This window comes from Erythrolamprus reginae, chromosome 5, assembly GCF_031021105.1.
Source record: "Erythrolamprus reginae isolate rEryReg1 chromosome 5, rEryReg1.hap1, whole genome shotgun sequence".
NCBI lineage: Eukaryota > Metazoa > Chordata > Lepidosauria > Squamata > Dipsadidae > Erythrolamprus > Erythrolamprus reginae.
The window spans coordinates 93,511,862-93,716,580 of record NC_091954.1 but is presented as its reverse complement, the minus strand read 5'-3'; the positions used below and the strand labels follow the sequence as shown (position 1 = coordinate 93,716,580).

The 204,719-nt window shown below is 39.1% G+C and overlaps 2 protein-coding genes and 1 long non-coding RNA gene across 5 annotated transcripts; 1 reads left to right on the top strand and 2 right to left on the bottom strand.

Moving 5' to 3' along the window:
* Positions 1-5,653: 5,653 nt before the first annotated feature.
* Positions 5,654-157,573, bottom strand: RSRC1 (arginine and serine rich coiled-coil 1). The gene is made up of 10 exons (XM_070753513.1): positions 157,445-157,573; positions 153,156-153,369; positions 148,649-148,774; positions 130,830-131,006; positions 94,878-94,914; positions 65,908-65,959; positions 33,994-34,059; positions 9,385-9,491; positions 8,444-8,584; positions 5,654-5,929 (listed from the first exon to the last, which is right to left on the bottom strand). The coding sequence occupies exons 2-10, from the start codon at positions 153,335-153,337 to the stop codon at positions 5,837-5,839; spliced, it is 981 nt and encodes a 326-aa protein (XP_070609614.1). The 5' UTR covers positions 153,338-153,369; positions 157,445-157,573; the 3' UTR covers positions 5,654-5,836.
* Positions 157,574-158,403: 830 nt separating this feature from the next.
* LOC139168122 (uncharacterized) lies at positions 158,404-186,299 on the bottom strand. 2 transcript variants are annotated; one of them, XR_011559234.1, is made up of 3 exons: positions 186,143-186,299; positions 183,360-183,468; positions 158,404-158,587 (listed from the first exon to the last, which is right to left on the bottom strand). It is a non-coding gene; the product is annotated as an uncharacterized lncRNA (long non-coding RNA). The 2 variants fall into 2 exon arrangements; XR_011559235.1 differs by lacking the exon at positions 186,143-186,299 and adding an exon at positions 183,898-183,978.
* On the top strand, positions 162,431-187,125 carry SHOX2 (SHOX homeobox 2). 2 transcript variants are annotated; one of them, XM_070753524.1, is made up of 5 exons: positions 162,431-162,707; positions 166,246-166,454; positions 176,625-176,682; positions 179,007-179,095; positions 186,841-187,125. In XM_070753524.1, exons 1-5 carry the CDS (start codon positions 162,431-162,433, stop codon positions 187,096-187,098), a joined length of 891 nt encoding a protein of 296 aa, XP_070609625.1. In that variant the 3' UTR covers positions 187,099-187,125. The 2 variants fall into 2 exon arrangements, with proteins under 2 accessions (XP_070609625.1, XP_070609624.1); XM_070753523.1 differs by having other exon boundaries at positions 186,805-187,125.
* The last annotated feature ends 17,594 nt before the right edge of the window (positions 187,126-204,719 follow it).

The following is a 204,719-nucleotide window of genomic DNA, read 5'->3' as shown; positions in this document are numbered from 1 at the left end:
TGTTTTACAGAAAATGAATGCACACAAACCCGTTTCAGTAGGCAAAGTTCCATACATACTGTGAAAAATCAAGGCTATTTTATAAATGCTTTTTACATCTTAATGTTGTTTTCACTGGCCTAACTACTTATGAATGGATTTTAGATGTATTTGTTTTTCAAGGATAAATCCTGCAGATAAATAATAAATATAGCAATGTCATATTATAGTGTAAGGCGTTCTGAGACGTTAAAAGCACACACACTATAATTGCATTGCTGGATGCCATCTTCTGGCTTAAGATAGAATTAACAGAGCAAGCAGGACCCATATACCAACATTAGAGGTAGCTGTCTGATCGCTATACCAAATTGGGCAGATGATCTTTGAGGTCTTATCAATCTTTAAGATACAATGTAATTTCCTCAGTTCCACATACCCCCAAAAGTTAATTGGCTAGAAATGAGCTATATGTAGGCAGTCAAGTCCAAAAGTCTAAGAATTCAAATAAATTTGGATTTTCAGAGCATGAATGACAGGAAGAGTTGTAGGAGTATGCCCTGATGTAAAAAAAACCCTGATATTTGAAAACAAATCAGAATTCAGTACCTCCGGAACTGTCTTCTGCTGCACGAATCCCAGCAGCCAATAAGGTCTCAGAGTGTTGGCCTTCTCCGGATCCCGTTGACTAAACAATGTCGTGTGGCAGGCCCTAGGGGAAGAGCCTTCTCTGTGGCGGCCCCGGCCGTCTGGAATCAACTCCCCCCAGAGATCAGAACTGTCCCCACCCTCCATGTCTTTTGTAAATTGCTTAAGACCCACCAGCCATGGGGGAATTGAGATACCTCCCCCAGGCTTATATAGTTTTATGTATGGTATGCTTGTGTTGTATGGTTTTAACTGACAGGTTTTTTAGATGTTTTTTTTAAATATTAGATTTGTTACATTGTCATATTATTATTATTATTGTTGTGAGCCGCCCCGAGTCTGCGGAGTGGGGCAGCATACAAATCTAATAAATTATTATTATTATTATTATTATTATTATTATTAATTCAACTTGGAAACTATCCATACATTATAATTTTTATGGCCTTGTACCATATGTAAACTTACCATATTCCTAATCAGTCAGAAACTGTTATAATCTTCATTTTGATTCATGATTCACATTATACACATATTATTTATATCCCGTCTTTATTAGTGTATGTAAAATAGTGTACATACCTAATACTCTTTTCTCTCCCTATTTTCATCACAATTCGATTTTTATGCCGCCCTTCTCCTTAGACTCAGGGCGGCTTACAGCATGTTAGCAATAGCATTTTTTAACAGAGCCAGCATATTGCTCCCACAATCCGGGTCCTCATTTTACCCACCTTGGAAGGATGGAAGGCTGAGTCAACCTTCAGCTGGTCATGAGATTTGAACCGCTGACCTACAGATCTACAGTCAGCTTCAGTGGCCTGCAGTACAGCACTCTACCTGCTGCGCCACCCTGGCTCAGTTATTTCAATTTCTGCCTTACTTCTAATCAAATTAAAATATAAAACTCCTTCTCCTAAAAAGGCTGCTTCTGGACACACGCGCAGGCAGAATGGAAGGGAATGAAAAGTAACGAATCCTCTGATTGGCTGACAGGAAAGTGTCCCCTGTGTCCAAAAGGCCAGGGTGAAAGTGCTTTTGACCTCATTCGGTGAAAGGGCCAGGGAGAAAAGGCAGGAAGAATGGCGGGGGGTGGGGGCAGAAGGCTGGGAATGAAACAGGCTCTGAGAAGTGGAGGAGACAAGAAGTCCCATTCCAACCTCCAAGGTCTTTCCAACCCTGTTGTTGTTGTTGTTATTATTATTATTATTATTATTATTAATAATAATAAAATAATTACAAAATGTGTTTGGTTAGGTAAAAAGGCATGGATAAAACTATCTTCAGATAGTAGAAGTAGAGGTGGCTTTGGATTCCTGGCGTGGGAACTTTATTACAAAGCAGCAATACTGGTATGGATTGGAAACTGGGTAAACTTAAAAAATAGAAGAATCCTAACACTAGAAGGACTGATCTGCAAAAGGGATGGTATGCGTTCTTGTGGGATGAGGCAACCCCCCCCCCACATTCATATTTCTATAGGCACAAAATAAGACACTTATTGATAAAAAATTGGGAAGACATTAGGAATAAACATTACTTGAGGATTACAGGAAGCATGGAAGCAGTGATTTACCCCAATACATTGGATATCGCTAGATATCATGAAATTCTGGATTCCCAAAGGAAACTTAAAGATAATCAAGATAATCAAGAGCTAAAGGAAAAAGAAATTTGACTTTGAATATACATTGACAGGCACAATCCAGATACAAGAAGGACATAGAGGAATATGGAATAGAACCCAAACCAAAACAATTAGATAAACTTTTGGTAGGTCCAGAAGGAAAAAGAAAATCTAAAATATACAACTATCTACTAGAATTTGATAAAGCTGAGGAGGTGGTGAAAGAATCCATGATTGCCTGGGCCAAGAATTTCGGACATAGGAAGACTGGGGAAAAAATGGAACAAGAACTACAGAATTACTAAATCCGTAGCCTACAAGGAAAATCAATATGACTGCTTTATCGTTGGCATTTGGCACCCGCTAGATTGGCTAAGATGTACTCAAATCTAAACCCAAAGTGCTGGAAATGCAAACAGGGACAAGGTACTTGCTTTCATTCTTGGTGGTTATGCCCTGAAGTGAAAGGTATTGGAAGAATATAGCTGCAAGACATAATTAAATGTCAAATAGAATTTAAACCCGAACTTTTCCTATTGGGGAAAGTTAGGGCGAAATACGATAGAAAATCAAAGTACTTGATGCTTGCCGATGCAAGGATTGCTTTTGCGCAATATTGGGAAAAAAACAGCCCACTGGAGGGTCTAGTGCAGTCATTCTCAACCTTTCTAATATTGCGACCCCTTAATACAGTTCCTCATGTTGTGGTGACCCCCAACCATAAGTCTAGCGCCAATTCTCCCAACAGAACTTGAAGCTGATTGGCTGGAAGGTCAGAGGGACAGCCCCACTGTAAACACCTGATTGGTTGGATTGTAAAAATATGTTCCAAGGCGCCAGAATAGACGCTTTAATTCCTAACACCATGAGAAATTTGTCTTTTCCCAGGGTCTTCGGCGACCCCTGTGAAACGGTCATTCGACCCCCAAAGGGGTCCCGACCCCCAGGTTAAGAACCACTGGTCTAGTGTTTCAAATTGCCAATATTTGAATGTGCAGAGATGGGCATACTTTCATTAGAGTTAAAGGATAAGGATGATTCAAAATACTATGCAGTATGGGACCATTGGTATAGACCAGTGTTTTTCAACCAGTGTGCCGCGGCACACTAGTGTGCCGTGAGACATGGTCAGGTGTGCCGCGAAGCTCAGAGAGAGAAAGAAAGCAAAAGAGAAAGAAAGCAAGAGAGAGAGAGAGAGAAAGAAAGCAAGAGAGAGAAAGAGGGAGAGAGAGAGAACAAGAGAGAGAGAGAGAGAAAGCAAGAGAGAGAGAAAGAGAACAAGAGAAAGAAAGCAAGAGAGAGAAAGAGAGAGAAAGAAAGCAATAGAGAGAGAGAAAGAAAGGGAGGGAGGGAAGGAGAGAGAGAGAAAGACATAGAGGGAGGGAGGGAGGAAGAGAGAAAGAGAGCAAAAAAGAGAGGAAGGACGGAAGAGAGAAAGAAGGATGGAGAGAGAAAGAAGGAAGGGAGAGAAAGAGAAATAGAGCGAAAGGGAGGAAGAGAGAGAGAGATTTTTTTTTGTCCAAACTTTTTTTAGCCCCCACCCTCCCCCCGCTCAATGTGCCCCAGGGTTTCGTAAATGTAAAAAATGTGCCCCGGCTCAAAAAAGGTTGAAAACCACTGGTATAGACAACAGAAATAGGAACTATAAATGTACATAGAGTTAGATAGATTGTAAGTAGAAGGTATTTAATGTACTGATTATTGATTTCAATTGCATGTATAATGTCACAGACTTGTTAATTATGTGATAGAGATGTATAAAGAAAAATAGTGTAATAAAAATCAATTAAAAAAGAAAAAAGAAGAAAATGAATGCAGTTTATGTTCACCAATATTTAGATGTTGTCATGAAATTATGTTGCATCTTCTGATGTGGAATCAGGTTTTCTCTTTTTTTATTTTAGTGGATATAATTCAATATTTATAATTACTGTGTATGTCCTCAGTTGAATTTTACAAAATGTGATGATAACAAATGAAGTCCCCCCCCCCTCATGCCTGTTTGCATTCTAGTGCAGTGGTACCTCTACTTAAGAATTTAATTCATTCCATGACCAGGTTCTTAAGTAGAAAGGTTTATAAGTACAGTAGAAGCAATTATTTCCATAGGAATCAATGTAAAAGCAAATAATGCATACAAACCCATTAGGAAAGAAATAAAAGCTCAGAATTTTGGTAGGAAGAGGAGGAGGAAGAAGAGGAGGACAGTTGCTGCCAAAGGAAGAAGGTAAAGTGAGGGAAATCAAAAAAATCCAAAACTTTAAGGCTTTTTTTTTAAAAAAAAAGAGGGACTCTGAAGCGGTGAGGAGCATGCGCCTCCCATACACCCAGTGCGAAGCTGCCTCCCATGCACTGTACCAGAGAGAGAAACCCAGGTGGGCAAGAGGGGGGAACCTCCCACTCCTTTGACCGAAAGGAGGCTGCTGCTGCTACCTGCTTCCTCTTCCTTCCCATGCTGAAGGGCTCCCCTTTCCTCTTGCTCACTTGCTTTGTAGCCGGCACCTTTCCTTCACTGTGGTGACTCGGTTTGACTGAAGCCGTGTTGATCAGGCCGGGGTGAAGCGCCCCCTTTTGCCTTTCTGCACCGACGCTCCAGGAGGCAACCTAACGCCAAGTGTATGGGAGGCAGCATGAGGGAGTCACCACAGTTAAGTGGTTTATTCCCTCTCCAAGTGCCCAGAGAAAGGAAAATGCTCCGTTCGCTCTGGATTGCCCAGAGTGAAGGGAGAGTTTCTTTTCTCTGGGCTCTGGCAGAGGTTTATTCCCTCTCTAAGCGCCCAGAGAAAGGAAAATGCTTCATCCACTCTGGACTGCCAAAGCCTCCTTAAGCGCCACCAAAAGGCTCCTCTGGCAGCCCAGAAAAGTCCAAGATGGCCAGGATTAAAGGGGGAATGGTAGGAAACGGGCCGGGCCTTTGTGCCGCTCTCAAATTTCCTGGGAAATATTTCCGGGCTTGGGTTCTTAAGTAGAAAATGGTTCTTAAGAAGAGGCAAATAAATCTTGAATACCCAGTTCTTATCTAGAAAAGTTCTTAAGAAGAGGCATTCTTATATTGAATATTAATTTTAAAAGTATCTATTGTCATTTGTATAATTAAATGATATGGTCAGAATCCCACTTCTCGTACAACTGCTTTCTCATTGTTGTTCTAGTTTTCAGTCACAAAACTGGATGTTTTTCTTTCTTTCTCTTCATACATTGTTACAGCTGAGGTCTTTTATGCATAATTGCCAATATAGAGGAACTTGAGAGGAACTGCTCTGGAAAGAAGCTGAAGTTCTTCATCAGGTATGAAATAACATGCAGAGCAGTTTGAATCTCAACCACGACAGGAATACATTAAGAAAATGAACGCCATAAAATATTTCTATAAATAATTGTTGTGCAAAGTAATAGCTATTATTCTTTCACTTAATGCCTTTAATATGATATAAATCTGTTGGCTGATTCCAGAAATATATCTCCTCTCATACATGCCTTCATCACACCTTCACTTTAGGCAATATTTATATACTCATTCAATTGTGTCATGAAATTTTATACAATGGAACACAATGAAAGTATGTTGGGTATTTAATTCACTCAAGCCACGGGACTGCCCATTAGCCTCTCTTGTCGAAGAGACATCAGCCTTTGGAACCATCTTTCTTCTGCTTCTGTCTTGTCAATAAATAACTGTAAGAAACAGAAGAATAAAATAAGTATACAGCATAATTAAATAGATAAGAACATTAAGATTTGTGAATATCTGAAATCCCTCTTTTAAATTTATCCCTAAAATGAATTACTAGCTGTTGTGGTTAGCTCTGGCCCAGCTCCTGCTCCAAGGACTGTGGATGTAGGGGAGACATCCACATGCTGCAGGCCTGTTTTGCCCCCGGTGGAATCTGATGATGAAGGCTCCTCTGACCAAGAAGACATGAGTGACAGGGAGGAGGAGAGTGTGGCAGACAGCTCAGAAGGAGATCAATTATCTAGCTCCTCCTTGGATTCAGAACAAGAGTTAATGATACAGCCACGCATGCGGAGAGCGATGCATAGGCAGCAACAACTGAGAGATTATTATCAAAGAAAATGAGGCCACCTGTGGTTGGGTGGGGCTGTGGTAAATAGTGAGGCTGCTTTAAATAGCAGCCTGTGGGTTTGGCCATTGTGGAGGATTATCTGATCCTTGTGTTTCGTGACTGCTTTACTGACTTTGATTTTTTGTGTGCTGATTTTCCCCCGCTTTGAAACTAAACCAGGGCAAAGTGTGTTTCACTTTGTGAAAGAAGAAGGACTGTGAATTGCCTCACAGCTGCAAGCTAAGTATCACAGAACTGATAAAGGACTTGTACAAATTACCAGTTTGTTTGGAGACCAGTGCTCTTTGCTATACCAAAAGAGGGCTTAGTTTAAGTGAATTTTCATTATAAAGAACATTGTTTTGAATTTTCAAACGTGTGTGTGTCTGAAAATTTGTACCTGTGAATTTTTGGGAGGAGTCTGCCAGAGAGCCCGACAGAACACTAGCAAGGAATACATGATGCCTTGCAGTGCAATTACAAACTTAAGTGATTTCAATTTCTATCAATTTCTAGTGCTTTCTGAATCAGACTCTAGGTCAAGGACCTATTTTTAATGCCAGAAATCAGTAGAATATACAGTGCATTTAAAAAATAGTCAGACCCATTTCACCTTTGTCAATTTTTATTTGTAATAAATTTATAGACATTTCTAAAATCCTGTTTTCACTTTGTCATTATGGGGAACTGAGGGTAGAATAATGAGGAAAACAATCTGGTAAATTGGTGTAATCTGGGTGACAAAATTAGAGGCAGCATGAGATTAATGGCATATACTAAGAGTAATGGATATGAAATGGAGAAGTATCAATGATTATATTTAGTAGGTGATACATGTTTATTAAACTGTATTGAAGTATATGATAAGCAATGTATGTTTTCTATGGGGAGAGAAATAATTTTTAAAAATGTAATTAGAATTATCCACTCAGGGAAGAATTTAGAGGGTATAAGAGGAAGAAGGAGAGAAGCAGAGAAAGGAGAGAGAGTAAGAAGGGATGTAGAGAAGGAAGGAGGAGGAGGCGATAGTAGTGGGAAAGGGGAAAGAAGATATGAGGAAGGAGAGAAAGGAGAGAGAGTAGAAGGGGAGGTAGAGAAGGAGAAAGGAGGAGGAGATGGTAGTAGGAAAGGGGAGAGGTGTAAGAAAATTGGTATTAAGGGTGGAATAGCCACTTAGATAGAAAGAGGGGAGTGGAGAGAGAGAAGATTGGGACAGATTGAATAATAAAATTAAAATTGAAATGTAACTTAGGTTTGTATTGCTGTTTTTAAGTGATAGTATATGCATATTAAGATATATATGTGGTGCTATGTATGTTCTTGATGTGGAGAAAAAAATTGCAAAAAACACAGAAACTAGATGACACTGTTTCATCTTGTTTATTGTGTGGAATGCATGAGTTAAGCGATCTGGAGCAAGCCTACTATGCCAGATCTGATGGGATGGACTGAAATTATTGGAGCTAATAGTCCTGCAAGTCACTTGGCCTTATGGCATATACTGTAGGACTTTAAAAGTGATAACCAGACCTTGAACTGCACCCAGAAACGTACTAGGAGGTAATGAAATTCATGTGCAAAGAGTCATTTACTTCCCCCTAATTATATACCCCAGCTTTTAATAATGGCAAGACAGAAAATATAATCAATTTAAAATTTTAGCACATTGATACAGGGGAAGATAAATCCTGAAGAATCTGACCTTAGATCTCTTAAAGTTTTCAAGGTTTAAGATTCTATAAACTGAGTCTGGAGATACAGTCAACAATTATAGTCAGTATTACTGGTATATTAAAATTGCAATGTCTGAAATCACTATTTTACCGGTAGCTGATTTTGCAGCCATGTTTGAGTCTACCTGCAATATCCAGGCCCAATTGAAATGTGTTTTATCTAAATTATTTATTTAATCTGAAAATAAAAAGCAAAACAAAGTTTTGAAAAATAATCTTCTTTATATCTGAACATAGCAAAACATAGTATTGCTCATGCTACAAATTTAGTGAGGATTTTATGGAAGTTCTTGAGTATTTTTTTAAAAGAAGACAAACAGATTACATAACCTTATTTGCTACACTCCTTATAAATTATTTTAATCAAAGACTGCCGTAGTCAGCAAACTTACATTGGGATGGGCAAGTGAGTTTTCATCTTGGTATTTGATAGTAGTAGGAATAATTCGAGGCTTTACTTCTTTTTCAGCAACAGCAGCGTTTGTCACTTCTGTAATTCCCGGTTCACTTTTGATATCAGCAGATTCTGTGACCTAAATGCATTCACAAAACAATCTTTATAGACAAACTAATTCTGCTATGAATCATTTGAGAATACCTCTGCCTGGTAGCAGACCTGCTGAACTTTCAAAAAATTAACCTGCTGAATCATCAGTTGCCGTTCCTCTTTTGTGGTTTTGATCTTCTTGTTCCTTAGGAAGGCCTTATATTGTCTTTTTATATATATAACTGATTAACAATTGAAGCTGTTCAGTGGATGTGAAGGGGATCTGGCTATGCTATCTGCCATCCCGTTGATCGCCAGAATTGGAATAAAACTAAATAATATATAGGAGTACCTCAATAAACGTATCTAGAGTTTTACTTAAACAATTCAATAAAGGATAAAAGAAAGCAAGGAAGTGCATGTTATTTGAAAAAAAAAGTGCCAAATAATTTGTGAAGAAAAGAGCAGGGATTTATTTTTTCTTTTAATTTGGTTAATATGAAATTCTACTCTCGAGATAGCTGTTAAACCGGGGAAAATTCTGGTATACTTCACAGCTGGAAAAGGAAAATCAAACCCTCCTCTTCTGCACAAAAAATTAAAAATTGTGTTCATCTGAAAAATATATTTTATTGCAAAATATAAAATACGTTTCTCAGATTTAAATATAGTGTCATGTAATAAGTGGAATCTATATTTAACTTTAAATGGCCAGGGATTAGGATTACTACAGTACTAGTAATAATGATATGAACTGTCAATGTCAGTGATGGTTGCATTAATATATAGTTCCACTACAAGATTCACAAGAATCCTATGAAAAGGAAAAAAATATTGAAAAGTTACCTTTTTGACTTCTTTGCTCGATCTGAATGTCTGTGGAATAAAAGAGTCACTTTCAATTGCTTCAATTTCTTTGACTCGTTTTACTTGCTCAACAAGACTGGCTGGATCTATGGAAAAAGATACAATGTCAATATTGTTCACCATCACTTTAAATATTGTATTGTGTAATATATTCCTATCGTATTTCTTCTGCTAAAAAAAAAAGAAAAGTCAAACATAAGCAATGGTGTCTCCAATGAGATTCTATTTGTAAGTGACAAAGAAAAACCATTTATATAAAACACATGCAGGATGAACTGCTGACCGCCTTCCCAATTAAATTTCATTATACTTTTAATGCCATCTCCCCTCCAAACACAAGTAATTGGTTTACAAGAGGAACAAAACACATCTTCCAAGCCAAAGTAGATAGAGATAAGCTGTTATCTGTTGTGTCTGAAAGTGCCTATATTAATATAGTATTCATGTATATTATTTTAATATTCTTATGCAACTTTCCCCCCAATATTTTTGCAATTAGGAAACATTTGAAGAATTCCAGGGTAGAATATATGACATATATATGTTCAGTACAGATAGAAATGAAATAATAAGGGCAAATAAAATATATTGAGTGCAACAACAAGATGCATTAGAATATAGTCATAGAATCAAAATGTTGAAAGGGACAATTTAGGCCAACAAGTCCAATTCTACACCCAATAGCATAGGAATTCCATTTATAGCATGTACTCTAATATACATGAGAATCCCAAAGAGAACTTATCTTATGAGAGAAAGTTCCTTCAGATGACAGGGGAACCCAAGGGTGTGAAATAGTTGGTGGATTAGGAAGTGTCAGCGTCTAGTCTAAGGGGTGTTGTTGAGACTAAAGTTATGATTAATCGTTTAATCATCTCTTAAGCACTTTTATTAAAGTATACCCATTGAATAATGCCTTTACTAAAACTGTGGAAAAGGTTTGAGAAAGAGTCCTCATTAGAATAGAATAGAATATATTATAGATATTAGGATGGCTGTACTGTAATAGAAATCCTTAAATCATGAAAATTCATCTTCTTCAATGTTCAATATTTCCATCAGTGTCCTTTAGATCAGTGTTTCCCAACCTTGGCAACTTGAAGATACCTGGACTTCAACTCCCAGAATTCCCCAGCCAGCTTTTGCTGGCTGGGGAATTCTGGGAGTTGAAGTCCAAATATCTTCAAGTTGCCAAGATTGGGAAACACTGCTTTAGATCATATGCTGATCTTTCTTTTTACGTATATTGCATACCATAGTTATAGTAAAATAAAGCATGCATATGCAAGTATTCTTACTCAAGCATATTAATGCATGTTGATTTTCTGATACCCATGAACCTATCACAATCGGTGAAGGAAGAGAATATGCAACCTGTCAAATATTACTAACATTTTACAATATAAATTCAAAATAGGAAACCATAAATAGACAAAAACATGACTCAGATATTTGTAGTATTCTAATGCAAGTGACAATTATAATCTGGGGACATGTTCCTCAAGGGACATAGAATCACAGAATGTTTTTCCTGATTTACTTGAACAACATTAACTGCATAAAAACAGACTGGAAGGAAGTAGCATCCATTAGTCTACAATATTGTTGACAAACACATTATTGGTAGATAAAATGACTTCCATATAGTGTTTGTCAGATGTCAGTAGAAAGGATATATATTTCATAGTAAAATCAACAATAATGGAATCAGAAAGCTAAGAGGATACAGGAAAAAAAATCAATACTAACTCATTGGACAGCAAGTCCTTTCACTCTGGGCAGACTTTAAATATAGAACTATTTATATTGGTGACTGATGTGTTGATGCCATTTTTTCATACATAAATAATTCATCCTAGCAGAATTACAGTTGCGCTTGATTCTAAATAGGAACAATCGGAAAATATGAATATACCAAAAAAAGAGAGAGATCCAACATAATTTTGTGATGACTTTGGTAATGCCTTGATCCGAGTCTTTAATTTCAATCACTCTGTTCAAACCACATAGCTCATATCTTTAGGTCATCACTATACTGTAGATGAAAGCTCTTGAAAGCAGCAGATGGCACTATGTAACCAGTTAAATGAAAAGATGCATTGTACGGATTAAAGGCCCTTGTGTTTTTGGATAAAAATGTACCGTACTTGCCTTCATGTGATTTGTTTTCATAAACCTAAAAGTCATAACAATGTTTAATGGGCATGGTTTTCAGCTTTTTAATGGCTATTTGGCAGGAATGAGCAATTAAATGAATTTCAAACTGTCAGGGAGGTTGAAAAATGATTAAAATGTAAAAGGTGTAAGGATATGTTAAAACCCCAAATGTTCTATATGTAATACAAAACTAAGAAATTAGCATTTTATGACCACTCTTATTTAGCTCCAATTGCACAAAATTCTGTACCAGAATATACTGGCATCATGGGTTTATTAATGAAATGGCATTAAATAGCTAATGCCCTAAGCATTAAAACAAGTGCAACATATAAAGAGATGTGTATGAAGCTGAGGATGGAGCTGAAGCACATAAGGAGAAAGAAGTGATATAACAGGGACAATATCATAATACATGATTTAGACCTTATTTTATTTTATTGGTAAGGAAACCTGTATTTTAGACTGAATGTGCACTTGAATCCTTTGTAATATACAAGCAGTTACAGTACCATGCACAGAAAGGGAAATGATTTTTGACATGAGGAAGGAAGGAAGGAAGGAAGGAAGGAAGGAAGGAAGGAAGGAAGGAAGGAAGGAAGCATGGTACATGTTGTAAGCTGCCCTGAGACCTGAGTGATTGGATGGCATATAAGTTAAACCAGTTATTTTCAACCTTTTTTGAGCCGCGGCACATTTTTTACATTTACGAAACCCTGGGGCACATTGAGCAGGGGGAGGGTGGGGGCTAAAAAAAGTTTGGACAAAAAAATTCTCTCTCTCTCTCTTCTTCCCTTTCGCTCTATTTCTCTCTCCCTCCCTCTTTCTCTCCCTTCCTTCTTTCTCTCTCCATCCCTCTTTCTTTCTCTTCCTTCCTTCCTCTCTTTTTTGCTCTCTTTCTCTCTCCTTCCCTACCTACCTCTATGTCTTTCTCTCTCTATCCTTCACTCCCTCTGTTTCTCTCTCTCTATTGCTTTCTTTCTCTCTCTCTCTCTTGCTTTCTTTCTCTTGTTCTCTTTCTCTCTTTCTTTCTCTCTCTCTCTCTTGCTTTCTTTCTCTCTTGCTTTCTTTCTCTCTCTGAGTTTCGCGGCACACTTGACCATGTCTCACGGCACACTAGTGTGCTGCGGCACACTGGTTGAAAAACACTGAGTTAAACAAACAAACAAAACAAGCAAACAATTCTGAAGCATGAAACGGTTACTTTTGGTATTTGTTCAAGAAAAAACCCTTTCTTATTCTTCAGGAAACACCCATGGTAGGAGCCCCATATTATGAATAATAAAGTCCTTAAAATTGCAAGATATTTGTTGTCCCCCCCCAAAAAGTCTAAAGTTACATAGCACTATGATCAATTTACAACTTCTGCCACTGATGCTAGGTTTCCACGGCTGAGTTCTTATTGACGTTAATTAAAATTCTATGGAAAGAAAAGCTGCCGATTTCTCATGAACATTGCCAGTGAATGTTGTCTGCCAGCCATCTCCAAACACTCCATAACCACATACAACCAGCCTGTCAGGAGAGGTAATGCAGACATAGTGGGGCACATCACGTTCTTATATCAGATATACTTAGCTGTTTTTCTTCTCAACACACAAAAGCATGATATGTAATTCAATGCTCAATTTACCCCGTCTCGTAGGAGATTCTAACCCCCCCCCCACTAATTGATAGAAATTAAGCCATTAATCAAGCCACTAGCCATCATTCAAACGGGAGAAGATGAATACAAACTTTCATCATAACCACCTTCCCCATTTTAGTGTTCATTAGCATTAATTTTTAATGTAATTATGCTATTCTTTTACACTGAGCTCATAAATTACTGCTCTTTTGTTGCTCGCTGGCCTTGTAAAATCCAAAGTAATGCTTTGTGCTCTATTCTTAAAGGCAATTACTAGCTTCTTCTATCTTTTATATCTATATAATAAAAAACTTTATATAATAAGTTCACCTAGCACAGATGTGCTTATAAATATAACCTATATAGCATGCACATAAACACAGATTCTACCATTGATTATCCTTCTACTGCTTGTACTGTTGGTGCTGTGGAAGGGGCTGTTGAGTGATCAAGCACTTTTTGATTAAATTGTGTGGCTATCCATTTTGTTGGAGGTCAGATTCCTTTTTCTGATGTTCTGGGTTATTGCACTGCATTGATGCTCCTCTGAATAATACTGTTACACAGTTTGCCTTGTAGAGATGGGATTTTTACTTTGGTAATGAAGTTAATTAGTGTGAGTTGTTTTTAGCAAGCTATGAAAAGGACAACACTACCCTGCCTCAAAATATTTTCAGAGATTATTACAAATACACAGAGTTCTGCTTGTCTGTCCTACATAGGTGGCTGTTATGGTCATTACTCTGCATATAGATGACATTTTCCTTGAGCTATTAGGTCTTCTGGCTTACTTAAGATGTTTTTGAGGGATTTAGTTGGTTTCTGCACTATCTGCCCAGCTTCTCAAGAAATACAATCTCCAACTCTTGTCATAACCAGAGTTGCATCTGGCTTATTTAAGAATACTGTAGCTGCCAAGGATAGTCCCTCTATTAAAAGCAACACACCAACCTAAGACCTTAACAGAACAATAGAGTTGAAAGGAAGCTAGAGGTCTTCTAGTTCAACCTTCAACTCAAGAAGGAATCCTATACCATTTCAGACAAATGACTTTCAAATCTCTTCTTTAAAAACTTCTTCCTACTTTTTTCCTTGGCTCTCTGGTCTCTGACTTGACTGGCTGACTAAACCTCTTTGGTATTTGGTTGTTGTGGACTATTTCCCCCCGAACCTGTGTTTTGTTTGCCATTTACAACTCGACTCTGGATAAAAAGCTATTGCTTGTCCGTAATTTCTGTTCAGCCGGGCATTATTATTATTATTATTATTATTATTATTATTATTATTATTATTATTATTATTATTATTTAGATTTGTATGCCGCCCCTCTCCGTAGACTCGGTAGACTCTATGGCAGAGGTCGCCAAACTTGACAACTTTAAGACTTGTGGACTTCAACTCCCAGAATTCTCCAGCCAGACTGTTCCTGCGTCCTGCCAAATGAGTTCCCTTCCATGTCATGGAGGGAGATGATGTCCTTTGAAAGCAAAGAGCAGAGATTCAGCCAGGTAAGGTAAGGAATAGGGAGTGCATCCGTGAATATTTCTTTGCCCAGCAGTAGCTGTTTGGATTTCACAGGGAGGATTTTCAGCTTCTGAGCAGAACCTCCCTGGATTTCCTGCACCTCATTGCACTCCTTAACTGAGACTCTGTTTAACAACCTGTACAATCACTTAATGACTGCAATTGGGTATGCAGTGATTGCAGTGATTGAGCAAAACAATCATATGGGCAGCCACATAGTGCTTCACATACTGTATCTTTTGGAGTATAAGACGCACCGGAGTATAAGACATACCTTGGTTTTTGGGGAGGAAAATAGGGAAAAGAATCTGCTTACCAAATATTCATCTGGCTAGCATTCCTAGTCTGGTCAGTTTCAACACATTATTTTATCCCCTGGTTATGGCTTAAAAAAAACCTTATTTAGAGAGAGTAACAATGAAAGAGCTTGCAAGCCAGTAAGAGCTGGGAACATTGTTAGCACCTGGTTAGGGCTGCAAAGAAAAATTCTGAGCAAGTAGAGCAATGAAAAAAAATCTGCAAAGACTTAGGGCTTGGAAGACATTCTTAGCAGAGAGTAACAATGAAAGATCCAAGTTGTAAGAGCTGGGAACATCGTTAGCACCTGGTTAGGGCTTACTTGAAGCAAGTTAGAGCAATAAAAAATAACTCTGCAGACTTAGGGCTTGGAAAACATTCTACACAGACAGTAACAATGAACAACATAGTGCTGCCTCTATGTTGGTTGAGGCAGGCAGGATTCCCTTGAGTACCATTTGTAGGGGGTCAAGGGAATGGGAGGGTCTTGCCTTCTCTTTCTGCTCAAGATCCCTATGGACAATTTGTGGGCCATTGTGTGACACAGAATGCTGGACTCGATGGGCTTTGGCCTGATTCAGCATGGCTCTTCTTATGTTCTTAATGAAATAACCTGCATGAGTTGGGAAGATTGTTAGCACCTAGTTAGGGCTGTGGGGGGAGGAAGCTTTGAAAAAGCTGCATTCAGAGTATAAGACGCACCTGAATTTTCAGTCTCTTTTATAAAAAGGTACATCTTATACTCTGAAAAATACAGTAACTACCATTGCACTCAATGAATGAGATACCAGTCCCAATTGTGGTTGGTTGGTTGGTTATTTATTCATTCATTCATTCATTTATTAGATTTGTATGCCGCCCCTCTCCACAGAATGTTATGAATTAAGGACTATCTGTATATATTAGAAAGTTAGCTATGTTTTGTCCCAGAAGACAAATAAGCAATGAATGGAAATTAATCAAGGAGAGAACCAACCTAGTAATAAGGACAAATTTCAGGACAGGTAGAATAATTAATCAGTGGAATGGCTTGCCTTCAGAAGTTGCGGAGGTTTTTAAGCACCAGCAATGAAGGTTTTTAAGAAGAGGTTGGACAATCATTTGTTTGAAATGATACAGGGTCTTCTGCAGGGGATGAGGCTAGAGGATTCCAACTCTTATTTGTTAAATATATTTCAGAATGTAATGCTTTTTTAATTTTAATCCTGCAATTGAGTCTACACCCCATGCAGAATTTTTTTGTCAAAACAAAAAATCTGCCATTTTCAGTGATGATGATATTTGCTCTAGGATGGCCTTTTAATAAAGACAATTTATTTTACACTGAATTTGGGATAGTACCCATTCAACTTTCAAATATGTTAGAGTGTTGCACTTGCCCAGTACAGTGCTGAATTTATAGATAACAGTTTCTGGCAGAGATCAGCTAATAGCTTTTTTTAAACCTAATTGATTATTCAGTGACAATAACTCAACTCACAATTGCAAATACGTCAACTATGTAATAAGGAACTATTAAGATCATCGATTTTCTGAATCCAATTGATAGCTAACAGGCTAAAGCTACACACTGATATTTGTATAACTAATATCCCAAAGCTAATACTTTTGACATAAAAATCCTGAACGACCAAATGGTGTAAATAAATGGAAGTTTAAAGTCTTACTCTCATAAATTCAAACCCAATATAGACTGTAGTATGCAATATTCTAGATAGATATCTAGGAAATAATCATAGATATATGCAGTGGTTTTTAAAAAAAACCCTACTGGTTTATTTAAGTCCAAAAACTGAGGAAATGGAGGCAGCAAATGTAAATAGGAAGAAGCTCCATTCTATGAACCAAACTCCTTAGTATCTAGTCCTTTATCTTTATTTTATTAAAAGTAATCAGCTTCTAGGAAATTACAAAGTTTATCTAAGAAAGGAATTATTGTTTTTGATAATAACGGGTTACACTTTATAAGCCTCCCACAGTCATCTAATTGAGAGATGGAAGCAATATAAATTTAATAAAAAATAAAATAAATAATAACAGAATGCTAAAGAATATTGCTGGTAATAAATTATGTATATTATTCATTTAAATGCGGAAGATGAATTTAAGCCCAGAGCCATTTGGAGAAAGAAAGCATCAAATAGAAGGAAAGCAGGCCAAGTATAAAACTAGTTACTTATTTAAGTACATACCATATTTTTCAGACTTTAAGATGTGTATAAGATGCACTAAGATTTGGAAGATGTAAGAAAAAAAAGTTTTTGTCCTTCCTGGGCCCCAGGGGCACTCTGCAGGCCTCCTAAATCTTCTGTGTGCCCTGTTTTTTTGCAAAAAACAGCCCATTTCCACTCATTTTTGCAAAAAACAGGGTGCACAGGGCATTGGGGGGGGAGGCTGCAGAGTGCTTCTGGGGCTGGGGAGAGGCAAAAAGGCCCGTTTTTGTGAAAAATGCTTTTTTTTGCCCATTTTTCAGACAAACAGGAGGCCAAAAATGGCTGTATTCTGCATATAAGATACACCAACGTTTCCACCCTCTTTTAGGGGGAAAATATGTGATGTATACGCCAAAAAATACAGTATATACAATATATTTTAACAACAATGAGTGACATATATGTATTTTTCTACATTCCTTGTTGATATAAAAATGATTATTTTCCTTCTTACTAAGATTACCGTAACATTTATTCAATAGAAATCCTAATACTAGGTTTACAGTTACTATACTATATTGTAAATAATCTGACAATCCAATTTTTGAAAATTATATAATCACAAAACTTTTTAAAGTATGTGCAATTTTGTCATTTGAATCAACACACATTAAATTTATCATTTGCTATAACAACTATATTTGCAAAAACGGTTTCTGGTACGCTGCTGTCCTTTGCTAACTATATGTTTTCCTTGAGAAATTGAAAAAATGGAATCCGATATTCAGGTTATTTTATATTGCAATTTATATAGAAAACAAAAAAACTAATAATTCCTTCTTTAATAAAAAAAGGGTACCAGAAGGAGACATTGGAAACCTTGATTTCTTTCCGATTAAAAAAATATGCATACTACTAACAGATGGCAAACTAATTTTTATCTTCTTCTAATTTTCTTTTAATTCCTTTCTGATTTTATTTTCATTATTATGTCTTCTTGTGTTGCAGTAGCATTTTTGCATTAAATTACATTAAATTTTGTGTATAAATGTAAAACTATTCATTCTCTAAAATACACGGCAAAAGAACAATAGTGAAATTGGTAAGTAGCTTCTATTTAATGATAGGACATACAAGCAGTATATGGCATTCACTTGACCTTTTCTGATCAATAGGGCCCAATATTAAAGACACATCTCATTTTTATAACTGCTAAACTGAAAACAGCATTTAAGAAATAGCAGAGATTTTGTAATAAACTGCCATACTGGTATTATTTATTCTATTAAAATGAACTTCACAATATTATTACACAAAGGAGTACCTTTCTTCATGTGATCCAATAATACTAATTATATATTGTTAAGATGTGGTAGATATGATTCATGTTCAGGTTACAGAACATGACAGAGTACATAAGAACATAAGAAGAGCCATGCTGAATCAGGCCAAAGCCCATCGAGTCCATCATTCTGTGTCAAACAATGGCCCACCAATTGTCCATGGGGATCTTGAGCAGAAAGAGAAGGCAAGACCCTCCCTTTCCCCTGACCCCCAACAAATGGTACTCAAGGGAATCCTGCCTGCCTCAACCAACATAGAGGGAGCACATGGACATCCGTTTCTATAACCACCGATACACTTGGCATCCATGAATCTGTCTAATCCTGCCTTGAAGCTATCAAGGCTAACAGCTGTCACAACCTCTTATGAAAGTGAATTCTATAAACCAATGACCCTCTGGGTGAAGAAATATTTCCCTTGATTTGTCCTCACTTTCTTACCTATGAGCTTTAGGGAGTGCCCCCTTGTCCTAGTATTGTGTGATAGGGAAAAAAATTCTTCTCTATCTACCTTTTCTATCCCATGCAGGATTTTATACACTTTGATCAAATCACTCCTTAAACGCCGTCTTTCAAGGCTGAAGAGACCAAGGCGTTGCAACCTGGTTTCATAAGGGAGATGCTCCATTCCCTTGACAAGTGGACACTAGTCAGCCACAATTATGAACAATCTGCTGTTGGCCCACATTTTCCTTTAAAACCCTACTTGGTTAAGAAGTTGATGAGAAATCAAATGTATTTGACCAGGGATTATGTGTCGGTTTGTGGAAATTACCTGGGGGAAAATAACCAGAAATGTTACAAAAACATGAAGTGCAGAAACATGCCTTAAGCTCTGGGAACAGAGGGAATATTAGGATGACACTCAGGCTGACTCCTTCCTGACCTCCTGATGCACAAGAGGGAAGGATATGAAAAACACAATCAGAGTTGAAATATACTGTTAACATAGGCCACAATATCTCAATAAAATGTACTACAGTGATCCCCCGTTTATTGCGTCCCCAACCATTGCGAACAGGGTACTTCGCTATTTTTCAACCCGGAAGTCAAAAATACCATCTACGCATGCGTGCCGGGCACGCATGCGTAGATGGCAGCGGCTTCCCTGGGTCTTCCCCCTCTTGCTGGCGTCAGCGAGGAGTTTCCCCACCGCCCACGCAAACTCCTCGCTGCCGCTCGCCCCGCCCTTCGCCTGCCCACGCCGTTCGCTCCCCCCTCTTGCTGTCGGGAGGGCGAGAAGCCCTCCCCAGCACCCGCTCGCCCCGCCCTTCGCCCTGGCGGAGAAATTCCAGCCCCCACCTGGTCCCGCCCGATCCTCCTCCCTGAGGCAGCTCGCCCTCCCATGGCCGCTTCCTCCACCCTCTATTGCAAGCCTCTCTCCTCCCATATTCTGCCCCCCTCCCAGCTTCCAAGCCGCATTCGCCTTCCTCCGCCACCACCAGCATCCAGCTCCCGGCCAAGCAGCCAGGAAAGCTGAGCCGGGCGTGGCGGGGAACATCGGCGCGGGAGGCAGGAGACGGCCGCCGTCACCGCCATACACGGCTCGGCTTCCCTGGCTGCTGCTCCGGTCGCCCGATCGTCTCCTGCCTCCCGTGCCGATGTTCCCTGCCAAGCCTGGCTCGGATTCCCTGGCTGCTTAGCCGGGGGGGGGGGGGGGGGCTCGGCCGAAAGGAGCTGGAGACGCAGAGCTGAACACACCCCTTCATCCCCAAAGGCCGGCCTTTTTGTCTGGGAGGGAAGATGACGTGCCGGTGGCACAGGGGCGAGGGGCGGGAGGCAAATCGCTGCGTCTCCAGCCACTTTTGGCCGAGCCCCCCCCCTCCGGCCAAGCAGCCAGGGAAGCCGAACTGGGCTTGGCGGGGAACATCGGCACGGGAGGCAGCTTCTGCCGGACATGGGCAATGGGCGGGACAGAGAAGCGGGGAGAATCAGGAGGCTCCTTTGGCAGCTGGGGGCTGCCTGGCTTTGTTGTTTTGGCTGCAGCGGGTGCCAGGCAGCCTCCAGCCGCCAAAGGAACCTCATGATTCTTCCCGCTTCTCTGTCCCGCCCATTGCCCGTGTCCGGCAGAAGCTGCTGCCTTATTGCTCTTTGCCGGCGGGATGCAAAGTGCTGGGGTGGGAGGGTGTCCTGACAGCCCCCCCACCCATATGCTTCGCCTCCCGCCGGGCAAGAGCGCTCGGGTGGCAACTTCTTCTAGATACGGGCGATGTCCACGCTCTCTCTCGGCGCTTTCGAGCCGAGTCCGTGAGCGAGTTCGCTCCCGGACTCGGCTCGAAGGCGGCGAGAGACAGCGGCAAGGAACGGGCCTGTCCACGCTCTCTCTCGGCGCTTTCGAGCCGAGTCCGTGAGCGAGTTCGCTCCCGGACTCGGCTCGAAGGCGGCGAGAGACAGCGGCAAGGAACGGGCCTGTCCACGCTCTCTCTCGGCGCTTTCGAGCCGAGTCCGTGAGCGAGTTCGCTCCCGGACTCGGCTCGAAGGCGGCGAGAGACAGCGCCAAGGAACGGGCCTGTCCACGCTCTCTCTCGGCGCTTTCGAGCCGAGTCCGTGAGCGAGTTCGCTCCCGGACTCGGCTCGAAGGCGGCGAGAGACAGCGGCAAGGAACGGGCCTGTCCACGCTCTCTCTCGGCGCTTTCGAGCCGAGTCCGTGAGCGAGTTCGCTCCCGGACTCGGCTCGAAGGCGGCGAGAGACAGCGGCAAGGAACGGGCCTGTCCACGCTCTCTCTCGGCGCTTTCGAGCCGAGTCCGGGAGCGAGTTCGCTCCCGGACTCGGCTCGAAGGCGGCGAGAGACAGCGGCAAGGAACGGGCCTGTCCACGCTCTCTCTCGGCGCTTTCGAGCTGAGTCCGTGAGCGAGTTCGCTCCCGGACTCGGCTCGAAGGCGGCGAGAGACAGCGGCAAGGAACGGGCCTGTCCACGCTCTCTCTCGGCGCTTTCGAGCCGAGTCCGTGAGCGAGTTCGCTCCCGGACTCGGCTCGAAAGCGCCGAGAGACAGCGCCCCCCGGACCCCCAACCCGGGTTTGGGGGGCTGCTAGGAAGCCCTCCATGCCGGCGGCAAACAGCCGCGCCGCCCCCAATCTTCGGCTCCTCGCTAGCGCTGTGGGAGTAAAAACACCATCTGCACATGCGCAGACGGTGTTTTTACTTCCGCATCGCTACTTCGCGAAAACCCGCTCGTTGCGGGGGCTCCTGGAACGGAACCCTCGCAACGAGCGGGGGATCACTGTATAGTCCTTTTTTAAGGAATCTCAGCTGAGCAAGCTCAAAGCCAATAGCACCTGAAACAGCACAAAATAGTTGAATCCACTTGGGTGTAGACCAATTACTTGACCTTGGCCACTAGTTAAATTCCAAGATCATGTTTAATATTCTCCCTGTTAATTTTTTAAATGCATTGTACACACACACACACATATGCAGAATACATAAATCCTAGAATTTATGTAAGTTTTTTATATATATAATTTATACCGTTTCTTACAAGACTTTCTGCGGAATGTTTTGTTATTCAAAATGTAATCTTTCTTTATTCAAAATGAAGGTGCTTTAATTACTAGTATTTACAACAGTGTTTACAATTAATTTCCCTTAATAAAGCAATAACTAAGCCATGCAGAATCTAAAAGTCAAATTGAGGTTTTTTTCAGTATATACACTCTAATACGATAAAGGCCACACAGTTAGAGTTCAGCTCACTGTCGTAACAATGAACTTTAATAAAACTAACTGAACATAAAGTGTGACCTTTGGCAATACCTAATGAACTTAAGGGCATTTAAATATATTTTCTTAACATTGAGTACAGCACTCTAAGATATTATGGCTATCTAGGCATGACCTCATACACTAGAACTCTGCTGTACTATATTATCTTGCTCTCAGTCAATTAAATTAAATTAGAAAACAATGTGAACTTTAACTACCCAGTGTAAAATAAAATGACACCTAACCTTGCCAAAACTTTGGCATTCTGTTATAAAGGATCGTCATTTTTAATAAAAAAAGCTATTCCAAAGATACATGGAAATGAAAATATCAGGTAGAACAAATAAGGAAATGACTATAGGTAAAATAATTGAGTCTCATGTATGTTTTGAATAAGACATTTAACTAAGCACTTCAGTATAGCTGACCATATATAAAATTAAGACTTGTCAATATTCCTTTTCTTGTGCATGTTCAGATTACCTTATATAGGCAGCAGTTTAGAAGTTGTTTATGTGAAATAAAGACATTTCTAATTGATGCACATAAAATAACACGAAGTCTTTAATCAAGCATGTCCATCTGATTAAAAGTTATTCCATATAAATGAATGCTACACTTCAAAGATGGAAACTTTTTAAACCTTCGTGTGCCCTTTCTAGGCAACAAGGAAACGATTCTGGTGAAAATAAAAGATTACTTCATTTCCAAGGGGATAAAGCCCAACAATGACCTTTATCTTATAAAATTTCAGGAAATAATTAGTATAAAAGTCAGAGTCCTCAATTCACTTTACAAATGGAAGTTACTGCTGAAAACTATGCCACCTTCATGGCAAAATCAAAAGGGATAAATGGCTAAAACTCAAACCACTCCTGACTCACAGTCCTTCTCTTTAACTCTTTCTCTCTTTCTTTTTAGAGAAAAATAGGCCATCACACCAACCAGAAGTTCACTTGTATGAGTCAACCGCAGCCTCCTTTCTGCTGTCAGAGGTCTTCAGGAATTTCTTCGGCTTTGGACAGTTACAGCCAGGCCTTGCATAACTTGGCCCATTTCTTCTACAGTCAGCAAGGCTTTCCTGGCCGACTGTTATCGGCTACAGAAGCCTTCAAGAAAGTCTTGCCAGCTGCAGAAGAAATGGGCCAAGATGTTGAAGACCTGGTTGCAACTATCTAAAGATAAGTAGTAGGGCAGCTCCAGTTCTGTAGTTGGCCCATTGGGCCTTTTTTGCACTGTCCCCAGGCTTCAGGAGGCTTTCCTTAACGCTAAAGAAAGCGAAAAACAGCCCAGCAGGCCTACTAGAAGTCTGGAGGCTCCAGTGAAGCCCGCGCACATGCGTGGGGGAGCAGTACGGAGGGGTTGGTGTGCATGCACGGGGGACAGCATGGGCATTGTGCACATGCATTTGGGGAGGACGTTGGCGGGACCCAGGAGAAGAGCCTTCTCTGTGGCGGCCCCGACCCTCTGGAACCAGCTCCCCCCAGATATCAGAGTTGCCCCCACCCTCCTTGCCTTTTGCAAGCTCCTTAAAACCCACCTCTGTCGTCAGGCATGGGGGAATTGAAATTTCCCTTCCCCCTAGGCTTATAGAATTTATACATGGTATGCTTGTATGTATGAGTGGTTTTTTAAATTGGGTTTTTTTTAGATTGTTTTTAATATTAGATTTGTTTGCATTGTCTTTTTATATTGTTGTTAGCCACCCCGAGTCTTCGGAGAGGGGCGGCATACAAATCTAATAAATAAACAAACAAATAAACAAACAAATAATGGGTGTGGGCACATGCACGCACATTAATGTGCGCATAGAAACACCCTTTTGGCATCTGAGACAAAAAAGGTTTGCCATCATTGGTATTTACGTTATACTGAATGAACCATATTTTAAATATTGTATAGTCAAAATTATTTTTGAAATTACAACAAATTGGAATTGTTTCATCTACATTTTTATAGTAGGTTGATTACAAATTTTCCTATAAATTCTTATACACAACTATTCTGGATATGTTTTTCTAAAATATAATTTTAGTAACAAGTGCTATAGAAAGCCTTAATATTAGTCCACAGCAGAATATCTCCCGGCCTGAGGCATATTTCTACCTTTAGGAAAGTAGCATTATTGTTCTGGTAAGTGACATATAAAAGACATAAATGATTGATTGAAAAGAAATATTTATGATTTCCTGAAATTAAATTTAGTAATTATGGATGATGTAATTTCCTGACATTAAAACAGACTTACTCATGCCATAAGGTGCTTCTTTCCCACTTGGAGATTTAGTACTTCATACCATTGAAGAAAAATCAATGTAGTTTACAAAGTCTAAAGATTTTCCATTCTGGTCTTGACTTTATAGGAGGTAAGATTGATAGGAGGTGTATTTAAAGCTGAAATCTAGATGAATGATTTTGTATTCTTTTATAGCAGCTCTCAACTGACAAAAACTTAAGTCTGGGCATTATTGCAGTAACATATGTTGTCAGAAAAAGATCTTATCTCAGATACCACCTTGTTTTGGTACTAAACCTGAAAGAAGAGGTTCTAGGATTACCCATTTTTGGCAAGTATTATTTATTTTAACTACTGCCTTTATTTTAAAGGCGGGAACCAGCATTATACAACTAATACCAAAAATGTCTGAAAAATCTATCTGAATTTCCTATTACATGAAATTTGATTTATAGTTTTTAGTTACATTTAAAGAAAGAGTAAATGAAAGAATAATTATTCTTTTTAAGATCAAATTCTTTTGGTCTTTATATTCATATTGGATTCATTATATCTGTAGGTATAGAAAAATCAGGAAGAAGGTAGAACTGTTCTTGGCACCTACAAAAATCTTGTGAGGGATTCTCTTATTAAATAATATTTATATATTATGAATGAAATTATTTATGAATCCTAACTTGCACTTTGAAATTCAAGACAAATTAAACTCCAATTCTTATTTGTAAAATGAACCTAAAATATTCTATTTCATAGAGAAAAATTAGAAGAAAATAATAAAATAGTAAGATCATGAATACAGATAAGAAACACCACATGTTCCGGACAAAAAACTAATATATTATACTGTATATTATAATATATTAATATTCAAGTTCATATAAACATTTTTTTTAAATACAATATTAGTTTGCATCTGAAAACTACTGCCACCTCTGAGGAACAATTTAGTTAATTCATCCTCATTACACTCACTCATTTATATGATGTTAATTTTGGAATGAACAAACATCCAGCAGACGTGGTAGATAAATCCACAGTAACTGAATTTAAACATGCCTGGGATAAACATATATCCATCCTAAGATAAAATACAGAAAATAGTATAAGGGCAGACTAGATGGACCATGAGGTCTTTTTCTGCCGTCAGTCTTCTATGTTTCTATTTTAAGCCTATATAAAACGATGTTTTCCAACAATGTGTTATGTGAATTGTTCATAAAAATGGCACAAATTAAGTTGCCTTCATATATAATCAATCATTTTTGTAGACTTGATTTTCCCTGTTAATTTGTGGCCAATATACCATGTTATCCCTTTCAGAGGTTGACCTCAGCATATTAGTTTTTGCCAGATAGTTCTATTGTACTAAACTGAGGGGAGACATTTACTCACCCCTACCTTTTCATAGAAAAAACAACTTTAAATATGCCACGATGAAGAATCAATAAAGCAGTAATTGCTTGGCTTATCATTGTATGGGGAAACAAATTGGTAAGTGAAGCTTAGCATCCATACAGATTTCAGTGAAACAAGAGTTTCAGGATCACTAAGCTAGCAGAGGGAAAGGTCTCTGAGCAATAATTAAATTTACTCGTGCTGATTTTCTGCCAAATTTATTTCTCCAGTGTATTTAAAATATTCTACAGCTTACTAACTAGCATAAGTAATCAATTCAACATATAAAAAACAAAAATGCAAGCTCAAAAATTAAAACATCGGGGAACATGTTTAAGTAATATTTTATTAAATTTAAAATAACAGGTCATTTATTTTATTTATTTATTTATTTATTGGATTTGTATGCTGCCCCTCTCCGGAGACTCAGGGCGGCTAACAGCAACAATAAAGCAGTGTACAATAGTAGTCTGATATTAGAAATAATTAAAAGCCCATTAATATATATATATATATATATTAATATATATATATAAGGGATTGGATACTGTAGCCTAGAAGATAATTCTCTGCCTTACAAGGCAAAGGCTGCAGGTTCAAGTCCCAGTGGGTATGGCTAGCTGATGAGGCCAAAATAAGGCCGAAATAGATCTATCCTAGTCTCCCTTAATTTTCAAATTCAGCAAAAAAAATGTGATATATATATATATATATATATTTGTTTTCGTAAATTTTCACGGGTATATGTATGTAGATTGTTCTGAGTTCGGGTTTTGCCCTGTGTAATATTTTGCATGTTTATGCGACGTTTCAGTGAAATCACATCCACCATCATCAGGCTGAAGTTTCCAAGCTTCGTGCTGTTGTAAAATGGAATGTCTGCAACTGTCATTTCTTCCTAGTGTATAGTGTGGGGGTGGAGATTTGGTTTGAATGTAGCAAATAGATTGGGTGATTATGTTTCAGTGATCTGATTGGTTGGTGTAATCATAATCCTTCTAATAATTATGATTACACCAACCAATCAGATCACTGAAACATAATCACCCAATCTATTTGCTACATTCAAACCAAATCTCCACCCCCACACTATACACTAGGAAGAAATGACAGTTGCAGACATTCCATTTTACAACAGCACGAAGCTTGGAAACTTCAGCCTGATGATGGTGGATGTGATTTCACCGAAACGTCGCATAAACATGCAAAATACAGGTTCTGACCAGTTCTGGAGAATTGGTAGCGCAAATTTTGAGTAGTTCAGAGAGCCGGTAAATACCACCTCTGACTGGCCCGCCCCCATCTATACACTGCCTCCTGAGTCGCAGCTGATCGGGAGGAAATGGGAATTTTGCAGTAATCTTCTTCTGAAGTGGGGAAGAATGGAGATTTTGTAGATCCTTCCCTTGCCATGCCCACCAAGCCATGCCAAGCCCACCAAGCCATGCCAAGCCCATAGAACCAGTAGTAAAAAAATTGAATCCCACCACTGGTATATTTAGTCTATATTCCAAATTCTTATATAACTTTCGCATACCTATTCATTTCAGGTACCAAATGACAACAGTGAAGTATTTTAATTATGTTCTAGTTCAACTGAATTTTTTCATAGTCAATTCAGTTTTAATCAAGATATCACTTAATTGTGTTATGCATACATTAAAAACAATTTCTTACTTATACCATAATAGTAATCAAAAATATTTATTTTGAATGCAAAAAACAAAATTGTTTCCTCGGCAGTATTTATACCATATCTTACTTATATTACTGCTATCATGACGCATACTTTGAATTTGACTAAACTGATATGACTTTTTTTTTAAAAAAAATCTGGACTACAAATAAAACTATCAGAAAATCTGACACTATCACATAAGTAAATGTTTAATGTCATTTTTTCAGTTAGATATAAATTAAAATAAATTTATCAAAGAAAATATTTTTATAAATATAGCATTTTTGCTCATAGATTTCATGCAGCAAATTAAATTATGGTCAGTAAAAATGAAAATAAAATTATTCTATAAATTTATATTAGAGCTGCTATAAACCAACAACATACAAAAAGAGAAGGGAGAATAAGAATCTTTCTGATGATTAGAGAGGCTATGGTAATTTAAAACATTTAAAATAGAAAAAGTTCCAAGTCTCTAATCTGTAATTTAAGTCATCTGTCTGTAGATTCTAATTTGTCTTCCATTTGTATTCATGACAAGAAAATGCACCATATGTAACAACAAACCAGCAAGGGGGGTCTACTTGTAGCTTGAAGGTTAAATAATTTGATTTTTGAGCTGATTAAATATAAGATTTTACATCTAACCGCACACAATTTGACATAAAATTCCAATAAAAGTAATGTTAAAACAATAGTATCAAGAAGCAGATGAAAGAATTACCTGTCTTCATGAAACTTATTTATAACTCAGCTTTTGCTTAGTTCATCAAAAAAAGCGCTTTTAGTTCCCCATACATGTTTGAAATATATTTATTTCCAAATTTAAAATTACAAAAACGTTATTACATTTATTTTTAACTGAACTATCTCGAGCCAGGATAGCAGATTAGTAATTTCAATTATTTAAAAAACCTGGTTCTTTTATGTTGCATTTAGTAACCAAACTATTAAATAAAGTATCTGATATTTAAAAAGTTACTCTTAATTTCTTCAGAATCAAAACAACATGGACACTTCATATTTTCCCGAGAGTTTAATTTTTACACCTTAATAAAAGCTGACATCAGGTGGTTGTGTGTAATTTCTTTTTTTCCAGGTTTATAGGTAAAAAACTAATATTTAAGCTATTCTGGGTTAAACTGAGTTTAAATTATTCAAATTAATTAAACCAAGACCTGAAAGTTTTAATACTGATAGCATATTACTGAGTATAGTGAGCATAAATATATACAGAAATCTATAATGCATTTATATTGTGCACATAGTTTAACTGAGGTTGTATTTATTACTGTTGGGAAAAGTGTATGGACACTGATTACCGTATAATGTTTAAAACTGTAAAACAGCAACAGTTGATGATGGTGAACCTATGGCACATGTTGCCCTATGTCAGCTCCAGGGAGGTAGTTTTTGCGGCCTATTGGAAGTTTGGAAACAAACTTCCAGTTGAGCTGTTAGGCCGTTTTTCACCCTCCCCAGGCTCTAGGAGGCTACCCAGGCTTTCCTAAAGACTTGGGGAGAGTGAAAGAACCGTTGTACTCACCTGAACGGTCTTCTCCAGGTCCTGGAAGGAGAGTCCATCATGGGTTTAGCTCGAGTCTTATTGGTAGGGACTGAGTTATAAATTAATATAATTATCATATTAATTAGGTACCGCCCCCTTGCTGCCCCTGTACCTCAGTTTTAAAAAACGAATTCAAGTAATAACAGAAATTTATTTAACAACCAACAACAACCAGTAACTGAATGCCACAATAACCATGGTTCAATGGGAGGGTATGGACTCTCCTTCCAGGACCTGGAGAAGACCGTTCAGGTGAGTACAACGGTTCTTCTCCCATGTCTCTGGAAGGAGAGTCCATCATGGGATATACCCAAGTTCCAGTGTTCCAGGGAGGGATATCATTGAATCATGTCCTAGTAGGATCACACACTTGCTGCAAAACTCTCCTCCCAAAGGACGCCTCAGCCGAAGCAAATGTGTCCAGTTTATAATGCCGTATAAAGGTCTGTTCATTTTATTCATTTTATATTTACGTTATTTGACTTCTTGCCGCCCTCGTTAATGGGGGGGGCGGACCCCGCCCCACCCGAGGTGTAGGGCTAGGTTTGACCTCTGGGGACAGGGACCTGCAGCCCATCCTCTCCTCTTCAGGGCAGTACTCGCGGGGAGAAGAGGCCCCATAAGGAGACCGAGGGGGGTGCTGCCCGCGGAGGGCAGGAACCCCAAACCTTCTGTCACCTGTAGAAAGATAAAACAACAACATTAATACAGAAATTAACAGTTGATACTCTTTATTAACCATAAAATTAATTACTCTCCCTCAGGAGTAAAAAACTCATAGTCCCTTCCTTGACTGAGTTTTTTAAAACTGAGGTACAGGGGCAGCAAGGGGGCGGTACCTAATTAATATGATAATTATATTAATTTATAACTCAGTCCCTACCAATAAGACTCGAGCTAAACCCATGATGGACTCTCCTTCCAGAGACATGGGAGAAAATGGCCGAACTGGCTGAGCATAAATATATACAGAAATCTATAATGCATTTATATTGTGCACATAGTTTAACTGAGGTTGTATTTATTACTGTTAATTGGGAAAAGTGTATGGACACTGATTACCGTATAATGTTTAAAACTGTAAAACAGCAACAGTTGATGATGGTGAACCTATGGCACATGTTGCCCTATGTCAGCTCCAGGGAGGTAGTTTTTGCGGCCTATTGGAAGTTTGGAAACAAACTTCCAGTTGAGCTGTTAGGCCGTTTTTCACCCTCCCCAGGCTCTAGGAGGCTACCCAGGCTTTCCTAAAGACTTGGGGACAGTGAAAAATGGCCGAACTGAAAGTTTGTTTTTGAACTTCTGGTAATTCTATTGAGACCGTTTTTCGCCATTGACAGGCTCCAGAGGTTTCAGTGAGCCCTATGCACATATGCGAGGCAGTGCAGGGGAGTTTTGCATGCATATGCATGGAAAGGCCATTGCATTATGAATGTGGCAACCCTCTGGAACCAATTCCCCCTGGAGATTTGTACTGCCCCCACTCTCCTGGCCTTCCGGAAAGCTTTAAAAACTCATATTTGCCAGCAGCCTTGGGGCTGTTGAGCTCTAACATCTTGCTCTGGCCATCAATATGATTGTGATATGAATAAGTGGGGTTGTATGATATTATAACTTGGGTTTTAGATCAATTTTATAATTGGGTTTAGAATTGTTTTGTATTGTTTTTTTATATGTTGTGAGCCACCCTGAGTCTTTGGAGAAGGGTTATCATATAAATCTAACAGACAAACAAACAAACAAACTCTGGCAGAATATCTAATGACTGACAGAGCATAAGTATTGATGGCATGGATCTTGTTCTCTGATTTTGATGTTTCTTCAAGACCTGTTTGGTGGTACTTTGACATTGATGTATTCCTTATCTCCTCACTGTGGTTCCCTGTGATTGTGGGATACTAGAGAGATAAATTTCCCCTGTAACAATCACTGTAAATTATTGTTTTAAATCTCCCAACAGTGCATTAATTACCACTGTAACAAAGTTCATCTATATTGCTGCATGTTGTCCTCTTTCCTTTGCCCTCTTCTCTTCCTTTGTCCTTTTCCAACTTTAAAGCCTTCTTCAGAGATATATTTGAGTATAAACTAGCATTTAATTTAGCAGTCGAGTAATCATATTTTAGTAATTTTCTATTGCTAACATATTGATTCGTTTTAACTGTCATTTATTTTGGTATCTTAAAGACTTCACTTAATGTCCATGTACTTAAATTTTATGCATGTTATACTTTTATTTTACCTCTCCTTTGGTTCTTAATTTTCATGGTCCTTTATAATTTTATCCTTTGGAATTGGGGTAGTTTATATAAAGACTGTAAAATATACTATATAAATATTAATTTGCATTAGCTATACAGATATCTATAACTTTCTTCCTGTAAATACCATTGTGCATTTCAAATACAGGACCTTCTAAAATAATGTATAATAATCCCACAGCTGCTAACTAATTATATGACTAATAATCAGAATTGGTTTCTGTCTACATGCCTTAAATTTAGTTTAGGATATGGGTATAAAAAAAAGGAGATTCTGGAATAGGACAGTAATTGGATTGGTGCCAGGATAAGAGATTGATATATTTTGAGATGTATATTGATTGATATATTTTGAGACTGATATATTTTGAGTCTTCGGAGAGGGGCGGCATACAAATCCAAATAATAAATAAATAAATAAATAAATAAATAAATAAATAAATAAATAAATAATGTTTATATAGCAATATTTTTAAATAATATGTTTCCAGTTTTCTTGGACAAAATAGTTGCTTACAGCTTGCAATATTTTAGCAGGTTATCCGCAAAAGTAGTATACAAATATAACAGATAAAAATTACGGTATATTATTCAAATGCTACAGTATAACTTTTTCTAGTAGTGATAGGTCAAGAAACATGTTTCCATAATTATGGATAATGTAGCTGCACTAATCAGATCAAAGGATAGTTATTTGTTTATTGATTATAGCATTAAGATAAAATACAGGAAAGAATATAAGGGCATACTAGATGGACCATGAGGTCTTTTTCTGCCATCAAACTTCTATGTTTCCATGTTTCTATTCTTAAACACTTGAAATAAATTCTGATGTAAGCAGAAGTCAAGCTAATAACAATGCATAATACTATGGCCCTTTTGAAATAATTGGTTTTATTATTAAACTGATAGTTCATCAGATGAAATTTAAAATATTGATTCTTTAAAGCTCTAAATGACCTTGCTCTAAGTTCTCCTGGCGTATAATTATCTCCACATGAGAGTCAATAGACAAATCTTTCTTCAAAAAAATCCTGATTCATGCTGAACAAATGGAAGAAGGTATTCGGTATCATTTCCCAACTTACAGAATGTTCTCTCTTCTGAATTAGACTCATCTTCAAGGAGACCTCAAGTTCAGCAAAAATCTTTGAAATGATTGATTCAATTTTTTATGTATATATTTTTATCTGGATTTTAACGATTTATTTATTTATTACATTTACTGGCCTTCTATCTTAGAACTCATGTGCAGATACAGTGTTGTAATAAGGATAAGAAATGGTAAAAGTGAAAAACAAAAACAATGAAAAACAGGAAACAGTATTAGAAATGAATTCTTAAAATATTAAAATAAGTAGTTTTATATTTTCATTGTTTTTATTCTTTTTTGTTTTTCTTTTCATTCTGTTTCTTTTAATTTTTTACTTTAATTTGTACAGCATACATTTTCATTTTAATTCATATCATTTTTAATTTTTAACATATATTTTCTATAATTATTAATATTAAGAAAAGTTAATATATATATAATATATATATAAGAAATATATGCTTTTAATATTTAATAAAAATAATTAGAAAACAGAATGAATAAATAATGGAAGTAATATAAAAGGATGTCGGTGAAATTTCATTAGAAATTGATTTGAACATGTGAAAGGCATTCTTTAGTCTCTTTCTAATTGTAAACCTGTTGTAAATTGTCCTTGAAAAGAAGGTATGCTACTGAAAATTGAAATCAACAGCAGTTAATACATTAAAAAGAGCTTACATTGAAGAAGTCTTCACTGGGAAAATTTACATATCAAATAATAAAAGCAAGATGATTTGCATAGAAAAGGTCCTCAGCCAATTTATGTTAACAACCAGAAAAAATACAGACAGATACATACATATAGAAGCTTTTAAAGAGTATTTGCACACATAAATAGTCATAAATATTTGTATGGTTTAAAAGAAAAATAAAGTGCAACATATTTCATACCTAACATACTATTGGTTCACAAAGAAGCCATTGAAAAGGGTTTTTTAATTTGTTCATAAATTACTTGATCTTTAGAAATAAATACTGATATATCATGACATTTCAAAGGTTGTGTTTTATATAGTTGTTCAAAAGTAACTAAACCAGGAAAACAGTCATTAAAATGGCAATTGCTATTCAAACTCAGCAAATACAGTAATGAGCTTTGAACCAAGACAGATAGTTTCACATGTAGACTAATGGGAATCCATCTTTTCATGAATCTGTGTTCAATGAAAACATCAACTGAATGATGCTGGAAAATGAGCATGATTCCCATATTAGAATTATTAGAAAAGAGACAGTATTGTCATTATAGCAATACTTTTAACACAAACCTTTAACCATATTTAAAATATAGGGTATAGTTCTGGTCATCATATTTCCAAAAAGGTTACTGCAGCGAGTCAAATCAAGCCTTTACATCATATGATGATAGACACAGTTTCTTCATACAAGATATATTTTCCCCCAACTTATTATGTAGAATCATATAAATTGATTGAGTGGCAGGAAGCTTAGAATAGTACTTCATATGAAATAGCTACATGTTAATTCTAACATCCAATCTAAAAATCACAAATAGAATCTGAGGAAACCAGAGGAAACAGATAAATTACCTTCTTTTTTCTTCTTTGCTTCTTCTTCACTTCTCTCTTTTGCTTTTAATGCTTCATCAGCTTTAGCTAAAAATAATGTATTGACATGACGATTAGTTCTATAATAAGCAGATCTGGAAAATGTAATATACTTAGAAGCATCATAGTCATTTGAATCTCTGATGGAAAGATCTGGAGAGCACCATTTTATATAGATTTGGCATAACACTGCTATAACTGAATCTCAAATACCAAATGAAATTTTATTTCTATTTTATTTGCATTCTTTTTTGTAAACAACTCTTTTGAATTCCTATTCCCAATGTCTTTCCCAAGAACATCGTTCCAAAAAGCATCTGCCTTTGGGACTAAAAGTAAATGTAATTCCAGAATGATTCTTCAAAGACAGAGCAAAACATATTCCTTCCAAACAGGCCTGAACCTTCCAAAATGTAACAATAAGGGAAAGAAAAAAGGAAAAGTGCTGGATGAATGAATAAATGAATGAATGAATGAATCTCTCACTTTCATAGCTTGTAACTCCCTGAAGAAGTTGATGTAATTAATGAACAGGCAATGTTTCTTGAATAATGGGACAACAAATCTCCCATTCTTTGTTATTTTGTCTAAACAAAATATCTTAGCTCTTCATGCATCTGAATAATATTCTTTCTTGAAAAACCAACAGCTTCAGAAAAATAGACCATCCAAACCATTTTAAAAGCGACTTCAGCAAATACTACCTGGGAGCAGTGTTCTCTCTAAAAATTTTTTGGGGTGGGCGGAAAAGTATAGTGTCTGAGCGGCAGTCCCTTCGGGACTGGGCGACACAGAAATAATAATAAAATTTCCCTCTCGGCTTCTGGGCAGGTTTGGAAAACTCTGAGTTGATGATGATTTTTAAGTGAGCGATTGCTCACTGCTCAGCTTAGAGGGAACTATGCCTGGGAATATTCCAAACTAAGTCTCCATTTCAAGAGCATGGTTGTCTCGCACAAAGAAACTCTAAAAGCTACATATGTTTGATATATTATCCAAATGGGATATAATCTGGAAATGAGAGTGAATGGATGGAACACGGCAAATTTCCTAGAACGTATTGCAGATGTCTTCAAGATTGATCACAAGATCACTCCAACTTAAATCCAGACCTATCAATTACTGAATTCAACATCTCTCTTCCTTTCCTCCCTAATATGTTCAAGAGAAGTTATATTCAAGGCCTTTTTTTTTTTTCAAATGCAAGGGCCTGATCTAATGGGACAAAATTTGTGTCTTTTGCAAACCAGAAGCTCCTCGCAGATGAAACCGTGTCTTTAATTCCTCTCAATGCTGGAAACTCCCAATGAAAAGAGCTAAATCACAGGGAAAGGTTTGGTAGGGAAGGTTTGTCTATTTGCCAATGACTCTAAAGTGTGCAATAGGGTTGATATTCCTGGAGGTGTCTGTAATATGGCAAATGATTTAGCTTTACTAGATAAGTGGTCAAAGCAATGGAAACTGCAGTTTAATGTTTCCAAATGTAAAATAATGCACTTGGGCAAAAGAAATCCTCAATCTGAGTATTGTATTGGCAGTTCTGTGCTAGCAAAAATGTCAGAAGAGAAGGATTTAGGGGTAGTGATTTCTGACAGTCTCAAAATGGGTGAACAGTGCAGTCAGGTGGTAGGGAAAGCAAGTAGAATGCTTGGCTGCATAGCTAGAAGTATAACAAGCAGGAAGAGGGAGATTGTGATCCTGCTGTATAGAGGGCTGGTGAGACCACATTTGGAATACTGTGTTCAGTTCTGGAGACCTCACTTATAAAAAGATTTTGATAAAATTGAACGGGTCCAAAGACGGGCTACAAAAATGGTGGAAGGTCTTAAGCATAAAACATATCAGGAAAGACTTAATGAACTCAATCTGTATAGTCTGGAGGACAGAAGGGAAAGGGGGGGACATGATTGAAACATTTAAATATGTTAATGGGTTGAATAATGTTCAGGAGATAAGTGTTTTTAACAGGTAAGTGAACACAAGAACAAGGGAGCACAATCTGAGGTTGGGGGAAAGATTAGAAGCAATGTGAGAAAATATTATTTTACTGAAAGAGTAGTAGATGCTTGGAACAAACTTCCAGCAGACGTGGTTGGTAAATCCACAGGAACTGAATTTAAACATGCCTGGGATAAACATATATCCATCCTAAGATAAAATACAGGAAATAGTATAAGGACAGACTAGATGGACCATGAGGACTTTTTCTGCCATCAATCTTCTATGTTTCTATGTTTCTGTTTCTAATTTTAGTCGTCTTTCCATTACCTTTCTTCTAAATACAGTAGCAAAAAAAAAAAAGACATTTAGTCAGACAGAAGTTAATTTATAAATAGGTTTTCTACTGAGTTGAATGGGTGTTTTTAAATTTCATTTAAATGGTTAAAGTAACACTTGAAATAATAGATCAGTTTGTATGTTAGATCAGTTTGTATGTGGATAAACTGCTAGACAACAGAAAAGAACATGAGGGGCTGGGGGAGTCTAGAATCTCCGGAAGTACAGTGTTGCATAGAAGGTGCTGTATGAATGATATGGTCAGCAAGTAACTGGACTATAGGATGAAATAAATTCTCTATACAGAAGCAGAATATCATTTCATGGATTTTCTTTTTCAGTGCAAACCATAAGACTGTATTTAATCCATGTTATGGAGCACTTTTTAAAACAGAATCTTCTTTTAGAAACATCTCCTCTTATTATTTAATTAAGTACAAGTTGCTCAAATGCAAGGATTTTAAACACTTTACTACAGATGTTAAAGAAGATTAAAAATATACAGCACAGTAACAAGGGACTATCAATATACTCTGTAAATTAATTAAATTTCTGTTCTAGCACATCATTTATTCTGAAGCATTAATGTCTCAAAGGGGCCATTCACTTTTATTGCTATCTCACTGCATGATGAGTGAACTTAGAGAATAATCTCTAATAGCATTATAGTTGATGAAATATTAAGTTTTTTTTAATATTGCTTTGTCAAAAGATAGAGAAGCATAATGTAGGTAGTTATATTCTAGATCAGCTCTTACTATGTAATAAATCAATTAAAGAGCAACAGTTTCAAATACTAGTCTTCTATACCAACATATTTGTTATATGAATATTCAATTGATTTAGTAAGCATGAAAAGCAAGAATGCCACATGACCCACAAATTTAAAATCTAATATCTCTTTTCAGTTGGTATCTTTGCCTTCTTAAAATACACAGCTTAAATACTGATGTTTTGAAATGACAGCACCAATTACAGAGACATCTGTTTCCATTTACAAGCTTTTAGATACACTTAGAGTACATTTTAAATCATGAAATATTAAAACTTTTCTGCCAGCGATCTCTTTACAAGAATGTATTAAATTAGATAATAAAACAAACCACTGGTAACTATAAAGATTTTTACTTCATTTACACTTATTCGCACTAGTACCAAGGTAAGGATAATAGAAATTCCATTTAAATTTAATTTTGGTTATATGTGTAATTGTAGCTATTCCACTTAAGTCATGGAAATGATCAGCTTATGTTTCTTTCAAATTATCTTCTCAGATTCACATTCCACTCTTTATAACTATCTTCAATATGTATTAGTAAAGCTCATTAGAATGAAATTTAATAATGCAAACATTAGGTGGATTTCAAGATCCTCCATTATCAGCACAAGATGGATTGCTTATATATAGCTCTTGGGCCAACCAGGCAAAATTTAGATTCAATAAACTAGCAGGCTTAAATTTGATTTATTTATTCCACCATGCCAGTGCGTTCTTCATAACTGATGTTTTCTGCATAGGAAGAGTTTATTGGATTTTAAAAAAAATAATAGCTAGCTCATAAGTAAAAATGCCATCTCATAGTTAGAAATGCATTTTTATACATCGCAGAACTAATGCTGCCAATCTTTTTCCAGGACTGTACAATTTTAAGATATTTTATTTTCCATTCCTCTTTGATTACTTTGAATACGGCAGCATGCAAAAATCTGTCTGTCTGTCTACATCTCATTCAGATATTCAAAGCAGAATGCATAATACGCTCTTCTTCAGTTTTTCCCATAATGGGTATGGGAGACTATTGGAACCAGATAATGATGATGATGGAGGAGGAGGAGGAGGAGGAGGAGAGAATTTGGTGAAAGTGAGAAGAGAGTAAACCAGTGGCGGACTGCTATTAGGTTACGCCGGTTCTGGCGAATCGGTAGCAGCGGCGGTGGGAGGCTCTGCCCATTTGCTTGGATGTCATCACAGACAACCTGAGCATGCGCAGAAGGTTCTACACATGCACAGAAGCCTCACACGCAAGCAAAGCATATGCGTGTGTACATTCACAGTTCTGAACTGGTAGTGGAGGTAAGTGAAATCCATTACTAAAAACACAAAAACTCATAGGCAATGGTCACTGTATAGAAACATTTCAGAGACTCTGTCTATAAATCTGTCTGATAACTTATATAAAAATATGTTTGTTTTTTAAATTAAATATATATATATATAATATACCTTTCAAGATTGTATTTTTACTTTGATTAGCATTACAGATGTAATTTTGAAATCCTTATGGTTGTTAATTTGCCATGGAACATGGCATTATGAGATAAATTGGGCTAAGAGAAAGTCATCCAGTGACCCTTCCATGGATGAAGGTAGATGAGAAACTGATCTTCTTTCTTTCAATCCAACCTCTGAACTGTTATATCATACTAAAATGATCCCAAAACTGAAATGTTTTACTTAATCCATTTGGAAAGTTGCAGTCTAAAACCATTCAGAATTCTTTATAAGTAACTTTAAAAAATAGAAGCCAGTGGGGCTAAGGCATCAGGCTAGAAACTGAGACTATAAATTCCATCATAGGCACAAAGCCAGCTAACCTCTTATATTCCATATGTATGTTGCATGCTATTTTCATTTTAAAAAATAGTCCCCTAATTGGCTATGTTCCACACAACAGTCCTGTGAATAACCACCACTTAGCAACTTCTACCCAAAAGCAACTGACACCTTTGGTCCAAAAAAAGTTGGGTAACTTTGATTGTGAAGCTTCATTTAAACATGAGATTTGCTGAATGAATGAGTGCTGGGCCTTCATGCCTTTAATGATAAGCAACATTATGCAAATTGCTGAAAAGGAGTAAGAAATAGACAGAGAAATTAAAAGTATAAGAAAAAGAAGCATAATGTACAATTCTGTGAAAAAACCATACTCAGAACAGCAGAAGTCAATAACTTCAGCCTGAAGATGATGCATGTGATTTTGCCGAAACGTCACAAAGACACTCAAAATATTACACAGGAAAAAACTTGAACTCACAACAATCTACACACACACACACACACACACACACACACACACACACACACACACACACAGTAATTCAGTCCTCATTTATTCCCTCTCTGTAATCAAGTCACTTCAAAAACTTTCATTAATTGCTCATGCATTTTATATTCAGTATCTGTTCATTATATTCATCTTGTTTTGCTGTACAATTATCTTAAATAATTCCATTCTGACTACATTTAGCTAATATTCATGTTTCTTCTGCCATACCACAACTGGACACAAGTAGAGTCCTTTCCCCTCTTTTAACAAACCTTCATTCCTTTGAACAGGCCACATATTACTTACTTTTTTTCTATTTATCAGAAAAGACACATTTTAGCATGTCTCCAACAATTTTCCAAACTTTAGTAAACTTTCACCAAGGTAAAAAAAAGTGCATTTATTTGCCCTTTCATCATTTATATAGAAATTGTTAATTTTTTTTAAAAAGCAAGAAATGGCAATTCCTTGGAAGAAATTATATCCCCCACATTTCCAGCTTTTCTCCACAATGTAGCTACCAGTGTAACCTGTCGTACTGGCTACAGACCTGTCACTACAGCTTGGCATTTAAGGATAGGAACTAAAAGAAATAATAGAAGAAGGTCAAGTGGAGACTATGTACATCAAAGCTTAAAGTAATTAATTTGAAAAGGAAGCCCTCTTTTATACAATCTATATTCTTTTTTTGTGTGTATCTATGTAGAAAATCAGAGCACAGTGGCATCTGAAAGATTAATAAATTATACATTCCATTTATTAGTCTTTAAGATGCCACAGTATTCTGATTCATTAGTTTGAAAAGCGAAATGCTTAATACTACTAGGTCATAAACACAAATGTGCACATTGGTCTTTAATAGCAATAAATTGCAATGTTTTTTTTAAAATAAATGAGATATCATATAGTATAATATGCAATGTCATACATTAGCCAATCAATTAATGAAGCATTCAATAAAATATAATCTCAAGAATAGTCAACCATAGATAGATAGGCTTTGTTTATATTGCACCAACTACTTATTCAGATAATGAAACTATGTCAAACCTACAAATAGCACAGATAATTGCTTTTATTTTGGAAAAAAATTCAACAGACCAGAAATATACAATTTTTAACAATAGGATGGAATCATATCTACTGTTTTGATTTTAGGAACTGTAATAGTAAAATATAAAGAAAATCTGAGCAAAATTAAAAATCAAACCAAACTACAAAATTAAGGAAAATGCAATAGATCTATTGAAAATATGTGCGTCTGCACATTTTTAATTTTTGTCTTCCTGTCCAAAATTCGCTATTATGACTGTATGTAAAATCTGTGAACGAAAGTCCAGATTAGATCCATCAAAAAGGAATCATATTTAGATAATACAAGAAGAATGTGAAAGATATCTTTTTCTTTAGTGAAGTTTAGGAGTACAGCTATTTACATTTTTCCTGATTTAAAACACCATCTTATGCATGTTTATCATGTCAATCTCAGTGACTTCATTGTCAATTAATTAAGTGGAGGGGTATCTTCTGCTCCCCCCCCCAAAAAAGCTGGAAATAAAGAATACTAACCATATTAGGTAATAAGTGATATTTAATTCTGTCATACTATAAATTGATAGTATAAGCATAATTAGACTATAATGTGTTATCCAGGTTTTTGTTCCAACTACAAAACATTAAAGGACAAATGCAGAATTTCAAGTTAAGGACAAAACTATGTTTTTAGATAAATCCTCTAGAAAAGCTTTCAATTGCTTTAAGATAAATAGAAAATAGTCACGCTGTGAACATTTCTACATAGATTCCCATGACCATTCTTATATACAGTAACTATTTATATTTAGGAATATATATTTTTGCTTTTATAAACTAAAAAGGCAAATTAGCAGCACTGCAAGTAATGTAATAAATAATTCCATACAATTTGATTTTCATTAAAGTAAATAATAGGTTAGACTAGAAATTGCAAATAAAAAAGTCTAAAAGCTAGAGTATAAGAGTATTAAACTTCTGATTCTATTTTAATGACTTCCATTTAGATACAGTCAATGAATCATGAAGGCAACACTTATTCATAAAGAACCAGATATTCACTAGATGGCGCAACAAGAATAATTTATATCTTTATTTAAGCATGTAGTCTGTCTGTTGGAATGAAACAAATGCAATGACGGATAAATCACTCATTTTTGGTTGCTGGCCTAATCCTGAATTATTAAATTAAACTAAAATCTTTTCATCTGTTTCTCCACGAATGCAACTAGAAAAATTAACACTGAAATAAAACGAAACAATACTTTTAATAACAATTTTAAAAATTAGAAAAAAATATTGCTTCAAAGCAAGCAGATGATACTCCTTTTGACTGCATTTATATAGATACAATTATATTTTGAAAAATTTAGATGAAAATATACTTCTAAATATTTGTTTTCATATTTTTTCTCAGATTGAATTAGCATATATTTATAGTTATAAGTACAGCAAATATATTTAAACTAAAACTCTCTTTATGATTCTTGTACTGTGCATTTGTTCAATCAATAAATATGCTAGCTATATCATTATTTTGTTCATTAGCTATAAACAAAATACACACATATATCACCAAATAATATTTGGAATCATATTAAATAATGCAACATCATCATGGGAAGGTCCAAAACATGCAGTTTTTCAAATAATGCTTTATAGTTGTCTGAGTCACAAATAATTTTATTGAGAAACGTTACAAATGAATTTAAATTGTGCCAAGTTTTGGCACTGAATTTTTAGCATACAAATTTCTAAATATAATTGACCTGATATATATAAATCTTGGAGCCAGCAAGCATCTTCAAAGTCCAATAATTTAAATTATTTAAATCTAGAAAAACTAGATTTAACAGGAATGTTAAATTTCTAATCTTAGATCTGTGAAGTGGGGGGAGAAAGACAACAGAATGCAGATATACAACTTATAGCAGTGGGATGTGATACAATCAGATAAACCTCCCCAAAGACTTTGCAAATGCTGGTTACTACCTACTGTATTAAGACCATGTTTCTCATCACTTAATGCTTATTTTCATCACTTTGCTTAAAATATTGATAATCAATTAGAGCTACGTCTGTTTTGCCACCGAATCTGTGTCACAGTCTATCAGACTGTCAGAGCCAATTCAATCCTCATTCAAAGTTAATTTTTTCTTCATAAATCTGCCTTTCGAGGAGTCATTAGGCGCAGAACATAGCCCGAGGTGCAATCACCTATTCTCTTTCATTAGTGGCAGGCTGAGTAGGTGAGGGAGATTATTAGAACTTTGGAATGATCACAAAGCAGCGTGCTGCCTGTCAGATCCCCCCAACATTTAATTCATCTAGCCAACTCACCAGCACTCTTGCCAACAGTTTTAAATGGACATTATTCATGAACATCTGTGACATGCTGAATATTCTGTGCTACAAATGATGAAAAAGCAAGGCACCCTTTGACTTTAAAATTAATTCTATGGTCAAAACAATTAACAATATAACCCACATGCTTGTGATGTTATTTTTAGTCATCAGGAAAAAGAAAGGGTTTTTTTGTAAAAAACAAACAAACCTCGTACTATATTTCTTAAGATGAAAAACATTTCAATGTACTGTCTTGCAATAAAAACTAATGTAATGTTTTCTTTATGTAGGAGGTTAACTAATTTCCTTTGTGCTATTTAATATATTAAGTGGTTAGTTAACCATGCTATAAAAACTGTTTTATGTGTTTATAAAAGAGTGAAAGGAATGTTTACATTTAATTTTAATACAATACCATGTTATGTTAGAGTGCAGTTTCTTCTCATAATGGGCATCCATATATAGCAGATGAAAACATTATTTCTAATTATCAAGCATAAATACAATATGTCTGATATTGAAAATAATGTTTTTAATCTGTTATAGAGTGTTGCCCATCTATATGGAAAAAGAATTATACATACTGGAGTGGTCTACAAGTACTGTTAATAAATAAACATAAATCTCCCTTCAGATAGCTCATTTTGCAATAAAAATACTAAAGATATATAGATCATCAGATCTGATTTCTAAATAATATCTCAGAGTACACAGGTATGTAGATCTAGCATCTCTCTGCATCACCATGAAGTAGTTATGTCTTTCTCCAGAATCACATTACTGCAGTATTGCAGACAAGCACTTTTTATATTCCTGTCTACTCCAAAGCAATATTCAGAAATCAAATTTGAAGAACTGCATAGATGTAGTGTGTGCGCGCGCGCATGGGTCCTATTTACCTGTATGAAGATAACCCTGAAGTAAAGATTTGTCTTCCACATTCAAAAGGCAAGATAGTGAACAATGTGTTTACTGCTTTTACATTAACTACAGTTAAGGTGTCTCTTTCCTTTTTAAAAATATACCATTTGGGTAAATGTAGTATTATTAATTAAGAAGATCTTGGACATTCAAAAGATTGTACACAAATGCCTTGCAAAGTAAATTATTGTACATTATCCTAATAAACCCCTTTCATGAATTACTACCTTGTCGTGGCGAAGGGGCTTGTATAACTCAATGAAGCTAGGAGCTATGCCATGCAGGATCACCCAAGATAGACAGAGCTCTGACAAAATGTGATCCACTGGAAAAGGAAATGGCAACCCATTCCAGTATCTCTGCTACATTATACACTTTGCTACATTAAAATGCTATACTCAATTTGCCAGCAAATTTAGAAAACTCAACAGTGGCCACAGAATTGGAAAAGGTCAATTTACATTCCAATTCCAAAGAATGTTCAAACTATTGTACCATTGCACTCATTTTACATGCTAGCAAAATTATGCTTAAAATCCTACAAGCTAGGCTCCAGCAGTATGTGGATCAAGAACTACCAGAAGTACAGGCAGGATTCTAGAAAAACATCTACTTCTGCTTCATTGACTATGCTAAAGCCGTTGATTGCGTGGATCGCAACAAATTGTGGCAAGTTCTTAAAGAGATGGGAGTACCAGACCATCTTATTTGTCTCTTGAGAAACCTATATACGAGTCAAGAAGCAACAGTGAGAATTGGATACGGAACCACTGATTGGTTCAAAATTAGGAAAGGAGTCTACCAAGGCTATATACTGTCATCCTGCCTATTTAACTTATATGCAGAGCATGTCTTGCTCCTGGGGAGGAAATCTATGAAAAATCTAGACAGAATACTAAAAAGCAGAGACATCTCCCTGCCAAAAAAAGTGTGGATAGTCAATGCGATGGTTTTCCAAATTGCATTGTATAGCTGTGAAAAGTGGACCATAAGAAAGGCTGATCACCAAAGGATTGAGGCCTTTGAACTATGGCACTGGAGAAGACTCCCACAAGTCCCTTGGACTGCAAAATAATCAAACCAGTCCTAGAGGAGATCAACCCTGACTGCTCTTTAGAAGGCCAAATCCTGAATATGAAACTCAAATACTTTGGCCACCAAATGAGAAAGACTCCCTGGAGAAGAACCTAATACTAGGAAAGATTGAGGGCAAATGAAGAATGGGATGCCAGAGAATGAGTCACTGAAGCAATAGGCATGAGCTTAAATAGATTCCAGAGGATGGTAGGCCTGGAGGAATGTTGTCCATGGGGTTGTGATGGGTCGGACATGACTTTGAAACACAACAACAATCCTAACACAAAAAACAAAAAACGCATATACATAATGCCAGAGGTGGGCTGCTAAAATGGAACGGTGACATGTGCTTTCCCCCATGGCTCTGAGTGCTACCGGAGTCCAGCGCAATTATGCTACTCCACCTGTGCAGGTAGCAAACTTGCACGTGGAGACGCAAGTGCGCCCGTGTTTCGGCACGGTTTTTTGCTTCTGCTCATGCACCACCGTTCCACCTTAGCAGCCCACCTCTGCATAATGCCGAGAATCTTAATAGAATCAATGCAACAAATAGATAAGATACTATTAGATCATTCACAGGCATTTTATAAAATAAAAGTTTGAAGAACTGAATGTTCATGACTACACCTCTAGGGGAAAAAAGACTTAAAGAGGTTACTGTCAAAGCAAAGGAAACAAATCTTTAAATTAAGAGAATCAGTAAATTCAATCATGAACAAATTGAATGATCATAACTTAATATTCAAACAGAAAAGGCTGTATTGAAACACATTTTCAAACAAATTCCAATTGAATTGTAGGGCAGGCCTGTCAAACTTGTGGACCATGAGCTGGAGGCATCACACACTGGCAATGCCCATGCCGGGTTTAGCGAAGGGGGGAAAAGTCCTGATATGTCATGTGATGCCGCCATGACATGAGTTTGACATTCCTGTTGTAGATAATTAAGAAAGAAAAACAGATGCCCAGATACAACAGACACAATTGGGGAGGGTTAAATAGAAAGGGCTAAATCAGAAAATGGAGAGATTCAAAAGAAATACAGGTAGTCCTTGATTTACAACAGTTCATTTAGAGACCATTCAAAATTAAAATGGCACTGAAAAAAGTGACTTTATTTATTTATTATTTAGATTTGTATGCCGCCCCTCTCCGCAGACTCGTGACTTGTGACCATTGCAGCATCTTCATGGTAATGTGATCAAAATTTAGACACTTGACAACTGATTCATATTTAAGACAGTTGCAGTGTTCCAGGGTCATGTAATCAGCTTCTGCAACCTTCTGACAAGCAAAGTTAGTGTGGAAGCATAATGTTTGTTTATAAATTTGTCAGCTGCTAATTCGAATGAGTCATATATTTTTTCACTGTAGTAGTAACTCTGACCATCATTTCTCAGGGGAGTATGATCTGTTCTAGACTGAGCAATCTCACAATAGCAAATTGCAACTGGTTTAATGATGGAGCTTGAATTGCAACAGCTAAGGAGGTAGGTTGAGTTTTTGGGCTTCACTACCAAGTGAATGGTCAGGTGCAGAAAAAACACAGGGAAAGTAGGAACTTGCTTCCTAGTAGGGAGCAAGCACAGGTGAAAGCCTTTCCTTCAAGAATCCAAAGGCAGAAAACCAGAGACCCTTGTCCATAGCTCTTAAAAACCAGAGGTAGAACTAGGTGGTGGACAACCAATGAGGCAATGGTTGAGAAACAACTGGTTTATGTGGTCTGCATTAATTGAGGATTCAAACACCAAAATGCTACAAGCCAATCTAAGTCTGAGAATGGAACAAGTCCATGGAAATGCTGATCAATTTTTGAAGAGTTATTTCAATAGAAATCAAGGTCCTGGAGGCAGCTCCTCAGCAGCCCCAGCTGCAGGTGTGGCTGTAGTAGGGGCATTATCTGTGCTTCCTGAAAAGCCTTTGCTCTGGGCTTTGAAATTTCTGCATATCCTGGGGCTAGGTGCCCTGCCAGGATCGGGATCCTCATTATCTGACTCTGTCCTCACCTGCTCCCTGATCTGCTTTGGTGATTGGCTCTCTGTTGAGTTGCTGACTCATCGGAGTCATAGAAAGCCATACAAAAGCAGAGTATGAATTCAGTCATTAATAATCAGTGGCCTGCTGAAAAATATATATCATTAACAGAGAGAGCTACAAGCCGCCAGATGGTAGCTTCCTAATGTCTGTCTATCCTAAACATGCAGATTAATGTGGATAATGAATGAGATATGATTTGTGATGTTGTATCATCTAGCTTTTCTTTGGCATGGATATCAACATTATTTTCATCCTTTGTGACTCTACTGCTATGTCCAGATAAAACACTGCTGGGGTTGCCATTGCTAAGTGACATGAACAGTTGACATCATGCTTTAAGCTCACATTGCTTAGCAATGGAAATTAGATTTGTTTTCGCTGGGATATCGTTTTTATTATTGTTGTGAGCCGCCCCGAGTCTTTGGAGAGGGGCGGCATACAAATCTAATAAATTGAATTGAATTGAATTGAAATCCCACCTGAGGGTAAAACGAGAAGCGGTGGGTGGAAACTAAATAAGGAGAGAAGTAACTTAGAACTAAGGAGACATCTCCTGACAGTTAGAACAATTAACCAGTGGAACAGCTTGCCTCCAGAAGTTGTGAATGCTGCAACACTGGAAGTTTTAAGATGATGTTGGATAATCATTTGTCTGAAGTAGTGTAGGGTGTCCAGCCTAAGCAGGGAGTTGGATTAGAAGACCCCCAATGCCCTTTCTAACTCTGTTGTTGTTGTCATTGTTGTTGTTGTTGTTGTTATTGGTAGTAAATCAAGGACTACTTTTATTTCATATTTCATAACTGAACACACTCAAAACTGTAGAAATGGTGGTAGACTTTAGGAGAAACCCTTCCACCCTTCCACTTCTCACAATACTAGACAACACAGTATCAACAATAGAGACCTTCTAATTTCTAGGTTCTATCATATCTCAAGACCTAAAATGGTCACCTAACATCAAAAACATCATAAAAAAGCACAACAAAAAATGTTCTTTCTGCGCCAGCTCAGTAAGCTCAAACTGCCCAAGGAGCTGCTGATACAGTTCTACAGAGGAATCATTGAGTCTGTCATCTGCACCTCTATAACTGTCTAGTTTGGTGCTGCAACCCAACAGGACCGACACAGACTTCAGAGGATAATCAGAACTGCAGAAAATACAATTGCTGCCAACCTGCCTTCCATTGAGGACCTGTATACTGCACGAGTCAAAAAGAGGGCGGATAAAATATTTACTGACCCCTCACATCCTGGACACAAATTGTTTCAACTCCTACCCTCAAAACATCGCTACAGAGCACTGCACACCAAGACAACTAGACACAAGAACAGTTTTTTTCTGAACGCCATCACTCTACTAAACAAATAATTCCTTGAACACTGTCAGACTTTCTACTAAATCTGCACTTCTATTCTACTAGTTTTTCTCATTATTCCTATCACCCATTTCCTCCTATGTTGACTGTAACCTGTTGCTTATATCCTAAGGTTTTTATTAATATTGCTTCTTCATTGCTTATTTGACCCCTATGACAATCATTAAGTGTTGTATGACACTTAATGATGACAATCATTAAGTGTTGTACCACATGATTCTTGACAAATGTATATTTTATTTTATGGACGCTAAGAGCATATGCACCAAGACAAATTCCTTGTGTGTCCAATCACACTTGGCCAGTTAAAATTCTATTCTATTCTATTCTTACTTTTATAAAACATATATTTATAAAGGCAAACATTATTATATTAATACAACAATGCAAACAATCAGATGATACTAGTTTTAAAACACTGAGGAAAAAATGGATTATCAAATAGTAATGGCCACGGAGGATGCGCTGTGACTAGACAAGTTTAAAGTACAAGGTAAACATCTTCTTTGTGTCCTGAAGCTCTGTTTCCTGCTTGTCTTGCCCTACACCTTACCCTATCAGTAGGATCCATTCTGAACTCTTTTAAAACAAGCCTACTGCAATATATTGATCTTCTTTATATTCCCAGAATAATAAATTTCCAGACAACAGAACACAAACTGGCCAGAACTGTTTAATTACATCTGTGCTGAAAGGAAATCATTGATCAGTGGTAGTATGGGAAAATAAACTGCCCCCCAAAACAGATCAAAGTCAATGAAATAACCAACTACGTGCCACATTTGGGACTTTTTTTAGGTTAGTGCTTGTGGACAAGTAAAAGAGGTTATATTGACACTACTTTCTTTCTGAAGCTCTCCCTGGCAGTTTTCATGCTCTGAGCATAGTTTTTGATTACTCTAATTAAATTTAATATTGCCAACAGATCTTCCTATTGATTCCTAAAATCTCTTTATAAATAGTAAATTAAAAGCCGTGAGTGAGGGCTCTGGAGGTTAACAGGTAGTTTTAATAAGTTCATCATAACAATTTTCTCCAATATTCTTGGTGTTGGAGATTAATACCACGGGTGAATTATTATTTTTAGAAATGGTAAAACATTGATTAGCTATCATTTTTACCAATATAATTGCTATTATTTCCCACAATAACTACTGTATTATTTCACTAGATTAAAAAATAGTTACACATTAGCAAATTAAGTGTTACAGTGAAGAGTTCTATTGCATTTTGCTATGCTATGCTATGCTATGCTATGCTTATGGCCTACTACCCAACTTTGGGCCTAATGATATTTAAAACTACAAAACCCATTAGTTCAAGCCAACCTTCTAGAAAATATTCAAAAACAATAGTGTATAACATTTAAATCCTAGTATGAATTTTGAATATATTTTCATTTATTTTCCTGCTTTTACCACACCTGTTAATTGTTGCCATACACACCATCAATTACATATTTAGTATTGTAAATTGTATATTTGTACAATTTACAAATGTCTCAAGAATGGACTCACAAATACTTGTGCAACAGAATGATTATCTGATTTACAGTCATTTGCAGTCATAAGAATATAGCAATAGCGTTATTGCAATAGCATTTAGACTTATACATCGCTTCATAGTATTTTTATAGCCCTCTCTAAGTGGTTTACAAAATCAGCATATTGCCCCCAACAATCTGGGTCTTCATTTTACCCACCTTGGAAGGATGGAAGGCTTGGTCAACCTTGAGCCGGTGGTGAGATTTGAACTGCTGAACTATAGGTAGCAGTTAGCTGAAGTAGCCTACAGTGCTGCACTCTAACCACTGCGCCACCCAGGCTCTTATAGAATATAGAATAGTAACCCTATATGCTTTCTGTCACATTCACATAATAATACAACTTTTAACTACAATAGTGGTGGGTTGCTGCTGGTTTGGATCGGTTCTGTAGAATTGGTAATGGAAATTTCCCACTGCTCGGGCCATGCTCCTGAACCAGTCCTCTGGTCGTTGGTGGCTTGGCAAAAAAAAAAAATTCTGGGAAGGATCGCGCATGCAAAACATGTACTTCCATCATGATGCAAACCAGCAGGGAAGTTATTGTTTTGAGATTCTGACTTTTTTCTGGCAGAAATATGCCTTTCTCATTTGTCATTTCCTTTTCCTTTAAGTAATTAGTTAATTCCAAATGGCATCAATTTAGGGTTTATCCATATAAAGATTAGCCTGTTGGCTAATTTACAGCTTGTTGTTTCTGTATAAAAAACTCTCAAGCATCTTTATATTAAACATGATCTATTAAAGAAAGAATCATTCAAAGTAAAATAAGCAGATTTACGTAGTAGCTATTTTATATTTAGTTATAAATGCTGCTAGTTCCATTAATGCAAGTACTGTTCTAAAATATATACAATAGTAAAATATAATAGTCCTTTAGCTTGTATAAAAGAATGGTTATAAGATTATATTTCAGCCCTCCATATATTACTAAACTTCATTTCCCAGGTGTTTCAGCAGCTTAGTGTCAGAAAAAGCTAAAAATTGAGGTTTGCTAACATCTGGAGGATTACATAGTGCCCACTCCTTTATGAAGATCTTAGCATTAGCATCAAATATACAAACAATGCCGCCTTCTTATATTATAAGCAAATACTTAAAACAAATGTTTTTCTTTAAGTTATACTTCAAGTTATAGATCACCGACTAGTACAGCAAATTCTATTCAACAATGAAGCTATGCCTTTTGCATTCACAAATATTAATTTTTTAAAAGCACATATATTTATATTAATTTAATGAATCAAAACAGTGTTATTTGTATTCCTTCCAATAAGGATGAACTAGCTATGTAAAAGCCAATTTAATCCAATCGATAACTAAATAAACTATTACAGAGAAGAATGGCTTTTTGCAACTTTTCACAATTTGTATATATTTACGGAAAGCTGAAATATTAAGCAATATCAAGGATAAGATTTAAATTAAATGCATCATTTAGATAACTTTAAAATGGTTTACTTTTAGAATGAAAAAGGATGGGCAAAATCAGCCTCATTGTTTCAAGTACTACATGCTTCACCACTCCATTAAGGATCATAATTTAATCAAGATTGTATTTTCTCAGAGAAATCTCATTCAGAGAAATTTTACTGCCATCTATCTAAATAGTAAATAATTATTATTGTCTCAAAATGAGTTTTCGTTTGCCAAAGGCAAATCCACTGCTGTTACTCTTCAGCTCTGTCAGAGAAAACAAGAAGTTAAAAAGGTTATAAAGATACCATTAACAACATGGGACTGCCTCATCAGGACTCAAAAGTGCTTAGTAATTGAGGCTTTTATTCATAGTATATTAAGATCCATATAAATAGCACAGTTAATATGATGCTTTAGGCTTTATTCTGCTGCAACCTGGCAATAATCACCTACCACAGCTGAATTTAGAAAATTTATCTGCTGGAGAGTACAGCTAATTTTATGGGGGTGGGGGTTAAGTAAAGACTTTAAAGTAACAATAACATATAGCTTAAAGGCATATTTTAGATTTGACCAAGGCAAAAAATGAAAAAGTTTAAAATACTGAAGCTTATTTGTCTAATTTGTCTGGAATTATCATGGGATGGGAGGGTGGACAAATATATACTATTTCTTATTGATACACTTTATTGCTTTTAATAATTGACATTATATTGTAAAAAAATATAAATACATAGCAAAATGGGATCTTATCACAAGATGCAGGCATAGATCTATAGCAATTATAGTTGCACCCCTGATCATTATGAACAACAGAAATGTACACAGATATGTGAATGCTCTCAATTAAACCGAAGCATTATATTACTTAAAGTATATGAGGTCAGAAATGTGTTAGCAACAAACAAAACTAACCTTTTATATTTGAATGTAGCAGATACTCAGTTCTAACATCAAATTAATTAATTTGAATCTACAGTTAGGATGTCATTTAGATATCATGCAAAAACAGGAACCTTTGAACAAAAAGGTGAAAATATATTATCAAAAAGAAGTCAAAGAGGAAAAAGATTTTCACAGCATTTTCTGTCTGTCTGTCTGTCTGTCTGTCTGTCTGTCTGTCTGTCTGTCTGTCTGTCTGTCTGTCTGTCTGTCTGTCTGTCTGTCTGTCTGTCTGTCTGTCTGTCTGTCTATCTATCTATCTATCTATCTATCTATCTATCTATCTATCTATCTATCTATCTATCTATCTATCGACTTCTATGCTGCCCAGTCCCGAAGGACTCAGGATTGTGTATATAATAACACATACACACATACATGTTGCTTGAAAAATGTCTGTAAATTGTAACAAAGATGTTTAATGTACCGGTATTTAATTTAATTCCCCTGAAACAGGAATTCTTTTGTCACCTGCAATTAGCTCTCCACTTAATCACAATTCACTACATTTTGTAATTTTGCCAACAATGGACATGTTTCTTAAAGCTATAACAAAAGAATTTCACAACTTTTGTCTTCAAACAACCACTGACAGTCCTCTTCATCTGATTCTAACAGACGGCCACAAAACTATAGGCACTTCTCAACTTATAAAAGTTTAGTGACTGTTCAAAGTTACTATGTCACTTATGACCATTTTTGCACACTTTTAATTGTTGCAGCATCCCATGGTAACATGATTAAAATTTGGATGCTTGGCAACTGGTTCCTATTATGATGGTTGCAGTGTCCTGGGATCATGTGAACAGCTTTTGCAAACTGACAAGCAAAGTCAACGGGGAAACCAGATTCACAAAACAATTGGGTTACTAACTGAACTGCAACAATTCACTTAACGACCATGGCAAGAAAGGTCATAAAATGGGGCAAAACTCACTTAACAAGTGTTTGGGCTCAATTGTAGGTAGTAAGTCAAGAACTACCTGTTATTCCCTTAATTTTAGGAAAGGGTGGAAATTGCATGTCTGAGCTGCATAGAAGATCGGTAACATAGTGAAATCCAACTCCTAGAGTGCCATGTGAAGCCTAACACACTGTCATACTATAGCAAAAGTTCCTTTTTATTCCAAATGCTTAAATGTTTTCAATTAATTGTTTTTCAAAGTTATAAGTTTTGCAGTGTAATTTTTCTCCTAGGTATTGGGTCAGGTAGAAAGGAAGCCACATGAATAAGATCACCTGCATTCCCAAAATCTATAAACAGGAGTTTGTCTACTAAAGCATTGGTTTGATTTGGGGGAGGGTGGTGGTGGTGAACCTTGGTGATTATATTCCTTAGAATTATGTTTTGTTTCTGAGACATAATGATAAGCCCATGTTGAAGTCAGCATCCCATAAACCTCGTCTGCAGAGGGAAGCACAAAGTGCTCCAAAATCTCCTGGTATACGGCTGCATCAACTCTGGACATAATGAAGCACAGTGGACCAACATCAGCAGATGACATGGCTTCCCAAATCAACACAGACTATGGAAACTTCACACTGGATTTCAAGCATCTTGCTGTGTGTGCCTCTCCATTCTTCCTTCATACTCTGTGTCCTTGGTTTCTAAATGAGATGCAAAAATTTCCACAGTCTGTGTTGAAAGGGTGCTTTGCGGCTTGTAAATATTTCTGGCCATTTTAAAATATCTGGTCCCTCTCCCCCCACTGTTACATTTGGGCACTTGAACACTTTAGGAAATTTGACAACCAGCTTGCATTTACAACAGATTGCAATACCCCACAATCATGTGATGCAATTTGTGATTATTTTCACCTGTTTCCAACAAAAAACAACTTTCTTGGAGAATGGATATAGACTTACAACTGCACGATTCACTTTGTTAACAATATAAATATGGTCATAAAATTAGATTTGGTCACGTGGGTGCCTTACTTTACAATCATCACAACTTACAACTGAAATTCTGGTTGCAATTGCCATAGAAAATTGAGAATTATCTGTGTACATTCTTTGAGTGCCTTGAAAGAATATTGCATCCAGTTAAGCTGCGTAACATTACATAGACGCAAAAATCTAACACATATGCAAAAAATAATTACTTTTATTATTACCATCAGTCGTGTAATATATACTGCTCAAAAAAATAAAGGGAACACTCAAATAACACATCCTAGATCTGAATGAATGAAATATTCTTATTGAATACTTTCTTCTGTACAAAGGTCAATGTGCACAACAGCATGTGAAAATGATTGTCAATCAGCATTGCTTCCTAAGTGGACAGTTTGATTTCACAGAAGTTTGAATTACATGCAGTTATATTGTGTGGTTTAAGTGTTCCCTTTATTTTTTTGAGCAATGTATATTCCATAACCCAAACAAGGAATTACCTAAATTGTTGTTATTTTTCTCACACAAAACCAACAAGTGGTTTTCTATTTCGCAGCAATGTTAATCCCCACCCCCATATTTTCTGTGCATGTTGAGTGTCATTGGAAAGCACAGGGTAGATTACATACCCTCTACTTTTGATTGTCAGATTGACTGACCAGAATGATGGATTACTTAAGATTTTTGTCTTTAGAACTCCTTGTTCCAAGGTGTTTTTACATAAAAATCTTTAAAACAACAACAACAACAACCACAACAACAAAACCTACACCAAACATGTATCTTGTTAAATATTGGCAACCATGAGTTAAAAATACTTTCTGTGAAAAAAACATTGACAATTTTATTAATTTAATAAGAAGTTATAGTTCCCTTGTTATAATTATAGAAATACATTATTATCTAGTTGTTATTAAAATAAGAATATTAGTAATGTGAGCATTTTAGAAATTAGTAATATGAGCAATTTGGAAAAAGTAATATTAAAAGGTGAAGCATTATATTTAAATATATTCTTAAAGCTATAGTTTCTTATAACTAACTATAAATCTGCAGGGAAATAAATGCATTTTATCAGGGATGAAAATCTTCCACTGACTGTTAAAATGAGAATAAAAATTATTACAATCTCATAATTTGGCTTGCAGCATGCATTAATCAGAAATCATAATAAATCCACATGCTCCTTAGACAGCACATTTGTCAAACAGTTTTGTAAGATAATGACATTGACAAATGGGTTCCAACTTAGAAGGGTCAATCATAAACTCATCAAATGCCTCATTTAATTTCTTAATTTGGACAAACACAATTTGTTTATGAGAAAGATATCAGGTGTTCATGAATGAATAATGGCTAGGAAACCAAACTCCATTAATCAGCTCATGATTATAGATGACTCCAAAACGGTTTATTCTAATTTCATTCATTTGTATTCAAGGAAATATGAACAAATGAAACTATTTAGAAAAATGGCGTACACTTTCCTAATTAATAAAGTGGCAATAAATATTGTTTCAATAACTATAATACAATTGAGGTAAAAGGTTATTTTTGTTAAACTTGAGAAATTAGTATGCATGAAAATACATGAAAATAAAACAAAAGTAGTAAAAACCATAAGAGTGTAAACATGTATGTTTCAAATATAAATTCCAAGTATTATTGGAAATGGTTTCAGTAAAACCATAGTAAAATATTTTGACCCAGAACTACTAGCTGGGAATCCTTAAGACACTATTAAATTGTGGTTTCCTGGTAACCAATTTTTGCTTAAAAAAAATACTCATAGGACATATGGACCCATTAAGAAAAACTTGAATATTGAACGTTAAGATTGACATTTTCATTCATACTCATTTCTCAATTAAAATGATTTAGAATATTTAAAGCCATCTCATATAAGCCAGTGTTTCCCAACCTTTTTTGAGCCGCGGCACATTATTCAAATTTTCAAAATTCTGGGGAACACTGAACCGGGGGGGAGGGGGGGGCTAAAGAAAAGTTTGGACAAAAAAATATCTCTTCCTCCATTTCACTCTATTTCTCCCGCCCTCTTTCTCTCTCTTCCTTCCTTCCTTCCCTTCTTTCTCTTTCTCCATCCCTCTTTCTTTCTTCCTCTCTTTTTTGCTCTCTTTCTCTCTCCCTCCTTCCCTCCCTCTATGTCTTTCCCTCTCCCTCCTTCCCCCCTCTCTTTCTCTCTCTCTCTTGCTTTCTTTCCCTCTCTTTCTCTTGCTTTCTTTCTCTCTCATTCTCTCTCCCCTCCTTTTTCTCTCTCTCTCTTTCTCTCTCGTTCACCATGCTAGAGAGAGAGAGCCGGAGAGAGAATGGAGGGCGCCGTTGTCTTCGCCTCCGCCCGCCGGCTCTGCAGCTAAGAGGCAGCAGCCATCAGCCCCCTCGCCCTCCCAGACGTCCCCAGCGCCCGGCCACGCGCCGCCTCCCGTTAGCCCGGCCGACTTTTCCCTGCTGCCGTTTTCTGTTCATGGCGCAAAGCCACACAGTCCCGGAGTCCCGGATCGCTCGCTTCTCCGGCCAGCAAGCCGGCTGCCCGGCGCTTTCCTGGGCAGATGGCTTCGCTGACCGGAGAAGCGAGCGATCCGGGAGTCCGGGACTGTGTGACTTTGCGCCATGAAGAGAAAACGGCAGCAGGGAAAAGTCGGCCGGGCTAACGGGAGGCGGCGCGTGGCCGGGCGCTGGGGACGTCTGGGTGGGTGAGGGGGTTGATGGTTGCTGCCTCTTAGGTGCAGAGCCGGCGGGCGGAGGCGAAGACAACGGCGCCCTCCATTCTCTCTCCGGCGGCGGAGGAGAGGGGGCAGATAGCGCCCCAAGACAGGAGGCGGCGGCGGCGAGTGGGCGGATCGGGCGGGCAATGGGGCAGGGCAGAGAAGCCAGGGGCGCGTTTGGCCGGAGGCACTGTGGGGAGGCAGGGGTGCCCGTGGCTCCCTTTACTCCTACTGCCGCACCTCCCCGCCCCTGCCTCCTTTTTCCCACCTTCCTTCTTTGGGGCCCAGCAGGAGAGCGCCGGAAACAGCTGCATCGGGTAGCAGCTGGGGGACAGCTGCGAGTGGGAGCTCCAGGTCGGAGGCACTGGCGGTCCAGCACTGGCAGCGCCCCGCTCAGCTGGAGCTTCCAAAGACTTCGCGGCACACCTGGCCATGTCTCGCGGCACACTAGTGTGCCGCGGCACACCGGTTGGGAAACGCTGATATAAGCAAGTGGGGAATCATTTGATCTCCAGATGTGAAAGTCTGAATGTTCTTCATTATTGGCTATGTTTATTGAGATTGATCAGGGGTTTGAGTCCAACAACATCTGCAGGCCAACAGTACAGGTGTTCATAAATTATGTCCAAGCCCATTAACCAAATATTTCCACCTGTCACCAAGAACACAATAACATTCTCTCTAAACACATGCAGTGTTTTACCATTTTTCTCATCCAACTAATATAAACTAGCCCTTTCCATGTCTAGTTTTGGTGATGGTTTTGCTATCAATGTGTTTAATTTTGAGCCTCCTCTGGTTTTCATATTTCTCTTGCCAGGACAATTGTATGTTCTTCACCAAATTAATACAGTCCTTTTGGAACTCTCTGAAAGTCATCTAGTATTTTAGTTCATATCCTATAATGATACATCTTGTAGTTCTTTTTAATTTATATATAAATGTGTGGTTGAGAATGTATTTTTACGAGCCTAAACCAGTGATGGACCAGTGGTGTAACTTGGTGGGAGTGGCAGGAGAAAGATACTGCAAAATCTCATTCCACAGCACTCTGGGGCCAGCCAAAGATGGTATTTGCTGCTGCTTCCAAACTATCCACTATTGGTTTTCCAAACTACTCAAATTTTCTACTAGTCATTCTCAGAACTACTCAAAATGTCCACTACCAGTTCTCCAGAACCTGTGAGAACCTGCTGGATTTCACCCCTTGGCAACTTGATGGCAACTTGATTTACCATTAACTTTACCAGCTATTTATAACCTTTGGCTAAAATAATGGTCTTAAATAGGGTATGGTGGAGAGTCTGGTAATAACAAGAGAGAAATCCATGAGTTTACTGTATTGTCTCAAAAGGTTGTATGTTGATAACCATAGTAATATAGATGGATTATTTTGCTTCATAATGAATAAAAATATGAAATGAACAAATTAATGTTTCTGTGGGGTTACATTATTATTTGCATAATGAACAACAAAAATTTCCATCTATTGGTATCATTTCTGATGTTTTTAGTGCTTGTTGTGTAGTATCACATCTGTTCAGGAGTAACAGGCTGGTAGTTGTAGCATTTAGTCTAATACAATAAGAGGCTTGCTGATTTAGATTATTATGTATAAAATTGCCTACTTTCCTAGAGCTGACATCTAAGTATACTGACTAGAAAATTAAGATACCAATTAGCAAATCTTCAATTTGAATTTCACTGTTTTAATAATTTACTAGTCCTTCTGAGAGTCTATCTATAACAAAGGGTTAATGATAATATTACCCTACCTTATAGAATATTATATAAAGTTGTTATAAAGATTACAGATACTAAAAACCAGTTACCAAAAGACTAAAAAGGAAAACCATTTATCTTGGTTGACAAGAAGCCTCAAAGAGAGAAGTTGCTGCACCAAATGAATGTCTTCCTAAAAGTGTATCATAAACCCAAGAGATAGGTATTTGCAATAACCAATGTACTTATTTAATCAGCCAGCATCTGCACAAAACATTTATTAACCCACCCTGATTTTTTTTTATAGCCAGGACATCCAGATTGACCTTTATTTAGGCTTCTATCACAGTTGCTGTTCTTCAACTGGCAAACGTTTCCTCTTTCTTCTTAATAATCACCCGTATCCTTGCCTATATGTTATTTAGGCAACAGGCAATTTTAAAAAAACGATGAAGCCACATATAACACATACAAATACCAGACACAGAATAGCCCAAAGCACATCCTCTGCCAGAGAGAATTTTCCCAAGGATGAATTCCAGCATGAATCCAAAAGTTTGGAAGATTAAACCTCTGGTCCTGGTGACCAACCTAGACTGGATCCTGCAACAGTATCCTGAGACACAAATATTCACTTTCAAGTTCATTTGATGATGAACTTGTTAGTTGTTTGAAGGAGACATAATATTTCACATTTTCCTAGGAGCAATATAATCAAGAGTTGCCCTCAACTCTATAGGCTATGAGAACAGTCAAGAGATACCAGCAAACCCCCTAACTGTTACCGAATCCTAATTGACTATATGCTTGAAAAGCATGGGCTAACTGATTTGGCTTAATGTAATTTATTTGATTTATAAGCCACCCAATTCCTGCTGGACTCTTGCCCCTTTAAAAGTCTCACTTAATTGAACTTAGTTCATTGTGACTTCATAGAGACATCCATGTAATCTTCTTGGTAGCAGTACATAATGGTAATTTATTTGTATTTTCTTTCAACTTTCAGATTAATCTGCATTCTAGTACTGGCCAAAGGTCTCCCATTTAAGTATTAATCAGACCCAACTTTTTCTTTCAAGAGCAGACATGGATTGTCAGCTGCAGTTTCTAATAAAATATTTGTAACTTCATTGGGGAAAAAAATGTGTTTTTGGTATGAACAAGAGCCAAAAAGTTGCATTGAAATATCTGCAAGAAATACCACTTGCCTATAAGCAGGAATTGGTAGGAATAAAAAACGAAGAAGCTCAAGTGTTCAGGGACTATAGAATTCAACGGACTAGCATCTGCCACACCTAATCCTGAACTTAACAATTGTGATAAAGCAAAAAAGATTGGATTGTGGGCACTGTAATATCTGAATATTTGCCATTCTCTTCTAAGTGTACTCTAATACAGTGTGATTTTCAACCTTTTTTGAGCTGCGGCACATTTTTTACATTTACAAACCCCTGGGGCAAATTGAGCGGGGCGGGGGGGGGCACTAAAAAAAGTTTGGACAAAAAAATTCTCTCTCTCTCTTCCTCCCTTTTGCTCTATTTCTCTCTCCCTCTTTCTCTCCCTTCCTTCCTCTTTCTTTCTCTCCATCCCTCTTTCTTTCCTCTTCCTTCCTCTCTTTTTTGCTCTCTTTCTCTCTCTCCCTACCTCCCTCTATGTCTTTCTTTCTCTTTCCTTCCCTCCCTCTTTCTTTCTCTCTCTTGCTTTCTTTCTCTCTCTTTCTCTCTATCTCTTTCTCTCTTGCTTTCTTTCTCTTGTTCTCTTTCTCTCTTGCTTTCTTTCTCTCTCTCTTGTTCTCTTTCTCTCTCGCTCGCTCTTTCTCTCTCTTGCTTGCTTTCTTTCTCTTTCTTTCTTTCTCTTTCTTTCTTTCTCTTTCTTTCTCTCTCTCTTGCTTTCTTTCTCTTTCTGAGCTTCGCGGCACACCTGACCATGTCTCACGGCACACTAGTGTGCCGCGGCACACTGGTTGAAAAACACTGCTCTAATAGACCATATTGTTTAGCATCATCTACACTCTGCTATTGTGATTTGAAAAAGAAAACACAGTTTGAAGTATGTTTATAACTCTTAGATTGCTTTAATCATGGCTGGTCATTATAACTTGATTTCACAAACCTAAGCTACTGCTGCTTTATGTCATCTTAACCTCTTGTCAATTTGTCAAGGAACAAGACAAAAGCATGTAGAAAGGAATGACTTCTCCGATTAAACCAATTTTCACTACTTTTCTCTCAACTCTCTCCCCCCCCCCTTCATATATCTTGGAAATAAATTTGTTTTCAAGCTGAGTTTGTTCCTTATGTAGAGATCTCACTTGTCTGAATAACAGAAGGATATTTTTTCCTGCTACTTTTCTGGAAAGAAAAGTTAAGGAATCTATGTGCTACAGGAAATATTGAAATAATTACATTATCAAATAAATTACTTGAACTGTACATCAGCTCAGAGGAAGAAAATATTGAAATAATTACATTATCAAATAAATTACATGAGTTGTACATCAGCTCAGAAGAAGAAATACTGATTGCTTTTCACCTGTTAGATATTTTGGTTAAGGTACCAGGTTGGAAAACAAAAGCCTTTGAGCTCTAATCTTGCTTTAGGCATGAAAGTTGGCTGGGAAATTTTGGGCCAGTCACTGTGGGTCAGCCCAATCTACTTCACAAGGTGGTTGTTGAGAGGTAAATAGGAGAAGGAAAAAGTATTAGGCATGTTTACTGCTTTGAGTTATCTATAAAAAGAATATAAAGATAGATAGATAGATAGATAGATAGATAGATGGATGGATGGATGGATGGATGGATGGATGGATGGATGGATGGATGGATGGGTAGGTAGGTAGGTAGATAGATAGATGATAGATAGATAGAAAAGGAAGGAAGGAAGGAAGGAAGGACGAAAGAAAGAAAGAAAGAAAGAAAGAAAGAAAGAAAGAAAGAAAGAAAGTGTTAAGCCAGCTACTGTTGGGAACTGCCAGTTGGACGAGAAGAAAGGATCAAGTGGGAAATTAGCCTATGGGACCTTATCTGTTTTCTTCCCAAGAGAAGGCATACAGGAGATTCAGAATGCAATAAAGCAGAGGTTCCCACCCCTGGTCCATGGCCAGATGCTGGGCTGCGGCCCACTGGAAACCAGGCTTTACAAAAAGGCAGGTGAGGGTGTGAGCTCACAAAGCTGCATTTGTGCAAATGGTGCAACCATCCCCTCTTCCTCTCCACGCTGCCACTATCGTCCGCAGAGTCAGAAAAGTTGGGAGCTGCTGCAATAAAGTAGTTAGCTTGAACTCTGAACATGTGGATCTGATTGCTTTCACCTCACAGCTACAACCCAAATAGGCAAAATGTTTATTTTGGGGAAGCTATTATGTCTGAAAACAGAGACAGGGGAGATTTTTTTAACTTCACATGATCCTCACTAGTATATATAAAAATGCAACAAACTCCAAAGTCACAGTAATGATGTTCCCTAGTTGGGAATGAAATGTCTGCAAGCAAACGACCAAGTCAGAAGGCACCAAGAATGCCATAGTTCAATTCTGATCTGTTCCATTCTCTTCTAAGACATCTTAAATATACAGTGATACCTCGTCTTGCAAACGCCTCGTCATACAAACTTTTCGAGATACAAACCCGGGCTTTAAGATTTTTTTGCCTCTTCTTACAAACTATTTTCACCTTACAAACCCACCGCCGCTACTGGGATGCCTCGCCTCCAGACTTCCATTGCCAGCGAAGTGCTCGTTTTTGCGATGCTGGGATTCCCCTGCAGCATCGCAAAAACACAGAAGTCCAGAGGTGGGGTTTCCCATGGAGGGGAGCCTCAGGGTAATCCCAGCAGTGCAAAAACGGGCGCTTCGGCTGGCAAAAGGGGTGAATTTTGGGCTTGCACGCATTAATCACTTTTCCATTGATTCCTATGGGAAACATTGTTTCGTCTTACAAACTTTTCACCTTAAGAACCTCGTCCCGGAACCAATTAAGTTTGTAAGACAAGGTATCACTGTATTGCCAATTTCTTGTTCCAGCATTTTTTTAGTATCACTGAAAAAATCCACTGGAAATTAAAGGGAAGATTTTAAAATCTCAATATATATGCAAACTTTTAAATATAAACCAATGACTTGATAGAACATTATTATTATTGATATACACTTTATATTGCTATATTGTTTTCATAATGTAAATTTTTGAAAGAGTTACAAAAGCATATTGCACATGCTCTATTTGTGGTAATTTTACTTTCAAAGAAAACATAAGGGAAAGTCTTAGGGATAGAGATTGAACTAAAATTAAAAACAATATTCTAGGTATATAAGCAACTTCATACTATTCTTTTTTAAATTAATCATTTCTGATATATAGTAGTTAAATGGACATTTGTAATATTTTATTTCTTCCCAGCTGGCCTTAAAACTGGCTTTGCACTGCTACTAAGGACTGAATTAAAAGTCTGTCCTATTTAACTAAACAATTTTCATTAAAGAAACAAAAAAAGGAAAGATCTGTGAAGTAATGAATGATCCTATTAGTTCCACCAGACTAAAATCATATATTCTATGTATGTGGTCTCCTCAACCACATCTGTCATGAAACATCTTAGCCCCACAGACTGTATACCACTTATATAAGATTGATACAATACAGATTTATCACACTCTAATGAAATGTTGAAGGAAATCATAGAAAAATGTTCTGCATTTGCAACATCTAATATTAATATATTTGTGTTTTACTATCCAATTCATTTACAGATACTGTTTTTAAAAAAATAATTGTGCTGCATAGCTAAGTGAACAAACTGGCTATATAATCAAACATAATGAGTTAAACAGTTAAATATTCAGATAAGCTGTCAAACAACTCCATTATATATAAAACATAAATAATTCTTCCATCAGTTTTTATCACATATTGCTAATGTCATATTAACAACTCTATTTTGAAGTCTGCTTTAAGCCATCAATAATTCTGTCTTTAAAATATAGTATTTTGCATGCTTTTTTAGAAACAGGTTTGAAATGCAGATTCCACATGCAGATCAGACAGTCATTTCAACTCACGACTTTGAAAGCACACATCAATCAACTTCTGCAATTGTTCTTATAAGCTGAAAAGAATCTTTACAGGGTAGAAAATTTTGGACAACATTTTAATATGATTAGCACAAACTAATTATTCGGAAATGTTCACCTTAGATATGTTTGTAAAGTATACATTTTAAAAATTCAGATAAAATATGGATTATTCAAATATGTTTTGAACTAATAGCATTTCTACTGGGATGAAGTATTTAATATTGTGAATACTGTCTTGTCAGTATTTGAGACAAGAAGGATATATTTAATGTACAAACAACCATGAAACCTTTTACTGTTCTCCATCATTCAATAATTAATGCTGGAAAAGAAATCACAGACACCCAAGTGGTTTGGCAACTGTAAGTGACAGAAGCTACGCTAAATCCTCTGTTTACACTGGGGATTAGCTGAGTAGACTATGAGCAGCAAACTGAGCTGTCCATGGTCAAGGGAACCAGTTCCTTGTCAGCCTATAGGGCACAAGGACAAAACACGGTCCTGGTATGAAGTGACCCATAAACATATTCCAAGGAAGGATTTATACAAAGCCAGTCTGCCTCACAGAAACTCCATATGACCATTAACTGGGCTGCATGGCCTACCAGGAGGCCTAATTACAGGCCTACAGAGCCCAATAACAAAAGCTGAAGAGCTTTAGCCTAGGGATGATCTGCTTTATACTGACTTGAGAGAGTCCATATAGTGTGACAAAAAGAAAGAGGTTTAGCTTTAAAATTCTCCCAAGAGAGAGAGCATTGTAACTAAGCCTGGAAAGCCCACATGCAACATACTTTAGATAGGCTTAAACATACCACCCTCTCAGAATTAACATTCAGGAACTGCCTGCTTAACATCTGCTCAAAGAGAGCACATTGCTGTGATATTGTTAAACTGTATTAAAATAATGTGATACTTATTTATTCTAGTGAAAAAAATAAGTAAATAAAGCCAGCCAAATATATCATGATTAGTGATAAGCCGAGACTTCTTAAGGATATAAAATCCCTTCCTCCCCACATTATTTGGTTAGTTTCTCTAGCTGTATAAAGAAATATATATTCTGTAAATAAAATGAATACTATGAAGAACATTAAAAAATGAAACATCATGTAATATAATTTGTACAAAAGACTTTGTGAAGGCAAAAGTGAAATATATAATGGGTACATAAATATATATCAAAAGTCCTTTTGAATCGAATATAAGGAGAAATACTAGAAATAATATTGTTTATATACATAATACTTTAAAATATGCTTTAAATGTACTCTTAAAATATATTTTAAAAATGTATTACTATTAATTAATTATTAATACATTCTCTGGGATTCAAATATTTTTGTTGACTCTCCAAAGTGCTAATAATAATGAAAATAGTCAGTGATATTTAAGAGTGCTCAATAATTGTATTGTACACCAAAAGGGAGAAAATTATATTTATACATACATACGCCAAGACACAAGTTCAAATTTTATCATTAATAAAAATATGGTCTTCTAGTATCCTTCTACATAAATACTTTATTACAAATATACTTCATAAATAAAAATGTAAATAAATATTACACCAGTTTGATATAGTTTAAAAATAACATATAAGAATAAATGTGAAAATATGGAAGTGAAAAGAGCAAAGTGTTACAAACCACTATGTATTGATCATTACTCTTAATTATTAGGATGAATCCAAAAGCTAGGTCATTTTCAATATTTCAATAAATCTTCCACAAAAGTTCTCCTGCCTCTTTCTTTAAGATAATTTGGTATCAGATGAAAATCTACCTCCATTTACATTGAAAAGTACATCTTGAATAATTTTCATTTTTATGGGGTATTTTAAAAATACATAAGCTTCATGTTTTTCCTGAAAATAGCCTAGAAGATGTTAGTTAACATGAAACCAAAAAAAAAGAAATGATGTTACAGTACTTAAAATTTTATGAATAACAATTCTCTTCTAATCACATATTCTATTCCAGAATATAAAACCCAAAACTCTAATTTAAGTTTTTTTTAAAAAAAAATTGCATTAATAAGTTTTGCAAGAATCTGAAATAATCTTTAAAAACTATGCATCTGATACAAATGGATAAAACTCATGGAATATGTAATAATCTGAAAAATAGGATATCTTAAACTATGATTTCATCATGAGATTCAAGTTAAAATGAATCTAAAATGAAAACAAAAAACCTTTAGAATAAAATTAAAATTCAGTAAAGCAAATAATGCATTTTGGATTTGACAAAGATTTTTTTATCATGTACTACATTTAGGATATTTTGGCACTATCTTTTTTTTTAGATGAATTTTACACCTAAGTACTGTAAATGCAGTAATCAATCATATAATATACTAAGGCTGGCTTATTAACAATATAACAATAACAAACATAAGTAATGTGGCTGTTGAAGTAAACATTAACCTATATTTACTTAATTAATATTTTCATTGCCTTACTTACCAGCAGCTTCAAGGACCAATTGTAATCTAGCTTTGGCTTGTTCGGCAGCAGACTGCAAAAAAAGAAAACAATACAGATGATAAACAATGTATTTGTGAAATAATAAAATGTTGAAATCTGGGTGGATTGATGTTCCAGATTCGTTCCACACAGTTCCACATATTATAATAATAATAATAATAATAATAATAATAATAATAATAATAATAATAATAATATATTAGATTTCTATGCCGCCCCGCTCCACAGACTCGGGGCGGCTCACAAGAATAGTAACAATATAACAATGTAACAAATCTAATATTTAAAAAACATCTAAAAAACCCATCATTAAAACCATACAACACAAGCATACCATACCTAAACTATATTTACTGTATTATGTATTAATGGGCATATGTGATTCAGTACTGTTCCACTTTATTCAGGTTCTGGGATCAGATTTTTTTACTTTGTTTCAGAATTTGAATTTCCTAAAATAATCTCCTAAAATGTAAGATATACAAAGACCAGTTTTATCACAAACATGTGTTACATACAAATATATATAAATATAAATACAAAAAAGGCAATTAAAGCAGGGGTGAAATCCTCCTGCTTCGGCCTGGGTTGGGAGAGTAGGTAGAGGATGCAGCGGTTGGTTTGGAGAATGCGGATGGCAGCCCAAGGCTCCGCCCGCCAACTCCGACATCATCACTTCCTGTTTTTTTAAAAAAACTTTTAAAAGACTTTTTCCCTGCCAATTTCCCTGAAAAAAAGAAAGGGGAGGAAGGAAAGAGAGAGAGAGAGAGAGAGAGAAAGAAAGAAAGAAAGAAAGAAAGAAGGAGAAAGGTGTTAGAAGGAAAAAAAACCAGGAGATTGCTTGGCAAAGAAAAACAAATGGTGTCCCTTTAATGCTGTCAAGAGTCTCCAAACTTAGCCACGTGGCTGGCTGAAAAATTCTGGGAGCTGAAGTCCACAAGTTTTAATGTTGCGAACATTGAACACTGCTTTAAATTGAAAAGCCTTGGAAAGTTGCTCAGAAGGAGGTTTTTAATTTCGGAAGTGAAGTGACATTCAGCAGTGGATAAAAGGATTCTTATATCATTCTATGTTTTTGAAGCGTTGGGATTCATGCAATATGGGATTTCTAAAAGAGTTTGGGTGATTCCCATTGTGGCTAAATGACTTTCATCCTCTGTCAGGTCTTGAGTGTGGGGCTGCTTATTCTGATTCTAGTACTGCGTTTTGTTAGCTGCCAAATCTTGCTATGGGGAAATTTCAAAATATCCCATCTTGAATGGGTTTTCTAGGGATCTGATTGCCTGCTTTTGTGAATGGAGCCAAACGTCAGGCTTCTAGTTTCTATATGGTCATTATCTTATTATATCTATTGAGCAGGAATGTGGAATGAGTGTCAGGCAGGTTCTTTGTTAGCGGCTTGATTTTTTCCTTGCTTTTCTGTAAGTCTTTTATTATGAATAATATTTTATTGTGATGGTAGGAGTTGCTTCTCGGGAAAGAAAGAAAAAAGAGAGAGAGAGAGAGAAAGGAGGGAGGGAGGTAGAGAGGGAGGGAGGGAGGGAAGGAGATCACAAGCCTGGCTGGCACTAGACACAGTTTCAGAGGAAGCTTGAAACAGCACAGCAAAGGCTTGAACGGACCTCAGGAGTCATCTAGTTCAACCCCCTGCTCCCTGGCAGAATAGACTGCTAAACTGGCAGTACCTATCCAGTCACATGAGAACCTGGCCATGCCCACCCAGTCACATGATCACATTTCACCCCTGAATGAAAGGCATGCAAGCTATGCAAATAAATGAAATAATCAATTGGATGAATTAGTGTTTAACAAAATGAAGCCATTTTCCTTACATAATCCAGTAAGTACATAATCCATTTCAAATCATTCAAAAGCTTTCATGTCTGAAATATGAAAATAGCATGACATATAAACTAAACTCCAAATACTTGTTCTAAATTAAATCATTTGTGATTTAAATTATTGTCACTATTATTTTTTATCATTTGTTTTGCTGTTACTATAGGTTTTTTTGTTTATTAAGTCTGTAAAAAGCAAAACTGTTTTACACTACACTGTGACTGCTCTCTTATACAGTAGTCCCTCGCTATACCGCGCTTCACCTACTGCGGCTTCACTTCATCGCGGGTTTTCAAGAAATATTAACGAGAAAAATCATTCGCGGATCTTCGCTGGTTCGCGGGTTTCTGAGGAAGTCGATCAGCAGATTTTAAACAGCCTGCCGAACTCGATCGGCAGGTTTTTCAAAAAAAATATATCTAAAATTGTAAATACTGTATTTAAATACTGTATCTAAAATAAATACTGTGTGGGAAGGGTTTATAAACACTTAAAACAATGAAAACTTACCAAACAATTACAATATAAATACTTAAATAAGTACTATCAGTCGATAAATTCTCCATCGCTGATTTCACCTATCGCGGCCGAGTCTGGAACGTAACACCAGCGATAGATGAGGGACTACTGTATTACAATTAATAATATGTAATCAATTTTTCCAGATATTAGCTCTCAAAGAAAAGTGTTTAGAAAAAATAAGCCAACGGTTGCAATGACACCACCCTTTAACTTACTAGAAACTGATAAAAACATAAAGAAGTCATGATATGATTATAATTTGAGGGAGTATTGTTTAAAACTTCAATAAAGCAAAGTATGACAGTAAATTACCTCATCAAAGTACATTTTCCTCAAATTAAAAAGTAACCATGAAAATTTAATTTTAATAACATAATATTTCTAATATGTTATACTTCATAAGAAATGTTGGAAATCCATACTCTATAGCAGTGTTTCCCAACCTTAGCAACTTGAAGATATTTGGACTTCAACTCCCAGGAGTTGAAGTCCAAATATATATAGATTGCTGTAAGTGTATATATACAGTGGTCACTTTTGACCCCGTGCATATTTTACACTTTTCCATAAGAATCCCAGAAGGATAGTATAGGTGGTCCTCCACTGACAATTTTTGATTAGTGACTGTTCATAGTTACAACTGCACTGAAAAGTGACTTATGACCATTTTTCACACCTACAAACATTGCAACATCTTCAAGGTGACATGATCAAAACTTAGAGTGACTGGCTCATATTTATGACATGTGACCTTCTTTTGAGATCTTCTCACAAGCAGGAAGTCAATGGGGAAGCCAAATTCACTTAACAATCAAGTTACTAACTTCATGACGTTAATGATTCACTTAGCAACTGTGGCAAGGAAGGACTGTTTTTTTGCCAACTTTTTCACAAAAATTGAGGTGTTCTTACCTTCCCATGGTCCTCAGGAGCTTTCTGAGGGCTTCCCAGACCGTCTGCCCACCCAATTTATGCAAAAAACGGGCCCGTTTTTTGCAAAAAAGGGATGTGGGAGCAGGGTTTCAGGCGGCCAAAAATGGCTGTACAGTGTTCCCTCGATTTTCACGGGAGATGAGTTCCAAGACCGCCCGTGAAAGTCGAATTTCCGTGAAGGAGAGATGCGGAAGTAAATACACTATTTTTGGCTATGAACGGTATCACAAGCCATCCCTTAACACTTTAAAACCCTAAATTACAATTTCCTATTCCCTTAGCAACCATTTAGATTATTACTCACCATGTTTATTTATTAAAGTTTATTTTAAAAAATATTTATTAAAGGCGGACAAAAATTTGGTGATGACATATGATGTCATCAGGTGGGAAAAACCGTGGTATGGGGGGGGGGGAACAGCAAAGTATTTTTTAATTAATATTTTTGAAAAACCGTGGTATAGACTTTTCGCAAAGTTTGAACCTATGAAAATCGAGGGAACACTGTATTTGGTGTATAAGACATACCAACATTTCTACCCTCTTTTGGGGGAGGGGGAGAAAGGTGCATCTTATACGATAACTGTCCCACTTAGCAACATAATTTTTTTATCTCAGTTATGGTTTTAAGTCAAGGACTACCTGTACTTGTCCTGGGAGGGGATTGAGATGCATCCAGCTTGTACTATTTGTGCTGGCAGAGGAGGCAACCCAATTATTTCGATTGGCAGGATCCAGAAGGAGGGCCTTCTTGGCGGTTGGTCCTGCCCTCTGGAACATCTTGTTCCCATCTTGTGAGGTTGGACCCAACCCTATCTGTTCATAATGGCCTTAAAACGTGGTTCTTCCAGTTGGCTTGGGACCCCGGTGGGGAAACAATGCAATGGAGGTTGTTGATTGGGTAATAACAGATCCCACCTCTCTCCCACTCCACCCCTGCCTTCCCCATGTGCTCTTGGTTTAATGTCTGATTTTAACATTTTGTGTTATATCTTACTTGTATATGTAACTGTAAGCTGTCCAAAGTTACACTATGGTCAGATGGACCACCAATAAATGGAATGAATTAATAAATAAATGAACATTTAAAGGTTCTCCATAAGAGAATTTCCTGAAAATACTAATATATCCCACACCAAATTATTTAAGAACTGGTGTGTGTGTGTGTGTGTGTGTGTGTGTGTCAGAATTCTAGCCCATTACAGAGCTTTGTTTAAAACTTCCTCCCAGCCTCAGACTACAACATAATCACGTTGCTTTTGGTATCTACAAGGCAGTTGAACATTCCAATAGTGAGAAGTAGGAAGAAAATAAAAGCCATGTATGACACTGAATATAAGGAAAGCACAGCTGTAATCATGTGATTTTTCCACTTAGTGACTGCTTTGCTTAATAGTGAAGTGACTGATTCCAATAAAGATCAAACAGTGGACTATCATCTCACTGCTGAAGAAGCCCTCCAACAAGGAATTGAATGACTACAGACCAGCTGCTCTAACATCTGTAGTTATGAAAACCTTTGAAAGGCTAGTGATGTTCCACTTGAAAACCATCACGGATCCACTGTTAGACCCCCTGCAATTTGCATACCGAGCAAATAGATTGACAGATGATGCTGTTAATATGGCTCTACACTACATCCTTCAACATCTTGAATCTCCAATGACCTATGCTAGGGTCCTCTTTATAGATTTCAGTTCAGCATTCAATACTATCATATCGGACATTCTCTTAACCAAACTAAATCAGCTAGTGGTACCTGAACACACTTGTAAGTGGATCACAAGCTTCCTAACAGACAGGAAGCAGCAGGTGAAGCTAGGAAAAATCACATCAGATACATGTACAATTAGCACAGGTGCCCCCCAAGGCTGTGTACTCTCACCACTTCTCTTCTCTCTATACACTAATGACTGCATCTCAAACAATCCATCTGTTAAACTACTGAAGTTTGCAGACGGTACAACAGTGATCGGACTCATTCGAGACAATGATGAATCTGCAAACAGACGGGAGGTTGAACAACTATCCTTGTGGTGTGAACAGAACAATCTAGAACTGAACACACTCAAAACCGTAGAAATGGTGGTAGACTTTAGGAGAAACCCTTCCACCCTTCCACCTCTCACAATACTAGATAACACAGTATCAACAGTAGAGACCTTCAAATTTCTAGGTTCTATCATATCTCAAGACCTAAAATGGTCACCTAACATCAAAAACATCATCAAAAAAGCACAACAAAGAATGTTCTTTCTGAGCCAGCTCAGGAACCTCAAAGTGTCCAAGGAGTTGCTGGTACAGTTCTACAGAGGAATCATTGAATCTGCCATCTGCGCCTCTATAACTGTCTGGTTTGGTGCTGCAACCCAACAGGACTGACACAGACTTCAGAGGATAATCAGAACTGCAGAAAAAACAATTGCTGCCAACCAGCCTTCCATTGAGGACGTGTATATTGCACGAGTCAAAAAGAGGGCGGAGAAAATATTTACTGACCCCTCGCATCCTGGACACAAACTGTTTCAACTCCTACCCTCAAAACATCGCTACAGAGCACTGCACCCCAAGACAACTAGACACAAGAACAGTTTTTCCCTGAACGCCATCACTCTACTAAACAAATAATTCCCTCAACACTGTCAGAATTTTTACTAAATCTGCACTTCTATTTCTACTAATTTTTCTCATCATTCCTATATCCCCTTTCCTCCCACTTAGGACTGTATGACCGTAACTTGCTGCTTGTATCCTAAGGTTTTTATTAATATGGATTGTTTCTTCGTTGCTTATTTGGCCCTTATAACAATCATTAAGTGTTGTACCACATGATTCTTGACAAATGTATCTTTTTCTTTTATTTATGCTGAGAGCATATGCACCAAGACAAATTCCTTGTGTGTCCAATCACACTTGGCCAATAAAATTCTATTCTATTCTATTCTAAAAAAAAGACTATCTTTATACTATCCTCAATCCAATACAATCCTTTACATGCCGGAAAGTATTCTGCTTTAGCTTTTCTAGCTCTTTTATTTTCTTAACTCCATATTCTTAATCCTAATATATTTATTATCTTTAATTTTAGCACTCCCAATTCTTTGCTCAATCAGAACAATGTTCTGTCCGGACAGGGCAACGATCAGAAATAAAGAGCCACACACGCTGTCCAAAATTTGATCACAGGCAAAATCTATTGGCAAAATGAGTTGTGCAATAAACTGAAGTTCAAAGGCATCAATTATCTTCTAATCCTGCTTATCCAAAGTCCAGTTTCACGTCCATGCAGTGTCATAGAGATGTTGATCTAATAAGTTTATATAGGTTTCAGTTTGCATTCTTCTCCCCAATTCAAGTTATATACATTTCAGTTACCTGAACTACCATAATTCATTCAGTGTCCATTCACAATTATGATAGCACTTATCAGTGGGTGCTTGAACCTATGGCCATTGCAGTGCCCTCATGGTTACATGATTGGTATCTGAGTTTTTGGCAACCCAGTCTCTAGGCAATGTGTTCGCACTTACAACCGGTTGCCAAGCCCACCATTATCATGTGATCACCGTTTGCAATCTTCCCGGCCAACTTCCTCACAAAGTTAATAGGAAAGCCAACAGGAAAGATTGCAATTGCTTCATTTTTCAGCACAGGGCACTGGTTCCTGTGTTCTTCTTGGATTGGAAAGTCTTTCCTTCTAATCGCGGGAGGGCAGGATAATGGACTGCTGTGCCACAAAAAGGAAGCTCTCTCAGCTTTGTTTCCACTCCTTGCCCTAGCTAGAAAGTCTTTCTAACTTTCTAGCACATAGTGGGGTAGGGAGTTTACAAGTTGGGCAGGAGAAAGGAATCAGAACTGCTTCTGCACACATTTAACAACTCACACAATGGTTTTAACAATCACACCTGGGAAGGCTGAGTGAGGCAATCACAGCAGCACCTCTCTTAACAACTGCAATGACTTATGACTATAATGGGCAGGCTTCCTTATGGTCATAAATTGAGGACTAAGATCATATGCTGCAATGTCCTGCCTGTCCGCGACTACTCCAGCTTCAACCACAACAACACAAGAGCATACAACAGATTTAAACTTAATATTAACCGCTCCAAACTTGACTGTAAAAAATATGACTTCAGTAACCGAGTTGTCAAAGCATGGAACTTATTACCGGACTCCATAGTGTCATCCCAAACCCCCAACAATTTACCCTTAGATTATCTATGGTTGACCTATCCAGATTCCTAAGAGGTCAGTAAGGGGCGAGTACAAGTGCACTAGAGTGCTTTCTGTCCCCTGTCCTATTGCTCTCCTATATCTCCTATACTTTTCTTCTATTCCTATATCTCTTCTTCTATTCTGTTCTATTACTATATCTTCTTTTCTATTCTTTCTTAGATATATTTTACTATGAGTATCTCCTCTATAACCTTCATCATGTATTTTACTATGTGTATATATATATATACCCACTAAAACCCTCATTGTGTATTGGACAAAATAAATAAATCTATAAAAATCATTAAACAAAATGCATGGCAATTGGCATGTATAAAATGGTTTCACAGTTTCATGGTTATAGGACAATGAGCTTTGGTTAAATATTTCTGCTTAAAAAAAGCAACATCAGTTAAGAGGAAAACACTAAAGAAAGAACCTTCTGCAGCCAATACTATTTGTTGACTTATACATGGTTTATGAAGTTTAGAGTGTTAATTCAAATTGGGCCAATTTGTGAAGTATTCAGATTTTTAAAAATCTTTGAAAACCATTTGAAGGGCATTTCTTACCCGCTGGAGGAGAAAGTTGTATCAACAGATTCTGATTAAGTAAAATCTTCATCATTCTAGCAACAATCTAGCAACAATCTAGAATTTAAGGATTCTAAATCACAGTTTTCATTCTAGATTCATTTCAAATGAGCATAAACCAAACTCATTCATTTAATTTATAATGAAGTCTATCATGATATTGTGGAATTTCATGACATTTGCATAGTATGAATGATTAAAATAGAAGCTAGTGGTGTAAATTATGTAATATTCATTGATTTATATTATGTTTATATTATGTTGTGTGATTGTAGAGTTGATGCAAATGACACAGATTGTCACAGAAGCACGACAGAGCTATTAAAAAACTGCCAATTGATTTATATGTTGATTGCCGTATTTTCATTTGAGTTAATAAAAGAATATAAATATTTGTATGTCTTCATGTGTAATGGTTGCATTTGAGAGAGTCCTCAATCTCTATCATAAACTTCCAAGTGTAAAAAATTTGTTATTATGAAGTTGTATCAGTTGAAAATGCCTTTCAAAACAAAAATAAAAACAAAAAAATCTTTCAACAATCAAGCTAGTATTTAATCAAACTTCTATTGGAATGTTTATGGAATAAAATACATAGTTAGAAAAAATAATTAAATTCTGTTAGTAAAATCCATTGTCCCCCATAAAATGTCGACACAAACACACACACACACGCACACACAGAGAGAGAATATGAAATCAGCAACATTTTACACATTCTCATATTTCAGCGAGCGCTAACAGCATTTCGCTAGTTGAAAGCACTTTATCTTTATGTCTCTATAAGGCAGGGTTGGTGCATAATATTGTAATTTATATTGCCTAAATGTTATTTTGGGAGCATTGCATCATTTCTCAAACTTCATGACCTTTACAATTTTCTAAACTTTTATTTCCCTCATTATCCTGAACAGATTTCATTACATATTTTGAATGTAAACAACCCTGAATAATGATGGGGATCCATTACGTATGTACAGCTCTGACAATTGTGCATGAAACCGAGATGGAAACCCAGTGCATTAATTTACCTCTCATCTTCAGTAACTGCACTCCCATAAAAAGTTTTATACTCAACTCACATAAATCATGGAGAAGAAAAATGAGAAAATCTGGTGGCTAACTCATCTTCTACCATTCTGCGAAAATGAAATTCACTGAAATACCTATCAAAACTGCAATCATAAAGAGATAATGTCTTCTTAGGTCTATCTGCACTTTCCGATTTAATTTCCTCCATGCCCTTGACATCCACAGATACCATTAAGATTAAGCGCATATAGTAACTGAGCAGTTTTCAGATTTTGATATATGGGGCCTAGGCACTAAATGTAATATCATCATTTGAAAATTAATGCAATATTTCTTTTGTTAGTTTTTTTGACTCGGAATGCAGGATGAATACTTCGGTTTCTCTCAAGTAATTTCCCCATCAGAATGACATGCAATTATGAATAGCTATGCACCTGGTCAGAGGTCAGTCAAATTACTACATCATTTAATGAGTAGAGAGATCAAAATGGAGCACACTGTTGCTGCTGAGAGACGCCTTGCAGCCTGCTACATCAAATGTGATAGAATCATTAGAGTAATAAGCATGAAAATCTGTTTGCAGATTAACCTGTGGTTTCATGCTGCTTTCATCTAATGGGGCACTGTGGAAATCTTGTCAGCTTTTCATCAGCTATGATCAAATTACTGAAATTGCATACAAACCACTGGCACAATTGGAAACAACATCCACAAGTAGAGGGTTTTTTATGTGGATGCCAAAGAAAATAATCATCTTTGTATTTTATAGTTTTATTTACTTCATCTGATGTTCTGACAATCGGTGCTATAAACATCGATGTATGTGTGCAAATTGTAACATAATACCAGTCTAATAGTCTTGAAAAATGAAAATATGTTACTCTTGGTACTGCTAATCTAAACATTGTTAGAACAAAAAGAGAAGCTGATGATTGGAAACTACATATCACTTGTAAAAAAAAGTAAAGGTTTTATTTTAAAATAAAAACATTAAAGAAATCAATCTTTTTCGCATTACATCTTATTTTAAATACATTTATCTAATTCAAATATAAATGTTATTTTACGCAAAATTTAAGTAGGTTTTCATTCTGTTAATTTTCCTATATTATGGTAGCATCTTTAGTAATTAATATATTGGAAAATAATATAAAAACAAACCTGTCTGGTAAATAAAATTAGAAATAAAGTATCGGTATTTTAAAATTAGGACTAAAAACTTGCCTCATAATAAATAAATTTGTTATGTTAAAATATATTTACATGGTATAAACAATAAGTACTGGTGATTTTGATAAAATGAAATAAATGGTACAGTAAAATAAATTAACTATTAGACAGAAAGCATTTTTCTCTATATACTGTATAGTGAATAAAGTACTACTCGGCGAAGCTTTCACTAAAAATGTCATTCAAAAAATGCAAACATGGACACTAATGATGAAAGTGGTGTCAAAATTATGTTATCAATGAGGTAGTTACCTTTAATTCCGAAAACAATTAAAAAGAAGTCCACACTGTACCTTCACACCCTGTGAGATCAGCCTGCCTTCAAACTTGCTGGCAGTAATGGTGAACCTATGGCATGGGTGCCACAGATGGCACGCAGAGCCATTTCTGCTGGCACACGAGCCGTTGCCCTAGCTCAGCTCCAACATGCATGTGTGTGCCAGCCAGCTGGTTTTTGGTTCACACCTAGGCTTTGGGGGGGGCACTTTTGGCTTACAGAGAATCTCCGAGGGGATGGGAGAGGGTATTTTTATCCTTCCGCGGCTCCAGGGAAGCCTTTGGAGCTTGGAAAGGGTGAAACACAAACCTACCAGACCCACCAGAAGTTGGGAAACAAGTCATTTCTGGCCTCCAGAGAGCCTCTAGGGGATGGGGAAAGCTGTTTTTGCCCTCCCCAGGCATTGAATTGTGGGTATGGACACTCACACATATGCGATAACATGCGTGCATGCTCTTTCGGCACCCGAGGGAAAACAGCTGCGCCATCATTGGGCTAGAAGAAGGGTCTTCTCTGTGGTGACTCCTCTTTGAAATATTAGAAATTAGACTGGCTCCCACTTTGACACTCTTTCATAATGACCTGAAGACTTAGTTTTGCCAATGGGCCTGGGGAACAGAATGGAATGGGGCCCATCAAATAGCTTATTTGAGTGTGTGTTGTCGCCGGAGTGGGTGGAAGGAAGGGTTATTGTTTCCCCCCTCTATACTGTGTTTTTATTGTTTATAATCTGCCTAGAGTTACTGTGAGGGAGTAGGCAGCTATGCTATGCTTAACAAGAAAAGTTTGGGTCCCAATTATTGTTGTAACTTGAAGGAAATCTGTATAAGCTTTCATCATCCTAGCTGAATGAAGAAGTATCTGAAATGTGCAAGTATTAAAAGAAAGAGCATATTCTTGGTTGAATGTGTACAATTGTATAGTTGGGGATTTTATAACACTGTTTATGTTATATTAATGTTTTTTAATTGACTTTTAAAATTTTATTGGATTTGTAATGTATTGTATTATTGCTATGTTGTGAGCCGACCTGAGTCGCCGGAGACTCGGGTCGGCATACAAATCTAATAAATAATAATAAAATAATAATAATATTCATATAGTCAGTAGAATACATTATAGAAGAAATTTGTCCTGAGAAAGAAAATAGAAAGTATGTACTGTAAAAGAACCGTTGTACTCACCTGAACGGTCTTCTCCAGGTCCTGGAAGGAGAGTCCATCATGGGTTTAGCTCGAGTCTTATTGGTAGGGACTGAGTTATAAATTAATATAATTATCACATTAATTAGGTACCGCCCCCTTGCTGCCCCTGTACCTCAGTTTTAAAAAACGAATTCAAGTAATAACAGAAATTTATTTAACAACCAACAACAACCAGTAACTGAATGCCACAATAACCATGGTTCAATGGGAGGGTATGGACTCTCCTTCCAGGACCTGGAGAAGACCGTTCAGGTGAGTACAACGGTTCTTCTCCCATGTCTCTGGAAGGAGAGTCCATCATGGGATATACCCAAGTTCCAGTGTTCCAGGGAGGGATATCATTGAATCATGTCCTAGTAGGATCACACACTTGCTGCAAAACTCTCCTCCCAAAGGACGCCTCGGCCGAAGCAAATGTGTCCAGTTTATAATGCCGTATAAAGGTGGTCGGAGAGGCCCACGTGGCCGCCCTACAGATGTCCTCTATCGATGCCTGAGTGGCCCATGCCGCAGAAGTAGCGGCACTACGAGTCGAATGAGCCGTGATTCCACTAGGCAACGTCCGGGAATCTGCTTTGTACGCCTCTGTGATACAAAGCTTCAACCACTGGCTAATGGTCTGCGAGGACACCCTGAGGCCCAATCGATGTTGACCAAAGGAGACAAACAGGGCCTCAGACTTGCGGAAAGGGGCAGTGCGCCTAATATAGAGTTTCACAGCTCTGCGCACATCTACTTTATGCCACTTAAGCTCCAGCGGATGTGACCCATGCACGCAGAAATCTGGCAGGACAAGTTCCTGTGTCCGGTGAAAATGGGTGTTGACCTTTGGTATGAACGTTGGGTCCAAATGGAGAACAACCTTATTAGGATGAAACGTACAAAGGTCCGGCCTTACTGACAAGGCAGACAGTTCCGACACCCGTCGTGCCGATGTAATGGCCACCAAGAACGCTGTCTTAAGGGATAACATCCTTAAAGAGACCGTCCTCAGCGGCTCGAATGGGGGCGCTGTGAGCGCTTGTAGTACTATGGTAAGATCCCAAGTAGGAAAACGTCGTATTGGTGGAGGATGCCTATTGGCAGCCCCTTTCAGAAAGTCCCTGATCAAGGCATGGTGAGCCAACGAACCACCATTCTCAGGTCAAACAATCGTTGCCAAAGCTGCCACCTGCCTTTTCAAGGTGTTGGGAGCCAGCCCTTTCTCTAGTCCGGATTGTAAGAATTCCAACACCACTACCACACTAGCATCTTGCGGTCGCTGATGTCTATCCCTACAAAAGGTGTCGAATGCGGTCCAAGTGGCCTGGTAAATCCTAGTCGTCGAAGGCCTCCTGGCCGACTGGATCGTAGCGATGACATTCTCAGGAATATGCCAGGCTCTCAATCTGTCCCCCTCAAGCGCCAAGCGGTCAGATGGAACCACTGTGGCTCCGGATGGAAGATTGCTCCCTGAGTGAGGATGATTTGGTCGTCCGGAATCCGCCAGGGTTGAACAATTGAGAGTCCCATTAGGTCGGCGAACCAAGCCCTCCGCGGCCAATGGGGTGCCATCAAGATGATCTCCGCCTGTTCCACTATGATCTTCTCTATCACCTTGGGGATGAGTGGTATTGGCGGGAAGGCGTATAGCAGTTCTTTGGGCCACGGGGAGTGCAAGGCATTGGTCCCCTTGGCTCCCGGCATGGGGAACCTGGAATAAAACCGGGGAAGCTGAGTATTGTACGTAGTCGCAAACAGATCCACCGTCGGGTTGCCAAACCTTTTGGTCACCTGCTGGAACAACAGCGGGGTGAGACTCCACTCCCCTGGGTCCACTGTTTGCCGACTTAGCCAATCCGCCTGAGTATTGGTTTCCCCCGCAATGTGCTCCGCGTGGAGAGATGCCAGGTGGACCTCTGCCCAGTCGAAGAGGAGCTGAGTTTCCTCCATCAGTCTGAGCGATCTGGTCCCCCCCTGGTGGTTGAGATGCGCCCTGGTCGCGACATTGTCCGTACGAATCAGCACATGCTTTCCCTGAAGGAACGGAGTGAAGGTTAGCAGGGCGAGACGGACTGCTTTCAGCTCCAGGAAGTTGATATTCGTTGGGGTCAAGTCCTGGGGAAGCCACAACCCCTGAGTTACATGATGGTCCACATGTGCCCCCCAACCAAGGAGGCTTGCATCCGTGGTCACAATGACGTGGTGTAAGTGGCCAAAGGGAGACCCTCGATGTATTGCCCGGGACTGCCACCATTTCAAGGAGGCTCGTAGGCGACTTCCTACCGTGACCAGTCTGTGTGTATGACTGACCCGTCGTTTCTGGTATGGGAGTAATGTCCATTGCAGCGTGCGAAAATGATACCGTGCCCAAGGAACAATGTCCACGCATGACACTAGTGTCCCGAGCACCTTGGATAAAAGGGCCAGCGTCACCATCCGGTGGTGTTGCAACTTGTTGACTAAGGTCTGAATGTTGCGTCGTCGTTCCAATGACAGGTAGACTTCCATGGTGGTGGTGTCTATCACCGCGCCGAGATGAGTAATAGTGGAGGTGGGGAAAAGGTGACTCTTTCCCTCGTTTATTGTAAAGCCATGTTCCTGCAACAGTGCTAACGTGGCTCGTAGGTCTCGTTGCGCAGTCGCCAGATCCCTGGCCAGTAAGAGGATATCGTCCAAGTAAGCGATTATTCTTATCGATCGGGACCGTAAGAAGGCGATCAGCGAGTCCAGTAACTTCGTGAAGGTACGCGGGGCGGAGGATAGGCCAAATGGCATTGCCCGGTACTGGTAGTGCTTCCCTTGGACATAAAACCGGAGGTATCTCCGGTGCCCCGGATGGATGGGGATATGCAAATACGCCTCCTTCAGGTCGATGGATGACATGAGATCTCGGTTTCTGATTGACGCGAGTATGGTGCGAAGGGAGGCCATTTTGAACCTGCGGTATAGCACGTACCTGTTTAGGCGCTTCAGGTTCAAAATTAGCCTGCAACCTCCGGATGACTTGGGCACTATGAAGACCCTGGAGTAGAACCCCATGCCCTCCATGTGGGTTGGCACCTTCTCAATGGCGTGGATCTCCAGGAGATGTGCGATCTCCTGCTCCAGCAATGCCCGCCTGGCAGCATCGGCGGGCACTGGACAGGGCACAAATTGGGTAGGTGGGAGACATAAAAATTTGAGGCGGAGCCCTCGGGTCCTGTGTCCAAAATCCAAGCGTCGGAGGTTGTGGCCGTCCAGGCGGTACAAAACCTTTGGAGTTTTCCCCCCAAAGGGACCTGCCCTGTGGAGTCACTTGGCTCCACGGAAACCTCGCTGGTTGGAACCACGAAAGGGCCGTTTTGACGATTGATATCCTCTGCCCCGGCCCTGGAAGTAGGTCCTATCGTTGCGGTACGAATAGGACTGACCATATTGGCCCTGCGAATAAGGCCTGGAGGCCTGGGTAACTCCGGAAGCTGGGTCCCATCGAAATGGCTGCCGGCGTCGGTACGGGGTACTATTGCGATCTTGGTGCCTAGAGGATCTGGTGAGGACCTTCCTCTTGTCCTTGTCCTCCACCAGAACAGCCTCCAACACCTCCCTGAACAACTTCGTGCCTTCAAAAGGGGCAGATGACAAGCGCCACTTCGACTTGGCATCCGCCTGCCAGTGTCGAAGCCAAAGTAGGCGTCGAGAAGAAATCGTAGAGGCCATGCCCCTTGCGGCAAATTTCGCTGCGTGCAAGGTAGCGTCCGCCGAGAATTCGGCCGCAGCCAGGAGCTTGTTGAGATCCTGTTTAAGACGAGGATCTTCAGGTCCCATCCGAGCCTGAACCTCCTGGAGCCACATGATGGATGCCCTATTAAAGATGGATGCCGTTGATGCAGCTCGTAGGGCCCAAGCTGCCATCTGATGGGCCTTCTTCAGGAGGGTTTCGGCCCGTCTCTCATCCGGCTTAAGACTATCCGCCGTTTCGGAAGGAAAGGCGGCATTGGACACCAGTGTGGCTACCGGCTTGTCCACAGGCGGAAACTGTAATAGATTCTCCATCTCGCTATCAAATGTGTAGAAACGACGCTCTACATTAGAAGGGCCTTGGGCCGCTGCTGGGTGTTGCCAGGTGCGTTTGATGTTCTCCAAGAATATCTCCATTGCCGGAACAGTATCGGACTCCCTGGGCTGCTCCTTACACAGGGAAGCAGAAGTTCTAAGTCCATCACCTGCATCCGGAGGTGCTGCCGCACCTGGCACATCCAAGGTTTGTTTCACCTTGTGCAAGAGTAGCCTAAACAATGTTGGCTTAAATAGCCCTGCGGGAGCGGGCTGTTCTGGAAAGGCATACTCATCATCAGACAGTTCATTGTTCCCATGCTCACTGTCCTCCTCCAGCAGCCCAGTGTCTTCTGCCAGTGAATCCAGCCCAGGTGGGGGCGGTGGTGCTGACCAAAGGTCCCTGGGATGGTATGACTGTGGCAATGGGGGTGTCACACTTTGGGCCCCAACCGCCATTCCCTGCGCATAAACGTTAGCAATCATGTCCTGCAGGGATGGCGGGAAGGCCTGCCAGACATCAGTGTGGGATCTAAGCCCTGCAGCTGTTGGTGTAAACGTTGCTGTTGGAGCACAAGCCTGTGTTCCTGAAGAAAGCCCATAAGCATGATGGCTGGCTGAAGCAGGCCTATCTGGCCTAGCGAAAGATGAAGGTGGAGTAGGGCCTGGTAAGGCCTGGCGGTCAGGAGACCAATCCCTTTCACTTGCAGTGCCCATGGCCCCCAAGGACAATCCAGGGGATGCTGTTCTTGAAGGGGGAAGAGGCTGGAATGGGGGTATGGCCAGGATTCCTGAAGCAGGAGAAGCTAAGGCCGCCTCCAGCCTCTGTTCTAAGGCCTTGATCTTTCTCTCAGCCTCCTTAATTGAAGCTGAGGACTGGGAAGACTTGGATTTGGCCTTGCCAGACACCTTTTCCTTGCTTTTTGCAGGCACAGCAGTGGATTGAGGCTGGTCCTCCCCACGAGTGCTGGATTGATCAGCCATCCTTTTTAATATTATAACGGGGCAGCGTACTCACAGTCTATTTTTATACAAGCAGCACCAGAATGACAATCGAAGCAACTCTCTCTCACAATTAAAGCAGCAGGCTGCAGCACAGCTTGGTTGCTCGATGTGGGCTATGATGTCACGTCACGTGACCTGCCCACCGCCAATCAGAGGAGTCACTAGGCAGACTCCAAACTGCTCCTGGCTCGCCGCCAAGCTTGCCAGTAGCAATGCCGGCTTTTCGCGCTTTTTTTGCCATCCAAAATGGTGGGCGCAACTTTCCCCTCGGCTCTCTGGCCGTCCATCTAGCCGGGAAGCTGGGGACAGCAAGGAATCGCTTCCTGCGGCGCCGCTGCGCTCTGCCTGCCTTTAGCCCGGCTTGTCTCGGTGCCTGTGTCCAGCACGCTGGGGATCAGCTGACAGGCGCTCCAATGTGCTGCTTTCGCTTGGTCTGTTCATTTTATCCATTTTATTTTACGTTATTTGACTTCTTGCCGCCCTCGTTAATGGGGGGGGGCGGACCCCCCCCACCTGAGGTGTAGGGCTAGGTTTGACCTCTGGGGACAGGGACCTGCAGCCCATCCTCTCCTCTTCAGGGCAGTACTCGCGGGGAGAAGACGCCCCATAAGGAGACCGAGGGGGGTGCTGCCCGCGGAGGGCAGGAACCCCAAACCTTCTGTCACCTGTAGAAAGATAAAACAACAACATTAATACAGAAATTAACAGTTGATACTCTTTATTAACCATAAAATTAATTACTCTCCCTCAGGAGTAAAAAACTCATAGTCCCTTCCTTGACTGAGTTTTTTAAAACTGAGGTACAGGGGCAGCAAGGGGGCGGTACCTAATTAATATGATAATTATATTAATTTATAACTCAGTCCCTACCAATAAGACTCGAGCTAAACCCATGATGGACTCTCCTTCCAGAGACATGGGAGAATCTGTTCTTTCATAGCTCTATGCATAAAATCAAATATATGTACCATTTATCTCCTGAAAAAAAGAGTTGCCTGCTTGAATTGGTAATAAGAAACTTTGAGCTCCAAAATGGGATCAATGCAAACATATTGCAAGCATGGAGCACTTTTCCAGTGTTCTGTGCTACTGCTGTTACAGCTGTCACCACATCCAAAAGAGTCACCATTTAATAATCTTTGTTCAGAGAATTTTGTCACCTTGGTTTTTTAAAATTATTATTATTACTTAACTAGACTTAGGTCGAGGACGTCTTAAGAAAATAAGTCAACTTATTTAGAAAGTGTATCTATTTTAAATTAAATATTAGGAATTTTTAAAATTCCCCCTAAATTGCACTGTGCAGATTTTATACATGAACAATAGTGATGGCAATTGTACTCCACTGCTAACAAATACATTTGTTACAGAACTACATTTTTGCACTGTAAAATGCAGGGGGGGTTGTGCTAGAAATGTGCAATTTACACAGTACATTTACTAGAATTTGATCCTCAATCATCAATTGACAGATTAGAATAATATATGCATTCACAAATCTCTAGAATATTGTACCTAATACACATTGATTGCTTTAAATCACTTTGAAAGCCAATTTTGGTTAAAAGTGTCTATAATAATCTGTTTTCACTGTTGTAAAGCTTATTTTTATTCATTCTTTTTGGCATTCTTGATTCTTTTTGGCATTTTTCCATTTCTTTTCCTATTGTATCAAATGTAAATTATTTTCATTCATCCGTTCATCCATTCATCTGTTCGTTCATTCGTCTGCCTACCTATCCACCTTATTTATATGGGCACTTGAATGCTATTTATTTAGATAATATTTATTCACAAAGTACATATTATATTTAGAAGAAATAGAAAGAACAAAAATATTTTTCTACACAGAATTTCAAATGCAATTTATAATTTGTATTATTTTATGCACTTCAGTTAATTATAATTAATGATAAATTAACAAATTATTAATTCATTATGACTTATTAGTGTTTATGATTCAGCAGCATTAAAGCCTTCAGAAAAGGTGCTGAAGGAGGAATAGAGGAATAAAACCCCCGAAGTTTCAAAGACAAAATTACAGCAGAACATAAGAAGAAGAACATGGGAAAGTTTAGCAAAGAGAAAATTGAAATGTTGACCGAAGGAAATTTAAAAATAGGGATAAAATATCCTTATCAGAAGCTAGCAAAATAATATTTGAGATCATCCAATGTAAATTAGAATCCTACATGGAAAAACAGATACCAGATATTCAAGCTGGTTGTCAGAAAGGTCAAGGAATAAGAGACATTATTGCTAATGCTTGTTGGATAATTGAGAGAGCCCAAAGAAACCGGCATGTGGTTCAGTGAGTGACATAGAGGGTACAGTGGATGGCCTTGAGAGACAGATGGAAGATTCATTACTAAGGCAATAATCGCATAAACATGATTTGAGTTCATACTGAAAAACAGATATTTGAAAATGCCTTTCCTCCCCTCACCTGAAGATTAAAGATGGAGCACAGGAAGCGTATTCGAACTGGCCTGATTCTGTTACAATAGCTATTCTAATAAAAATAGCTTTACACCCACACAGTGCCCGTTTCTTAGTCTGGTCCACCTTATAGGGATGACATGTATTGAAAAATTATCAACGGATCATGTCCAGTGGTGGAATGTCCTTAGGAAAATGGAAATCTGTGAACATCTAAGTTGTCTTCATGTAAACCTAAATAGAAACATAGAAACATAGAAGACTGACGGCAGAAAAAGACCTCATGGTCCATCTAGTCTGCCCTTATACTATTTCCTGTATTTTATCTTACAATTGATATATGTTTATCCCAGGCATGTTTAAATTCAGTTACTGTGGATTTACCAACCACAGAAGTTTGTTCCAAGGATCTACTACTCTTTCAGTAAAATAATATTTTCTCACGTTACTTTTGATCTTTCCCCCAACTAACCTCAGATTGTGTCCCCTTGTTCTTGTGCTCACTTTCCTATTAAAAACATTTCCCTCCTGAACCTTATTTAACCCTTTAACAAATTTAAATGTTTCGATCATGTCCCCCCTTTTCCTTCTGTCCTCCAGACTATACAGATTGAGTTCATTAGGTCTTTCCTGATAAGTTTTATGCTTAAGACCTTCCACCATTCTTGTAGCCCATCTTTGAACCTGTTCAATTTTGTAGGTGACGTCTCCAGAACTGAACACAAATATAGGATAGTAAGTTACAGTCTGAATGAAATATGGCAAAACAGACTGGCTCCAGAGCAGAAAAGGGAAGACACAAAACTGTGAATTGCTATTATACTCATTTGAAACTAATATAGCCACCCAATTGCAATGCACTTTACAAAGTATAGCAAAAACAGCAATTTCAAGGCATAATTTGGCTTCCCAGACAAATCATCCAGATGAAACATGTACGTATAAATGAAGCTGACTCTCAGCTGAAGTATAAGGCATAAATGGAACAAGTGCAACCACAGTTCTGCCTCAACCACACACTTTCCTCCCAAAAGGAAAGAGAAAAGATAATGAATATTAGGCCAAGCAATTACTGAGATGCAGAAACTAGGTTATTAGGAACATGGCTTAACTTTTAGATGTATTCCCCAATGACATCATCTAGTCTACATTTGAAAAACAGAGGAAGAATCCAGCCACTGGGTTTTTTGCTGTTGTTATACAATAATAATCTTTAAGATGTAACTGTGATATTCCTTCTCCTGTCAAATATGCTTAAAGAAATATTATTTCTTTTTTGAAAGCAGACTCATAGGGAATTATCAGGAGTTACTTTTGGTTTCCACACATTTCAGGAAGCATAACTCTATCCATGACACAACTATTTTTATCAGTATAAAAATACTGTTGAAATAAAAAAAGATAATCTTGAAATTGAAAGAAAAAAGAATAGAATAAAGTAAAAATATATTATTTCCTTTATAAAAAATAAAATGTGTAAAACTAAGTCCTAATTGTTGCAGTACATATGAAGTGCACTGCAAGACTGACATGAGTACATAAAGTGGACAATCCTAATTCTTCAAATAGCAATGATTATAAATAACTTTACTGGGAAAAATACATGAAACATACTACTCAGGAAGAGCTTTTAGCAATCCCTATTGGTGTTTATTGATTGACATATTACAAGGAGAATATCTACATTGCTGAAAGGCAGTAACTATCCACAAACCACTGATGGGCTAACAAGCTATTAATGACAGTCTGCAACCCAACACTTAAAATGGTCAGAATTCTTTCCTTGACCACAAGGACAAGTGAGTCATTCCTGTAAGGTTTAAAGAGATGAAACATTCTGATCTTTAACAAAGATTTAACAAAAATTAGATTGTGCAGGTTCGGCATCGACATTCCAACATTGACATACAGGTTCAAACATTAACATTACTGCTGATCATAAAGTAAAAATTAATACGCAATCAGACAATTATACCACAGACCAGAACAACAACCCAGAAGAAGATTATAGGCCAGTGATGTCAATCTATGTTACGTGTGCTAGAAGTGGCACGCAGAGCCATTTCTCTGGGCATGCGGAACTGTTGCCACTTGCTCCTCTGGGTTCCGGCAATGCCAGCCAGCTGGTTTTCATACGCACAGGTGTGCCAGAAAGTGGAACAACAGCCGCCCATTACATAGAAACATAGAAACATAGAAGTCTGACGGAAGAAAAAGACCTCATGGTCCATCTAGTCTGCCCTTATACTATTTCCTGTATTTTATCTTAGGATGGATATATGTTTATCCCAGGCATGTTTAAATTCAGTTACTGTGGATTTATCTACCACGTCTGCTGGAAGTTTGTTCCAAGGATCTACTACTCTTTCAGTAAAATAATATTTTCTCACGTTGCTTTTGATCTTTCCCCCAACTAACTTCAGATTGTGTCCCCTTGTTCTTGTGTTCACTTTCCTATTAAAAACACTTCCCTCCTGGACCTTATTTAACCCTTTAATATATTTAAATGTTTCGATCATGTCCCCCCTTTTCCTTCTGTCCTCCAGACTATACAGATTGAGTTCATTAAGTCTTTCCTGATACGTTTTATGCTTAAGACCTTCCACCATTCTTGTAGCCCGTCTTTGGACCCGTTCAATTTTGTCAATATCTTTTTGTAGGTGAGGTCTCCAGAACTGAACACAGTATTCCAAATGTGGTCTCACCAGCATTCTATATAACATTCTATATATTCTATTATGCATGCATGTTCCAAGGAAATGATCTTCCAGTTTCCAGAGTGCACATGCGCCACTGGCCAGCTGGTCTGGTTTCTGGTGCTCATGTGAGTGCAAAGATCAGCAACAGGCGCGTGTGCCAAAAGATGCAGAGAGGAGATCCCGGCCGTCGTTTCCTAAGCAAACAAAACAAGGTAAGCCAGGCTTCCCTCCCTCTCTGTACGGGCTTTTTGCACGGCCCCAGGCAGTCCGGATCATCAGTAGACGAGCAGCTGGTGAGGGCAGGGTAGTGGTGGGCTCCCTGTTCAGGTGACCCTGTGGCCTGGGCTCCTCCCCGTTGGGAGAAGCCGTTCCCCAGCCACCGGCAGAGCTCTCTGCCTCCCCACCTCAGCAGCTGCAGAAGCTCTGAATGCGCAGCCTTACCTTGTATATTTCAATCTTTACATTTTTCTATTTTTTCTATTCTCCATTGACTTGTGGGAAGCTAGCAGGAAGTTGCCTAACAACCATGGTATTCAGTCAGGGGTGGGCTCCAGCCGGAACGCCCAGAACGGTCATTCAGCTGTGGAAAGCAGAGCGCGCAGGCCCATTCCGGTTCTAGCATGCACGAGCAGCTGGAGCGATTCCAGTAAAAAATTATTCTGGTAAAAAAAATTCCATGCATGCACAGAAACAAAGAAGTCGGCGCCTCTGCAGGCAAGGTAAGGCGGGTGGCTCGCAGCGCGGCACAGTGGGCAGGAGTGGATGGTAGTGGGGAGCCTCTACCACCAGAGGCGCTGTAAGGCAGGGCAAAAGGCGGCCGGCAACTGCAGGCAGCCGCTGCCGTGAGAGGGACTGGGGCAGATAGGGCAAAAGGTGGCAGTGTGTGTGTGTGTTAGGTCCGAATTTGGACACTCAGCTGTGAAGTACTTGGAGCCGGTCGCAGAGGTCACAGTCCCGGCCTCTGGTCTCGCAGAAGGAGGAACCAGAAGTCACTGGTTCTGTCTCAACTGTGATCATAAGTTGAAGACTACCTATAACTCATAGAAGACAGTAACCCTTAAAAATATAATAAGGATAAAGCCTTCATCATCATCCCAGTGGACCTAATACAGAAACTAGATAATCCAATCAAGTCAGTCATATAACAACCTAACCAAGAAAGCTAAAAAAAAAGAAAAAAAGTAATGGATGAAAGTAGTGGACCCATTTTCCCATACATCTATGGACAACCAAAAATACACAATACAGAGGTGCTTGTCAACTGGCATAGGTTTGTGATAGTTGCAGAGTCGCAGGGTCATTTGATCATCTTTTGCCACCTTCTGACAAGCAAAGTCAATGTTGAAACCAGATTCACTTTAACAACATTAGTAACTTAACAACTGCATGATTCACTGTGGCAAGAAAGGTCATAAAATAGGGCAAAGACACATTTAACAGAACAACAGAAATTCTTGGCTTAATTGTGGTTGTAAACTGACAACTATCTATAGTTGGTTTGTTTCTTGCAGTGAGCTACTGCTTATATTTGATATTATAGTATTGACATCTTTTAATATTTGTGCTTTTAATGCTGTTTCTTTGGAGCAAGCTTCAAGGCTGGCAACTTTTTTCTGTTCTTTTTGTGCTGTATTACATGCTCAAAGATTCTTTGTTTCAATTATTCTATCTTGTTAGTCAGGGAACTTTGCTTTTTCTGAGGAAAAGGCAGGCGAGAGGGAACCTGGTTTGACAATGAAAAAAATTCAATAGCTAGGCTGCTGCTTACTATTTATGTCTTGCCTCTAAAGTCTGAATTATTTCTGGCAAAATTTTGATTTCTTTGCTCTGGATGGACCTTTGAATTCTTCCAATATTGCTCCTACAAATACTTTATTTCACATTATAAATCAGCAAGAAATGATTACACAAACTAATTATAAACAACAACATAACACAATCACCAAAATGATTCACTGGAATACTTGATTATTTTTTAAATCATGTGCCAATAATGAAAAATCGAGTATAGAGTTAAAATATTGTGAGATTTCCAAATACAGATTGATAAAACCTTTTGTTCATAACACACCAAATTTAACTTTTGAATTATAGCTGAATTATAGCTTAAATAATTTATTCTATTAATGTATTGTCAACAAATCTAAGATGATTTATTTTAAAATAAATTATTTGTGAGATAAAAATTAATATTTTCAAGTAACTGTCATGATTGCAACCAGAAATGTAAGCCTCATAGAGAGCAACTATAGACACAATAGCCAATAGGCAAAGCAGCTTAGAGAAGAATGAAATTAATACCACAGAGAAGCTATACCAAAGGTTAACTGAGCCTGATCGAAACAAACTGAATGAATGAATTTGCCCACTATAGTATATTATTAAACTAGATGTGAAAAAAGAAGTTCCTGGATAGAAATATGAAAGGAAGAAATAGCTGTCAAATAAACCTTTAAGGAAGACAATCAGAGTATTTTCCCCCCAAATCAGCAGGAATAAGAGGACCCCAGAATAAAGAATAGGTACTCAGGTTCAAAATTCAGAAGAAGTTATTTTAAAAAAAGTCCTCTTAGAATATGTTAACAGCTTTCTGGATGGATAAAGCACCTCCTGAACTATTACAGAAGTCTTTATCTAACTCCTCAGGTGATCAGTAGAAATGTGTCTATCTCCAGATGCAATACAGTGATCCCTCGATTATCGCGAGGGTTACGTTCCAAGACCCCTCGCGATACTCGATTTTTCACGATATAGTGGTGCGGAAGTAAAAACACCATCTGCGCATGCGCGCCCTTTTTCCATGGCCGCGCATGCGCAGATGGTGGAGTTTGCGTGGGCGGCGGGGAAGACCCAGGGAAGGTTTCTTCGGCCGCCCAGCAGCTGATCTGCTCGGCAGCGCCGCAGCAGCGAGGAGCTGAAGATCAGGGTTTCCCCGCCGCCCACGCAAAGGGGAAACCCCGATCTTCGGCTCCTCGCTGCTGCGGCGCTGCCGAGCAGATCAGCTGCTGGGCGGCCGAAGGAACCTTCCCTGGGTCTTCCCCACCGCCCACGCAAAGGGGAAACCCCGATCTTCGGCTCCTCGCTGCTGCCCGCCTGCCGCTCGCCCGCCCGCCCGCCGCTCGAGAGCAAGAGGGGGAGAGATAGAGAAAGAGAGAGAAGGAAAGAAAGAGATGAGAGAGGGAGGAAGAGAGTGTGAGAGTGGAAGAAGCAAGATAGAGAAAGAGAGAGAGAAAGAAAGATGAGAAAGGAAGAGAGTGACGTCATCGGGTGGGAAAAATCGCAATATAGCGTTTCGCGAAGATCGAGATCGCGAAAATCGAGGGATCACTGTACATTGAGATACCAGATCTACTGTTGTTATTATGACAAGCAATGAAACCATTCAAGAAAAAAATGAATCACATTTATGAACTGTAGCTGCCATAGCACTAAGTAAGCACAAGATATTATTGCAATAATTGTTCCAATAAAATAAATTGGTAGGAACAAACAGAACAGCACAGGTAGTGTACTGTTTATCTATGATGATTCGAAGCTATCATGGCACTGTACGAATAGTGATTACAATCAGTTCTCAGAGTCTTATTCGTCCAAGTCCCCCCATGGGCACGTAATCGTGATCTGGATGCTTGGCAACTAGTTTGCACTTATGATTGACTGCAGTGCCCAGGGTCACATGATTGTTATTTGCAACCTTTCTGCCAGCTTCCCAAGAAAATCAATGGGGAAGCTAATGAGAAAGATTGTAAGTTGCTGAATAAGTAACCACCATATACATATTTCCTCCAGCCTCACTGTTTACACTATGCATCCTTCCCAACCCATATTGCACCTTTGACCCATGCCACTTTACTCATGCACCCTCACATACGCTCCTCATATGGTTTCTATTGTGCACCTCTTCACAAACTCTCACCACAGTTCTTTTTTGCTGCCCTACCTATTTGACACCAGCCTGGGATATTCAACTTCCTGCCACCTTCTCCATTGACTTGGGGGAAGCTAGCAGGAAGTTGCCTCACCTAACAACCATGGTATTCAGTCAGGGGTGGGCTCCAGCAGGAACTCCCAGAACAGTCATTCAGCTGTGGAAAGCAGAGTGCGCAGGCCCATTCCGGTTCCAGCGTGCACGAGCAGCTGGAGCGATTCCAGTAAAAAATTATTCTGGTAAAAAAATTCCGTGCATGCACGGAAACAAAGAAGCCTGCAATTTTTGCTACCGTAAAAATGCCTGTCGCCGTTCCGGCTGCTGCCCATCTCCGGCCGCACCATGCCTGCGGCGCCCCTGCAGGCAAGGTAAGGACCAGGTGGGTGGCTTGCAGCGTGGCACGGTGGGCGAGAGTGGGTGGTAGTGGGGAGCCGCTGCTGCGAGAGGCGCAGTAAGGCAGGGCAAAAGGCGGCCGGCAACTGCAGGCAGCCACTGCCATGACAGGCGTGAGAGCTGGCAGGGCAAAAGGCAGCCAGCGGATGCAGGCAGCCACTGCTGCGAGAAGCACCAGGGGTGGGCAGGGCAAAAGGTGGCTGGTGGCTGTAGGCAGCCACTGCCACGAGAGGCGCCTAGGCAGGCAGGGCAAAAGGCAGCCGGCAGCTGCAGGTAGCCGCTACTGGAAGAGGCACCAGGGACGGGCAAGGCAAAAGGTTGCAGGGAGCCACCATGACAGATGCACGGGTGGGGGGGCAAACCGTGGCGAGCAGGGCGAACGGCAGCGGCAAGCGGCAAGTGGCCATTTACCCTTTTTAAAGGCTATTTCTATTTTTTTTTCCGCTTCAGTGCATGTGCAGAAACGAAAACCCCCAGAAATCTCATCCTCGCACGAGATTGGGCTTCTGCACATGAACAGAAGCCGAATTCTGCGAGGGGGTGTGCGCACGCAGGACGTGGGGGCGCGCAGGGGGGCGTGTGCTCCCAGCTCATTCCGGTAGGGCTGGAATGGTAACCCGCCCCTGTATTCAGTTATCAATGGCAACTGCAAAGATTGCCACTGCTACGAAAACATTGCTTGGTGATAGAAATTACAATCTCTATTGTTGTTTTAATTCAAGGATTAACTGTATCCACAATCACTTGCAAAAAACTGAATGATCATGCAAACCTGGATATATTCCTGATCAAGTGCCACATTGTTGATTGAGTATTTCTGGAGACAGAAGAAGACTGCCTAAGAAGTTTCCATCAAGGGAAAATAAATCAAAATTTCTACAACTTTTGAGTACTCAGTTAGGTGTGCAAATCAATACAGTACTAGATTCAACCAGCAGTGGGTTGCTCCTCAGTTTGGCCCTGTTCTAAGAACTGGTAACGCCGGCAGTGGGAGACTTTGCCCACCCATCCCGGACATTTGTGTGCATAAGCAGTAGTGTCATGCATAAGCGAGCGTGAACCAGTAGTAAAGGGTTTTAGAACCTACTACTGAATTCAATGTATTAGCCATATTATTAGAAGCTAATCTAAGAGAGATATTATCAAGAAATCTTAAGGCTGATTTAACCAACTTCTCTGGAGAATAGAGTTGACTGACAGACTCAAATTGCTACAGCAGGAAGCTCAGAATTACACTAATTTAATAAGAGCTTCAGGGAGCCCCATTAAAAAAAGAGAAAAGTTGTTAGTGATGCTCCAAGGTACTAAGGTACTACAAGGTCTAAGACAGTCCTAATACTTACAAGGAGAATTGCATATGTATATTCAGAGGTAAGGAAGTATTACTGAGCATGCACTGAAGACACAAATTGTTATTGATATTTCTGTTTTTACTTTGGTCAACTCAAGACAGCAAACATATCTAATATTCTTGCTTTGTTTCCTCAGAAAGATCTAGTAGTTGGATGAAATACATACTTGATGTGAACCCGTTATCTCACAAGTATTCTGGAAAAGAAAATGCTGTTCTTCAGATTACAGTCAGATCTTGTTTCCCAACTGTGTGTCCAGAACATCCACACTGACACACCTGGCTTCCCTACCTTGTTTCCTAAATGGAACTCTGAATGAATTTATATTCTAATTGAACAAATCTATGAATCTGACAACACTATGCATAAAACGTATCAGGAAAGCCTTAATGAACTCAATCTGTATAGTCTGGAGGACAGAAGGAAAAGGGGGGACATGATCGAAACATTTAAATATGTTAAAGGGTTAAATAAGGTTCAGGAGGGAAGTGTTTTTAATAGGAAAGTGAACACAAGAACAAAGGGGAACAATCTGAGGTTAGTTGGGGGAAAGATCAAAAGCAACGTGAGAAAATATTATTTCACTGAAAGAGTAGTAGATCCTTGGAACAAACTTCCAGCAGACGTGGTTGGTAAATCCACAATAACTGAATTGAAACATGCCTGGGATAAACATATATCCATTGTAAGATAAAATACAGGAAATAGTATAAGGGCAGACTAGATGGACCATGAGGTTTTTTTCTGCCGTCAGTCTTCTATGTCTCTATGTTTCTATGTTTTACTGTTAAGCATTTAATGTTTTCATTAAAAACTGCACTTTTATTTAACAACGTATCATTTAAATGAGTAATTCATGCTATATTGAGAAAGCTCATATTGCATTTAAAAGCGGTCAAATTAATGAAGTGTATAAGCAATACATGAATGTGTGTTTCAAAACAGAACTTTGTTATATTGATATCTAGAGACGCCAAAAAAAAAATCCCAATGAAGAACAACTTTTATTTTATAATTAAGGAAATCATCAATTCAAGGCTTATAGCCCATTTTATTTCATCTCCACATCAAGAAATTTAAAAAAATTAAAGTCCCTTGAAACATAAGATAAATGAAAATGTAAGTGCTTCACACATAATAACAGTAAGCTGACCCTCTGGGAAATAGTTGACTTTCTCAATTCAAGCGATTCAAAGCCCATTCAGAACTGTTCATTTACAATGCAGATATCAAAGATGATGCAAATATTCAAGAGAAAATTAGAACTTACCAGATGTTCTAATTCAGTTTTGATGTTTCCAGCATCTCTGAAATAGAAGAACAAAAATTACAAACAATTATTAATCATTGGTATACAATTATTTATGTTGAACTTCAAAAGTTGTAATGATCTGTCCTTTTGTTTAGATTTTTTTAATGTCTGAAGCTATATTATTGAATAAAACTTAAATGCATCCTCTAGTATAATTCCAAAATGTCTTTACCATAAAATCTAAAACATAATACAAATATATAACACAATAAGTGAAGGCATATGATAGTTAGTAAATTTTAAATCTCTTTATTAGAACCAGAACATATATGCCATTTATAAAAAGAAATGTTTTCAATTCAGTGCAAAGCTTAAATTCTCCAATTTGAAATATTCAACTGTTTATTCTTCCAGGAATAAGAAAATAATTTCTGTGTAAAATTGTATGATCTTAACATCTAAACAAAGTTGACTAATAGCACACGATTTAAAAATTCAGCTGATTCATCTAACTTCAGAGTAGTGCGGGTTTAGGAGAATCAATACATAGTACCCAACAAACAAAAATAAAAATTTGAAGTGTCAATTTGTTCAATATTCTTTGATCAATTCTATTAAGAAGGAAGGTGACTCAGATTTTGTGTCAGTAGATCCAACATAAATCACTGATAACTTAAATTACAGCTAACTTGCTCCACTGTTTTATATCTTTCTAACCATCCTGCTTAACAGAATTCTCTTCAGGATCACACTGTTTATGAATAAATTTATAACACAGAACTCATATACTACCAGGATTCTTTGCTTTTTATCTTAAGCAAAAATTCATTTGTATTTTTGGCAATAAAAAGTAAACATGATAAACCAGTGCCTTTATTTCTCTATCATCACATGCATTAAAGATTTTAGCCATTCAGTTAAACCAGGCTGCAAATAACTTTATAATTATTTCCATGCAACGGAAGTAGACATAAACTAATATTTTCTTATATTTTTATTGGTTTGTGATTTTTCAGATTTATTCAGATTTTTTAAAAATGTGAATGACATTCTTCTTTGGATTTTTTAATTATAAATAAACTATAATCAAGGTTATTTAATATAAGCCTTTCTTATAAAGGAACTTCAGAAATGATATATTAGATATTTTCAATATGTGTTTTTCTGGGATTGTGTAACAATAAAACAAGATCATCTATCTATCTATCTATCTATCTATCTATCTATCTATCTATCTATCTATCTATCTATCTATCTATCTATCTACCTACCTACCTACCTACCTACCTGCCTACCTACTTTTATGCCGCACTTCTCCTTAGACTCAGGGCAGCTTACATCATGTTAGCAACAGCACTTTTTAACAGAGCCAGCATATTGCCCCCACAATCTGGGTCCTCATTTTACCCACCTCGGAAGGATGGAAGACTGAGTAAACCTTGAGCCGGTGCTGAGATTTGAACTGCTGACCTACAGATCTACAGTCAGCTTCAGTGGCCTACCTACTCTACCTGCTGCGCCACCCCGGCTCAATCAAAACAATATTCTATAAATTAGATATTTATTTTCCTGGATTAGAAGTTAGACTACTAACCATCTACCTGTAGGCATCTATGGGGGTGAAGAGAAGAAAGAAGACAATGTGATAAAACACAAAGTGTGATATTGTAATGCAAATTCTGCTCCTGTCATACTTATGTGTGATATTAAACCTAGCACTGATTATGTTATCTAATTGGGTAATGAAATATCTGCAAGAAGACAACCAAGTTCAGAGAGCACCAACGACCCCTCATTTCAACCTTGAGCTACAAATTTATTTATTTATTTATTTATTATTTGGATTTGTATGCCGCCCCTCTCCGAAAACTCGGGGCGGCTCACAACAAGTGAAAAGACAATCCAATACATTAATCCAATTTATTAAAATATTATAAATTTAAGAAAAAACCCTATACTAACATACACACACACAAGCATACCATATATAAATTCAACGTGCCCAGGGGAAGATGTTTAGTTTCCCCATGCCTGACGGCAAAGGTGGGTTTTGAGGAGTTTACGGAAGGCAGGAAGAGTAGGGGCAGTCCTGATCTCCGGGGGGAGTTGGTTCCAGAGAGCCGGTGCCGCCACAGAGAAGGCTCTCCCCCTGGGGCCCGCCAACCGGCATTGTTTAGTTGACGGGACCCGGAGGAGGCCCACTCTGTGGGACCTAATCGGTCGCTGGGATTCGTGCGGCAGGAGGCGGTCTCGGAGATATTCTGGTCCAGTGCCATGAAGGGCTTTAAAGGTCATAACCAACACTTTGAATTGTGACCGGAAACTGATCGGCAGCCAATGCAGGCTGCGGAGTGATGGTGAAACATGGGCATACCTGGGTAAGCCCATGACTGCTCTTGCAGCTGCATTCTGCACGATCTGAAGTTTCCGAACACTTTTCAAAGGTAGCCCCATGTAGAGAGCATTACAGTAGTCGAACCTCGAGGTGATGAGGGCATGAGTGACTGTGAGCAATGAGTCCTGGTCCAGGTAGGGCCGCAACTGGTGCACCAGGCGAACCTGGGCAAACGCCCCCCTCGCCACAGCTGAGAGATGTTGTTCTAATGTGAGCTGTGGATCGAGGAGGACGCCCAAGTTGCGGACCCTCTCTGAGGGGGTCAATAATTCCCCCCCCAGGGTAATGGACGGACAGATGGAGTTGTCCTTGGGAGGCAGAACCCACAGCCACTCCGTCTTATCCGGGTTGATCTTCTATTAGTGCCAATCAGCTGTGTAAGAACCAACTCAGTCAAAGTAAGGATAAAGTTCCTAAAAGAGACTATCCTGACACTTTTTATAATATTTTCCAAAATTTTATGAAAGTTATTACATAAAATCATTAGATCAGTTTTAAAACTACACACATGAAAATATACTTAAATATATTAAAACGCTTACACTGCCATTCTTTTTATGTGGTTTATAATATTGTATTTCTTATTTTTATTGAAATCCATCTAGAGAATTATATGGCCAATATAAATATACTAACTGAATCAATTACTGACCTAAAGTGACTTACCAGATGCTCAACTGGTTTAATGGATCTCTGTCTCTGAGTGATAATTTGGTCTATCCATGTATCAAGTAAATAAGTTTTTGATGCTGTCAGAGGACAATTCTGAGTAAAAGCTATAAAAATTAAGATTTTCTATATAAAAGTTGTATTACAGTAGGAAGAATTTCCAGAGAAAGCATTGAAATATTTTAGTTTGCTTGCAAAATGATGAGCAACTAGGTTTTGACAGAGTATTCAGGGATTTATAGCTACAGTAAATTATCATAACAAAATCCTTGCATCTGACTATTAGCAATGTTTCTATTACTAACAGCAACTATGAAAATAATTATATACATCTGTAAATATTAATTGCTCAAATCACTGAATGCATTTTGAAAATCTATTTTCAATCATTTCCATATATTCTTATTTTTATTCATATTTTTCAGATTTACAATGTGCTACAAACATCTGTTACTGTTATGGTTTTTTTTAAAAAAAATAATCTGCATAGAAAAAATTAGTCTCCCGAAACATGTAGCATAATAATCAAAATTTGCTATACCACATCATACATTATTAACAGAAAACTGAAGTCCTCTATTTATATTGGAGCTGAAGGTCATAATGAACTTAATTGCTAGGAAGCAGAACCCAGGTCACTGACACACAAAGCTTCTTGCTAATGGTATCAAATTTGTTCTCTTTAGTGGTCTGTCTCCTACGCTGTGCTTGTCACAACTTCATCAATATTTGCACAACTGTTTTTGCTCTGTGCTGAAAGCAGACTTAATTCAATTATAGATCTTAAAACTGATAAAATGGTCCTGAAGTGGAAACGGGAAATATATTATTGGCAAATGAATAAAGATCTGTATTGAACTAACACACGAGAGTATAGAAGATTTTTTTTAAAAAAAATCATTCCCTGTCTTAAGTCTTCTGGGAACAGTGAGTTTTTCTTTCTCTCATGCAGCACATTGATTTCTGAATTAGACTGCAATATTAAATAATTAATATACTTGCCATGATTGATGTTTTGCATTAGTTGAATATTAGGTTATCAATCAAAATCCACTTGGTTTAATGTAATAATATTGAAAAAGTGTCACTGTCTGTTCATCCAATTTGTAGTTGAAGGAGCACAGATAGTAATATTGGAATAACAGAAGGTTCTGAAGCAGGAAGTACTTTACCTGAAACAACTGTATGTAAGGCAAACGTTAGGAAACTAGTCGTGACTTTGGACCAGTTAATCTGTGTCAGGTCAGCTCACCTCAAAGGATTGTTGTGGGGATTATGAAGAGGGAAAAGTATTGCTTGTCACCTTGGGATATTTATAAAAAATAATAAAGGTGGGATTAAAAATGTAAAACAAAATCTAAATTTAACCACCTTATGGCACTCATGATATTCAGTGCAATTTTCTTTCAGCTCTGGGATTTTTCATATCTTGTCATACAAGTAGTCCTTACTTTATGATCCAAGTTACAACTGACTCCCAAAAGATAATTACAACCCAGATTTGAAATTCCAATGGCTCCACCCACGGGAATTTATTATTTTATTTCAAATACAGTTGAATGAAAGAATTCAACTTGCTAATAATAACCGTAAGAAAAAAGGACTCCATTTACCAAACTAGAATTATACATAATAAATAACTTATGTCAACAATATAATCACAATAAATTGTGATTATATATTCAAGAACAAATATATAATGAGCCGGGGTGGCGCAGCAGGTAGAGTGCTGTACTGCAGGCCACTGAAGCTGACTTGTAGATCTGAATGTCAGTGGTTCAAATCTCATCACCGGCTCAAGGTTGACTCAGCCTTCCATCCTTCCGAGGTGGGTAAAATGAGGAACCGGATTGTGGGGGCAATATGCTGGCTCTGTTAAAAAAAGTGCTATTGCTAACATGTTGTAAGCCGCCCTGAGTCTAAGGAGAAGGGCGGGATAAAAATCGAATAAATAAAATAAATAAATAAATAAATATTTTTTCTGCAAGGGGTGAATTAGCACAGGTACTCCTGTTTAAGGATCATTTGTTAAGCAGCCATTCAAAGTTACAACAGCGTTGAATGAATGGCAGTTATGACTGTTGCAATGCTCCCATGGTCATGTGATCAAATTCTTGAGGCTTGGCAGCCCAACGCATTCATGACAACATATATTTCAACTCTCTTCACCTTTCTCATCACTGTCCTTTTAGTCACCCTCCACTCTGCTACCTTCCTACTCTATCTTCCTGCTGACCTTCACTATCTTCTTCCTTCCACTGCTGATGAGGAGGGCCTTGTCAAGGCAGCTGCTGCCCTTGGGGGCAGGGGGGAACTGAAGGAGAGGTGAGCACAGCAGGGTTGCAGACTTATCTCCTGAAGGAGTTTGTTGAGTCAACTGGGGAGGAGGCAGCAGTTAGTGGTATGTGAAAAAAACCTTAGGAGATGGTGTGATGGTATGCTGACAGATTGGGAGAAGACATGCTGCTTTGGAAACAGTCAGATTAAAAGATTGTGCAGCCCACAGCTAAATAGAGGGCAGAGGAATAGACTCGGAAGTGACATCCCTAGGATCTCAGGCTGTAAAGGATGTGTCAAAAAAATTGTTTTGATAATTTATTCTGAAAGTTTGTTGTCAGCATTAGAAACATAGAAGACTGATGGCAGAAAAAGACCTCGTGGTCCATCTAGTCTGCCCTTATACTGTAGATCTGAAGGTCAGAGGTTCAAATCTCATCACCGGCTCAAGGTTGACTCAACCGTCCATCCTTCCGAGGTGGGTAAAATGAGGACCCAGATTGTGGGGGCAATATGCTGCCTCTGTTAAAAAGTGCTATTGCTAACATGTTGTAAGCCACCCTGAGTCTAAGGAGAAGGGCGTCATAAAAATCAAATACATTCATACATACATACATACATACATACATACATACATACATACATACAGTATATACAGTATATACATACATACTATTTCCTGTATTTTATCTTAGGATGGATATATGTTTATCCAAGGCATGTTTAAATTCAGTTATTGTGGATTTACCAACCACATTAGTTTTGAAAACTATGGAAGGAAAATAGAGTCTCGATTATCCAACCTTCGAATATCCAACATTCCGTATCATCTGAAGTTGTGGCTGCTTGGGGGCATGGCTGTAGGCATTTCCACACCCCTAGACACCCCCCCAAACATGGCAGTTGCGGCGGGGAAGCAGTCTCCAAAGAGTGCAAAGCCTCAATTGGGGGGAAAGAGGCAGGGAGATGGAGATGGTGGGGAGAAGGGAGAGCCACTTCTCGCCTCTCCTCCACACACAGCTCCCCTGCAGGCACTGGCTGCCCAGCAAGAGGAATGTGCTACCTAACACCCCCATACACCCCTTGACTTGGAAAAGGAGTCGCAGCTATCTAATTTAATAACCTCTCCCACCGCCAAGAGAAAGAACATGTTCCACATGCCCCATTCCTTCTCCGGTCCCTAATTTAACAATCCCCTTCGTTCCCCTGTTTGCTCTTGTTCACTCTCGCTCTTTCCCTCTCCTTCAATCTTAAATCCACTTACAGGACTTGGAAATAACTTTAACAAGCAACTGCTGCGGCTCCTATTCCAGTCAAGGTGTTTGTATGTGTGTGTGTGTTGCATATTGTATTTTCTTTTGATGAAGACACGAAAACTAGCTTTCCAACAAATCAGATCTAGTGACTATAGAACAAGTCTTTTAGCACTCTCTCTTACACACACACACACACACACACACACACACACACACACACACACACACACACACAGAGTTGCTAGGGAGAGGAAAGCTTCTGGATGAAGGAGGCCAAGGGAAAGAAAGAAGCAGGCAGAGATTGACGCCCGTAAACCCTGCTCTGGAACCCCGTTGCTTCCCTTATCAATGTTCAAGCTTCCCACTTGGCAAAACTACCGGGCAGCTCAGAGGGAGGAAACGTAAGCAGTCTCTGAAAATACATGTCATAAGCATGCAGAGAGTTGGGTTTGTCTTTAGTTCGTATCTCCTGAATTGCTTTATCCCAGGACCTCTAGACACCTATTTATTTTTCTCCTGCCTTGATTTTGAGTCACGTCAAGGCCACACACAGTAGAGTCTAGATTATCTGACATTTTTGGCTATCCGACTCTCAGCCTGCCCGTTTATGTCGTATAATCGAGACTCACTGGTTCATTTTCCATTTTCAAAAAGCAAAAAGTCCACAAGAAGTTTCCCATCTTTGATTTTAAAAAGTACTTGTTTTGTCTTATCCCTGATCAAACAAATCCCTTTTGCCATTTCTGCAAACTGCATAATTTTTACAATCCATTCTTCTATCGTAGATATTGTAATATTTCCTACCATTATGTGTATAATAGTCTAACTGCACTTACCGTATACAAACCAAAACTTCTGTAAGTCTCTTTTTAATTGGCTATTCATAAATCTTATACACCATTATTATATCATTTTATAAAAATAACTTTTAAATTGCAATATAATGTAAATTTTTATCCTTTTAACTACATTATTTTTCATTGGTTCGTGTGTGTATATTATAACCAAAATTCTTAATCCATTTTATCATGGATTTTACATTATTTTTCATTGGTTCATGTGTGTATATTATAACCAAAATTCTTAATCCATTTTATCATACATCCTTTTACATTTGAGCAAAAGTTTGTGTTTTAGCAACACATGTACATCACTTGTACACAATTCAATTTTGAATTCCATCTTATATTTTTCAATTCCAATTATTTCTTTACCTATTAATTGTGGAATTTAAAATCTTTGAAAGCTAAATCTCTCTAAAGTCAATTTTTTATTCCATAATTCATTTCACAATTCAACAAACATTTTGTTTGCAGCAAACAAATGCTTTAAATTCACCATGTTCCTGGATAAAGAAATCTAGATAGGTTAACCATTTCTCTTTGCCCATTAGCTGGTGTTTTTGGACTTTCTGCTGGTGTCTCAATGTTTATTGTTTATTGTATATTGTTTTATGGCATTTTGTACTATTTTATTATTCATACTAATCTTTCAACTGATAGACCTGTTAAGTTCTGTTATTGACCACTATGAAGGCAAATATATCAATACATACATACAACTCTGCAGAGGATTCTTGGTCTCACTCATTGCTTCCACCACTTTTCCGTATCAAACTCCAAACCTCAAATTCTAGACAATCTGACAGTATTGTGAGAAATGTAGATGTTTGGGAATTAAAAAGCTTATTACAATTAGACTGCTTTGAATATCACTAAGTCTTAGGAAGCACTCTTTTAATTCTCATTTCATTATTTTATTTCTTAGAATTTCAATGTTGTAAAGAGTGTTTCTGAAGTTTACTTAATTATAATAAAATGTCAAATTATTTATTGGAATCAAATTGTTAAAATACTAAATTTACCAATTTTAAAGGATCGTTTTAAAAAATAGAATGTTTTATCCTCAATATAATGTAAACATGAAACAAAGGTTTTATATAAAATCAATAAAACTTAAATTTAGAAAGAAATTATGTGTAAAATAATTACTGGTTTTATTTATTATAGTAACTGACAGAATTGTATAAATTAGAATACTTTAATATTTGTGACTACCGATCATTTTACTTCACAAAACACAATATATGTTCAAGTCAAATAAATATGTCTATAAACAGAAGAGCTGTGAGAAATAATCAAGACTTTCTACTGTTAAATTGGGTCTGGGCTAGGAATCATGATATTTGATCTGGCTACTATCAGACATAAATAGTATACACTATCATTAGTGGTCTTCATTCAAAACTGACTATTTAGGGAAGAGAAATGATTTATTTATTCTCCATTTCCCCATTTTCATTTTATATTTATATTGTAAATATAAAAATTGTAGTTAAATTAATGAGACCATTCTAAAAGTAGCAGTAAGTAAAAACATAAAATTAAAAACTTTTCTACAAAGAATAAACTCCTAAAGAAAAAGATGCAAATAAAATTACCGTTATCATCTTTTGTTTTTTATTTGCAAGTATAAAACTGAAAAGAAACAAAAGCAGGGAACCCAGCATCTGTCATATCAGAATATAAAAAGATGATCCTGGCACAAAATGAAAAAGCTGTAATTCATTTGCAAATCAATCTTGCCAGTTCTATTTCAAGCTGGCGGTAACTGTCAAGAGTTAACAAGATAATCGTTTTCAATCCTTCTTTCAATGGTACATTACACTGTTACTCCATTCAATAAGGCTGTTCTTTGGGGCACCAGATGAATGGTTTTCATTTCTAACCTGCACAAAAACTTGCCAGAAACAAAAAAATCCACAGGGCTTAGGGGGAAAAAAAATCCCTTTCTGAGCATTTATTTGCCAGCATTTCCTTTTAAGCAAAATAAGATATTTGGACACATTGGTGTTCATTCATTTCTTATATTCCTTCAGGTCCTCGGCCTGTTGTTTTAAAAGTATTTGGCACAGAAGGATGAACAAGGCATTTTTAACAAATGTTTTAGACAAATGTATCCAGAAAACTTTATCTAGCTACCTCATAAAGCAATGAACTATCTAAAGAAATAAATCCTTCCTAAAATTTTAAATAAAGTACAGTCATGACAATCTCCAAGAATATTTCTTTATAAACATAGTCACTAAGAAAAAAAAACCCTATTCTTATTGTATATCAACGTTGATGCATATCAACATAATTTATGAAACACATTAAACGAATATATTAGGAAGAACTACTATATTATCCTTAGTTAGTTTAGTTTAGTTTATTTAGATTTGTATGCCGCCCCTCTCCGAAGACTCGGGGGGACTAACAACAATAAAAAACAATGTAACACATCTAATATTAAAAAGTAATCTAAAAACCCCAATTTAAGAGACCAATCATACCAACAAACATACCATGTATAAATTCTATAAGCCTAGGGGGAAGGGAGAAAAAAATTTCAATTCCCCCATGCCTGACAACAGAGGTGGGTTTTAAGGAGCTTGCGAAAGGCAAGGAGGGTGGGGGCAACTCTGATATCTGGGGGGAGCTGGTTCCAGAGGGTTGGGGCCGCCACAGAGAAGGCTCTTCTCCTGGGTCCCGCCAAATGACATTGTTTAGTCGACGGGACCCGGAGAAGGCCAACTCTGTGGGACCTAACCGGTCGCTGGGATTCGTGCGGCAGGAGGCGGTCCCGGAGATATTATGGTCCGGTGCCATGAAGGGCTTTATAGGTCATAACCAACACTTTGAATTGTGACCGGAAACTGATCGGCAACCAATGCAGACTGCGGAGTGTTGGAGTAACATGGGCATATTTGGGGAAGCCCATGATTGCTCTCGCAGCTGCATTCTGCACGATCTGAAGTTTCCGAACACTTTTCAAAGGTAGCCCCATGTAGAGAGCATTACAGTAGTATGGAAGAAGTATGTTAGTTACATTTCTCCTTTAATCCTTGGTGTAGTCATTCACATTTGGAGCAATTCTAAGGTATTTTAGTAAATTTAATGTCTAAATCCGTGGCTCTGGAGCCACATGCAGCTCTTTTGCCCTTCTCCTGTGTCTCCCTGTCATAGCCACCGATTGTTAAGTTTTTCTGTGATATTACCATCTGATTTCATCCAGCCATTCGTCCCAGGTGACTCTGGCGTGACTTGTGAAAAGAAGAGAATCGCTCCCATCACAGTCACTCCTCATGTGGTTGGCCCTGCCGGTCAGCCCTGTCACTCCATGTGGTTGGTCCCGTTGGTCCCCGCCCCTCCTTGATTTGCCAGATAAAAGAAGACGGGTACTTGAGTGGTGCATGGACAGTCGCTTCTCTGCCTCGCCGGAGAAGTCGAACTGCAATCCTTGCCTCAACAGAGATCGGACTCTCTACCCAGGAAGTCACTACTTGGTGAGAAGATAAGTAACAGCAAGTGAGCCGGGGGGAGGGGGGGAGAGATGGCGTATTTGCCTTCCCCATTACCGCCGAGCTTGGTTTGCCTTCATATTTTTCCAAACTTGCAAAGAACTGATAAAGAACTGGCTAACTGATGAGAGCTAAATAGCTCGAAATAGATCTATACTAGTCTCCCTTTATTTCTTTATCAGTTCTTTGCAAGTTTGGAAATATGTGTATGTATGTATGGTTTTGGTTTTTGTCAATCACCCTGGTATACCCAAATATGGGAGGGAGCATACTGCTTCCTTTTTGTCTCCTCGCCCTTCCAAGGGCCATCAAGGCAGTTAATTTTATAGCTGACTCTGTTTTCTGCAAAGTCATACTACGAGGAAAGACCGAGGGACTAAGAATCTGGCCGAAAACTGACTTCAAGAGGTGAGAGGGGGGGCGAGAGAGAGAGAAGGGCGAAAGAGGAATCGGAGGAATTGATGCCACAGCAGGCCCCCCCCCCCGAAGAGATTCAGGATGCTGTTTGATGTAATATCACGCTGCGCGGAGCCCGAGAAATAAAGAGATCGAGAGGGGTGAGGGAGAGGCAAGAGAGGAAATAAACTAACATCACCACCACGACAGTCCTGGCCCCCGAATAGACCTAAGACGTCGAGAGCTATATGGTGGGAGTGCTCGGCGTCGGAAAGTCTATCAGGTGGAGGGCCTACCCAGACCGGCTGCTGCTGTGAGGGAGACGACTGAGAGAGCAAGGCAGAGACTGCGAAAAAATGCTGATGAAGCTGGAGGACTCTACTAAAGGCCATGGAGTCCGTATGCAGACTGTGTGACATCATGGAGGGACTCGTGAATTGGAAGTTCCCCCTTATAACTACAGAGGTATTGGATGGCGACCAGGGGGGCCAGCAGAAATCGGGGAGTTCTGTAGAAATGGAGGAGCTGAAGACATAGGAAAAGACCGGGAGGGTCGGCCGGTGGCAGCGGTCGGCACAAAAGAGCCTGGGAAATAGAACTAGTAAACCCAGGACTCAGACATTTCCCACTGAATTTGAATATCTCCAGAACTGACCTTTTTAGAACTTAGGTGCTACTTGATCTCCTGGCCAAAAGAGTGCTGGCCACAAAAAGAGTGGCTCCTGGCATATGCCCTCCCCCTTCCCCCAGAAAGTCATTGGGGGACTTATTTTCTGTGGCAGCTTCTTTCAGCTCATGTGCTGAAAAGGCTAATTGGCCTTATTCTGGGGACATATCTTATTTTAGGCAAAACACAATAATATGCTAATGTTGTGAAAAGAATAAAAATCCTTTAAAATCTGATTTATCTTTTATTTATAAGTAATTTGTGTACTTATAAAATAAGATAGTGCCTAAATGGAAATAATATATTATATATATGTTATAATATATTATATATTATTGTATTAATTGTATATTATAATATATTATATATTATTGTATTATATGGGATACATAAAATTATTAATATATATAAAAATACCTCCAGTAGCATTCTGAAATGTGCTCCTGCCTGCAAAGAGGCGTGAAGGCCGGTAGTGTATAGTGAGCCCACAAGTGCAGGGCTTGAGCAACAGGCAGGTGTAGCCAGCCATCCCTGTCGCCGCCCCTTCAGCTCTGCCTCCTGCCACTACCTCCTTTGCTCGCCGGCTTGGCCCATTCATCCGTCACCTGCCCTCCCTGTGTCCTTCAGATGGGGAATGCAGGCAAGGGTGGTACAGGGGAATCAGCTGAGGGAACAGCCACCCATTCCTCTGTGTTGTGTCCACTCACCTCCCCAACCTCCAACTCTTGAGCCAAGTGGGTGAAGAAACTTTCATGGGCTCATGAGGCAAAGTACCTGCCTTTCCTCCTGCCTTTCCTTCCCCCTCTCTTTCAACAGGAAACATTTGGCCGCACACAAGAAATCTTTCTCTCTTCCTAACTCTGCCAGAAATGAGTCTTGTTGCACCTGTGCGGCATCTTGGAGTGAAAGGGGAGATAGATTTCTTGCGTTCAGCATGCAGCCAAAAGGTTTCCATCTCCTGTTGCTGTGTCTTAATTGCACTCTTTTCCCCCACATTGCCGAGAGAGAAGCATGTTTGGAAGAGACAAGGAAGCGTGTGTCCAGCTGCTTCTGCCACTGAGGCCAGCAAGAAATGTGGCTGTCAACTTGGCTTCCCTAGGCAGTCCGCAAGAATTTCCTCCTCCCCCCACCAAAATAGTAGCAAGGATGAAAAAGAATGAGAGAAACCCAAATAATCTGATAAGAGGCAAAGACGCTTAAATGAGAAAATTGTGCTGAAGTTCCTACAGACCAATGGAAATGTGTCATAAAAGTTTCTATGACATTCAGTGAAAATTCATGGTGATAAGTTTACCAATAGACCAAAATTTAAAATTAATAGTTATTCTCTCTTTTAAATTAGCTCTATTTGTTTCCTTCCGTTTATGGCCATTCCTCTCAAAACGATGCCTGTTCCTTGGAGGTTTCACTCTATTAAAATATTGTATTGCTGGTGAGAAAAAAATGGTGTATAAAGATAGGGTTTTTTTAGATTGTAAGAGTGTAAATATGTAATATGTAATAAAAATAAAGCTTTTTTCTAAATTAGATAATGCTAATGTCTTAATTAATAAAGCTGAATATTAATAAAACCTGTTGCTTTTTCATTAGATTTTAAAAATCTGACTCTGTTCCTCAGCCTGGGCCACTAAAAGCATTAAAGGTCCCTTTTTTTGGCATTACTGTTAACTGGACAAGTATCTTGGTTGGGGAGTATATTCATTTTGGCTGGTTTATATTGTTTAATTTTTTAAAATTGTACTACAGGTAGTCCTCAACTTGCCACCATTAATTTAGTGATTATTCAAATTTACAATGGCACTGAAAAGTGATTTAGAACCAATCTTTGCATTTACAACCACCACAGCATCCTCATGGTCACATGATCAAGTTTGGGCACTTGGTAACTGATGTATTTATAACAACTGCAGCAACCTAATAACTATCATCCAGTCTCCAACCTTCCCTTTATGGGGAAGGTTGTTGAGAAGGTGGTGGCACTCCAGCTCCAACGGTCCTTGGAAGAAGCCGATTATCTAGGTCCCCAGCAGTCGGGTTTCAGGCCCGGTTACAGCACGGAAACTGCTTTGGTCGCGTTGATGGATGATCTCTGGCGGGCCCGGGACAGGGGTTTATCCTCTGTCCTGGTGCTTCTTGACCTCTCAGCGGCTTTCGATACCATCGACCATGGTATCCTTCTGCACCGGCTGGAGGTATTGGGGGTGGGAGGCACTGTTCTCCAGTGGTTCTCCTCCTACCTCTCTGGTCAGTCGCAGTCGGTGTTAGTGGGGGGCCAGAAGTCAACCCCGAGGTCTCTCCCTTGTGGGGTGCCTCAGGGGTCGGTCCTCTCCCCCCTGCTATTTAATATCTACATGAAACCGCTGGGAGAGATCATCGAAGGGCATGGGGTGAGGTATCATCAGTACGCTGATGATACCCAGCTTTACATATCCACCCCATGTCCAGTCAGCGAAGCAGTGGAAGTGATGTGCCGGTGTCTGGAGGCTGTTGGGGCCTGGATGGGTGTCAACAGACTCAAACTCAACCCTGATAAGACGGAGTGGCTGTGGGTTCTGCCTCCCAAGGACAATCCCATCTGTCCGTCCATCACCCTGGGGGGTCCGCAATTTGGGCGTCCTCCTCGATCCACAGCTCACATTAGAGAAACATCTTTCAGCTGTGGCGAGGGGGGCGTTTGCCCAGGTTCGCCTGGTGCACCAGTTGCGGCCCTATCTGGACCGGGACTCACTGCTCACAGTCACTCATGCCCTCATCACCTCGAGGTTCGACTACTGTAATGCTCTCTACATGGGGTTACCTTTGAAAAGTGTTCGGAAACTTCAGATCGTGCAGAATGCAGCTGCGAGAGCAGTCATGGGCTTACCTAGATATGCCCATGTTTCACCAACACTCCGCAGTCTGCATTGGTTGCCGATCAATTTCCGGTCACAATTCAAAGTGTTGGTTATGACCTTTAAAGCCCTTCATGGCATTGGACCAGAATATCTCCAAGACCGCCTTCTGCCGCACGAATCCCAGCGACCGATTAGGTCCCACAGAGTGGGCCTTCTCCGGGTCCCGTCAACTAAACAATGTCGGTTGGCGGGCCCCAGGGGAAGAGCCTTCTCTGTGGCGGCCCCGACTCTCTGGAACCAACTCCCCCCAGAGATTAGAACTGCCCCTACTCTCCTTGCCTTTTGTAAGCTCCTTAAAACCCACCTTTGTCGTCAGGCATGGGGGAACTGAGACATCTCCCCCGGGCATATACAATTTATGCATGGTATGTTTGTATGTATGTTTGCTTAGTAAATGGGTTTTTAAAAAATATTTTAAACTATAATTTAGATTTGTCATGAATTGTTTTATTTTGTTGTGAGCCGCCCCGAGTCTGCGGAGAGGGGCGGCATACAAAGCGAAATAATAAATAAATAAATAACCTGCGGTCACGTGATAGCCATTTGTGACTATCTCAGACAGTTTCTGTCTAGCAAGATCAATTGGGAGGTCGGCTTCAAAATAATGCTTAGCATCTCTGGTGCCACTGAGAATTTTGTTACTATACTTGAGAAAGCTTGAAACTAGTGATCTTTAATAATGTTGACAATATTCAATTATATCACAATGTATATGAAATTTGGATTAATAACTTAGATTAAATCATTTAGATATGCACAGAGCTAGTTGGTTTTGCTGCACAAATTTGGGGGTGGCAGATAGGCAGAATAAAAATTGAAATGTTAATTCTAGAAATATGAATTTTATGATGGAGATTGAGAAAGTCTAAAGGCGATGCTACTGAACTGATTACAGTGATACCTGGCAGGGTCTCTATCTGAAGTTTATGTTACTAAGCTTCGGAATGAGAAAAACCAACTAATGCTGAAAGTATCATAATATAGGTCTCCATCTGATCTGGCCTTGACAGTAAGAACCCTCAATATTTGCCAAAATAATTTATATGTTAACTTATTTACTATTATTTTTTAAAAAAAATATTATGAACTATATAAAGATTTAATAATTATTACATTTATTGGGGAAGGGGTTACAGCCTTGTTTTGTCAAACGTTTTTGTAATTAGACTAAGAATGAGCAGGTTCTGAAGGTCAATTAAATCCTTAATTTTGAAAATAAAAACTCTCATTCTTAGTTTTAAACACCTAAATTAGCAAACAAGATACCACATAATATATGCTATAGGCATAGGTTTGCTCTGAAAAGCTGAGCTCTTCAAATGCTTCAGCTGCGATATAAACAATTGAGCCATGGCCAATACAAGCTAATTTGAATAATCAATATGACAACCTTATTTTTCTAATGCAAACAGGATTGATACAGTAAGGTGTCTCACTGCCACATCACAGTCATGGCCTCTTTTAACCCATAATTAGATTTAGGTGATTATCCCTGCTCTTCCTTACAAGTGTACAGCTTGGATAACAGATGACAAAAGCTATTTGCCACTTATTTATCCTTTGCAGCGGGTAGGTTATCCAGGGAGATAGGGGAAAAGATCTTCAAACAATTGTTATTCATATCATCTACAGTTGGAGATAGTCACAGCCTCCTTATGTGCAAAGTGAAAATAGCCTAGAGCAGTAGGTACATGAAGGATGCTTAAAACATCAGGGCAACACAGATGGAAATTCAAGGTGATGTCAGCCAAATTATGCCTAATGCAAATTGAGTTTCACAAGGAAGTATCAGTCAGTTGTCTCCTTACTCAGATTCATATGAAAAGGTTTTCACTAGATTGTTTTTCATTAATTTGAATTCATGGTTTCAATATTGTTTTAAGGAATACTAATAGCACTAAAATTGTATAAATAAAGCAGCGTATAGAAAATATGTTTATAATAGAAATAAAATTACATTTAATATAGTATATTATGTATAAACATAACTTAAATAGCAACATATTAATATTAAAATAAAAGCATAACTATTGTTCATTATTAAATTAAGACAAAAAGTATAACCATACATCAAATTAAAGGAAATATCAATTACTTTTAGCTGCATGGAAGGTGAATATTCACTCTCTGATAGGATATCATATTTCTTTAAATGTTAGCCCATATACTGTAGTTAAAGATGTATTTTACTTATTGCATATTTTGCATTAAATGTTAGCTCATATATTTAAAGTTTTACTTACGTATTGCATTTATAAATGGATGAGGAATGAACTGTCACATTAACCACTGTACAGTGGAACCTCGATATACGAGCAGCTCTACTTACGAGCTACTCGAGATAAGAGCTGGGAGGGGAGCGACATTTTTGTTCGCCTCCCGAGCTCACATTCGGGATACGAGCGCCAAGGAGCTGTCTCCTGAAGCCGAACGCTAACTTCCGCGTTCGGCTTCAGGAGACAGCTCCTTGGCGCTCGTATCCCGCGCGCCGCTTCGCAGCTGTCTCCTGAAGCTGAACGCTAACTTCCGCGTTCGGCTTCAGGAGACAGCTCCTTGGCGCTCGTATCCCGCGCGCCGCTTCGCAGCTGTCTCCTGAAGCTGAACGCTAACTTCTGCGTTCGGCTTCAGGAGACAGCTGCGAAGCGGCGCGCGTGTTTTAAAAGGTTGCAGCCGGCCTGGGGGGCTTGCCAGCACCCCCCTGAGCCCCCCAGGCCGGCTGCAACCTTTTAAAACACGCGTGCCGCTTCGCAGCTGTCTCCTGAAGCCGAACGCGGAAGTTAGCGTTCGGCTTCAGGAGACAGCTGTGAAGCGACGCGGGTGTTTTAAAACGTCGCAGCCGGCCTGGGGGGCTCGGGGGCAAGCCTCCGAGCCCCCCAGGCCGGCTGCGACGTTTTAAAACACCCGCGCCGCTTCGCAGCTGTCTCCTGAAGCCGAACGCTAACTTCCGCGTTCGGCGGCAGCGTTTTTTTTTTGTTGTTGCACGGATTAATTGACTTTACATTGTTTCCTATGGGAAACAATGTTTCGTCATACGAGCGTTCCGACTTACGAGCCTCCTTCCGGAACCAATTAGTCTCGTAAGTCGGGGTTCTACTGTATATTAAAAGATAATTGATTATAATTGGTCTATATCAACTTTAATATTCAAAATTATATAAAGATCATTGATCATAAATATTGATACAATAATGTTTATGATCAATAATGTTTTATATAATTTTGAGTATTAAAGCTGATGTAAATACATTTCAATTTCAAGTGTTGCATTTGTAAAATTTGGGATGCATTTCAGCCAATATAATTCTGTATCTTTAGTTAGACAGGTTACATAGATAAAGAATAACATAAGAGGCCATTCATATACTGGAGTTTTTTATATAGCAACCATAAGGCAATGCACCCGACTGCAATAAATGCTAGCTTGTTTCATAATGCTTGTTAAAATGGGGGCAGAAAGAATTCAATGCACTAGCTGGATTTACACATTGTGCTAAACCATGATACAGTTTAATTGGTTTAGATTTAGTATGTTGCATGAATCCAATCACTCTGGTTTGTAAACCATGCTGTATGGATTAGTCTTTTGGAAAATGCTGCCTTAATATGAATAAGCTGCATGGTGACATAAACACTGTATGTAGCTCTTTCTATTACTGAGAAACAATCTGTTAAATATGTAGCTTGGCAATGTGATGCCTATATGTAGCACTGCAATTGCAAAAGGCTTCCAGTGTACCCTTAAGGCTCAATCTCTCCTTCCTTCAACTAATGTAGAGATGTGGTTTATCCCCTAATCCCTTATCCGTTTGCCAGAGCTTGATTGAAAGGAGCAGCTTCAGCTTTAGGTGACAGCAATGGCTGTCATGTGTGGGCTGAAGATGAAACATTGTACAACAAACAGTATAGTGCCAGTAGTGTTGTAGTGTTGTATTTGTGAGAAAATAGCACAAACTTTGCTCATGCCATTTAAAAATGTACGTATGTCTTCCAATGTCCTTTGATCTTCCTTATCTCATCCATAATTTTATTTATCCATAATATTATTTGCCTTCCTGAAATTGACATGAACATGAATCTACTTTTTAAGGTATGTGTGAATGCAGATTTATATGAAATAATAAAAAGGCATTTAATTTTATAGGAAGAATGGCCCCTTTCAGAAACCTGCGCAGCAGGGAATGCTGAGACAAGGAGTCCAAGGAGCCAGAGGAAAAAAATGAAGATGTCGCCACCACCTGACGTCAGAGTATGTTGCAGGAGAGTCCTTTATCAAGGTCATGCTGGAGAAATTCCAGCATGTTGATGATGGATAAGTCAACAGGGTAATAATCCATCTGTGAACACCAAGACCAGAAAATTTTCCAGCTGGCCAAGTAAATTCTTTTGGTGGGCAGCTTCCTGGAGACCTAGAGAGTCCAGATGATGCCATCCAAGACATTGCAGTGTCTTAGAGTGCACCACTCAAGTGCCCGTCAGTCAGCTGGTACCACTGGGGATCAGGGTGGACCAACGACCCCTGGCTGAGCGATGACTCTGTCGGTGGGTTTCTCCAAGGTTGGCAGATGGACAGGGACTTCAAGTCCACAAACCAAACCCTCCTGGGCCAGTGTGGGGTGAGGAGTACTTCAGCCCTCTCCTCCAATATTCGCCTGATGACTCTGGGAAGGAGGGGCAGTGGAGGGAAGGCATACAGCAGGCTGGCTGTCCAGATGCAGAGGTGAGCTTCTGTGTCCTCCGCACCCTGGGTCTGATATCAGGTGAAGAATTAGGGAGCTTAATGTTTGCTGGAGTGGCAAAGAGGTCGATAACTGGCAGACCGAACCGGCTCCCCAGGGACTAGAAGAGGGATGGATGGAGGTTTCATTCCACCTGATCGATGTTGGTGCAGCTGAGCCAATCCACCATCACATTGGCAACCCAGAAGATGTGCCACGCCGGGAAAGAAGGTAGCACTCTGCCCAAAGACCCAAAGTCCTGGCCTCATCCATCAACTGGCGGGATATAGTACCCTCTGTCAGTTTATGTGGACCTCTGCAGAAACATTGTCCAATGTTTTTTGCCCATGCTAACTCCCTTCACTATGTCCTCTGCTCTGTCAAATTCTATTAAATATTTGTAAATTTTTGTTATTAATTTTTCATCTGGGCCAATCAATATTTTATGTTATTGTTGTAGGAGTATTGCAAATCCATACTCCTCTTTTTTATATTATGATTGAATTTGCATATATGGCCACCAGTCTATAATTATACCCTGATTTTCCCATTCTTATCTACTTTTTAGTACATAGCTGCATAATAAATTTAGCAAATTTTAAATATTTTTATACACATTTTACTTCTAGTGAGTATTTTTAGTATATCTCATGAGTTTATTTCCATAATATTCAAAAATAGAAAGGAGATCAGCATTAGCAACTGGGAATATATCTACATGCTAAATGCTTAAACTTCATTAAACCTATATTTTACTTATAAACATATTAACATGGTGGAGACCCATACAATAGTTTATCTGAATTACATTAAAATGAATCCAGATGTTGTCTTGCTTCCATAATGTAGTATTTTGACTCAACTATACACATTACTAAACTTAAATAAGTTTAGCTTTTCAATATGCACAGTATAATAAAACAAACTTCATGCTCTTTATACATGACTATATATTTTGGGTCTCCATAAACCAATTACAGAATCTGAGCCTCAGTGACTAAACTTCAATTATGCTGGGAAATTCAGGCATGGAAAACTTTCTTCATAAAAATAAAAATCAGTAACTTTAGAAGTGGATCCTGCAATTGCTTTGCTCGGTAAGATCGTGACAGTTATAACCAACTTGTCCTTCTCATTTAATTTCATATAAAATGGTGTGACAGTCCTCCTTGTTCCTTAATTTCAGTGCTAGCTTTGAATAATCGTTACCCTATGGAAGTTCCTTACTCTCCCACTAATTCTTTCTCCTTCTTCAACCACATTCCTCTCTATAAGCTTCTGACCCTCTTTTCTCAGCATCTCTCACAGCAGCCAGCAATGCTTTGTTTCTGAGCACATGTGCTTATCTCAAACAGCAACTAATTCGAGATGTGTTTCAGAGCACTGAAGAGTGATTCAGTATGATAAAGATCCTCTTGCTTCAGGAACAAAAGCCTACCAGAGACCTTCTTTAGTGATTAAATATACTTTGTTTTAGAAGTAAATAATAATCTGGTGCAATCAGATGCCGATTTCAATAAATCCATCCTTAGGATTTTCTCCTCTAAGAATCAAAACACTATGCTTCTTGAAATTGAGGAATCCTTTTTCTCCTGGCAGAAGAAGGCACTGTTCCATAAGTCCTCCTCAGGATGAATTTACTCAATACAGAAAGAATTAGAAAATTATCATTTCCTTTTTCTTTATGTATAGTGAGCTGTAATTCAAAATGTAGCTAGGGGGACAACACTTTATAACCTGAACGATCATGAGGTAGCTGCTGTATTACATCCTTGCCATAGCCTTTTGCAGCCAGCAGCTGCCTCACGAAGGCTGTATCAGGGATGCCTCACTAGCAGAGGCAAATCAGCCTGAGAGGGGGGGGCAGCCAAGTGCAGGATGGCCAAAAGAGCAGAGGGGGAGGGATGTGGGGAGGGGTGGGAATTGAATCTGGGTGAATGCAGCGGGGTGATGAGTTGCACTAATAATGAACTCCTTACCAAAAATACAAACTCGGTAATAAAATGAAGTATACCAAGCTCCAGTGTTTTAATACCAAATAAAACCCTGCCTTTAAAAAAAAAATGAAATAAGTGCTTGCCAAGCACTTATTGCACTTTAAATCCTGATTGGGCTTATTATCAAGGGATGCCTTATTTAAGGGAGAAATAGGACACCATAAAAATACTTCTGACATTTATAAAGATATATAAATGAATCTCTTTGCAGGAGACTTAAAACCCAACATACAGAGCTAATTTGTAATGCAGTATGATTTTCTTTAGTTGTCGGACCAGAATACCTCCGGGACCGCCACCTGCCGCATGAATCCCAGCGACCGATTAGGTCCCACAGAGTTGGCCTTCTCCAGGTCCCATCGACCAAACAATGCCATCGGGTGGGACCCAGGGGAAGAGCCTTCTCTGTAGCGGCCCTGGCCCTCTGGAACCCCTGAAGATTAGGACTGCCCCCACCCTCCTTGCCTTTCATAAACTTTTGAAAACCCACCTATGTCGCCAGGCATGGGGAAATTAATATACCCCTTAGCTATTATGATTTTTGTATAGTTTGTTTGGACCGTATGATTACTTTTTATAAGGGTTTTCAAACTGTTCTTTTAATCATTGGATTTGTATACTATGTATTGTTTTTGTTGTGAGCCGCTCTGAATCCTTGGAGAGGGGCGGCATACAAATCATTATTATTATTATTATTATTATTATTATTATTATTATTATTATTATTATTATAAGACTGTAATCAAAAGAAACCCTGTTACTTTTTGTTCTATTTTTTTTATTTTTTATTTTATTTATTTATTTATTTATTAATAGAGTTGAAAGGGACCGTTAGGTCATCGAGTCCAACCCCCTGCCTGAGCAGGAAACCCTACAGCACCCCAGCCAAATGGAAGTCCAATCTCCTCTTGAATGTGTCCAGAGTTGGGGAGTTCACCACCTCCCCTGGCAGGCAGTTCCATTGGTTGAATATGAATTTTGAATATGAATATTTCTCTGAAATGAAGCTTTATGCCCCTCATCATTCATTGACATGAGGGATAAACTACTTTTATGTAGTCTACCTAAAACTTCCTATATTGTAAGTTTAGAGTTAGTAACAAGAAAATGTGGAACAGCAGTTTGGTGTAGTGGTTAAAGTATCAGGTGGAAACCAAGATACTTTGAGTTCTGATCCTTTCTTCGACACAAAGCCAGCTGAGTGATCTTGGCAAGCCACTTTCTCCAAGAAAACTCACACTTCTGAAACAACTTGCCAACCAAACTGCAGAGAGGTATAAAGGCAGTCTTTGAGACTCGGACACAATTGGATAGATTAAGAGAAAACAGTCAATATAGTGGTTAAATTGTCTGCTAATGATTCTATTAACCTATAGAAGGCCTGCCTAACTCAAAAAAGTGTGTGTGTGTGTGTGTGTGTGTGTGTGTGCGCATATTTTTTCATTTATTTAAACATTTTTTCATTTATTTAACATTACAGTTCCATAGAAAAATATAAACTTGAATTGCTGAAAACAAAATATTTTATGAAAGACATATGCTTGGGTTTTTTTAAAAAGTATCTTCTAAAGCTTCTAGAATAGCTGATTAGCAAAACTGAAGTATAATCACAAGTTTTTAGAATCAAATTTCTAATCTTGTTTTAATGCTGCATTATATGTTATAAGATACAATGCATATAACTTATAACAAAAAGGTCACTATTTCCAGTGAATTATTGTTAGAGACTTTTCTGCTTTGATTGCCTGGCAGCAAACTACAAGATACATATTTAGATGATTACTGCATCACTGAGATTGGGGGTTGGGGGACGGAGGAGGAATGAGTGCAGTTTAGTAGTTCTGAATGGTACTCTAACTATTTAAAATCAGTAAAGAGATTATAGCTCACATTAACTGGATTTTCACAGCTTCCAATCATTGTTTCAATTGTTCATATACATATTAAGAGGGTCCAGCCAAACAAGAGCCAGTTGCTTCAACAATGCAAGACACTTGAAGTCTGAAAAATGTTTCTTTAAAAATATTTCTTGACAACAAAAACAAACACAAGCAAAACAATATTACCAATTTTAGTACTGTTTAAAAAGCAGTACAGTGGAACCCCGACATAAGAGCTGCTCTACTTAAGAGCAACTCGAGATAAGAGCTGGGAGGGGAGAGATATTTTTGTTCTACTTACAAGCCCAAATTCGAGATACAAGCGCCAAGGAGCTGTCTCCTGAAGCCAAACGCTAACTTCCGCGTTCGGCTTCAGGAGACAGCTGCGAAGCGGCGCGCGTGTTTTAAAAGGTTGCAGCCGGCCTGGGGGGCTCGGGGGGGGGGTGCTTGCAGCTTTCTTTCTTGCTCTTTTTCTTTCTCTCTTTTACCTTCCCTTCCTCTATTTCTTCTTTTCTTTCTCCTTCTCACCTTCTTCCCTCCCTCCCTCCCTTCACTCATTCCTCTCTTACTCTCCCCTTTCATAAGTTTCCTTGCTTCCTTCCTCTGTTCCTGTCCCTTCCCCCTTTCTTTCTTTCTTTCTTTCTTGCTCTTTTTCTTTCTCTCTTTTACCTTCCCTTCCTCTATTTCTTCTTTTCTTTCTCCTTCCCACCTTCTTCCCTCCCTCCCTCCCTTCACTCATTCCTCTCTTACTCTCCCCTTTCATAAGTTTCCTTGCTTCCTTCCTCTGTTCCTGTCCCTTCCCTCTTTCCTTCCTTCCTTCCCACCCTCCGTCCATTCATTCACCCATTCCTCTCTTGATCGCTTAAAGCCGGTCCCTGGTGCAAAAAGGGTTGGGGACCTCTGTCCTACAGGATTGGGTGGCAGAGAAGTTGAACATATGTAAACTTAAAAGTTTAAGAAAGTTTACAAGTTACGTGAAAGAAACTTCATTATTCATTTATATGTACATGTACATTTCTTCATTAAAAACATGTCTTTCTGCATAATTTAGACTAACTTTGTGAGTTTTTTGAGGGCTGGAACCAATTAAAATTATTTACATTAATTCCTATGGGGAAAAGTCGTTCGAGATAAGAGCTGCTCGACTTAAGAGCCCAGGTCCGGAACGAATTAAACTCGTATCTCGAGGTACCACTGTACAGTACTGTTAGAAATTATAAGTGCTCTTAATTGTCAAATCTATACATTGTTTCAAACAGCACATCTCTAAAAACATCCTGCTACCATTCTATTGAATGGGATAGGCATTAAAAAAGTTTGAAATAAGTTATTAAATGTGTTTGTAAATGGCTGTGTGGCATTGTGATACAAGCATCTTGGGCAGTTCACTTTGTCAGTCATTGTTAGTTCAATTGCCATCACAGTTTTTTTGTGTGAGAACAAGTGGGTGGAAAGAATTTTAAACAAAGATACAAATTATAAGGATTACAACATATAAAGAGAAAATAAACGGAACATTTTCTTGATGTGATAAAGCATGATATAAAACCAATGAATTCACAACTTTACTTGATTACCATATCTCTTTTAAATAATACTCTTTTAAATGCTACATATATTTAGAATACTCTGATAGAAGATTACCGGTAATACATTTCAGTACATAGGAAATAGCTTAGGCAGCAAAGCTTTTTTTAACTATCCAAAATATTTTATTTTCAATTGTAGGAAAAGCAAATCAACTGCTTTTGATGAAAAAAATTGCCTGTTTTTTATAAGCATGATTTTATATAAATTAATACATGTTCGTTTTCTAATTCATGATAGCATTATTATTATGATATACCGAATAATGGTTTGCTACCAAAAAAAATATGCTCTGGCTGAAGCGAAATCTATTTAGTAGGTTCTTCTTGAATGCACATTTTTGAAAGAGTCAGGGGTCCAGATTACTTCTGCAAACAATCTTCTATGCAAATCCCCAGCTTTACCCTCACAAAGTGGGAAATCATATCCTCAGGTCATGACAGCTGTTGTCTTCTGAAACCATTCCAGTTTGTCTATTATATATGTATTACCTAATACATAAGCCTTGTAGATCTCCTTATGGGCTTTATACCCCCCTAGCTTCCTACTTAAGTTTTGGATATCTCAGTATGGCTACTCATCTGGATGCAAAAGTTACACTCAAGCAGGTATTTACTAGTTTCGTAAAAGTCATATAAGCTTAATATCTGAAGGGAAAAGCAATACTTTAGAGGAGCATTCATGACCACTTCTATGCAATTTCTAAAAGGAGCTGAATCTTTTCCTGGTTTCACTTGTTTTTGATGAAGAAATGTTCTTGATCATCAAGAATGAGAAGAACAACAGATTCTCCCTTCCATATAACTAAGGCTAAGGATGAAATGTTTCTTTTTTTTAACCAGGTTACAAGACCCAACATTTTTTACAGTGTATGTTGTTTGTACAAACCAAGGGGGTGAAAGAATAATTAATTTTTATTTTAATAAAAGCAAAAAGTACTTAAGAAAACAGTTTGACTGTACCAAATTCACATCAAGATCAGTACAGTATATTAAAGTGAGAAGAAGAAAAGAGACAGGATAGAGAATAAGAATTTTCAGGGAGCAAAGGAACACTCTGAAAAGAAATTATTTATTATTATTATTATTTATTAGATTTGTATGCCGCCCTTCTCCGAAGACTCGGGGCGGCTCACAAATATACAGGCTGAAGACGTTCTTCTATATACTTTCCCTCTCAACTTTATCTTAGTGCCACCTTTTCTCTTCTGGGTTTTGGGTATTACACATAAATCTCAAATCCAGTCAGGTAATTGATATAAAATCCTTACTTGTCTGAAGACATCCAACTGATATCAGAACTCCTTTGGTTAAGTGGTTAAGGTGATAACTTAGAAATCAGAATACTGTAGTTCTGACCTCTCTTAGGCATGAAAGCCATCTGGGTAACTTTGGACCAGTTACTTTCTTTCAGACCAATCTGGCTTACAGGACTGTTGTTATGAGAAAAATAGAAAGCGGAAATATTAGGTATGTTTGTGATCTTGAGTTATATATAAAAAGGCAATATAGATAATACAGTGATACCTCGTCTTACAAACGCCTCGTCATACAAACTTTTCAAGATACAAACCTGGGGTTTAAGATTTTTTTGCCTCTTCTTACAAACTATTTTCACCTTACAAACCCACTGCCGCTGCAGGGATGCTCCACCTCCGGACTTCCGTTGCCAGCAAAGCGCCCATTTTTGCACTGCTGGGATTTCCCTGAGGCTCCCTCCATGGGAAACCCCACCTCCGGACGTCCATGTTTTTGTGATACTGCAGGGGAATCCCAGCAGGGGAATCCCAGCAGTGCAAAAATGGGCTCTTCACTGGCAATGGAAGTCCGGAGGTGGGGTTTCCCAGCGAGGGGAGCCTCAGTGAAATCGCAGCATCGCAAAAACACAGAGGTCCGAAGGTGGGGTTTCGAGGACTTCGGTGTTTTTGCAATGCTGCGATTTCACTGATGCTCCCTTTGTTGGGAAACCCCACCTCTGAACTTCCGCTGCCAGCGAAGCACTCGTTTTTGCGATGCTGGGATTCCCCTGCTGGGATTCCTCTGCAGCATCGCAAAAACAGGGAAGTCCGGAGGTGGGCTTTGCCATGGAGGGAGCCTCGGGGGAATCCCAGCAGCGCAAAAATGGGCGCTTCAGTTGGCAAAAGGGGTGAATTTTGGGCTTGCACGCATTAATCACTTTTCCATTGATTCCTATGGGAAACATTGTTTCATCTTACAAACTTTTCACCTTAAGAACCTCGTCCCGGAACCAATTAAGTTTGTAAGACAAGGTATCACTGTATTTATATTATTGCAGGCAAAGAAACTTGTAGCTCTGCCCTCTTCAATCCCAACTTTCTCATTGGAAGAGAATACTGGTATTAGAGTCATAGGTTTAAATAACTGAATAGCTTTCACGTCACTCCCCCAATGTATGGAAATACAAATGTTTAGAACAAAAATCACGAATTATTCCATCGTTATCAGTATTGGACAGAGGTTGGCAGCATTGTAGAAGAGGTAGCAATTCAAATCATCCCAAAGAAAAAGAAATTCAAGAAAGCAAAATGGCTGTCTGAGAAAACTTTGCAAATAGCTGAAGAAAGAAGGGAAGCAAAAGGCAAGAGAGAAAAAGAAAGACACACCCAATTGAATGCAGAATTCCAGAGAATAGCTAGAAGAGATAAGAATGCCTTCTTAAATGAACAATGCAAAGAAATAGAAGAAAACAATAGAATAGGGAGGACCAGAGATCTCTTCAAGAAAATTGGATATGAAAGGAACATTTCATGCAAAGATAGGAATGATAAAGGACCAAAATGGCAGGGACCTAACAGAGAACAGAGGCAGAACAGATTAAGAAGAGGTGGCAAAATTACACAGAAGAACTATACAAGAACCAGCTTAACGTCCCTGATGATTATGATGGGATGGTCATTGACCTTAAGCCAGACCTCTTAGAATGTGAAGTCAAATGAGCCTTAGGACATCTGTGCAACAACAAAGCTAGTGGAGGTGACAGTATTCCAGCTGAGCTATTCTTATTTTTAAAAGAAAAAGATTTTAAAATCTTAAAAGATGATGCAGTAAAAGTGTTACATTCAATTTGCCAGCAAATTTATAAAACTCAACAGTAGCCACAGGATTGGAAAAGGTCAATTTACATTCCAATTCCAAAGAAAGGCAATGCCAAGGAATGTTCAAACTATCACACCATTGCACTCATTTCACATGCTAGTAAAGTTATGCTCAAAATTCTACAAGCTAAGCTTCAGCAGATCAAGAACTACAGGAAGTACAGGCAGGATTTTGAAGAGGCAGAGGAACTAGAGATCAAATTGCTAATATACACTAGATCATGGAGAAAGCTAGGGAATTTCAGAAAAGCATCTACTTCTGCTTTATTGATTAAGCTAATGCCTTTGATTGTGTGGATCACAATGAATTGTGGCAAGTTTGTTAAGAGTACCAGATCATTTTATTTGTCTCTTGAAAAACCTATATGTGGGTCAAGAAGCAATAGTGAGAATTGGACAGGGAATCACTAATTGGTTCAAAACTGGGAAAGAAGTCCGGCAAGGCTGTATAGCAGGGGTCCTCAAAATTGGCAAGTTTAAGACTTGTGGACTTCAACTCCCAGAATTCTCCAGCCAGCATATTCTGGGAGTTGAAGTCCACAAGTCTTAAACTTGCCAAGTTTGAAGATCTCTGCTGTATAGTGTCACCTGCCTATTCAACTTATATACAGGGCACATCATGAGAAAGGCGGGGCTAGATGAATCAAAAGTTGGAATTAAGAGTGCCAGGAGAAATATCAACAACCTGAAATAGGCAGATGATTTGTATGTGGTACTAAAAATGTGAATAAAATCAACTGAATGACTTCCCTTCCTTAGCAATATTGATAGCTGGCTTTGAGAAAGGCTGGGGAACAAGTGGTATTGCAGATGCACATAACTGAGAAAGCCAAAGTATTAAAAAAAATACCATACTGTACTGTACTGGTTATAGAAAGCTCATTACTGTTTTCACTGTGTGAAGCTGTGAAATGTCCTTTAGAAAGGGGAATCACAGGACAACTTGGGCAAAAACAATACATAGAATACAAATCCATAATCCAAATGGATCATGGCAAAGGAGGGTGGCTCCAGATTCACAAAAAAACGAGGCAAGTCTGTATATTTTCCTTTTAGGTATTCAACCAATTTAAGCAAGATTTAAAACTGGGAGTAGAAACATCAATACTCTGCACTACACTAATTATTCCACTATGCTAAGTAAAAGTGCAAGTGATCTGCAAACTCTTTATTAGAATTTGCAGCTCACTTGCACTTTTACTTATTATTGTGGAATAATAGGACTATGAAAAATGGGACTGTAGTTAAATATGAAGACCAAACTAAACAGAACTGACAATGAAAATATTAGGGCAGGATCTTAAGGGACTTGCAGATTAATAGATATTTAGGATAAAATGTGCAATCCAAAATTAAAATTCTATACAATATTTTTAATATTGTGTTTGCTTCTTTTACTAAAGACATTGATTCAAAATAATTTACAGCTAATACAGCAGAAATGCAACTTAAGGGAAGCTTTCACCCAGTAAATTTATGACAACCGATTACCAGTTTTGTTACTCAAGAAGAGTTTCATTGTCATCATGGTATTTGATTGAGATATTCAATATGTAATTAAATTAGTCCTGCATAGGTATCAAATAGCACAAATATTTAAATGATACATCAATCCAAATACATTTAAAATGAGTTAGAAAAAAATAAATCAATTTGATAATAAGCATATAACTGAATAAACACTGTTACTATTTATTCTATGGAGAAGCTTTGAATTGTTTTACAGGTGTACCTCATCCAATCAAACATTTAGCATTTGTTAATCCTGAAAGATGACAAGACCTCTTTAAAACATCTCATCTTTTCCAATAAATTTTGCATAGAAACATGTTTCTCAAACACAGAGTTGCCTGCTGTCACATTGGAAGCATGATAAATGTTTAATGAAAACAACACCACACAGCTTGATGTCAGACAACAGCTATCACACAGGCCCACTTTGATCTAAACAGGCACTTAAAAAAGAGTTCTAAGCATGGTATATACTACAGAACTCTTATAACCTATATGCAAATTAGGCAAAATTAGCATAAATGACTCCCTGCTGCATAAAGTACTACGAGGTAAAGAAAAAAGGCAAGTTCCAACGATCTATGATTGCTGTCAAATCCAGGACACTCAAACAGTCCTTGTTTATTTTGAACATCAGCCATGTACTATAAATGTATCAATATGAATTATTGACAAAGGAATTATAGCCACTAGCTATGAAAATAACTGTAATAATGAGTTAATTTAAAATGAAAAACACTAGTAAATATTTTCCTAGGACATTATTTTAAAAGATTACCAGTAAGGATAGTACTGTTTTTTACATTTTATGAAATTTATAGAACATGAGTTACAAATATGATATAAGCAAGAAGTGTAATATTTTTTGGCTTATTTAAGAATTGTTTTCTATTGTAAAGGAAAATGTTCATTACCTATGTATTTCCAATGTGATATTATACACTGCTCAAAAAAATAAAGGAAACACTCAAAGAACACATCCTAGATCTGGATGAATGAAATATTCTCATTGAATACTTTGTTCTGTACTGGCAGGGGGAGTATTGGGGCATGGCAGAGAGACCTTTAGGCCAAAAATGCGGCGGGGGAGTCACATGCATGCACGAGGGCATGCATGTGACTCCTTAGTCATCACTGCCATATGGCAATCAGAAAATCAAATCTGATCTTCTATAAAAGATAAAAGATTTTTAAATAAAACGGAAAAACATGGTTTAATACAATTTAACAGATCTTTATGACATAAATTGTTGGTCTAATTCTTATATTAGCTTTAATAAAACAGGAGAACCTGTTATATAGATTAAAATGTCTTTTCCTTTTAATTTAATAGTTGTCTTACACTCACTCATTTTATAGTTTTAAATTACTGTAATATGCGATAATCTGAGATAAAGAAAGAATATCTTGGCTTTATTACAATTCCAGGCCACTACTTCCACTATTTCCTATCTAAAAAACACACACACACCCCAAAAAAAACCCATTTACTTTTCTCCAAATATTCTAAATGGATTATTGATGGCAAAGCTTTCAGCTGAGCAAAGCAAAATTATCATAGGAAAACAACCTTATTTAGAAAACTTTGGTAAAATGGCAAATGGGGAATAGGTACAGAAGGAACTGTGACACTAGGACTAAGAAATAGATTATTTCAAATCTCCATATTTGAAATATGCTAAAAGTATTCCTAAAACTCAACGGAGGATATGCATGATAATTTCAATTTATTACCATTATTTTGTCGTATTATTAGTTAGAATGTTAGAATTATTAGTTATTATTAGTTAGAATTATTAATTAGAATGTTATTTTAAAAATTCTGCATTATCATTTCTAATAGTTAAGCAAATTTAAATGTCCACTATAGAGTATGAAAGCTTTGAACCTTTTGCTCTTGCTAAAAATTCTGGAAAATTCTGGAAAAGTGGAGACCCTGAAATTATTTTTTATTAGTTTAGTGGGCCTCATTAAACATGAATTATGGATTTTATTTATTACTGAAAGATTTAAAAAAATATTTCTTCAACAGAACAAACCTTTGGAAGATTCTCATTTATTCTGCATTTTTAATTTTGAAAAGAAAAAAGAACTTTAAAGTGTATAATATTCTAAATTTAGAATTATTTCAGGAATGAGGTTCAAAGAATAACTTTCAATTAAACTGTTTTCTCATGGTGGGTAGCACCTAACTCAGAACAGCAATTGGTTTAATATGTACATGCATTGGTTATGTGTAAAATCTTTCTACTATGTCCTGTTCTTATTCAAGTTGCACTAAATAACTCTTCAAAATGACATATAGCTATAAAGAGAAAAGTTTCTTAGATCCATATTCCCTATACAGATATTTTTTTGATCCCTGTCTGATTAAATGAAAATTCAATCCCACTTAAAAGGTATATAAGGAATTAATTACATCAAGAACATTCCTTCAATTTTCATTCAAAAGCCTATTAGCATTGGCTCCTAACTTGTATAAAATTCTTGATTTCAATTATCATATACTAGTTGATCACTGAAAACAAAAATAATGTAATTTAATTGAATAATAATTATGAATATTATACAGAATAAAATCAGTCAAGAAAATATTTCATTAACTATTGAAATAATTATTTTAACATATTATAATATGTGGATTCAAAACAACCTGGGTTTTGTTTTGTTTCAAGAAAAGTCACATTAAAGTATTTAGAGTTGAAGCAATTTACGTATTAAGTGTGTGTTTTATTTACGGTAGTTAACAATCTGTTTCTCCAAAATTATTGGAAAGATTTCTTGTAGATAAATTCAAGAAGCTGTTTAATTTATTTACATATTTAATAAACTGGAAACTAATATTTTTTCAACAAAAACAACTACTAAATGATGCTCAGCAATAGTCAAGAGTAGCATCTGGAATTTTGTTTTTTTGCAATCATTACAAATAATTTTAAATATAATATGCTTTTTGTAATAACATTAAATTTATTAAAATTTCTACCTACCACCATTAAAAAAACTCGCTGCAGTACGTAATCTCTAGCAAAGTTAAGATTGTAATCATCACTTGTAGATACAACCTGGAAGCAATTCATTTCTTCAGAGAAGCTGACTCAGAAAGAAAGCTCAAAAGGATACATGTGCCCACATGTTCATGTGTATATATAAAGTAATAAATCAGAGACAGATGTAAGCACTAGATTTAAATTAATTTGCTTCAGACTTATGCACATTTTGACAATATTAGTATCAGGAGAGTAACTTAAGTATAACATTATAGAAATGCATTTACTTACCTCCAGACATGAAATACCATAAAAATAAAGAAGTACCTAACACAGTATAGTCATTTTTGGAAATCTGATAGATGACTTTTATTAGAATAAAAGGTTCCACTGAACACAAAGAAACTATTAAAATGATCTTTCGGGTTTTTGTCAATGAAAAACATCTGGTTAAATTATGGTCCTGCAATAAATACTCTTTTCTTCAATAAATCATAATGTTGATGTTCCAATTATCCATTTAAACCTAGCATCCCTGCTATATCATATACAATTATCTTAAGAAGCAAAAATGACCCCTTATAAACAATATAAAAACCCCCAATAACTTTCCACTGAATGTAACAATTTTAGTATTTAAGCATTTTAAAAATAAAATTAAATAGATAACATTTGAGCTTATTGTTTGATTAAATGAAGGAAAGAAAATGATACATAGCAAAATAATCCAGCGTAAACCATTTGCCAGAATTACTGAATCTTGGGGGTTTTAGTACTCTGTGAGCTTGGTAGTTTTCATTCAGATATTTCATTGCTAAACTAGATAACATCAATAATTTTAGAAGGGAGTGTGGTTTGCTCTTATTTTTATATACTAATTGTATAGAGAAAAGTACATAGTATATATAAATAAATTCAAACACAGTCTTTTCTAGCACTGATGTTACCTAGTTTGGAACATGAATGAAAAATCTGCAAGGAAACCACCAAACTCAGAGAGCACCAAATTCAGCTGAGCTACAAATATTTTCTTCCTATCATTATTGAACATTAAAAGACAAAAAAAATTACTGAATTTACAACACTGCCATATGACAAGGAATGATCCAATCTGATCATCAAATTTCTATAGGTTTTAAAAACTGTCCTATCCATTTCAACAAACATGATTGGGAGTATTATTAGAGTAGGCAAAATGAGCGGCCTAGTATAATACAATAGGATGGATGGATAGATAGATAGATAGATAGATAGATAGATAGATAGATAGATAGACAGATACCATGTAAAAAAAGTTTTTAATAAGTATAATATGCAGTGCAAATTTAATGCTCTTCTTTCAAAGTAAGTACCGCTATTGCCTATTGCTGCCTATCTATTGCCTACTACTGTCTTTGAGTCTTCGGAGAGGGGCGGCATACAAATCTAATAAACTATAAACTAAAACTATAAACTATCTATTAGAACAGGAGTGTCAAACTCGATTTCATTGAGGGCCACATCAGGGTTGTGTTTGATCTTGGGAGGGCTGGAGGGCAAGGCCAGGATGGGCGTGGCTAGCTCAAATCAGTTGTATCACGGGTGCTGTGGTAGCCTGCCAGAGAAAATGAGCTCCTAAGTTCCATTTTCGGCAGCAATGGCCTCCTGCAAGCCTCTGCCAGTGAAAATGGAACTTGGGAGGGCCTCACATGGCCCCCATCAGCTCCATTTTTGGCTGTGACGGCATCCAAAGACACCAAAGGCCGATCTTTCACTAGAAATTGAGAAGAGAGCAGTTTCTGTTGAACACCAAACCTGATGCTTGCTATTATATACCAGTCAAAATCTAAATAAATTATGGTTTCATCTGCTTTTATTTGATATATTAATATATTCTTTGATCATTTATTTATTTAGTTATTTGGATTTCTAGGCCACTCTTCTCCATAGACTCAGAGCAGCTTACAAAAAAGGAATAAATACAATATGAAACATGTAAGAAACCCAAACATTAAAACTCATCTAAATCTAGTCTAAAACCCCAATTATTAAAAATAATCATCCACATTCATTCCATCACAATCATGCATTCAGCCGGAGCAGGATGGCAATGCTCAACGGTTCCAAGCCTGCCGCCAAAGTTTTTAAAACCTTAAAAATGTGAGGTTTTAAAACCTTAAAAACGTGAGGTTTTAAAATCTTTAAAAAGGCCAGGACGGTGGGGGCTTTATGAATTTCTGGAGGGAGTTGATTCCAAAAGTACGGAGCCACCACAGAGAAGGCTCTACCCCTAGGTCCAGCCAGACGGCATTGATTAGCTGATGGGACCTGAAGAAGGCCAATTCTCTGGGACTTGACGGCCACTGGGATGCACCAGGCAGAAGACAGTCCTGTAAGTAACCTGGTCCTAAGCTACGTAGGGCTTTATAGGTCATGACCAACACTTTAAATTCCATTCAGAGACCAATCAGTAGCCAATGCAGCTTGTGGAGTGATGTTGAAATATGGGTATACCTTGGAAGGCCCACAACAATTCGCACGACTGTTTTTTGTCCTAACTGCAGTCTCTGAACATTCTTTAAAGGTAGAGGGCATTTAGAGGGCATTGCAGTAGTCGAACCTTGAGGTGATGAGGGCATGAGTGACTGTGAGAAGAGACTCCCTGTCCAAATAAGGCTGCAAGTGGTGCACCAGGCGGACCTGTGCAAACGCCCCCCTTGCCACAGCTGAGAGATGGTGTTCTAAACTCACTGTGGAACAAGGAGGATTCCCAAGTTGCAGACCCTCTCTGAGGGGGTCAAAAGTCCTCTCCCCCAGGGTAATGGACGGATAGATACAGTTGTTCTTGGGTGAGCGGGGGGAACCCACAGCCACTCCATCTTGTTGGAGTTGAGCCTGCTGACACCGATCCAAACCCTAACAGTCTCCAGGCTCCGGGACATCCCCTTCACTGAGTTGATCATATTATGGCATTACCTCTTGTATTTTCTATTTAAAGATAAGGATTTGGCCTAAAAGGTGATCTTCCATTTACACCAGTTTTCCCTCTGTCTGCAAGCTCCTTATCATATCAATTTGCAAAGGCCTCCATTCTTATGAGGCATGAACAGGAACAGTAGTAGAAAAGCCTCAGTAAGAACATTAAAAAAGCACTGCTGAATTAAATCAAAGGGCAACCATGCAGTCCCACATCCATTTCCTTACAAGAGCCAATTAAATTTCTATGAAAAGCCCAGAAAATGAAATATTATACAACAACATTCAAAATAGCTTATTTAACATGCTTCCGTGTTACCTACCCACTTTTGTTGTAATGATGCTCTTTCTCTTTTCCTCTGGATCTTTCCTTCTCCCTTGCTTTCTCTTTATCTCTGCCTTTACGTCTTTCTTTCTCACGAGACCCACTACGGGTTCTCCTGTGACTGGTTCTTTCACTGCTGCGACTGTATGATCGTTGTTGGGGTCTGGAATGCGATCTACAGTTAGAAAAATCAACAAAAAGAATCATATCGAGGAAGAGCTACAAAAAACCAATTACAATAATTATATTACTGATATCCACTTATTCTTAAACTTAGTTTGTTCACAAATGTGTACTTTTTAAAAGGTGCAGATAAAATAAAGCATGTGAAAACAAGCCTTAAAAAAAACCATTTTCTTCAGAACAAGGAGAAACAAGAACAGGGAACCATAGCAGAGTCTCATACCAAAGAAAGCTCCAGAATAAGCCACATGAACTAGCTCATAAAAGAATAAAAATGCACAAAATCACAAAAAATGTTTTGATAATATCCTTAATTTAGGATTTTTCAAACCAGATCCAGGGAACCCTATCATTCTGTCAGAGATGAAGACATCCTCTCCCCCAAAAAGAAACTTTTAAACACAGCCCATTTTCTATCACTCAAGCATTACCTTTGAACAGTTTCCTAGAATTTGTTTTAAAATTAAGGGGTTCGTCACCTTAAAAATGTCTGAAAATCCCTGCCTAAGTTAATAATGGGAAAAGTTATAATTGTATTTTTTTTATCCTTTTACAATACATATACTCCTTCTGAATCCTGTCCGGAAGAGTAAAAGCTAATCTTGCATTATATGGGATATTCAGTAAATACACAAAAATAGGACTGTAGAAACATAGAAACAGAAGACTGACGGCAGAAAAAGACCTCATGGTCCATCTAGTCTGCCCTTATACTATTTCCTGTATTTTATCTTACAATGGATATATGTTTATCCCAGGCATGTTTAAATTCAGTTACTGTGGATTTACCAACCACGTCTGCTGGAAGTTTGTTCCAAGGATCTACTACTCTTTCAGTAAAATAATATTTTCTCATGTTGCTTTTGATCTTTCCCCCAACTAACTTCAGATTGTGTCCTCTTGTTCTTGTGTTCACTGTACAGTGATACCTTGTCTTATGAACTCAATTGGTTCCAGGATGAGGTTCGTAAGGTGAAAAGTTCGTAAGATGAAACAATGTTTCCCATAGGAATCAATGGAAAAGCGATTAATGCGTGCAACCCCAAAATTCACCCCTTTTGCCAGCCGAAGCGCCCGTTTTCGCGCTGCTGGTATTCCCCAGCAGGTCGGAGATGGGGTTTCCCAGCGACGGAAGCCTCAGCGAAATCGCAGCATAGCAAATGCGATTAGACATATCCATGTCATTATATACCTCTTGATTTAAAGTAGTTAACAAAATATTCCATTATATCTTAATTATCATGTGTAGTCAAAACTATAAGAACTTATGTTGCTTTGATCAAACATCACTACCAGCAATGTGCTCAGTCCTGGGCAGGTACTGCAAAAAGCATTCAGATAAATTGAAACAATTTCAAATGCGGGAGTTCAACACTGACTGGACTGATGATAAATTCTATCTCTCCCCCCCCACCTTGCTCTGTGCTCTCCACCTACATTTGTTATCATATTATGTATTCTCTTTTAGTTTTGTTTACAATCTTCATTTTTTTCCTTTTTATTGTTGTAAACATCCTAGAGTAGCCCCAGTGAGATGGGGAGTAGATAAATGTGACAAATAAATCAATAAATTTAAGAAATGTCAAAGAAATTGATCAGGCTTATGATCTGATCTAGGCAAGTCCAAGACAGAAGGAATGAAATCACTGGAGATGTTTGCCTTGATTTAAGTTACAAGAATTTGGATGAATGTTTATGTAGTATTAAAAAATTCCCAATTATTATTGTTAAAATCAAATTCCAAACTATTAATCTATAAAAGTAGCATGGTAATTAGGAATGATTCATTAATGTAGAATATTATTGTGTCTAATTTATAGAGCAGACAGATGCTTTGAATCACTTAGCATCTCTAGCTATTGACACCATATATGCAAGATTCCACCATCTAAACTCATAAGCAATCTCTTTATTTCTTGAGCAATTTGCGCATATTTTTTTAAAGGCTGAAAATATCTTATAAAGGACTATCTAGTTATTGTAAAGCAAGTTCTGATTTGCTAATTTCTTCACAAGTAATTAATTAAAATATTAAATATTGAACAAAATATCTTGCAGTAAATTTAACATCTGCTCATAAGCATAATTGGTTTTGCAAGAGCCTTATGTAGTCAAAACACTAACCAAGTTGAAACAAACAAAACAGATTTTTAAAACAGGTCTGGGAAAATCTGCATTTAATTAGCAGGTAGGCATCACAACTGCATAACATTTTAAACATTGGTATTTATGAAGTAACAGAAGATCTAAGAACTTTTTAAAATGGCGTTTATTGTTCAAATAAGAACTGTGCTGCATACTAAAGTGATTTAGGTCCTATAGAGCTGCTTTGAAAAAGATCATAAATGGTGAAAGAAAACATGTGGAAAAACTGTAAAACTAGAAAGATTTTGCGACAAAAAACAGATCTGCATTCCATAATCAAAAGGAAACTATACTTAATTAAATGTACACTACATCTGCAATATCATCCCAATAAAGAGAGAAGCTACTAATTTTCATTGTTCTGCAGTGAATGTGGTCATTGTCATTAAATATTCACCCAAACATATTACATTAAACAATACATTCATTAATCTTTTTTAAAATTCCACAATTTAAAAACCATTGCCACATATACCATTTTTCAGAGAGGTAACAATAGTTGGATCTTTTTCCTCCTCTGTTGTGGAAGACAGGTTAAGTAAGTTAAATTATACCCACTGGAAAACAAAACCAATTGCATTGCTATATTTTGAGAATCAAATCAATCAATAACTAAATTTTGTCTAATAATAGCATTAGTTATTAAAATTAAACAAAGATCCCATTGTTTTCAAATAATGGTGATTACAAACTTATTAGGGAAGAACAAAGAACTAATTCAAAATTAGACAGCAACAGCTAGAGAAAAGAACTGACAGAATTGCACATTCAGTAGCGTATCTGCTGCTATCTCATATTGTTCAACATAAAAGTAAACATACTGAATGAATTCAAAGTTTTGACTCTTCCACAAAATTTAGGCTTAGCACACCAGCATACCATAGAATCTGGGTTGGACTGAAGAAGTAACATAGTAAATGTGTATGAATATTTTATTGAAAGATATTCCATACCAATGCTGTTGTTATATTATTGAATCTTATACCTTTTATCTAATCCAGTCTAGATAACTGAATTCTTTATTCTATCTAGTTGATATATTTCTTAAATCCAGCCATCAAACCTAAGAAGTTTTCCAAAGAACTGATATTTAACTATTATTGGAATCTTACTAGTACTTCTCAAAATCACATTCAGAATTATTGTTGAATGTATAATAAATAAAATATGTAAACTAGTCAATTCAGAAATAAGAAATATATGAGTATATATAGAACCATAATAAAGTACCTGAAACTCACAGCCCATAAACACATTCATCAAAATAGTCAGTACAGCTACTGTACAGACTACATCTTCCCAAGCCTGCTGGCAAGAAGCATGTCTAATAAAGGAGAATATTTGCCTCTTAGGATCCTTGGTGCTCCCTGGAGTTGATTGTGTTCTTTCAGATGATGATGATGATTGTTATTATTATTATTTATTAGATTTGTATGCCGCCCCTCTCCGAAGACTCGGGGCGGCTCACAACAGTAATAAAAACAATATAGTAGTGGAACAAATCTAATATTAAAAAACATATAAAACCCTATCATTATTTTAAAAAACCAAACAGCACATTCATACCAAACATAAAACAAAGTATAAAAAAGCCTGGGGAAAAGGTGTCTCAACTCCCCCATGCCTGGTGGTATAAGTGAGTCTTGAGTAGTTTATGAAAGACAAGGAGGGTGGGGGCAGTTCTAATCTCCAGGGGGAGTTGGTTCCAGAGGGCCAGGGCTGCCACAGAGAAGGCTCTTCCCCTGGGGCCCGCCAAACGACATTGTTTAGTCGACGTGACCCGGAGAAGGCCAACTCTGTGGGACTTTATCGGTCGCTGGGATTCGTGCGGTAGCAGGCGGTTCCGGAGGTACTCTGGATGTTTTGTTACTCAAACTAGATGACATCATCAGTGCTCTGAGGCATGTTTTTGACTTGCAAAAAACCAGCAGAATCAGGGCAAATCTGATCTCCGAAAATATGATGTTCCACATTGTGGGTGTCACAGCAAAAAAGACAATCTCCATAAGTCCTACAAAATGACATTCCTATGGCAATGAGATTTGTAACATGCCTCATGGTCAACCTGATTGGACAGGTAAATGATGAGATGGTTCCCTCAAATATCTGAATTAGTTGCATAATTGCCCTAGGATGCAGCATTTTTTCAATTGTGCTTAATGATGAGTTTCAATTCAAATAAAACGAGAGCAGAGGTGTCAAGCCACTATCACCCCCAGTTTAGTGAAATTCACAATACATCATGCGACAATAACGTGATGCCGCGAGTTTGACATCATGAACTAGAATTATTTTGGATAAATCTAAAACTATTAGATTGTGTTATTAGTTACAATTTGTCAGCCAATCAAAATGATGTTCCTAAGTGAATAGCAACATAATCATACTTTGAAATAAAGTTTGCAATCCAGACCATAATATGACTTTTGTTTAAGACTACAGGGTGTACTCAAGATGAAACTTATAGTTTTCTGAAACTGATGCCTGCAGATATGCAGGACATATTGATTAATGTGATGGACGTGTAGCCTAATATAAGCTCTAAATTGAAATTGACTGTGATTAAGAAATTTTCTGAAAAAAGATTTGTTGTGGTGTAACAAATCAAATGGGATAAATGTATCTTTATAAATTTGGCTATTTACTTTAAAACCTCATATACTTTAAACTTTATGATTTAATCATTAAAGCATTACAACAGAAAGGATAATACTGAATTAATTAATTAAATCTGCTGTGTGTTTTACTGCTTAATATGTGGCTTGCCTTACATAACTTGACAAGATCTTACAGATGGTCATGATTACATTAGCAGGACAATACATACATTGAAAACTTTTACATATGCTCACCTAATGGCCTACCATATTAAATCCAATAAAGTACAATAGAACAACTATATAGCAGGCAACTAGGAAAGTTCTTCAAGTTAGCAATTGTGTATATTGTATATATTAACAACTCAAACAGCACACATATGTACATATATGTACAAAACAAGTATAAATATGATTAGTTATCTTTGAATAAATGTCAGAATTCAGTATGGCTGCCTTTTGCGTCTAGTCTTAATGTTTAACTGCAATATTTTTTTTATTCATGAAAGCTCTAAAATGTTGGTTTGGGGTAGAACTTTTACTCAGCAATCCATTGGGAATAAGATAACTGTGTTGAAATGTATTGCAGTGTTTAAGCTAACAAATGAATGAATAAAGGTAATCTATAGGAACATATGCCATTATAATGAACTTGTTAAAGGATCTATAGGAAGAATATTAGTGGTACCTGGAAAAACTAATATAGCACAAGAGAAAGCAGTGATTAAAGAATACTAACTCATATGGAAATCCAAACATAGTGACAGACACAATTATTTTACTAATTGCTAATGAATATAGTAAAGTGATTTCAAAGGAAAAAGTTTGCTTGGACTACTTCAGGTTTTGACCTCTGTACGAGCAAAAGCATTTCAAACTGAAGCTCACCAAAACTGATTAACGACACCAGTCAAGGCCAGTATGTAGTTGAAGCCTTTTCCATCTATCATATGGCCCAAAGGATGGTTAAATGAATCTTAAAATGGCTACAAACTGCTCAGCAATAACATTGAGTCCTGTCAATTAGAAATAATTAGGTAGTCATTTTGGTGGTAAGTCTTTTTAAGTGCATACATAATGATGCAATGATGCTTATTAGCGATCTTGTATAAGCTATGCTCAAACAGTGTGAAATAATTATGCAACTCACAAAGCCTTGCAATTCTCTGTACTTCACCTTAATGCATTTAAAAAACCACTTCATTACCTCCAGTAATTAATCCTCGATTAATTACAGGAAAAGCCCAGTTTACTATGCTACGTTTCTAATTATCTTATAAATAGTTATGGTTTTAATTAATGTGTTCATTAAGCTGAATATCTTTCTCAAAGCTATGCTCAGAGCAAAGGTTCTACTTTTGAGAGAAAAGGCCTAACTAGCCATAAGGCGAAGCTATTTTGGATGTATTTGCTTTTATTTTAATATATTCAACTTCTTAATTGGCATTTAAAATGTAATTTGGAAAAAATTCCAGAAGCTTACATAAGGTTTTTCCCCCTTATCTGCAACCAAAAAGCTTAATAGTTTTAATAGGCAAACTTTTAACACATATTTGATATACCCAGGAATCAGATTCTAAGTTCTAGACACCAAATGAATTTAATAAGCTGTAAGGCATCTTTACAACAACAAAAACCAACAACTCCCTAGCCATCAAGTGAATTTTACCATTTAATATGTAATTGGAGACATTTAGCAACTTTGTATAATTAAGTGAAAATATGTTATTTGAATAACTGCATTCTACTCTGAAATCTGGTAACTTTTGAAATACAGAAAACGCATTATCAGTAATCTAATAGACGCACATCATTTTTCAACTAATAGCTCAATTTAGGTGACATGTCAAACTATGTTAATGGCAACGTAATCATGATTTAGAGTAACAACCTTGTTCACTAATCTAGAGATAGTTAGCAAACTACACCTTTCTGATAACTCTTGTTGAAGTTCAGCTGGGATGCTCCGCTTGATACCCAACTTGATACCCTGCTGCTTCATATGATAAGGAGCAACCAAATTTAAGTTGCACAAAATCCCACATATGGGCAAGAGACTTTGTAGATAGGTATACTCTGTGCCACCTTTACTTATCAGAATTTAGAGACTAAAAGGTCTCAGAAATCCAAAGGTCAAAGATCTGGTTATGTGGCTAGACTGTTTAAATTGGACTTCTTTCAAAGTTGACATTCCTGGGATTGAAACACATGCCAAGTCCTCTTATGTTTGGCTGGAAAATACATAGCACACACACTTGGTAATTTTGATCCTTATGCATTCAAATATCGGACTCTGGTTTTCCAAATTTAGGTAACATTTCTCTTACTCTGACTATTTCCATTATCTCTCTCTTCCTCCTCTACCTCCTTGAGTCTTTTGTTGTTTTTGTTGCTTTAGCTAAAAGGAAAAAAAGAGGAATGACATGGCTGTGCTGGAGATTTGATTGTCTTCAGTTGCCCAAGTGACAATTACAAGATGGGTACCTATATAAATCAATAAATACATATTGTTTGAGTGTGCATTTCTATTAATGAGGACCGTTGTATAGAAGAAAACAATAGCCAGCAAAGGGAAGAATCAGTTAATTTTATGAGATGCCTTATTTTATAGACCATAAATTTTAATTAATAGTTATTAATTCACTCAATTTAATGTTTTGTCCTATCTCTTGGCTATAATCTTTTACATTAAGTGCCCAACTCCAGTGGACTCCATACATTTTCTTTCTTTCTTTCTTTCTTTCTTTCTTTCTTTCTTTCTTTCTTTCTTTCTTTCTCTTTCTTTCTTCCTTCCTTCCTTCCTTTCCATTCATTCATTCATTCATTCATTCATTCATTCATTCATTGTTATTCAATTTCTGTTGCTGCCTATTTCGCTCCATGACTTTGGATAGCTTACAATTCAATATTACAATATAGTACATACTGCATGGCATACATAAACTTGCATATACCTACACACCCCATGCCCTTAATTATTGTAGAAGGGGAAATCTGCAGGATTGATTTTAAGTTCAAAATGGTGGAAAAGCTAGTTTTTTGTCAGTTTTTTTTCATCCTGCCTACTCTTCCTATGGCAGAAGCATCTACTGCTTCTCTCTTAAATTCAGGTGAAACATGGCTGTCATTACATTATAAACAAAAAAAATATTGTATGTATGTACGTATATACAGTATGTATCCATGTGCTGGAATGCACATCTATACAGTATGTTTTTTGGATTCCAGTCATATTGTTATCTTACAACAATGCTATTCCTCAATGAAAAAAGTCTGAAACTCATCAATTTTGATGAAATCATAAATTGCTCCACACGTTTTGACTTTTTCACTCTTCATTGTTCTGATTCCTCTCTTATAAATTCTTTTTGCCATGTTAATCATATTCCTTAATCTGGTGTACAAAAATTAAACTCATACTTACTAAAATAACTAGAGTAATAGTAGGCCATTCAAAATAATGGAATGTTCTCATAATAGTCTTAAAATCGAAATGGCTTTTGTGTGTTATCACATTGAATTAGGGTTTGTTTGTTTTTTGTCAGTTGCCAATCTTACACATATGACTGAATGGCTTTATGCCTCCTACAAATTTACTGTTTGCAGGCAACTGCAATCTAATATCATTAATTAATTTAACATTCTTATCACATAAACGTTTAGAGCATAACTGAAAAAAATTACTAGTTATATAGGAAAATTCTTAAATCATTTATTTTAGTTACATAAAAATTTAATTTTAGATTTACAATATTTGTGTCACACTAAAACATTTTAGGCGGCCTTTAGCATGTAACTAATAATGAATATGCAAAATGAAGGAAGATAAAGATTTTGCCATTTTTCATTTCCTAATATTCCGCTCACCTAGAATATATCATACATCAGAAGGGAAATACCTAATACTTGACAAATATATCATAAATCTGCAATATAATGAAAGATGCCATGAATATCATTTCCACAATTATATGTCTATGCTCATATCATCAACATATTGATAAATCAAATAAGTTACCATCACATAGACCTTCTGAATGATACATTTGTGCATGTCTTTAAAAATGTTCTAGATCTTCAGAATAACAACACATTCTGGTTTTAGATGCAAAAGATTTATAACAGATGTATTGTGCTGCATCCTAGGAATCCAATAATATAATTGTCATTAAATTTTACCAGCCAAATAGGAAAACACAATATTTCACTGGATACATTAAAACAAATGCTTTCACTGATATATTTTCAATATAATTTTCTAAAATTAGTTTTATCTTTAGCATAAGGTATATAAATTATGCAATACACGTTATGATAAATGGGGCTTAAATTGTTTAAAAAGATTAATATTGCTCCAACATTGTTGCTTTAATTCAAATAAAGCCTTGATAATTCAAAGAATTAAATAATGTAACGCTTATATGAGGAATGCATTTTGCACAATTAACACGTTAAAAATTAAAACATTAGCAAGAGTAATTCACCACTATATGCATCTATAATACTATATACAAAATTGTAATACCACCCAAGAAATCCATAACATTATAAAAAGAATTGCTGTATCGTAATCTTCCCATGGCAATAATTTCAAGCTGATATTATTAATCTCATTTCCTTGAATAATATCCATACTCTAGAGTCATTTTCGTTCTCATATTCAATATTGTGCATGCTTGTATCAAGATTCCTTTCTTCATATCCTGTCAGAGTATCAATCACTGCCTCCTGTCCACTCAATCCACATTTGATTTATCAGCCACCGTCTTTCTGGACTCCATAACTCGACCCAAACCATTTTAACAAGACATTGACAAATAGCACTCAGTATCACATCAACCTGTTCCACTTAGTAAACTAAGAAACACTAACTGTGACATCTCCACATAAGTATTCTATTCCATTCCCCAGACTGATGTATATTAATGAGGAGATGGCATTTGAAATGCTTCTCCCACATCAGCATCTAATATGATCAAATTAGGAAATAGAATGATTTATTAAATTTTGTAGAGCTGGATTTTTTTTATATCACTATATCTGTGGTTTCAGAAAGTGAGCTGTTACTTTCAATTTTTCTGCTGACAATGTGCCTGTATTTCTCAGATGAATTATTGTGTTTAAAAAGACTGAAAACAACAAAACGTTATTAAGCAAATGCCAGTAAAACAAAATAAATCTATTTTAAAATTATTAATTTAATGTAAATGTGGTTGTTCTGCTGAAACTTAGTTTGTGATTTTACATTATTTGCACAACCCTGTTTTATTGAAAGATAATTGTAAATCTATAGTATTATAGAGAACCTTAATTTTGATTCAGACTACATTTAAAATAGAATAAAAAACTGCAGTCCAAACATTCATTTTGGATAAAAGAAAAATACTTAAACACAAAAGAGAATAATTAAGAGTTAAGAGTCTGATAAAATTTACCAGCCCAACAGACTAGTTTACTAGTCTTAATTTTATAACCATGATTTCTATAAGAAAAATAGAACAATGCAATACGTAGTTCTTTAAAAACATACCAAATGAAAAATCTTGTGATTTTTAATCTTGAGTCAGTGTTCTGTATTCAAACAAATAAACCATTACCTGGCCAAATCTGTTAAAACAAGGTAACTTCTATAGTTGTAGAATCACAAGTGGCCCATCTCAAATTTACCCAATTCTATCTAGATATGAGAATGCAGAAAAACTACATAATTCATTTTTAATTTTTTTCTTCAAATATGAAATTTCCTTCTCTCAAAAGTGAAATTTCATTTAGAGAGGAAGCCCAAAATACTTTTAGGAGAAAAAAACAACTTGTTTTAAATATTCTTGATGGCTAAATACAAACTTGGGAATATTTCTTTTTAAAAATTAGTCACGTCTTAGAAATGTGAAAGGCTCTAAGTAAAATAATATACTTATCAAAAAAGGCTTTTCAGTGAACACTAAAATTGTTCTCTCCACTGTCTGAATGTCTTAGATTTACCATAGCTAAAATGCAGATAGATATGGGTGTTTAACACTACATGTTAATCGATGTACCAGCCATTTATATAACTTATGTAAGAATGGGAAGACAAATTATCTAACCTAAAATGGCACAAAACAAAAGCCAATCTATAAAGACCATATCATAATTTTGACAAATTTATAATTTATTTTGCTTTTATAAAGTTAGAGCTTTGTTCAAACAAATGTTAAAACATATTTTTAAAAAGAAACACAATATAAAACCTGACATAGAAAATAGCAAGCGGACAAGATAAAGTGTCTGCTGAAAATATCTATTAAAATACAGTAATACCTCATCTTACGAACTTAATTGGTTCCAGGACGAGGTTCGTAAGGTGAAAAGTTCGTAAGATGAAACAATGTTTCCCATAGGAATCAATGGAAAAGCCAATAATGCGTGCAAGCCGATTAGGAAAATCCAAAACATTAAGGCTTTTTAAAAAAAAGCTGCCGGCAGACGAAGCTGAGGCGAACGGAGTGGGGGGAGGGAAACCCATGGAGATCCAGAGGGGAGAATGGGGCAGGAAAGAGTGGAGAAAAACGGAGGAAACCCATGGAGATCCAGAGGGGAGAATGGGGCAGGAAAGAGTGCAGAAAAACAGAGGAAACCCATGGAGATCCAGAGGGGAGAACGGGGCAGGAAAGAGTGCAGAAAAACGGAGGAAACCCATGGAGATCCAGAGGGGAGAATGGGGCAGGACAGAGTGGAGAAAAACAGAGGAAACCCATGGAGATCCAGAGGGGAGAATGGGGCAGAAAAGAGTGGAGAAAAACGGAGGAAACCCATGGAGATCCAGAGGGGAGAATGGGGCAGGAAAGAGTGCAGAAAAACAGAGGAAACCCATGGAGATCCAGAGGGGAGAACGGGGCAGGAAAGAGTGGAGAAAAACGGAGGAAACCCATGGAGATCCAGAGGGGAGAATGGGGCAGGAAAGAGTGGAGAAAAACTGAAGAAACCCATGGAGATCCAGAGGGGAGAATGGGGCAGGAAAGAGTGGAGAAAAACGGAGGAAACCCATGGAGATCCAGAGGGGAGAATGGGGCAGGAAAGAGTGGAGAAAAACGGAGGAAACCCATGGAGATCCAGAGGGGAGAATGGGGCAGGAAAGAGTGGAGAAAAACGGAGGAAACCCATGGAGATCCAGAGAGGAGAATGGGGCAGGACAGAGTGGAGAAATACAGAGGAAACCCATGGAGATCCAGAGGGGAGAATGGGGCAGGAAAGAGTGGAGAAAAACGGAGGAAACCCATGGAGATCCAGAGGGGAGAATGGGGCAGGACAGAGTGGAGAAAAACAGAGGAAACCCATGGAGATCCAGAGGGGAGAATGGGGCAGGAAAGAGTGGAGAAAAACGGAGGAAACCCATGGAGATCCAGAGGGGAGAATGGGGCAGGAAAGAGTGCAGAAAAACAGAGGAAACCCATGGAGATCCAGAGGGGAGAACGGGGCAGGAAAGAGTGCAGAAAAACGGAGGAAACCCATGGAGATCCAGAGGGGAGAATGGGGCAGGACAGAGTGGAGAAAAACAGAGGAAACCCATGGAGATCCAGAGGGGAGAATGGGGCAGGAAAGAGTGGAGAAAAACGGAGGAAACCCATGGAGATCCAGAGGGGAGAATGGGGCAGGAAAGAGTGGAGAAAAACGGAGGAAACCCATGGAGATCCAGAGGGGAGAATGGGGCAGGAAAGAGTGGAGAAAAACGGAGGAAACCCATGGAGATCCAGAGGGGAGAATGGGGCAGGAAAGAGTGGAGAAAAACTGAAGAAACCCATGGAGATCCAGAGGGGAGAATGGGGCAGGAAAGAGTGGAGAAAAACGGAGGAAACCCATGGAGATCCAGAGGGGAGAATGGGGCAGGAAAGAGTGGAGAAAAACGGAGGAAACCCATGGAGATCCAGAGGGGAGAATGGGGCAGGAAAGAGTGGAGAAAAACGGAGGAAACCCATGGAGATCCAGAGAGGAGAATGGGGCAGGACAGAGTGGAGAAATACAGAGGAAACCCATGGAGATCCAGAGGGGAGAATGGGGCAGGAAAGAGTGGAGAAAAACAGAGGAAACCCATGGAGATCCAGAGGGGAGAATGGGGCAGGAAAGAGTGGAGAAAAACGGAGGAAACCCATGGAGATCCAGAGGGGAGAATGGGGCAGGAAAGAGTGGAGAAAAACGGAGGAAACCCATGGAGATCCAGAGGGGAGAATGGGGCAGGAAAGAGTGGAGAAAAACGGAGGAAACCCATGGAGATCCAGAGGGGAGAATGGGGCAGGACAGAGTGGAGAAAAACGGAGGAAACCCATGGAGATCCAGAGGGGAGAATGGGGCAGGACAGAGTGGAGAAAAACGGAGGAAACCCATGGAGATCCAGAGGGGAGAATGGGGCAGGAAAGAGTGGAGAAAAACGGAGGAAACCCATGGAGATCCAGAGGGGAGAATGGGGCAGGACAGAGTGGAGAAAAACGGAGGAAACCCATGGAGATCCAGAGGGGAGAATGGGGCAGGAAAGAGTGGAGAAAAACGGAGGAAACCCATGGAGATCCAGAGGGGAGAATAGGGCAGGACAGAGTGGAGAAAAACGGAGGAAACCCATGGAGATCCAGAGGGGAGAATGGGGCAGGAAAGAGTGGAGAAAAACGGAGGAAACCCATGGAGATCCAGAGGGGAGAATGGGGCAGGACAGAGTGGAGAAAAACAGAGGAAACCCATGGAGATCCAGAGGGGAGAATGGGGCAGGAAAGAGTGGAGAAAAACGGAGGAAACCCATGGAGATCCAGAGGGGAGAATGGGGCAGGACAGAGTGGAGAAAAACGGAGGAAACCCATGGAGATCCAGAGGGGAGAATGGGGCAGGACAGAGTGGAGAAAAACGGAGGAAACACATGGAGATCCAGAGGGGAGAATGGGGCAGGAAAGAGTGGAGAAAAACGGAGGAAACCCATGGAGATCCAGAGGGGAGAATGGGGCAGGAAAGAGTGGAGAAAAACGGAGGAAACCCATGGAGATCCAGAGGGGAGAATGGGGCAGGAAAGAGTGGAGAAAAACGGAGGAAACCCATGGAGATCCAGAGGGGAGAATGGGGCAGGAAAGAGTGGAGAAAAACGGAGGAAACCCATGGAGATCCAGAGGGGAGAATGGGGCAGGACAGAGTGGAGAAAAACGGAGGAAACCCATGGAGATCCAGAGGGGAGAATGGGGCAGGAAAGAGTGGAGAAAAACGGAGGAAACCCATGGAGATCCAGAGGAGAGAATGGGGCAGGAAAGAGTGGAGAAAAACGGAGGAAACCCATGGAGATCCAGAGGGGAGAATGGGGCAGGAAAGAGTGGAGAAAAACGGAGGAAACCCATGGAGATCCAGAGGGGAGAATGGGGCAGGAAAGAGTGGAGAAAAACGGAGGAAACCCATGGAGATCCAGAGGGGAGAATGGGGCAGGACAGAGTGGAGAAAAACGGAGGAAACCCATGGAGATCCAGAGGGGAGAATGGGGCAGGACAGAGTGGAGAAAAATGGAGGAAACCCATGGAGATCCAGAGGGGAGAATGGGGCAGGAAAGAGTGGAGAAAAACGGAGGAAACCCATGGAGATCCAGAGGGGAGAATGGGGCAGGACAGAGTGGAGAAAAACAGAGGAAACCCATGGAGATCCAGAGGGGAGAATGGGGCAGGACAGAGTGGAGAAAAACGGAGGAAACCCATGGAGATCCAGAGGGGAGAATGGGGCAGGAAAGAGTGGAGAAAAACGGAGGAAACCCATGGAGATCCAGAGGGGAGAATGGGGCAGGAAAGAGTGGAGAAAAACGGAGGAAACCCATGGAGATCCAGAGGGGAGAATGGGGCAGGACAGAGTGGAGAAAAACGGAGGAAACCCATGGAGATCCAGAGGGGAGAATGGGGCAGGACAGAGTGGAGAAAAACGGAGGAAACCCATGGAGATCCAGAGGGGAGAATGGGGCAGAACAGAGTGGAGAAAAACAGAGGAAACCCATGGAGATCCAGAGGGGAGAATGGGGCAGGAAAGAGTGGAGAAAAATGGAGGAAACCCATGGAGATCCAGAGGGGAGAATGGGGCAGGACAGAGTGGAGAAAAACGGAGGAAACCCATGGAGATCCATAGGGGAGAATGGGGCAGGAAAGAGTGGAGAAAAACGGAGGAAACCCATGGAGATCCAGAGGGGAGAATGGGGCAGGACAGAGTGGAGAAAAACAGAGGAAACCCATGGAGATCCAGAGGGGAGAATGGGGCAGGAAAGAGTGGAGAAAAACGGAGGAAACCCATGGAGATCCAGAGGGGAGAATGGGGCAGGAAAGAGTGGAGAAAAACGGAGGAAACCCATGGAGATCCAGAGGGGAGAATGGGGCAGGACAGGGTGGGAAAAAACAGGATGAACTCAAGTCTGGAGGTCGGGCATCCCAGCGGCCGGCGGCAGGTTCGTAAGGTGAAAAAAGTTCGTAAGAAGAGGCAAAAAAATTCCGAACCCTGGGTTCGTATCTTGAAAAGTTCGTATGACGAGGGGTTCGTATCATGAGGTACCACTGTACCTATTCAATTTGTAATAACATAAGACACTGGTAAACAAATAACTGTTCAATTCATTTACAGATGGGGCTTATTCCACATAAGCAAATACTTTACTAATATTCATTATATACTTGCTAATGTTCATTCTGAAAAATGACAACCAGTTTATATGCCACTATTTATCCACAAATGCATATATATGCTCTTATATAGATATCCAAGGTTTTCCCCCCCTGACCTCTCACCAAAATGTACTTCAACTTAAGTATACTTTTTTCTTGTTCACTCCAACAAGTCTGCCTATTTAAAATAGTTTAAATAAAATTTCCGGCAGTCCCTAGCTTATGAATGTCCACTTCAAGGACAATCCCTACATACAGGCAGACTGCCTATTATTTAAAATGGCAGAAGTGTTCTCTTTCTTTGAGAAAGTGCTGAAGCTGTACACTGCTCTCAGGAACCATTGAATCCATGTGTTTTTAATATATAGCCTGTTTCAGGGGTTCCTGAAAGCACTGTGCGGCTTCAGTACTTTGTTAGCTTAAGAAAGGACAATGTTGTCCACTATTTTTAGTAATAGGCAATAAGCTCTGACTTAAATACAAATCAAACTTAAAAACAGAGCTAGGGAATGGAACTTGTTCTTAACTTGGGGACTGCCTGTATCTCCCTTCCAGTTGACTGGTCTATTGATTTTGATTAAGCTGTATCCCTCAATTCTTGTACTCGTTCATCAATTTTGTCCTATCGATAATGCATAAGAGTAATAACAACAGAGTTGGAAGGGATCTTGGAGGTCTTCTAGTCCAGTGTTTCCCAACCATGGCAACTTGGAGATATCTGGACTTCAACTCCCAGAATTCCCCAGCCAGCATTTGCTGGATGGGGAATTCTGGGAGTTAAAGTCCAAATATCTTCAAATTGCCAAGGTTGGGAAACACTGTTCTAGTCCAACCCCCTGCCCAGGCAGGAATCTCTATACCACTTCAAACAAATGGTTATCCAACATCATCTTAAAAACTTCCAGTGTTGGAGCATTCACAACTTCTGGAGGCAAACTGTTCCATTGATTAATTGTTCTAACTGTCAAGAAATGTATCCTTAATTTTAAGTTGCCTCTCTCATTGTTTAGTTTCCACCCATTGCTTCTTGTTCTACCCTCAGGTGCTTTGGAGAATAGGTTGACTCCTTCTTTGTGGCAATCCCTGCGATACTCGAACACTGCTATCATGTCTCTCCTAGTCCTTCTTTTCATTAAACTAGACATACCCAATTCCTGCAATTCCTGTTGTTCATATGTTTTAGCCTCCAGTCCCCTAATCATCTTTGTTGCTCTTCTCTGCACTCTTTCTAGAGTCTTAACATCCTTTTTACATGCTGACGTCCAAAACTGAACACAGTATTCCAAGTATGGCCTTACTAAGGCCTTATAAAGTGTTATTAAGACTTGTTAAGTTGTATTTACCTTTCTGAATTAACACTTGCTTTTCCTATCTTCCCTCCATGCTTTACAAAGAAAAAATATTGAGTTTTATACCCTGACTTTTTCATGTATTTGTTTTCGCTCCTAGTCTTATTCTCAGTACTTTTGCATTTCCAGACTCTTGTTTTCCTTTCTCCAATATTCAGTTTAAGGCTCTCTATATCAGGTTTACAAAGCACCTTTTATACATTCTTCCCAATTCTCAGGAGTGCCTCTCTTATCAAGAGTCACTCACCTCAGAAATAAGACCTATTATCAAAGATGCACCTTTGAAGAAGGTGCTTTGGGACATGCTGGAAGATATACAAAGTACACTTTTGAAGGATTTGCAAATATCTAATAATAGATACAGAGGTATGGGAGCATTGCTTCTCTTTAATGCTGTAGTGGCATTACAGTAAATGTGTTAACACTGCAAACATTTGCTGAGTCAATCATCTGCACCCTTCTGAAAAGCATTTTGGGGGGAAAACTGATATTTTTTTACCCTCAAATGGTGATGCACCTGGTTAGGGCTGGAATTACGGTAATACCCAGAAACGTGATTACTTTTTAAACCTGATATTATCTATATATGCTATAACCACGTACTTTGTATAATGGATGTTGCAATAAAACTGGTTTTATATCAAGTCTAAATAATACATATGGACAAAGGAACTCCAAGTTAAACCACAATAAAAATACAAATCAAATAAATTATTATTAATATTATTATTAATATAAAAACTATATAAAAGTCAAAACACTTCAATCTTTTGCAATTAACTTCAAGATTTATAATCTTGAAGTTAATATAAAATAACTATTTAATGTATATTAAGACTTCGGAGTACAAATTGAAAAACATTTTATCTGGGCAATTGTTATTTTAGGGGAAAATTGTCATACCTTCTTGATCTGCTTTTTGATCTTGATCTCTGAGACCGATATGACTTTCCTTGTGTTCTTGATCGGCTGTGACTCCGTTTTCTTTTGGACCCATATGAAGAACTGCTGCTTGATCGATGTCGTCGCCTCAAATAGATATCAGCAGAAAACTCACTTACAATGAATCATTGGGGTATTTTTTGCATAATCACGTAAGTTAGTAATTATTTATTTATTTATTTATTTATTTATTGGATTTGTATGCCGCCCCTCTCCGCAGACTCGGGGCGGCTAACAACAGCAGTAAAACAGCAGTATAACAGTATATAACAAAATCCAATACTAAAAATAGTATTGTAGTATTAACCATTAACCAATAGTACCGTAAATATGGTTAAAAAAACATACATTCCAAAATATATACTGTATAGGTAAAGTAAGCAAAAATAGTTATTATTATTTTTTCTTTAGGCTAAATCCAACCAATTGAAACAATATACAGATTCCAGAAGACCTTTGGAAACTCAAAAAATTTAAAGAGGATTTTTAAAGTAAAATTATAAACTACCTAAAAATATTTTTTAATAATATGATATAATGTTGGTCAATGGAAACATTATTTAAAATGTATTAAGGTACTTTGAATGTATGTTGGAAATGTAATTTATCATGCTGAGTGGACATATAAAAAAGCTTTAAATGTGTGCATTCAAATATGTATCATTAATTCAAATGATGTTAAAGATGATATACAATAGAAACCAGAGATTTTCCCTTTGGGAGTGATGGACACGCAGTGGTAAAAACTTATGGAACTTAGCTTTTATATATGATAACAGCAACAAAACTTTCATATGCACAAGATTTGGAAAGATTTGCCATTGCCTACCATTGAAGAGTGAATAGTAAAGTTAATGGAGTAGGCTAGAATGGACAACATTGATAGCTTTAATTAAAGAAAAGACACTGATTACTTTTAATGCTGATTGGAAGCCCCTTTGGACTTTTTGCACTTAAAAGAATAAATGAAATTATAACATGAGGATTTAATAGAAAAAATAATAGCCAATAGAAAAATTGAAATTTATGTTGTGAACTTAGAGAAGGAGCTTACAGGTAGCGTTTGATTTACGACTGGTCACTTAGCAATCATCTGAACTTATGAAAGAACCCCTAAAAACTACTTATGATATGTTCAAAGTTATGGCTGCTACAGCAGCAAAGGTATTCACCTTATGACTAATTGCAAGAAGACTGCAGAGCTCACCCACCACCCATCTGGCCCTGCTGGGTCCCTACAGTCACTTATCTCCCCAAGAGAGAGATGTGGCTGGTTATAGCAGTGATTTTCAACCTTTTTTGAGCCGTGGCACATTTTTTACATTTACGAAACCCTGGGGCACATTGAGCGGGAGGGCGGCTAAAAAAAGTTTGGACAAAAAAAATCTATCTCTCTCTCTTCCTCCCTTTCACTCTATTTCTTTCTTCCTCCCTCTTTCTCTCCCTTCCTTCCTCTTTCTTTCTCTCTCTCTCTCTCCATCCCTCTTTATTTCTCTTCCTTCCTTCCTCTCTTTTTTGCTCTTTCTCTCTCCCTCCCTACCTCCCTCTATGTCTTTCTCTCTCTCTCCTTCCCTCCCTCTCTTTCTCTCTCTCTTGCTTTCTTTCTCTCTCTTTCTCTCTCTCTCTCTTTCTCTTGCTTTCTCTCTCTCTGAGCTTCACGGCACACCTGACCATGTCTCGCGGCACACTAGTGTGCCACGGCACACTGGTTGAAAAACACTGGGTTATAGCATTTGCTGATTAGTTGGAGCTTGCAACTGTCCAGTTTCCTTCTCTCCGAGCTAGCCAGGGAGATCAGACTGACTTCAACTTACAAGCATGTCTATAACTTCTCAAGGTTCCAAGCCAATCCTTTCAAATTTTTGTACGGGATCAAGAAGACAAGCTTCTGTATGTCCATGGGTGCCATAAACTAAAAGTAACCTAATCTAACCATTTAAACTTTTCAATGCTGGCTTCCAGACTTAATGTGAAATACTTATTTCGCTAAAATTATTAAAAACAAAGAAAATAATCAAACTTTGTTGATACTGCACAGAAAATAGCAGGGATCTGAAAATGCCCCCTCACAACTTAATTCAGCAAAGCAAGCCATGAGCTTTGAAAATACCCTGGGTAGAAAAAACAGTAACTTTGCTGTAGTAGAAGAGCAAAAGTGAACATCAAATGATGCTTTCTCTCTCTCTCTCTCTCTTTACATATTCCGATCTGTGTTCAGTTATTTTATTTTACAAAATTAACATATAAAACCACCTAAAAATAAAACAAAAACAAATGTAAAATTTTTACTTTAATATATCTTAGGCTTGAAGGATATGCATGATCTATACATTGAATCAATCAATATATCCTCAAGAAACATATATTTGAAAATCATACAGCCTATTCTGCTGCAGTAACTATGAAGGGATGTAGCATTGTCTATATTGTATAGTCATCTTTTCAGCCACTTACTGTTAATGAGATGCTACTGATAACAAAATTTTCAGGTTGAATATGAATTTCTGTGGGAAAAACTATGCACATTCCATGGATTAGTTTTTTTAATAAAGAAAAAGAATAAATCCTGACATTAAAAGTTTAATAACTGTTAAAACTTTGTAAAACCTTTCATCCAAATTTTAAAAATTTGATCTAATTAAAACTGAATTAATGAATAGTGTAAAGATTTTTTTAAATGTTTCTCTTTGAACATAAAACTATTCTCCACTGTGACTCATACTACATACTATTCATCAGTGCTTCATATGCAGAACACAACATGGTTTCAGAGTCAAATTAGTTCACAGCATGCATTCTTGTTCCTCCAAAGTATATACCATATACCAGGGAAGATGAACCTTTTCAGCAAAGTGCTGAAAAGGTAGCGTGGAAACGTCACACACTCATTGCGGGCACCTTCCGGAAAAGCTGACCTTCCATGTTCTAGTGCGCATGCATGCCGGGTAATCAGCTGGCCAGCATGCATGCGAAGGCTGGTTTTCGGCATTGCCACAGGTGCGAAGGGTTCACGCTCCGGAAAAGCTGAACTACAGTACTGGGTTCTAGAGCATATGCATGCCCAATGATCAGCTGGCCATCACGCATGCACACAGTGGTTTTTGGCACTGCTGCACATGCAAAGGACAGCTGATCATCGTGCACATATACGTGCCAGAAACTCGGAAAATAAACAAGCAAGGCAGCTTGTGCCGAGCGACATGGCTTCGTGTGCCGTTTTGGGCACACATGCCATTACAGTAGTTCGTCATCACAGCTATATACTGTTCAGACCGCAGAACAGGGTAACAAAGTCAGTATGTACATATACTACTATGCCCCTAGTACGTCAGGTGTAATAGAAGGAAATATGCTACTGCAGGCATATTAATAGACTTTTGATAAAATCTGAAGCAAAGGAAATTAGGTAGCAATAAAAGCAGTATATAAAGTCAAAATTTTGTTACTGATTTGTCACAGTCAATCATTGGTGATATTTTCTTATTGTATTTGAGTAAAATAAGTAGCACATTTCCCACAAGAACCTTTCTCTGGGTGCTGCTATTTGTGGTTTTGTTGTATTTCTTACTTTTTAAATGTTTTAACATGGCCCAGAGTAACTGGCAGTTAGGCAGCATATAAATTTAATAAACACTTATAAATTTAATTTAATAAGTTATAACTGGCCGCCCAGTCAATCAGATGTTTAAATTGGATTTGACATTTCTTTCCTCCTATCAAGTCCTTCCCAAAAACTCAGGATAGGCAGATATTGATGTTTGATGGTGTTAACGGTACTATTACTTTATTTTATGGTCCCACCAGTTCTTGCTTACAGGCAAATAGTATTTCTTGCAGATATTCCAATGCACCATTGTACTATCTAATTAGGTGGCCCATTGTTTCTTCAGCTTCTTTGCACAGTTCATTGCATAGTTAGACAGATATTTATATTCAATTTGAATTTTTTATCTATTGGATACTTCCCAGCAACCTGGGATATAGAACTGTAGTTGTTTGATGGAATTAAAGATATTTTTGTAAGATGTAAACTATATTATTATCAAAAAGCAAAAGCCTTAATCATTCTCTGATGCAAACAACTATCCCAACCTCATTCTAACCCAGCACTTTCTGGCTTTCAAAAGGCTAAGACCCTAAATCAAAATCATGTGACCATAAGGGATGTGCAAAAAACTTCAAGGACTGACTGTAAGTCTTATTATTCAGTGACATCATAACTTTGATAATTGAATGAGTGGTTGGTAAGCAAGGGCAAGTTGTGTGGATTTAGTTCTTTCTCTAAAAAGATGCCATTTGTTAAAAAAAATTAATTAGGCAACTTATATAAACTGACACAAATAAGTTACATGAATGCTACAATTTATACATCACTTTTATCAGATCAAATACTGAACTATACTGTACCTGATGAATATTTTAAAAGTTTCATTTACCAGCAATTTTAAAACTGAAGTAATATATTTACCTTTTTTCATATGAATGTGAACGAAACTGGACATCTCGAGACCGTGATCTTGATTTTCTTCCTGATTTTTTATGGCTGTAACTTCTACTATCTGAGGAACTGCTTGAAGATGACCTTCTACGATGTTTCTTTTTTCTTTTGCTTTTAGTGTCTTCTTCAGTGTCTGATGAATGGCGACCCATTTTAGCAAATAGTTTTTATAAAAATTAGAAAACTGTAAAAGTTAAAAAAGTATTGTATTATTAACAGAAAAGTGTATCATTACCAATTTTCCACTCACTGGTCTTAAATTGAAACCAAAATCTACTGTCATTACATATGTAACACAGTCCTCAAAATATAATCATGCAAACTTTTCCACTTTTGGAGAAGACACAATGTTCTATGTAACCTTTAAAAAAAAGAAATAAACAAAACAATATTATTATTATTATTATTGTTGTTGTTGTTATTATTATTATTATTATTATTATTATTATTAATTGGATTTGTATGCCGCCCCTCTCCAGCTTGCACACTGTTAAATTCTATTAAACTCAACGAAACTTTATAAAACGGATAGCCCAATTTACATTTCATAGAAAGCACAAATTATTTTTAATGTAGTTCTAGCAAAACCTTATGAGGTACAAAAAGGAAAAGAAGCATTACTGAGAAAACTAAAAGAATTTGGTGTGTTAGCAGATTTTAAGATTAACAAACAGAAGTTTGAAGATGTTAACAAAAATATGTAAATACATTTAAATTTGTGTGGTGGGGGGAAAACCCACAAGTTAAGTATAATGTGTTACAGGTGCAAAGGAAGGAGGAATGATTTGATTTGAGATTGTATTTTGCAGCTTGCTGTTTGGTTTGGTTTGGTTTGTTTGGTGCTACTGAGAAATAGAAAGGTCTTAGACTCAGAACAACACAACCGGATATTTGGCATGGATACTTGGCGAACGACAAAGCCAAAGGATGTGAATTTTAAAAATCATTATGCTGGACATTCCATACAGAGAATACAGAATAGATATGATTAATCCAAGTTGTGACCCAAAACACCTTTCTGGCTGTCAGCACATTTTATAGAGAGAAATGATAGGCAAACCCAAATGGGTAGCTTACTGAGATACTAGAATTTTGTCAAGGGGTTGGGGAATACAAAAAATAAAGGATGGACCTTAACACAAACCGGATCTTAACACAAACCGTTGTGTGAAAATATTTACTGACCCCTTGCATCCTGTTTCAACTTCTACCCTCCAAACTTCGCTACAGAGCACTGCACACCAAGACAACTAGAATAGAATAGAATAGAATAGAATAGAATTCTTTATTACCCGTGTGATTGGACACACAAGGAATTTGCCTTTGGTGCATATGCTCTCAGTGTACATAAAATAAAAAGACACATTTAGCAGAGTGATGGCCTTTGGGGAAAATGTTCTTGGGTCTAGTTGTCTTGGTGTGCAGTGCTCTGTAGCAACATGAGGATAGGAGTTGAAACAGTTTATGTCCAGGATGCGAGGGATCAGTAAATAACTAGACACAATATGTTTTTTCCTGAACGGCATCACTCTACTAATAATTCCCTCAACACTGTCAAACTATTTACTATGTCTGCACTACTATTTCTACTAGTTTTTTCTAATCATTCCTATCACCCATTTTTGAACAAGAACATTACCATATTTACAAGTTATACAGTGATTCCAATTTATTCTTTATACCTTGGTCTCGAATTCTACTAACCATATAACCTCTAACCCTGTCCCATTGTCCCGTCAGTTCCTGCGATTTATTTTCATTCATCATATTCATCTTTGTATCCATGATTTCAAACCAAATGTGTTCCACCATGTACCAATGTCAATTTTGTATTGTCCATTTTGTTGTATCCTTCCAACCTAAAACTATGACCGCCTGGGCACTTTCTATAACTGCTTCTTTAATTTCTCGGAATTCACGTGGGGAAACAGAGGCTTCAGGCCCAGAATATACGAGATTGGAACACTGCTTTGGAAAGCAAAGGCAGCTCCCGGGCCACCTTTCATACCCAGAGGGCTCTTTTTACCCCAGCACTTTGGAGAGAAGCGACTGCAAAGTTTCAAGAGTTGTTAACCTAATCCTAATCCTTAATTTCAATTGGAATCTGGATGGGTGGGCATTGGATTTGGTATTGTGTACTGTACTGTTTTTTATTATTGTTGTGAGCCGCCCCGAGTTTGCAGAGAGGGGCGGCATATAAATCCAATAAACCTAAACCTAAACCTAGGTAGCTTCTGCTCCGGTAATCTCACACTACTAACCAGAGCATACAAATCTTTTGCCAGACCAATCCTTGAATACAGCTCATCTGTGTGGAAGCCACACCGCATTTCGGACATAAACACCCTAGAAAATGTCCAGAGATACTTTACCTGAAGAGCCTTCCACTCTTCCACTAGCAACAGAATACCCTACCCAACTAGACTTACAATCCTAGGTTTAAAAAGCTTAGAACTACATTGCCTTAAACACGACCTAAGCATACGCCACAAAACCATCTGATACAACTTCCTTCCTGTCAACAACTACTTCAGCTTCAACCACAACAACACAAGAGCACACAACAGATACAAACTTAAAACAAACCACTCTAAACTCGACTGCAGGAAACATGGCTTTAGTAACCGAGTAGTTAATGCATGGAACTCACTACCAGACTCTGTACTATCATCACCTAAGCCCCAAAACCTTACCCTTAGACTATCCACTGTTGACCTCTTCCAATTCCTAAGAGGTCAGTAAGGAACGTGCATAAGTGCACCAGAGTCCCTTCCGTCTCCTGTCCTAATGTTTCTCTTTTACTAGCATCAGGTATATAAATAATATGTATACCACCAATACGTACGTGACTGACTGACTGACTGACTAACATAGAATAGAATAGAATAGAACAGAACAGAATAGAATTCGTTATTGGCCAAGTGTGATTGGACAGACAAGGAATTTGTCTTGATGCATATGCTCTCAGCGTACATAAAAGAAAAAGATACATTTGTCAAGAATCATGTGGTACAACACTTAATGATTGTCATAGAGATCAAATAAGCAATGAAGAAACAATCAATATTAATAAAAATCTTCGGATACAAGCAACAAGTTACAGTCATACAGTCCTAAGTGGGAGGAAAAGGAATGATAGGAATGATGAGAAAAACTAGTAGAATAGAAGTGCAGATTTAGTAAAAGGTTTGACAGTGTTGAGGGAATTATTTGTTTAGTAGAGTGATGGCATTCAGGAAAAAACTGTTCTTGTGTCTAGTTGTCTTGGTGTGCAGTGCTCTGTAGCGACATTTTGAGGGTAGGAGTTGAAACAGTTTGTGTCCAGGATGCAAGAGATCAGTAAATATTTTCCCCACCCTCTTTTTGACTCGTGCAGTATACAGGTCCCCAATGGAAGGCAGGTTGGCAGCAATTGTTTTTTCTGCAGTTCTGATTATCCTCTGAAGTCTGTGTTGGTCCTGTTGGGTTGCAGCACCAAACCAGACAGTTATAGAGATGCAGGTGACAGACTCAATGATTCCTCTGTAGAACTGTATCAGCAGCTCCTTGGGCAGTTTGAGCTTCCTGAGCTGGCGCAGAAAGAACATTCTTTGTTGTGCTTTTTTAATGATATTTTTGATCTTAGGTGACCATTTTAGGTCTTGAGATATGATAGAACCTAGAAATTTGAAGGTCTCTACTGTTGATACTGTGTTGTCTAGTATTGTGCATAAGTGGGCGTGCATAAGTGCACTTTTGTGCCTAATGTCCCTGTCCTACTGTCTTATTATCCTTTCTATTACTACATTCTACTTATGTTATGTTAATATGTACTATAATACTATACTTGTTTGACAAATAAATAAAATAAATAAATAGGGAGAGGTGGAAGGGTTTCTCCTAACTAACTAACTGAATAAATCCTCTCTGCAACTCTCTCCGCCTCCTCATCTGACCGGAGGGGAGCCGAAGGAAAACCCCGGGATGTGGATATCCCCTTCTCCCCAAATAGAGTGTTTTGCCGCTCGAAGAGAAGGAACGGCCCACCAACCGTCAAGGCTACGAGCGTTTGCCTGTATTAATAGGGCTTCCCGGGCTACTGGACCGGATTCTGCCTCCTAGATTCCCGAAAAATCAAGAATATGAGGCGCTAGGCCGCCTTTAAATTTTTTTTTTTTTTTAAAAAAAGCTCCCCTCATCTTCCGCCTCTTTCAGCAGCCCCACGGCAAATCGCAACACCCTCTCCCCCGCCCCCCACCGGGCAACTCGAGCCCATTTACCTCAGGGCGCCCGCGAACCCGCTTGAAGGCCTCCGCGCCGCCGAGCTTCCGTAGTTTTGAGCTCAGCGCCTTCCTCCCTCCAGCCAGACCTTACCAAGCCATCGCAGCGCTCATCCATCCACGTGCCCAGGCGAGGAGCGCCGAGGTGATCGATCGAAAGCCTGGCGTCGTGCGCGGGTTTGTGGCGGTACGGCTTTTTTTGGCTTGGCGCGGCGTAGGGCTTTTCCTTTTGTTTTTCATTTCTCTTCCCCCCCCCCAACCTCCCCCCCTCCGACTCCGTTCCAATGAACGCGGTTTAAATTTTTAATGCGCGTCCATATCGAGGTATTTTAATTTGTATTATTTTTTAATACAACCGGTTGAGGGTTTGGGTTTGTTTTGGTTTTTGGTGTGGTCTTTCTTGACGTCCGGTTTTTGTGCACAGATGGGTCGCCTCTAAGAAGGGAGGGAGGCATCCCGAATAAATCGCAGAGTTCGGTCTATATCAGTGTTTCCCAACCTTGGCAACTTGAAGATATTTGGACTTCAACTCCCAGAATTCCCCAGCCAGCGAATGCTGGCTGGGGAATTCTGGGAGTTGAAGTCCAAATATCTTCAAGTTGCCAAGGTTGGGAAACACTGGTCTATATAGAATTAATTAAAATTGGAACGATTTGCCTGCAAACTGCCATTTTTCTACACTGGAAATGAAGGTTTTTCGGAGCTTAGGCGCATATTACTTGCCCAGTTGACGCTATGTTAGGGGTGGTTCGGAGTGGGATTATTTGTTAAAGGAGAAAAAGTTAAAAACTCAGTTGGAGAAGGTGAGAATGAAATTGATCAGTTTTGATTTAAATCTAGAGCGTTCAAGCAGGTCACTATTTTCTGTCTGCAGATTACGTCTGCCAAAAAAACAACAACCCCCAAAACGTTTGGCATAAAAATAAGATGCTTTTATTTCACGGAGTAAAGTAGTTGTTGTTTACTCCCAGTGACTTCAAGGCTTGGGATATGTGGGATAGAGCTGCCCATTCATTCACAGGGACCTGAAATGCTATTCAAGAAGGCAATGGAGGTCCTGGTTTTCTGCTCTTTGATCCACCACTGTCTCCTCATGATCTTGGAAATAAACTAGGAAACTTGAATTAAATCTTGCCATAGTCACTGAAAAAGAAAGGAAACACAGGATTAGATTAGAAAGAATTTACTATAGAAAGCTTTTATCAGAATTGATATCCAGAGCCCCCATTCATTTCTCAAGATTTCTTTTAGCTTGAATAGATGGTGATGCCTTTAAGATTCCTGAGTTAATATTTCTACTTTCCAATTAAATGCAGATCAATCCATGTTCATACCTCAGAGGTTGGGCTTTAAACATTTGAAAGCCACAAATCCATTTTCAGATTTTGATTGTGATCCTTAATCACGTTTGAACATTTCACACTCAACAGATTTGGTTTTGCAGAAGAGCAAACTGTGTTTCTGACAGTTAATTTACACTGCATAGGTGTGCTCAGAAGTGAAGTATTTAAATCAATGATACATAATAAGCAACCCGCATAGAGTTACAAGTTCAAGTGGTATTCTTGTATTCATTTCTCTGGGAATAACTCATTCCTGGGGACTAAATGTCAACTTTTGGTGAACACAGCCAAAATTGCACTGTAATGCATGCTTCCCTTAAATAAATCTCATTAAACCCAGAAACAGTTGATTACTAAATTGGATATCTGAGTTTATGTCTTAATGTCAGAATCAGAACTACTTCTACATATCCTTGAATTGATAGATTGGAAGCATTTCCTTTTTAATTCCTAATCGTGTACCCTCAGTGGAAGGGTTATTTTGCAATTTTACTAATGTAAAACAGACATTTCTAGCTGTCACTAATGTGACATGTACAATTTTTGTATAGACTCCTCAATTCAATGGACACAGTGGGATTGATTTCCAAGGCAAATGCATAAAATTGTACAATTTCTTTTTTAAAAAAAATATATTTTAAAATAATTTTAAATCAACACATTAATTCATTGTTTTGTTTTGAAAATAAAAGCCTATTTTCATTCAGTAATTAAATGACATTGTGAGAGTCACTTTAGTGGAAACTTGTCTCTCTATATTAGTTCAATGCAGTGAAAGAATCTACACTAGAGCTTATCTGGAGATATAGGAAACTTGAATTAAATCTTGCCATAGTCATTGAAAAAGAAAGGAAACACCAGGATTAGTTTAAAAAGGATTTACTATAGAAAGCTTTTATCAGAATTGATATTCAGAGCCCCCATTCATTTCTCAAAATTTCTTTTAGCTTGAATAGATGGTGATGCCTTTAAGATTCCTGAGTTAATATTTCTACTTTCCAATTAGAATTATATTCATATTATTCTTTTTATTTGTACAGTGAGAAACAGTTTCTGTGTAGTCTGTAAAGCATGTTACTGTGGATTCTGTGGATTTCTAGGAGTCTGTATCACCACTTTCATCTGCATATGAGCAGATTTAACTGAAAGCCATAAAAAGAGTATAAGATATTCTGACAATTTTCTAATGAAGTATTTAAAAGCTTAACACACATATTTAACATATTTAGATACATTGATTCCCTATAATGTACATGTTACTTGTAATATTAAATTATTTGAGAAAAGGGGTAATATATATCTCTCAATATAAAATAATGTAAAAAATATTTGGAATCGCTCCATCCAAATAGAAAACTTTGCATTCTGAGTATTAAACAACAAAATGTACTAATATTAATCAAAGGAGCGAAGCCAAATAGCTATGAGCATTTCAATTTGGCTTTTAGATAGAGCCTAGGATTCCTGGAGTATGCAAAAAAGAACACCACCCTGCCCCCCCCCCACTCTTTTCTGGACAATATAATTATCAGAAACTTTCAATTTACTGTACTCCCATAAGTAAACTCGCATCCTTTGTCCTTCCCCATAGGAAGCATTTGGAATGGGACTTCTCCCTACTTATTTACAAGGAAAATGTCAGGGGCACTTGGTCTTACTGAAAAAAAATGGACACGGGCTTGCAACTAATTTATGGATGGTAAATCCAGATTCTCTCAAATGATTCCACTAACTATAGCTGCAACTATACAAGAGATGATACGTTCTCCTCTTTTAACCTTTACCTTCACCCACAAGTAAAAAATATGACTGTTTTCACCCATACATATCTCCCAGTTAAAAAGTTTCCAAAGTGAGAATCTGTACTCCACTTGAATTTTCAATCTGGAGATTGATTTGGTACCATAAGCAAAAAGAAGGCCTCCACAAGATCAAGCAAGGTGGCATCTGGTTAGCATTTGGATGGAAGACCAAGGCAATAAGCTAAAAGGGGAGCTGGTAGGCAAAAAAAATGTTGCGAAGAAAGCCTTGCTTTCTCTTGCTAATAAAACTTCACGAACCTCTCTCCAGCACGCCTGATTTGGATGACACTTTATTATAAAAAAGAGACAAACTGGACCTCTTTCCTAGTTAAAGTTGGGTAAAATGAGGACCCGGATTGTGGGGGCAATACGCTGGCTCTGTTAAAAAGTGCTATTGCTAACGTGTTGTAACCCGCCCTGAACCTAAGGAGAAGGGCGACAAAAAAAATATCGAATAAATAAAATGAATAAATAAAACTAGTTCAATGACCATTTGGAGAAGGACCGGGTTTGCTCAGTCCGGTGTCAAACGGCTCTGGAAAACCCGAAGACTTTACCGGAGAATGAACCCAGCTGCCATTGTGGCAGGTAAAAGGGATGGAGTATCAATTGAGTGGACGGGACAAAATTGGTGATGGTGATACCCAAAGGGCTATTTCTGCCAGAAAACGCGCCTCTTTTGTTTGCTTCTCTCCATCCCCCTACCACCACCACCCTCCCAGTGCCCGATAGGCCACAACTGTTGCAAGTCGTTTTAAGCCCGTTGCCTAGAAGCCGCCGGGCACGGCTCTCATGGGAGCCACTGCTTTGGGGCTTGCCCTACAGACGTCTCTTTCTCCCCCCCCTCTCTCTCCAGCGAGCTCTGCTCTTCTCTGCCTCTTCCCGAGGTCAAGAGGCATTGGGACGGGGGAGAGAGTCCGACCCAAGAGAGGCAGGTCTGGTTTCCAACGAGGGTCGGCGAGTATTTCCTCCCTCCGGCAAGCGGTGGCCAAGTCGCGCCCTTCGCTGGCTGGTGCGCCCTGGGCGCTTGGAGACGTTGGGTCAAAAGCGCTTCTTCTTCTTTCCCTTCTCTGGCGACTCCTCATTTCAGCCCCTCCCTGCAAGTCCCCCCCCGCTTCCGCCACTCTCCCCCCCTCCTCCGGCGTTTAACTAACTCGGGACACCCGCGCAGGATCCGTGCCTAATTAAATTAATTAGGGCTTGTTGTCAATCCTGGATTAATGGGCGAGAGAGAAAGTGAGAGAGAGAGCGCGCGCGCGCGCGAGAGAGAGAAAGCCCGGCAGCCGGACTTGGAAAGGGGGAGAGGGGCGGGATAAAGTGGGGGGGGGGGGACGGAGAACTTCTCCCTCTCTCCCACCCCCTTCTCCGCCTGGCTCTTTTTTTTCTCTCTCTCTCTTTCGGCGGAGCGCCTGGGTTGCTCTAAAGGAGAAGGGGGTTCATTCCCAGGTACCAAAAGGGGAGGTTATTTGCTCCAAACGAGGGGCTGGCTCTGCAAAGTATAAATAGTGGGGACTTCAATCACCGAAGCCCAGACCGATCGGAACTCTTCGCGGGGGAGAATTGTCAAAGGCCGCGTCGTTGTGGTCGTTGTGTGTATGTGTGTGTTTTAACAAGCTTCGCTCGGGGTTGGGAAAACCTCCCGTTTGAACGCTCCAAGCCAGCCCCTCTGCGGCTTTTCTCTCCCTTGCCCCCCCTCTCTCCCCCCTTCTTCTTTTTTCTTCTTCTTCTCCTCCCACTCCCCCTCCTCCCGACCCCCTTGATGTGTTTATTGGGGGGCTCGGAGCAGCCAGAGGAGGCAAACGAGGGGGAGAAAAAAAAAGAGCCCCAAAGAAGAGCCGGCGATGGAAGAACTCACCGCTTTTGTCTCCAAGTCGTTTGATCAGAAAGTGAAAGAGAAGAAGGAGCTGATCACCTACCGGGAGGTGCTGGAAAGCGGACCCGCCAGGGGAACTAAGGAATCCGGAGGCTCCAACGAGCCCAGCGCGGAAGAGAGCGACAGCCCGGCGGCGCGGGGAATCGGAGGAAGCGGCGGAGCGGGCAGGCGATCGCCGGGCCGAGAGCTGGACATGGGCGCCGTGGATAGGAACCGAGACGCGGACACTCCTAAACTCAGCGAAGGTAAGAGCGGGGTGGGGTGGGGGGCGAACAGGCGAGGCCGGAGGGGGAAGACCACGCGGGTGGCTGTCGGAGAGGTGGGCTGGAAGGTGGCGGAGAGAAGCAAAGGAAAAGGCGCGCCTGGCGGATCGCGCGCATCCCCCCCCCCCGCCGCGCACGCGTGTGCTCGCATTTCCACGCTCACGGAAAAATCCGCGTCCAAAGTCCGGACGGATCAAAAAGAAAGGAGGCCAGGAAACTTGGCGAGAGAAAGAAGAGATGGAGAGCCGGTCCGGTCCGATTTTCGCGCGCCCTCGATTTCGCTCTCAAACCAAGCCTTGCCAGGCGCTGGGAATATTGAAAACTTAAACTCAAAAGGAAGAAATCCAATCCGGCCATCTCCCAGGGAGGTACGGTTCCAGATAGCCGGAGTTTGGATGGGTGGGTGGAATTCTACCTGTGGATTTTTGGGGGAGGATCGACTGTGGATCCCTTTTTTGGACAGAGGTGCTAGTTAGGTTGGCCAACTGAGGTTTTCCTTCGGTCAGCGTCGCCTGCTTTGGTTAACTGGGGGGGGGGGGAGGTTATTTAGAGTTTGTTTTTCAGAGAGAGAGATTTTATATACGGGGGAATCTGGCACCCACAATCCTCCGGAGTCTTTTTACCCTCAATGTGGGAGGTTTGATTGCTCCCTACGTTACTTTTTCCTCCCCAAAACACATTTAACTCCCCGAGAAACAGGGATAGCAGTAGTACATCGCTCTGAAGTCCGCCTTTAAGCTTTAAAAACATCGGGGGTTGAAAATTAATTCGCTTCCACTCAAGCGATTCTCTTCGATTCTCTTCAACGTAAACAAAGGCGGCATTAAACAAGGCGCGTATTAAAAAGAGGATCGGAAAGCTTAAAAGTGTAGCCCCTATTAGGTGTAGCCCCTCCGAGGTGAGTAAAATGAGGACCCGGATTGTGGGGGAAATATGCTGGCTCTGTTGTTGTTGTTTTTTTTTTAAAGTGCTAACATGTTGTAAGCCGCCCTGAGTCTAAGGAGATGGGCGGCATTTAAAAAAAAAAACACCGAATAAATAAATAAATTAAAAAATTAGGGCATCAAGTAGTGTGCGCGATAAAAGTAAGAAAACTTCCTTTCACCTTTCACCAAGGGCCCTTCGAAAAGTGTTGATTTGTAGGCGCGTTTTATAATAATAATAACAACCCCGTTGCAAAAGAAACCTTTAATCGGAACCAGCGTTGAAATCCCCCCCCCAAAAAAAGCGGCTTTTGTAGCTTTATTTTCGGAAGCTCTTCGCGAGCTATCTGCGGTTCTGCTGAAAAGAAGAAACCGGGGAAGCAAAATGCAGCTTGGAAAGCAGGGCCTTTCTCTTTCCCCTTTGCGCGCCCAAAGAACTCCGTGGCTTTCCAAGGATATTTGAATATCTGCGTGTGGTTTGAGTTCAGCGAGTGCCGTATTCGCGGAGGGGAAGTGGAGGCGGTTCCCCCACCTCAACCCTTTTGTTTAAACGAAAGTAGATCGGAACTGGATTGAAAACCTGAGCCGGAAATGATTTGCTTAAAACAAATTCCGAATGCGATTAGAAAGAGAAGCGCAATTGCGATTAAACAAACACCGGCGGGGCGATGGGCCAAACCGTCCCAGGGAAAAGGGAGAAATCAGACCTTTGCATTGGAAAAGCCCCGCGGTATGAACTCCAAAGCCAGGTTAAAAAGCCGGGCCCTGTATCCAAAGTGGGTTTGTCTCTGCGCGCGGTCGGTTGTAGACACAAAAAAATGAAACGAGAAGGAAATATTAAGACGGAACTCTCATTTAATAATGGCAGCAGGTTTTTGTCGCAAGAATCTATACTGCTCCAAAAAATAAATAAAGGGAAGACGCAAATAATACATCCTAGATTTGAATGAATGAAATATTCTCATTGAATACTTTGTTCTGTACGAAGTGGAATGTGCACAACAGCATGTGAAATTGATGGGTCAATCAGTGTTGCTTCCTAAGTGGGCAGTTTGGTTTCACAGAAGTTTGATTTACTTTCTAACAACTACATCCTGTTGTTTAAGTGTTCCCTTTATTTTATTTTTTTTGAGCAGTGTATAAACTTCCAAAATTCCCCGCGCGGATTAGTTGTCATTTTCATCCGGAATTGAGGTTAGTGGGACTCGGGACAAAGCGCAGACAAACGGAGTGGGATGCGGTTTAAACTTTTAGATACCGATATAGTTGGGGTTGCAAAGATTTCCCTTTTTGGAAGGGACCTTTTTGCTGTTTCTCCGCGCAAAGGAAAAAAAAAAAAGACCAAGGGGAGTTTTTCAACTTCCCCAAAGAGACCGAGGAAAGGTTGGCGTGTGGCGGATGCCGCCTCTCTGCCGGCACCTGCCGCAAGGATTTCTCGAAAATCCAGCCGTCTTTATCAAAAACCAGACGGGTCAGGAAGCTCCCAACGCGCGCCGCAGTTGGGTTTCCTTCCCAAAGAGCCACCCCATCTCAGAAAGGCCGCAATGGAGTGATTTGAGGAGGAGAGGGTAGCGAGGGAAAAAATAGACTTCCAAGTGTAACCCAGAACCTGAAGGATTCCTCCGGGTCCAACTTCAGCGATGGCTCGGCTTTATTTTTATTTTTTTCCAGAGTAATTCCCCCCCCCCCCCTCCTATCCAACCGTTCTTCAGATCCTCTTTCCAAACGCCAAAAGATCAGGCAGTCGCGTGTTCCAAAAATAAAAAATAAAAAGTAGTTCTAGAGTTTAGTCTACTTGCAAGCCTTTCTAAATTCGGGTTTTCAACCCCTTTTCGGATTCTGTTCTGCAGAGGATTGGGGATGACTGGGGGCAAGCGAAAAGGAGCGGCGGATCCCGCTACAGAAGTCGAGATGTTTTCTTAAATATTTCTAAAACAAATCTTATAGAGAAAGACAATCCCCCCTCTCTCTGCTTCTGTCTCTGTCTCCCTCCCTCCCCCCTCGCTCTTCTCTCTCTCTCTGTGAGAGATAATCTTGTGTCCAGTTCAATTGAGACCCTGGGGTACAATTGCTCAAACTTTTAAAAAGCACCAGGGCTGCTTTGCATTGAATACTTCGCATTGAAAGGGAGGTTAGGATTGGACTTGCCATGCAAAGGGGAGAAAGAAACCATTGGCCGAGCCATTCCGGAACGAGTCCCGTTGAGTTTCGGCTTTCCTCCCTAATAAATTTGCCCGCCGAAATCCAGGGGACACTTGAAGGCTTGGGAGGGGGGAAAGAGCTCGGAAGGGAAGACTTTAGCCGGATCGAACCCCAGCCACCAGGTCTTCCGCTTCGGCCCACCACCGGGTGCCTTCGTTGAGCCGAGTCCTCCAGCCGCGAAACCGTTAAGTTGGGAGGGAGAGGGGGGGTGACCTTTCTTCCTTCATTGATCTCTGATCCTCCCCCGCCCCTCCCTTTCCCTCCCCCCTCGGCTTAAGGCACGTGGGGAGGGGAGGGGGGAAGACCCGGCGATCAGAGCAGGCCCGGCCCACGCGCGCCCGGGTGGGTGGCTCTGATCGCCTCGAAATCCCCCCCACCCCCGCTCCTTCCCACAGTTTCTCCGGAGCTGAAAGAGCGCAAAGAGGATGCCAAGGCGATGGAAGACGAAGGGCAGGCGAAGATCAAGCAGCGGCGGAGCCGCACCAATTTCACCCTGGAGCAGCTGAACGAGCTGGAGCGCCTCTTCGACGAGACCCACTACCCGGACGCTTTCATGAGAGAGGAGCTCAGCCAGCGGCTGGGACTGTCCGAAGCCCGCGTGCAGGTGAGGCCCGGGGTGCTTTGTCCGGGTTATTTGGGGGAAGAGGAAAGAGGGTGTGTGTGTCACAAAGATAGATAGAAGGATAGAATTCTTTATGGGCCAAGGGTGATTGGACATACGAGGGATTTGTCTTTGGTGCAGATGCTCTCAGCGTACATAAAAGAAAAAGATACATTTGTCAAGAATCATGTGCTACAACACTTCATGATTGTCATAGGGGTCAAATAAGCAATGAGGAAACAATCAATATTAATAAAAATCTTAAGGATACAAGCAACACCACAGTTATGTCCTTAGTGGGAGGAAAAGGGTGATAGGAATGATGAGGGGGAAAAAAACAGTAGAAATAGAAGTGCAGACTTAGTAAAAGCCACTAGCTGCTTCTGGATGCTGGGGCTGGGGCGACTTTCCTCTGAAGCATCCGGAGCCTTGACGGCTGTGTGTGTGTTTCTGTATTTGTGTGGCATTTGGGACCTCGGGTTGCCCTTGCCGGAGGATGCTCCTTTTGGATCCTGGGCTGGTTTAATTGCACAGTCCATTAAATTGTATGCAGCCTTTGCTCGGCCAGGAGCCGTGATCCTTTCAGGAATAATAGCAATAGCACTTAGACTTATATACCACTTATATACCACTCTAAGCAGTTTACAGAATAAGCATGATAATAATAATACAAGCAGTAATAATAATACAATGTATTTTAAATGGTACTGAACAGTTTTGGATTTTGTTTGTGTGTGTCGGGAATATAAAAGGAGTTGTGCAGCTTAGAATACCTAGGAATAGCGGATATGCTGTAAATGTTCATGTTGTGTTCCATAGCAGAAGAAGTAGCAATAGCAATAGCACTTAGACTTATAAACCACTTGGCACTGCTTTCCAGCCCTCTCTAAGCGGCTTAGAGAAAGTAAACATGGTAATAATTGCATTGGCAGCCTTCAGGCTCCAAAGACCACAATACCATGGTCTGGATTTAGAGACGTGGAGAGGGAGGATCTGCTGTCTATCCTCCATACTAACCTACCCAGGCTTCATGATAATAATAATACAAGCAGTAATAATAATACAGGGTATTTTAAATGGTACTGAACAGTTTCGGATTTTGTGTGTGTATATATATTGGGGAATATAAAAGTAGGTGTATGGCTTGGAACACCTAGGAAGAGAGGACATAAATGTTAATGTTGTTGTTCCACAACAGAAGAAGTAGCAATGGCATAGCAATAGCACTTAGATTTATATGCCGCTTCACAGTGCTTTCCAGCCCTCTCTAAGCGGTTTACAGAGAGTGAGCATCATAATAATATAAGCAGTAATAATAATACAGGGTATTTTGAATGGTACTGAACAGTTTGGGATTTTGTTTGTGTATGTGTATGGGGAATATAAAAGGAGTTGAACAGCTGGGAATACCTAGGAACCGAGGACATAAATATTAGTGTTCTGTTCCATAACATAAGATGTAGCAATAGCAATAGCACTTAGACTTATATACAGCTTGGCACTGCTTTCCAGCCCTCTCTAAGCGGTTTACAGAGAGTCAGCCTATTGCCCCCAACAATCTGAGTCCTTATTTTATCCACCTCTGAAGGATGGAAAGGCTGAGTCAACTTTGAGCCTGGTGAGATTCCATCTGCCAAACTGCTGGCAGTTTGCCCCCAACAATCTGGGTCCCCGCGAGTGGGTGCGGGTTCTCCGCGGAAGGAACCCTGGTCCGCTCCAGATTGGAAAGGTTCCCAAGCAGCGAAGTCTTATCTGATCTCATTCGAAAGACACTTTGAGCGAGGAGGGAAATCCGTGGCCAGAACCCCAGCAGGTCCGGTGAGGCGCCTCCGAGCTCTTTCGGAAAGACGCATTTCCGGGGGTAGTAAAGGAAACGGAGGTAGCTTACACCGAGGAGGAGTCAGATCCATCCTCCTTTAGTGCCGCTCATATTCATTCGGCGGTTCTATACTGCTCAAAATAATAATAATAAAGGGAACACTGAAATAACACACCCGAGATCTGAATGAATGAAATATTCTCATTGAATACTACTTTGTTCTGTACAAAGTTGAATGTGCACAACAGCATGTGAAATTGATTGTCAACCAGTGTTGCTTCCTAAGTGGACAGCTTGATTTCCCAGAAGTTTGGTTTACTTGGAGTTATATTGTATTGTTTAAGTGTTCCCCCTTTATTTTTTAAATTTTTTTGAGCAGTGCATAAGCCAGCCTCCCCATCAACTCACTGGGCACTGGAGCTCAGATCTCTTCTTTAAATTGGGGAGCGGGGGTTGAGCAAAAGGCTGGATGGAAGGAAGGAGGAAACATTCAAATTAGGCTTCACCTGGCTTGAGATGAATTCAAGCCAGGTGAAGTTTCCTCCCAACTGCGGGGAAGAAAAAGGTATTCAACTGTTTGGAAAAATCCTGCTTTTATTGTCCTGCTGGCAATCCACGCTGGCTCCACTTTCTAACCGTTGCTGTTGCTGTTAGCAAAGCTGGGGTTGCTGAATACAGGGCTTATATGGGATAAGTAAGCCACTGGTGGCTAAACTTGCCCAAAGATTCGGATCCAAAGCAAAAGAAACGCAGAGAGCAAGCCTACTGGTGCAAATAGAAGCCGGGGGTTGTCTTGTGAGAGAGGTGAAGATGGAGCAAAGTGGGGAAAGCAAACCTGGTTTCCTGCTGGGCTGAGCTTTCAACTGCACAACTAGCCAAGTTCTGACTCCACATGTGGAAAAAGAACAGCCATTCAGTAGGGTTAGGGTAGGTGACCTCAGGCAAGTGGGTTAAATCCAGTAAATTGTTGGTTCAGCAAACCGCAATTTAGTTCTTGAAAAGACAGCCACTGTGAGTGAGGCTCAAATAAGATCCTTCAGTTCTATAATTTCAGGATTTAAATTATATCAGTCTAATCTTTCCACCTGGAAAAATGGACACTGCTCAAAAATAAATAAATAAATAAATGAATAAATGAATAAATGAATAAATAAATAAATAAATAAATAAATAAAGGGAACACTCAAGTAACACATCCTAGATATGAATGAATGAAATATTCTCATTGAATATTTCATTTGCACACCTATTCCATTTGCACAACAGCATGTGAAATTGACTGTCAATCAGTGTTGCTCCCTAAGTGGGCAGTTTGATTTCACAAAAGTTTGATTTACTTAAAGTTATATTCTGTTTTTTAAGTGTTTCCTTTATTTTATTTTATTTTGAGCAGTATATATGGCCAGACTAGATAATATAGGCACACACACACACACACCTGACTTTGAGTATTGGCTATCTTTCAAAAAAAGAAAAAATGTTTAAAACAGGAAATTGGATGTGTATTTACAGTGTATTTAAAGCTTCCTTCCTTGTAAGCAATTTTAAAAACCTCCAAGAAAGGTGAAAGAAAGAAAAGCTGACACATTCTTTCAGTTTAGAGGGTGCAAGCAATTTTTTTTTAAAAAAAGGTGTTTTTGGATATATTTTTTTTCTCCTACACCTTCCAAATTTCCCTAAGCGTCCTTGAGCCAAAGTTTTGTGAGCTCATTTCTTTCCTCCAAAGATGCTGGTGAGCCAAATGCCAGGTTTGTCCAGTGTTTGAGTGCACACTATACATCTCTATCTGCTGTGATTCCCCAGAAAAAAAAACCCCGATCGCTTTTTAAAAAGGCCTTGAACATCTGCAGCTGCTCGTGGAGTAACTGATCCTTTCCTCTCCATCTTGACGGCCTGGGCTGCCATCTGCACCAAACCGGGCTCTAGTTTTGAAAGGTTTTCTCTGCAGTTTGTAATAGGATCAAGCCAGAATCTGAACAGTCGAGTTGCAGCAAAGGCAGAAGAGAATCGAAGGGGTCGAAGGGGGGTGGGATGGACCCAGAAGCACAGAGTTTTGGGTATTTAAAAAAAGATTTAACCTCTCGAAAATTGAAAGGGAGAAAAAAATAACACCCTCTCTCTTTGCTTGATCTTGTTACTCCTTCCTGATTGTCCATTTATCTCCACTGCTCTTTAGGCTGGCCACTTAAAACACACACCCTTCCAAACACGGGTGCTTGTACACTGCTAAAATAATAATAATAATAAAGGGAACACTTAAACAACACAATATCACTCTGAGTAAATTAAACTTCTGTGAAATCAAACTGTCCACTTAGGAAGCAACACTGATTGGCAATCAATTTCACATGCTGTTGTGCACATTCAATTTTGTACAGAACAAAGTATTCAATGAGAACATTTCATTCATTCAGATCTAGGATGTGTTCTTTGAATGTTCCCTTTATTTTTTTGAGCAGTGTATTTTGAGTAGTAAGTCTAAAAGAAAAAGAGAGAGAGGGAGAGAGACACAGAGAGAGAAAGAAGAGGAATTAAAGGCTGCTTGAATCCAGAGTAGAGAGGTTTGGTTGCCTCAACAAAAGAATAACTGGCGCTTGGAGTATAATCCATAGAAAAGAACTTCCAGAGATTTGCATTGATTAGAATCTGGATCCTTTCAAAAGGCCCCAGAAAAAATGCTTCTGGGTTGGCTCTAAGGATCCTTTCCTGCCTGGTTCACCTTGGCATATGGCTGGAATAAGAGCTTGCTAGCATGCCTGAAAATACTAGAAACTGCAATGCCAATCTCCAGACCTGCACCTCACACAGAAGCAATGGCCTTAGATGCTGGGGGTTTATGGCTTTGCTGCTTTTGTATAGCTGCACAGGATCCCATTGCTTTGCTGCACCGACTACAGAGAATTCTACGGAAGCAAGTCACATTGAAGTCAGATATATCCAGGAAACAGGCAGGCTGGGCTTCCTTTGCTTCCTTTTGCTGTGTGGCTAATGCCCCAGGAAAAGCTAGAGAGTGGTAGTTTTAACCTGGAACCCTGAAAACAAAATAGTTTCTTTCACAGGCTGGGTGAGCTGTCCATCTCACACTTGGCTTAAATGTCTATTGCTTTAAAGCAAATAAGCAGTACCTTGAATAAGGTTAGAGATTCAAGCAGTACCTTGAATAAAGTTAGAGATTCAAGCAGTACCTTGAATAAGGTTAGACTCTAGAGCAGGGGTGGGCAAAGTTGGCTCTTCTATGATTTGTGGACTTCAACTCCCAGAATTCCTGAGCCAACCATGCTAGCTGAGGAATTCTGGGAGTTGAAGTCCACATGTCGTAGAAGAGCCATCTTTGCCCACCCCTGCTCTAGAGCATTTGGGTCACCTCAATGTGTCCTAAGGTGGGTTTCTAGGTGTGCAGACCTCTTTGCAAGCTCATTCCTTCTTTCAAAGAAAGTCTGCAGTGAGATTCTTTTCCCTTTGCAGGACAGCAGGTGTTGGTCACTCCTACCTTCTTACCCTCTCCCTTTACACATTAAAGCCTGGAACCCAACCAATTTAAAGTAGAATCTTCTAAAGAATCCAGGAAGTTCACTTTTAAGCCTTTGCTCAAATCTTAAGTCTTTCTGAACTCAGTGGATCTTAATAGCATTTTCTTTTGAACTCGCTGGGAGTATGTGTGGGATGGCAGGGGAAGAATAGATATAGGATCAGGCAGTCCAAGTTTGTTAAGGGGTAAAGTTCCAACTTTATTCTTTTTCTCCTTCATGCTTTAAAAACTTTTTCTTGCTTTAATAGAGCCAGAAATGATACCTTGCCTGCTGTGGAGCTGTTTTCACATTTTCTATTTTTTCCCCTCCTAATATGGAAACAAATGAGATTATCATAATAATGAGATCATTATTCTGCTCCTGTATTGCATGCTTAGTCCCCAGAGAAAGAGTGCATTTCTCAGCTTCTTTATTATGACACTTTTATGACCCTCCACCTCAAAGTTTGTAATTAAATGCTTTGGTGTTTTGTTTTGTTGTTTTGTTTTTGCAGAGAAAGCTAATCAATACAACTAGCTTTTAATGAGCTCATTCTCTTTTGAATTATTTTTTTAGATATATATTTTTGTATGTTGTGCAAACATCCCAAAACCTTGATCCAATTTCAAACTTTCAGAGTTAGATCAAGTAGAGAAGTTCAACAGGAGTGCCTTTGCAAAGATAAGACTGTATTGGCATGAAAATCAAGAGAGAGAGAGAAATTGTGCTTTGATAACTCGTGGGATAGGAAGGAGCAGGGAGGCATATATTTAGACTTAGGTTTTAATAATGCAAAGGCCTGCTAATCAGCCCCCACTACAAATGTCCATCTTGTATTGGACATGCTATTTCTCTTTAGGCCCTAAAACTATGTAGTCATACATTCTGAACCTAGGGATCTGTTTTTCACATCGTGCAGAATGCAGCTGCGAGAGCAATCATGGGCTTTCCCAAATATGCCCATGTTACACCAACCCTCCGCAGTCTGCATTGGTTGCCGATCAGTTTCCGATCACAATTCAAAGTGTTGGTTATGACCTATAAAGCCCTTCATGGCACCGGACCAGATTATCTCAGGGACCGCCTTCTGCTGCACGAATCCCAGCGACCAGTTAGGTCCCACAGAGTGGATCTTCTCCAGATCCCGTCAACTAAAGAATGTCGCTTGGCGGGACCCAGGGGAAGAGCCTTCTCTGTGGCGGCCCCGGCCCTCTGGAACCAACTCCCCCCAAAGATTAGAATTGCCCCCACCCTCCTTGCCTTTCGTAAGCTGCTTAAAACCCACCTCTGCCGTCAGGCATGGGGGAATTGAGACCCTCTTCCCCCTAGGCCTTTACAATTCTATGCATGGTATGTATGTATGTATGTTTGGTTTTTTATATTAATGGGTTTTTTAATTGTTTCTAACATCAGACTACTATTGTACACTGCTTTATTGTTGCTGTTAGCCGCCCCGAGTCTCCGGAGAGGGGCGGCATACAAATCCAATAAATAAATAAATAAAATAAAATAAAACCCCTCCGCTCAGATCCCTTTTGTCCTCTTTTAATTCCAAACTCTTCTTTTTATCACCACTACATTTGAAAAGGAAAAAAATGGCATGGCTTCCGTTGTTCCAGCTGAGGGTCAGTGCATTTATCTACTGTAGATTTTAACAGTGTCACGGCATCTGAAAGTCTTATAGCATATTATAGCATAGGACACAAAGACTCTTGACGGTTTGTGATGCTTGAAAGTTTGTGTTGAAATGCTGAACTTTGTTTCAATGTTTGAAATGTTGAACTTTCAAGCGTGTTGTGATGCTTGAAAGTTCTTAGCCTTGAAAGCATCACAAGACTCTGTTGCTTTTGTTAAAATCTGGACTCATCTTCTTGAGGAACACCCCATTCCTTCTTGTTTCCTTTCTGCCCTTCCTGGTTTTAGAGTCCAAATAAATTTTCCTTCTGCTCCATCTAAGTGAGGCTTCTTGCATTATAACCCAATTTTTAATATTTGACCTTAGCATATGCCTCTGAATCTCAGATTCGAACTTAAATAGATTTCTCTGGAAGACTCTTTTTTTCAAAAACATAATAATAATAATAATAATAATAATAATAATAATAATAATAATAATAATAATTTATTACATTTGTATGCCGCCCCTCTCCGAAGACTCGGGGCGGCTCACAACAACGATAAAAACAATATTATAATGGCACAAATCTAATATTAAAAAACTAAAAACCCTATCATAATTAAAAACCAAACAGCACATACATACCAAACATAAATTATAATAAGCCTGGGGGAAAGATGTCTCAAATCCCCCATGCCTGCCGGTATAGGTGGGCATAGTTCCCTCTAAGCTGAGCAATGAGCAATCGCTCACTTAAAAATCATCATCAACTCAGAGTTTTCCAAACCTGCCCAGAAGCCGAGAGGGAAAGAGTGAGAGGGAAGGAGAGAGAGAGGAAGAGAGAGAAACAGAAAAAAGAGAGGAAGGAAAAGAGAAAGAAAAAGAATGGGAGTAAGGAAGAGAGAAAGAAAATCAAAATCTAGTTTGAAACTAGCTCAACTATTTAAGTGGCATTTTGATATTGATAGAGTTGCCCTATTATGAGCTCACTGTTATAGACACACAGTACAGTATTTTATTTTGAAATTCTCTGAGGCAAAACAGGGTGGGTTTTTTATTTATTTATTTATTTGTTTGTTTGTTTGTTTGTTTATTTATTTATTATTTCTGTGCCGCCCAGTCCCAAAGGGACTGCCGCTCAGACACTATACTTTTCCACCCACCCCCCAAAAAATTAGAGGGAACACTGTAGGTGGGTTTTAAGTAGTTTACGGAAGACAAGGAGGGTGAGAGCAGTTCTAATCTCCGGGGGGAGTTGATTCCAGAGGGCCGGGGCCGCCACAGAGAAGGCTCTTCCCCTGGGGCCCGCCAGACGACATTGTTTATTTATTTATTTTATTTATTATTTAGATTTGTATGCCGCCCCTCTCTGCAGACTCGGGGCGGTTAGTCGACGGGACCCAGAGAAGGCCAACTCTGTGGGACCTTATCGGCCGCTGGGATTCGTGCGGTAGCAGGCGGTTCCGGAGGTCACCCAATTAAGTTCATCCATTTTGCTTCCTCTTATACTCATATTTTGTGTAAATGTTTAAATAGAATTACCAATAACATTTACTCACAAATAAGGTCAATTGACTGCAGAAGGACTTCCAGAAAACTGAATGAAGGAAATAAACCTCACTCTCTCCCAGTTGAAAAATCATAGGACTTAAAGCAGACATCTAGACACATCTACTAGGAGACAGGACTTACTGAGCACAATAGGATCAATCCCCAGTGAATCTGTATTGGGTTACAGCATTAAAGTGCTTAACAGGCCTGAGATGAAATACATTTCACTTAGAAGGGAAGTAAGACCCATTGATTTTGCAGAGGAAAATTTCAATCTATCAGCGTTTGCTTGGGATAAATTTCTTTTCAAGAATAGGGGTTGCTTCCAAACCACTGGAAATATTTTCTGCCACCATCTATGCTTAAGATACAAGCCTAGTTTCAATTGAAACATGAATGTACTAGTTTTCATTTCAACTGGCTTCATATTTATTGAGAAAGAATCACATAAACTGTGTGTGTGATTATAAAACAGTTTATTGATGCATTTTACAGTGATTAGCATGTGTGTGACAGATATTTTTTACTGTAAAATTAGTACTGTATAGAAAAGTACTAAAACATGTAACACGCATGATGCAAATATTTGATAACTGTAATGTCTGAAAATGAGGGAAGCTTCTCAAAAATGAACGTGCAAATGGCATTTTCCAATTCTATATCAACTAGATTATTTAAATATAGCACAGAAACAGTCTGGCCTTTGGACTGTAAAAGTGAGAATTTGGCCTTTCCAACTATGAAGGTGCTTTTAGTGCAGTGAGAAGGAGAGTGCCTCATTTTACCCTGTGGAACTTGGAGATACTGTAGCCGATGGGAGATTCAGAAATATTTGCTGTGCTTCCAACATTTGTAAGTCAAGATGTTACAGTTGACTGACAATTTATTTATTTATTTATTAATCAGATTTGTATGCCGCCCCTCTCCGTAGACTCGGGGCGGCTAACAGCAATAATAATACAATGTAAACAAATCTAATATTTAAGTTAATTTAAAAAACCCCAATTTAAGAAACCAATCATACATACTGACATACCATGCATAAATTTTATAAGCCTAGGGGGAAGGGAAAGTCTCAATTCCCCCATGCCTGGCGACAGAGGTGGGTTTTAAGGAGCTTACGAAAGGCAAGGAGGGTGGGGGCAACTCTGATATCTGGGGGGAGTTGGTTCCAAAGGGTGGGGGCCGCCACAGAGAAGGCTCTTGCCCTGGGACCTGCCAAACGACATTGTTTAGTTGACGGGACCCAAAGAAGGCCAACTCTGTGAGACCTAACCGGTCGCTGGGATTCGGGCGGTCCCGGAGATATTCTGGTCCGGTGCCATGAAGGGCTTTATAGGTCATACCCATGTAATCATACCCAGGCTTATTCAAAAAGGAATGCAGCTGTGTTTCATGGGATTTGCTCTTAGATCAGGGCAGCCCGAGAAGAGTCCAAAGTTAGACAAATAATTGCAATGTGCAGCTAGGGGAAAAGATCTGAAAGTTCTCCAGAGGCCAGATTTAGATGGAAAAGGGCTGGTCATAGCAAACAGGAATTGAAGAAGAATCTCTGCTTACAAAATGCAGCTTTCCTGTAATAAACATGGCCATCAGAGAGATCACTTAATATATATGTATATATAGCTGTGGCTTTATATTGACTTGTTTGCTTTTCTCCCTGTTTGTCTGCCCAGGTCTGGTTTCAGAACAGAAGAGCTAAATGCAGAAAGCAAGAAAACCAGCTCCATAAAGGTGGGTATGTGAAATGGAGCCAAAAGGGCTTTTGCTATAGACGTGCCTTCTTCCCTAGAGTCAGGAATGACTAGCACATATGTGCAAGGGGAACTGTTACCTTTATGCCTTCTTTAATTACTGAGCTCTTGGGTGTCTTGCCTGATTTGGGTGCTATAATCTCTATAGACCAGGGATGGCGAACTTTTTTTCCCTTAGGTGCCAAAAGAGCATGTGTGTGTGCTGTTGTGCATGCGCAAGTGCCCACACCCCTAATTCAATGCCCGGGGAGGGTAAAAACAGCTTCCCCCACCTTCTGGAGGCCCTCTACAGGCAGGAAACAATTTGTTTCCCAACTTCTGATGGACCCAGTAGGCTCGTGTTTTGCCCTCCCCAGGCTCCAAAGGCAGCCAAGAGAGGGAAAAAACGCCCCCCGCCCCGCTGGAGGTTCTCTGGAAGCCAAAAATGCCCTCCCAGAGCCTCTGTGTGAGCCACAAATCAGCACACACATGCATGTTGGAGATGAGCTAGGGCAACAGCTCACGTGCCAGTAGATTTGGCTCTGCATGCCACCTGTGGTACCCGTGCCATAGCTTCGCCATCTCTGCTATAGACCTTTCCTAACAGGGTATCTACGAGACCGCCTTCTGCCGCATGAATCCCAGCGACCGGTTAGGTCCCACAGAGTTGGCCTTCTCCGGGTCCCGTCAACAAAACAATGTCGTTTGGCGGGGCCCAGGGGAAAAGCCTTCTCTGTGACGGCCCCGGCCCTCTGGAACCAACTCCCCCCAGAGATTAGAATTGCCCCCACCCTCCTTGCCTTTCGTAAGCTTCTTAAAACCCACCTCTGCCATCAGGCATGGGGGGACTGAGATATTCTTTCCCCCTAGGCCTTTATAATTTATGCATGTTATGTTTGTTTGTAGGGATGTTTGGTTTTACAATAAGGGTTTTTTAGTTGTTTTAATATTGGATTTATATGATGTTTTTTATTACTGTTGTTAACCGCCCCGAGTCTACGGAGAGGGGCGGCATACAAATCCAATAAATAAATAAATAAATAAATTGCAGCTTTCTGCAGATTTATCAGCCTGATTTCATGGGATACAAGGGAACTTCCTTCAATGCAAAAGTACATAGGAGGGTGACACTTGGGGTACCATCAAGAGGAGCAGGGAACTTATTTGTCCAGGACTGTGGGGATGGAGGCAATCAGAATTAAGTCCTTTTTGTCTTGCACCTGAGCCCAAATGACCTAAATGCTGACACTAATCATTTTAGCTTAATATCTTCAAGTTCTGCTTCTCTCTCCCTAGTATGGCTGAGAGGTAAAAGGATGCATAGGTAAAAGCCCTTCATGGCATTGGACCAGAATATCTCCGGGCCCGCCTTCTGCCACACGAATCCCAGCGACCAGTTAGGTCCCACAGAGTGGGTCTTCTCCGGGTCCCGTCGACTAAGCAATGTCGTTTGGCGGGACCCAGGAGAAGAGCCTTCTCTGTGGCGGCCCCGACCCTCTGGAACCAGCTCCCCCCAGATATCAGAGTTGCCCCCACCAGTGTTCCCTCTAATTTTTTTGGGGGGTGGGCGGAAAAGTATAGTGTCTGAGTGGCAGTCCCTTCGGGACTGGGCAGCACAGAAATAATAAAAAATAAATAAATAAACAAACAAACAAACAAATAAAAAACCCACCCTGTTTTGCCTCAGAGAATTTCAAAATAAAATACTGTACTGTGTGTCTATAACAGTGAGCTCATAATAGGGCAACTCTATCAATATCAAAATGCCACTTAAATAGTTGAGCTAGTTTCAAACTAGATTTTGATTTTCTTTCTCTCTTCCTTACTCCCATTCTTTTTCTTTCTCTTTTCCTTCCTCTCTTTTTTCTCTCTGTTTCTCTCTCTTCCTCTCTCTCTCCTTCCCTCTCACTCTTTCCCTCTTGGCTTCTGGGCAGGTTTGGAAAACTCTGAGTTGATGATGATTTTTAAGTGAGCGATTGCTCACTGCTCAGCTTAGAGGGAACTATGGCCCCCACCCTCCTTGCCTTTCGCAAGCTCCTTAAAACCCACCTCTGTCGTCAGGCATGGGGGAATTGAAATTTCCCTTCCCCCTAGGCTTATAGAATTTATACATGGTATGCTTGTATGTATGAGTGGTTCTTTAAATTAGGGTTTTTTAAGATTGTTTTTAATATTAGATTTGTTTACATTGTCTTCTTATATTGTTGTTAGCCGCCCCGAGTCTTCGGAGAGGGGCGGCATACAAATCTAATAAATACAAATACAAATATGCATAGTGTGGCTAAGGATAAAAGTGGACCGTGATTAAATCCTTGTTTGTTTCAGGGGTCCTCATTGGAGCAGCAAGTCAGTTTGAAGCATGCCGAGTTGCTCCCTACGTGAATGTTGGGGCTTTGAGGATGCCTTTCCAGCAGGCAAGTAGAAGGGACAGCCAGCGGTATCTCTTGAGACCAAGGGGCCACCACCAGCCCCCATTCCTTTCCTGTGGTTCTTTCTATCTTGCTTTTTTTGGAGACAGAAGCTCTGGAAATGCTAACAATTTCCTTTTGATGCCAGCGGGAGTGCCCACACTTATAATTCAATACTGGGGAGGGTGAAAATTGCCCCCCCTGCATCCCCAACCCTCTCTGGAGGGCAGAAACAGCCCATTTCCCAACTTCTGGTAGGCCTGGTAGGCTGGTTTTCACCCTCCGCAGGCTCTAGAGGTTCTTTGGAGCCTGGGGAGGGCAAAAACGCTCTCTTCCACCCCCCCTGGAAGCCTTCCAGAAGCCAAAAACACCTTCGCAGAGCCTCTGTGCAAGCTGAAAACCAGCTGGCCAATGTGCCCATGTGTGCTGGAGCTGAGCTAGGGCAATGGCTTGTGTGCCGGCAGATATGGCTCCAAGTGCCACCTGTGGCACCCATGCCATACATTTGCCATCAACTGGTGTAGAGCAGTGTTTCCCAACCTTGGCAACTTGAAGATATCTGGACTTCAACTCCCAGAATTCCCCAGCCAGCATTCGGTGGCTGGGGAATTCTGGGAGTTGAAGTCCAGATATCTTCAAGTTGCCAAGGTTGGGAAACACTGGTGTGGAGCATAAGAACAACTCTTCCTTGCATCCGTGGAAGATCTGCAGATCATTCTAACCTTCTGGCTGTTTTAAAACAACCATCATTTAATTGCCCTGCCAGGGAACTCAGGTTTGATGCGGAAAGCTCTTAAATGGGGGGCGGTGGGGGGGGTGACTATTAAGAAAAGAGGGAAACTTTTCTCCCTGCTTTGATTTTGCTAGGATGCAGTTCTCATGGTTGTAATCTCAAGGAACCAGAGGCTGGATTGGAATGGAGCAATCAGGGATCTGGAAAGATGTCAAAATTGTGAAGCCAAATTTGATAAATTCATTCAGGGCATAAGCCTGAGATCCAAGACCATTTTTTTATCCATGTTACCGGGAGAAGATTGCATTGTGTGTTCAAGGAAGTTTTACTTACAGATAACTATTGAAACCAGGCATATTTAATCAGATAAAGTCCCATGAATTTAATGCAGTGATTTTCAACCTTTTTTGAGCCGCGGCACATTTTTTACATTTACGAAACCCTGGGGCACATTGAGCGGGGCGGGGGGCTAAAAAAAGTTTGGACAAAAAAATTCTCTCTCTTCCTCCCTTTTGCTCTATTTCTCTCTCCCTCCTTCTCTCCCTTCCTTCCTCTTTCTTTCTCTCTCTCCATCCCTCTTTCTTTCTCTTCCTTCCTTCCTCTCTTTTTTTGCTCTCTTTCTCTCTCCCTCCCTCCCTCTATGTCTTTCTCTCTCTTTCCTTCCCTCCCTCTCTTTCTCTCTCTCTCTCTCTTGCTTTCTTTCTCTCTCTTGCTCTCTCTCTCTTTCTCTCTCTCTTTCTTTCTTTCTTTCTCTTGTTCTCTTTCTCTCTCTCTTGCTTTCTTTCTCTCTCTCTTGTTCTCTTTCTCTCTCTCTTGTTCTCTTTCTCTCTCGCTTGCTCTTTCTCTCTCTCTTGCTTTCTTTCTCTCTCTGAGCTTCGCGGCACACCTGACCATGTCTCACGGCACACTAGTGTGCTGCGGCACACTGGTTGAAAAACACTGATTTAATGCACCGAAACTAGTAAGGCCAATTAGAAAGGCCATTCTTGATGCTGCCACAGAGTGCTCAGTCCAAAGAATTGAATTTTGCTATTCTCTTTTCCCCCCCCAATATATTTTATTAAGTTTTCTTAAAATAGACAAAACTGACAAACATACATTCAACATAAAAGTGGGGTTGTATCTTCCCCGCTTATTCTTGAAGTAAAATTTCAATACAAAAAAGAATACATTCAAAAAAGTTTAAAATCAACTTATTACTTTAAATGAAAAGAAGAAATTTGGTTAACTTTTTATATTAAATCTTCATACGTTGTAATTCATAACTCTTAAATCTGATCCCTAACAAGTCTAACATAACATTTTATAAACAACTGCACCAGAAAATAAATGGATTAAATATTGAAAATTTGATTATAATTGGTGACTTCAATGCAATTTCAAATAGACTATTAGATCATTCAGGGGGAAAGAAAAATAGTAAGAAAAAGAAAAATATATTACCAACTACTTTTCAAAAGATGAATTTTGCTATTCTCATTGGATACAAGGATAGGCATCAAGACTGAATACGCATATCCTAATTTTCGTAGAATGATCTTTGCAGAATTAAACAAACAAAAAATCACAACTGACATAGCTCTACAAATAGAATTATATTTTAAGTAGTTTAATTTATGCTCTCTGCTGAAAATAGTGTTTAGTGTACTTTTAACAAAACAATATAATCTCTTTTCCCCCCTTGGAAATTCCCTTTTAAAAGGTCTATAATTGGTGAATGAAGGAAAGCCTGACAACCCTGTTTCTAAACATGTTGGGCTCTTGCCCAGCCTAGTTGATCATCTTAAGACATTGATTTCTGGGGCTTCTGTCTCTAAATCATGGCCATTACTTCGAAATAACTCTAGTTGATTTCCAGGGGATTTATAATGGATGTATCAGAAATAGCATCTTGCTATAAAGCCAGAAGGTTTTTAATGACTTGTGCTCAGTCCAAACGAAAGTTTCCTCCTCAGGTTTGCTGATAGCAATGGTATACTCCAGATGGTGCACACCCATTAAATAATTGTGGATGGATCGTTCTTTTCAAACCTTTGTTCAGCCTTTCCTAACCTGTCACCTTCTAAATGTGATTGGACTACATTTCCCAGAATTCCCAATCATCACAGGCAGCCCAGTCCTGGGTGGGAATTCTGCTAGTGGTAGATTGAAGGACCAGTCATACAAAATTAGAATAAGAAAACCCCCAATCTTACTTCAATATACATGAAATTCAATGCTTTTAAATTTTTGTATTGAATATACATATTATTATTATTATTATTATTATTATTATTATTTAGATTTGTATATTAAATATTAAATATTTTTAGATTCAACAGACAAAAAAAACTATTTAAAAACTATTTAAAAAAAGGTGGCTGGTATCCATGACATTCATAACAACACAGCAAATCTCTTTAAAGCTCCAAAAAGTTATAGTTAGAATCTGTGTAAATCATACTTTTACAAAATGCAGGCAAAAAGATTACTAGAACCATAAATATTTTTGGCCTTTAAAGAATTCAGAGAAAAGGCAAGAGATAAAAGTATAGTGTTGTAATTTGTACCTAAGTGTTTGATGCTCTTTAGGGTTACAGTACTCAACTCAACAATATTTAGGCAGCCTAAATATTGTCATAATATGTATGAATTAAGAATTAGCTAGACACATAATTTCCCCATATTAAAAGGATTTTTAAAAAAAGCCCAGAATGGATAATCATAAGAACAATCAAGCACATTTATTAGAATTAGAAGCTTGAGGTTTAATAGCTAGGAAGACAATTAACTACATTACAGTGTTCCCTCGCTTTTCGTGGGGGATGCGTTCCGAGACCGCCCACAAAAGTCGAATTTCCGCGAAGTAGAGATGCGGAAGTAAATACACTATTTTTGGCTATGAACAGTATCACAAGCCTTCCCTTAACACTTTAAACCCCTAAATTGCAATTTTCCATTCCCTTAGCAACCATTCAGATTATTGCTCATCATGTTTATTTATTAAAGTTTATTAAAAAAATATTTATTAAAGGCAGACAAAAGTTTGGCGATGACATATGACATCATCGGGTGGGAAAAACCGTGGTATAGGGAAAAACCCCGTGAAGTATTTTTTAATTAATATTTTTGAAAAACCGTGGTATAGACTTTTCGCGAAGTTCGAACCCGCGAAAATCGAGGGAACACTGTATAGCCAATTTGCCATAGGTCCTTATGGTTAGTTAAGTACCATATATACTATTTGGCAGCTGCCGCAGGAATAAAACAGTAACAGTACCAGAAGCTCTAAACCAACATTTTTGTGTTTTATATGCATAATGAACATATTACAGACAGATCAGTCAATCAATGCAAAATGCAGCAAACCCATTAGCAGAAGAAACCAACCAATGAAGCAATGCATTTCTGAGTACAAGGCGGTCAGTGTCCCTGTGTCCATCCTGCATCTTGGATAATAACAGCCACCCCCAAATATTTTAAGCTTTCTTTAACACCTTCCCTCAAACCTCCCCACCATCAATAAACATACTGTATTTTTCGGAGTATAAGACTCACCTTAGTTTGGGGGAAGGAAAACAAGGAAAAAAGGCCTCTGCCTCCCAGCAATCTGCCAAACAGCAATCAGCAAACAGCACAGATGATATACACTGTTTGCTGTGGATTTCTGTGTATGTGTGAAATAGAAATACAAAGAATTGGAAAAATATACACTATGGCAGTATATTAATCCCAGAATGTTTTCTTAAAGGTAATACTAGCTCCTCCCAGTGATTTAAATAGATCTACTCCAAATATGACTAAATCAGGGTTTAACTCAGCTACCTTATCTTATTACCAATACTTAATACTAAAACAGGACATTTCAGATTATACTTTCACAGATTTTTAAAATTGGTGTGGCTTTCTGGAAGTATTTTTTCTGCTATTTAAAAGAAGATACAATAGCACTGGGCCTCTTCGCATCCAGCATTTATTTTAAAAAGCTTCTTCATTTTATTGTCTAGAACTGGGCCTTTAAAGACTTAAAACAGTCTTTAAAAAAAGAAGTCTAATAATTTGAACATTCTATAGGCAATTATAGTTGTTGACCTACCTCCTTGAAGCAAAAACGAACAGCCAATTTCAGCCTTTGCCTCTACCTGCAGCAATTTGCCTCCGGGCAGCTTTAGTTTCCCTTTCATTTTAGCACTGGGCTTGCCAGCATGTTCAATCAATCACCTGAGTGTGGGGAGGCAGATAATCAGTGGCTTGTGCTAATCAGACTTTGCTGCTATTTGCTGCAAGGAGGTAAATTGTTGGCAGGCAGAAACCAAAGAGTGGGGGTCGCTGCTTGGGGGTACATTCAGCATATAAGATGCACTCAAGTTTTCAACTCTTTGGGGGAGTAAAAAAGTGCGTCTTATACTCTGAAAACTACAGTAATATTAAACAAGGCTCAGGTATGGCTCTGTACCACTCAACTTTGAAACAAAAGAACTGGTTAACCCATACTAGATTAGAATAAAATGAAATTTGTGGTCAACATATCTGGAGCATGTGACATTAACCAGATTGTCTCATGAAGCTGCCACATAATTCATTTGATTTGATGTTACATGGGCCAATGCTTATGTTTTGCTAATGAAGATTTAGGTTTATATGATCCTAGGCAAGAAGAAATGAATAGATTGACTTCCTGGCACTAGATTTGTTTTAACTCCCCAGCCATTTTTATTCTGAAAGCTGAGCTTTTTTTATTTCTCTTTTTGGCTTACCCTTGACTAGATGATAATCATGGTGGTGACTGCTTGTCTAAAGACTATATACTAGCTGTTCAAGTGCATAAAGACACCCCCGATTGTAAGACGTATCGGGGGTTTCAGGGGGGTCGGCTAATATAAGCCGTACCCCGAAAGTAAGACATATGTCTTACTTTCGGGGAAACACGGGGGTATTGCCGGGGGGGGGGAGCCCGATGACGTCGCTTCCAAGCTCCCCGCGTGCCCCTCGCCTTCGCCTCGCCGCGGCGCCACCGCCTCTTCCCCGGCTTGGCAAAGCGAAGGACGGCGCTGGTCCGAAGCGAGCCAAGCGGGCGGTGGCTTGCAGCGAAGGCGCTCGGCCCAGCAACCGAGTCCTGCCGAGGCTCGGCTGCAAGCGGCCAGCGAGGCTGACCAGCTCTGAGGCGAGCGACCGGAGCTGCGTCCTCCTTCGCCCGCCTCCTTTCCGGCAGGCATGTGGGGCTGCCCAACTGCGCAGAGCGGCTCCTCCCCTCCAGACACACGCTTCCCCGACACGCGTCTGTGGCTCCACGCGTGCACGCCGCTTGGAGCCCTGAGGTTGAACTTGGAAAAGGGCTCACAAGGCCCCTGTCCCGCGGCTGCCCTTCTGGACTCTGGGGAGATGCCTTCGGGAACACGACCCTTTCAATTTTTTTCCAATGTAAGACATACCCCGAAAGTAAGACGTAGTGGGGCTTTTGGGGGTAAAAAGAAAGTAAGACACTGTCTTACTTTCGGGGAAACACGGTAGCTGTTCATTTATTCCAGCTAGACAGAAAGCTGGTTTTTGCAGGGCCTGTTCGAATATCCAGAGCCTGCTCTGCAAAAGCTCAAAACAGCCTTGACCTGTTGTTATGGATGTTATGTACCTGTTTTGAGATTCAGCCAAGTACTGTGAGAGCACTTCTGCAACCTTGCTATTTACTTCAGGTGCTCTTATTGCGCTTTCCTGAATGTGATGACTTGGAGGTTTCATGTTGTGAGCAGCTTGAAGAGTTTGCTAAAACAGATAAAAGCATCTGCTTAAGAGCAAGCCCCATTAAATGCTGCCTCTTCCAGCTTTGAGGATGTACCAGTACAACCTATAAATGTTATGCATGCATTACTCAGAAGCCAGGCTTGTATTCAATGGGGCTTATTCCCAATGAAATATAAATATTTTTTTTTGCTCAAAAAAAAAATATTTTTTTTTGCTCAAAAAAAAAATAAAGGGGACACTCAAATAACACATCCTAGATCTGAACGAATGAAATATTCTTATTGAATACTTTGTTCTGTACAAAGTTGAATGTGCACAACAGCATGTGAAATTGATTGTCAATCGGTGTTGCTTCCTAAGTTGACAGTTTGATTTCACAGAAGTTTGATTTTACTTAGAGTTATATTGTGTGGTTTAAGTTCCCTTTATTTTTTTGAGCAGTGTATTATGGTTTGGCCACCTGATAGGTAATCCCAGGCAAGCTCCTAAACTGAACTTCAACTCCCCCTACCCACCACCACATTTAAAAAAAAAGAATAATTAATCCTTTGCCAGAAAATAAACCCAGCACTCCACACAACTTATTCATCGCTTTCACTTACAGATAAAAAGGTGGAATTTAGGAAAGGCATGGATTTTTCTCATTTTAATTTGTCCTCTTCTTTTCTTTCCAAAAAAAAAAGGGAGAGTGGGAGACAGAAAAAAACCCACTCTGCCTTCTTTGTGAATGAAGTCCCAGGTCACCTAGCACAATATCATTTGTTTGGCTTTTGGCTTTTCCTGTTGTGTGAACTTTGGCCTTGCAAATTTGTAAACTGTGGTTAAAGAGGCAGCTACCTGGTTTTGTACATCATCTTGACCCATGGTTTAATAAATAAAGGTGCCTGGTTGGGTTCACTCCTGCTAAGACATAGGCTAGTTCTTTTGATGGGGCTGAAGGTCAGAGTTTACTCAGAGCAGGGGTAAGCAAAGTTGGCTCTTCTATGACTTTGGACTTCAACTCCCAGAATTCCTGAGCCAATCATGCTCGCTGAGGAATTCTGGGAGTTGAAGTCCACGTCATAGAAGAGTCGACTTTGCCTACCCCTTACTCAGGGCAAACCCCAATCAAGTCGGCTAACTTCTCCCTTTACACCCCCCCTCAAAACTCCCCCCCCCCACACACACAAATGGGTGCGCGCGCTGAAGGGCGGGGGAGGGGGGCCCGATGGCTGGGCGGTCCGTTAACGCTCTTGTCTCTCTCCATTCTCGTTACACCTTTTAGGATAGTCATTGCAACGTGACGCCCTTGTCCTTTCAGGTGCAGGCACAGCTGCAGCTGGACAGCGCCGTGGCGCACGCGCACCACCACCTCCACCCGCACCTGGCGGCGCACGCGCCTTACATGATGTTTCCGGCCCCGCCCTTCGGCCTGCCTTTGGCCACCCTAGCGGCGGAATCCGCCTCGGCCGCTTCGGTGGTGGCCGCGGCGGCGGCGGCCAAGACCACCAGCAAGAACTCGAGCATCGCGGACCTCAGACTCAAAGCCAAAAAGCACGCGGCCGCGCTGGGCCTGTGACTCTTCTTGGGGCCCCGAGGGGCGCATGGCGATCCCACCGCAGGCGGCAGCAGCAGCGCGGGGCCCCCGTGGAGCAGACTCGCCCCCGCCACCCTCCCGCGCGCTCCGCCTACTGACAGAGACCGACCTCATCACTTCAGGAGCGAGGCCGAACCCTAGAGCGCACGCGCGCCTTCCAAACTGAGGGATGCTCATGAGGGGCTGACTTCAATGGTCGAGACGCGGCCCAGGGGCCCAGTCCGGGCTCGACGCAATGGCGGGGCGGGAGGACAACGCTCGCTTCTTTGACCGAGGGAGTTGGGGGGGGGGAATAAATGTTTGCCTTCCCGCTCCGGCTTGACAAAGCGAGAAGAGGAGGGACGACGGCCAGGCGACTCCCTCATAAAAACAGAGAGGGAAGCGCAAGGCTTATTCAGAGAGTTCGAAGAACCGTAGACGCGCAGCTGGGAAGTTCACACAGGGACCCTTTTTATTTTTTTCCCTGCGAAGTTCACTTTAATGCGAGGAAAAGTGGATAAGAGAGGCGGGCCTCCTTTCACGTTGCATCTGATAAAGCCGGAGCTCGAGCAGCTACGAACTTAGAAGTGGAGACTGCGGGGGGAAGGGAGGGGGAAAGGAACGGTTACAAATGGCGGGAAGGGGGAGGATGAGTAAGGGGAGGGGAGAGAAGAAAGACGCGCGGTTCTTTTATCTTCCCTCCCTCCTCTTTCCAAGGCTAAACTTTTAAGTCGGAATATTTTGCTAGGACTGTCTTTCCGGGTCTGCATGGGGTTCGGTTAATTACGATGATTATTTTTCTAAAAAAAAAAACACCCCAAAACACTTCTTGGCATCCCTCGTTGGCATCGCATCCGAAAATCTTGGGAAGGAGAAGGAAATCCGTCAAGGAAAGAAGCACACACCGAGGTCGGGAGGGAGACTGCGCAACGCAATGCAGAAAAAAAGGCCTCCCTCGATCCCATCGAAAGCAATGGGGCATCCCTGCCCCTTCCCCCAATTAGTACTCTTAGCTATGATCGCATAAGATTCCTGATCTTTGACTTGGGTGTCTGCGGAAGATGTTTTTTTTTTAAAAAAAGTCCAAATTCAGGAGCCTCGGCGCAAAACAATGGGCTAAATAAGGTTCAGGCTCGATTCAAATGGGCTTTCCTGGGGCACCAATGTCCTGCAGGATATCTGACAAAACCGCAGCAGAAACTAATGGAAAGTTATTTGATAGAGCCTGGGTGGCGCAGTGGTTAGAGTGCAGTCCTGCAAGCTACTTCTGCTGCCTGCAGTTGGGCAGATCGGATCTCAGTAGGCTCAAGGTTGACTCAGCCTTCCATCCTTCCAAGGTCGGTAAAATGAGGACCTCGATTGTTGTGGGGGCCAAAATGCTTACTCTCTCTAAACCGCTTAGAGAGGGCTGTGAAGCAGTATATAAGTGTAATTGCTATTGCTAAAAATAGCAGCGGCCAGGGTGCAATGGAAGCCTCCTCCCCCTGACTTTTACCAGTCACTATTTGGACTTTTAAAAAAATCATCTGCAGACACTCCTCCCCCGCCATAGGTTTTATTGATGACACTGACTTATTTTCCAAAAGAGATGGCGAGAATCATGAGTCCTTGAAAACTGCCCCATCCCTGTTTTTGGTTCAAACATCCAGCTTCCTGGAAAAGATGCTTGAAACAAATTTCCAGCAGATGTGGTTGGTAAATCCACAGTAACTGAATTTAAACATGCCTGGGATAAACATATATCCATCCTAAGATAAAATACAGGAAATAGTATAAGGGCAGACTAGATGGACCATGAGGTCTTTTTCTGCCGTCAGTCTTCTATGTTCCTAAGATAAATTCTAATAATGAAGCCACGATTACGTTATACATTTTGGACCTCCCCAGCCCCACGCCAAGGCTGCCTACACTTTCACAACCTCTCATTGAGATCAACAGGATCCGTGGCCAACAGCTGTCATCCAGTTGATTTCAATGGGGTGTCTATGTAGCTTTGTTTTTCGGGTGAAGCTTGTTTGGCTGTCGGATTTCTACTAACCTTAGATGTCTTCTTCCTCTGTTTCGCTGTACGGACGGAAGAGTATCCACGGCCATCCGTAAGGCCACCTCTAATAATGGCAGGGGGTACGAAGTATATTTTTAAAAAGAAAGATACTGGTGCACAGAAGCATTTATTTCGGTGGTAAATAATTGGTGAGTTGAGTGTTCCGTCAAATCTTTCGATCCGATCTCATAAAGGTGCATCCATTCCCGTAACCTTGTGATGTTACATAATCTATATCAATGTATTTTTTTCTTTTCTGAAGAAATATAAATATAAATATATATATATAGCGGTAATCTTAGCGACCGCGAAGTAGCCGGTCCGTCCGTTCGCTCCAAGCCAGAGCTGCGCGCTCTCTTTTTTGCCAAGAAAATGAAACGGGAAGGGGAGAGACATCTCTCTGCGAATTGAACTCTGCTAGGAACAGAGCGTTATAATTATTTGTTCTCCATGAAAACAAAACAAATTATTTATAATGACCGTATTTTTTCTAGTGTATTTTAAGTTATTGAGGGGAAAAGAAAAAAGTGGCCAAGAAGAAAGAAACGCTGATATTTTATTTCCGTGTTGTCGGCACGAGAGTTTGTTCCACTCAGGTTTGCTTCGCTTTTATTTGTTCATTGTCGAATTCACAGTTTTCAATAAGTGCCAAGTTATGAATTAAGACACTTTGCAAATCTATTGAATGGGTAAAAAAATGAGAAAGTAAAATTTTAATTGATGGTTTCGCACAAGTTTTGTTCCTGATTCTATTAAATCAATAGTGCCATTCTACCTTTTCAAATTTATTTCCCCCTTCTTTTATCTTCTTGGGTTTCTGCTTCCTGTGTGTTTTACGCGTGGTTACTTACATATTTTCTGCAAACTTTAGAGAGCAACCAAATCTGTCAAAGGGAGGTCGGCCCTTCATCACCACACATCTTTATATTCCTCATTTTCGAAATGTGACTTTCTTCTCAATCTCTTTGCTGTTTTTCCGCTACAGGGAAAAAAAAGGTCTGTGCTATTGTACAGCAGGGTTCAACAGTTCCCCACGCCTTTTTAAAAAGCACAATGCAATCCTATAAATCCCAATTCCAGAAAATAAATCTATGGGTTCCCGTGATGATTTCTTCCTGATACTTAAGACCACAAAATTAGGGCTGAATCTAATTATACTGTAGGGTTCGCTTGCATGCCCTTTCCTTTTGTTGGAGATATTGGAAAGTTAGACAATCCAAAAGGTTCTTTCCGTTAAAAGAACCTATTTTGGGGGGGGGGGGGGGTGTGTGTATGTGTGTGTAAATAGTTTGTTTTTCCACAGTTGTTATCCGTGATGCTAATTGCATTGAATGAAACAACCGGGCTCTATCGATTCTGCAGAAAGATGTCCCACAAACCCTTTATAAATGCGATCCCAAAGGATCTTTCTCCTCGCTAAAACCCATTGCCTCTACACCATCCTCAGTGGAAGTGGATCCGGCCATTCCCCATAGGAGTCAAAATATGACCGAAAGCCGGATTCGCTTTCCTGCAAAAGGGTTCCCCCCAACGTTGGATCTGACGTATTTTGCCCGGGAATTTAGGGTTAGGGCAGCGCTCAATCAGATCCAGGGCATGAAGTCGGGCTGCAATTCAGTTATAGCAACCAATTTCCGTAGAAGGGACCCCCAGGGGAAATCAATAGCATAGGGATAAAGGGCGATTTCTGGCAAATCCTTGCACGCTTGGGCAGGCAAAGCCAAAATCCCAATAACCGCATCACGATTCAGCTTGTTTTGTGGATTCAAACCTCGTGGTTATTTTAATAAACCACGATGAAACAAATACTGGTTCGGGAACAACTAAGTCGGGCGCTATCCAAATCTCTGCTCTTGAGCCACCCGCGCAGAGCTCAGGGCTCCCCCCCTTTCACTCCCACGGCGACTTGTAAGGGTTAGCGCCAAACTTGGCAACTTTGAAGTCTTGTGGACTTCAACTCCCAGAATTCTCCAGCCAGCTAAGCTGTGCTGTGCTGGAGCTATGGTGCCTGCAGAATTCTGGGAGTTGAAGTCTACGAGTTTTCAAAGTTGCCAAGTTTGAAGACCTCTAGATTAGCTACTTTGATTTCTGAACAACGTGTTTTATTGTTTACAAAATAAGTCGGTTTTCTCGTGGTCGGGAGTGGTTTTCCTGCACGTTATCCCAGGGTCAAAAGGCCTGCCGCGGGAGGAAGCGGATCAAAACACCCAGCTAGCATGTTCTGCCACCGCAGCTCACACATACAGAAAAGGAAGAATTAATGGACCCAGTCAGTCCGAAGTTATTTGGGCCTCTGGTTAAGCAGAAATCCTGGCCGCGCTTCCCTTGGACGCATTTCACTTGAATACTGGATCCTGTTGTCATGTTCATTACAAGCCAACCTGACTCCCAATGTTGACTTGAACGTCGGTCTTGGGTTTGTAGTGCCCGTTGACTTTAATCAGCCTGATTTTTCAATGTGTCCTGCAGGAAAGACGCGCGTCTACGCACCAGTATAATTCAAACTTGTGGTACAATCCCCATAATTTGTTGACAACTTGGCCGAGGGAATGAATGGTAGCTGATTATCATGACAGCTGAAGTCCAAGATAGCCTTGACGTCTGAGAGTCTGAGAAAAATTGGAACACTGTACCGCATAAGAACTAATACAGTAGTGGCTTGGGACACGAATTATTTTCCCCCAGAGGTAGACAGATTCAAGATTTCACCGGGAGGGGGAAAGATGGAATCTAGAACGACCTGGATTTAAATGAAGGGTGGTGCATGGACTATCTAAACAAATTCCAGAAATCCAGCAGGATTCGATTCTGATGGCTTCTCAATCATTCTAAACAAGGACAGAACTAAGGAGAAATTTCCTGACAGTCAGAACGGTTGATCAGTGGAACAGCTTGCTTCCAGAAGTTGTGAATGCCCCAACACTGGAAGTTTTAAAGCAGATATTGGATAACCATCTGTCTGAAGTAGTGTAGGGTTTCCTGTCTAAGCAGGGGTTGGACGAAAAGACCTCCAAGGATCATTCCAATTCTGTTGTTGTTATTGTTGCCGTTGTTGTTGCCGTTGCCGTTGTTGTTGTTGTTGTTGTTGTTATTATTATTATTATTATTATTATTATTATTATTATTATTATTATATTATTATTATTATTATTATTATTATTATTATTTCCCTTCTCCGAAAACGCAGCCTTTGGTTCGCAGGATTACCACCACCAGTTCTTCCTACTCTCTCTGACTTCTCCAGAGGAGATAGTAGATCCAGGGAAGAAGTGGTCTCATCCCCTGTATCCTGCCCTGTCCTGCCCCACCCCACAACTCCTTCTCTGCCTCCCCCCCCCAATAACTCCTTTCTTATTATCCACTATTTCATTCGGCCGCTCAAGCCTCCCTCTCGCAGTCTTTCCCCCATCTGATACTTCTCAAATCCATCCCTACTATCCCTGTTAGTCTATTGGGAGCGGGGGCTCCACCCAAAGAAAGGTGACTTGGTGGCGAGGGGGACCCTCAGATTGCAAACCTCGCGTCCAAGTCAATCTAGATTGACGTTGTCTCCATGAACCGCAAATCAAGGAGCGATTTAAGTAACGCGTGGGAAAAGTGGCCGGCGAAGTCAAACCAACATTATTGATACTGGCAATCGGCTCAGAATGGAGCAACGCAAGCTTCGGGAGGCGATGATAAAGCTTTGAAGAAAGAGAACCTAGGACACAAAATGTCTCATAATTGGCAACTGAAGCAGCAAAACACCCAGGCATGAGTATGTATAGAGTAGAGTAGAGTAGAGTAAAATGGAATGGAATGAAATAGAATACTTTATTGGCTAAGTGTGATTGGACACGCAAGGAATTCGTCTTGGTGCCATTCCATTCCATTCCATTCCAGAATAGAATAGAATAGAATACAGTACAGTACTTTATTGGCCAAGAGTGATTGGACACACAAAGCATTTGTCTTTGGTGCAGATGCTCTCAGTGTACATAAAAGAAGAGAAACATTTATCAAGAATCATGAGGCACCTGTGCACGACATTACTCTGTTATGATGTTAACACTGACTTTCAAACGCCGGGCAGTAAGCAGTGCTTTATTTTAGTTCAGTGTGTTTACGACCCGAATGCCGAGGTCATAGCATATTCCCTGTCCATTCACCCAAGAGTAACTCACCTGACCCAGCGGACTTTATTCCCCCTCGGGAATGAGACATTAGGCGGGTATCACCGATAACATCAAACGTTGCTTTGATTGGAGCGAATCCTATTACCGGAGTAACACACCTCGGCTCCAAGGGTGTAGGAACCCCGAAGTATTCTTGGCGTGTCTCCCCGGACCGAAGGCCTTTTGCGTTCTCTTCATATTTGGGGAGGAGGGAAGGAACTTCACTTACACATAGTTGTTAAGACCAAAGAGGTTTGAAAGGGGATACTTTGGGTTGATCCAAACGACTCTTCCGCTATCCCGATGCGTTCTTTCCTTTCTGGGATTCAAAAATAGTTCGGGCCAATTTGTTTTCAGGAGAAAACAAAGTGTTTGCTTTTAAAACCGATGGAACTACCCGCAGAGGAACGCTTCGGAATCCCATCTCGTGTTACAGCCCTCTAAACTGCCGCGCAGTCGAATCCACAACATCCCGTAAAAATGGGCAAAACATTCCAACTCTGCTTGCTGGAAAGTCCAGTTGACTTTTGAGCAAAGTACTTATAGGATTGTTGGCAGGAAATCCACTAGTCCTAAGGACATTTAAGAGGAGTCCCATCTCGAAGAAGTAGGATTTAATTGGAACTTTGTAGTACTTTGCTGCTGCTATTTGCAGCGGCAGCAGCAACAAACATTGAATTTATAATAAATGAGACTTGAAAGTAAGCAGGGATAGAATCTATGTCCTCTCTTTGGATAGTTCTTATCTCATCCCTAATTAAGAGGTAAACAATTTTTCTAAAGGAAGCCAGCAGGACATTCCTGTAAAGGCTTGCTCAGAAATAACTACCCTAAAATTAGTAAGATTTCCTTTTAGAGAAACAGGTATAAAGATCTTAATTGATGTTGTGGCACATCACTTCGCCTCACTTTAAAAAAAAAGACCTTTATTACAGTCAAAGACCATCAATATAATAATAATAATAATAATAATTATTATTATTATTATTATTATAATATAATATAATATAATATAATATAATATAATATAATATAATATAATATAATATAATATAATATAATATAATATAATATAATATAATATAATATAATATAATATAATATAATATAATATAATATAATATAATATAATATAATATAATATAATATAATATAATATAATATAATATAATATAATATAATATAATATAATATAATATAATTAATATAATTAATATAATATAATATATAATAATAATAATAATAATAATAATAATAATAATAATAACAAAACAGAACATCCAAGAATTGTTTCAGATTCTTAGAATCTAGACATTTTAGTATCTACTTCGCCTCACTTAAAACAGATTGGCAACTGGTAGTTGTGGGGAAAACGTTTTTTTAAAGGGGGGTTTGATACTTCAATTGTTTGAAAAGAGCCTCAATAGATTCACAGGTTTGGCATTTCTGCTGAAGACAGTGCTTCAAAAGTACTGGTTTAGTTCCAAAACACCAGTTTAAGAGATCCAGCACTGTTGAATCCAAGATTATGGGCTACAGTAATCCTAAACAGTCATTTTTTTTCCTGCTGAGTTTGGTTGAGAATTGGCCTCCTTGGTGGAAGGAGAAAATGTCAAAAGTGATGGCAGGTAACAGGACAGAAACTGGCCCAGTAGTTGTGGAAAAATTACCAAGAGTGCTAAAGATATTAGAATTTCTATTTTTTTTAAACATCTCTATCATACAACTATTTAAAAACCAAATTCAACCTGTGATGTGATTTCCTCTAATCATTTCTTTAAAAGGTTAAGTCCCCTTTCTCCCTTATTTTCAAAGAAATACATTTTTTTTCATCTTTTGTATTAAACCCAGAAAGACAGTTGAGCCACTCTTAAAACTAACCTTTTTATTAGGGCTGCAAAATCTGAGCAAGGATTGGATGGCTGCATAGAAGTACTGTTTTCCCTATTTACACTCTACTCTCTGGCTGTCTGGCTTTTTTGCAGCCTATGTATGGTGACCTGAATTTTATTATGTGGGAAACTTCCTTGAATCAAGTCTACTTTATTAGTAAATTCCCATGAGATTGCGATCTAATACAACTGATTACTTAAAGGTGACACAGATCTTTCTTCCCCTAGGGATTTTTAGTAGTAGTTGCCCCTTATTTTGTAGAGGAAAGTCTTTCTGGAATGACTAACAGTACTGTATTGTCAGAACTGAACATGTCTTATAACCCAACAAAGTGTATGATCCTCATTGGTAACCATGAAGAGAATAACTTGAGGATAATGAGTCACACATCTCTCCTAAGGCCTTAAAATCTCTCCTAAGGTCTTAAAAAAATCTATCAACTTCTCAGACAAGCTCTGAACTAAGGATCATGGTTGGCCAGCAGATGTCCAGACCCACATCTTCATTTCTATGGAACACAGCTAGGTACACATTCATGGTTGCACCATCTCCATCTTCTCTAGGGCTACTTCTGTGCTAGGGTCCTTCTCTCCTAGTATCTTCATGTGTATTTCTTTATTTCAGAGCATTTTAATATGGGAGAGCCACAAATTGTGTGTGGAGGGAGAACAAATAAACCCATTTAGAGAGGTCCATGTAGAAGTCAAGCTCATCCCACCTGTCCTGCAATGCCCTGAGCGATGAATGTTTTCTCTGTTAGTGGTAATAGGATGAAAGAGAAGGGAAAAAATCCAGAGGAGAAAAGCCAATTGTTATACCTGTAATTATGCATATGCATAATGCATATTAAGCATATGCACCAAAACAAATTCCTTGTGTGTCCAATCATACTTGGCCAATAAAATTCTATTCTATTCTATTCTATTCTGGACATTTTTTTCTAATAACTCGGAAGAGTTATAATTGAGACATATAAGGATGATAAAGGGGACAGCATATTTTGTGTGGACTCAAGGATGGGTAGACAGCACTATCATTTATTAATAGTGCTGTATTAATAGTATTAAGTGCTGTATTAATAGTATTAAGATTCTACGGAGAGGGGCGGCATACAAATTTTAATAATAATAATAATAATAATAATAATAATAATAATAATAATGAAAAAGGATGGAGAATCACGCTACCATGCTTCCAAATCAAACATCCTTCAAATAAGGTGGGAAGTAATTTCAGAAGTTGTATTTCCAACTCAGTTGGACAGAACCTGGAAACAAATGGCTGGATAACTCATCCTTGACCATGTTGTCTATTCTGTGGACCAAGAGGTGCGGCATACAAATTTTAATAAATAAATGAATAAGATTTCAGGAAGAAGTCTTATTCTATTTTAGTGCATAAGGGCTGCAGGTAGTGCTCAACAGTTCATTTAGTGGTCGTCCAAAGTTACAACATCACTTTTTAAAAAAGTGAATTATGATCATTTTTCACACAACCACTGTGGCAACCCTATGGTCACGTGATCACAATTCAAATGCTTGGCAACTGACTCATATTTAGGATGGCTGCAATATCCTGGGGTCTTGTGATTACCTTTTGCAAACTTCTCTGAAGGCAAAGTCAACGAGGGAGACATATTTACTTAACAATCATGTTACTAATGCAACAACTGCAGTGATTTACTTAACAGCTGTGACAAGATAGTTTGCAAAATGGGGCAAAACTCAATTATCGTCATCATCATCATCATCATCATCATCATCATTATCTTACTGGCTGCTCAACTCCAGTGGATTCTTTTTTAATTTATTTTTTATTGATTTTTATAATAATATCAACAAAACATTCACACAATACATAACAATGTGCTCAGTGTTCAAAGTGCCCATCACCAAACAACATTCATACCCCTCCACCGAAATGGGGGCATATTTTCTATATATAATTTTAACTCAAGAGCAATATATCTATTTACATATTATAAAGTAATTCTAATTTATTTCTTTATACCTTGGTCTCAAATTCTACTGCCCATATGTCCTCGTCCCTTCGTCCCATCAGTTCCCGCAGATTAGTTTCATTGGCCAAATTCATCCTCTTATCCATAATCTCAAATTGAATATGATCCACCATGTACCGATACCAATTTTGTATTGTCCATTTTGTCACATCCTTCCAGCCTAGGATTATTACCGCTGGAGCGCTTTCTATCACTGCTTCTTAACTCCAGTGGACTCTGTATGATATGAAGATTCTATCTTTCAAAAGTTTTACCCAGAAAGTGTTATGGTTAGCTCTGGCCCAGCTCCTGCCCCAAGGACTGTGGATGTGGGGTAGACATCCACATGCTGCAGGCCTGTTTTGCCCCTGGTGGAATCTGATGATGAAGGCTCCTCTGACCAAGAAGACATGAGTGACAGGGAGGAGGAGAGTGTGGCAGACAGCTCAGAAGGAGATCAATTATCTAGCTCCTCCTTGGATTCAGAACAAGAGTTAATGATACAGCCACGCATGTGGAGAGCGATGCATAGGCAGCAACAACTGAGAGATTATTATCAAAGAAAATGAGGCCACCTGTGGTTTGGTGGGGCTGTTGTAATTAGTGAGTCTGCTATAAATAGCAGCCTGTGGGTTTGGCCATTGTGGAGGATTATCTGATTGTTGTGTTTCATGACTGCTTTACTGACTTTGACCTTTTGTGTGCTGATTTTTCCCCGCTTTGAAACTAAACCAGAGCAAAGTGTGTTTCACTTTGTGAAAGAAGAAGGACTGTGAATTGCCTCACAGCTGCAAGCTAAGTATCACAGAACTGATAAGGGACTTGTACAAATTACCAGTTTGTTTGGAGACAAGTGCTCTTTGCTATACCAAAAGAGGGCTTGGTTTAAGTGACTTTTCATTATAAAGAACATTGTTTTGAATTTTCAAACATGTGTGTGTGTCTGAAATTTGTACCTGTGAATTTTTTGGAGGATTCTACCAGAGAGCCCGACAGAACACTAATAGTAAATTTCTCCTTAGTTCTAGATTAGCTGTCTCCTTGATAAGTTTCCATCCTTCTTGTCCTGCCCTCAAGTGCTTTGGAGAATAGGTCGACCCCCTTCTTCTCTGTGGTAGCCCCTCAAATATCATAAGACTGTTATCATGTCACTCCCCGTCCTCTTCATTTTTTTTTTGCTTGACATCCATTCCTTACAAAAGACGACATATTATCTTCTATCTTTCTGCAAGGATTTGCAAATCTGGTTTTTTCCAACCATTTTACCATCTTTAGTAAAGGTTCTACTAAATTATTAGTTTGTTCTATTGTATGCCATTTATGCATATGTTGCAATTTTTTACTCCATTTCCCCCATGAAACACAACTTTGCTGATCTTGAATGCTCTTAATTTTCAGTCTTATACTCATCGTTGCTTCATACTTTCCACACAATATATGTTACAAAAGGTGATAACATGTCATCAGATGCATACAAAATACAGATACATATTCAACTCAGCTGCCATGATAATTTCTTATACATTTATCCATAAATCCATTAAACAACAGAAGGGGATATCATACATTCATGTTCCATATCGAATCATTCACTAAGCTTTCTGTTTATTCTCACACATGATAAATTTCCTCCTTATATAAATATTCTGTAATTAACCTTCAAGTCTGTATTCACACAAAGCATTCTATAATTAAGTCTATTCACCTTCTCAAAATCAATACATGTACGATTAACTTACGGTCTCCATTTCTCTATGACCTGCTGAAAAGCAAAAATTTGGTCTATAGACTACCTAACTGGCATAGAGCCACAGTACATTTCTCCAATTTTGCTTACTTTCAACCAGGGGTAAAATGCTCCTGGTTCAGTTGGCGGAGAGCGAGTTGCGAGACTCCGCCCACCCGCCTGGATGCTGCCATTTGGGTTCTTTTACCTTATGCATGTTTGTTTGTTTGTTTGTTTGTTTGTTTATTTATTTATTATATTTGTATGCCGCCCTTTTCCATAGACTCGGGGCGGCTCACAACACAATAAAAACAGTTTATAAGAAATCTAATAATTTACAATTTAAAATATTAAAAAACCCCATTATTAAACAGACATACACACAAGCATACCATACATAAATTGTATAGGCCCAGGGGAGATATCTCAGTTTCCCCATGCCTGATGACAAAGGTGGGTTTTAAGGAGTTTGCGAAAGGTGAGGAGGGTAGGGGCAGTTCTAATCTCTGGGGGGAGCTGGTTCCAGAGAGTCGGGGCCGCCACAGAGAAGGCTCTTCCCCTGGGGCCCGCCAACCGACATATGCACTTTGCACATGGTCAGAGGGTCAAAGAATTAAACTGGCAGCATCCAGATGGATAGGTGGAGCCTCGTGCTGCCTTCATGACCTGCTCTTTGCTCTCTGACCACTGATAGGCACGAGCGAACCAGGAGCATTTCACCCCTGCTTTCAACTCTTATACCTTTTAAATTAGGATTTAGCCAGTTAAAATCCTCAACAAAATTGCATGTATTAACTTCATTCTACAAAAAACCCCTCCGTTAAACCCATCCGTTAAACCCATCCCCTTTCCATTGGTGTCCCAGACGCATCACTTCTATTGTTGCTTCTTTTGTGTCCTCCATTAATTGATGCACTTTAGCATTTGCTCCTCTTCCATTTTGAGTGACAGGATTATCATCCAATTGGGCCATAAATATTCAGTTTTACTGCTTGGGGAAGTGTAGACTGGATTCCCAGGTGGCTGGGGCTGCATTCCAGAGGAGCAAAGACAGCAAAGTTTATATAGTTTTGGTTGGGAGCAACAGAGTCAAGATTGTTCCATCCTAGACGTTCTCAGAGTATATATTTAGTGATGCAAGTAGAGGGTTTTAAACAATTTAGTAATTGTTTGCAACACTTCAGTCCATAGTTAAGGAACAATAAAGAAAAGTGTTTTAAAATAACTCGGAGTATCTTGCTAGGTTTGGAGCCTGACAATTGCCCATCATTTGGTTCAATGAAGCTTCCACAAAATGTTTTTTTAAAAACTAAAACAGAGAAAATATAGATTTGGTTAACAGCCTTAGTTTATGTGAACCACATTCAGCGTTCCTTGCTAATGTGTAAGGGAGGGACCAGTCACTTAGCTCACATTTGGGTCACAGAACCACACAAATGCATGGTTTTACTCCCAAGTAATTATGTGAGTTAGGATCTCCATTCTAGAGATCACCTTGCAAGTCAGCATACTATTGCCCTAGCGCAAATTACAATGGGGGGGGGAGGGTGTCACACATGATATATTACAGGAAAGGGATGCTGGGAGTTCACAGGAGTTTGGGAGAACCTCTAGCTAAGATTCTGTGCAGTTTGGAGAATCCACAAATCCCACTCCTGGCTGGCCCTGCCCACCCAACCCCACCCCTCCTAGGAGTCCCCATGTGGCACGTTTGGGAGGCAGGTAAATCCAGGGTACACATAGAGGCACAGGGAGGGGGAAATGGGTCTACCAGAAATTTGCAAGCCAGAAACAGGCCAATTTCTTATCTCCAGAGGGCCTCCAGAGCCTGGTGAGGCCATTTTCTGGCCCAGAATATCTCTGAGACCGCCTGCTGCCGCACGAATCCCAGCGACCGATTAGGTCCCACAGAGTGGGCCTTCTCCGGGTCCCGTCAACTAAACAATGTCGGTTGGCGGGCCCCAGGGGAAGAGCCTTCTCTGTGGCGGCCCCGGCCCTCTGGAACCAACTCCCCCCGGAAATTAGAACTGCCCCTACTCTCCTTGCCTTTCGTAAGCTCCTTAAGACCCACCTTTGTCGTCAGGCATGGGGAAACTGAGACATCTCCCCCGGGCATATACAATTTATGAATGGTATGTTTGTAGGTATGTGTGTTTAGAAAATGGGGTCTTTTAAATATTTTTAAACAGTAATTTAGATTTGTTATAAATTGTTTTCACTTTGTTGTGAGCCGCCCCGAGTCTGCGGAGAGGGGCGGCATACAAATCTAAATAATAAATAATAAATAAATAAATTTTCACCCTCCCGGAGGCTCAAAAAAAGCCTCTGGAGCTCAGGGAGGGCAAAAACACCCACCCCACTATGGTGCAGGAGAGCGACTACTCACATCCACCATGGCCATGCCCATCCATCAACCAGACAGAGACCCTTTGCAAACATTTTTGAAGGCCACCCTGTACATTAACATACATTCAGGTTTACTTTAACCTTTTACTCAAATACAAGAAGTTGGAATGGAACCATGTGTAAGAAATAATACTCAGAATCAGAGGGGGAAATCTGTGTCTGGAAGAGAAGCTTTGAATCAGTTTCCTTAATAGAATGGAAAGTGTTTATATAATATAACCTTAACCAGGTCAGTTAAAGGCCAGCACCTGCTCTTAAGCAAGATATTGCTTTTGGTTAATGTTAATCTTGATTACTTTTCTTTTCTGACTTAGCTCATTGTTCAATCCATTAATATTTTGTTAATTTGCGGTTTAATATATTATGCCATCGTCTGATTAAATGTGCTTTTTCATAATGCTTTACTTAAAGAAGCCAGTGATTCTAGGCATGTATGTTAATCTTGCAATTTTTTAATATATACCTTTTCGATTTAAATGAAAGTCTTAAAATTCACAATTTTCCAGATGGATGGCTGTATAAATCATACACGTAAATGTGTACATAAATATATCAAAATAGGGTGGAACATTTCAAGTCGTCCAAAATTGTTCAGGCTTTCTAGATGGCAAACAAGGTAAAGAGAGAAGCCAAGAAGAAAAGGTTTTTTTAAAAAACCACAACTTCTAATTTATTGTGATGAAGTTTAGGAGTACAGTAGTCCCTCGCTATACCGCGCTTCACCTACTGCGGCTTCACTTCATCGCGGGTTTCTGAGGAAGTCGATCAGCAGATTTAAACAGCCCGCCGAACTTGATCGGCAGGTTTTTTAAAAAAATGAAATCTAAAATTGTAAGTACTGTATTTAAATACTGTATCTAAAATAAATACTGTGTGGGAAGGGTTTATAAACACTTAAAACAATGAAAACTTACCAAACAATTACAATATAAATACTTAAATAAGTACTATCAGTCGATAAATTCCCCATCGCGGATTTCACCTATCGCGGCCAGGTCTGGAACGTAACACCAGCGATAGGTGAGGGACTACTGTACCATTATCAGGCCCAATAGTGAAGTCTAAATTATATTTTATAAATATTCAATTTTACTATAGACTATCACTGTATTAATTTACAATGGTGGGATTCAGAGAATTGTGGAAACTGAGTTCTTGCGGTTCAACAATGCTTCATTTTGTATCTCGCCAATTGTACACTCAAGCGCAATTGTAGTACCTTTTCTTTTTTTCAGTTCAGCTGGGATTTGCTGAAATGGTTGATGAGATAATATGAAGATGATATGCCAATAAAGAAATAGACTCAGAATCCTTTAAAAGTCTCTGACGCACATCCCTAGGTTGCGGCATGAATAAGGATAGCTATATAAAGAGCATATGAATCTCTAACAAAGCATGCGCTGCTTTCTTTTCAGCGGTTTCTTGAGAAAGAAAACAAAAGAGAAAGGAAAAAGCCAAGCAATGCAATCTCATTTCTTCCAATAGTACAAATCTCTTATTGTAACATTCTTTACGAAGCATTGAAAGGTGTAAAGCTGCACCAAATAGAGAAACCCTTTTTCACTGAATAAGAATTTGCATAAATTTATGGCATGATCAAATCTATCATTCGAACCAGTATTTTCCCTTCCTACATAAATTGTATCCTGGTATCTAGAAAAAGCCTTGCAAATATCCAGATAAAATATTTTCTTCCAAAATAAACAGGACGACACATACCTTGATCAGCTCATAAAATATCCATCCAAATTTCATCCGTCTGGAGGAGTTTGATATAAATGAAGACATAATAAAAAAATATAAAATCATATGTGGTTTTGCCATAGGCTTATATTTTTGTCTCTCCAGTTTTTCTGGTTTGAAATGTTTTTTGCCTTGTCCATTTTCATGCAAAAAAGCATTATCTTTTTCCAATCATCACCCTCCATTATGGTAAAAGAACATTTTTCATTTTTTTATTACAATCCTCCTAAAGGCAGGAAGAATGAACACCTTGAACATACTGTAAAGATTTAAAATTCATATCGTGTGCATCAATCATTTTGTGAGTTACATATATCAACAGCCTCAAAGTAATGTTAAGAATATGAACCAACTACTGTATTCCACTGGTCTTATTGGAAATATGTCAGATAGAAAGTATATTTTGAATTCCTAGTATAGATTGTTTAAGTATAAACTGTAGGCTTAGAGTAACAGGTCTGTTCGTTTACATATTACATGCAGTGTTAGTACTACTTTTATTGGGAGATATGCTATCTATTCTATATGCTATCTATTCTACTAATTAATTAATAAGTAGCAGTCTTAATTTTGGCTTTTATAATTATCCACGTATTCATTTATTGAAACATATAAACATAGAAGATTGATGGCAGAAAAAGACATCATGGTCCATCTAGTCTACTCTTATACTATTTCCTGTATTTTATCTTAGGATGAATATATGTTTATCCCAGGCATGTTTAAATTCAGTTGCTGTGGATTTACCAACCATGTCTGCTGGGAGTTTCTTCCAAGCATCTACTATTCTTTCAGTAAAATAATATTTTCTCATGTTACTTCTAATCTTTCCCCCAACTAACCTCAGATTGTGCCCCCTTGTTCTTGTGTTCAATTTCCTATTAAAAACACTTCTCTCCTGAACCTTATTTAACCCTTTAACATATTTAAATGTTTCAATCATGTCTCCCCTTTCCCTTCTGTCTTCCAGACTATACAGATTGAGTTCATTAAATCTTTCCTGTTAAGTTTTATGCTTAAGACCTTCCACCATTTTTGTAGCCCGTCTTTGGACCCGTTCAATTTTATCAATATCTTTTTGTAGGTGAGATCTCCAGAACTGAACACAGTATTCCAAATGTGGTCTCACCAGCATTCTAGACAGCAGGATCACAATCTTCCTCTTCCTGCCTATTATACCTCTAGCTTTGCAGATTCCAGGGGGGGGGGGGGAGGGGGGGGGAACAGGCCTGCAGCATGTGGATGTCTCCCCCACATCCACAGTCCTTGGGGCAGGAGCTGGGCCAGAGCTGACCACAACAATTAGTGAGAATGATTAATCAATGGAATGGCTTGTTTCCAGAAGTTGTAAGTGCTACATCACTTGGAGTTTGGACAACTATATGTTCAGAATGGTATAGGTCCATGATGGCGAACCTATGGCCCGCATGCCACAGGTAGCACGAGGAGCCATATCTGCTGGCAAATGAGCCGTTGCCCTAGCTCAGCTCCAGTACACATGTGGGCGCTGGATGTTTGGCTCATACAGAGGGTCTAGGAGGGCCTTTTTGGCCTCTGGAGGACCTCCATGGGGCAGTAGAGAACATTTTTGCCATCCCCAAGCTCCATGAAAGCCTCTGGATCCTGGGAAGGGAGAAAAACGGGCCTACCGGCCCCACT

What these genes read in the sequence shown, in the direction of transcription:
- RSRC1 (XM_070753513.1), bottom strand. Translation starts at nt 153,337, where the DNA reads ATGGGTCGCCATTCATCAGACACTGAAGAAGACACTAAAAGCAAAAGA. An exon ending in AAACTGAATTAGAACATCTG is followed by an intron (nt 65,960 to 94,877) that starts GTAAGTTCTAAT and finishes CTTTTTTTGCAG; the next exon opens with TCTGCTGCCGAACAAGCCAA. An exon ending in ACTCACTTGCCCATCCCAAT is followed by an intron (nt 5,930 to 8,443) that starts GTAAGTTTGCTG and finishes TGTTTCTTACAG; the next exon opens with TTATTTATTGACAAGACAGA.
- SHOX2 (XM_070753523.1), top strand. Translation starts at nt 162,431, where the DNA reads ATGGAAGAACTCACCGCTTTTGTCTCCAAGTCGTTTGATCAGAAAGTG. An exon ending in TGTCCGAAGCCCGCGTGCAG is followed by an intron (nt 166,455 to 176,624) that starts GTGAGGCCCGGG and finishes TTGTCTGCCCAG; the next exon opens with GTCTGGTTTCAGAACAGAAG. An exon ending in TGAGGATGCCTTTCCAGCAG is followed by an intron (nt 179,096 to 186,804) that starts GCAAGTAGAAGG and finishes TACACCTTTTAG; the next exon opens with GATAGTCATTGCAACGTGAC.